Source organism: Mesoplodon mirus (assembly GCF_964341445.2).
Source record: "Mesoplodon mirus genome assembly, chromosome: 13".
Taxonomy (NCBI): Eukaryota; Metazoa; Chordata; class Mammalia; order Artiodactyla; family Ziphiidae; genus Mesoplodon; species Mesoplodon mirus.
Genome location: NC_138989.1, coordinates 78,888,114 through 79,176,471, shown reverse-complemented (window position 1 = coordinate 79,176,471; position 288,358 = coordinate 78,888,114). Strand labels below are relative to the sequence as shown.

Genomic DNA, 288,358 nt, shown 5'->3' with positions numbered 1-288,358 from the left:
AATTGGGATGTTACAGCTTAGGAAACAACATATTTTAGAGCCTCAATCCTGGCTGTAGAGCACCTTGCAAAAGGTGGTGGGATGAATCTGTGATACCAGGTTATGGCCAGAGCCCAGGGCTTTAAATGTTTTAAAATGTAAAAGTCAAAAATTAAATGAAACCACGTATTACTCAGGGTCCATCAATGAGGCAGAGCCAACAGGACAGGGGTTGGGGGAGGCAGGGACTAATATATATACACACAGACAGACACATAGTATATACACACACATGTACATGGAGAGAGAGAGGAGATTATCTGTCTATCCATATTATACCTAGAGAGATTTATCTTAAGGAATTGGTTCATGTGAATGTGGAGAATGGCAAGTCCAAATTCTGCAGGGCAGGTGGGAGACCCAGAGAGGAGCTGATACTGCAGCCTAAGTCCAAATGCAGTCTTCATTTGGACAGCATGAAGGCAGGATCTTCTCCTCCTCATACCTCTTTGAGTTTTTTGTTTGCTTGGTTGATTTTTTGTTTTGCTTTGGCTGTGTTATGTGGCATGTGGGATCTTAGTTCCCTGACCAGGGACCGAACCCATTCCCCTTGCAGTGGAAGCACGGCGTCCTAACCACTGGACTGCTAGGGAATTCCACCTCTTTCAGTTTTCACCTAAGGCTTTCAACTGACTGGCTGAGTCTCACCCACATTAGGGAGGGTAATCTGTTTGACTCAAATGTTTACTTTAAATATTAATCTCATCTCCAAAAAAAATACCTTCACAGCCATATCCTGATTGGCGTTTGACCCAATATCTGGGTACCAATGGCCTAGCCAAGTTGACACATCAAATTAACCATCCCAAAGCATGCTTCTTAAATTTTCAGGAAATGAAAAACAATATGCTACATTACATGTATTTTAATCACACTCTAGGGAGAATGTGTGGCATTTAAGGCAATGAGTGGGTTACCATTGAAAATAAATCCTCTGATATTTAATTTTCATGTTAGAGATCCTTGATAACTACATGTCCAGAATGGGAAATAACATAAGAAACTGCTTATCAAATAGCTGTTAGTTAGCGATGTCTGCCACTGACAATAACTTTTTTTTAAAATTGAGTCCTGGGGAGAGAGTATGCTGTAAAAGGGTGAGGGAAATGATTTAAAAATTAAAAAGAATAATAAACACATATACCCATGACAGGTGTACTTAGCAACTGTTATACGAACTTTATGCTTTAGGATTTAAAATTTAAAATATGTACAGGAATAGCTGAAGTCCCCTTTCAACCTCAATTCTTTGCAGAACTCCCATGCCAGAATGAGTCATTCATTCTGTTTGGTTGGATTCTTTCAGTCTATTTCCTGTATTTTATATTCATATGTATTTATTCTTAAAATATACCTTGTCTTGATTTATAGAAGCTATAATATTTTGTTACAAATAAAAATAAATATATATAAAAAAAACATCTATTGGTCTCACACTTAAAAAAAATAGGCTAGTCTTCACAATTCCTCTTAAATTCTCTTATTCGTTGAATTCAGAGATTACATTGCCCACCCATGGAGAAATAATACAACAGGCCATTCATTAGTATTGTAAACAAAAAATAAGTATGAATGTTTCATATTTTGGAGTAGAAATGCAAATACACATTGATCCTCATGGTGAAATTGTAAAATAAATTATGGATAAGAAGTAGACTAACAAAAAGGTAATGTAATTTTCCCCTTTACTTTTGAATTTTATTTTGTTTTTCTTTTTAATAAACTTTTATTTTTGGCTGCGTTGTGTCTTTGTTGCTGCACGCGGGCTTTCTCTAGTTGCAGCGAGCGAGGGCTGCTACTCTTTGTTGCGGTGTGCAGGCTTCTCATTGTGGTGGCTTCTCGTTGCAGAGCACGGGCTCTAGGTACACAGGCTCAGCAGTTGTGCCTCACGGGCTGTAGAGTGCAGGCTCAGTAGTTGTGGCACACGGGTTTAGTTGCTCCGTGGCATGTGGGATCTTCCCGGACCAGGGCTCGAACCTGTCCCTTGTAGTGGAAGGTGGATTCTTAACCACTGCACCACCAGGGAAGTCCCTGAATTTTATTTCAATGACAAGCACTTAACCTAGAGACTGGAAGAAAATTAGAGAATATAAGAATGGCTAGGGGCTTCCCTGGTGGCGCAGTGGTTGAGAATCTGCCTGCTAATGCAGGGGACACGGGTTCGAGCCGTGGTCTGGGAAGATCCCACATGCCGCAGAGCAACTAGACCCGTGAGCCACAACTACTGAGCCTGCACGTCGGGAGCCTGTGCTCCGCAGCAAGAGAGGCCGTGATAGTGAGAGGCCCGTGCACCGCAATGAAGAGTGGCCCCCACTTGCCACAACTAGAGAAAGCCCTTGCACAGAAACGAAGACCCAACACAGCAAAAATAAATTAATTAATTAATAAACTCCTACACTCAACATCTAAAAAAAATATATATATACTCCTTGAAGGGCCCACCCAGGATGAGTTCCTTTAAAAAACAAACAAACAAAAAAAAGAATGGCTAGTAGAAAAATGGATAAAATTTGTAAATCGAAATAGAACAAATAAAAATTTAGTAAAATCATAATTCTGTTTATTCCTATATTAAAAATATTTAAAGCACTAATATCTGTATATAATTATTGAAGAAAAAACTAAAAATTTTCTTCTTTCTTTTCATTATCTTACCAGATCAATTTTTTTAAGATGAAATTTTGATATACTCTCTAACCTCACATAAAATCTAAGCATTTTTCAACTATCCTAATTTATTTTAGTTTATGCTGTGTGTGTTGTGATATGGTACAGAGAGAGCATATTCTACATCAGATGGCCTGCATTATATTCCAGCACGGTCACTTCCTCCTGTGTGTATTTCATCAAATTACTTAGTCTCTATATGCTCCATTTCCTCATCTGTAATATGGGAATAACAATAGTAATACCTGGTAAAGGTGAGAATAAAATTAATATGCATGAAGTGCTTAATGTAATGCCTGGTGCAAAGTAAATCCTTTAAGTATCAGCTGTTAACATTCAAGCATTGCCAGTAGTTCTGGTATTTTTTTCCAAACTAAATACATATTCCCCAGCCTAGCATTGAAGTCCTTTCACGATGCTGGTCCGGCCTAATCTTTTAGACGTTTATTATAAATATGCCTGTAAATAAACTAATGTTTGTTAGCTTTTATACTATTACATGCTGGAATTACCACCACCACAGCATCAAATTACAGCTTAGAATTTAAAACCTCTACAGGAGTTTGCTGCCTAGGCAGAAAATTTTTCTAAATTATCACCTTGTTATCCATATGATGTTTGAAAACATGGTTAACAATACTAATATGTAATTAACATATATACACTACTATATATAAAATAGATAATCAACAAGGATCTACTGTATAACACAGGGAAGTCTACTCAATATTACATAATAACCTAAATGGGAAAGGAATCTGAAAAAAAGTTGGTATATGTATAACTGAATCACTCTGCTGTACACCTGAAGCTAACACAACATTGTAAATCAACTATAATCTAATATAAAATAAAATTTTTTTAAAAATAGAAATCAGAAAAAAATAATACTAATATTTAATGGAATCACTAGTCATGAAAAAATTTAATATGATGAAAGAAACACATGCTTTCTTGTTGAATCAAATCCACACAATGGTCATGCTTAACTCACATACTTCATCCTTCATGAAGCACAAACAGTAAAAACAGATGCTTTTTCACTTAGCCTACCCCTGTGGAATCATTTCCAGTTACAGTGGCAGATGAGGCAAAAGATTATGCTTATAAGGATGGATAAACTGTGCAAAGCCATCTTAGTCAATAGGAACAACACGATTGTTCAGTGACCTCAAATATTTTGTCAAGACATTAAATATTCTCTTGTTGGTTACAAATGCATAGGGAAGTGAAAAAACAATAGTAAAAATAATGTTTACTTTGTACCTTAAATTTAAAATAGTAGAATACTGAGAGCCAGATTGTTTTATTCTTAGTAAAATCTTTTTAATTTTAATTTTATTGGAATATAGTTGATTTACAATGTTGTATTAGTTTCAGGTGTACAGCAAAGTGATTCAGTAATACATATACATATATTCATTCTTTTTTTAGATTCTTTTCTCATATATAGGTTATCACAGAATATTGAGTAGAGTTCCATGTGCTCTACAGTAGGTCCTTGTTGATCATCTATTTTATTCTTAGTAAAATCTTATCCAGATTACAAAGTTCTTGCTTCCTTCTCATGACAGAACTTACATTTGGAGAGAGCTTTCTTTGGATAATTTAAATATTTTAAATATTCCATTTTGTGACTTTATTCTGGCTTATTCATTTTACATCTTTTGCTATTCTTTTAGTTATTACCCCACAAATTAAGATATATATACATGCTTGATTTACTGAAGTCTAATATAATTTAGTTCTGTTACCATTTGCCAGAAAAATACAATGTTTTCAGAGCATTTTAACTCCATTAATCATCTTCTCAAGAGTAAAATACGTCAAACAATTTTTCATATAATATCCAGTATTCAATGAAGCATTACTAAGCTTACCAGTAAATAAGCCCATATGACTGAAAAAAAGGAAAAAAAAGACCACTTGATATAACCCATAGGAGGTTTAGATATCAGAATATTCAGGCAAAGTTCTTGAAATATGTATGGTTTATGTATGCCAGAAATTAGATGATATAATAAGGAATTACATCAGAGAATTCTATAATATAAAAAATATCAAATGGAAATTTAAAATTTGAATAATGCAATAAATAAAACTTGGAGCTGAATAGATGAATCTAACAGCATTTTAAAATAGAGAACAAATTCATGAAATGGAAGATCAGTGCCAAGTTGGCATTTTTCCAACAGTATGAATTTGCTTTACCATCTAAAATTCAAACACTGCAAGTTGCCACATTGGTAGAATAAGGGGGAAAATATATGCACTTAAATACATCAAAAAATGTATCCAGATATACAGTCTTGGATAAAAATCTTAGGATATTAAGAATAGAAGGCAATGTGTTCAATATTACTTTGCAAAAAGAGACATATTTGGGAAATAAAATTACAACAGGGTAATTCAGTTGTGCTTGGCTCTCATTTGGCAAAAATATTGTACTTCGGCTAGTACCCAAGCCTCTTTTACCCTCTGTGCCTATAATTGAAGCTTAATTAGCATGAGTTGTTTGTGCTGTAATCCCAAACACTCCCTCTGGTGGCTACCTGAAGATAGAAGATGATTTACTGTCATATCTAAATCCAAACAAAAGATATATTTATGAACTTGGGAAAGATAATATTCTTAAAGTATATATAAATATCAAAAAATTTAAGTAAAATAGTGATTAATTTGACTACAATCAATTTAAAAACATTCTGTGTAAGCAAAGAAATAAGAGCAAAATTTGTTGGACAGAGCTTTAATATTTAGGTATATTTAAAGAATACCTACAAATCAATGAGGAAAACTCAATCAAATTAGAAAATTGGCTAAGAACAATAATAAATAATTCATAAAATGAAAAAAATGTGAAAGAAAAATAAACACGTATTAATCAGAATAAATCAAATAGAAACAATGAAATGTTTCTCATCATTCTTGCAAAAATTAAAAAGTCTCACATTATCAATTTTTAATGAGGATATGGGGGAATGGATACTCTCTATACACTGCTGGTGAAGGAGTAAAATGGATCAGCCACTTTGGAAAACAATTTGGTCTTATATAACAAAACAAAAAAATGCATAGTCTTACTAACTGAAAATACTCCTTAGGCAAATTGCATAAGCTTTGTCTCAGTTTTCTACTTGTAAAACAGAAATAATACTGGCACCTCTTATAAAAATATTATGAGGATAAAATGAGTAATCACGTGCAAAGCATTTGAAATACAGTGCTATTATTTTATGATGATTATTATAAGCTAGGGGAAACTAATACATATGTACATGAAGACATTAATGAGTAAACATTGCTGGTGTTGTCTGAGTATAATCTAATTATCCATCGTTAAGATAGTAATATAAATGAGCTATAGTCTCATTATTTAAATATTTCTAGATTAATTCAACAAAAAGTAAAAAATTTAATATATAGCTAAACAGGGCATTGAGGCTTAAGTGGTATGAGTGGTTTTCATTGGTCAAATGGCAGAGAAATCCATGTTTAGTATGGCACAATGACAAAACCCAGAAAAGTCAGGAAAGAGATTTTATTCAGGTATTTGCAGTGGGAGAGCACCTCAGATCCTAAGATTAGCGTATCTGGCAGGGTGGTTTTGTCATAGTCATTTACAGGGAGGCGTGGATAATTTTCAGGTGGACTGATTTACCATTGGGGTTATTCTGCAAGTAGAGGATGTTTCAGTCCCCTACAGGACTGAGAACAGGATATGTTTTCTCTGTGTTTAGCTAGTTTCAGGGGGACAAACAATTCTGAATTTGTCTAATAATGATTTGGCAAAGAATGAGAAGTTGGTGGGTGCAAAGCAGGTGCAGGAAAAGTGGTGAGTCTGTGCTGCCCTTGTCAATATTACTTTAAAAACTTTTAAATAGTCAAATAATACCATAAAGTATGTATATACACACACAAACACCACTTATGTTTACATGTGAAATTAGAAAGGGTAGGCTGATGATTTTACACAAAATGTACGATATGGAATGTCTCTGGAGCAAGGGAAAGGGAACGTCGTTTCTTGTATTAGATACCACAGGGGACTTCAGCTTTATTATTTATTTTCTTAAGAATAAAACAAAGTATTCATGACAAAATCTTGCCATTTTTTTCTGGCCATTAAGAATAAATTTGAATGTCATTATAGTATTATTTTCAAGATATGAAGGAAAATAAGTGGAAATAGAAGAAAGAGAAGTGAAAGTTAAGGAAAAACAGGAGAGATGAGGAAAAGATGAGCTCAAGAATGTCAAACTTGCTGAAGTGTTAGGTTAAAGGAGGAGAGGACTCTCTGCTTTGGTGTCATAAAGAACTGAAATCTTTAGTGAAAGTAAAGGTAACGGAGTAAGAGTGAAGTGCCTCAAGGAAAGAGGAGAAAGCTCTTCCTGGCTTGCAGACCGGTTGCCTTCTTGTTGTCGTCACATGGCAAAGAGAAAACTCTGGTGTCTTTTCCTCTCCTTATAAGGACACCAGCTCTATCAGATTAAGGCCACACCATGATGACCTCATTTAAGCTTTATCACCTCCTCACAGGCCCTAGCTCCTAATACGGTCACGTTGGCGGTTAGGGTTTCAGTATACGAATTTGGGGTGGGGCACAAATATTTAGTCTGTAACATACCCTGATCACAAGAAAGATCAGTTAAATTGGAACCAGAATTCTTCACAAGAATTCTGCATTTTTGCTCTAATTTAAACTCGCTACTCACACAGTGCCTGGCACCTAACAGGACTCCAGTGGCATTTGTTAAAGAATGAATGGGATCCATAGATGGAGGCCTTATAATTAAGTCGTTGTCTTGAAAACCATGTATAGTTGGGTCTTGTTTTATTTTATCTACTCTGACATACTTGGTCTTTTAATTAGTATATTTAGGCCATTCACATTTCAAGATACTTGGGTTAATATCTACCATGTTTGTAACTCTTCTATTTGCTGTCCTTGTTCTTTGTTTCTCCTTTTCTCCTTTATTTCTGCCTTCAGTGATTTCAACTGAGCATTTTATGTGAACCCTCTCTTAGCATAGCAGTTACACTTCTTTTGAAAATTTATAGTGGTTTCCTGGAGTTTGCATTATATATATTTAAGTAACCTATGTCCACCTTCAAGTAACACTGTGCTGCCTTATGTGTAGTCCAGGTAATTTATAACAGAATATCCCCAACTCCTCTTTCCTGCCCCTTATAACACTGATGTCATTTGTTTGAATCATTCACATCCTATAATCACCCACTACATTGGTACTATTATTATTGCACAATTATTTGTTAGGTCAATTAAGAATAAGAAAAAGAAATCTTTTATTTCATTTTCCATTTCCTACACTTTTCCTTTCTTTATGGAGATCCAAGTTTCTGACCTAACTAACTCATTTTCCATCTGCATAAAAATCAGTGTTTCTTACAGGGCAGTTCTAAGGTGATGAATTCCCTGTTTATTGGGGGTTTTTGTTTGTTTCTGAGAAAGTCTCATTTCTCTTTCATTTTTGAAGGATAATTTTGCTGAATATAGAATTCTAGGTTCGTGGGGTTTTTTTCTTTAAATGATTTAAATACTTCACTCTTCTTTCATGCATGGCTTCTGACAAGGAGTCCACTGTAATTCTTACTGTTTCTATATAGATAAGGTAGTTTTTTTCTCAAAGTTCTGCAGAAACCACTTTCTCTTTGGTTTTCTGCTATTAGAATATGATATGCATAAGTACAGCTTTTTGGTATTTATTCTGCTTTGTGTTCTCTATGTTTTCTGGATCTATGGTTTGATGTATGCCATTGATTTTGGAATATTTTCAACCACTGTTACTTCAAATATTTTTTCTGCTCGCCCTCTTTCTTCTCCTTCTCGTATTCCAATTATAAGTATGTTACATCTTTTCACATTGTCACACAGTTCTTGGTAATTCTTTTCTTTTTTTTCCCCAATCTTTTTCTCTTTGCATCTCTGTTTTGAAGTCTCTATTGCCATCTCTTAATGCTCACAAATTCTTTCTTTTGGCTGTGTCTACTCAACTGGTGAGCCCATCAAAAGCATTCCTCATTTCTTTACAGTGTATGTGACTTCCAGCATTTCATTTTGATCTTAGAGTTTCCATCTCTCTGCTTGTATGATCTAACTGTTCTTGCACATTGTCTACTTCTTCTATTAAAGCTCTTAGTATGTTAATCAGGCTTACTTTAAATTCCCTGTAAAAGAATTCCAAAATCTGTGCCATATCTGAGTCTGGTTGTAACGCTTACTTTGTCTCTTAAGACTATGTTTGTTCTTGCTTTTCATAGCACGCTTTTGATTTTTGTTGAAAGACAGACATGGTGTATCAGGTAATAGAAAATGGTGTAATGAGTCTTTAGCATGAGATTTTATGTTGATGGTTGAGTTGGGCTGAGTTTAACATTTGCTGTAGCTGTAGATATAAGAGGCTTCAATTTCTTTTTTGTGTTTTTGTGCTTGTCTCTCTGGTTATCTTTGGGTTTCCCTAAAACCTTCTTAAATAGAGTCTGCATTTTACAGCTGTAATCCACCATTGATATACTAGAGTCCTGTTGTTGTGGTGGGAAGATGCAGGGTTATTTATCCTATAAAATTATGATTAAACCTCTGTGTTCTAGGTGGCCTAAGTTCCTTGGCTGTGACCTTCACAGTTGTGTCTTAGCTTTTTTCTCCCCTTACGTGACATAAGGCTAGAGAGGACTAGAGTCAGAGAAAGGCCCCCTCCCACGTGGGATAAGGCTCTGGCACATTGTTGCTCCTTAGAGATCAGGCCTTAGTTATGGACAAGACTCTGGGTATATTTCACAAATGTTACTCTTCCTATTCCCCCCCACACCCCCGCCCTGCCACACCAGGGCCTTTCTTGTCTCTCACCATGAGAACCTAGTAGGGTTCCTAAAAGTAGAACCTGTGAAAATGTGGGGCCCTACTTAAGACTGGGGCCCCCATATTTTCTTGTTCTCATGCTAGTCTACACTCAGCCTCTAGCAATCTGTCAAAATTAACATTGACATGTTCTTACCAGTTTACGGCCCTGTGGCTTCTGCTTCTGATAAGCTGATCGTGGCTGTGATTCTCTGGAGTTGCCTGTGTCTCCAGATTTCAGGTGGTGGTTTGCCCTGTGACCTCAGTTTTCAGCTACGTTCAAGAAAAATCATTGATTTTTAGGTGGTTTGTTTTTTTCTTGTTGTAGGACAGGAGAAAAGACCAGTCATTCTTTGTTAGGTCTTTAGATGAATTCTTAACATCTTAATAATACAAATAAATCTGCACCCTGGTTTTAATAGAAATGAAAAGAATCCTTAATTTGTGAGATTTGAGGAAAAGGATCAAAATGATTTGTAACAATTTGGCATGGTGACTGAAACTTTAATGTTATATACGATGCTTTTAATGAAAAATTGCTGCAAGAAAGCCAGTGTTCAATCACAGAGTCCCAGAGACTTAAAAACTGTTAAATCAGTCTGTTATGAAAGCCAGAAAAACATAGCTTCAATTCCTGGATCTGAGCAATTTCTCTGTGCCTCAATTTGTAAAGGTTCCTAAAGTTTCAATTGTTAATGGCCATTTGACAGAATATATTCACTTACTTGGCCTGGGCCTTTTTTGTTGTTGTTGTAAATTATGTTCTAAGTGCTATTTAAGCACTTAAAATATTCAAAACAGGCAAAAATCCCTGCCACCATAGAGCTTGCATTCTCATGAGAAGATAGAGAAAAATAAGTAAAATATGTGGTATACTGGAAAAGGGAAAGAAAGATCCAAAGGGGAAAAATGTAGGGACTCAGTACTTGGGAATGCAGTTTTAAGTAGCATGACCAAGAAATGGTTTTGGGGTATTTTTTTTTTTTATTTTGTGTTGAAGTATAGTTGAATTACAGTGTTGTGTTAAATTTTGCTGTACAGCAAAGACTCAGTTATACATATATATACATTATTTTTCATATTCTTTTCCATTATGCTTTATCACAGGATATTTAATATAGTTCCCTGTGCTATACAGTAGGACCTTTTACATATATTCTATATGTAATAGTTTGCATCTGCTAATCCCAAACTCTCACTCCTACCCTCTCCCACCTTCTCCCCCCTTGGCAACCACCAGTCTATTTTCTACATCCCTGATTTTGTTTCTGTTTCATAGATAGATTTATTTGTGTCATATTTTAGATCTCACATATGAGTGATATCATATGATATCTGTCTTTCTCTGTCTGACTTACTTCACTTAATGTGATAATCTCTAGGTCCATCCATGTTGCTGCAAATGGCATTATTTCATTCTTTTTATGGCTGAGTAATATTCCATTGTATATACGTACCACATCTTCTTTACCCATTCATCTGTTGATGGACATTTAGGTTATTTCCGTGTCTCAGCATCGCTAATTATCAGAGAAATGCAAATCAAAACTACAATGAGGTACCACCTCACATAGGTCAGAATGACCATCATTAAAAAGTCTTCAAATAACAGATGCTGGCGAGGGTGTGGAGAAAAGGGAACCCTCCTGCACTGTTGGTGGGAATGTAAATTGGTGCATCCACTGTGGAAAACAGTATGGAGGTTCCTCAGAAAACTAAAACTAGAATTACCATATGATCCAGCAATCCCACTCCTGGGCATATATCCAGACAAAACTATAATTCAAAAAGATACATACACCCCTATGTTCAAAAGAAACGGCTTTTTAAAAAGATAACGTTGGAGTAAAAGCCTAAAGAAAGTGAGGGACTCAACCATGCAGATCACTGGGAAAAAGTATTCCAGGCAAAAGCAAGAGCAAGTGCAGAGAGACTCTAAGGCAGGTATGTGCCAGAATGATAGAGAAACCAGGAAACTAGTGCTTCTGGATCTGAGTATAAAAGGAGAAGTCAGAATAAAGGCAGGGTGGGGGAGGGGAGGAAACTGGCTGTCTCGCAGATTCCCTTGGGTCTCATAGACCATTTTAATATTGCAAGGACTTTAGTCGTGAATCTGAGTAAGACTGAAATCCATTGGAGGGTTTTGATCAAAGAACTGACATAACATGACTTCAGTTTCAATAAAACCACTCAGCTAGCTGTGCCTGACAGTGAGCAGAGAATTGAGAAGATGTAAAAGAAATAGCTTGAGCATCTCTTCGAGGAATGTTTCTAGGTATTTACTGGAAAATAGAGCTTCGTGTCGTATCGAACGCCATCATGGTCATGAGAAAGGGTGAAAGGAGTGAACTCTGGGACTGATAGCAGTTGACTGAAAGGAGATGCAGGAAAAAGGAAGGAGTGCAGATAAGAGGTAAACACAGGCCTCCTGCACTCAGTGCCGCGGTCTCAGGAGCAGCATCATGACCTCGTGGCTGGGGTTAGAGGCTGGCAAAGGAGAAGAGGGGTCAGTGCAAGGGGACGTAGAGTATCCCAAAAGGAAAAAAGTAGTAATAAACATGGAGTTTTGCTAAGATTTGAGACTGACAACAGCTGTGTTATTTTGATTCTAGTGCACTCTCTTAGAATCATCCAGGCGCTTTTATACAGCATTAATTTTTTCTTACCTGCTACCTAAGACAGAGTTGTCTTGCTATTTAGTCTGAAAGTTCTTTAGTTTGTTTTCTTGACGAACATATAATTTTTATTATTCCCTGGCCACTTCCCCAATGTTTTCGTATAAATACTTCTTTCAGACACATTAAAATGTGACCTCATTTTCAGATTACTATGCTTCTCATGTGTATCAGCCCAAACTGTTTAGTAATTCCAGAATGACATATTTTATTCTGGCTGCATATAACTTTAATTTTCTATTGTGATAAAAAAACAATATAAATTCCTTTAGGAAATGTGTTTCTGGGAGAAGATAGAAACATAAGTGAAACATGAAACTGATGAGAAATGAGAATCCACTAAACATTTGCACATTGACTTGAGAGCACTTTGCAGCTTGTTGCTGCATTTTCTAAATTAGGATTTGATATAGTGAGGCTTTATGAGATATCTTCTCCTGTATAAGAGCATCATTAAAGTTATTCACACTACATCTGAAGTCTTAGATTGAGAACCATCATCTCTCTGTCAAAGTACATGTTAACTAATTGGTAACAGGGGAATAGACGGTGTGAAAAAATACACAAGGTATTAGAGGTAATTTATTTTTTGAAAGCAGTTGTTGAGAGTTTGACATTACATTCAGTTAACACTTCTAGAGACTTTTAAAATCCTTCTCCCTCCCAGCCAGGACACAGGTTCTCTGCTTTCACAAGGCTTATGAACAGACATTGCTTTTTGATTTTCTTTCCATGCATTTGAATAGAAATTACAATCCACTGCTTGCTGTCTTTGCCAGATGTTATATCAACATTTTTAACAGCTGTGATGTCCTCTAGATACAAATTTAAAATTCCAACCTTTCAAAATGACAATTATTGTCAATATTTCAAACTTCTCTTTGGTTAGAAGGGAAGATCTCAGAGTAGAGCTAAAAATCTATCCTAAACAAATTCTGGGAGAGGAGAAAAGCTTATGCAATTGGCAGTAAGCACCATGAACGGAGGTTGTATTTCTTGTTACACAAAATAGTCTACCTTTTCCAAACAGCAGACATTTTAATATAATTTCAGCAGTTCCTCTGCTGGATGGTGGCCACCTTTTCTGTTAATAACACTTTCATAACTGAATTCTGATATTTAGGTTGAAAAGCAGCTGGAACTGGGCTTCACGGGAATATTTTAGAGGTTGGAAAAAAGTGCCCAGGTCTTCTGTCTCCCTGCTCCCGTGATCACGATGCTCTACCATCGTGGTGTCTAAAACCTAAAATAACTTAAGAATAGCAAATTATTATTTCTCATATTTAGAGATAAAAGTATTCATTGGCCAGATTTTAAATTAGAAATGAGTCTGATTATCTCCTTTCAGCAAGTAACTTGTAGCAAATGGAGGAAGGATCCTGAGCCTGAAAAGAAAGAGCACCGTGGTGGTATCAAAATAGAAAACAGGGAGAGGAAATAAACTTGAAATGAGTGATACCATTCAGATCATCAAAGGAGAATTAGCCATATTTTCTCACCATGTTGTGAGACTTGCTTCTGACCTCATCTGCCCTCGCAAGGCACCATAGTTCATTGCACATATGTTTTGATTAATGTAGAACATAGACAGGTGTATGTATAAAAATATGTATGTATAGACTGGATAAACAACACGGTCCTACTGTACAGCACAGGGAACTATATTCAATATCCTATGATAAACCATAATGGAAAAGAATATAAAAAATGTATATATACGTATAACTGAATCACATTGCTGAACAGCAGAAATTAACACAATATTGTGAATCAACTGTACTTCAATAAAATAAATGTATATGTATATAACTTTTTCTTTAAAATTTAATAAACATAATTCAAAGTGACAAATTCACCTCAGTGAATACTATTTATACATATCAACACATAAAATTATAGAAAATGCAGATTTAAGGAAGGTGTGGATATGTTGGATTCAATTTATCATCACTAAATAATTGTGGAAAATAACAGAAACGGCTAAAGTGTATTGATCTTCCCTAATGCTGCTCACATCCTCTGCCTGGTGTTGTAATATCAACAAATAATTTTTCCAAGAGACAAGGCAACAATATTTTTTTTGCATCAGAGCTTAAAAACCAAGTAAACATCAACTAACCCTGCAGAGTAGGAAAGTAAGTAATCTAGCCCACACTTGGAGCTGAACTCCTAAAAGACTACACCCTAGTAGTAGGGAGGGTCTGAATGAAAACTGCTATTTCAGGAGCTGTTGTTTGCCTTTATGATATTTCAGTGGACCAGACAACCTCTAATCTTGAAATACAAGAGTCAAGTACTATCAGCACTCACAAGCATGTGGAAAAAATAAACCAAAGCATTATCTAGAGGAATAGAATGTTATTCTAGGGCTGATGCTATTCACATCTATTTTTCTTAAATACAGTGTCTGGTATATAATCAAATATGATCAATAACAGGTAGCCACATGACAAAATGAGCAAGAACCAATTCCCCCCGAAAAGAAGCTACTAAAAACAAACTTGAAAAATTCAACAATTAACTAGAAATCCTAAAATTAATGTGGCAGATTTGGAGAAAACAATTAAAAACTAAAGAAGAGGAAAATATAATAACAAATTTAATAAATCAGTGGATGAGTTTAGCAGATTAAAAATAGCTGAAGAGAGAGGTGTAATGCATGTGAAGACAGGTTAGAAGAAATTATGCAAAGTGACTGGCAGAGAGGGAAGAGATGGGGAGAAAAGAGATGATTTGGAATAACTAGCATGTATTAAGTGGATTTCCAGGAAAAGGATAACAAAAATGAGGTAGAAACAGTATACAAACCTTAAAATTTGTAGATTAAAAACACCAGTTTTCAAATGCAAGAATTCCAATACATTCAATGAAAGATACTATAAATAAATTCACAATTTATAGAATTTCAGAAAGTCAGATACAGAGAAAAAAATATTTTAAATGAACCCCTCTAAACCCAGATTATTTTTAGAGTGTTGAAAGTATAAAGTTCTCTCAAGGGCAGTAATGAAAGTCAAAAGACAACTTAGCCTATGCTTGATGATAAATTCACCCAAATTCTTAGAGTAAACCAACAAAATTTTATTTCTTGCCCACATCTCTATTCAGTTAGGACTGGATGAGTTTTCCCCATACTGTATGCATGCCACCTGGGATGCGGAGCCACAGAAAGGAGGGCAGAAGGATTCTGAAAGATGCTTTTAGGAACTGTGTCAGAAAGTGCCTTATTTCATTTTTTGCTTGTTTCACATGGGCCAGAACTCAGGTATTTGGTCCATACCTAATTATGAAGGAGTCTGAGAATGTGGAAGACACATTATTTCATGACCCATAGCTCTGTCTCTAGATATAAGGTACTCTTTTGGTCATACCCCACAAAGAGAATACAGTTAATTTCTTCTGGGAGAGAGACAATACAAAGTCACTTTCAGTCACTGAGTTCAGCTCAAAGTCCAGGATCTATAAATAATGTCCTATCTTCAGAAAGTGAAAGAATTGAATAACAGCATTATTTTCCCATAACAATGTTGTAATCCGGCAGATAGTACATTGATGTTTTCCTGCTATGTGGGGTTGGGGGGACTGCTAATATTATTGTCCTACTCTTGCCTGTTTTTTTTATTTGTTTGTTTTTGTTTTGTATAGTTCTCATCTTTCATAATTTTATACCACATTTGAAGACATTTGGGGTTAGGCCCTTTTAAAGAAGCCAAACATCTTTCTTAGTCATTTCCTGTCAGTGGAAGGATGAGTCCATAAAAGTTGTATAAAATTAAAATTTCATAGGCTTTTTAGGAACCTAGGCTTGCTGTTTCTTGGGCAATTTAATTTTCTCAAAATATACATTGACTTTGATTTGTGTAAGATTATTTTGTTCCATGTGCTAGCAACAATATCCAAAGGGTTCTCGATCATATTTGGTGCATATGTTTCATTTCTTTTTCTTCATCTCTTTCTCTCTCTCCCATCTCCCCACCTGCTTCTGTCTCTCTCTCCTTTTAATGCAGGCTATGTCAAACTTTTATTCTGATATTTTCACTGAGTTATTTTATCCAACTGGGTAATTCTTTTGGTTACAACATTTTAATTATGTTCTAACATTTTCCCTGAGTCACTTTATTCAACTGAGTAGTTTTTCTCAGCCTTTATCATCCAAGGATCTTTTCAATATTATCTATTTTGGGGGGGATTTCTGTACTTTAAGGGTCTCGACTACCAGGTCTCCTTCTATTCCCATTCATTTTTTGGCTTGTAATCTGGTCAAAAATTTCCTAAACTCGTCTTTCTTTCAGTACCTTCATAAAGGTAGTCAGAGAGGCCAACACGTAGTGCTAATATTTAGTTTTATAGTGTCTTTCCTTGGAATTTCAGTTAGTTGTCACCATCAATGTGACTACAAGAAGCAGTTTAATTGAACTTTTTGCTACAGCCTAACATGGATCTCCAGACAATCTACCAGTGACTACCAGCTTGTCTAGTCTCCTGTCTGGACAGAGAACACACAGTGCATCTCCCTTAGCTGCCTTTAATTAGCATCTCTTTTCTTCTTTATCCAAGATCACAGAGTAAACTTGAATCTCTAGCTTGGGCTTACTCTCCACAACTTAGTAACTTCATCTGGAGAGGAAACTGTATCCCAGTTTGGACTTCACACGGTTTTCCAGTGAAGTGCTCGGTATACGTGGAATCTCAGTGTCAAAACACTTGAAGAGGCCAAAAGATATTAAGAATCATTCAAATTCCAGTGGCTAGATTACCAATTCCACAACCTCTTCATTTTCCAGGTTGGTCATATATTCTAATTCTTTATCAAGAAAAATGAAAGTTTTTGGAGACATTTTACACTAGCCAAAGTTCATCTGATCAGGAGGAGGGTTTGGTTATTGAATATAAGGGGAAACGAACCCTCTTCTTCCAAAAGCAGAAAAGTTATTTCCACAGTCCTCAGTGTAAAAATTGAGTCTCACCCCTAGGCATGTAGTGAACAATCAATAAATTCTAGCTATTTGAGTTTTTAAACAAAAGAAAGACACACTGCTTATTTAAAGCCCATGTATAAAACTAAGCCATCTGTACAATTTTATTGTTCCCTGTGGTGAGAGAACCATCAGCGACTGCTAAAGAGATAGTTGTTTAAATATAAACATTTAAGGCCACTGCATCTAAATATCTGAGTGTGTTTACATGTAAACTGATTAATACATATTTAATTGATGCTCTACAGTGAATTAAAATGACCATCAAGACACACTTCACTGAACTGAAAATCAAGAGAATAGCTGTAACATTCATTTCAGGGACCAACTTCTATTTCAAATGTGTCTAAATGTATAGTTATGCATTTAAAATGTGTACTCTTTTTATGCAAAAGAAACAAAATAAATTGCACTGAGACCCACTTAAACACTAATTTGGAAATTGGTTCAAGTTACTGATATCTTTTTTTTAACATCCCTGATACATCAGCACCCAAAATAAGGTTATCAATAAATATTAATAAACATATCCTTTATCTCCAAAAGGTAGATGAATTTTTGTATTTAAAATATTGTATATTTATGTTTGAATCCTCCAAAGTGAGCAGTAAGGTAAAGTATACCTTCAAAAAACATCTCTGAAACTGTTAAATTTTATATTAACATTCTTGATAGAACTGGTCATTTATCTGAGAAAAACAGTACTGTTTATCAAAAAAACCCCACCTTATTTCATTTTTTAAAGAAGAATGAGTAAAGTCAACACAATTTGGTAGCTGAACTTGAGGCAGGTGGTAACCCTTACACATACTGAGAAGAATGTGGACGTTCTCCTTGGCTTTGTGTAATGAGAACAGTCTGGATGCTGAACTTGAATATATTCTGGTACCACTGTTTTGAGAGTTTGTCTCCTACCAACTTGAATACACAAAGTAATGCCAAAATTTATATGCCTGTGTTGATAGTCCACCATTGTACTAGGCTGTCACAAAGAAGCTTGCTTAGAGCCACCATGCCTGAGACTTTCCCTATACTGAATGAGTAGACATTGAAACATCATAGATGAGTCAGAAAAGCAGAAACTTATTAGAAACAATTTAGCCCAAATCCTTGCTTTTCAAAGAGAAAAGCGGGGCCCTGTTTGATAAATTCCCAAGACCTCATAATTTCATGGCAGAACTGAGACAGGTCTGATAACAGTACTGCAGCATCTACACAGTTGGGGGCTTCCATATCAGATAACTACAGGGGACCTTCACTCCCGGATGTCCTGCCAAAACTACCTGGTTGTGATACAAGAATAGATGTTATTGGAATATATAATAATAATTCTGTGAAAATATAAGCTGACAATTCTCACCATTAGTTGATCAATAAAGCCAAGAAGTATGAATATGAGGTATTGAATTCCTAAAAGCATGACTTAGTTGCCCATAATTTCTATTCAGAAACTCCCATGTTGATATTATTGACTTTTCAAGCGTCAACAGAGATATTTAATAATTAAATAGAAAATTCACTATACAATTCAATAAATGAACCTCTGTCAACCAAAGAGTTATTGTAGGAAGCACACCGTATCTCACCCACTGAGTTTGACCTCTTGTTTTGCTTGAGACTGAGTCCATTAAACTGAAAACCAAATGTGTAAGTGGCCATAGTTCTTAACATAAAATGTAAGAATGGACATTTTATTAAGCATCAGCTGTACATGCACAGTTCTATGATTTGTTGTTTTAAAGCATGTTTCTTTGGCCAGTCATTTCAATGAAACTGGAAATAGAATAATACACATTTTTTACCAACTTCAAAAGGATACAGTTGACTCTTGAACAACATGAGTATGAATTGCACAGATCTACTTACGTGCAGATTTTTCCAATAAATACTTAATGACAGCACCACACAATCCCTGGTGGGTTGAATCCATGGATGCGAAACCATGAATACCAAGGGCCAACTATAAACTTAGAGTTGAATTTATACTTGACTTCAACTTATACTTGACCCTGCAGAGGGTCAGCACCCCTAACTCCCACCTTGCTCTAGGGTCCACTGTACTTTATTTTAACAAAGAGACTGACTCCCAACAAAATCCAACATATGACGATTTAGGACAAGGCATTACACATAAACGACCACGTTTTTTTCTCTGCCAGAAGGGCCTTAACTACATAAAACTAAAAGAAAATGTACCTTAAACATGTAGGTGTGTAACAGATACAGAAAATAAGACAGTAAGACAAACTAATGCAAGATATTATGGTTAGTCCAAACACTTTTTATTGCTTCCACATACCACAAGTGAAGGGTGAGTTCTATAGTAACAAGGCTAACTGTAATTCACATAACCTGATCAATGACCATGACCAATTTTATTATTCTACTTAAACATTTAAAACTTACAGTACTACCCAGAATTATTCACATGGAAAAATGGGAAAATTCAGGTGAGGGAACACAAAAAAGTATAACGCTATATCTTAAACCAAATTTATCTCAATAAATATGTATTTCATTTGTAGATAAAATACATTGTTCATTGAGGCTAGAATGTTTTGTTGTTGTGTTTGAAGGTCGATTAATACTAGAAAATATTTGAAGTATATTATCAAAAACTTTTCAATAGTAGCGATTTCAGCATATGGTTAAGTATCTGGCAAACCAGCAGTTCAAAATGAATATATTTTTTTAAAAAATGATAGAGTACCTTATCAATAGATATAGGATTGGAAAAGTAAGAAAATATTTAGTTTATGGAATATTATAAAAATTATAATTTAAATATGTTGTAAGAGTAAATTACCTAAGGATATCTCATAAAAAGAAACTGTTACATTTTTACTCCATCATTTGGAAATAGGGTGTACATAGTCCATTCTGATTCTACCACTAAAATGCAAGTGCCAATAGATTTTTATCGAATTTTTTTATTCAAGAACAAATCTATTCCATTACCAGTCTCTGAAAACACACCTTTTTTTAAATGTAAAGTATTTGCAGTGTATTAAACGCATTTAGTAAATCATGTACATATATATAAAATTTATGTAAATGTTCTCTTAGAGAAAAGTTTAGGAAACACAGATGTTGCTATTGCTTCCTATGAGTTGCTATGAATATATTCATGATAAGGTCTCTGTGATTTGGGAAGAAAAACTGTTTTCTGGTTCAATTCAAGAATCTTGTGCCTTCAGGGTCTTTAGTCTAACACATAATTGCCTTGCTAATGATTAAGTAAAAGAAGTGTAAACTATATGGTCATTTTAAAAAGTGTGTGCATGTGTAGGTAAGTGTGTGCATATAGAAGTTCTTAATGAAAAGGAAATAACAAAGGCTCACCTATATTTTCTGAGAATTCAGAGGCCGGTAGTCTTACCAGGGTGCCGAAGGAGGTAGGAATATAAATTGGAAAATTGAAGTTATTTGCACCTTGACTGATATCCCTGAAATGCAAAGGAAACATAAAACATTTCCTCTTGCCCAAGCTGCCACTGGATGTTGAGGAGAGGATTTGGCATATTGTTAACTAACTTCCTGCTTTAATTATCCAAAGAGTAGCTTAATATCCCTGCAACTGCTAATCCAGCTGGCTAAATTCACTGGGACTAAAATTCATAGGTTTTAATGGTTCACCTCAACAAGAAATATCACAGCTCCATATTTTAATAAGAATAATCATTAATATTCACTGTAAATGATATCCTGGCAATATAAACTTTAAAAAATTTAGATTCTTTGTCATGAGAACTTGGCTACTTTAAATCTGCTTCTCAGTAATTGAGGCTCCTGGCCTTGCAATTGAGTAGTGTCCAGGTAATACCACTAATGTATTTAAATGTGTAAAAATGTATCTCATGCTTTCTACAAACCTTCTCATTTCATGAACGTAAGTGGCCTCGTTAGCCAAGATTGCCATGGGCATAAAGCATCAACCCAGTCTAAAAGTGCATCTTAAAGGTTTTAATAATTCTTGTTCAGCTTTTGAGAATTTTAATGTTTTCTTTTCAACTCTTGTCATTCATGAAATTAACAAAAGAAATGAAGAAAACCTTTCTACAGCATAGGAAGAACAATGTAGAACTCAGAAATTCATGCTCGAGTGTAAACATGGTTTCTCTGTCTCTTAACTAGAGATACTATTTTAAATTGTCTGAAAAAGATTTTAGAGGGAAACTGAGAGGCTGACTCTTTGAAGTAGCGTCTCTAAGGGGAACTCGTGAATAAAAAAGAAAACTCAAAAAAGCCTAAGGGAAATAGGTACATAGAAGTGACAGAATTTTACTACGCACTCCCCATTTGTCATAACTTTTTGTCATACAATCCCATTAATAATAAATAATTGTTTCTAATTGAGATTCTATTGAATGATAAGAGAGCCTGAGTGCGTGTGTCCTATTTAAAGGGAAAAAAAACCCCATAAGATTAATCTTTTGAAAAATCCTCAAACTGTGTAATCAGTCAGTGTTTAATTTACAAATCAAATTATTCATCCCCCAATTATCATGAGTTTGCTTTTAAAATGCATAAAGTGGTGGCATTCAAATTTGGGATGAGGTCACATGTTCAATTCAGTCTTACATATGCAGGTGTCTTAGCTTCTCTTTTTACCAACTAATCTGTTTTAATGATTGTGAGGACCAGGTAACTCTCACTTTTAACAAGGTAGGATTACTGGCCTGCCATTTACCTCATAACTCAGCTTTGTCATCTTCTACTCATTGCCTATGGCTACAATCCCATTATCAAATTAAAGGCTGTAAAGAAACTTCTCTTCTTTTAATAACTGTATAATCCTCAGGCCAATTATACACTATATTAATAACAGGCTTCTTTCTAGGTCACAGGAAGTCATGACCTCCCTGGGGTCTAGGTCCTTGAAATAAATAGGAATTTTTGGTAATGTAGAGTCACCCTGAACAAACTAGCACACTCTACTAAGAAGAAAATTCTTCACTTGTATCTTCTCTTCCAACACTCAGGATATTTAAGCCTGGTGCCTAATATTTACTGAATCCATGAGCCAGTCAGCAAATAAGGCCAGAAAAATTAAGGTAGCTTTGTCTGACCCCAAAGCCCATACTTCTTCCCAGCACAACACGGCAAACACGTGGCGGGGCCTCCGTCCTGAGTCCTGATTCATATGTCACGTGCTAAGCTGAGGGTTTGTTCATTTGTTCGTTTGACTCTTTCTTTCCCAAATTCTGAAGACTTTGCTTTCTCTCTTCTGCCCTCTAAGTTGCTACACTGATTTTTTTCTTCATTCAATGTTAATGATGCATGTAAGCGTTTTATTTTGTCCATGAAACAAATTCAAAATGAAACATTTATTTGTGAGGCTAGTAAATGTTGGATTTGTTAAAGTCACTTGTGAGCAGAAAAAAGATAAAAGCAAAATCACTGAGGGGAATAATGGGACATTTTCCCTAACACGGTTGCATGAGACAAGAGTAGTTGAATTGTTGGAAGGTAATTTTGAGTCCTCTCCCACTAGTGATTTCTGACCCCAGAATTGATCCATCTCCAGAGTGCCTTCCTTCGCATTTGCTTTGTTAAGGAATCCTTTCTCTGTTTTGGAAGCTGGGCCTTCCTGCAAGCATTGTGGTTTTGTAAAGAGTGATCAGTTCCCTCTGTTCGGTCCACCTAACCAAGCAGGGGTGTTAAAGGAGAGACTCTGAAGACAGGTCAGGTAGAGAGGAGAATCCACGTTCTAGCAATTACTAACAAGGAGAACTTGGGCCAGCTGATCAATCCCTGTAAGCTTCAGTGTCCTCATCCACTAAAGCAGAAAAATAGAGAAACTATCTCATTTTGCTGCTTGTTATCATATTACTAAATGTGATATACATACTGTGCAAAATGTTAATTTGAAAACATTGTGTAAGATTTTGCTATCTAGTCTACTAGGTAATGAGATTAGAAATGTGAAGGTAACTAGCGTGCCTTCCCCTGAAATGTTTGCTGCTTATTTGGAGAGTCATACAAGTCTGTTAGAGGTTACCCCATGGGAAGAGTTAAATGTTAAACAAAGGTTAGTTGAAGGATCTTTTGGAAGCTTATGGGTGGGACACACTGCCTGTCTTTATGCTTATTGTGTATTTTGGGGAGCAGTGGTGGAGATGAAGAAGAGGGAAAGAGAGGAGACGAGAAGGAGAGCCTTCTGGAAGGCTGTTTGAGAATACAATCTTTGTTTATGAAAGCGATTATTTCCAGCCATGGTTTGCACTTAGCGCAGAAGTATCTGATTTAAAATAGAACAGAATTTCCTAAAAGGGAAAATAAGTGTGAACATTTTATCAAGAAGTGACTTAAATAGGTGGGTGAAATGTAAGTAGAAAATTAAGTTTACATTATGGTTCATTTCATATTTAGTTGAAAAGTGCCAAGTTATCTTCTTTACAGAAACAATTGTCATGAATGTAATGATGAGTTTTATTAAGATAGAACACTAATGCTTATTTAAACCTTCGGGGACTACATTGTTTAAAGAATATAATACGTTAGAAAAGCTCTCTTCCTTCTTTACCGACTTAACTCTTACTTGCTCTTAGAACAAGTTCATACATCACCTCTTTTGGAAAGACTCTCCTGAACTTCTTTACACCTCCACTCAATGGAGCCTGATTTATATGCTCACATATTATGACACTGCACTACCACTACTGGTTTGCTAATATTTCCTGCCAGAGTTTACCCCATTGAAGTAATATAATCTATTCTTTTTTTTCTTTGCATTTCCATTTCCTAGTATAGTACTTGACTATAATAACTCTTAATAGAAGTTTGTTGTCTTAAACAGTGAAAGCGTTAAAATAATTAAGGTACAATTTAGTGAAATGCATGTCATAAAAATCCTGGAGATTTGAATAATGCCCCTCCTCCCAAAGATGCCCAAGTCATAATCTTCTGAACCTGTGAATACATTACATTATGTCGCAAAGGGACTTTGCAGATGTGAGGAAAAATACAAAGCATGAGATGGGGAGATTATTCTGGATTATCCTGGTGGACCCCAGATGTGAGGAAGGGTTACTTAAACATAGACTAGGAGGGCAGAAGAGGAGAGTCAGAGGAAGCTGTAACTATAGAAGAATAATCAGAGATAGAATGTTCCTGGTTTTGAAGATGGAGGGAAGGGGCCATTAGAAACTGGAAAAGGCAAGGAAATGGATTCTCCCCTTGAGCCTTTCAGAAAGATACTCAACCCTGCTGAAAACTTGATTTTACCCTAATGATGCCAGTGTCAGACTTCTAATCTGCAGAAATGTAAGACAATAAATTTGTGTTATTTGAAGCCAGTAAATTGCAGATGATTTGTCATGGCACCAGTAGGAAACTAATACATTTAGCCACTCTGACTGTACCATACGCATGTTGATTTTTAACTAAACATAAGGTCTAATATTACCTTATAATCATCTATATCCACAAAAATGTCATACATTGTTATGAACTTTAATATAACTTTCAAATCTCTTTTCTGTAACTTTTAAAAATTAAATATATTACATTGGTCAAAGTCAAAGTAAAAGTAAAGTAATATTTTTTAAAAACTCAAATATTTTTTTAAAAATTAACAGTAGTCAATAAGTTAAATTTTGACCTCTTTTTCTCAGAAAATGACACAAATACCAAAATACAAAGAGCAAATCCCATTGTTAACACAGTTATGATATAAGATGGCTTGAAATATGCCCATTGCTTGTGTATTTAAGTAGTATATGATTACTTATAATAACTCAGTTATTATAATTAAATGAGTCAGATGATGTCATTTATTTTTAAATCAAGATTCTTATTCTAATCAATTTTATAAAGTAATAATACTGATATTCTTACATGATAAATAAATAGCATAAAAATGTACATATATATGTGTTTATGTGTGTGCTCACATCTATATTCTCAATAATTGCTTATGGATTGAATTACTATTTCTTACATACACACGTGTCTATTTCCCATCTATAACATAGTTTCTGTAAGTTATTTCACATCTAAATCATATTAGACACTGTAGAAATGGAACAGTATATAATACTTGCCTTAAATCATCATTTCATAACATACACAGATGTAATTGTACCAGAATAGATGTGAATTATATCTGAATACAAAATGAATAGTTGAGATTATTTTTATTTCTTGCAGTATCTATTAAAAAATCCTTGAATATACATGATACCTATATCAAATAAAAATATGCAGTTCAGAATATTTTCAATTAATAGCATTTTCCTCTAAAGATCATTTTTGATAGATTCAAAGAAAATTCCATAGATATGAAATTGGCTCTAAATTATCAAGAAGTTTATATTTTGTCTGAGTTTATATATTGTCTGAATTTCACATTTAATTTTTTGCATATTTGTCTTGTCAGACCTCTTAGAGATAGTATGATTCCATAAGAAACTTGTTTTTCAGTCCATTTGTCAGAATGCTGATTGGATTGAGGTCTGCCTTCCTCTACACTCTACGCCATGTGAGAACTAGGATTGGACTTGTTCTGCTCAGCATAATATACCTTCCTCCTCCCCCCCACCCCCCAACCCCAGTAACTGTGACACAACTCTAACAGGAGCTCAATAAGAATTTTTTAAATACATGAATAAATAAACAATACATTGTAAAGCAGGATATTGAGAGTTTAGTAATTTTGAGTAATGAGAAGCCATTCCATTAAACTACCCTGAAATTCTGATTATTTACTACATGCAATTCTCAGACCTTTATCAAAATAACATGTTTATCATCATTGCCTTCCTCAATATATTTTTTCCTACTTCTTGGACACAGTTTGGGGTGAAAATATGATTATAGTCAGTTTAAAGATAAACTGAGGCAGAGTTGTTAAATGACTCAGCCAAGGAAAACCCTAATGTCACAACTAGGACTAGAACTCAGTTTTTCTAATTATAATAAAAATATATAGTTCTCTTTGAACTAGGTTTGTGTTTCTAAAACAGCCTGACTCAAATATTGACATGGGCATTGTCTTGGTTTTCTGTACTAGTACCAACTTTTTAAAAATTTCTCTTTGGGGACATAATCAAGATCCTGTCATCTTGAGATCTCAGAGCTGAAAGAACATATAAAAACTGAACAGTTGGTTAAGATGATCTATTACCAGGGCATTAAAACACTCATAGCTCAGAAGACAAATTAAGAAGCAATACAAAAACTAATGTGTCAGTTCAAGGTAGAGAAACTAAAGAAATGTGATGAGTTCATCTAAATGATTCCAACATCATAAATTCAATATTTGTTCAAAAGAAAGTTAATGATGGAATATCAAAAAGAAGAAATTTCTACTAACGTAATATAAAAGTTAGACATGTTAGAATCTTAAGATTTGATATTTTAATAAAATCCAAAAAGAAGACATATATTAAGTTATGCATACATAGCCCTGAAACTTTCTACTTAGTTCCTTTTTAATCAGCTTTATTAAGGTATAATTTACATAAAATTCACAAATTTTAAGTGTACAATTTGATTAATTTAGATTAATATGTACAGTAGTGGAGTCCACACTACAATCAAGATTTCCATGACCCAAAGAAGTTTGGTGTGCCCCCTTTGCAGGTAATACTCTCCCTTGCCCAGGCCCCTGATAACTACAGCCAAATTTATTTCCCTATACTTTTGCCTTTTTTACGGTTCTCTATATATGAAACTATATCATCAGTAGACTGTTGTGCCTGGCTTCTCTCACTGAACTTAGTGTTTTTGAGATGCATCTATGCCATTGCATGTATCAGTGGTTGCTTTCTTTTCAGTTGGTTCTTATTTTCTGTGTTCTACCAACTTCCTTGTCATATTTTAAATAAATATTTTGTATAAAAATGCTTTACAATAAATGGTATAATTAATTTAAAATCAGTTGCTTTGATTTTAGCAAGAAAAGAAAGATTCCTGATCTTCTGCCCCTAGTCCCTTTCCCACCCATAGCTAGGACCATAGGACTTTTGCTTTCATAATCTAGTACTATTATAGGACCTTAAAAGGAAAACCTTAGTTCTTCTCTGACCTTGACCAACAGCCTAAATCTATGTTCTCTCGTTGGCTGATCTTCTTTAAACACATTATGCTATTCACTTGTATACTGAAGATTGACAAAATTGTAGCCTGAAATCTGTTTTCCTGAGAGTCAGACCCTTATCTACCTTCCTCTTGGTCATACCCACTAGAAAGTCCCCAGACAAATCTGTCAAGAACTGTAAAGTATCTAAAATTTTATCTGACTTGCAAGCTAACAAGTTAGCCTGTCACATTTTCATGGATCCTGGTAGGAGACATGAGACTCTGAGGTCAGAAACAAAGGACTTATTACTCATGGCAGAGCAGGGAGCAGGAACTTGAGGTTGTGTCAGTCCCCCCTCCCCCTCAAGTCCCATCAGGCAAGGGACTGACCCTGGTAGATGCAGTACATACAGTAGATTGTGTCACAGCTGAGACCCTGTGACCTTAGGAAACCTCATTTTTTTAAAAGCCCTGCAAGGGAACATGCCCAATCCTTGCCCAAATAGAATCAGTGATTTTATTATCCTAGACAACAAACAAATCTGTCCTCTGCCCCAGAAGAAGACACTATATCTATGTTTGGTGTGCATATATCTTTAAAAAGACAACCTAGAACAAAAGTTATTGCAGGAAGAGCAGAAATGTGAGAGACTCATGGAGAATTATCTCTCAACAATGTCAAATCTCAAAATCCCAAATGTAACCTCTTCCTTAATCTTTCAAAAATGATCCCCATCGACTTACCTCAATTAATACCATCCCCCAACCTAAAAATATGAGAATCTTACCCGACTTTATTTTTTCAAAACTCAAATACAGTTCCGGTCTCATTCCTGGAAATTGAACTCTAAGTGTCTAAATATTTTTCAAAATTATCCCCTCCTCGTCATCCTTTCTGTGTATCCTTAATTTGCGTCCTCATCATTGTGGTCCTTAACTGTTACAGTCTGGATTGGTGGTTCTCAAAGTGTGGTCTCGAGACCAACAGCATCAGCATCAACAGAAATTAGCAACGTGAACCCTGGGAGGGGAGACCTCTCTAGATCTACAGCATCTCTAAAGGGTGGAGCCAGCGCTCTGCTTTTGCACGTCTTCTAGGTATCCTGGGTATGTCCAAGTCCTAGAGCCACTCTATTGCAACATGTCTACTCCTACTTCCCTTAAATGAATTCTGTCACCAGAGTGAGCCAACAAAAACACCAATCTGGCAATATCGTTTCCCTTTAAAGCTTTTTAACATTTTCATAGCCAGAGGATAAAGCCCATGACTCAGCTTAGATAAGCTCCTCTAGAAATCCCTTCTGGAAGCCTCTGTCTGAGGAAAACTCTCCTCCACACTCTCAGAGCACCTGGGCATATTTTCAATAAAACACTTAAAAGTAGTTAGAGCTGAGGCTCAAGTTAGACACCCCGGGACTGAATATTTGCTATGCCACATACTCTTTGTATATCTTTGAAGTGACATGTTATCCTCTTTAAACTACCTTCAGTCTCTGTACAGTTGGGACAGTAATACCTGCCTTGGAGTGAATGTGTGTATTTAATTCGAATCCCTAAATGCTGCATTCCATTTAATAAGCACACACGTGGTTTTTCATTACTTGTGAGTTACTTCAGTAATTACTATTTATAATAGTTTTTTGATTACTGTGACTGATCATTATTATGGCAATTATTCTGGCAACATTTAACATATTATGTTGCAAGTAGAGGCTTACCTGACTCTGCTTTTCCAAGTCTGAGCGATAACAGCAACCTTGACAAAACAGTGTTTTCACTTAATGTTTGTGAACTAAATTCAGTAAATGTATCATCAACCAAACAACAAAATAAGCAAAATACCTGTAAGATCTACATAAATAGAAGTTCATTCACGGGAAGAGTAGTGTATATATTTAAGTCACCGCAGGTAACAAAATTTCAACTTATATCGATTGAGCGCTTTTTATGTGCTACCCAGGAGAATACAAAAATGGCTAAAACATAACTCTTGTCCTCAAAAAGCTCAAGGCCTGTGGGGGGACACATCCCAGTAAATAGATAAATTACAGTGCCGTATTGTGTAAGAGTAAAGTGCTGTTGAAATTACACAAAAAAGTTTGATAGGAGCACAGCCTGGGTGGGAAGGAATTGGGGAAATACTGTACCCAAACTTGGAAACTAAGATACTGCATATTGAGGATATCAAAAATACAAACTGGCGGCAAAATGGATGATTTCGTCTCTTGAAATCCTCTTTTTTTTTTTTTTTTTTTTTGGTGGCACACGGGCCTCTCGCTGTTGTGGCCTCTCCCGTTGAGGAGCACAGGCTCTGGACGCACAGGCTCAGTGGCCATGGCTCACGGGTCCAGCCGCTCCACGGCATGTGGGATCTTCCCGGACCGGGGCACGAACCCGTGTCCCCCGCATCGGCAGGTGGACTCTCAACCACTGTGCCACCAGGGAAGCCCCCCCCTTTTTTTTTTAAACTGCCCAATAAGGTTGGTGACAACAGCTTCCTGCTGCTTGGAGAAGAAACAACTCACCCAGGAAATATTTCTCATTCAGTTGGGACTGAGAATCGATAAAATCTTGATAAGTGCTGCATTGGGAGGTTTGCCAAGAGATATTTCTAACCGAACAGCACCTTCAAGAAGTAGGTCACGCGTATACATCTACATCAGGGCCACAGCACTTTCTGTCCTTCCAAGAGTAGAACTCTTTAGCAGAGAGGGTGACGTGCTTCCCCAAATAGACCTATTTTAACGGTCTGCTAATCAGCTCAGATGTGACTGAGGCTATCACACATCAGGCATAAAAAATTATGACTAGAAACATTGCAAATTGAATTATCCACCAAAAAATGAATAAAACCAACCTCCCTAATGAGGCTTTTCGATTAGTCTTATAATTTCAAAAACCTATGAAAACGTTGGATTTTCTGGAAGCTTGAAAATTGACTTAGTATCTATTTATGTCAGGCACTCTGAAGACCTGAGAATTTCACCAAATGTTTTCCCTGAAAATTATATGACAGTGTTATTGTAAACTGTGTTAAAATGGTGAAATGTCTGCATAATGCCTGAGTTTTATAAACGTTCCTTTCTTAAGATTGCAGGCTGTTTTGCCTCACATTAATTTTCAATTTGGAATAGTCACCACTTACCAACTAGACTTTCAAACAAACTTATTTCATATAAAACAGTGATTTTCTAGAGTAAGTCATTTTTTTTTTTAAGCTACACATCCTTGTAGAAAATCTAATAGGGACAAACTCCGAAGTACCCCTAACATACAGCAGTGTGTCTGCCATCTTATGTCACTTTTCGTAACCACACATTTTCTTATAAAAACAAAATCTGAATTGTGTTTACAAAGGGTTTACAAACACATACTGAATATTTTTGGATGACCAACTACAGGCAGGTGTTCAGTTACGTGTCGATTGAATGAAAGCTACCACCCACAAGTATCTCCTCATGTGGCTTAGGACGCACGTCTGCTAAAACAAAGTTTTCAGGTTGCCATCCATCCTCTTGTGTAACTAAATTTGTTCCTGCGTAACACTCCTGAACGCTCCTGGCCATATATTATCCTGCTGTCTCCCTCTGATGCTATGTTACTATGATAAATCATCACAGTGCACCGCTGCCCTGGTGAGCTGTTGCTTCAGCACACCATTGAAGCTGTCACGTGGATGATGAATGAGAAGGGCATACTGATGATGTTTTACGCAAAAGACGGTGCTGCCCTGGGAACAAAATGTTTAAGAGGAGATTCAGCATAATTACCGGATAAAAGTCAACCTGCACACAGCATGCTAGGAAATGCATTCATGGCTATGGTAAACGACTTCCCTTGAATGTGTGGTATTTCTGGCGCTACTGTCATAAGCCTCCTTCCCTGAGCTATAGATTGATGGAGTATAAACAGTTTTCAGTGGAAACAAAAGCTTAAAGGGTGAAATAAAAATGTACCTAAAACTCAAATGTTTAATTTAACTCTGAGCATCTGATTATTTTCAACTTTAGGATAATTTGCCCAGGAAGTTGATTGGTGCTGAAAATTTTTTGTTTTATAAGAAGAAGAAATAATCCCTATTTGTAATAACCATGCAGGATTTTCCTAGGAAAGTATCAATACCCTGGCTAAAATCAGGGATTACATCAGCGTTACACTAAACCCTTATGATGTAATATTCAAATGTTAGAAGACCTACCACCTTAATCATGACTGCTGGGAAAGTGTACCAAATAATTCATTTAATTAATTTTTTTCTGGTTTATTAAGCCCACATTGCTGTGAACCACTCTTTTTTTTCCCATTTTTAAGAAATTTATTGAAATATAATTGATTTACAATGTTGTGTTAATTTCTGCTATACAGTAAAATGATTCAGTTATGCATATGTTTTTATATTCTTTTTCATTATGGTTTATTATAGGATATTGAAAATAGTTCCCTGTGCTATATACACTAGAACCTTACAGTTTATCCATTCTATATATAATATCAATAGTTTGCATCTGCTAATCCCAAACTCCCTCCTGATCCTCATTCATCTTGTCTAAGGAAAAAGAACTTAAGAATTTAGGTTTATTAAGATTCTCAGAGAACTGAAAGATTGACTCTATACCCAGTTCTGTATCCAAGTCAAGGCTAAATAAATATTTGCTGGTTTGAGTTAAACTCCAAAATTATTTATCCCTTTATAATCTGTGATCTGTGCTCTAGTGCATGATGGGAAATGTCAAATAACCCAGTCAACTGAATGAAAAGTGCAGGCAGTATCCTAGAGGGAGAAAGGAAAATTTTTGTTCTCAGTTTTAGGATGTTTTTGTTCCAAATTAAGGCCTTTTAAAAGAAGTTAAGGGAAATACATTAGACCATCATGCAATCAGTTACTACTTTGCTTATCCTTCCAATAAAATTTAGTTGACATGAAATTTAATATTTGTTCATATTTGGTTCTCATTTTCTATGAAAAATCAAGGCTGGTAGAGGTATGTTTAAAGAGAATCATCAAAAGAACAGCTTTGAAACTTACATTTGCTGGAACTGTTAGAAAATGTAGACTAGTCTCAAAAGAAGCCACAAAACTTGTCTTTAGTTTTTGCTTTATTATTTTTCCTACCTCCTGGAATATTCTTAAATTAGTTTTTCTCTGGAAAGTTAACAATTTAAAACATCTCAATCTTAATAGGGTTTTGGTAACCTCATACTCCTTTGTTTAAAAGTCTTTACCTCTTCTGCTGAATAAAACTTACCATCCTGACATCCTGGAGGTACAGCTAAATTGCTGGCCACTTGTTGGAATAAACCTCTCTTGCAACCATCTGCTTTCTGGTTGAGGCCAACAAATGCTCAAAGTCAAATATGAACTCCTAGAGACTTGAGCTCTAGAGACATCTGGGGATGATTAGAAATAAAACACCCTGTGACATTATTCAATGCTGCCTTTCTGTTTGATTGTTCAATATTTTTTTTATCTGTAATAGACTTAGGAGGCCTAAAGAGCCGATTTATTTAAAAGCTGCTGGAGACAAAACCAGTTGCTTATACTTTTTCTTGAGCCTGATCTTCATGTTTCAGATGTTTTGGTAAAAGTCCAAGAAATGTAGCCTTAGAGGCTAAAGTACAAAATATCTAGGAATTGAATTCAGTCCACTCTGACATTTCATTCAGTACTTTGGAGGACTTCCTAAATATCAGGCACTGTGTGACAAAAAAAAATAATACAGTCCATGGGGCTGGTAAAAAGAACCACACCAAACTGATACATTTTTCTTATATTAAAAAAAAAACCAGAAACTGGAGTTGGTTTTTCAGAGTATCTTCTAGATTAAAAGAAAGCTACTAAATAACATTTGAAGGGATTAGTTGATACCACAATTATCTGAGAAAAGCAGTATATCAAATAATGCACATGATAAACATTCTGATTGTAGAATAATGTACATTTTTTTGTTTCATGCCATTTTTATAGACATGGGCAGCTCAGATTGTATGAGAGTTGAAAAATGTTTATTTCCTTAAAATTCTGTCTACTTTCCTTAATTATTAGGACCATATGTTAGGAAAAAAAGAAGGAAATACATTTAAAACTTAAGGGGAGAGAGACCACTTTTTATAGTAATTATTTGTTTATAAATATATTTCTCCACTGAACTGTAGTTGCTTAGGATCAAACATGTGTTCTTACTCTTTTTAAATTCTCTTCCAAGTCAACATCAGAAATCAAATAAATAAATCTTGAGTAAGTAGAAATATGCAAAAAAAATCATTAAAGATGAAAATATGAAGGATCAATACTATACATTCTATAATATTTATTTTTAGTATAATATATAGATATATCAGCAGATCTAGTTTTGATGAGTATATCAGTTTAGACATATGTAATTACCCATCACCATATATAGGTACTCAGTAAATATTAGTTCTTTCTTAGAACTAATATGGACACAGTTTAGAGAATGTAAAGCACTATAGCCTAGAATCATCTTGTGTAGGGCATTGGAGCACACTCTTCAAACATTGATTAGCATAGTGTAAGGGAACAAACACGTACTTTGCATTCAGATACACAAGATGTTAGTAACTGTTCCACTTTTGAAAGTGTGAATTTGGTAAATTTCTTAACATTTTTGAATCTCACAATCTTTATATCTAAAAGAGAAATAATAATGCCTACCTGAAAGTGTTGCTACAAGTGTACAGTAAGATGACTTTAGAGAGTATAGTTCTGGTGGGAAGGAGGTGCTTGGGGATGTTAGGTGCATCCCTAATTCAAGTAAACCAGTTTTATAGATAATTATATGTTTACATTGGTGTCACAGCACTCTGTTATGAGACTTTAGGTGAGGTTATTCATATCTTTGGTATTCTGTCAAAAATATATAGCTACTTTATATTTACATAGCACAAGTGCTAAATAATCTAAAAGTTAGTGACAATTCAGAGCACAAATACTAAATATTGGAGGGGGAAGTGGTCATAATTGAGTCTATGGAAATGGGAAATTGTTAAAATAGTTAACACATCCAAAGCACAAAGTCTTTCTGTTATACTAGGAGAGCATGTGTGTGTGTGTGTGTGTGTAATTTGCCTTGCTGTACTTTGCAAGACTGTTTTAACCTGCCAGAACCTAAATGACTGCTTTTATATGCCAATACACTCTTCCAGATATTATCAACTTGTTTATTGAGGTTCAAAACCATAATGTGATTTAAGTAAAAGTCTTTTGGTGAAAACTATTGAAAGGTGGGTTTTTACATAACTTTTATGATTATTGCAAATCTGAAAATCCTGTTTTCATAATAAGAAAATCTATGACATATCATTTGAGCACAGTATGGTGTGTTTTTTAGGAAGATGTCATTTTGAATATTATTACTCTGGCCTTATACGTATGTGGTTCAATTGAGTAAAAGCAAACATTAACAAAAATAATTCAAAACAGATTGGAATCTGAAATAGAAATAATGAAGATTGAACAGTGCTGCACGAATGTTATTTAGCAATTTGGGCTCTCCCTTTGTTTTTTGGGTTTTTTTTTTTTTTTTTTTTACCTTTTCTTGATGAGTCTGGCTGAAAGTTTATCAATTTTATTTGGCTTTTCAAAGAATAAGCTTTTAGTTTCATTGGTCTTTTCTATTTTATTCTTAGTCTCTATCTCATTTACTTCTGCTCTGATCTTTAAGATTTCTTTCCTTCTACTAACTGGGTTTTGTTTGTTCTTCTTTCTCTAGTTGCTTTAGGTGTAAGGTTAGGTTGTTTGAGATTTTTCTTGTTTCCTGAGGTAAGCCTGTATTGCTATAAACTTGCCTCTTAGAACTGCTTTTGCTGCATCCCAGAGGTTTTGGATCATGGTGTTTTCATTTGTCTCCAAGTGTCTTCTGATTTCCTCTTTGATTTCTTCAGTGATCCATTGGTTGTTCAGTAATATATTGTTTAGCCTCCACATGTTTGTGGTTTTTACAGTTTTTAGCTAAAGTAGTAGAAGAATAAAGTATTTTCAGAATTATAAGAAAAAGGACATAAATAGAAAATGCCTTGTTATAATAATTCCAGCTTTTAAATTATAGTGCTCCTTCTGCTTTTTATTGGGGTAATGATACTAACTTCTCTCTGATTTTAATACTAAGGAAAGAAATGCCTTGATATTTGTGAATGTCACTAATACTATATTATATATTCTATGTCTATCTAATCTAAAACAATGTAATTATCCATATATCTTGAAAAATATTTCTCATCCTTACCCTCATTCATCAGTATTTTAGAAATCATTCACTTCATAGTAAGTAGTAAGTCACATGACTATAGCACTGAACAGAGTTCGTTTCACTGAAATGAAAATTAAGTTATTTTTCAGCTTGATTTCTTGTAAGCCCACCTTAACGTTATCCTAATAGTCTGACTGATGATTCAGGCTATATAATTTTGTTTTTCCTGACTTCAATTTTTTTTTCAACAAATGAGTCTTAGTATAAATAACGTGACCCAATATAGTACAACATAAGGTGGTTAAGTAACATTTTTATAACAAAAATACTTCATGTTAACTCATAATACAGTTTTGCTGTGTGGACTTGGAGTACAATATTGTAGCAATTTGTAAGCTCACAAAAAATTTGGGCAAAAATAGGAATATGTTACTTTTGTGGAAGAAGTTTTCTGGCAATGTGTAGATTAGAGGGCTCAAAACACAACTAGTGAGCAATAACTACATGCAGTCTTGACTACATATAACAACCACACAAAGGGATTATAAAATGTATTCCTTTTATACTCTTCAGTTTGTTCTCCTTCAGAGCTGTATCTTTGAGCAAAACGGTTTAATGCTCTGACCCTTCACTCCTATATGCTCCTGAGTCAACATCCTCATGGGATCATTGGAACATGTGGTTGCAGTTTTTCTTTGTGCTTCATGGAAAGCTTCCTGTTTACCTGTTTGGCTCTGGCAAACAGTGAGTTTGCCTATTTCATTTCTCACTGAATGGCCCACTACGCTCAAAACTGAATCTTATAGAAATCGTCATACAGTATTGAGCACAATTATCACACACACACAAATCCACATTTGACCACACCAATCCTACTGACTCTAGGGGTGGGTGAGTGGATAGTGGCAGTTAATAGACCCATGAAAAGCAACAAGAAACATTTACGATGGTACAAAAATAATTTATTTAAATCAGGGCTACTGAAGCAAAGAAGAATAAGGTGTTGGGATTCTGAAGAGGTGAGGTGACTTTCTGAGGTAGTTCTTCCCCTGGAGCAAATGATGAATACTGGCACAGGGCAAGAGATTAGGAAGTAGAGTTGGGCCACAATAGCTGTGATTGAGGACAGGGAAACTAGTAAAGCTTTCCGTAATCATGGAAAGTTTAGAGAGACAAAAACTCGGAATGTGGCGTCTCTCAGAGACAGAATCAGTTTCCTCCACAAGTTAGTCACTGAACTCTGAAACCAGACAGGAGAGAAGATTAAAACTCTATACAAAGAATCTCTGAAAAGCTGTGTTTAGAACAATCTCTTGTGATGCTAAGACAACGATTACAACAAACATATCTCAGGGAGCAGGGTTCTGATAAACACACAGGCTCTGAGCTTACAGGATGCCTGCAGCAGAGGGGAAAATTAGACTAAGCTTTACCAGAATTTACCTCACCTGTGCATTTTAAGCCTTTAATCAAAGGCAGTGATTTCCTCATCTCCTCCCGTGATGCTCTCTTGCTGCCTTTGGGACCACTCCTGAGGGGACTGGAAGACAAGTTGAGGAATAATTCATGTGTCTGAACATTTCTCTACATATGTCTCTTCCTGTTCACAATGCACTCTGGATTTTATGAATGTTCACAATTCAAGCATGTCCAACACCAACACTAGCTGTATTCATCAGTGGAACCCACAACAGTGCACTGTTTTGACCTAAAGGGTCCTATTCACCAAGATGAAAATAGTATAAAGCGGTATATTTTACATTGAAAACTATTATATGGTAATTTTTTTTAATTTAAAGGCAAAAACCTTAGAATTAATAAGTGAACCTCACAAGAAGTTGGATACAGAGTCAATAGGAAAAAAAAAAGTCACTCACCAGGAAAAAAGAAAATCAGATTTTCAGTGATACTATTCAGAAAAGCATAAAAAATTATATATCAAAGACAAAATCTAAAAATGCAGCTGTAACTGAGAGAAACTGAATAAAATCTAAATAAAAGGAAGAACATTCCAGTGGTCATGGACTGGAAGACTCAATATTATAAAGATGTCACTTGTCACTAAATTATCTAAAGATCCAATCCCAGCACTGTTTCTTCATTTTGTAGAAATAGAGAAACGAGATACATGGATCCAAAGTCCAAAAAAATTAAAATCTTTAAGGAGCCAAAACTGGAACACTTACAGCGCCATATGTCAAGGCTGATTATAAAGCTACAGCAATTAAGACAGATTGTGGATGAAGCGTAGATAAATATATGAACGAAATAGAATAGAGTCCAGAAACAGACCCGTTCTTATTCAGTCATCTAATTTATGATCTTCCTGAAAAATAAATATGGACCCCTCTTCACATCACAAAAAATAAGTAAATCTGCACTGAGTGTTGATTTATATACGACAGGTTGATGATGATGATAAAGATTTTACAGGCAAACAGAAAAATCTTAGTGTCCAGATAGCAAAATTTCTTAATTAGAACATGAAAAGTATTAACTATATGGAAAAATATAAATTGGATTGGGTTCAGCTGAAGAACTCTGATCATTAAAAGTTACTGCTAAGTGAATAAAAATATAAGCCACAGAGTAGGAGGAGATATTTGAGAAATACATATTCAACAATGACGTCAATGAAGTCACATAATAGCTCCTAAAAATCTGTCAGAAAAGAGAGAAAATAACTTAAAAAATAAAATTTGAATATGCATTTCACCAAAGAAAATACGTAAAAGCCAATTAATGTATTAAAATGTGTTCAATTTCATGATTGTCAGTGAAATGCACATTAAAATCATAATGCAATAATACCATACATCCACCTGAAAGGCCAAAAGGAAAGAAGCACAATATACCAACTGTGAACAAGTAAGTGGAAGCAAACAGTACACTCCTAACTCCTAGTGGAAATGTGAATTGTCCTGACCACTTTGGAAGACTAGCGCCATCTACAAATCTGAAAAAATATATGTCCCTTATGCACTAGCAATTCTCTTACGATATCAAGGATATTCAAAAGAAATGCACACCTATGTTCATCAGAAGACATTTACAATTACTTTCTTAGCAGTACTATTCCTAGCAGCCAAATTGGGAAGAAAAAAAAAAAGGCCCTAAATGGATGGATAATGTGTGACATGTTTGTACAGTCAGTACTGTATTGCAGTGATGAAATAAACTACACGTTTATCCAAACATGGATGGATCTCACAAACTCAGTGTGGAGTGCAGGAAGCCAAAACTCGCAGAGCACACAAGTGGCATGATTCTATTTATGTCAAGTCCGAAGATGGACCAAACTGTGTTAGAAGCCAGAATAACCAGGACCCTGAGAGGAGGGGACTCTTGGTCCCTGGTAACGTTCCTCCTCTTCAGGGTCCTGTGTGGAGGGAGTGTGAGCTTGGTGAAAAGTCACTGATCTGTACCGTTACTGTTTGCTCACTTTTCTCTGTTTCTTCAAAAACGTTTACTTATAAAAAATAAGCAAATACCTCCAAAGTGTTCTTTGTGCTGCAGCACAGGGGCTCAGTGTTCTTGGGAGCTGACTCTGGGTGGGGATCAGCACCCAGGATATTGATGAGCTATTCTTGGGGTCACAGCCTCATGTGCTCGGGAGGGAGTGGAAGCCGACTTGGATGGCAGAGAAGGCGAGCTGAGACACCGGCCCAGGAGGGACTCAGCGGCCCTGTGGCCGGAGCTTTGAGGCGGGACAGCTAAGGCTTCTCCCAGCTGGTGTTGAGGGGGCTCTGACCTTCCTCCCCTTGTGGTGACCAGTCACTGCATGTGGGACGCCCCTGGAGGAAGACGTGGTCTGAGTGAGGTCGCTGCTGTGACCCAAGGCGGATAACAGCAAGATCACCCAGCTCCCGGCGCCCCTGTCTGAAGGTGGGGTGTGAATCTTCATTCCTGAAGGGGGCGCTGGCCAGCTAGTCACAGAGCCCACCGCACAGAAAATCCACCTGAGGGCTCGAAGAAAATCAAGTGGGACAACAAAGGGAAATGCAACGTTCAATCATGTTAAAATACGAAGCTATCTCCCATTTAACCATCCTAAATTCTCAGGAAAATTCTTCCCTATAATGAAACCTAATCTCTCATGAGGCAGTTTGAAATTTATTTCAATCTAGCATCAAAAATTTGAAGAGCTGCTGAACGAAAGAAAACTGTACTTCTCCCTTTTCAAGGCTGGCGCTGTCATCTACAGCCCAACAGGGAAGATTTTAAATGCTGAGCTAAACATTTCCATTCAGAAAGACTTTTGCATTCTGTCTTAAGTTGTAAAGCTTTCTTTTTTTTTTTTTTTTTTTTTTTTTGCGGTACGCAGGCCCCTCACTGCTGTGGCCTCTCCCGTTGCGGATCACAGGCTCCAAATGCGCAGGCTCAGTGGCCATGGCTCACGGGCCCAGCCGCTCCGCGGCATGTGGGATCTTCCCAGACCGGGGCACGAACCCCTGTCCCCTGCATCGGCAGGCGGACTCTCAACCACTGCACCACCAGGGAAGCCCTTAACTTGTAAAACTTTGGAAAGGATCCAGTGGAGTAGCAACCTTCTTTCATTGGTCATGCTTCCCATATTAAGAAATGAGACAGGTTAAAAACTAGAAATATCACCCTCTTAAACAAATTACCAAAGTTTAGACTTAATATCTCCCAAATTCTAAAGTGAATACTTGGATATTTTTGTTGCAGAGTATGGCTTGGTTATAATCAGAGTTATGGATGAGGCTGATTGAAGGCCTATTATGTTTTGTTTCCTTAAGGTTGATTGAGATAGTCAGAATGTCTCAGATGCTTACTTTGTATTATGTATGCATATTAATTACTCTGTATATTATCATAAATCATCCTTCCCACTAATGACACACTCTTCACACTAATGAGTGAAGATGACAGGAGCAAACAAACTAATCTATAGCAGGAAGGCACTTGATGATTTAGTAAATTAAATGAAGCTGAGACACATATATCTTTCTAACAACCATCTGGGTTATTTTGTTCCCTACCCCTGTGCTACAAATGCTGCCTACATCTTAGACCACAAGAAAACTCTGTTATTCTTAGATATTCTTAAGATACTGCAGGAAAGTAGGTGATATGTTATCACTCATAAAAGGCCAGGTTATGGTGTCAGTTAATTAATCAAACCTGAGCAAGACAGAACCTTGCTAAACTAAAGCTTTGCTGTCCCCCTAGAACTTGATGTGGCAAAGGTCCTATCAGGTAATTCATGCCCTTCTCTTGAATTTTACATATTCCCAGAATTCAGGAATGGCTTTCCACATTTATGGATCCTATCCCTATCCAGTGGTATGGATGTTACTGTCATTTACTGAAAGCTTACGCTTCGCCAGGCACTGTTCTAAGTGTTTACATTCATTATCCATTTAAACCTCCAAAAGCCCTATGAGATAGGTTTCCAGTCTTAGCCCTGTTTTAAAGGGAGAGAAATAAAGTACCTGAGAAGGGACAGTACTTTGCTCAGGTGTCCCAGGAAAGAGAGGATGGTGGGATTGATCCCAGGCAGCTATCTAGGCAACAGAGACCCTATGCCTAGTGGATGAACTACACTGCCCTTGCTGTAGTTTGAAAAGTAGTCTTCAAATAAACTTGACTGATCAAGAATATGATTTTCATTCATCCTGGTATTTCCATATGAGTTCTGCGTAGTAAAAGAACATGTTTTCTGTCCATGGCTGTAGAGGAGGGAAGAATTGTTGTCACAGAGTTCTGCTAATGGGAGACTGTGACCTGCACACCACAAGGCTCGGAGATGCTCCAGCGGGCTGTTCCGAGGCATGGACCAATGCTGTAAATGCTCTGTTGCATCACTGTCATAATCATCATCCAGTGGCATTCTCTTTTCCCTTTTCAAGAGCACATGATCTCTTGTTTGATGAAGGCATCATGATTTTTAATTGCCTCAGTTATTAAGTGTGCCTCAAAGTTCCTGTCCTGAACAGCTGCAGGTGATTGTACAGCTTGTACTTTTTACTTAGGAACTGCTGTCTGTCCTTTTCCCCAGAAAGGAGAGGAGAGATCCCACTGGAGCTGGGGCTGCAGCTGATGCCTTTCAAATGAAAAATTCAGAGCCTTAATTTTCTTTTTCTCCCAAAGCACTCTAGCATCTTCCACAATACTCTAGAAACCTCAGTCTTAAGGAAGGAAATTTAGAGAATTATACTCTCAGTCAAGACATAATATTTAGTATGATTTTTTTAGGGGGAAAATTACACTCCTACTTCCTGTATTGTCTCTGTGTCATCATCACTGTCTGGCCCCTTTTCCTGGGTTGGGTGCGTGTCATAAAGAATAAGATCGGTCACAAAATCAGTATACAGTTCCCATGCAAATACTTAGAGTAAATTATATTGGTCTACATTAAGTGAAAGCTGTGCCTTTCTAAAAAGCTGAATTTCCATATTTAGAAAAATAATAAAATAAAAAGTTCATTTGATTTTCTTCCTTTTCCAAATTTAGTACATAAGGAAAAGCAGTTTCTGATATATACATCATGTTTTCCTTACTGCCTAGAATCCAAAGAGGCTCAGAATCAAATGTAAAACTCAGTCTCTGAGGGCTTCCCTGGTGGCACAGTGGTTGAGAGTTCGCCTGCCGATGCAGGGGACACGGGTTCGTGCCCCGGTCCAGGAAGATCCCACATGCCATGGAGCGGCTGGGCCCCTGAGCCATGGCCACTGAGCCTGCGTGTCCAGAGCCTGTGCTCCACAACGGGAGAGGCCACAAGAGTGAGAGGCCTGTGGACCACAAAAAAAAAAAAAAAAAAAAAAAAAAAAAAAAAAAAAGCTCAGTCTCTGAAAGTAAATATTACTTTTAGGTGATTTATTTACATTCTTCATGTTTCTCTTTGTCCTGATTTTTTATTTTTAGCTTCTTGTTAAAACATGAGTTGAAATGTGTTTTAGAAAGAGTCAAGGAATAAATAAATAAAATTGAAATATTTAGAATTAATAAGTCAATGGGCAGAAAAATATTCAATAGTACACTTTGGATATAAAAGTTGTACTTTGGTATGTACAGAGATCATAATAATTATACATTGCTTATATTCATATTCTGGAAGTAAAACTTGTTCTAGTTTAGTTGTAGATGCAGGCATAAATATAAATATGAAAACCACGCAACCCCCAGTATGTCCATTATCCTTTCACTTGTACTGTTATGTGTGAACTGCATATGCCAATTTTATTCTGGAAATACAGTCACTGTAGCTATAAAAATAAATTTCAGTAGATCCAGGTCATTTAAGCAAACAAATATTGTATTTTTAAATTAGATTCACCTTTATTTCTACTCATTCTGACAGAAAATAATTTTTGCTTACTGTTCAGAGGAATAATGATATACTATCTTCAGTGGGAAGAAGAACTCAAAACGTCATGGTGGTGATAAAAGGAAAGCAGTAGAATCAGTAGTGGTATGGGGCTGAGGTTCAGTGCAGAGAGGGTTCCCTGTGAGTCTGGTTGTCCACGGTTTGGGGAAGAAGATGAGGCTGAGACTAAGTCTTAGAAAGTGACTCCAGTTCAAGCCGATGAAATCAGGAATCCTGTCGGCAGAGTTGCCAAAGCTGGAATGTTCAAGGCTTGAACAGGTTCATGTGAGGGCACCGCGAGGAAATTGGTGTCAAAACAGTGTCTCACTAAAAGAAATGGCAATTATGTAAATAGAAATTAAAATTTCACCTTGCTTCATACCCGCCCCTGGATCCAATTTCTTCTCCATTCATTTCTGCAGAGAAACAACCTCTTCTAATCTCAAAGTTTAATTGTCCCCCATGGTCTCTGTGCCTATGGAAAAGTGACAGACTCTCTGTGCCTTAGTTTCCTCATCTGTAAAATGGGATGGCTGTCTCTAACCCATGAGGTCCTTGCAAGATTCAAGTGGGTTGATGCATGGGAAAACAGTACAGTGTCTGGCACGTCGGACGCCCTCAATAAACATCAGTCATTATGTCAATACAAAATAAAAAGCTCCATGAGCTCATGTATACTTATAACTACACCAAAAACTCTTTCCTCATCAAAGTCTGATGACATCTCTTGCTATGAAAACTTACTCAGTTTTAAAGTTCACATCTCTCACTACCATTGTTCTTTAATCCACTCCAATATCTGTTGACTTCCTAGCATTCCACTAAGATTGCCCTTAGTAATACTATTGACACTCTGCATGTGGCCAAATCCAGTTATCATTCTGTTCCTCTTACCTAACTTGGCTTCTCAGTGCCATTGGACTCAACAGTCAATCCCTTCTTGGCTTGAATGAAACGACCTATGTGTTCCGTGTTTTTTTCCCCTAAAAATCTACTTTTCTAGGCCTGCCTTTTCTACGTGATCTTGAAATTTTGAGGATTTTGAGCATCTTGCCCTTTTAACAACATATGTGAAGAATATGTACCTATTATCTCTCGGCTGCGAAATTGCAGGACAGGACCAGAACTTTACAAAATACGGCTCTTAGACCTCTGTTAGATGCCTCCTTGGTGGTCTCCAGAAAGAAAATAGTAGAAGATGAGAAAAGGGGGTTTTGCTGTTCTTCACATCACCCCAGCAACTCAATCCATAGCTAACCCTCAGATAATTTTGGTCCTTCTCAGAATCCACTGCACTGAACACCCTCCCGTACCAGGGGTAGGAACCCTTTCTCCAAGACCTTCTCTCTCCTTTGTAACTTAGTATCTTCCCTCTGTTTGAGTTTCCAAATGGATTTCCATTTCTGTGACTGAATCCTGACTGAATATTGACTGATAGACCATTTTGTGTTGAAAACTCCACACTTAGACATTCAGCCCAGAACACATGTATTTAACTTTTTTCTTCTTACAGTTTTACTGTGGTATAATTTATATGCCATTAAATTCATTCAATATAAAGGTACAATTCAGTGAATTTTAGTAAATTTACAGAGTTGTGAAACCATCTTCACAGTCGAATTTTACAACCTTTCCATCACCAGCCTACCCCACCTCCAAAGTATTCCTGTGTCCATTTGCAGCCACTCAATTTTCACATTCATTTCTAGACAGCTAATTTTTTTTTAGTTTTTCTATAGATTTGCATGTTGTGAACATTTCTATAAACAGAATCAGACAATATATAACCTTTTATTTTTTTTTTTTTTTTTTTTTTTTTTTTTTTTTTTTTTGCTGTACGCAGGCCTCTCACTGCTGTGGCCTCTCCCGTTGCGGAGCACAGGCTCCGGACACACAGGTTCCGCGGCCATGGCTTGCGGGCCCAGCCGCTCCGCGGCATGTGGGATCTTCCGGGATCGGGGCACGAACCCGTGTCCCCTGCATCGGCAGGCGGACTCTCAACCACTGCGCCACCAGGGAAGCCCTATATAACCTTTTGAGACAGAATTCTTTCATTTAGCGTAATATTTTTTGAGGTTCATCCGAATTGTAATATGTATCTGTACTTCACGAATGTATGAATGACATACTTCATACTGTTCCAACCCCTGGCATAGTGGGAGTGCACGGTTGTCAGTGCACATGGTTAGGTTGGTGTTAAACTGTAGAGATTCATATGATTATTTTTCTGTTGATCCCAGGTGTCATCATTTCCAGCTGGACTATTGCAGTGTCTGTGGTCCTTGTTCATGTCTTACCTATCTCTCTCTGAAGGTAACAATTAGAGTCACATTTATAAACTTCATATCACATCCTTTCACTCCTTGCTTAGCATCACCCAATGGCTTACTTGGAAAATTCAAGATCCTTACGTTGCCTGCAAGGACATGCCTTGTCTCCTGGTTTTTCCTCTTCTACTGCATTTTTTCCCCATCTCTTATTAATCCCCTCTAAGTTACCAAGCTAATACCTGTTCTGTGCCTTTTACTAGTGTTATTTCTTCCAATGAGATTGAGTTTCCTCTGTCTTTGCCTTATGTTCCTCGGTTCTCAAACTCAGTGTCACCTCTTCAGCGAGAACACCCCTGAACTCGCTAATCCAGTAGGTTCTCTCCTAGTTTCCATGATTTGCAAACGTGCCAGGCACTGAGCTTTGCAGTGGGCCTGTGATGGTGAGTGCCGACGTGGATTTATCATGAAAGTACTAAGGCTTAAACTTCAGAGCCCCCTCATTTGCATGAACCCTACCCAAGACTCTTGGAAAAGCCCCAAGTATGTTCACAGGGTGAGATGTGTTTGCAAAAATTTAACTGCAATTGGTTTGGACAAAGCTAAACCTACATTCCGGTTTATTCTTTATCAGGCAGTCACTAATGCTTCAAGCTATGCCATAGTAATAGCCATGGACATCTATACACTTTCTATTTATTTACTTAAAGAGAACCCGTAAAACTCATACCTACTTGGGATGAACAAACCTGTCATAGGTGACGCTTTAAAGTATATAGCAGTACAGTTTAGTGAAAAAGACATTAAGCAATGAATAATACATATTAGTGCAAAAATTACTGTGCTGGAGAGGCACATGATATCATGAAGTCTTAAATAGGGAAGATTAAATCATTTAAATAAATCTGTCAGGTAAACATAGGAAGATTATCATCAATTCTTTAAAGATAATGAATCATAGATTGAAAACATTGTTTTCCTAGAAATCAAAGCAATACAAATTAAAATAATACTATTTATCTATCAAATTGGCAGGATGAAGGATAATATTGATATTACATGATGGCGACATATTTATATGATACTTTCTCCCAGAGTTGGGAGGAAATTGGCTATATGTATCATGAACTTTCATAGGTTGTATAGACTTCGAGCAGTCTACCAAGGGTAGGAGAAGAATTTATATGCAAAAATCATGTATTTCAATGTTATTGTTTACAGTAGCACAACTTTGATAACTGAATTGAGTAATGGAGAAATGGTTAAACAAATTGTGTCAATCCATATGATAGTCAATTCACATTTTACTTTGTAAGATTAATTAAAAAGAGAATATGCATTATGTTAGGCAAAATAAAAGGATTGAAAACCTACACACACAGCATGATCTACATTATATATAATTACTGGAGACACATGTACCAAACTGATGATGGTAGTTATTTTTAGGCAAAGAAGTAATGCATCGTTTTTCGTTTCTTTTTTTAATTTTCTATATTTCAAATTTTCTGTAAAATATTTATAGGCTAGGACACAAACACTCTATCATGTAAGTACCTTAAGCCCTTTTATTAGAGAGGACATGCTCAGAGGACAGGCTTCTTGGATGGAAAGTAGTCTGCATCCATTCAGGAAGCCAGGTTGAAAGAAGACAGATTCATCTTGAGGGATAAACCCTGCCTTCATCAGAGGTTCCCTTCTCTGATATTCAGATGGTATCTGGCCATTAGCATGATGCTTAAAGATGCTGACAAGAGATGTTTGAAACAAAGTTTTTGCATTGTTAATGAAACTACAAGGGCAGAATCAAATGATTCAGTGGAACTCGGGATCTTGGGAGAGACCAATAATGGACACTAAATTTTAATGTAGTCCACAGTAACACTGAAATGCATCATTTCATTTGCCGTTAATCTGATAGCTACTCAGAGGTCTTTAAATTCTTAGGACAGGATGCCATTTAACGACAAGGACAGGTGACTTTAACTTAAATGATCACACTAACTAAAACATGGCAGTGGGAGAAAATCAGGGAGGGATATATGCGAAGAGATATGGGAACTTTAGAGGAAATCATTAGAGGCAGAAAAGCAGGGAAAGGAATGTTTTTCACAGAATTTAGCAAGCCAGTGATACTCCAGTACATGTTTCAGATACAACACACCTTTTTGAAAAAGTAGTCACAGTTTTCAAATTAAGAAGTCTTTTACAGATATCTGACAGGAAACATTATAATCAGATTGCACCAAGGTTTCTTCCAGTATTTATTCAAATAAAAACCAAATCTTTTAAAATCACAAGAGAAGCCCTGTGAAGGGAGCAATTCAGGGTGAGATCTGAGTCGGAACGTAAATTGTCAGAAACTGGCAGCGTTCAAAAAATAATTCTGCAACGTCTCCTGTAACACATTTCACGGCAACAGAATACTGTGAATTTCAAAGTTACACTTTGCATCCCGGGTTCAGGAGCCAGCCAGGTGGCATAGTAGGATGAGAGATGAATCCAAGACCCAGGGCACTATTCCACACTGAACTAAACGTTTTGAATTGATGTTATTTTTAGCTTTGTTGTTAATGTCCCCAAGAATTCAAAGGCAGTGCTTCCAGATGAGAGGAAAATAATCACCCCCTCCTCTCCCCGCTCCTCCCATCTGTCCCCCAGACAGGGCATCTGATGCAGCCTCCAAGCCAGGCGCTTTCCGGAATCCCGCCGACCCCATGTCGTGCCCTCTTCCTGAAGCAACGTTATTTGTTTTGCTTTTGCTGCTTTAACAACTTCCCGCCAGCATGGTGCTTTAGAAATCCCACAAATTATTACCTCGCAGCTTCTGTGAGTTCGAGTGGATTCTCTGCTTAGGGTCTCGCAAGGCTGCAGGTGGTGTTGGCAGAACTGGTTTGTCATTGGAGTCTGAGGGGAGAAATCTGCTTCCAGGTTCATTCAGTCATTGAGGTTGTAGGACTGAGGTCTGGGATTCTTGCTCGCTGCTGGCCAGAGGCCAGTCTTTGCTCCTAGAAACCGTCCCCATTTCTCTTCATGCTTTCCACGTGGCTCCCGCCAGGGGTGGGGACGAGACCCTCTCACGCTTCAAATCTGTCTGATCTCTCCTTTTGCCACCCCTGTCTGACTCCAACTAGAGAAAATTCTCTCTTTATAAAGACTTTCGTGGAGACCCAGATAACTCAGAATAATCTCACCTTTTAAAGGCAGTGACCTTAGAGGACTTCCCTGGTGGCACGGTGGTTAAGACTCCACACTCCCCATGCAGGGGGCCGGGGTTCAATCCCTGGTCAGGGAACTAGATCCCACATGCATGCTGCAACTAAGGAGCCCACCTGCTGCAACTAAGACCCAGTGCAACCAAATAAATAAATAAATTATTAAATAAATAAGTAAATAAAGTCAGTGACCTTAAAATAAATAAATAAATAAAATTCAGTGACCTTAATTACATAGGCAAAATTGCTTTTGTCTTGCAAATGCAACATATTCAGAGGTTCCAGAGATTAGAACACAGACATCTTTAGGGAGCCATTTGGCTTATTACACAAAGAAGCTGGATGGGTGCCAGGTAACTTATTATTGGCTTTCTTTTTTGCATGTGTACACTGAATTTACAAATTATTAGAATGAATTGATGGAATTCAACCAGTCCTATAATGTTCTGTGTCTTTTCAGAATATCTTTAATTGCTTGGTCATTTAGGATTTATCAGAGCTTTAAATTATAAATTCATCAAATCCATCAGAGCCACAAGATTTCAAAGAAAATTTTACAGCATTTGCTATTTCATTTATCAGTGTTTTGACAAAACCAACAAGCAAATCAGCTGACAAGAATCATTTCTTAGGTGCTGCTTTTCTGTCATTAAATTTAAGAAACCAAGTAAATATCGATAACCAATATTTTATTAATTTCTCTCTACCATAAAACACAAAGTCTTTTCCAAATTAGTTAAAATACATTAGAAAAACGGCTAGCATGTATTCAATTTTAAAGTTTAAGTCTATTTTTGAACACAGACCATTTCTGTAATGCCAGACCAAGCCTCCTGAGAGCACATATCATGCAGGTTGGACCAGGCATGCTGGGACATATAATTTTCCTGCTAACGTGGGAAGGTCTGCCCCTTACTCTGAAACTGGCCCAACTCTGGGAAAATCTGAAACCCTTTGTACCAAGTGTCTTAGCATCAATTCAGCCTTGCTCACCACTCCAACCCTCTGTTCTAGTAGTAATTGAGTCTCTGCTATTTTTCCTCTTTGAACAAATTATGCCTTCAAACTAAGTTATACAATGACTAAGACTTCAGAACGTTTGCTCATGCTAGCATCCTACCCACATGAATTTCCTATTATTGTTATAGCACTTGACCACCAACATAGTGACTTAAAATAGTACTAAATTATTATTAGTTCTGGAGGTTAGAAGTCCAGAATGGGTCTCACTGGGCAAAAATCAAATTGTTAGCAGGGCTGCACTCCTTTCTAGAGGCTCTAGGGAAGAATCCATCTCCTTGCCTTTTCCAGGTAACCCGCATTCCTTTGTTCATGACCCGCCATCTTCAAAGCCAGCAAAGGCCAGTGATGTGACACTTTCTCAGAGCACATATCCCTGACGCTGACTCTGCCTCCCTCTCCCACTTCCAAGGACCCTTGTGATTATATTGGACCCATTAGTATAATCTAGAATAATCCTCCTATGTTAAGGTCAGCTAGTGAGCCACCTTAATTCCTCTTTGTCATGTAACCTAACACATTCACAGGTGCTGGGCATTTGGATGTGGGCAACTTTGGGAGGTCATTATTCAGCCTCTATACGAGTGTTAGAACACATTATGATAATGAAATTTTCTTACATCACCATGAATAAGACCATCACCTGTTAGAACACGTTATGATAATGAAATTTTCTTACATCACCATGAATAAGATCATCACCTGTAGTAAAAACAATGTATTCAGAGAAAAAAATATAAAAACTAAAATTTATGTTAAAACTCTATCACAATTCAGTACTTTGATTATAATCATCACAATATCGTCACTTGGTTTTTCTTTCTAGCTTAGAGCAGCATCCTCTTCAAACTACACCTCCAGCTTATGTACCTCAGCTTCTTCCAACACATGTGAGGGAACAGACAGTTGTCAATCATGAACTTTGTAGATATCACATTTTGGTAAAAAAAAAATCAAAACTGGACAGTTTTTTTAATATTACTCAAAATGATTAAATTGAGCAACTCATTGGGGATATTGTTTTTATCCTCCTAATCCCAGATATATTCCTTTTTCTGTCATTGTTACCTTTTAAACTCTGAACCACTAGATGCGGCAATGATCATCTCTCACGTATGCCTGAAGCTAATATTTCGTCTCATTCTCTAAGGGAAGGCTAAAAATACCTTTCAGAACAAAGACCATTCCTTCTTACTATTAGCAGAGGAAGAAATCAGTGAAGATAATGTTTTACACAGTCTCTTTGGGGTGGGAGGGTCTGGTTTACACTGACCTTAGGAATAGGAATATAAAAAGAGTCACATTTGAACTACAATTCACATATGCAATAAAATCTAATAATCGTTAAAGTATAGGCCCAGAGCACCACTGATACAAATGTGGGTTATTACACACGGTATAATCAGCAAAAGACAATAACGACACTAAAATTTTAATAATTACATTTAACCCGTGGTAATTTATCATTTACAAAAGCAAAAATAGAAACGTTCTGGTGAACATCTGAAGATTGTAATTACAAAGCACTGATAGCAAACCCTGAAATTTTTAGGAATTCCTCCTACTGTATTTGTCTATCTGTTCATTCAGCTGTCAGCAGCAAGCATCACAACTAGAATTCATAAAAGAATATTGATTTCGAATCCTCAGTAAACACCTTTAAGCACTTAAAAATTAACATCTGGTTTAAGTAAGCTTTAAAAGCTAATTTTAGATTTACTAAAGAGCCAATGGTTATAGGTAAAAATAAAATATTTGTGAATATATTCAAAAAAAAAAGAAGAATTTCTATGTTTGGCCCCCTTATGGCCTGCTCATAGGATATTCATTGCCAGTGGTATACAGATAAACTGGGACCCTGAAATATAATAGCCCTGATCTGCAACATTTACTTATTTCTATGATGACATACTCTCGCCGGGGCTGATTTCATACTGTCCACATGCTACCCACGTGACCTCAAATGCTGTCGCTGAGCGGGTTGCTGAGAACACAAGCAGGCAGTCTGCTCACCTGAGCGGTTTGGAGCCGGCTCCCGTAAACTGTAGAGTCCAGCCAGGTATCATACTTGGAGAAATATTGTTCTGCAGTTAGTGTATATCACTATCAAGTTCCAGTGTCAGAAAGACTTGGATCAATAGTCCCAAGTCTCTTCTTTGATATCACACAATTGAACACTGTCTGTAAACCAATTAACTCATCTTTTAAGTGAGGATAATACTACCTTCTTAATAGTTTTGTTGTGAAGATTAAATTATGTAACATATGTGAAGCCATAATATCTACCAGATGCATAACAAATATTTATCATCATTGTTACAGATCTGTTCTAAAGAAACAATACTGCCTCAGATTTAGCATGTTAAAGACAATTACTGCAAAATACAAGTCACTTAACAACATAGCATGGTATAGAGAAAATTCCTGTAGTTTCAAGACTCACGTACACATAGCCCAGCATCTCCAGTAGAACCACTATGCAAGTGCCTGTAGTTAAAAACTGATTTCAATATTCAGATATAGAAAGGGATGATGAATATAAGAACATAGTTATTTATAAGCATCTTGCCTCTGACTAGGTAGTTTGAACAGTTGCTCTAAAACATATGGAAGTTTTACTTAGCAAAAGATAATTGAATTAAACCATTCATAAATGGTTTTCTAAGAATCACTAAAAGAAATAAGATGTGAAGTTTTTGAAGATACTCTTTTATATGAACAATCTCAAACACACACAATATTTGTTTGAAAACATAGTCTACATTTCATGAAGTTGAGTGACTTGACTTTGCTTGAAAGCAAATTGTATTTTGTTTCGTGAAAGTAATAGTGTGACATTTATAAATTTTAAATGATCCCTATTTGAAATTTGGATGTCATGCGTATAATTATAATATATAAAATATATGTTACATATTATCCTCCGTGCTCTATAAATATATTAATCTGGATTATATATAATCATTATATATGCAATTATAATCTGGATGCTATAATATGATATACTAAAATGGAATACAGTGAGCATAAAAGAAGCAGTATAAACAAATACTTATTTGCTTGGTGAAGAGCAGGAAAAATGTGTTGTTTTTTTCTGGAATCTCATTTTGTTGGTCTACATTAATTTCTTTTTCTAAAAATTTTAATACATGACTTGTAAGGTTTATTTCATTCCATAAGGACTAGTCCTGATACTGATAAATGAATAAAGCTTAACATCAAGCCTTTACAAATTTTCCCAATATTCTTAATGGCAGCAATCGTGTGTATTTATATATATATGTGTATCCATCACAATCCAAATCTATTCCATTTCAAAGTTTGAATATTGAGTTCAGATAGTCTATTTAGAGTGCAAAAAATATTGTTTCATTGTCTTTTATTCCTAAATTTCAGATAGCAAGTAGTGAGACCTAAAGATATCAAGCAACTCATCTGAAAATGTATTTGGTTCCAAATTTGAATAGTGATTCCTGGAACTACAGGTAATAATAATAATAGCCCATATTATTACTTGCTATGTGCAAACACTCTGTTAAACACTTTGTATCATTTAATTCTCATTGAAATCTTATAAGTTAGCGATTATTACCGGTACTATGTCATAGATATGAAAACTATAATGAAACAAGGTGAAATACTTTTTTCTTCATAATACAGACAAGTGATAGAGCTATGTTTCAAATCTTAGATGTGTGTAACTTCAAAGTCCATAATATAAAACACCATGCTAAATTGTCTCTAGTTTCATCTGAGATCCTGGGTCAGTCCCATTCTGTGACGTAAGCCGAAAGGTTCACATCATGTGCTAATATTCATCTATTCTACACTTGCTTTTAAGCACCAACTATGCAACAATTAGTGCTTAATTGCGTTTGACAGAGCCCCTGCTCTTCAGATGTTTGGGACAAAGTATAGAGGTGAGAGATGAAGTCAGCTTGAAATGGGAATATCTTCATCAGATATCAGAGATAGTTCAGAGGTCTCCCAAAGGAAGTGACTTTTCAGCTAAGCTTTGAAAGATAAGTACAAAATAAGCAGAGAAGTCATGGTAGGGGAACATTAGGTAAACAAAACAAGAAATACAAATCAGAAACGTTTGAGATGACCTGATTCACTTGCAGATTGTTGCTGTCAAGAGTCGTAAAAACAGCACACTAGAGGTTTCAGGTAAAATATTATTTAATATAGAAAATAAGAGAATTACAAAACTTTGGAAGAACTGGATGAGCTTCTGACAGGGCAAAGGAAGTGTCTAATGATTTCAGGAAATAAGAATGCCACAACATTTGCATGAAATTTTTCATGAAACTAATACCAATGACTTCAGGTGAATGCAGTACTTCAGTAGATATCTATAGCAGGTATCATAGTCACTATTAAACCTCTGTTGTCTACGGAATGTCACACACCTGGCAGCCTATGTCAGAAGAACATTGGTGTCCCTGCTTCTATTCCTCCAGCCCTATCTTGCACCAATGGCTTACACTAACAGTTTCCAAATGGTGGTGTCTGAGAAATGTAATTTCTAGCCTCTGAGCTATAGAGGAAGGCTTAATTACTAGTGTGGGCATGATTCTCACTAACAAGAAAAATCACCCAGCACAGAGGTCAAAGGGTGCATGTGGAGCGGTGGTGGGAGAAGAGGTACAGAAGCAGCCAGTGATGTTCACCCATTAGGTTCTACATATGAAAATGTTTTATTTATCACAGAAATTAGAAAAATCCTTTGAAGTACTTTATGCAAGAAGTTGCCATGATCAGATTCACATTTTTTTTTTTTTCTTTTTGCGGTATGCGGGCCTCTCACTGTTGTGGCCTCTCCCGTCGCGGAGCACAGGCTCCGGACGCGCAGGCTCAGCGGCCGTGGCTCACGGGCCCAGCCGCTCCGCGGCATATGGGATCCTCCCAGACCGGGGCACGAACCCGTATCCCCTGCATCGGCAGGCGGACTCTCAACCACTGCGCCACCAGGGAAGCCCAGATTCACATTTTAGAGAATCATTATGGAAACAAGTTTCAGGTTGAATTGGATGGGCTGGGGTTTGGGAATGGATTGGATACAGGAGTATTCATCAAGACATTATTACAGTCATTTAATAAGTAAGAAACTGAAATAAGATATCATTCCTGGTTATAGAGAAAAGGTAAAAAATATTCCAAGTCTTATCGAGAAAGGATATGCCTGAGCTCTGGGGATCAGTGGGGGAAAGGAAGAATCTCTGGCAGCTCCCAGTTTTGAGGCTGTGTGTTGGGTTCAGGTGTGTTCCACGTGTCTCTCATGCAGGTCGTGAGACCGAAGATGCTGCGGCTACTGGGACATGTTCTCTTGACTCATTAAATGAGCCACACAGGCCTATTTAAACCTCTGCTTGTATCAAGTCCTTATCATATTATGTTGGCTACATGAAGTCACATGACTAAAATCTTAATTAATAGTTGGATCATACATACTTCTAGTTAGTGAAAAGCACTGCAAAATCACAGGAAAAAAGTAGGGATGTATAATTCTACAGGAAGGAAGTGAAAGGGTCAGGAAAATCTGACAAAGCCCTCCCAGTTAGCTCTGTAAAACAGCTGCACCGTTCCACGTGGCCGTGCTGGGGCACCTTTCCAACAGCCCTAATGATACTTGACACGTCAACCATGTTTTTTGTTTTTTTAAACAATATGAAGAGTATTAATTGAAATCGACCGTTTGAACAAGGCTTTGTTGATTGAAAATCAGTTGGAGTAAACTTCATAGTCTTCTTAAGCATTTTTGTCTTGTATTCTAAATAGTAGATGTTCATTTACTTTGATAGGCATAGATCACTTTCCAAACAGCAAGTAATCTGTTAACTTTGTCTATACTGTTCTTTTAAACAGATCACTTTACATTTGATTTACTCAAATTCATTAATTTTTAGTGTTTGGTGGTGAGGTTTTCGTTTTTGTTTTGGATCTTGTTTAACCAGTTATTTACCATGTAGAACATGATGACAGTCTCTTCTCAAAATGGTATTACCTACATAGTAATACTTGTCACATTTAGGGTTCTATCTTTCTGGAGTCAACAGTAAAGATTAAGTTTTATTTTTCTCCTCTTAACAAACGAATTTTCCCTAAACATGCAAGAGTTCATGCTTTCCTTTTGATTTGGGGCCACTCTGTCATAAACCAAAATCTTGTAAACTTACATCAATACTTCCAAATCATATCTGTTACTCTTCTGATTAGAAACTCCAAGGCTTTTATACAGTTTCGATGTATGTTCTTTAATGTGGAATTTATTCCAGAAACATCTATTGAACTTCTTTTTCAAAACTGTGTCAGAATTAAGTACTCTCTCTGCCATTGTGAGTGTCGGGTATGACTGCCATTGAACAAATAATTACAAGCTAATGGTGTTATTGAAAGAGAAAGACTCAAGTGCCCTCGGAGTGGGCTAGGGGTGCCTGTGGAGTCTGGGGGGGGACAGAGTTCATTGCAGGAGGGACATTGCACCCGAGAAAGCTAAGTAGGAGTAGAATGTGGGCAAATGAGGGACAGAAGACATTTGAAGCAGGTTTTAAGCAACTGAAACACGGTTTTGAAGGGCCTGGAGTGGTGGACCACTTCTCCAGTGCACTTGAAGCAAAGACAATGAGAGGAGGTCTCCCATTGTACAGAACTGAAGGATGGCTTCATCCCTCGTGGGCTCTGATCTCAGTAATTCAGCTGTGCTTTACATCTCTGGCTTCCATGACTCATGAGGTGTCAAACTTTCCCTTTTCAAACTAAAATTCACCATGCTGGAGGCCAGATACTTGAATTATGCTGAATGTTAATCTATTTTATTCTTAATACCTGTGCCTCTAGTTATATGTTCCTTGCTTAGATACATCTATATTCACTTTGCCATTTGATTCTCTACAGAGCAGTTAAAAACAACAGGTTTTTTTTAACATCTTTATTGGAGTATAATTGCTTTACAATGGTGTTTTAGTTTCTGCTTTATAACAAAGTGAATCAGCTATACGTATACATATACATATATCCCCATATCTCCTCCCTCTTGCGTCTCCCTCCCACTCTCCCTATCTCACCCCTCTATGTGGTCACAAAGCACAGAGCTGACCTCCCTGTGCTATGTGGCTGCTTCCTACTAGCTAGCTACTTTACGAAAAACACCAGTTTAAAGTACTAAATTATAAGACTGTATAGGTTTACAAAAAATTTGTGAAAAACATTCTAGGGTTGAATTACTTTTAAAGTAAGCTTAACCATGGTTAACATTTAGCCCTTAATAAATTCCTGTCGTCATAATGAATAGGGTAAACAAAGCAATGATAATTCAGAAATCATGGAACATATATAATGTTAACAGATATTTGAATCCCAGGGCCAGATATAAGTTAGAAAACTAGTTTATACATTATTGTTCAGCTTAGTACATACACTGTGTGTTTATAGTTTAGATTCTAGAGAGACATATGTAGATAACCATCAACCACATGCATCCCTTTAGCACATTCTTCTTTCCTCCATTTCTGTTTCCTCTGCTCAGTGATCAATTGCTGCTCAGTTCAGACACAGAATCGAGCACCAAGGGACCATGACTGCAAAGCAGTGTTAAAAGTTCATGAATCATAGCAGCTAATTCAGACCTTCATACATGACAAAAGAAAAGAGACAGCCTATCCATAGTTTTCATATTATACCAGAGTGGAGGACTAACAAATATAGACAAGTATTTGATGTCATGCCAAGCATTTATTTTTCCTATCCATGAAATTTCATAGACGGATAAGTTAACGTTTTATGTTGCTATGGTAGTCTCTGTAGAGCTGTACACAAAATGCAATGTGCATCCAAGCCATACACAGGAGAATTGAACTTGTGCCTTTAGAGGGAGAGGAGGTAGGAAATGTGGCAGTTGGCCAGAAGCAAGGGTATATGAGAGTAAAATTACAGGATGAGGATTTTAGAGACTTAAGGCTGTGGCAACATTTAGACAATATTAATTGTGAAACGAGGGTAAAGGAAAAATCCATCCACTGGCTATATTTATACATCATACATGAAGAAATCGAGACAGTTTAGTAATTAAAGGAATATTTGAGCTAAAGTCAAACATGAAAACCAGAGGGCATAAACTAAGGACAGAAACAGTGCTCCAAGGATGTGAATATTTTCTTTTCAAATGGGAGCAGCCACCCTGTAGTGGAAATGATGAGAAGCAATTAGCATGAAGAGTTTTCAAATGCTGTTAAATGATCACAGCCTTTGAAGGAGTCATAAAGTTTTGATCATTATAAGGACTATATACAGCACTTACATATTTTCAACACAATTTATGGTCATTAACTAGTAATTAGCAGAAAAGGTTTCTCACTCCGGGGAAATAAATTGAAATACATTCTTTGCCCTCCTTACTATATAACGTCTCCCATGTCACTCCTCTTAGCTTGCAGTGGATTTAATTCCTTGTTTCTCTCAGTATCTAGTGGGGATCTAAACCTTTATGTTTTGTAGTAGTGTATTTACAGATGATTTAAAACATCCTTAAGAAGTTAGTATTTAAACATCATTAAATATTTAGTACTGAAGGGATGTTAAAAGTTAGCTTCTGTTCTATGAGAACAGCATTAAAGAACACAGCAAAAACTTATTAGAACCAGAGCATAACCAAAGTAAGAGAATCAGGAATTGAAGGCTTTTTCTCGAGGAAAACTATGGCTAATGAAAGTATACTCATCATTGCCTTGCAAGTCAACTGCTTTTATTGACAAGCACATAAACTCACCACAGGATGTACTGAGGGTTATAGTAAGGAGGGAAACCAACATAAACATTAAACCTCACAGTAATAATTTAAAGTAAGTATTATTAAGTTAATTTACAGGTGGAAAAACTGAGACTAATAAAGGTTAATTTAATAGTCCAAAGGATAGGGTACATGGATGTCAGAACAAAGATTCCAAGTTTATCTGATTCGAAATATCCTTATCTTTTTTCACTACATCGCCTGTACCACTTTGTTACATGCATGAACAGTGTCTAAGGCTGTCATGCTCTAAGGATTGTACTTCCTGAAGAAAATAGCACGTCTCCAAATTCTTTTAATATAAACTTCAAAACAAGTATTTTCCAAAATGAGTGGAGTAACGGAATAAGGAGGGAAAACCAGAGTCATATTGCTGTTGAGAATTCTGCTTTGTGGCAAAGCATGGGGATTTTCTGATACTGCCTTGTGCTGTTTCTACAGACAGGAAGACAGAGGCACATTCAAATAGAAAACTGGGGTATTATATGGTTCTTCGGAAATGATTAGCCAGCTGCCAAGAGTAATTCACATCTATTAATTCTTGAAGTGCCTCAAACATGACTTAACTCTTATTATTGTCTTTGTAGGTTCATGTTCATGACATGTATCTAAGGGGATACTCTGATGGATTGATCAGAGTTCCCATTTATATAGCTATCATTTCTCAGTATATTGAAAGCCACTAAGTATTGGAATCCACTGTATTGACTTTACCATTTTATTACAGTATATTGAATTGTATTCTTTGAGATTCTCATTTCCAAACAGTGAAAGGAATAAATATAAACTATGTCTGACAGGTAAAGAAAGAACAGAGGAGATCAATCCTCTTGAACTTGTTAAAATGACTTTGAGGCCAGCTATTATCTTAAAAAATTATAGAATAAAAATTATTATAAAATTATAAATTACACATTAACGATAGTATAAATTTTTGTCACTGTCACTAAACAACTCTCTTTTGTACCTTCTCATTTAGGGTGTATATATATCTGTGTGTGTGTGTGTGTGTGTGTGTGTGTAAAACATGTATTATTTTAAATTGAACAGTTTTCACTATTAAAGTTATTGCTAACTCAGTATTTACATACACTCTGTATAGGCTGAGAAGTAGGCAAATGAAAAGAATTAATATTAGGATGAAAATATCAGTTACTAGCCCATTCTTTTTTTTATTACTGAATCACATGTTCATCTTTACTATGTAATGAAAAACAGTTTTAAAATAAAAAAGACAAATAATGAACAGTGTTAACAGTATAAAGATAAAAATCATACAAACTTTTAAACCGGTGCAGAAAAAAAATCATTTGACAAAAGTCAATACCCATTCATTAAAACCTTAAAAAAACTACTGTACTTAAAGAATAATAAAATAAAAAGAAAGAAACCATATTATCTGATAAAAGAGATCTTAAATGCAACCTAAAGCAAACACTGTACTTAAAGACAGAATGTTGAAAGCTTTCCTTATGAGATTAACAATGAGACAGCAGTAGCCACTATCGATATCTCTAGTCAACATTTTACTGGAAGTCCTGGTGAGAAAAAACAGTAAAATATACAGAAATTGGAAAAGAGAAAATAAACTGATAATTTGTTTTGGACTTTCTGCATACATAATCCTATTATTTGAAAATCATTAGCCCATTCTTTTGCTTAAAATTTTCAGAAAAAAAAAAGTTTAAACTTACTTTACAAAACATATTTTGCTGTATCCTCAGGTGCATATCCTAAATTTGATATCATGCAGTTTCCTGTTTATAAAGATTGTCACCATATCCTTAAATTGGACTGATCCAAGGAGTTTTGTGTGGGGCACCCGTTGAACAGACTCACAAGACTAATATTTGAATAAAAGTAATTAATCAGTGGTAGACATTTCCCTAGGTACTTCATTTTACGGCAGTCTCAGGCTTTTTCAGTAACAAAGTAAGATTATTTATAGCAGTGGTTCTCTAATTTTGGCTTGATCAGAATTGCCTGGAGGGCTTGTTAAAAGATTGCTGGAATTCACTTACAGGTTTTCAGATACATTAGGTCTGGGAATAAGGTACAGGTTGATGGGGGATGGAGCAGAATTTGCATCTCTAAACAGTTCCCTATAGAAGCTGTTAGCTTCTGCATAGTGACCATGCTTTAAGAACTGCTACTCTAGAGGAAGTTACTGAAAGTGTTCAGCCACTGGAATATTCCATAAAATATTTCATAACAAAATATACCAGATTTGTCATAGGAAAGTAATTGTGAACCCATAGTCAAAAATATGATTTTGTTTTTATGAATAATTCACAATGTAATTATTTCAAAAGACTTCACCATTAGGTGAAGACATTTTATTGATGCAGATGTATCATGTAAGTATTTCTTTGAGCTGATCACACAGATAAATCTATTCAGGCCATAAGGTAAGCTAGACCTCATTTGTTTAAATTAAGCAATGAGGCTAAAACATTGGGATGCATGAAATGCAGAAACCCAAATTGTATTCTGTTCAACATTTATCATTATAGAAAAAAATAATAAAACAAAAGTGACAGTTTATTTCAGCTCTCTCTGAGATTTTTTTAACCTTATAACCTGACAGATTTTGACCTTTGTGACCTCTTGTATGAATCACCCACTTCAACTCCTTGATGGGAGATAAAACTAGTAGAATACAGAAAATAGATCAGACACCGGTTATAAGCAGGCCATTTCCTCATATATATTTGACAATGATCAATATGACAGGACCTGATAAAATAAGACTTTCTCAGCTTAACTTTTTTAAAATGGAAGGAAGTGATAGATTGAAGCAAAACAGACATGTTTCAGTAGGGGAAAATATTAATTTGATAAGTATATTGCTTTAAAGTGAACTTCTATTTTTTTGTTTTGAAACTCTGGAGTAGCAAGTTAATGAAAGAAACCTGATAAAATCATAATTCAACTAAAGGATGAATGAAAAACATAAAAATTCCCTTTGACCAAATAAAAGGCAAATTATGGATTAATTATCCAGGAACCAGACCCGAAACAGAGAAATAATGTTTAGGGCCCAGGACACACTTAATGTGTATCATTATTGTGGGAAATATAATTTAATGCCCTAAACAAAGTATAGTTAGGAAGCTTCTGTTTTATTTTATTTTATTATTGTGTTCCCCTCTTCCTGCTACTGATGATGATAGGTTTTTACAGTTTGAGGTTGTAGTTATGAATTCACTTCCTCAGAATCACCCAGCTCCCTTTCTATATAGTCCTGCACTATGAAACCATGACTGACGGTGATAAGGGGAACAGTGTAGAAGACATTTGGTAGCACCAGTGCAGATATATCTGGGACTCACTAGATATATATTATTCCCCTAAGTTGAGGTGGGCCATAGCAGATTGACCATGGATGCTAATTATTAATTCCCAATCATTTTCCTGAACCACATGGGAATGAAGTGAGCCATGGAAAACATCAAACTATTCAGTTGTAATAGAGAAGATAATCAATGACTTGAAACAAATGCTAATGATAGTCCTGTGAATAGATCCAAAGCTGGCATCTGGGGAAATGTGTGCAGATGCAGTAAAAATGTACAGTGTAACAATTCCAGGAGTATTAGAGAGTAAATTCCATGTCTTGAGTGGCAGAGATGTTCAAAATAAGTATAGAAACCACAAATGAATTTATATCTCAAGCGTGGAAAAATGAATCAGCATAATAAAAACATAATATCATGTGTAGAAGAGTATGGCCCTGGGGGCCTTTGGATGGCAGGACTGAGAAGTGTGTAAAGGAAAAAGAAAGTATTGAAATGTTTACTTAGGTCGAAATGACTGCTATGTAGGTAAAATATACATGGATTCATTACATGGCAAGAAGGATAAAAATTGTGCAAATAAAAACTCCTACTACTGCTCACAATGGAGTAACAGTAGTGGAGACTGGATTTACTCTCCCACCTGAAACAATTACAACACCAGAAAAAAGATAGGAAGCAATAGCTTTCATGACATTACATTTCATGACACCAAGCAATGAAACACAATGATCTCTGAGAGACAGAAAATAAATTATGTGAACTGCAAAATTTCCTTGGACATTCCACCAAATATACCTGGATAGCAAAAAAGCACATGAAAAATGCTGAAGGTTTTTACCCATTAGATAAGTGCAAAGTAAAATCACAATGAACTCCTACTTTACATCAATATAAATGCCTGAAACTATTGTAGTTCAATTATATCTCAATAAAGCTATAAAAGTGTAAAGCTATTAAAAATGTAAGTAAATAACTCTGTACGTAAGATATTGCAAACATGACCTACCTCTATTGGAAAATGTCAACTTTTTTTGGAGGGGTGGGGAGATTAGTTGTAGGAGTCCAAAGAGTTACAACCGTAGCTCAGAAAGTAAATGCTTTTGGTTCTGCAGAACTCCAAAAAGTTATCTGTCCAAAGAACTACACTTTTGGATTCATGAGAATGAAACTTACCTTTATGACTAAGAATGTGGAAGCCACGTTTCAAAAATAAATTATATGATATAATTGGAAGGTTTTGGCAGGAAAAAGAATTAGCAATAACTGGAAAGTTAATAAGAGCGAATTAGATCAGTCCTTCAGTTTTTTCATATGACAAATCATGCAACCCCAGCTGTGTGCAAAAGGGTAAGACTTGCCTGGCAAGTTGCCATGTCTAACTGTAACACACAAAAAATCTCTGCACTTGTGGTTGTTTCAAGCCATTCTATTAAAGGTGTAATTGCTGAAATCTTCAGTGCCATTCATTCTTTACAGAGCATTAGTCACTGTGAGTTTGATTTCTAGGATCAGCTTTGGAGCCCTAGCATCCCATTCTTTGAAAGGTTTGTAAAAAATCTCTCATTGCTCTCAGGAACAATCTGTGGTATATTGGACAATAGGGGAAAACTGTAACATCAGATGCTTTGATTACCACCTAGAGTTACTTTAAATGTGTCTGCAAGAATCATAACCAATAACACTAATTAATAGTGTATATTTATTAATTGAAATACAGTGATACTCTTCAGGAGTTCATAATATCTGTTAAAATACTTGGGGATGAATATAGTATCTTGAACTCAAAAAGCTGAAGTTAGGTGAAATATATAGAGAGAGAGTTTGTAAATCTCTTTTTCAGCAAGTGTACTTCAGAGTACAAAGGGAGTCTTTTCTAAGTCCTAATTTCCTTGTGTATCATTCTGAGCAGAAGAACATTAATGACAAGAGAGGCAAGCATTTATCATGGAAAAAGAGAGCTCTCCAATAAATTGTGTTGGGAAAACCAGACAGCTACATGTAAAAGAATGAAATGAACCCATTTTCATATACCCTATACAAAATAAACTGAAAATGAAGTAAAGACTTAAATGTAAGACCTGAAACCATAAAACTCCTATAAGAAAACATAGTATGCTCTAAGACATATGTCTTACTAATACTTTTTTGTATCCATCTCCTTGGGCAAGGGCTACAAAAGAAAAAATAAACAAATAGGACTACATCAAACTAAAAAGCTTTGCACAGTGAAGGAAACTATCAAAATGAAAAAGCAGCCTACTGAGTGGGAGAAGATATTTATAAGTAATGTGTGCAATAGGGGTTAATATCCAAAATATATAAAGAACTCATACAACTCAATATCGAAAAAGAAACAATCCAATTAAAAAGTGAGCAGAGGGGCTTCCCTGGTGGCATAGTGGTTAAGAATCCACCTGCCAGTGCAGGGACACAGGTTCGAGCCCAGTTCCGGGAAGATCCCACATGCTGCGGAGCAACTAAGCCTGTGCGCCACAACTACTGAAGAAGCCCATGTGCCTAGAGCCCATGCTCCACAACAAGAGAAACCACCGCAATGAGAAGCCCGCGCACGGCAACAAAGAGTAGCCCCCGCTCGCCGTAACCAAAGAAAGCCCACGCGCAGCAACAAAGACCCAACGCAGCCAAAATAAACTAATTAATTAATTAAAAAGAAAAAAAGTGGGCAGAGGATCTGGATAGACATTTTTCCAAACAAGACATACAGATGGCCAACAGACACAGGATAAAATACTCAATATCAGTAATCATCATGGAAATGCAAATCAAAACCACAGATATCACTTCACACCGGCCAGAATGGCTATCATCGAAAACACAAGAAATGGGCTTCCCTGGTGGCGCAGTGGTTGAGAGTCCGCCTGCCGATGCAGGGGACACAGGTTCGTGCCCCGGTCCGGGAGGATCCCACATGCCGCGGAGCGGCTGGGCCCGTAAGCCATGGCCACTGAGCCTGCGCGTCCAGAGCCTGTGCTCCGCATCAGGAGAGGCCACAGCAGTGAGAGGCCTGGGTATGGCAAAAAAAAAAAAAAAAAAAAAAAACTCCACGAGAAATAAGGTGTTGGCGAGGAAGTAGAGAAAAAGAAACCCTCACACGCTGTTGGTGAGTAAATTGGCACAACCACTATAGAAAACAGTATAGAGGTTCCTCAAAAATTAAAAATGGGAAGTGTATTTTCAAGAAGGAATCTGGAGTGAGCTGATCTTTCTCCACCTTTGTTAAGTTCCTGGCTTTTAGCCAATAGGGCTGAAGTACAATGAAAAATTAAAGCTAAGGGCAATGGTTTTTAAGTAATATTAGAGCTTTTCAGTGGACCTTAGGACAGGACAATAGCCCTTGTTTTAAATTAAATAAGTAGTGATGGGGAAAAAGGAAGTGAAAATTATTAGTGGTTTTTAATTAATTTTAATTGCTTACATTTTGAATAGTAGTTTAGTATCCAGAATCTTTTTTCTCTTGCTGGTGTTGAGGCACAGCCAAATTTCTTCTATTACAAATATTAACAGTAGTATTTACATCATTACTATGATTAATACAATCCGTGGGATTCTCTTCTACTCTTTAAAATGAAAACTTTTTTTCCATTTTTTAAAATTGAAGTATGGTTGATTTACAATGTTGTGTTAGTTGCAGGTATACAATAGGGTGATTCAGTTATGTACATATTCTTTTTCATTATAGGTTATTACAAGGTATTGAATATAGTTCCCTGTGCTATACAGTAGGACCTTGTTGTTTATCCATTTTATATATAGTAGTTTGTATCTGTTAATCCCAAACTCCTAATTTATCCCTCTTCTTCCCATTTCCCCTGTGGTAACTGTAAGTTTGTTTTCAATGTCTGTGAGTCTGTTTCTGTTGTGTAAATAAGTTCATTTGTATCATATTTTAGATTCCACATGTAGGTGATACCACATGATATTGGTCTTTCTGTCTTATTTCACTTAGTATGAAAATCTCTAGGTCTGTCCATGTTGCTGCAAATGGCATAAAATGAAAACTTTAAATGAACAATTTTCCACTCTGTTTTTCTCAAGGGATACCTGAAAATTTTAAACATTTTAATGCAAAATACTTGGTTCATGGGAAACAAAAGGGAGTAACTGTCAAAAGTTATAGCGCCCTACCCCTACCATGGTCCAGCAACACTTGCCTATGTAGAACTAGCAGCATATCTGAGTTCCAGGATATTTGAAATTTAAAATCTTTCAGCTTCATTAGTAATATTAAAAACATAAACATAAGGTTGATGTTATCAACTTTTTCCCCTTATAATACTTAGGTAAGTAGCTTTAAATGAAAGACTCAACAATTCCTGCTTGATAGCTGACCATAGCAATAAAATGGCATGGAGCTATTTTAGAAATCACCATCGATTTGTGAGTAATTTCAACCTGGTTTACTGCACTTCTAGAATCAGGCCACAGCTCAGACTTTCAAGTGACATTTCCTTTCTGCTTGTAGGCTGCAAGTTGTCGGTTTTAAAATTAGTCTCCCAAATGGTGCATTTATTGACCATCAAAGACACAAGATATTCAAAGTCCTGACTGATAGTTCATAGTTCTCCAACACTTGTTGGAAGTTAGACCAGTCCTTTAAAAAAAAAATGATAGATTAGTAGCTGCATGTCCTTGTTTAAGAAATCTACCATTTTGATCAATCCTTGACATGACAAATGTTAACATTACAAAGAGGTTTTGTCCCCCCATGATATATATCAGTTTTTGAACTAATAAGTTTTTTCTAGTGCTTTAATACAATTATATACAAACCATAGTCATAAAAACAAGTATCATAAAAATATCGAAGTCTAAGTCATAGGATAGAATGAAGACACACCAACTCTTCCGTTACCCTATGCCATTTTTATCTTTTTTGCATGAAGATACAATATCCTTCAAAGCAAGTGCGAGGATTTTGGATGACTCTCCATGTGTTTGTTTAAAAAATCCTTTATATTTGCCATCCATTATTTTTGAAAGCCAAGAGCATATACCCTGAAGCACTGCTTTCGCAAAGGTACAGAGGAGAAGGAAAGAATTATTCAGAATAAATAAGTAATTGCTATTGAGAGCTGCTGATATGCCCACCATGAGCTATGAGCATGTTAAATGTATTAACACATTGATGCTAATAATGGTTCAAGATCATTAAATAGAGACATTTAGTCATTAAAAGCACCATGCAATAAGAAGTCTCCCAGGAATAGCAGGTCTGAACAGTTAAATTTCTAATCTGTAGAAGTTTTCTTTGCAGTTTAATTGTTGCCAATTTTTAATCCTATTTTTCTTAGAAATAACCCTTCTGACTCCCTCAGGGAGTCTTGTTGCTTATCTTTTAGTTATGTATTTTCCTCTGCTTCTAGAATTCTAATTTTAAAGCCCTATTTGGTTATAGCCAGTGAACAAGTTCTTCTTTATTTATCTGAAATCCAAATTTAACTAAATGTCTCTATTTTATCTGGTTGCTCTAGTTTAGAAAAAAGCTGCAGGAAGGGTAAGGTAGACTGAGTGTGGTAGACTGATTTCATTAATGCCTCCACTTCTTTGTCAGTGACTTTTATCATGTGATTTTGGTGTTTCTCTAATAAGGGTGGAGTACATTTCTTTCCACATGTGACTCTTTGGCCAATAGAATGAAGTGGGAATGACGGAGCTGCAGTGCAGAGCCCAGTCCTCAGGAGCTTGTCTATTTCTGTCTCCTCCCTTGTGTCTCATACATCACCATGAAAACATGCTGGAGGATGACAGTGGTGGAGCCAGGCTGAAGCCTCCATGTTGTCCCAGATGAGGCCAGCCTAGATCACCCGACAGCCACCTGAACCAAGACACAGCAGCAGTCCCACATAAGATCAAGGGGGAAGCCTAACCAAAGTCCATGTATAGTCAGGTGCTAGAGAAATTATATGGTGGTTTGGCACACAGAATTATTGTGGCAATGATATCTTGCACACTGGTTTTTAAAATAATCTTATCCATGTCTAAGAACTTTGGGCATCATTCCATAAATAATGACTCACTAGGGCCATGGAGATTAAAAATGGAGGGGACTACTCCTTAGAAAGTTTTGGGGATATTTCTGATGAAATAATAAGGACCCCCACCTAGACTTTATTTCATTTTTATTGAAACTAGAAGAAGAAAAAATACACCCATTTCTTCCACCCCCTGCCTCTTATAATCACCAATCTATTCTCTGTATCTATGAGCTTGTTTTTTGTTTGTTTTTTAGAATCCGTGTATCTAAAGAGAGATCAGGTGGTATTTGTCTTTCTCTGTGTGACGGATTTCACTCAGCATAATGTTCTCAAGGTCCATTTGTGTTGTGGCAAATGTCATGATATCATTTTTTATGGCTGAGTAATATTCCATTTTATATATACATGTGGCAGGATTTCTTTATCCATTCATTTATCAATAGATACTTAGCTTGTTTCCACATCTTGGCTGTGGTACATAATGCTGAAATGAACATGGGGGTGCACATATCTTTAGTGTTTTCACTGTCTTCCGATAAATACCCAGACGTGGAATTGCTGGATCATACCGTAGTTCTACTTTTAATATTTTGAGGACTTGCATATGGTTTTCCATAGTGGCTGCACCAATTTACATTCCCACCAACAGTGCACAAGTGTTCCCTTTTTCTCCACATTTTCACCAACACTTGTTATTTCTTGTCTTTTTGACAGTAGTCATTTTAATAGGTGTGATGTTATATCTTGTGGCTTTGATTTGCATTTCCCTGGTAGTTAATGATGTTGAGCATCTTTTGTGCACCTGTTGACCATCTCTATATCTTCTTTGGAAAAATGTCTATTCAGATCTTCTGCCCATTTTTAATTGATCTTTTTTTCTTTTGCTATTGAGTTGTATGAGTTCTTTATACATTTTGGATGTTATATAGGCTTTGAAAGTGTAAAAACATTCCTGGGTAAAACAGAATTGGTGACAGATTTGATAAAGAGGTAAAGTAAAATAAGGAGTTACAGGCAAAGTAAAGGATTTCGTCTTTGACTGCATGAATGGATGATGATATTGTTATTAAATGAGTTATGAAAAATGGGAATAACAAGTTTAGGGCATAAACTATGATGAAGGTAATATAGTTTTCAACAGACATTTTGAATCTGAAGTGTATTGAGGCAACTGGTTTTAGATGATGGGTTGGAAGAGTGGGTTAAGATCTTAAGATAGAGAATGAGATGGAGACAAATTTGAAACCTTAGTGTAAGTGTAAAAATAAGATACTCCAATGAAGAAAAAAGTGATTGCTGAAGGAATATTGAAGAGTACATTATTTAAAGAGGCAAGGCAGAAGGAGAGAGCTAGAAACACAGTGAAGTAAAAAAAGAGGTTGAGATGGCAAATAAGTCTATGAAAAGATGCTCCAAAGCATATGTCATCAGGGAGCTGCAAATTAAAACAATGAGATACAACTACACACATATTAGAATGGGTAAAATCCAGAATAGTAACACCACCAAGTGCTGACGAGAATGTTTTTGATTGTTATGCTTTCTTGATCAGTTGATTGTTTTACTATTATGAAAAGTCTCCCTAACTCTGGTAAGACTTATTACTTTGAAGTCTGCATTTGCTGATACTGATATCAATGTACAAGCCTTGTAAGCAGGAAACTTATGTGATACATATTTTTCTATATTTTTCATCCTATATCTATTTTTATAGTGTGCATTGTTATTCACATCATATAGTTGTTTCTTGCTTTTTCAAAATCTGGTATGAAACCCCCTGCCTCTTATTGGATTGTTTTTGCTGTTTATATTTAATGTAATTTTTATGATATTTGGTTTGTCAACTACCTGTATACTTATTTTCCATTTATCACTTCCTTTTTCTTTTTGTTCCTCTTGTTATTCCTCTTTCACTTTTCTTTGGCTTAATTGACTGTTTTTAGCATTCTATTCCTTTCATCTTTATGCTTTTTAGTCACATCTACTATTTTACTATTAACCTTCAGTGCTTTCACTAGTTTGACAATATTCAATTTTATCAGATTTCTTAATTTCAAATTTTAATTACTTCACACTTTACTCAGTGTGGTCCTTTTCTTTCAACAGCCAAATTCTCTCTAGTTTCATTTACTTGTTTGTATCTTCAAATGATGACTTTTCATGTATTTCTGGCCTGTGTAACTGTTATTGGCAGGAAGATTTTTTTGATATAAATTACTCCACTATTATCAGAAATGGAAGTCCTCATTTAGTGTTATACATATTATAACATGGATTAGAATCTTAAGACTACCTAACAAAACAGCATTATCAGATATTTCTAGCATGTTATTAGAACTACTCCACAGATTTCATGTGTAATTAAACGTGTGTATTTATATGTTGTTATGTTAGATCTGGAATTCCCTGCTTTGATACTCATGATTGAATGAATCTTTAATCACTCAGAATGTTTATTCAAATTATGTTAGTAGCCTTGCTTCTTTCTCTGTTGGGTTGCTTGTTCAAAACAATAAACTTCAGGTATATGTTTCATGCAGCTCAGAAGCATGTCTTCATGTTTATTTAGTGGAAGAGATTACGAAGTAGGGCATCTTCTCTTTCCTGAAGAAATTTGCCATGTAGCTGAGAACATCAAATATATTAAGCCAGTTTCAGATTTTTTAACCCAAATAAAATGTAAAAGGAGAGTGCAAATTTATTTGTCATAAGGTTTAGTAAAGGGTACAATTTCTATTTTAAATATATATTCTATCTTTTTTTTTTTTTTACTCTAAATCAAAGTAGTTTTTAAGCTAGGACTTCTGAAGATCACTCACTAGTTAGAATTTCTATAAAGTAATTTAGGATCCATGCAAAAGACGTATTGAAAAAGTCTTTTTAAATTGAAATGAGGACTTCATCTCTTTCAAATGCATTCATAGAAAATTTTCAAGACCACTGAATTGGAAGTTCATATTTTGGCATATTCTGCTGTTTCTGTGCTCCATGGGTATACGTGGATTTGTTTATATGTGTGTATTTGTGTGTGGAAAGAATGTGATATAACCTATGACCTCTATGGTTTTTTCTGTTAATCTTCTGCTACAATTATCTTGATTAAAAAAAAAAACTCAGTACATTTACTATGCATTTACCTTTTGCACTATATCTAGATATTTAAACATTATTACATGGTGATTATCAGAGAGCTAAATCATTTGCATGGACAAATGCATTTTAAAATCTTCTATCCAAAATTGAAATATACTTGGTGGGTAGAGCCGTAATCTATAAAACGCAGTTTTCCACTCTAAATAATGGACTGTCTGGGTACTTCTGAACTATTCTTTGTACAGCATTTGCCATTATTCTTCAGGTTGATGTGAATTTCTTCTACATGATTATCTGATTTGTTTATAATGCTGCACCATCAAAATGCAAGCACAGTTTCAGAATACAGTTTGCCTCATGCATCAAACTCCATTGCTCTTTTACACATTTTGTAGCATGAATATCAAACTTATTTCAAATTAATTCAGCTCTTCACTGACTGGAGTGTGAAAATCTCATATAAAAGGTGAAAAAGCACAAGACAGAGCAAAAGAATGCTGGGTCATGTGAACCACCATATATTTTCCAGTTGCTAAGGGGACAGGCAGCCTTGTAAAACTAGCGATTGCCCTCGAAATTGTCTCTTTTCATCCCTCTGTGTATTTTATGCTTATTTTAGAGGCTAAAAAGAGCTGGATTTACTTGCTTGTAGAATACAATTTATATTTTAGTCTCCTGTGTTCAATTTTACATTTTCCAAGGCGTAAATTTAATAAATCTAAGTTAACAGTTCTCCAATGAATACAGGCAACACAACATCCTATTTCTGAGCTGTTAAGAGGTTTTGGCACAAACTCTAGAATCATGACACTGGGGCTGTATAAACATATTATTCAAAATGTCTTTCTGTTGCTGGCAAATGATGTGCAATTAAAAATTAAATCATTTGGGCTTCCCTGGTGGCGCAGTGGTTGAGAGTCCTCCTGCCGATGCAGGGGACACGGGTTCGTGCCCCGGTCCGGGAAGATCCCACATGCCGTGGAGCGGCTGGACCCGTGAGCCATGGGCACTGAGCCTGCGCATCTGGAGCCTGTGCTCCGCAATGGGAGAGGCCAGAGCAGTGAGAGGCCCGTGTACCAAAAAAAAAAAAAAAATTAAATCATTTGATTTTTTTTGAGGTTTAAGTATAAAGCTCAAAAAAATACAAAGCACATTTAGAAATTGAAGGTCAAAGACTCAGGATACCTGCAAAAGTACTCAAAGAAATACATTACTACATTTTGAGATAGCTCTATTCTATGAACCCCTGGATTACATCCTGTTTTTCTGCACAAAAATAATAGGTACTCTACTTGAAACAGTATGTACTTTATGTGGAACAGAAGTCTTTAAAAGGGACCCATAACCACAGCTTCAAAACAAACTTGAAAAACAAAAATAGAGGAGTTTCTTTTGTATTAATGTAGAGAAGTGCCTACAAAAACAAATATTCATGTAAGATCTTTTCAGTGTGGTGTGAAAGTTTATGCCTAAAAGTATCAAAATTCCATAATAAAAAAAGTTAATTTCATGAATGCCATTAGATAAATCTCTTTCCTAGGAATAAAAAATGGAAAGATATCTTTAGGGACTTTTTAACAACTATTATTTACATGGTACCCTTTATACTCATGTGACCCAATTCAGTAAGAAGGGGTGTGTTTGCTTTTTTTTCCCCTGAATTATAATTACCTTAGTAACTTGCAAAGGGGTGATAATCTTCCATCCTGCAAAATATTCCATTGCTTGCTATTCAAGACTTGACTCTTGGTCTCCAATTTGAGTATATAAGTATACATGGGCAATGTGTGCACATAAACAAGTACATACATACACATACACATACACACATTAGGAGATGAATATTTGGCATCTAGCTTCTCTTCTTTCACTAGTAATTCAGGCAGTGTTTAAAACCTTAAAAAAAAAACTTTCTAAATCCCAGTAGTTTGCATAGTATAAGTAAAATAATGCATTGAATATTTCAGTATCTGCAGGGTGGAAAAATAAAACTAATTCTCAATATTTAATATTTGAAATCACTTCTTAAGTTTCCTTTTATTTCTTTGTTCAGGTGATATTTTCTATTTTTAATTCTTTTCTTAAAGGTAATTTCCTATAGTTCAGAAATTTTGTTTTCCTTGAAGACAATATCCCAAGCTCACATACTCTCAAAGGCTTCGAAGCAGTAAATACTTTTCTTTATCCCCACATTTCAACTTAGTTATCTAATTAATCCATATTTACTTTCCATATACAATAAAATGAATGAATGAGTATCAAGAAGTTTAAATTAATAATACCTTTGCTATCATCTCTAACCTTGGCAGGGCAATGGGAAGAACAGAAATAGACATTGTTCAACCTATATTCTCAGAAGAAAAGGAATGTTTTAATTTTTATACAATTCACAAAGCCTTACAGTGTCCTTGACTCTAAAATGCAATGTAATATCACACAAAGTAACTTTTATTTCTCTGTGGGTATTGCCTGTAAAGCAAGGCAAAATTCTTTGAGAAGCAAAAGGAAAGCTTTGAACGGCACTTTTTCAAGTAAAAAGTAACTCCATCACTAATATTTCCCATCGAATGTATCTCCAAAGAGAGTAGAAGATGAGGGCAGTTAAATGCGCTGTTGTATTTTAATAGGAACTTATTTCTCTTGGGTGGATCTCCGCTCTTCCTTTGAAGCTTCCCAGCAGTTCTTAGGCTCTACTCTTTGTCTTCTGCTTTGCTTCTGAAATAGATGAACTCAGACAGCCTTAGATTATCACCATCCCTAAATACTTTATTAATAAATTTATCACACAGTGTTTTACTTCTTTCAAGAAGATGTATATATTTGGAATGTCAGGGTCAATAAAATCCCGAAGAGAAATCATTTCTTTTAGAAGTCTGATTGTTTGAGTTTTTATAGATTTGAGAAGAAAGAGTTGTCAGTCAACAGATGGGGTCTTTTAAGAGTTCACAGAATCCATGAACACAGATTTTTAAAACCTTTAGCCATACAAAACCAAATATTTAAGCACAAAAGGCATTAAATAAATATCTCAGCAATTTAAAATGTAATATTAAAACTGGAGTAGTCAGACAGTGATGAGTAGTCATTTAGGCTTTCACGCTGGGGCTGTCTTTTGATAACTCAACATAATCCTTAAAGACATGTCAGTGGACACATGCAAAATAATATATTCTCTTTGGGGCTTCGTTTTGGTGGTCGGTGTAAAGAGTTTTTGGACAGTACCATCCTAGGATCTTTGTCTCTTCCTTGCTGATAGAAATAAATAAAGGAGGCAAGAATGCAGTTTCTACTTTTATAATTGGCCAAATAAGTAATATATTAATAATTGCTTTATTATTGTCTGGAGCTGAAATTTCCTCCAGAATTTCAAAGATGTTTCTATCAATACTTTTCTAGACATACTTTTAAAAAAATGTTGTAAGAATGCTTGGGCTAATGGAAAGAGTCTTTTCATTTGTAATGGCTTTAGAGTTAAATGATGTAGGTCACTCAAGGTGCTCACCATGATCTACCCCACAAGAACTGTCCCAAATGACCACCAGAAATAATCATGTTGTTAAATAAGCCATGAAGAGAGGTTACTTCCATTCGTTCACCCATTTGACTTCATTTTTTCAAAGCAACTAAGGAAAAGTACGATTTCAGTTTGGTAAGATTTCTGTTTATTTAGCAAATGAAGTGCCAGCTACTGTTCTAAGTACTTTATAAGTATTAACATATTTAATTTCTTTTAGCATCCATATAAAACAGATTCTATTGTCATGCTCACTGCATAGATGAAAACCTTGAGCCATAGCAAGGCACATCTCTTACCCAGAATCACTCAGATAATTGGCTCCCGACCCAGAAGCTGGTTCTAGTGGCTGTACCAAGCAGTACCATGCTGTCTCTCCTAAGGACTGCTTCTGAAAACTCCATCTCAAGGGGTGTGTGTGTGTACAGCTGGTGACCCTAGTAGATCAGGAATTAGAAGGTCGATGATACTCATCTTTTTTACAAAACTATATTGAGTGTGGTGGGATTTGGGAAGGTAGGGAAAGTTTTATTTGATTTCTGGTCATAATCAGTAAGTTCAAGGGTGCTGAGCCCTCACTGCTGCCAAAGTGCTTATTCCATTTCTCTAATCCTTCCACGTTTCCTTATCCCTAGAAATCGACTTCTTGCCTTTCCTCTCCTCAATCATCAAGATGTCTCTCCCCCTCCTCGTTTTCTGCTGATGACTTTGCTCTCTAGTTCTGCAAGAACGTCAACAATTAGATGAGAACTGCTACATGTTTCCACTAGACATCTATCAAGCTACCTCCGTTGGTAGCAATATGCCCTGTCTTCTTCCTTGTCTAAGGCCCAAACTTTATGCACTAGACCCGTTTTCCTCTCACCTCAGAGAGAGAGATCACTTGAATTATCTCCCTTGCATCAGATTACAAAAATATTTCACTGTTGTCCCATCTTTGAAAAACTCTCCCTTGACCCTGCATTCTCTTCTAACTGCTTCCTCATTTTTCCATCGCTGTCTGCAATATAACTACTGTTAAGCCCTCCAGCCAAAGACCACCAGTAATAGACCTTTAGTTCACCAAAGTTGGGTTTAATTACTCATTGCAAAGGAGAACAACCAATGCAGAGTTGTTGAGTCTCTCAGTAAGAGGATGTTAGAAAAGACATATTATTGGAGCTTGTGTGGGAAAAGTTCAAGAAACCAGGGCTTTCTATGAATTAGATGTTATCAGGAAGTGAGGATAATTCCATGAGTGACTATCTTAATCTTATCTAAGACATAAGGAATAAAGGGAAGATAAAGCCATTGGGTACATTATGCCTACTGATAATATAATCAAGTGTTAAAGAGATAATTTAAACTTCAGGGAAAGATATTTAAACTTACTAATAGTATTAATTTCATATAAAATTATAATTACATCTTCTCTTTTGCCAGCCATTAAAACAGATAAAGTATGGGACCTCCCCCTGCCCCATATTATTGAATTTAGTTAGAGTGTACTTTGTCAAATTTACCCTCTGATCATATATAATAATTTAAATTTCTTAATTATTTTAATATACAAAATGTTTCACTCACATACTCTGGCTCTATCAATTAGGAGAGTTGGTTTTTTTTTTTTTTTACATCTTTATTGGAGTATAATTGCTTTACAATGGTGTGTTAGTTTCTGCTTTATAACAGAGTGAATCAGTTATACATATACATATACATATGTTCCCATATCTCCTCCCTCTTGCATCTCCCTCCCTCCCACCCTCCCTAACCCACCCCTCTAGGTGGTCACAAAGCACCGAGCTGATCTCCCTGTGCTATGTGGCTGCTTCCCACTAGCTATCTATTTTACGTTTGGTAGTATATATATGTCCATGCCACTCTCTCGCTTTGTCACAGCTTACACTTCCCCCTCCCCACATCCTCAAGTCCGTTCTCTAGTAGGTCTGTGTCTTTATTCCTGTCTGACCGCTAGGTTCTTCATGACATTTTTTTCCCCTTAAATTCCATATATATGTGTTAGCATATGGTATTTGTCTTTCTCTTTCTGACTTATTTCACTCTGTATGACAGACTCTAGGTCTATCCACCTCATTACAAATAGCTCAATTTCATTTCTTTTATGGCTGAGTAATATTCCATTGTATATATGTGCCACATCTTCTTTATCCATTCATCCGATGATGGGCACTTAGGTTGTTTCCATGTCCTGGCTATTGTAAATAGAGCTGCAATTACAATGAACTTCTTGGGAGTTTCTGTGAACTGTCTCATTCACAGTGGTTTGTTCCTCTGTTTAGTGATTTTTAATCAATCATTCATATTTGATTGAAAATCATCCGGCAGCTAGGGGTACACATGGCCTCTAATGATGTTGGCCCAGCACTGGTTGACAGCTGCCCACAGGCCATCTTCAATGTCCCTGTTTGTTTATCGATCACCTTCAAGGTATTTAGCTTTTTCTTTAAGCAATTTTTTTCTTTCTTTTTGCAAAGGTTTAGGTATTTTTGGAATTGTCCACAGTCTTGTGAGCCAACAATGCAGTAGAGGTATAGGAATCTGCAGAGTGTGACCCTCAGAAGATCTCGTCTGCCATATTGCTATGACATTGTCCATTCTTAGGACAATGAACCCCCTCAAAGAGATGATAGGCAATGGGGTGGAACATAGTGATGAAGTGCTAGATTATTGGTGATTAAAAACATTTGTTTTCTCATTACTTTGAAACAAAGAATTTAATGCCATTTTCCCAAGTAGGACTTTTTTTTTTTTAAAGAATAAAGAAGTCTCACACTCTTCGTAACTAAACTAAAGCCTAATTAAGATGAGAGAGTCTGATTGTGAAGTGAGTTTCAACTCTCTTCTTATCCTTCCAAACTAGAACACCATTTTTTTGAATGTTTTCTCTTTCATCTCTCCTACCTACTTCACGTTTCCTTTTGGATAAGTTACAGTTATTCTGGGCTTCAATTTTGCTTCATTAAATAAAAGGTATAACATTGCCTTTCTTGGGTAATTCACAGGTTTGTAAGAAACTTGAAATCACATATTGTGTTGGATTGTCCTGAAACGTAAAATGACATATCTATGGGACATTTGTATTAAGATAATGTTACATAAGAATCGGTCACTCAGAAAAAAACATCAAACTTGAATCACAGTAGGACTCATTTTCTGTACCAAGTTGTCAGAAGCTATAAATTGGAAGCCAAGTTGGCACTGACAGTCACAGTTGAGAATGAAGACTATAGAAGTAGCCATTGTAGGGTCTCTCAGGTCTTTGGAGTTATCAGGATTTGGGGAAATTATTTTCTTCTATAATAACTTAATCTGCAATGTTTCTTAACTTTTTTAACACAACAAAGCACACATCAAGAAAACGTGGCAACAAAGTGAGCACTTATCACTGCCTGGTCTCTTGACTTGATTCATATTCATTGTGCACTTTGTACACACATATATACCAGCATCCTTCTGAAATAGCTCTTTATTTCCTATATCAGCTGAAAAAAAATCTCAAATCCTTAATACTCTAGAAGATTGTCTGCCTGAAATGGAGTGCTTGAGCTGAACAAAAACCATCTCTTCAGGTTCTGACATACATTCAAACCTCCAGTTTGTACTTAATGTCTCATTTCCAAGGCTAAGTGGAACTGGATTTTCAGGATCGATTTTGTGGTCAATCGAATTAGCCTTTTTGAAACTCTTTTATATCTGTTTATTCAAGTCACTCATATAAGCAGAAACGTTGTAGAAAAAATGGATTATTTTTAACATAATTATAATAGAACCTCAAAAATAAGCACTAATGGGCTTCCCTGGTGGCGCAGTTGTTGAGAGTCCACCTGCTGATGCAGGGGACATGGGTTCATGCCCCGGTCCAGGAAAGATCCCACATGCTGTGGAGCAGCTAGGCCCGTGAGCCATGGCCGCTGAGCCTGTGTGTCCGGAGCCTGTGCTCTGCAACAGGAGAGGCCACAACAGTGAGAGGCCTGCATACTGCAAAAAAAAAAAAAAAAAAAAAAAAAAAAAGGCACTAATAGTTTCATTGAATTGTATTTTACTTAAGTGAATTTCTCATGTCTCTAAATTTTGAGAAAGAAATTCTGAAATCTGTGGTAGAGAACAGCTTTACAAATGTGCAGTATATTTTCAACATGCCCACATAATTTAATTGTAGATGTTGGATCTGATGGTCATAATTATCTTAAAAAATTAAAACAAAATGTTAAAAGCCATTAGCTTCACTTTTACATTTAGCTTCAAATTGTGTGTGTGTGTGTAATGTGCATGTGTGTATGCTCAGTATATATAATGCTCAATATATGTAATATATGCAATTTGAAGTCTAATATATATTAAACTTGTATAGTGAGTTCTTTTTCCTTTTTTTGGCCTTTAAAATTATTACAGGTAAAATGCAATTGCTATATAGTTATCTGATCTGTTTTAAAAAGTTGATTACTTTTGAAGTATTGGTCATATTTAACCTGCTATATACATACTCCAGATCTGGATAAACAAAAAACGTAGTGTTCATTAAAAAATACAGCAGTAAGGTAGTGAATCATATAATTTTTCCTGCTTATAAAAATATAAGCCATTAGCAGCATAATTTCATTAATTAATGCAGTGAAAATGTAAGAGTTAATTTTGTGATTGTATGTTGTATCAACATTCTCAGTAGTTACATAGCTACTAATGTATTTGTTTATAATGCTTGTTCATATGTGCTTTGAATGACCAGACAACCAATAGCTAAAGCTGAGGTATTCATTTTATGAGTAGACTATCACTGACAAATCAGTAGTAGTTGTGCATATTAATTTTTAATCTCTGATGGCTTCTTATAAAAAGCTAAGCTACTGGAAGATATTGAAAATGCTTTCGAGTCATGAAAACAAGAGTACAGGATGGTTTTCATGTTAAGTAAATATTGTACTCTAATTCTTTTAAGTGTATAAATGGTTAATTACACATATGTCAGTCAGGACTGACAAAATTATTTAATTCTCTAGAACCTCACTTTATTTCTTCTGGATATCTGGAAGATCACCTAACCTACACTCATTGTTTCATTGTTGTCTTTGAATAACCTTCTCTATTCCAGTGTATCTCTGATCTGTAATAAGGCTGGGATCATGTGAAGTCATTCATCTTCCACTTAGTCTTCCTTGTGAGTGGGAAAGAATTGTGATTTGTATTCCCTTGCCCATGCTGATATCCTTAATTCTTATTAATGATGGAATTAGTTTGATTTGGATCCCAACATTTAAAGACCTTACAAAATAACTGTTTTTGAGTAGTGGCTTCCATTAATCATACCAATTGTCTCTCTTCCCAACTTAGAATACTAATTGCATGTTTTTTCCCTTAATGCATATTTCCCAAAACAGAAATTATCCATGTTTACCATATAACAATAAATCTAATCAACCTTATTATATAATTTCCATAATAAAGCCTTACATTTTTACAGTGTTTTACAGTTTACACAGCATTTTCACTTAATCATCTCACAAGCCTCTGGAACAGACAGGATAGTAATTAACTCAATTTTAATCATGAAGATATAAAGGCTCAGGGAATTAGAATGGCATCCAGGGCACAGCAAAAATGTGCTGTAACTGGCTTCTGACCCAGATTTTATAACCACAGACTAGGGGTGCTTCCTCATACACCAGTGACACTCAAAAAGCCAAAGCCTGGTGACATTCCACAGTAAGTAATTCACACTCCATATTCTGTGCTAACAATGAGACGGCATCGGCGCAATTAAAATAACAGAGGGGGTGGAGTCAAGATGGTGGACTAGGAGGATGGTGAATTTGCGTCTCCTCACAACTAGGGCACCTACCAGGCACTGGTGGGAGACCACAGACACCTAAGGGGACGGGAGGAACCCCCAGTGACTGGGTAGGACGTGGGGCATGGGGGGAGTGAGTGGGGAGGAGAAGTGGAGGCGGGACGGGACTGGCACCCCTAAGGGGCGGCTGGGGGAGGGGAAGGGATTCCACGCCCAAAGGGGGAAATTGGGGGACCACTGGGAAGGCAGAGGATCAAAAGAGAGTGTGGCCAGGTTTCCCCTGCCCACTTGGGCCCCCAGGAACCCACTGAGATCCAGGCCTGATCCTCTGCCTACCAGGCCCCCTCCAGACACATGGGTCCTGAGGGAGTGGGAGGGAGGGAAGGGGGAGCAAAAGTAAAGGCCAGACCTCCGGGACGGCACCCCTGAGGGGCGGCTGGGGGAGGGGAGGAGTTCCTATACCCAGCGGGACCCACCCACTGTTAGGGGTCCAGCAGGGATGGGGGAGACCCCTGGAGAGATGGTAGGGGAGGGGCGTGAAGGAACAGAAGGGAATGGGGCCAGTGCTTTCCCTGTCCACTCAGGCACTGGGAAGCCTTTTGGGCTCCCGGGCCTAATCCTCTGCCCTCAGAGTCTCCCTCCTGCTGCTCAGAGCCCAAGCCCCCCCCTACCCCCACCCAGGGCCTGACCTCTACACTCGGAGACCCCCTCTGAGATGCCCTCCAACCGTGCTGGGCCTAAACCCCACCTACACACCCTCATTCAGGGTCTTACCTCCAAACTCCAGAAGCCCACACTCCGGGCCCTCCTTTCCACATGCTGCCTCTCCCCTTCTGGTAGGTCCTAAGCAGAGGCCCTGCCCCATGCTCAAAGGTCACCGCACCCTCAGCTGCTTAGGTCCTGCCCCACCCAAAACCCCACCCCTGCCTAAGTTCCACCCCCACCCCCACTTAAACTCCACCCCCATAGCCAAGGGCCTGAGCTCCTGTGGTGGAAGCTCAGAGTCCAAACTGCTGGACTAATAGAGAACCTCAGACCCCAGGGAATATTAATCAGACTGAGGCCTCCTAGAGGTCCTCATCTCACCACCAAGACCCAGCTCTATCCAAGTGCCTGCAAACTCCAGTGTTGGACGTCTCAGGCCAAACAACCAGTAAGACAGGAATACAGCACCACCCCTCAAAAAAGAAAAAAAAAAAAAAAAAAGAAACAACAGAAAAATCTGTTACACACAAAGGAGCAAGGTAAAAACCTACAAGACCAGATAAATGAAGATGAAACAGGCAACCTACCTGAAAAAGAATGCAGGATAATGATAGTAAAGATGATCCAAAATCTCGGAAACAGAATGGAGAAAATACAAGAAACATTTAACAAGGATCTAGAAGAACTAAAGAGCAAACAAACAGTGATGAACAACACAATTAACTGAAATTAAAAACACTCTAAAAGGAATCAATAACAGAATAACTGAGGCAGAAGAACGGATAAGTGAGTTGGAAGATAAAATGGTAGAAATAACTGCCAGGGAGCATAATAAAGAAAAAGATTGAAAAGAATTGCGGGCAATCTCAGAGACATGTGGGACAACATTAAAAGCACCAACATTCAAATTAGAGGGGTCCCAGAAGAAGAAGAGAAAAAGAAAGTGTCTGAGAAAATATTTGAAGAGATTATAGTCGAAAACTTCCCTAACATGGGAACAGAAATAGTCAATCAAGTCCAGGAAGCACAGAGAGTACCATACAGGATAAATCCAAAGAGAAACACGCTGTGACACATATTAATCAAACTGTCAAAAATTAAATATAAAGAAAAAGTATTAAAAGCAGCAAGGGAAAAACAACAAATATAAGGGAATCCCCATAAGGTTAACAGCTGCTCTTTCAGCAAAAACTCTGCAAGCCAGAAGGGAGTGGCAGGACATATTTAAAGTGATGAAAAGGGAAAAACCTACAGTGAAGATTACTCTATCCAGCAAGGACCTCATTCAGATTCCACGGAGAAATTAAAACCTTTACAGATAAGCAAAACTAAAGCAAATCCTAAAGCACCACCAAACCAGTGTACCACTAAAGCACCACAAAACCAGCTTTACAGCAAATGCTAAAGGAACTTCTCTAGGCAGGAAACACAAGAGAAGGAAAAGACCTACAATAACAAACCCAAAACAATTAAGAAAATGGTGATAGGAACATACATATTGATAATTACCTAAAATGTAAATGGAATAAATGCTCCAACCAAAAGACATAGACTGGCTGAATGGATACAAAAACAAGACCGGGCTTCCCTGGTGGCGCAGTGGTTGAGAGTCCGCCTGCCGATGCAGGGGACACGGGTTCGTGCCCCGATCCCGGAAGATCCCACATGCCGCGGAGCGGCTGGGCCCGCGAGCCATGGCCGCGGAGCCTGTGTGTCCGGAGCCTGTGCTCCGCAACGGGAGAGGCCACAGCAGTGAGAGGCCCGCGTACAGCAAAAAAAAAAAAAAAAAAAAAAAAAAAAAACAAGACCGATACATATGCTGTCTACAAGAGATGCACTTCAAACCTAGGGACACATACAGACTGAAAGTGAGGGGATGGAAAAAGATATTCCATGCAAATGGAAACAAAAAGAAAGCGGGAGTAGCAATTCTCATATCAGACAAAATAGAGTTTAAAATAAAGACTATTACAAGAGACAAGGATACTACATAATGATCAAGGGATCAGTCCAAGAAGAATATATAACAATTGTAAATATTTATGCATCCAACATAGGAGCACCTCAATACATAAGGCAAATGCTAACAGCCATAAAAGGGGAAATCGACAGTAACACACTCATAGTAGGGGACTTTAACACCCCACTTTCACCAATGGGCAGATCATCCAAAATGAAAATAAATAAGGAAACATAAGCTTTAAATGACACATTAAACAAGGTGGACTTAATTGACATTTATAGGGCATTCCATCCAAAAACAACAGAATACACTTTCTTCTCAAGTGCTCATGGAACATTCTCCAGGATAGACCATATCTTGGGTCACAAATCAAACCTTGGTAAATTTAAGAAAATTGAAATCATATCAAGTATCTTTTCTGACCACAATGCTATGGGACTATATATCAATTACAGGAAAACTGTAAAAAAAATACAAACACATGGAGGCTAAACCATACACTACTAAATAACCAAGAGATCACTGAAGAAATCAAAGAGGAAATCAAAAAATACCTAGAAACAAATGACAATGAAAACACAAAGACCCAAACCTGGGGGATGCAGCAAAAGCAGTTCTACGATGGAAGTTTATGGCAATACAATCCTACATCAAGAAACAAGAAAAATCTCAAATAAAAAACCTAACCTTACACCTAAAAGCAATTAGAGAAAGAAGAACAAACAACCCCAAAATTAGCAGAAGGAAATAAATCATAAAGATCAGATCAGAAATAAATGAAAAAGAAACAGTAGCAAAGATAAAACTAAAAGCTTGTTCTTTGAGAAGATAAACAAAATTGATAAACCACCAGCCAGACCCATCAGGAAGAAAAGGGAGAAGACTCAAATCAACAGAATTAGAAATGAAAAAGGAGAGGTAAAAACTGACACTGCAGAAATACAAAGGATCATGAGAGATTACTACAAGAAACTATATGCCAATAAAATGGACAACCTGGAAGAAATGGACAAATTCTTAGAAAAGTACAACCTTCCAAGACTGAACCAGGAAAAAATAGAAAATATAAACAGACCAATCACAAGCACTGAAGTTGAAACTGTGATTAAAAATCTTCCAACAAAAAAAAGCCCGGGACCAGATGGCTTCACAGGTGAATTCTATCAAACATTTAGAGAAAAGCTAACACCTATCCTTCTCAAACTCTTCCAAAATATAGCAGAGGGAGGAATACTCCCAAACTCATTCTACTAGGCCACCATCACCCTGACACCATAAACCAGACAAAGATATCACAAGAAAAAAACCTCAGGCCAATATCTCTGATGAACATAGATGCAAAAATCCTCAACAAAATACTAGCAAACAGAAACCAACAGCACATTAAAAGGATCATACAACATAATCAAGTGGGGTTTATCCCAGGAATTCAAGGATTCCTCAATACACGCAAATCAATCAACGTGATACACCATATTAACATACTGAAGGATAAAAACCATATGATCATCTCAATAGATTCAGAAAAAGCTTTTGACAAAATTCAACACGTATTTATGATAAAAATCCTCCAGAAAGTAGGCATAGAGGGAACCTACCTCAACATAATAAAGGCCATATATGACAAACCCACAGCCAATATAGTTCTCAATGGTGAAAAACTGAAAGCATTTTTTCTAAGATCAGGAACAAGACAAGGCTGCCCACTCTCACCACTATTATTCAACATAGCTTTGGAAGTTGTAGCCACAGAAGTCAGAGATGAAAAAGAAAGAAAAGGAATCCAAATCGGAAAAGAAGTAAAACTGTCACTGTTTGCAGATGACATGATGCTATACATAGAGAATCCTAAAGATACTACCAGAAAACTACTAGAGCTAATGAATGAATCTGGTAGAGTAGCAGGATACAAAATTAATGCATAGAAATCTCTTGCATTCTTATACACTAATGATGAAAAATCTGAAAGAGAAATTAAGAAACACTTCCATTTACCATTGCAACAAAAAGAATAAAATACCTAGGAATAAACCTACCCAAGGAGACAAAATACCTGTATGAAGAAAACTATAAGACACTGATAAAAGAAATTAAAGATAACACAAACGGATGGAGAGATATACTATGTTTCTGGATTGGAAGAATCAAAATTGAGAAAATGACTATACTACCCAAAGCAATCTACACATTCAATGCAATCCCTATCAAACTACGAAGGGCATCTTTCACAGAACTAGAACCAAAAATTTCACAATTTGTATGGAAATACAAGACCCCGAATAGTTAAAGCAATCTTGAGAAAGAAAAACAGAGCTGGTGGAATCAGGCTCCCAGACTTCAGACTATACTACAAAGCTACAATAATCAAGACATTACGGTACTGGCACAAAAACAGAAATAAAGATTAATGGAACAGGATAGAAAGCCCAGAGAGAAACCCACACACATAAGGTCACCTTATCTTTGATAAAGGAGGCAAGAGTATACAATGGAGAAAAGACAGCCCCTTCAATAAGTGGTGCTGGGAAAACTGGACAGCTACATGTAAAAGAATGAAATTAGAACACTTCCTAACACCATACACAAAGATAAACTCAAAATGGATTAAAGACCTAAATGTAAGGCAAGACAGTATCAAACTCTTAGAGGAAAACATAGGCAGAACACTGTATGACATAAATCACAGCAAGATCCTTTTTGACTAACCTCCTAGAGAAACGGAAATGAAAATAAAAATAAACTAATGGGACCTAATGAAACTTCAAAGCTTTTGCACAGCAAAGGAAACCATAAAGAAGATGAAAAGGCAACCCTTAGAATGGCAGAAAATATTTGCAAATGAAGCAACTGACAAAAGATTAATCTCCAAAATATACAAGCAGCTCATGCAGCTCAATATAAAAAAAACAACCCAATCCAAAAATGGGCAGAAGACCTAAATAGACATTTCTCTGAAGAAGATATACAGATGGCCAACAAACACATGAAAGGATGCTCAACATCACTAATCATTAGAGAAGTGCAAATCAAAACTACAATGAGGTATCACCTCACACCAGTCAGAATGGCCATCATCAAAATACCTACAAACAATAAATGCTGGAGAGGGTGTGGAGAAAAGGGAACCTTCTTGGATTGTTAGTGGGAATGTAAATTGTTACAACCACTATGGAGAACAGTATGGAGGTTCCTTAAAAACTAAAAATAGAACTACCGTATGACCCTGCCGTCCCACTACTGGGCATATACCCTGAGGAAACCAGAATTTAAAGAGAGTCATGTACCACAGTGTTCATTGCAGCTCTACTTACAATAGCCAGGACATGGAGGCTACCTAAGTGTCCATTGACAGATGAATGGATAAAGATGTGGTACATATATACAATGGAATATTAGTCAGCCATAAAAAGAAACAAAATTGAGTTATTTGTAGTGAGGTGGATGGACCTAGAATCTGTCATACAGAGTGAAGTAAGTCAGAGAAAAACAAATACTGTATACTAACATATATATATGGAATCTAAAACAAAACAAAAAAATGGTTCTGAAGAATCTAGAGGCAGGCCAGATATAAAGACGCAGATGTAGAGAATGGACTTGAGGACACGGGGAGGGGGAAGGGGAAGCTGGGGCAAAGTGAGAGAGTGGCATGGACATATATACACTACCAAATGTAAAATAGATAGCTAGTGGGAAGCAGACACATAGCACAGGGAGATCAGCCCTGTGCTTTGTGACCACCTAGAGGGGTGGGATAGGGAGGGTGGGAGGGAGACGCAAGAGGGAGGGGATATGGGGATATACGTATGCATATAGCTGATTCACTTTGTTATACAGCAGAAAGTAACGCAATGCTGGAAAGCAATTATACTCCAATAAAGATGTTAAAAAAAAAAATGAGACAGTTATCCAGATAGCTCAGCTAAATGTTCTCCCCTTAGCACCCAAATCCTTTTCCTAATTTAGATTCTTAAAGCAAAGAAACTATTGCTCCCTTCAGTTTATCACACTTTCTAGTCTTATCGCCTAAAAGGCACTTGCCAAATAACAATACAGTGGAATTAACAAGATAATATTAGACTACTTTTTAAAGGTTGCTTCAGTCATAATTTCCAATGTCCCCCCCTTCTCACACACACACACACACACACACACAGAGGCACCTGTTCTTTTCAGTTAAATTCTGAGCCAGTACAAGTTAGCATAACAATGAAAAAGTGTCAGAATGTCACACACACTGGCTGTCCTGTTTTTGCTTGAAAAAGTACTCCTGGAATTATACTTTACAGCGCCTGCCAAATCACAGCCTCAAGTAACTTCCGTTTTTCATAAGGGCTAATCCCGTTCCTCTGAAACGATTTCAATTACACTCAAAATGTAAATGCTCTTACTCCTTTCTTGCTCTTTTGATTATGATGATGACGTGTCAGCTAACATTACTTCGTTAGCTTTTCTTGCCAAATTTGCATACACCATGGCATATACACGCAATATATATTAATAATTTAAAAATAACTGACTCTGTATTTAAGATCAAATAAACTATATAGACTAACAGTGAATTTCCTTATCTATTAACTGTAATATGTATTTCATGTGTCCCCAGCCATCACTGACCAGAAAGAGTTAAGTTGAAGCTTGCTTTTAATCAACTTTAATTAGATCAACTGTAAATAAACCTTCAAATAGTGACTTAGAAACAATTAGGGTAATTAAAACAGTTTGTAAGTCAATAGATGTCAAAATAACATGGAAAATATTATGATTAATATTTATAAGTAGTGCTTAACGTCTTTAAAATATTTAAACAAGGTGCTTTTTGCCTCTTGCAATATCTCTAACTTTATTTTAAGCTCTTCTAGATTTCATATTTGAATATAATGCTAACAGTCTGTTTGCATGTAAATTTCTTTGGGCCTGTGGGCCATACCACAAATACCACTCCTCCCTTGTATAACTACACCGTTTACATGAGAATTGCCAAAGACTGCTCATCATCCAGTGTAGTAAATGTAATTGTGCAAGAAGTTAAAGTAATTTAAAACATTCTCAGAGGGCAGAGTGAAAAGGCAGCTATCATTACCTAAACATTATTATTTCTTATCTGTGTCTAGTAGTTATCTAACCGCAACTGCAGTCAGCCTCAGCTGAGCTTCCTGTCAAGGGAAGAAGTTGACCAGCTTCCTCTAGGCCATTGCTTGTACAACGATCTACTCATGGCCTCCACATAGCATCTTTTCCTCTTGTCTGCTTCCTAATTTTGGTGTGCAGTTGACTTTGGAATATCGCTTTAATGTAGAGATTGTTTTGTGTATCCAGAATCATAAATTAGGCTTGATCTGCAAAAGTCCACTTTCTTTTAAGATTTAGTTTTCATATTCTTTATGCTGACTTAAAATTATGCAAGGATAACAATCCAGAATAGAGGTCTGGGCGTATTTCCTTGACCTAGACAGTAACAAGTGAAATGCACATATTTTTTTAAGAAATTAAATTGTCCAAAAATGCATTACTTAATGTATACCTTGAGTTTCCAATGGTGCTCCCATAGGGACAAATGGAAAATATGTAAATTTACTGACTTCCCAAACTTGTCTGCACTTGGAATTATTAAGCTATTGCTTGCCATAATGAAGTGGGTCCCCTCCCTCTCTCCCTGTAGCTCCAAGGATCTGATACCAGGAAATCACTACCACATGAGTCTATATTTAGTAGTAGGATAGGACATAAATTCCTTTCATGTCATCATTATTTGATATTCTATTCACTCATACTATATTTACAACCATGAGGTTTCCTTTTATAAGTAAGCAGCAAAGTGTTGGTAAACATTTCACAACTAGTTCTACAGTGGAAAAAAACAAACAAAAAAACACATAGTGTTTGGTGATTTCCATGGTGGTCTAAATATTACCACCAAGGCTGACCTACCGAAATGATATCACTAGAAGCAGAGGTGGAAAGACATATGCATAATTGGTACTTAGGAGTTGGTTTGAGCTGGCTCCAGTCCACCACTGAATTTTAGTGACTAGATAATAGGTATTTATTTAAATGCTTTTGGAGAATCTTGTAACAAGCTTTAACATTGATTTTTGTTGATCAACTGTTCTAGTCTCTGGGTTTACAGCAGAGCCTATCTCTCAAGTATCATGTCAGATAAACATATACAGCCTTAGATTTCAAAAGGAAAAAGAAAACTAAAATAACAACAAATTCACCACCATTACAAATAAGCTTAGCTAGAGTACTTCATATAAATTCCATCTCTATTAGGGACATTCTTCCAGCCATCTCAAGATTTCTTTTAAATACCATTGAATCAAGTTCAGTATTGTATTGTTATCATCTTCCACACGTAAAATAGCAATTGAATATATGCAAGAATTTCAAATCTTTATTTAAATCTGAACCTTTTTTCCCCAATCTATTACTGGCAAAAACGAAATTTAAAAATATATTATATATATATATATAATATATATTTAAAAGGAGAGAAAGCAAGGTGAATGATGTGATGTTCCTTTTCTAAAATACATTCAAACTTACATTTATGCAACAATCAGCAGTTTTGACATCATAATCTAAAAGTACTATTTTATCTTCTTGCAGACAAGGGGATTATTAAAAAACTGTATTCTCATCAGCTTGCTGATGTAACACCTATATAATTCCTGCACCACACTCTGATTTTATGAAATAGGGTAAGTGTACTATGCTTTACTTTTTTAATTTGAAAAACTTACACATGTGACTAAAAGTCATGAACAGTATCATTTACCATTATAAAATTGATTTTTCATATGTAAATACAGCAAGAAGCATATCTAGTCATGAAACAATGTCTATAAAACTTTATTCAAATGAAAGGACTGTTTGCAGATAATCATATTGATTGAATTATTTATTTTGATGGAGCTGAAGGCCACTTTCACATACTTCATTTCTAAAGATGGGCTGCAATTTTACAGAATCCTACAGAGTTTCTCCTCATGTAATCAAAAGATTGATATTCTTGTTCTAGTGTTCGTCTTTCAGAAAGAAGCACTTTTAGAAACACAGTTTCCTATACAGTGTCCACTATCTGTAGATTTATTAGGAACCCAACAATAAACCCTTTTTTAAAAGGAGAAAAGAAAGAAAAAAATAAATTCATTCTTATGTGAATATATTCACATTAAACTAGTATTAATCTAGAAAATAATGTTAGGTAGAAATATTTTAGTCACAAAATTCTTCTTTCTCAAACACATGTGATCACTTAATTTTCCTCCTCACTTTGGCACATCTAAACAGGTATAGAAAGTATACATTGCTTGGTTAATTCTTGAGGAACATATTTGCATCAGAATTTAATGGTGGGTTTTGAAATTTATAACATTACATTGTTTAAGATATATTCAAAAAATCTGTCCTTTACTCAGTATTTTTACAGCAAAAGCGGGTGGGGGGAAAAGAAATTCTTGAAAGTCTTTGAAGCATATAGAATTTGTGACCTTGAAAAATCAATCTTGCATCAAAGAAAATCTCAATTCTCTCTGAAATCTTCCTTCTATAGTACAAATACTTTCTTTCAAAAAAAGTTTTGTAAATTTTAATGGCTCAGACAAACAACTTATATGTCCTTGTAGCTCTGTTTCTCTCTGAGACGTGAACAGCATCAGGCCTCAATTGCTCTACTATTTTTTTTTTTTTCCATTTCCATGCTTCATTTCCTCCAAGTAGCTCAGACTGGAGAAAAAATCAGCATGTTCTGATGAGCTTAATATTCTGAGGCAGGAAGATGGACCTAAATTGAGTGGAGATTGGAGGTCCAAAATAAATATAACACCATGTGTCAAATAAAAAAGAAAAGATAGTCTCCTGTACAAATCAGAAGAGATAATAAAAAAATCAACGAATAGACAGCAACTTTTTTTCATACCTACACAAGCATCTCAAAACGACTGCCAACTTTAAGAATGATTTACCTTTTGCTTATTTGGAACATTTCAGAATTGATTTGCTAAACAATGGTTTATGTTGCCTTAAACCAAATTTTACTGGCTTGTATTGGAGGATTGGGGAGGATTTTCTAAGAATATTTATATTGCTAAATAAAATGTATTTGCTAACTGACAGCAATAAACTTCTGCTGGATGCTCTAATCTAGCAAGCTGAAAGCATCACTGTAAATTAAATGTGTCCCAAGTTTTGATATGCAAGAAGTTCCAGGACTTTTCAATCCTGGCGTATCATGTTTTATTCCCCCCCCCTGCCAGTACCGTATGTACAGGACACCCTGGGGACACTGACAACACAGGGCAGTACTTACAGAGGTTAGGTGCCTTTGCAGGTATCTGAGAGTTGCTATCTATTCACAAACCACTGAGCATTTCTTTTTATCAAAAAGCCTTCAAATGCTCAGAGTCTGTGGTCAGTGCAGTCCCTTGGATAAGTCTAATGAAGATATGCTTCACCAAGGCAAAACTCTAAACGGTTAAAAATGGAGAGATATTTACAACCATTTCCTCTAGCAAGTGGAGTTCTTGTTTTCTGTATGTAGTGGTGTTTTGTTTTGTTTTTTGCTTTTACTTTTTCTTCAGTACATTTCAAACTAACGTTCCAGGGCTATGAGTACAGACTCTCCGGGCCAGTTCCGTACATGTCTGCGAGTCGTTTAAAACGCGGTCCCCAGTCACTAAGGTAGTCGTAATTCTGATCAGAGTTTGAGCTGATGGAATCTAGCGAGCTGAGCGATTCAGCCACCGAGCCATTTCCTTCGAAGGCGTATGTCTGCAAGGAATCATAAGGCGGGGCGCAGGGGTCAATGTCGGCTTCCTTCAGTCTTTCCCAAATAAATTCCCGGAAAATGACATTATCTGGGATGCTTTTAAAAGTCGGCCGACTCAAGAACTGAATTTCTGGAGTCACATCTCTCCGGGTCTTGGTGTCTCTGAGGACGTTGAGGTTTCTGAGCGCGGCCATGTCAAAGGCTTCTGTGTCTTCCTCCCCCCCACCCTCGTCATCGTATCTAACGATGTTTTCTCTGATATCTCTCTCTTCGTCGAAAATAAGGGGCTCTTTTTTCCTTCTTCTCATCGTGACGATCAGGAGGATCAACACTGCAACAAAGAGACAGCAAAGGGAAAGTTTCAGTAAACTCCCCGGCCGCTCCCTCCCCCTGGTGAAATTAGGCCTCTGATGTTGATTTCAGATTTTTCTGCCCTTTAAAGGGAAATGAATGGGCCGCCTACTTCCATGGGAATTCACAGCAGTAAATGTGCTAAAATTGCTAAAACGCCTTTAAAATAGAACACTTTTTATACATCAAGAAACCCTTTTCCACACCTGTTCAGAATTGATGTCTCCCTCTTGAACGTAACCCCAAAGCATTTGACAGAGCAAATGGAAGGGCCAGGGGAGGATAAATAATTTCAAAGCCACGAAACACCAAGGGATTTTTTTTGAACTCCTTAATTGCTGGAAAGGCAAAGTGACATTCATAAATGTTTGGGGTCTAATTTAACAACTGCAATTTCAGAAGGAAATGGATTATAGCATTTGGCTGGGTTCTTTGGAAAAATGCCTAGTACTTGTCTATGAAACTCAGCTGTTAAAGAAAATCCAGCATGTTCAGACCATATACAAACATTAAAAGCTTCTTTATACTAGAGTCCCACTTTCAGTATGAAACACTGAACTTGGTTTTTATGTATTATACCTAGAGAGAGAGTACAGGTTGTGAGATTTTAGCAGTAGCCAAAGTTTGATTGAAGAAATCAATCATCCCTTTAACATTAGGATTTTTTTTTTCCTTTTCAAAATTAATAAGTGATAAAGCACATGTTTGTACTGGAAAGCAGAGAACAACTACACTGGCTACTCTTTAAACAAACTGAATACACGTTTGTGCCTTTTAATAAGTACAGTTGTCCCTCTGTATCTGCAGGTTCCACATCCAAAGATTCAAGCAACCCCAGACTGCAACTTTTTTTTTTTTTTTAATTCCGGGAAGTTTCAAAAAGCAAAACTTGGATTTGCTTCACATAGGCTACTATTTTATATAACATTTACATTGAATTTACAACTATTTATATAGCATTTACATTGTACTGGGTATTATAAGTAACCTAGAGATGATTTAAAGCATAGGGGAGGATGTGCATAGGTTATATGCAAATACTATGCCACTTTATACAAAGGACTTGAGCATCCTTGGAGTTTGGTATATCGGAGTTCCTGGAACCAATGCCCTACAGATAGAGCTGGATGACTATACACTAATAAGAAGGTGACTGCTCTGCTTTATGAGTGACTGAATGCTTGCCGAATTGGGAACACATTAGATTTCATGGCCTGTTGAATCAAGTTAAAATGAAGTAGAAAGTATTCTTGAATTTTGGAATTCAAAAATATATAAATTAGTGAATTATCTTTAATGATCTGTCTACAAGTAAGTTATCTTTTTAATCATTTTTAATCACAATATTTTTTTCCTGCAAGGTCTAAGAGGCCCAAAATATACACTAAGTGGATTATTGTTTGGGGTACGTTACTCTCAGCATAGTTTTAAAAAGGACTTTGAAATATTTATATTTAAAATACATTTTAAGGTATTTCTTTGGCGTTAAGAATAATTTGAGAATAAAAATATAAAACTAAGACATCAAGGTAATTCAGAGTAATTAAATGCAATGACTAGGGGTGAAGCATATTTCAGCCTTCAACTCAATCTGCTTTAAAAAACCAAAACTCTAAGGATTTAAACAAAATGATTTTATTATCAATGAAAAGTATATGCTTTCTTAAGTATGTGTCTGTTTGTTCTCTATCATCAACAGGAATATGACTGACAAAGATATTTGTATGGGAGATCTTTGGAAACACTGGGAAATCAATTGTTTACTGGGGTACTTTTTTAGTTCCTTTCCTATTTGACCCTGGCCTGTTGCTCCCCGATAAGCTTTATCCACAGCCTACAATTTAGAAACTTAGATACATTTCTGAACCTTCTGGCCACCTTCTCATGTTGCTATGGCACATAAGTGCTTAATTCTCTTCTTTCTTGATATTATTTACTACATTTAAATGTTATGAACTGGCTTCATCAGAGTAGGAAATGTAGTTCAAAAGCCAATGGTTTTGAAATGAATGAAATACCATCCATTTCCTGTCTGTTCCCATAAATATTCTGCCATGCGTCTGCCCTCCCTGCTAAGTGGATTCCCAACCCTGTCCCTTTTGATCTTCTGAAAATTAGCATTTCTACCACCCCCAAAGCCTTTTAGTTTTCAAGCTCCATGCTAGAATGTTACAACAAAGACATGTTTACAAAAGATTAATATGTTTCTGTTGTAACATTCTGGTATGAAGCTTCAAAACTAATATTTAGCTTTGCTGTCAAGAAGGCCTTGGGTAAAAGTCCAGTCTTTCCAAATATTAGCTGTGTGATCTTGGGCAAGTAACTTGAACTGCACGTAGCCATATGTGACAATTATAGCCAAGTTCAGGGCTCACAGGGTGGATTAAAGAGAGAAAAGAGATTGGGGAGTAATGTCGGTAGAAGTAAACAGAATGCCAGGCACTTGCCAGTGTGCAACAGAGAGGTTTTCATTGTTATCCTCTGACCCCCCAAGAATGTTAACTCAAAATTCTGTGGGGCTTCCCTGGTGGCACAGTGGTTGAGAGTCCGCCTGCCGATGCAGGGGACACGGGTTCGTGCCCCGGTCTGGGAAGATCCCACATGCCGCGGAGCGGCTGGGCCCATGAGCCATGGCCGTTGAGCCTGCGCGTCTGGAGCCTGTGCTCCGCAATGGGAGAGGCCACAACAGTGAGAGGCCCACATACCGCAAAAAAAAAAAAAAATTCTGTGAACACAGCAAGTGAAGACACTGTGTTTCTTCTTTGACCAAGGAAAAACAATGAACGAAGTTAGGTAACAAGCAAAGTAGAAGGTGTATGAAGTATGCATCAGGGCTCGTGCACTAAAGATTAAACTGGAGAGAGAGAGAGGGAAGGCAGTAAGGTGGAAAATGATGGTCTGTACACAGGACATATCATGTGACCCTCACAGCCGTTCTCTGGGGTAGGTAATTTCCCATTCAATGGTTGTCCCAGACATGTGAAACAATCTGTCTGGGGTCAGTGTATTGATAGTAACTCGGGGTGAGGTGTACTGTCTGTCTTCAAAGCCTTTGCACTTTTTATCACACTGTGAGCTTAGACCTTCCACAGAAGGTAACTGAGATACAAGCTGAGAACTCAGGTGACAATTGCTAGCTTGGAGAAGGACACATCAGGAAATCTGAATAAAAGAATTTTAGATTTATATACTTTAGTTTCTGAAACTTTTTACATAGTCTCCCAGAAATAAGTGATTGCAACAGAAAGGTGGACCAAGAAAGACTTATTGTTAAGAAATCAAACCGAGTAAGACATGGAATGGAGAGGTATCAGGGAGAATTGTGACCGGTGGGCAGGTGGAGGTAGGTGAAGATGAGAAATCTGTTACACATATTGGAGAGCAAAACTGAGGGGGAGCAAATGTCCAACTGAGTACAAAACACGGATGGAAGAAGTGAATGGGCACAAGAGTAATGAGGGTATGAAGAAGAGAAGAATTATGTAAGAATTAGATGTGCTTTTCATTTAAGTCAGTGTCTAAGAATGCAAAACATTTCCAAGTTCTCCATTTTCTTTCCTCCCTATAATTACAATGGATCTTGTCATAGATATCTATATCTCACAATTGTTACATTCTATTGTAAGTGTATTTTCACATCACCAATAGTACATTTGCCTTTTGACCCTCAATTATAGTGTTTAGTAAAAGTGAAATGTTAGAACCCAGGGGTGTGTCATCCCATGGGTCCAATACCCATTAAGGATATTAATATCTTATGGAGTTTGTCTTATTTCCCAATCTTGCCTGAAGCTGAGAAAAAATGTGAAGTGTTTTAGAAGGTTAGACAATTTAACATTTCAATGACTTGGGAGAATATTAATTTCTAACTGCTTGAGCATGCTATAAAAAATAAATTTTAACCTTTACATGGAACAAGTATTAACTTCTTCAGAGGTTATGGAGATAATCGCTGTATTAAAAGGAATATTTTCTGCCTAAGCAAGCACAAGATTATATATTTTAAGAGGTTTTATCATACATCTTTTCTATCATATGGACTATACTTCTCAGGTTTAGTTCTAGTTGAAGTCTAGACATGTACCTGAATCGTGCTGGTTTGTGAATTTATATATCTATTTCACAATGATGTGCTAACCATTTTATGCATTTGGTATAGTGATACGATGGTGCACATAGCAGTAGACGTGAGACATTTCCTCATGGAACTTACAATTAAATGGGGTGGACAAATATTCATCACACAAGAGAACTGTATGTAAAAGTAGAACAGTAATAATTATTCCTAAAGAGGGAAGTATGATCTTTTAAGGCTATGTGTTGAGGAGGCCTTAAGGCAGAGTAACCAAAGGCTGAGGGTGGAGATGTGATATGGAAGAATACTCTCAGCACAGTCAACCAGTGAGCAAAGGTGTGAGGCCAACGTGTGGGTGGAGAGCAAAGAAAGAAACAGGAGGGAAGCCAGGAGACACAGGCACCAGCCAGGCCCACAAGCCAACTAGTGTTAAGGAGGGCACAATATGATCAGGTGTATTTTTTGAAAAAAATCATTCTGATTAGACTAAGGAAGTAGGGAAGAGTAGATGTGAGAAAAGAACTTAGAATGCATAATGTTGACCTAATTTCTGATTTTAGAATCCAGTTTCCTAATATTCGATGCAACATTCTCCAAGCATTCCAGTATGTAGGAAATAAGTGCTGGGCGCTGACAAAATATAACAAGAGAGGTTCCCTGTATCCAAGTAGCTCACTGTGTAGGCTATATATACACAGATAAATAGATTGCAAGTCATCATGCATGGGTGAAAGGAAGCATGCAGACCAGGAGAGCACCAGTCTCCCAAACCTGAGAGAAACAGAATGGAAGATGGAGAAAAATTTAGAAGTTGATACTATAAGTTAGTGAACTCCTTTGTTCTAACCTTCACTGTGGTGTGTGTCAGACACATATCCAGACAGTTAACCTGGAACATGCTTTTTACTGAATCACCTTGGCAGTATTTTAGTCTTATTTTCCTAACCCACTTCCCAGCGGCTAACAGTAGAATTATTTACCCAGAACTTAATAGAATTCTGCAGATATAATCTGATCACCACAAAATGGTGCCAACTTCTAAATGAGGCTACTTACATTAAAGAACATATTTAATGTAATGTATTACATTGTATTAACGTATTTAGTACAATGTAATACATTGTATTAACATATGTATTATGTGTATTAACATATTTCAAATATTGTTAATTAATGTACTAATTAACATATTTCAAATATTGAGTCTGGGGTTCATTTTAAACCACTCAGTCATGTATACTACCATCAGGCCAGTTTTCCCCATCCTTAAAAATCTGTAAAAGGTTTTTGTTTTAATTTGCAAGACTATATGTAAACCTGTTAATCAGTTTCTTAAGATTAACCCATTGTTTATAGACTTCTTCCAAAAGGTTAGTGCCTGAATTTCATTTAATTCAACAGTATTTTTACTGAGCACAGACTTTCTAAAACTGTAAGCCCCATAAGGGCAGTGATCTTATTCTGCACAGATATATCTAGAGCACAAAAAACAGTATCTGATACTAAGATTTCAATAAATATTTGTTAAATTGACAAAGTATGGGCAAGCTACTATGGAGATATGCAGATAGCTCTTGCCACTAAGTTCAATATTTTATATAAGAAAAGCATCAATTATTATATAATGCAATTATATAGCATTATAATATACACTAAGAAAATATGTGTAGGAAGGTACAGCCAGGATGCTCAGAGAACGCAGACAAGATGACACTAAGGTAAGACTTGAAGGATGAGCCAGCCTTCACCAAGAAACACTATTTGCTGTGTGGTCTTTATAAACATTCAGAATTTCTTATTAGTCATAAAAGACTTGTCTAAATCTTCACTATTCAACATGGTAGCCATGAGCCACAAGAGGTGAACAAGCATTTGAAATGTGGCTATTGCTATTTAAAATGTGAATTGAGATGTGCTCTAAGTGTAAAATGTCCATGTGATGTTGAAGACTTAATTTGTTAAGTAAAATATATTAATAATTTTATTGATACATGTTAAAACTATGATAGTTTATACTGCATTATATTAAATATATTATTAGATTTTATTTCACTTTTAAAAAATTTTTTGCTAATGAGGTTCCTTGAAAATTTTTAATTACATATGTGTTTCACACTTGTGAATCACAATGTAATTCTTTTGGACAGTTGATCTAAACAAAGATTTGGGAATACTAGAAAACTCTTAACTGCATATGGTCTTAAGGTATTCTACTCTTATAGTAGGAGATTTTATTACCAAATGACATATTGAATGGTGAAAATTATTATACTACAATTATTATTTATTAGGTGTAACTGAAAAATGACCTAAATGAAAAATTGCTAGCACAGTCAGACTACAAGTTCAGTAATTTTTTATAATTATCCACATCAATGGGCAAGTAAACTTAGCTTTTAAATAACTTCTACTTCCCCCTGCCTGTTTCCTCCTCTCCAAAATGGAAATAGTACTTACTTCAAAGAAAATGTCTCATAGTAACTTTACAAAGATTAAGTGAGTTTATATTTGTATAGTACTTAAATAGTGCTACACATAGTAAGTGATTTTGTTAAAAATTTTCTAAATTTCTATAATAAATTCTTACACAGTTCAGTTCCTATCTTTGTAGTTTTGCTAAAATTTGAGTCATATAAGTGGTGCACAGAAAGAAACATACATTTTGCCATTCACACATGTGTGATTTTGATAACCCTCAGTTAATTTAGTTAATGTGTTTGGTATCTACTCTCTTCCATTTATTGGGTGGTATAATAATGAATAATAGAGATACCAGGCCTATTCATGAGGGGCTTAAAATATATAACAAAGGTAGTAAAATAAGCAGTAGAGTGTGATAAGTACTATTCACTGATTCCCCAAAATATTTTTCCTCCTAGGTGCCCTATGCTAGGCCTTGAAAATATAATGGTTTTAAAAAGATAGTAAGGTCATTACTCTCAAGGTGCTTTTATATTTGAGCAAGGTAAACATTTACTAATTGTGATATGTGCTACAAAGGAACCACACAGGTTCATGATAAAGATTCATGGGCATGAGGAACACCTAATTTAATCGGTTGGTGAGGACATTCCCTCTTTGAAGGTAATACTGAGCTGGGGCATAAAGAATAGTATGAGACCAACAGGTGAAGAGAAGCAGAAAGAAGGTTTCAGGAACATGGGGGCATGTTTGAATCTCATGGAAAAACAGGCCATGTGGCTCTTTCCTACTGGGAGAGTGAAGGATCAGATAGCCTGATGCCATCAAGAGGTGAGCAGGTGTCAGAATGTGCCTTGCTTTGTGGGCTGGAAGGAACATTTGGATTTCATGTAAGTATATGTGACACTTCTGAAATGCTTCGAGCAAAGAAATTATGTTTTAAAAAGTGAAATGATAGGAAAAATACAGGGGTACTAGTGCATTTGTGCTGTGATGACAGATGGATGTCACTGGAAATGACATCTAAGCAAAAGATTTAAAGGATGAGAGAAGTCAACTTATCATTTTGTCTGGATTTATGTGCTGTGTAATCAGATATATCAGATCCCCAGTAACAGAGGGCCAAACTTTGAATGTGCACTTATGAACCCACTCTATTATTTGTAGTCACAAAGAATAAAGATTTGTAAGTAATAAAACTCAAGTGTATGATTGAGATAAATTAGATATCAAATATAGCATTTTTAACTGAAATTTAAACTGAATTTTAAAGTATCCTTAGTCTCAACTGCAATAATTTTTCTCTCTTTAGACTCTAAAAATCATATATTCTTATCTTTTTTTTCTGAGCCCATGTATAACTCCAGGGCTATTAATCTGAAAATATAATCTAAATGCTTTTAACCTGTGCCATATCAATTTTCCAGAAAAATTAGAGAAATAGGCTGGATCTCAAAAGGCCTAAAACTGTAGAATGTTATGAAATGGGAAAATTCAGGTCCAATGGAAATACTACTTAAGGATAAATGACAAAATCTAATGTTCTTTTCTACTACTGAGTACATTCATGGATTCATTCAGTATGCATGTATCATAGGCCTTCTCTATTTCACATCAGCATTTTATGAGATGCTATGTATACAATGATGAAATAATGCTTGGTCATTGCCTCCAAAAGCAGGAGTCCACCAGAGGAGATAGACAAACCAATCAGCCCATGAAGGATGCTCTAAGACTGTTTTATACAAGGTGTTATGCAGCCCCTAGGAACAGTACCTAACTTGGACTCAGAAGCAAAGGAAGTAAGTCTTGACTACAAAAAAGGAGTTACTATTTGTGGATTCTGGGGAGAGGTGTTCCAGGAAGGAGGAGAAAGGCATATAAGACGAGGTAAAACAAAGCAGGATGAGTCTGAGAAAGTGCAACTCTGCAATTTGACTGAAGTACACTGCGAGTGGAGAGACAAAAGGCTGAACTGGGAGGGAGCAGTTAGGTCATAGACAGAACGTAGTCTCTAGACAATGGCAAGACACAGAGAAGGTGATTCTAGTCTAGACAATGGCAAGACACAGAAATCTTATTTTAGGCTGGGCACGACGCAATCACATTTGCTTTTAAAAAGCTTACTCTCTCTGTGGTCCTGGATTGGAGCTGACAGAGACTGGGGAAGTTACCATAATTCAGGGGCGGAAAGATGGACCATGGACAAAATCAGGTGCAACATCAAGGGAGATAAAGACAGATTCAAGAACCAAAGTAAAATTAATAGCACTTAGGGACTGATTGGCTATGGAGGATGGAACACACAGAAGAGTGAAGGCTGACTGATAACACTCAAAAAACCCTTAAATAGGCACTAAATCAAGATAAGAGATAGGAAGTAGGACGATTGTTCAGTGTATGATAATTTCAGATTTCTCATGTCAGCAGTCCACCAGAACAATGACTGTACCTATCTAGATCTGCTGTTTAAGATCCAAACCAGAGATTTGCAAAATATCTGCATATATGAGATACTGTTTTTCATGTCTCAAGACAGGAAGAAGTTTAATTACAACTGAAATTGATCCTTCCTTTTCCCAGAACAAGTATCACAAAATTCCTCTCCATTAAATATGTGAGTTAGAATGATTTCATTTAAGGCTCATGTGAGACAGAAAAACTGACCTAAGTACAATGAATATTTTATGCCCAAAGGCAATCGGTATATTTTGGTTGTAATGAAGCATAATCTCATTATTTAACATACTCCCAACCTTGAGAGAACATGTTTAGAACTGTGTAAGTGGAGGACATTTTAAATTAGACACTCAGAGTTCACCAAAGACGTCCTAAAGCCACTATGTGAAACAAAGATGGAGTTGCCATATCCACAGATCTACAGGTGCTTCCAGAGACACACAGGTCTTTCAGATTAGAAAATACATAGGGAAAAATACCTTATAAAGGACATCCGGAAGGCAGTCTGGGCTGTGTTTGGGTCCTGGGTCTGACACCTTATAACACTGTACATGTCTCATACAAAAAGTAGGAATAGCAATAACAATACTTAATAATACCTGCTTAGGAAATATGAGAATTAAATTAGGCAACACTTGTAAAGCACTTAGTATGAACTTGTTCAGTGTAATTCATTGTTTAGAATGCTTGCACTTGTTTGAAAATAAACACATCTGCTATCATAAATTAGCAACTGTAGTCTGCCTGTTATTACCACTAGGCCCTGCTATGTCAAATATGTTCTTTCATTACAGATTATGATGGGGATTTATCTTTTACATATTGCCCTCATTTTTTCTCTGCAATTTAATATTTTTTGCTTAAGTAGCACTATCACTTAAAAAACCAGGAAAATAGTTTCCTGTTGAACCAAATCATGAATGGTCTCCACAGTTAAGAGCAGAGCAAATACCATTCAGGTCTTGGTAGATCAGGGAAGAAAAGCGAAAAGATGCATGACAGCTAAACATCCAGCTGGCTACCCTGGACACACTGGAAAAGCTTGAATTCCATGTAGTAGACAGTGGTTTCCACAAATGCCTTCTCAAACCTGGAGGTGGGCCAGTCTAAATCCCCACTGTGTCTGAAGAGCTAGAGGGGATGTTATAGGACTTCAATTACTTGGACCTAAAGGTTGAAATAGGGAAAGAACAAAACTTAATATATAGTCAATTCAGTGGCAGTTTTAGTGAACAGGAAAAAGCTCCTCTGTACAGACTAACAGAAAGAAACTAGCTGTAATATTCTCTGAATAGATGTGCAATATTTAACACTGACACCATACATTAAAACAAAACAACTGAAATAGTTTCCAGTTATTTCTGGAAAAACCACTGAAGTAATTATTTAAGGTCAGTCATCCATAGATTTTGGGTTTTATTTTTTAAGTGCTTTCAGCCTGGTAGGAAAAAAACTGGGTATATCAACAATTACAAATTTTACTATGACAGGACTTCCCTGGTGGTCCAGTGGTTATGACTCGATGCTTCCAATGCAGGAGACATGGGTTTGATCCCTGGTCAGGGAACTAAGATCCCATATGTTGTGAGGCATGGCTAAAAAACATAAATTTAAAAAATTAAAATTTAAGTATGTGAAAATGCATAATGAAATTTTTGTTGGAGTAAAATAGTTAGTCAAGCCTTAGATTACTAAACTATCTTGCCATATATTGATGACATTTTTCTACATGAAAAATAATTGAGGCACCTGCTTGATAATTTTATCATGAACTTTGAATATGAAAATAACATCTCCCATTCAAGTGTACTCAGTGTAAATAAAGGAAACCTCATGTTCTGATTTTTGGATCATCTCTGAGAGAATTCAGGTGCAAATAAATTAGAGAGGATGACAGCAGGAGTGAGAAGGAGAGAGAAATCAGAAAAGAATTCACCCATAAAGTTAGAAGAATACAAATACAGGTGAAGACCGACAAATCCAATTTCACTTCAAATCTTGAGAAAAAACAAAACTACATGTGAACAGCTTTTTAAAAAAGTAGTGATTGAGAAAAGGAGACCTAGTAGAATCTGATGACTTACTTAATAGCCACTAAATTGTACCTCCTTTTCCTCCTCTGTAAAGGGCTGGAAATGATTTCTGTGATGCCTCCCAGGAATATTCTGAAACCTTCAGTACACCCCCTTCTACGTTACAAGTAGCTTTGTCACATCAGTGGAACACAAACTTGGCATGTACTGAAGCATGCTTTTTTTAGGCGTCTAAAGTGCAGATGTGTCCCCAGTTTCACTCTTAAATTGAACTTGATCCTCAAATTCTTCTCCCCTCTTCACCTTGCTTTTTTCTAACAACATTTGTTCGGAACCCTGAAAAGGAATGAGTTACAAACACTGATGCCTAGTGTCTAGAAAATGAGGTGTTGTAAAAAATGAGTCATTTGTGCATCAGAAGTCAGGTTCATACCAGGCTGGGCGTCCCATCTGCTCCCCTGAGTACTGGCTCTGGCACCTGTCATAAAAACCCAGAGCCTATAACAGAAGAGACAGAACGAAAAGACTAAAAGGTCCTGGTTATCTGCTCTGAAAAGTTAATCAGGTGCCAAGAGACTCCTTCTGAACTGAAATGCTAACATTTGAACATACAGATTACTAGGTAGAATCCTTACTGGGAAAAGGAAGCTGTAGACAGAAGCACCGGGTTCCAAACTGTATTTCAGTACAATAGGCTCTGTTTTGACTTGTTCTTGTAGACTTGCAGAAACTTTTAAAAAATGAATAAACTATGGAACATGAACATTTGATTTTTAGAAGTGCAAGAAGCATTCCTCAACTAGTGTATCTATAAGGAAAATGCTCAAATTTAACAAAAAGAGTAGTCATACTTAAAATTCCCCAAACCTATGACTTTACCCTGAAATATATGCATGTACACACACACTCATATCTATCATATGCAAGAAGGAAGTCTATTACAACTATTTCACTTACTTTCAGTAACAGCTACGTAATTATTTTAAATGAATTAGAATCACCAAGAAATATAAATTGCAAGGAATGCCTAAATCACAGATGAAAGTATTTTCCAAAATGAAGTAGGCTTCATTAGAGAGACACCCTTTAAAAAAATGAAAAAAGTTAACTGCTGTGCATGATTAAATTCTAGGTAATACAATTTTATCTTACTCCTTTGAAGTAAGGTATAATCTAAACTGTCTGTGATAAGCTAGTCAAGTTCAAAAGGAGTCATCCACACATCATCTACCTATGTCCTCTTTGGACATAGGGCAGGTACCAGTCCCTCCCCCCAGGAAGTCTGCACAAGTCACTGGACCACCCTCACCCACCAGGGGGCAGACACCAGAAGTAAAAGGAACTATTAATACAAACTTGCAGCCTGCAAAAAGGAGACCACAAACACATAAAACATTAAACACACCAACATTCACATTATAGAGGTCCCAGAAGTAGAAGAGGAAGGGCCTGAGAAAATATTTGAAGAGATTATAGCTGAAAACTTCCCTAATATGAGAAAGGAAACACTAAAGCTCAGGAAGCACAGAGAGTCCCATATGGGATAAACCCAAGGAGTGACATGCCAAGACACACATTAATCAAATTGACAAAAATTAAATACAAAGAAAAAATATTAAAAGCAGCAAGGGAAAAGCAACATACAAAGGAATCCCTATAAGGTTATCAGTTGATTTCTCAGCAGAAACTCTGCAGGCCAGAAGGGAGAGGCATGATATATTTAAAGTGATGAAAGGGAAAAACCTACAATGAAGAATACTATATACCCAGCAAGGCTCTCATTCAGATGTAACAGAGAAATCGAAGTTTTTACAGACAAGCATAAGCTAAGAGAATTCAGCACCACCAAACCAGCTTTACAACAAACACTAAAAGAACTTCTCTAATCAGGAAAGAAAAAAAAAAATGTGCCCACAACTAGAAACAAGAAAATCACAACTGGGAAAGCTCACCACTAAAGGCAAATGTACAGTAAAAGTAGGAAATCATCTACACACAAATATGATACCAAGACCAGCAACCATGAGGAGAGTACAAATACAGGAAATGGGAAATGCATTTGAAATTAAGAGGCCAGAAACTTGAAACCTCCTCTCTCTCTCTATATATATATATATACACACACACAAACACACATACATATATATATATAGCTATATCAAAACCTCATAAAAACTGCAAACCAAAAAACAAGATACACATGAAAAAAAAAGGAATCCATACACAACACTAAAGATAGTCATCAAATCACAAAGAGAACAAAAGAAACAAAAAAATCCTAAAAAAAATTCCAAAACAATTAATACATGGCAATAAGAACATACATATCAATAATTACCTTAAATGTAAATGGATTAAATATTCCAACCAAAAGACAGACTGGTTGAATGGATAGAAAAATAAGATCTGTATATATGCTGTCTACAAGAGACCCACTTCACATCTAGGAACACATACATACTGAAAATGAGGGTATGGAAAAAGGCATTTCATGCAAATGGAAATCAAAAGAAAGCTGGCATAGCAATACTCAAACAAAATAGACTTTAAAGACTGTTACAAGAGACAAGGAAGGACACTACATAATGATCAAGGGATCAATCCTAGATGAAGATATAACAATTGTAAATATATATGCACCCAACATAGGAGCACCTCAATATACAAGGCAAATTCTGACAGCCATAAAAGGGGAAACTGACAGTAACATAATAATGGTGGGGAACTTTAATACCCCACTTACACCAATGGACAGATGGTTCAGACAGAAAATCAGTAAGGAAACACAGGCCTTAAATGACACATTAGACCAGATGGACCTAATTGATATTTATAGGACATTCCATCGAAAAGCAGCAGAATACACTTTCTTCTCAAGATGGACCACATCTTGGGCCACAAATCAAGCCTCAGTAAATTTTAAGAAAACTGAAATCATATCAAGCATCTTTTCAAACAACAATGCTATGAGATTATAAATTTACAAGAAAAAAACCCTAAAAAACACAAACATGTGGAGGCTAAACAATATGTTACTAAACAACCAATGGATCACTGAAGAAATCAGGAAATAAAAAAAATACCTAGAGAGAAATGACAACGAAAACATGACGATCTAAAACTTATGGAACACAGCAAAAGCAGTACTAAGAGGGAAGTTTATAGCAATAAAATCTTACCCTCAGGAAACAAGAAAAATCTCAAATCTAACCTTACACCTAAAGCAACTAGAGAAAGAACAAACAAAATCTAAAGTTAGTAGAAGGAAACAAATAATAAAGATCAGAGCAGCACAGGGAACTCAATATTCTGTAATAACCTTTATGGGAAAAGAATCAAAAAATATATATATATCTCCATTCTTTTATATATATATATATATATATATATATATATATATAATAAAACAGATTCACTTTGCTGTACACCTGAAACTAACACAACATTGTAAATCAACTATATGCCAATAAAATTAAAAAACAAACAAACAGAAAAACACCACAAAGGAAAATCTCTATCTTCTCATCTAGGTTATCCGGCTACTATAAAATAAATACACAACTTACCTCTTATTCATACGTTTTGAAACCTGATAGAGAAATAATAAGCACTTTGCCATGGTTCCATATTTTTCAAAACTTACTTAGTCCCTTATACTCTAATTAGACTTTAATTGGGAATTATTTGCCATTTCTAATGAATTTCTAAAAGTTTTGGCGATCTATGTGAAGCTATATGAAAAAAAGTTTATTTCCTTCTAGATTTATTTGGTTATCTGAAGTTTTAGAAGATAATAACTTCCATTTTTATGAGATCATTTACACAGTATATTAGTGAGTATGTCTTAGCTTGGTTAATAGGTTGAGAACTTGCTCATTGATAACGCTTAAAATTTACTGAATGTTCACTAGATGGTTGGCACATGAATTATCTCATTTAATTTTCACAACAACATTATGAGTCTAGTTCTATTCTTTTCCCCTTTGAGATTGAGAAGCTAGCCTAAGAAGAAGTAATGTTCCCCTGGTGAACTAGTACATATTGGAGGCAGTCATAAAAGCTAGGTTTTATCGAACTCCATAAATCTTGTTTTTAAACATTATACAATTATGACTCCCATTGCTAAATTCTGCATTTACAAAAATATAAATGAATTTACAAATTATATTAAACCCCAGGAAAACACAGAGTACAGGCTCAGATGCAAAATTAAATGCTTATTGTCCTTGCTGTAGGAAGGTACACTTTGCCCTCACAGAATGTAAAGGAATAAACCCATTACCCAATGACCATGTTGGATACCTCCCAATTTTTAAAAGGATGCTGCATAATCTCTTATAAAACTGCAATTCTAATATGAGTTATAAATCTAACTTAACCACATAACAAAGTAATCATGGAAAAGTACAATTAAATGTAAATTCTTCTTGGAAAATTTTGCACTGCTGAAATTTCAAACCTTTTAAGATTCACAAATAATTATAAAACCCACCTTAAATCTTTTCTTAAGAGAGGTAGGATATAAAGCCATCATTTCTTTTTTTTTAAGCCCCCATATTCATTGGTCTTTTTTCATTATGTATTTCAAACACACAGGCAAGAATAGAGACTAATATAAAGAATGTTCATGTCTTAAGGAATTAAATATCATAGAGTCTACCTAAGGCCATTATTTCTAAAATAAGCATATTATCAAAGCAACATAGAAAAAATTCTCTTTACTCTAATACAGTTCCCGGAATTCTAAAGTAAACAGCTGGGAGATATAGTAAATGTTTTAAAAATCTTGAAAAAATTCAATTTTAAACATAAGCCATTTATCTTCACTTTTTAAAAAAATGAAATTGATAATTTTTCTGAGTTATCACTGGAAAGTCTGGCCAATGATCATGGATTGCTCTGTGACCCAAATACCATGGATTAGAATATCTGCATATGTTCTCAAAAGGTATGAAGAGGAAAAGAAAAAAGTTCTGACCTATGGTGTTGTGACTGCTCTTACAAAGCAAGCACTGCAAACAGTACCTACCCAGTAACGTCAGGACACAGGCCAGTATTGCGATCAGGGCTCCGGTGCTGAGGCCAGCAGGGAGGACGTAGGCCTCGGCATTGCAGGTCTGGGCTACCCCATCTGAATCACAGTCACAGACACGGATGGTGAGGGTGTTGGTGCTGCTAAGTGAAGGTGATCCACTGTCCACGATGAAGACTGGCAGATAATAAACAGATTGCTCCTGTCTCCGGAAGCCATTTCTCCTGGTGAGAATTGAGGCTGTGTTGTCTAGAGTAAAGAAAGCAAATGCATGGAACACAAGATTTCTGATGGACTCTGTCCCACCAAACTTTAAGGACCTAAATGTAAGGCCAGGCACTATAAAACTCTTAGAGGAAAACATAGGCAGAACACTCTGTGACATAAATCGCAGCAAGATCCTTCTTGACCCTCCTCCTAGAGAAATGGAAATAAAAACAAAAATAAACAAATGGGACCTAATGAAACTTAAAAGCTTTTGCACAGCAAAGGAAACCATAAACAAGATGAAAAGACAACTCTCAGAATGGGAGAAAATATTTGCAAATGAAGCAACTGACAAAGGATTAACCTCCAAAATTTACAAGCAGCTCATGCAGCTCAGTATCAAAAAACAAACAACCCAATCCAAAAATGGGCAGAAGACCTAAATAGACATTCTCCAAAGAACATATACAGATTGCCAACAAACACATGAAAGGATGCTCAACATCACTAATCATTAGAGAAATGCAAATCAAAACTACAATGAGATATCATCTCACACCAGTCAGAATGGCCATCATCAAAAAATCTACAAACAATGCTGGAGAGGGTGTGGAGAAAAGGGAATCCTCTTGCACTGTTGGTGGGAATGTAAACTGTTACAGCCACTATGGAGAACAGTATGGAGGTTCCTTAAAAAATAAAAATAGAACTACCATATGACCCAGCAATCCCACTACTGGGCATATACCCTGAGGAAACCATAATTCAAAAAGAGTCATGTACCAAAATGTTCACTGCAGCACTATTTACAATAGCCAGGAAATGGAAGCAACCTAAGTGTCCATTGACAGATGAATGGATAAAGATGTGGCACATATATACAATGGAATATTACTCAGCCATAAAAAGAAATGAAACTGAGTTATTTGTAGTGAGGTGGATGGACCGAGAGACTGGCATACAGACTGAAGTAAGTCAGAAAGAGAAAAACAAATACCATATGCTAACACATATATATGGAATCTAAAAAAAAATTTAAAAAAAAGGTTCTGAAGAACCTAGGGGCAGGACAGGAATAAAGACACAGATGTAGAGATGGACTTGAGGACACAGGGAGGGAGCAGGGTAAGCTGGGACGAAGTGAGAGTGGCATGGACATATATACACTACCAAACGTAAGGTAGATAGCTAGTGGGAAGCAGCCGCTTAGCACAGGGAGATCAGCTCGGTGCTTTGTGACCACCTAGAGGGATGGGATAGGGAGGGTGGGAGGGAGACGCAAGAGGGAGGGGATATGGGGAAATATGTTATGTATAGCTGATTCACTTTGTTATACAGCAGAAACTAACACACCATTGTAAAGCAATTATACTCCAATGAAGATGTTAAAAAAATTAATTAATTAATCTAAAAAATCTTTACCTGACTTAAGTCACTCTCCTTAGCTTCTTTTGACAGAGAGCCGTATTTCCAAATATTGGTTCATGTGAATACGTTTTAATATATTTATGTCATGCTATATGGTTATATCCAAAGAAACAGTTATAAAGTAAAACTGAATGGGAAAATGTTTATACATCATTTATTACATTACCTGCAACTTTGTAAAAATTACATATACCTTTTTACTAATCTTAACATTTCAAACCATATGCTTATAGAGAAGATAATAAAAATTAACAGGTTAAGTATTTTTGCATCATCATCAGATAGAATAGGTGAAATTTCCAATCCATTTTTTCTTGGACAAGTTCCAAGCCCAATATAGAAAGAAGTAAAATAAGCCACTCTAGTTTTAATTAAAATGAGTATGCATAGATATTCAAAAAAGGAATTATTGTGTAATTTTTAAAAATTCATACTGGTACACAGGGTTACCAAAACACCATGTATATAAACATTTTGTCAGTGATAAAATAGGTCATTTGTGTTTAATTTATAATATATTCAATATTCTGTTTCATCTAACCTATTATGGTAATTATGAAACTTTTAATGGTGATCAGTAAGTCTGTATGACACAACTGTGATTTCTATATCAGAAATAGATTTTTTAATCTGCTAACAATTTGTTCAGTTAACTTGTCTTAATTAATTAATAATGGAATTTATGTGATTTTAAAATTTAGAGCAATGAAAATATAATGGAAAAGAAGGAACACCAGGACCATAGTTTTACCCAGTGTGCTTTATCCAATGACATGAAAGAATGAACAATACTCTAATGAAAGAACAAGCTGAAATCTGTTATGTCTCGAACAGCACAGAACAGCAAGCACACATGAGACTGGAATTATAAAATGTAGTAGGAAGAAAAGTGTTTGGTTTTCAGATTCCAGCTGGTAGGTTTTTATGTAAACAAATCTTTTATTTTAAAATGTATGAATTCAAGAGTGTTCCTTAAAAAACTACACATGGAGTTGTTGAAGCATATTGTCTTGAGTATGTTTCTGTACCCTTGACACACACACCCCTTGTCTTTGCCTTCCAACCATTCAGATGTTATACATATTTATGATTTGACACACAAAGTTTTCTCAGAGTTGTTGATTTGTAATCTAACATGCCTGACATCAAATCACACACACACTGACGTTCTTTCTTCCTATTCCTTGTTTTCCTCCAAGATTCCCACAGATGAGGGAGCTCTAGGCTTGCCCTTGGGGAAATCTTTCAATTGTGTGGCTGTGTCAATGTCCTGGAAATCCAGCCATTTTAGTGCCTGTGCTGTCCTACAATCATGGTGGTACTGGATGATAACAAATGGGGGAAACGTTCAGACCCTTCTTAGGAAAATCATAAACTCCCCTCTCTGCATTTGTGCTGGATGACTGCAAATGCTGAGAATTGTCCTTTCCAACTATGATTAAGTCAAGAGAGTTTGGGATTACCCACATAGAGAATGTGCTTCCTTTTATGTTACTACGGGGAAAAGACAATATCCTCCTTTAGCAGAGAGCGGGATCAGAAACATGTATCATTTTCAGATTGAATTTCTGAGGCCAAAGTTGAATTTCCTGCAGTAAAATAAGTGGTGACTTCAGGCAAAAGCACTTATAATGTCCATCTTCTGAAAGCAAATATTTTTAGATAAGCCAGACTTAACTAACAAATTTATTTCTATATTTTGTTTATCTGAAAGCTCAGTAACACATTCAAACTGGAAGAATTACATTTCCTATATTGTTGGGGTATACTCCTTTCTCTATACAGAGAGAGAGAGAGAGAGAGAGAGAGAGAGAGAGAAAGAAGAGTATTCAAAATTAGACAATAGATAGCAAGTTCTCATGCTTCCTTTGAAAGTTTTTACAATTGTCTATATACTGTCTCTATGTCTAGAAGTATATATGTATATATGTATGTTTATATAATTGAGCAAAACCAGAACCTACCTATAGGTATTTGTAAAAATGACATTTATAAAACTGATTAAGAGTGTTTATCTTTGAAGCAGAGAAACGGCATTTGGGATGACAGGGAATTCTTTGTTCTTTTTTAATTTTATATTTCTCTCCATAAAGAGTATATTTGTTATTTGCAAGGATTACTTTTATTTTTATGTTAAAAATAAAACAACTGATGTTGGCATTGAAATATTAAGTCAAAGTTGATTTAGGTTGAAATGTGTTAAGTCCAATTATTTTCCTAAACTTTCAGGTTATGCCTAGGTAGTATAATCCTTGTTAAGGCATTTAGCTGGTCCTCAACTGATTAGATACTCTGGATGAAGAGCTTGGTATACAAGTAAGGAAACAAATGTCTAGAAGTAAAGATAGAGAGAGATGGATCTGGCTTCCCCCCTTCTTTGGATTTAGGCCTAAAATGATTTAAGTAGCAGTTTCTTCTTCATGACAGCAAATCCATAGATAAAAATTACTTAAGGGGCTCACTGCCCTTTAATTATGTCCTCGCTGGTATGAAGAAAAAAAAATTACATAATCAGCATTCCTGAGTGAGAAAAAGTACTTGCTTAGAAAGCTTCTACCTGTTGCCTCCTCTGACGAAAAGAATTATACCTTACCTTTGTTATCTTTCAATGAGAAGTTGTGGTTATTCGTTGCATCCATTGTTAAGCTGAAATAAAACTGGTGTCCATTGGATGGCTCATCTTTATCGACAGCACTGATTTTCTGGATAACCTAGGAATAGGGAATGTAAAATGTGAAAGCATGTTGGTGTGCTCGGCTGTTTTGTGAGGCAGGACAGAGCAACTTCACACGGATGATAAATACCATCTTCCTGACTGAGCCGTGTGAGGAGAGGGGGCAGGCGGCGGCGTCAGGTGTACTAATACGAACCCAATTTAAAAAGGGTTCTGGGGCTTCCCTGGTGGCGCAGTGGGTGGGAGTCCGCCTGCCGATGTGGGGGATACGGGTTCGTGCCCCTGTCCGGGAGGATCCCACATGCCGCGGAGTGGCTGGGCCCTTGAGCCATGGCCGCTGAGCCTGCGCTCCGCAACGGGAGAGGCCACAACAGTGAGAGGTCCGCGTACCGCCAAAAAAAAAAAAAATCAAAAAAAAAAAAAAAAAAGGGCTCTGAAAATCAAATCATGTCCTTTTCAAAATGCATATTTGATTTTACTTTTGTGAACCTCAGAAATAAGCTGTGCCAACTGATTATACCATGTCGGTAAACATCACAGGACACTGAGAATATGGATGAGTAGACCAAACCACAAGGAGATTACACTACACTTAATTCTTACAACTTGAAGATACTTAAGCCCCGCGGTGTAATGTGGGAAGCGGCCCAATCGAGCTTAACATGCTATATTTCTCCTTAAAAAAGCCTAAGCCCTTAACCGTTTAGCACGGCTTTTACAACGTTTACCTTTTCTTCCAGAGGAATTTTCATCATGCCAATTAAACAGAATTTGAAAGTTCCTTTAATATTAGTTTATGCTACACATCAAAGCGTGAGTTTTGCTGAAACATGCTGATTATATTTTATCTTAAAGCTGGCAGGATTTCAAAGGCAACCGCCGCTGGGCATCTTTAAAGGAATCACGAACGAGGAGCGTGGTATTCTGGAGACTCTCACCTGGCCTGGCTGGGCATTTTCACAAACGGTGGTCTCATAGTCCATGGCAAATTCAGGGGCGTTGTCATTGATGTCAAGTATAGTGATGGCTACATAGCCTCTTCCTATTTGAGATGGATTCTCTAATAAACGGGAAAACATTTTATCATTTACAGGCACACCTCGTTCTATTGCACTTCACTTGAATGCGCTTTGCAGATACTGTGTGTTTTACAAATTGAAGGTTTTTGGCAACCCTTCATCGAGCAAGTCAATGGGTCCCATTTTTCCAATAACAGTTGCTCACCTTGTGTCTCTGTCACATTTTGGTAATTCTCATAATATTTCAGACTTTATTATTATTATTATATGTGTTACGGTGATCTGTGATCAGTGATCTTTGACGTTCCTAATGTTCCTTCTATAACTTGCTGAAGGATCACATGACAGTTAGCATTTTTTGGCAGTAAAGTATTTTTTAAATAAAGTGTAGCCTTTTTTTTAGACAAAATGCTATTTATTATATACTTAACCGACTACAGTATAGTATAAACACGACTTTCATATGCACTGAGAAACCAAAACATCTGTGTGACCCCTTCATTGTGATATTCACTTTACTGTGGTGCCTGGAACCGAACCTACAATATCTCCACGGTCTGCTTGTGCTCAGAGTAAAGCTATTACTCCAACCCCATCTTATGTAGGAAACTAATATTTAAAACGATTAGAATCAAGCAAAAATGTTTGCCTCTCTAAAGCACAATCTAATAAGGAAATGACTAAGACTTGAATAAAATCTAGAACCACAACACTGTAGACTTTAAAGGGAGCAACGGAAACTCTGATCCAAATGTCATACACACACACACAGTGACAAATAAGCCAGGAATTTCAATATTCTTTGATGCTAGAGCCGATTTTTGTATGAATATGTGTATATACTATGTACCTATTACATATGTATATAACATGAACACAGTATAATTATGCATTGTTCTCTCAATGTTTTTCTTATCAAGGACCAAAATTAGTTCAATATGAAAATGTAGAAATCTGGGTGTCTTGGTTAGAGATCAATTTACTGTTTTTTTTGTAAACTACGGGACCAACCCCATGTCAGCATAAATGCAGCACAAAGTATGACCACAAAACAAGCAGAAGCCCTCTGAGGGTAACTCAGGCCCATTATTTTATGGTAACCTCTTTTCACTAACTTTGTAAGTATTAGCGAATAAAGTTAGAGAATACAAATATTTTGCAGCTTGAAATTAGAAAATTTCAAAATTTTGCTGAATTCAAACACCTAGTAAAATTCAAGTCAAAACTGTAAACTCATGCCAACCCATTCTCCACTCTCAATGTCCTCCATCCTAATTTAATGTTAAACCTTACAACTTACGGCTCTCCATTGCAAGGACTGTGATATTATGAACAGCATTTGTCTCTCGATCCAGAGATTTGGCAGTTGTAATAACTCCACTGTTGGCATCAATATTGAAGTATCTCTCCAAGTCTGTGTTTCTGTCGATTGAATACCTAATTGAATGTTAAAAAAAAACACTTCAATATTTGTTTGATTATAATTTGCTGAATTTATTTCATTAATTGCACAGCCAATCACCAAATTCTGCTGACTCCACAATCTGTCATACTAACATAAAATATGTCTAGTTTAAAACTTCACCAATGTTCCAGTTGATTCATAACCTGCTTGTCAGTAATCTCTGCTTTTCTGTCCAACAGTATAAAATAAAGACAGTAGTATAATTATCTTCACAGTGGATTTGAATATGCCGTTATAAACTCCACACTGTGGCTCCTAAAAAACATTCTCATCAGATTTAGTAGCCCTGGCCACGATTAGAGGTCCCTCTAAAATGAAACATATGTAGACATCTGACCCATTCACATATACTTAGAAACATCTTTTGTCTTCATTACATCAGGTTGGTCTTAACCTTTCTGTTTTTATATTGCTCATTCGGGGGCCTTGACCAGGGTTCCACAGACATGTTTCAAAGCAGAACCCCTCAGTGTGGAGAAAAAGGAACCCTCCTACACTGTTGGTGGGAATGTAAATTGGTACAACCATTATGGAGAACAGTATTAAGGCTCCTTAAAAAATTAAATATAGAACTATCATGTGGTCCAACAATTCCACTCCTGGGCATATATCCAGAGAAAACCATAATTCAAAAAGATACATGCACCCCAATGTGCATAGCAGCACTAGTTACAATAGTCATGACATGGAAACAGCCTAAATGTGCATCAACACAGGAATGGATAAAGAAGATGTGGTACATATATACAATGAAATATTACTCAGCCATTAAAAAGAATGAAATAATGCCATTTGTAGCAACATGGATGGACCTAGAGATTATCATACTAAGTGAAGTAAGTCAGACAGAAAAAGACGTATATCATATGATATCACTTATATGTGGAATCTAAAAAAGTGATACGAATGAACTTGTTTACAAAACAGAAGCAGACTCACAGACTTTGAAAACAAACTTATGGTTACCAAAGGGGAAAGGTGGGGGGAGAGATAAAGTAGTAGTTTGGGATTAACATATACGATATAATCAACAAGGACCTACTGTATAGCACAGGGAACTCTACTCAATATTCTGTAATAACCTATATAGGAAAAGAATCTGAAAAAGAATGGATATATGTATATGTATAACTGAATCACTTTGCTGTACATCTGAAACTAACACATTGTAAATCAACTATAATCCAATATAAAATAAAAATTTTTTAAAAAGTAGAATGCCTCAAATTACATAAATATTTTGGTGTGTAAAGGATTTTCTCAAAATATCTCTATCTAAATATTAGTAAATAACTACCACTCTACTTGTATTCTTGTTCAATTATGCTATTTTTTGATTCATATACAAAATTCACCCTTCCCTCATTAATGACTATCTTCAAATGCCCTTGTCTTTCTAGGTGGGTGAAATAAGGACTCTCATTTAAAAGCAAATAATTACACAAATGAACAAACAGATAAACACACACCTAATTTCAGAAAGTATTCTCTGTTTCCATAGTAGTTCAACTACTATTATTAAATAGAATCATCTACTACTAGTCTGCTATATAACAAGATGCAAGAAACTTAAAAAGGAAAGAGAAGGTATAGGAAAATGTTACAAAAAAACTGACCACAGATCAACAAATATTATTGTCTTTGTGAAGCAACAGGTATTTGAGAATATTACAAAGTTATTTTTGATGGCTTCTGTTTTCTTGATGGCATAGACAAGGTTGTCAACTAAGACAGGAGAAGAGAGGAGGTTTGAGGAGAAGAGAAAATTCCTTTTTTTGAGAAGAGACAAAAATGCATATACTAGGGAGAATATAATAGAATAGCTGAGCACTGTGGATTGCCCCTTTGAGATTTATTTCCATTGACTTAATGTAAAACCAGTCATCCCATCTGTCTGTCTTGCTTTGTTCTCATCTACGTATTTGAAGATGCATTAAAAGGAGAGGGTTGGGTTTAATCAGTGATGGACAATGAGAGGAGAAGAGGGTTAGGAGGATGAGGGTACCAACATGTGAGTGATGATAATGAAGATCCACGGTCTCTAAGTTTGTAAGAGAGAACTGAGAAAATAAGGGAAGGCAGATTGACATCGAGAAGATTCTGGTAGCACCAATCGGTGGTGGGACTTTACCAGGATGCAGAATTGCTGGAGTGGGAAGTAGCTGACAGAGAATGAGATGCCTGAAGTTGATTTTCAACAGTAGTAGTGTATCTATGAGAGTTAGCAAGCCAAGGGTATGTTCATTAGAATCTATGACAAAACTGAGGCAGAGAAACAGATCATTAAAGTCAAGACAACCAAGAAAGTGAGAAGCCAAAAGTGACGGTGGGGAGAAATAAAATAATCTGTGTACTAAAATCCTCAACAAATCAGTGTGATTACTATATATTTGATGGTTGATAGCAACGTGAAAGATTTTGAGTAAAGTATGGTGATGCATTCTACAAAAGAGTTGAGAGTTTGAAAGGGAAAAGAAAATTAAATAGTTTGAAAATGGCAAAGGCAGTACAAAACATACTCACCCTCACCTCCAGGATCTGTGCTACATGAGATATGAGAGGAAAAATAAATCTTGAGTTTCCCCATACCCTCTACTTACCATCCTTTTATTGTAGCTAAGTGTCTTTATTCAAATCAAAATCAAACCATTCTACTTGAGCTATCCATCCTATCTGCTGACCTCAAGAATGTTTTTCCTGGGATTTGGATCCTTTTCCATCTATATAGCTTTATTTGAATCAAAAACGTGTGTTTTCTATTTTAAAAAACAAATTTCTTCCATTTGTGTCAAGTTCATCGTTGGCCTCCATATTGTCAAATCCATTGTTCACTTTTCTGTTCTTTTATTACTTTTTATCTCATTTAAATTTACCTCAATTGACCACTGATGACTCCTCAAAACACATTCTCCTTCTGCCTTTATTAATACCACATATTCCCTGCTGTTCTCCTACCTCACTCTCTGCTCCTTTCAGTCACCTTGGCTGGTTTACCCTCCCCTTTGTGACCTCTGGCTACTCGCACTCCCCCAAAACCTTTCCCAGGGATTCCCTTCTCTTCTTGGATAAACACTTTTCCTTGCAACTTACAGGGTCCTATCGCTTAACTCACTTCTATATTTTTGATGACACCTACATTTATATAAAATCTCCTTGGCCAACCAAACTTACATACTGAATTACTTACTTAGTAGAACCACATAAATACACAACGTGCACTGAAATGTAATGTGCCCAGACCGATGTTGTCTCCTAGCAACCCCCAAACCTCCTCCTCCCTCACGCGTTTCCACCTGAGCAAATGACATTACCAGTCACTTGCTTACTCAAACTAAAAACCTAGATTTGTTTTTCTTTCTTGTCCCTGCATCCAAGTTGTCAATAGTACTTGACAGTAGATATCATTCCAAGCTACCGCCTACTTTAGCCTAGACTTTGTATCATTTTACTCCTTATCAACATACTTCAATTCTTATTGTCTACAATCTACTTCCCACACAACAGCCATGCAAACAAGAAATGAGTTTATTTAATGTTAAAAATAGACTTTAATTTTCAATTACATGGAAGACCTAGATTTTCTCCTCTGAAATGTTGCTTTAGTCAAAACATTATATGCCAATATTTCATAGTATTAACGTATTCTCTATGTATGCAACGATTATACATATATAATTATTTAATTATATGTATATATATATATTTAATATATATATATAATCCAATGGTAATAGAATAATTAATATTAATGTTTGACATGAAGATTATAACTCAATACCCACGCACTCATGCATCAATCGAGACAATACTAAAAGCCTGAACTGTTCATTTTTTTTCAAACTACTATGGTAATGTTTGTATATTCAGGAAAAAACAGACTTTTAGATTCTTACAAAGCAAAAAGGCCTTGAACTTGGCATATATCTGTCTTAATGAGTTCATGTAATCCCCCACTGAGCTAAAGTCAATAACTAAAACATTTGCCTCTATTATCAATAGTCTCAAAACTCCCAGCATTCAAATAAAGGATATTAAACTTGAGAATTCATTTAATATGTTAAATATCTCCAACCTCCGTTCACCTCATAGAAAAACCCTTATATCTTGTGGGGATGTAGTTACCACCTATGCTTCTATAAATTTTGAGAAGAATGGACACCAAAGTTTCTATCATCCAAATATTATTTCTAAACCATAAACTCTGTAGCTTCCACTTATAACTTGAGTGTATCTTTATTTTTTATTTCTTTAAAATTTTTTTCTTCCAGTTTCATTGGGATATAATCGACATACAGCACTATATAAGTTTAAGGTTACAGCATGATGACTTGACTTACATACAACATGAAATGCTTACCACAATTCAGTATATTTTAAAATATTTATAACTCTTGCTTAGCTTTCACTAAATAGCCTCATATATATGTATTTGGTATTTCATGAATTATTCTGATATTCTTATGTCTCCCTTTCACTCATTCATACATTCAGCAATTAATCTGGAGGACCTGCATGCGTCACTCTATCTCAGGAAATACAGTATATAAACAAAATATTTTGAAAGGTAGCAATCTATAATAAGTATTTAGGAGAAAACCAACAAATTGCTATTCTCAGTGAAGGAAACTGGGACAGGCATGGGAAGAGACTGAGGAATTATCTTGAGAAGAGGTGGAAACCTGGGCAAGGATCAGGAGTAGACAAACCATAGAAAATAGTCACAGTGGTCATTATATTTCTTAATCACAAGGACTTGAGATACCCCCAGTATTAAAGGAGTTCCCTATTTTCTACCAGCCCCTCTGGACACGCAAAAAGCGAGAATTTATGTGTGAGACATTAGCTAATGATAAAGTTACCTGAAGGGGGAAAAAAAAATCCTTAACCAAGAGAAATAAAGAAAATACGGGCACTTTTTAGAGTGAGTGGGGGAAATTGTCTCTGAATTAGAATCTGGGAGGGCTGAGTGAGCCAAAAGAGAGAAAGGGTTCTGAAGAAGCTGGGAGAAGCACACTCTTTGCAGCTCCGGATCTACTGGCTTAAGGACAGAGAAATACAGTTGCCTGAATCAATTAGAGGCTGAACAGGAAAGAAAAAGACTGGTGTTTCTCTAATCATGACCCAAAGTTATCTTTAAAGCAACCTCTGCTGCAGTTAGTGGTGTGCACGCTCACAACGACCCCTCTAGTTTCTATAAATTACAACCTAAGATACTTGACCTCTTTCACTGTAATGTTGGAGTGACCAATGAAAGAGATCACTTCCATATTTTTGCAGCAATAGCAGTTAAAGCTTCTGCCCTCTCCATTTCTTATGCAGACACCTCCAAATCTCAATAACCAGCCTCAATCCTTTTTCTGAGATTTCCTAAACTACTCCAGATACCAGCAACATGTTCAACTAAAGCTCAGAATATCCAAAAGCAGATTCATCAACCTGTCCCTCCCTCTAAATATACTGAGAATGTAAAACATATACATTTTTTTCCTAATCCTCAAACAGCTATGTAAGGTCACGTGTGACAGAGACTTTTACTTGCACACCTAATATCCACTTGCCCTTAGTTCTTAATAGATCCCTGCTTTTGTTGGAGGCAACCATGTGTCCAGCTGAAAAACTACACTTGCTAGCCTCCCTGTAGATGCAGTGTCCTTACAGCTAAGGTTTAACGAATGAGATGCAAAAGAAAGTTGTGTTGAGCATCATTGAAAAACTCCCTCAGGATAGGACAGAGTTGCTAATTCAGCTGGCATTTGATTTTTGCCCCTTCCCCTCTATCTCATGTAGGACATGAACACAGTGGAAAGCAACCCAAGTCACCTTGTAAATATGAGGTGATGAGTGCCTGACAGAAGAAGCCAAGCCCATGATGACATTATCCTGCCAAATTGTCAGTCTTTGACTTCCTGGCTCCAGACTTCTCATTGGTAAGTCATTAGTGTTAGCCTTTGTTTCAACCAGCCAAGCACAATTTCTAACTAAGGCAAGCAGATACCATTATTGCTGTATGTCAGTATTGGACTTTTAAAGTCTCACAGCTGGTTGTTGATGGAACCAGGATTCAGAACCATGTCTGTCTGAACCATCTTTCCAGTATATATCACATCGCACATAGAGGAGCTTTTAGTCTCTACTACCTACAACTCTAGAATTCAGCCTATTTTCATTTTTTTTTCCACTGCTCTATCTAAAACTCTAAGACAGTTACACTGATGTATTAATTGATTAAATGACAATATGGTGTGTATCTCCATTTAGGTGTTGGCCCTTCTTTACTCCTATGTTTCCTCCTTCCAATTACTGTAGTCCTACAACTCCTTAAAGACAATCCTCTGCCTTGGTAAGGCACAAAGCCTTCCGACTTACTTCAGAAATTGAGCCTTTTTAAGAAAGCCTGCAGTATACGGGGCCCATGGACTTCACTACAAGCTCCCTGTGCTGCACCACCACGAACCACAGACTGGGCAATATTTATAGCCACAATTCTGCATTAAACCTACCGTACTAATTTGGGCTTTTCATTCGCCATTTGTACTCTTCTGTTTCTTTATCTGCAAAATGAGAATATTTTACAAGATGATTTCTCATTTCCAGATTTAACATTGGATTTTTTTAATAAGTTTTCACCTAAGATCTCTCCTCCAGCTAGATAACAAGTGGGTTGGGACCGCATCTTATACATCTGAATATCCTCAGTGTTCTGTGCGTCTGAAACAAAATCAATCCCCTAATAAATGCCTGTAGTTACCAGTGCTGCTGTTCAATAGGCTGCGAAGATCGACTAAAATGGCCCTCTCCATATTCACAAGTAGTATTCGTATCACCCAGCTATGGATATATACGTTGATATTCACAAATAGAGTATGAAGGTGAGTGGGCTACATTAACACAAATGCTACTCCCTATATGGAAAAGGTAACATAATAAACACCGACAGATCTGATCAATAGAAATAACTGAATCATTTGAGTTGAAACCTTAATCGCTTAAGAAATTTATGCACATGTGCATGTATGTGTGTGTGTGTGTGTGTATGTGTGTGTGTGTGTGTTGCTATGAGCAGTGTACAGGTTTTGATACCGAACTTGCTAAAATCCTAGAGCCACATTTTCTAACTAGAGTCATGTTTATTTATAACAGCGGAATGTTAACGCTTGCCTTATAGGGCTTTAATGAGAAATAAATTACTTCAAGTAAGCTATTGAGTTCAGTACTTAGTGGTGCCACTGTCTGCAGCCTCACCCCCTTCTTCGGATAACGCCAACTCAATTTTCCCTTGTGGATTTCAAGCTTCCCGATCTCATGCAATCTTGATGGGACTCACCATGAAAATGCCCAGAACTTCCTGGGTAAGAGATGGACACGTGTCCTAAGACAGGACTAAAAAAACTTTCCAAGAAATGTGAACCTTAAACAGAGCCATGAGGAAAAACATGTTGCCAGTGCTGCATCCACTGCCATGTTCAGAAGAGACTGTCAGCTCACTCTTGCTACTCGTATTTAAAGAGAAACCTTCCTCCTCTCTTTTCTGAAGACTGGCTGTTCAACCTTCCCTTTAATTCTGTGAGATATTCACATAATTTAGATTAAAATAATATGTACAAATACATGCATGTATACAAGCCACTTAAAGTACACACTGACTTATTCAAACACCCCATGTGTGCTCAGACTAGTCACACTACATAATGTAATATCCGATACTATTTTATCCCCTTTTTTCTGAGGACATACCATACCAGGAATGCCAAAAGAGCCTGCAGGTAAATATTATTATCATCCTTGTATCCTTGAACATAAATACAACTCTAGCTCTGTATTTGGATTGTTAGAAATGCTGAAAATGATCTCCATCACTTCTTAATCACCCTTCTTCAAATCTGATCTTACTTGTAATAATACATTTCAATTCATTGGCTGTTTTAAGCACAGGGACTTTGGGCTTGCTGTGTTGCCTACAGAATAAATGTGCTGATTTCATAAGACAGCACTAGACTCTTAGGATATAACTACATAAAGCATAAACAGACTTTATGTAATTCTTTGGCTTGTCCAAATCCTGCCATCCCTCAAAGTCCAGCTTATGCTTACACTCCTTCAAATGAAGTCTCATGTCCAATGACCTTGGAGTGATTAGTATTTATCTCACAATTTGCCCTCTGACAGAGCTGGCACTTTTCCCCCTCGTATTGTTTAACTATTATGGAATCTTATTTCTTCAGCCAGATTGTAAGTTCCTTGAGGTGAGGGGAAATGTTTTATTCATCTTTGTTTTTCCTGTATTTTCCCAGTGTCGTGCACAAAGCAGGTTCTTAATCAATATATGTTGATTCACTGATCAGCCTATGGATGCTGACATGAAGAAATAACAGTCCTCTGAACACTAGGCTGTTCTTATAGTTTTTACCATCTTACTGATGAGAAACACAGAAGCAAAGCTTTTACCATTCAGAAAAATGATCAGAATCAGCAGAACACAATCTGTCCTTCCAAGTTCAATAGATAGAGCCTGATATTTGGTAGTTGGGGCCAAAATTTACATGAAATGGTAAAAATAAAAAGCCAGAAACATGCTGGCCCTCAATTACCCACTTTTGCTTTCAGAAAAATCTCTTTTTTTCTACATAATCTCAAGTATTACCTAATTTCCAGCTTTGGCTTCTAGTTTTCATATCAGGAAAGACGAAGGCAAAGTGTACATGAAATGGTGGGCCAGGTAAGCCCTCTGGATAGTGGGCAAGCCATAACAAGACATACCAATTCACAAAGGTGTTATATTCTGGCCAGCCACTGGGCTCCGGGTTCATTTAACCTTTCAATCTACTTTTACTATACTTCTAAACAGTCAAATGGAACCAAATGGTAAGGTTCCAACAGTAACGTAGATGCCCTCATCTTGTTTTAAGGAAAGGGCAGATGCAAAGAGCTTTTGGTTGGTACATTAATGGAATAGGTAAAAAAAAAAAAAAAAAAAACTAGGCAAGGCATGGGTCATATGGGAAGAAGATCTCAATTTACCTTGCTGGAGGCAAGTACATGTATTTCTTTCTAGAATTCTAATCTCTTGCCCCATATATCAGAAAATATTCCAAATGTAAATGGCATATGCTAGATTTCAGTATTACACTACAAAGAATGTCAATGAATTCAAACACTAATTATCCACCCTCCCGTACTCTTTTACAATTCAAATACTATTGGCCTAATTTTAAACAATGAAACAAATACTGCTTTTCCATTCCTCTAAGAACTACGATATTCCTAAAAGTGCAGAAGCACAAAGCTCACAACTGTAAGAGTCCTCAGCTTCCATCTCAGCCTGGAGATTCACTTTTCCTAGGACCTCGGCAGACTGTGTGATCTCCTCCTCCACTGGCCTCTGTTGAAGAGGGCTTACATTTTGATAGTTACTTGAGTGCCCGATGCAAATACATGTTTATGTCCATTAAATGACTATGTAATATTTTCTACATATTGGAAAATATGTGAATACTAACCAACGTTCAATACAGATTGCCAATACAGTTGCTTGTAAAATGTCTCTCTTCACTGACTTGATTGACCTTGAAATAAAAATGCCATGAAAACAATAAACTATAATAATAGCGATGTACAATGATAGTACATCCTAACAGTTTAGTCATGATTGACAGTTTAAAAGCATCAGTTATTATCCCTTTCTCACTTAATCTTCAAAAACCTTGGGACAAAGCAGGGATTAAGTGTTGGTTTTCCTTTTTACTGGGTTATATGGAAACTTAGGAAGCTAAGTGACATCCCCTAGGATACTCAGAAAACAGCAGTGCTGGGAAGAGAACCAGTCTTCTAGAGAATGTTACTGCTAGGAGTACCCATCAACTCACCAAACTATACAACGAGGAGGCTGGCCTCTTATAAGAGATCATAAATGGATAGGAAAAGAGAAATATGTGAGAGACAAATTCAGAAACAAATAAGCTATAAGTGATTATTCTGACCTTATGAAAAATAGTGCAAGGCAAAGAAATGTTGCAAGGATACAAGCATTAAGCCTAAGTCAAGAAATTCATTTTACAAAAGCAAAAGAAATATTCACACACACACAACATTTCAGTTCACTCTGAACAAAATCTCTCCTATTTGTGCAACTTAGAGATTAGAAAAGGATGTAAGGATGTAAGAGGTACTAACCTGAACTTTCAAGGTCACCTTGATTAGTTTTAAGAAAATAAAAATGAGGTAAAAATACAGCGCTGGCCAGCTGCTCTTTCATTGATGGAAGTCACAGAGATCTTCACCTCCAAGATTAGCAGAATGAAGCCATTGGCCCTTTCTATCTCTGTGCCTCAGGGAGCAGACACAGAACTCACTTCACCTCTAACTCAAGTCACTACCCACTTGGTCCTACTTTCCCTTCTCCTTCCCCAAGTTAGTATATAACACTGCACTTTTTCCAAGTAAAATATTATTAAAAGTGAGATATTTACACTGAAAGGCTTTAACAGGATAATACACAAGGAAATGGGTAAAGAAAAAAATTTAAAAATAAGATTAAAATATCAATACAATAAATTAAAATTTTCTTAAATCCTCTCATTCACTGAAGTACTGAGTTACGATACGTATTAGTGTGTCTCTCTATTTTTCCAGATCCTCAATTTTATGAAATCATTCTCTCTTTCTCCCCAGTAAATTAAGTGATTTAAGCAGAGGTCAGACTACCCTGAGTAGCTGATCTATGACTACGATTGTACTGTGGTTGGTTGTTCTTGAGGGAAAGGAAACAAGTATGTCACTAGAGTTGCAATGCTATAACAAAACCCAAATTCAGATTTGTGCACATCAGTGGGACTCGGTAGATGGAGCTGAGCTTAAGTCAGGGAGCTGTTTGACAATGAAGCCTGGGCTATTACAGGGAGGAGGCAAAGGCTTATTCCATCTGAGTACATCTGTGACCCACAGATATTCTAGTGCACAGAAGGCTACATTCTTAGAAATGGTTTATGACCACTGCATTAAGAGTAAGATAGCCTCCATATAGCCTGAATTTGTTGTAAAGACAGAGAAGCAATGAGTATGACTTCATTTTTGGAATAAAAATTGGTTTATACCCATTCTTTACTAGGCTATGATATTACTGTCAAACAAAAGAGAAGGAAAGGAGAGTACTAATTACATATACACACACATATATATGATTATTATTTACATGTAAATAATAAAATGATATTTAATATTATTAAATGTGTGTAATTATTTATATAAGTAATAAGCCTAAATCGCTTATTATTTTAGGAGGAAAAAAGATTATGAGGGCCTCCCTGGTGGCGCAGTGGTTGAGAGTCCGCCTGCCGATGCAGGGGATATGGGTTCGTGCCCCAGTCTGGGAGGATCCCATATGCCGCGGAGCGGCTGGGCCCGTGAGCCATGGCCGCTGGGCCTGCGCATCCGGAGCCTGTGCTCCGCAACGGGAGAGGCCACAACAGTGAGAGGCCCGCATACCGCAAAAAGAAAAAAAAAAAAAAAAAAAAAAAAGATTATGAGCTCTTCTTAACTAAAAGTCATTGTCTAATGTATAGATATTTTTCTTGATACTCTGTAAGCAATGTCCAGACTTAGTTCAGAAGTTAGCTCAAAAGCACTTAGCATCATTAAATATCAGTTAAATCTAAAAGTTAAATCTGTTGTTAGCTTTTGTAATCAAAATCCAAATCATGACACTGAAAAATATTACTTACGAACCCAAATTAAGACATGAAACACAAGGTAATTTCTGGTATGTTCTATATACTCATTTAAATATTATTAAATATTTACTTAAAAAGACATGCTTTATCATATGCACACACACAAATACATGCGTATACAAAAACATGCCTGTAGCTCTCAGATTGTAAAACTATAGTAAAAAGTGTGAACTGGAATGTTGTGATATTTTGAAACACTTACATATCATCATTCTGTTAGTGCTACAGAGTTGGTTATAACAATGTGCCTACTCTCTCTATAGGACTATTGAAAGGACATTTTTAAGTAGTCCTTATATATAGATACGGTATTATTTTATTTTTTATAAGTGGAATTAAGAAACTAACAAACATATACTATCCATATAGACCAATATAAAAAAGGGTTTGTTGAAAAATTAACCCCTAATTTAAACTGTGTATAAAACTAGTTTTCTAACATCTGCATTTATCCTACAACAAGGACATGCATCACTTTCTCTCTGAACACAGTTTGTGTTGAAAGAGCTCAGGATAACTGGCTGAACAGGCACATCAGCTCTGCTTGTGGATGACAATGGTGCCTAAAGATACTGCCACACAATATGGCCTTGGATAATCAGGTGACACATTTTCGAATTACTAAAATGTTGCACTGTTCTGATGTTGTTTCACTTCTGCAGCTATGGCTCAATACGTATACAAAACTGGTTTTTCTTAGCTATGACCCCAAAGCATCATAACATAGAGACGAGTTGTGAATAAAGGCACATTGTTGCAAAATTACAGAAGAGGAGGGCAATGAGCTCTTACCTCACAGGGCTGTTGGAAGAATCTGGGTCGTGAGCTGCTACGGTCCCAATGATATTCCCAACTTGGGTAGCTTCTGACACCTCCATGGGGTACAGCGGTGAGGAAAATACAGGGGGCTCGTCCACATCTTCCACAATGATCTTCACGGTTGTCGTGTCGCTGAACGGTCCCAAGCTTAGAAAGCGAGGGTCGGCATCTCTGTTTGCAGCTTCTATCCGTAGCGTGTAACTTGTTTTGGCTTCAAAATCCAAGTCCTATAAAGAAAGTTGTTAGGAAAATTAAATTAAGGCAAAGCAGAGCCTTTTCATTCATGCACATCAATAAGCATAGTATGGACTCAGCCAGGAAAATGCACCATCGGCATTCAAAAGTAATAAATAATAATGCCAATCAGAATCCTTGCTGCTTTCTGGCTCATAGACAATGGTAAGTACCTTTGAGCTAACTTAATCCACTCTGCCGCCGTACGCTGCATGGGCAAATGCAGGTCTTTAGAACATTCTTTGAATGACAACTGATATGATTTTAGAATCTTTTCCAAGAGGACCTCAAGGTAGTATTCTTCAAGCACGTAATTTAACTGCAGTATCCAGGGGTGCACATTAAAAAGGAAGAAAAATATAACTTTCCATTGAATTTCTCATTTACAAGGTCATTTTCATTGATTTGGGGGACTCCTTTACAATCCTTAACTTTCAAGTGTTCCAAATGCAGCTGTAGCAGAAGAGGTGGCATATCGAGGTTATACAGCCTGAACACATAGTTGATTCTTCTTGATGAAGCACCCACTGTTTCTCTCTTCAGTATTCTGCCATCAGTATACACTGTATCTCTATTTGTATTAGAGGGTTGACAGTTATATTCTAGAATCACCATTCTGCAACTTTTCAACAGGATTAACATGCTAACACTTTTCTCAAAAACAGTGACCCAAGTCAAACGATATGGTAGCTTAAAAAATTGTAAGGGCAATTAAATGTTGTACTAATGAAGCACCATCTGTGAAAAAAAGAATTCTATGCCCAACAGGTAGAACTTGCCTGTGACAATCACATGCTTCTCTTTCTTCAGGGGGTACAGAAAGTCCCAGCTTGTTGTGACTTTCAATCTCAATCTCACCACTAAAAAACTGTCCCAAAATATTTGTTACATTTAATGATATAAAAACAAAAACTTTAGAAACCAGTAGAAATACTAGCACATATAAAGCATAATTTACTTGTCATTTTTACGTGTTATTTAATAAAAAAGCGTTAAGAAAAATGGGCTAAAATGTACTGCTGAGAACTGTAATCTAAATTTATCCATCGTGTGTATGGGCATATGTGTGCTATATATGCAATATATATGACAAAAGGTACATGCCACTTATATAAAATATAACAACACATATATATAAAATATAAAAATATATACTATATGTGTGTTGTGTGTGTTTCCACATAAATAGGACATGAAGAGATTCCATGGCTCATCTCTTTTTTTTTATATGAAAAATATATAAACCAATACTCAGAACAGTTTCACAATATCTAGGCCAGAGAGAGCTTTACTCAAATGTTTATCTGCTTAACAGCTGTCTCATCTAGTAGACTGTAAGCTCCAAACTGTTTTGTTCAGTACTAGCATTCCCAGAATTGCCTGTTCTGAATTTGGTACACTGAAAGAACTCAATACATTCTTAATGAATTAGGAAAAGCTAGAATGTAGCTATCCAGGCCTCAAGAGCCTCAAAACGGAACTACACCTTTGCCCCAGAGAATCCAGAGGGCTCGAGTGGGAGGTAGAGGAAGAAAGAACCAGGTAAATTGTTTTTCTTGACTATAAAAAACTTCTTATAATTACTGTGGAAAAACCAAGTTTTAATTCTTATCTGAGGTCTCGCATGAAAATCCTGGGGCACGTGCTACACAACGCCATAAACAGCACCTTATTAATAAAATCAGTGATATTTTTATGAGGCTACCTTTTTTTGTCTATTATCTAAAAATATTTCTACCCCAATGGTCTTCAACCAAAAGTAAGAATCAGAACCACTCAGGGGAACTTTCTAACACATTCCTGGCTCCTTCCAAGAAGATTTTGATTCAGCAGACCCAGGATGAGTCACAAGCATATGTATTTTGAAAAGGCTCTTCAAGTAATTGTGCTGCAAATCCTCTTCTAAGAAACTTGACCTCTTATAATTTTCTGGGGCCTATACATGTAATCCGATATTGAATTTGGGTTCTGCTAAAAATAAAACAAAGCATTCTTATTTACCTAAATGCATTTACTTAAGACACTCTAAACATACTCACACATAGCATGAATATGAACCTATTCAGTTTGTAGTCTTTTTTATTTTTATTTTTCGGCCACACTATGCACCTTGCAGGATCTTAGTTCCCCGACCAGGGATTGAACCCGCGCCCTCGGCAGTGGAAATGTGGAGTCCTAACCACTGGACCTCCAGGGAATCCCCTCAGTTTGTTCTTATAATATTTATAAAACTGATAAATTAGGAGAGAAATATTACTTTTATATATTATGTGTCTATGTAAGATAGACTATGTAAAAAAAAAAAAAACACCCTGTTTACCATCTCCTTTTCAATTGACTCAAAGCCGTAACTTTTTTTAAAAATTTAATTAATTTATTTTTGGCTGTGTTGGGTCTTCGTTGCTGCGTGTGGGCTTTCTCTAGTTGCGGTGAGTGGGGGCTACTCTTTGGTGCAGTGCACAGGATTCTCATCGCGGTGGCTTCTCTTGTTGCGGAGCACGGGCTCTAGGTGCATGGGCTTTGGTAGTTGTGGTGCGTGGGCTCAGTAGTTGTGGCTTGCGGGCTCTGGAGCGCAGGCTCAGTAGTTGTGGTGCACGGGCTTAGTTGCTCCGCGGCATGGGGGATCTTCCCAGGCCAGGGATCAAACCCGTGTCCCCTGCATTGGCAGGCTGATTCTCAACCACTGTGCTGCCAGGGAAGTCCAAAACCGCAACTTTTAAGATATTCATTCAGGTTTACCAAAGGGACAGCTAGTCCTTTTGTATTCAAGTAAAATTCTGACTGACTTATGAGAGAATAATTTACATTTACTGCACAAATGAATGCAATTATTTTATGGCAACTTGTTTTTTTTAAATGTGTCTAAAAGGCAACAACATGCAGTAAAGACATCTGGATGCTGCCAAGTCATAAAGAAACACAGGATCATGCGTGATGATGGGTTGACTAAAAGCTATTCTGAAAATCGAGCAATAAAAGAATTCATATGAAAGCCTATGAATCAAGATTCCAGACAGAAGGAAGTGCCACACAAAATGATTTTCAGAGCAAACCAGAATAAGCCAGACTAGTTTTCAAAGAAGGGTGTGGTATGATGGATAGGATGGTTAAGCAAATTGAAGAAAAGGCTTTTGCAATAAAATGTTAATTCCTGTTTCTCTTTCTTATTGATTTCTACAAAAGCAATACATTCCATAACTATTAGATTTAATGAGCAAGGTTATACTCGGGGAAAGAAAGTTAAAATAATAACTGGGGAAAGACAAAGAAGAAGGAAAGGGAAGGAGATAAAGGTAAAGTCTAAACAGATTCTATTCAATACTTGAAACTACATAGCATTGGAGACTAGATATATTTGGAAATTTGACCAAAACACAGTTCAAGCTCCAGCTCACAAGAAAATAAATATGTAGGATTATTAAGAACCTGAAACCAATTATTGTCACTTTGACCCAAACTAGTGATGCCACAGAGAAGTTGCTTTTTCATCTGTCAAGTGACATCTATGTCAGAGATGCTGAAAGAGAAAGCAGCTTGTTGGACATATTCTTTCCTAAACTATCAAATAGGGTTGTTGAAATTTACTGCCATCAAAGGATGATGAACTTTAGGATTAAAACAGTAAGCATTAGAACTAAGACAGTGGTCAGCAACATTTTCCTGTAAAGACCAGATAGTAAATATTTAGGCTTTGCAGGCACCATGTCCTCCGCCACAGGTAAATGGACTAACTTGGCTGTGTGCCAGTAACACTTCGTTTACAGACAGGAAGTTTGAATTCTATTTAACTTTCACGTATCTTTTTTTTTAAAATTTTTTTCAGTCACTTAAAAATGTAAAACCATCCTTAGCTTTTGAGCTGTCCAGAGACAGGCAGGCAGTTGTTTGCCAATCCGCGGTCTAAGGAGCCCCAAATAATAAGCTTCTCTTTCCAGATTAGAGGTTCACCCCTCTTCCTCTCACCTTTTTTTTACTACAATTAAAATGAACTATTCACTATAAACAGCATACTTTGTCCCTTCTAGTGTGTATCACCTGCTGCTCCCTCCTTCTCATATAACTTTGTCTGCCATTGTTCTTACTGAAATCTTTTGGAGACCAGCTATCTTCTTCTTTATGAGTGATCTCATAATCCCCTCACCTAAAAATAAAACTTCTTTATATTTGTAGAGAGCTAACTCCAAAAAAAAGTTTTACACACATCTTTAATGTGCATTTTAAAAGACAGAAGAAGGTTGGTATTATTGAAACTAAGTAGCAAAGAGCTCCAGTGAAAGCCCAAAATTTTATGCGTACTTAGGGGCAGACACACTATGTGAATTCCAAGCCACATCTGTCCACCACCCATGCCGTTTCTGCTAGAACAAGCAGGCATTGTTCAAACTCTAAGAGCAATTAGGGCCTCATGCTGTATGGCATCATCACATCTAGGTATCTGCCTACCTCACCAAGTAAGTAGGATTGTTGTAAATTATTTATAAATTTAAAGCATCTGGAACAGTCATGGACACAGAGTAATTACTGTATAAGCATTTGCTATTACTACTATACTATTATTAACGCCATGATTTCTGGCTAGATTATGAGCAAATCAAATGGAAAGTAAAGATTATGTCTTTCTCTTCTGTTTCCCCCATGACACCTCAGCCTATATCTTTGGCAAAGTCAGTTTATAGTATTCATCTGTTACATTCAAAACAATTAAGTATCATAAACAGGGGAGACCCATCAGTTCCCCCCTGCCATTTTTAGCTTCCTCAATAGTAAAAACCTAAGTTAAAATATCATCTTGAATTCATTTAATAAAATCATTACACTGCATTTTTCTTTCTGCATATAGCTTGCCTTCTGGTCTATAGCCAAACACGCTCTTGTTAAGCTCAATGACCTCCTTTAGATCTTGTACTTTGGGCCAATGCTGTTGTTGATGTTTCAGGGACTGATCCAAGTTACAGCATTCAGGAAATTCTTCCTTCTGTTCCTGTAACCACGGCATGGTGCCATTGGGGCTGGGGTGTGTGTGTGTGTATGCACATTGACACTGTCTATGTATATAGTGTCTTATGTTTAATACTGATTTTGTACAAAAGTACTGAGACCATTCATCATCTTTAAAAGCATTTCTTTCTCTGGAGCATCCAGCTGTCTTTGGGATCAAAGCATATACTCCGTGGCTTTCAATATCCTCCCTACTTGATCAAATCAATACAAATCATTTTTCCTACGTAAATGGGCTTAAATGAAACTGTACCAATGGAAAAGAACCCACAATCATAACTTTCCCTTTATGATTAATTTATTCTAAATAAATCTACTGCCCAGAACCTTAGAAGTAATCTACAACCTTGGACAAGGTATCTCAGCAAAGAACAATTTTGTACATTTAAATACAATAAGATACAATAAGAATTCTAAAGTTTTCCCTAAGTACTTTCCAAAAGCAAAAAAACACCATTATTATGTACAACTGCACTACTGCTTTTATTCCCCCCCCGTCCCTGGGTTATGCCCAAGAAGGCCTTATTATCTCTGTCAGCTTGACTAAATGTAGACAGGCTTCTTCCTGACTCTAGGCCCCTGACCTACCTTTTCTTAGAACCAATCTTCAGCAAGAGTCTTGCTCCAAGTTACAAAACTACCTGCTATCATGAAAATACAAGAAAATTTACTTTTCCTTTGGGTAAAGCAAACAGTGTCACCTACACCCCTGCCCCCATTACACACACACACACACACACACACTCACTCTCTCTCTCTCTCTCTCTCTCTCTCTCTCCAGCTCTTAAAAAATTCTCCAGGCCTTTGTTTCACCTGAGTTGAGATTACACTGAATTCTCATCTCTCTCTCCTAACTGCAATATCCTTGAGGTCTGTCTTACTTGTTTAACTCTGTCCAGTGACATTTTTGCTTTCACAGCTACAAGTGATTTTATCAGCAGCACGCAGCTTTTACCTGTCTTGAAATTTGTGTGAATCACAAAACCTATATCCAGATTTGGGCAGTAAGTTATTTTTTTATAGGGAAGAGGGAAGAGAAAGATGTGTTCTAAATTGTTTTATATATACACACACACATAATTGTTATATATATATATATATATATATGTAATAATTATGTATATAATGGTCCACATTGAAGCCCTCAGAGAGGCTCAGGTGTGAAGGGGAGAAGACCTCTGGAAGTTTCGCCAGCTCTGTGGGTGTCCTCTACAAGGGACTGACCCTTTCATGTCTGTCTCACTGTGCTAGGCTTTGAGATCTATGAAAGAAGCCAAATGTATAATCTTACAGAGGTAGGTAGGTAGGTTACCAGTTGTTACAAGTAGGTAACCACTGTCTTAGATAGGACAGAGATTCACTGACTGCTGAGTGAAGAAAGAAAAAAGAAAAAAAATCTAAGAATAAATTATTTGAATGAGAGTCATTATTTTAGCTTTCAAAACAACCCATACTTTAACACTGCTGCTTCTCAGGTGCTTGATACAAACATTCACATTTTGCAAAGATCACTTCCACTACATAGAAAGTATCTGGTGCTCTACAGGTAAACTGGGACCCTGAGAAAGGGTCCAGTTTATGAGTAACTGCAGAAATGTTTAAGCCTAAGACATTAAATTATGTCAAGCTATTAGGAATAAAATAAGGATACAAATATCAGGAATTATTATTTCCATTATCTAGCTCCACGAGTGCCCTCTGAGCTCGTTAACATTTTAACCTAGATATAAAGATCACTGAATATTTTTTAAAAAGCAATTCAAGCAGGTATCCTAACACATCTCCATTTTGTAACTTTTTAAAAAAATTCTATGACCACCAACTAAATGCACACACATTTCAAATTGCTAATTGCACTTGTCTACAAAGAGGCAGTACCATAAACGGCTGAACGTATTTCCCGTGAACAATACACATTTATACAGTCCTTACCCTGCGCAGGTTATAGTTCTAAGAGTGAATTTAGGTAGGCTGTTTGGATTCTATAAGCAGAAGGTAGAAAACAAGCCTTGCCAATGACTATATTCCTGCCTAGCATCAAAAACCTGGTTCACAGTATAGCTCAGATGGATTCCCTTACTGTGCTGAGGCCCATATTTCCCAGCATGCACTACTGACTGGACCAGGAACTTCCATGAAAGGGTCTCGTTTTCAGGGAAGCTGAATCCAGATTATGACCCAAAGACAGTTTAGTTTATGTTTTCCTGGGGACCTTTATCAAATAGTGGCAACTATTAATTAATCTTGATCCACACAATTACTTTGTGGGTAGGATCCACTTATCACAGATAAGTGGATAATAAGATAATCCACTTATCACAGATATCCACTTATCACAGATCCAGCTGTGTTAGGATCCACTTATATATACACAGCTGACAGTGGAGAGGAGATTCAAGTGGAAGTCAGCAGATCTGAGATTCCCCCTTACTTTTGCCACTTCATGTAAATGTAACCTGAAGGTTTTTTAGTTTCTCTGGAGCAGAGGTGGGACCCAAAATCTTTTTTCTTCTTTCACAGTATCCACAATATTTTATAGCTCCTCTCTTTTCATGTATTCCACCCCCCCATCACTCCTTGAATCTGGGTCACCTGGCCTTGCTTCGATCAATATAATGTGGTGGAAGTGATGTTGTGTCGGTTCCGGAAATCAGCTTCAGGAGACCATGGAGCTTTTGTTCTTGCAATTCATGGAACAAAGCCAGGTTAGCTGCTGGCTGCTGGAAGGCACACTTCCAGCCTCTCTTGTCATTCCAGCAGACAGACAGCCACCTCTACAGAGGCAGATCCACCAAGCTCACGAGTAACTGACCTCTGACCCATGTGTGAGCCCTCGTAAGACCACCCTGCTGAGGCCCCACCAAACTGCTGACCCATGAAATCATGACCTAAAGAAATAATGTGTTAAAGCACCAGCTTTGGGATGACTTGTTAGGTAGCAGCTGATACAATCACAAAGAGGAAGAGAATAAAAGTGGGTGACTTCACTTTTTGACATGTGATGGCTGCATATCCAGGGAAAATGAACCAAAACAGACTTGAAACGACTAAATGAACTAGTGGCAGAGAGATCAGATCTAGACGTGGAAATTTCCTTGAACTCCAGGCCTTTGACTCTTATCATTCCCTTATTGGTTGTGTCCTGTCTTTACTATATAACGTAGATTCCAGGATCCATCAATCCCCTCCCTCTACTGACAATATATGCAATTCTTTTTATTGATCTAAATATGAATTTTTATTTGCTTTGTTGATCAGTTATTTTTAAATTCTCTTAAAATATCTTAATCCTGGAAGAATACAATAAATTGCCTTTTCTGAATCTTTCTCTGCCCTAACTTAAATTTGTCAGTTTCACCAAGTAATGTCTAAAGCATTCTTTCCCTCATTTTATATGCATGCTAGAGCTGATGTTCTCAGTCGTCCCTTTCATTTTAATTGCCATGCATACGATATGACCCCCAAACCTAAGTTTGTACTCTAGATCTCTCCTCTAAGCTACAAACCCTCATTCATGACCTTCTAGAAATACTTACCTAGATATCACAGGTAACGCAAATATACTGCAAACCATTTTAATCACCTCCACACTCCCATTCTAAAGGAACAGCACATTTTTCATCTAGCTACTCATACTAGAATCATTAGTTTTATCCTTAAATTCTCTCTCCAATTTTCCTTAGGTAATCACTAAATCCCCTCTTAACTACTTCTTAAATATCTCTTTCTTGGAATCCTACCCATTGAAACTAATCTAGGAAACAACACACCATGGAAAAAGACAGAAATAAGGAAAACTGTGCATTATCTGTGACTTGTACTAAGCGAAACAAAACAAAACAAAAAACCATGAAGGGCTCACTGGAATATGTCTTTGACATACACATATTCTGAGAAGATTGCTCTGATAACTGCCAAAATCAAAGAAAATAGAAAATACTCCTAAGGAACAGGGTCTTCGTCTCTTTGATCAACTTTCTTCAAAGAGTGTTGCTATCTTATTTTTTTAAGACCCTAAATTCATCTCTAATCTTGACTATTCAAAAATAAGTAAATTTATACTCATTTATTATACTCAAAATATGTAGAGAAGAGTCTATACACATGCACCCATGTGCATGATGATTAAGATGATGTTAGGATCCACTTATATATACATAGTAACAATAGGTTGAACACATTGGAAAATATAATCTGAAATTCAGACGTTCACTAGAGTTATTGTTTTAATCTAAAACAAAAATCCAAAATGTATGCTTTTTCACAGTCAAAGGAGACACATATCTTTCCTCCATTTTGAGAAATGTGCATCCACAGCAGCAGGATTACTTAAATAACATCTTTGAAAGAAAAAAATATAATGAAAAGAAGAAAAATAAATTGGAAATATTGTTGGTTTCATTTTCCTCTACCACACATCAACAGCATTTATGAAATACTGAAATACATACTTGACTCTGGGAATTACTGCAAGCAGCAGACAAAGGACACGTCTCAATAACAAGACAGCAAACCCAGAGCTCAGAAATCTGTGCAGCTGAGTGGAAGTTGGACAGGATGCGGCATATTCTAACCCTTCCTCTCCCACAGGGAATGGAGGCCATGTTATCAATACCTCCCCAACAATGCTCTATTATTTGATGGTTTTGACTTCATTCAACCTTATTTTAGGGTATGGAAAATGAGGAGGCTATGAAGATAGCACAGCAGAATGGGCCTGAAGAAGCTTAAATATGTTCTTTGACAGTATGATATCAGCCACCATACAAGTCATCCCTGTGCCAGAAAATGGATGTGTACTTATCCTTCAAAGGAAATGCATTTTGAAAAATGCTTATTTTTTACTGTACTGTAACTCTATGTAGTAATGTATTTTATAGAAGCAAAATTCCATTAGATAATCCCAACTGAGGTCTTACATTGAAAACTGAAGTACGTTAAAGGTAAGATTGCCATACCTCAAAGGAAAAACAGAAGACTAAATTTCCTACATTGTAAATTATGATGGGGAAATGTAAACAGAAAGAATTCTAGGTAGAAAGAAAGACACAGTTTTCACTCACGTGGGATAATACTTATGTTTATGCTTGGTGAATTCTGAGGCCCTATGTAAAACTGGTTTTAAAGGTTATCATCAAATCATTCATAAATGGCCACAGAAATAGATTGTACTTTGCTTTAACGGTTTAACACTGTGGTTTTGTTATCATTTTTAAAAATACCTAAAATATATAAGCATGTCTATTCTTAATGTATAGAAAGGATAACTGAATTCTGAAAAAATAATTCTATGGTAGCATCTATACAAATCTTTAGCCTTGTGGATTCTGCATATTTGGTCATATGCAGAATTTATATTTCTATATAAGACATTGGAGCAATAATAGCATACCTGAAGATAACTTTTTACAATTCTGTACTTCTTTTTGTTTTTCTAGCATATGTTTTAGAAAAAGATTGTTTTTCTGTTCTTCTCTCCCTGCTCCCAAGTTCACCCTATGCAAGTACAGCATATGTAGATGTTTCAAAATATGTTAATAATTTGCTCAAACTGGAATAAATCTCATTATAACCAAGACAGTGCATTGTTTATGAAAAAGTAATGGACTAAAGTTTTATTATACTATAGAGTAGAGAGAAAATAAGTTCAGATGATTATCAAGCATGGTTCACAGGTACAAAATAACTTAATTCCAATATAAATGACTAGCTAAATGGACATAGGAACTCTATTATCCAAATGTGAAGTAACACCCTGAGATACACATCATCAGAACAAATATACTTATGTCTTTAACAAAAAGCTCATCAACATCTTAGCAGTGTCTGGTTGTAAAGGTTTTCCTATAGTCAGGAGAGCCCGGAAAACCTATGAACAAATGGTTCATATTTATGGACTGTCCATAGCATTCTCTAGTTTATCTCAGTGAAAATTTTAAAATATTCTGAGAACAATGGAAGAAGGCTTCATTTGTCTTCTTTCAGAATTTCTTGGTTTTAATCAGAATGCTCTTGTGACTCAGATTCAGAAATCCATTCTAGATTTCACAAATGATTCTCCTATTATCTGGTCATGAAAAGAATACTGAATTTATGGGACTCATATATGTTTTCTCAGACTCTGCTCACTCGGAGGGGGTCTCTGGAAATGTTTTAGCTGGAATGGAATATAGACACCCATTTACTGAAATCTTGAGAAGTAGAACTGAAAATCAAAATCCTGTCCTTGAGTGTCATAAGTAGTTGTTAGTTCTTAACAGAGAGAATCAGCAAATCTTTGGAAAGGACTTCCTTCATTCTGAGAAAAACACTACAAAGAGAGTTTAGTTTAAAAAAAAAATGTAAACAAAGACACACTTCTGAAATTGAGAATCAAGATACTGTTGCCTTGATGGAAAAGTGCTTGGATTTGGGAATAAAGATTGCCTTTGTGAGATCACACTGCTTTAAGATGGAGGGTTTAGAGATACAGGCAAGAGGGATGGATATTCCACATACAACTTCTAGTGGGCTGAAGCCATACGGTTGGATTGAAGACCAGAGCTCATACACATGTTCTCATGAGCTATAATGAAGCTACTGATTTGTAACTTACTTTTGTAGTTCTCATTACTGAAAGCCCTCCTTAATTCTAATAATTTTTCAATAAATTTTTAGAATTTTCTAAATCTATAACCTCATTGATGATTATTTTACCACTTCCTTTCAATTTGTTGTATCACTCTGTCTTAATCTCTTAGTATAAAGTAGCTTCTTTTCAAACTAGTTGGAATAATAAAAATAAAACAGTGTTGAGTTTTGAACAGCAATTTTTTTAAAAAAGGATAGATTTAAAAATTAAAAAGCTCAGGAACAATGAAAATAGTTTTGGAGTGAAGCAATGATAACCAATCTTAGGGTAATGCCAAAGAGAGTAGGAAAAAACACGAAAGACAAAAGACAAAAAAGCAAAGAGACAAGATCTATTATGGGTCAAGAAGGGACAAGAAAAGAAAAGACTTTAAGGCTTTAAACTTAACAGTAAAAAAGGTGTGCTACTTGACTGTGGCCAGGAAAGTAATAATATTTTAAATAAATGTTTAAATAAATATCATTAAAATTCAGTGCTTTGAAAAGAAATGCTTTGAATTAGAATTATCACAGTCCCAACAATAAGGGTTCAAGAGAAATTAGCAAACATAATTTTCTATTCCATAGCATATTTTATTGTAGCTGAAAGTAAAATGCCTTTTAATATTTATTATTTGTAATCCACTCTCATTTGCAAAGCACTGTACATATATGTAACAGTGGCCTTGCAAAAGAGGCATAAAGAGACCATTCACTTACACTGCCTCATCTCATGCCAGCATCCCCTCCTCCCACACTGTGCTCCAGTAAAATGGCCCTATTTCTAATTCTCTGAGCTTAACGTGCTATCTCATATGACAAAGCTCTGCACAGGTGGTTACTTCCATAAGAAAGTCTCCCTTCCCCTGTCTACCTGGGGAATAGCGTTATCCATCTACTATGCAACTCCTTTCTCAGGTCATGTTCAAATCTTTGAGAGACTAGGTAGGACCGACCAGTTGGCTGGCAAATGGGCCCTGGGCTCTCTTGGACACTTCTATAGAGACTTAGATATTTGCCCAAATCTTTGGGACCACAGCTAAATTTATGAAAAAAAAAACCATGGTATTACATTTTTACTAGACCAGCTCCCAACATTGAAGGGAAACACATGCGTGCACACACACCCTTCCTTGATCAAGAAAAACAAATCGTGGTACAGACAATTTTACTTCCCATTTAATTATTTGGTTTAAAGAAGGAAGAATGGGAGCAACACTCCAGTCTTAAAAGATGAGCAACAGGGCTTCCCTGGTGGCGCAGTGGTTGAGAGTCCGCCTGCCGATGCAGGGAACACGGGTTCGTGCCCCGGTCCGGAAAGATCCCACATGCCGCAGAGCGGCTGGGCCCGTGAGCCATGGGCACTGAGCCTGCACGTACGGAGCCTGTGCTCCGCAACGGGAGAGGCCACAACAGTAAGAGGCCCGCGTACCGAAAAAAAAAAAAAAAAAAAAAAAAAAAAAGATGAGCAACAGTAAGTGGGCACAAGAGCAGAGCATCAGTGAGTCCTCCAGGAGGGGACGTTTGAAGACCGAGAAGAAAATTTATGTTGCTTCTAGGAGTTAAAAGTGGCTTAGTGTCTACTCTAGATCTTTGAATAAAACTAGGAATAGTGGGATATGTATCTGGTAAATATGTCTAAATAATCCTAGGGGTCCAAAAATAGCTCTTAGATGTCCATGTAAGGAGTTGGAATATGAGCCTTATTTGAGGTTTTTAAACGGGAGAAGCCCTGGATTAATACAAAACTAATACTAAGGTACAGTGCTAGGTGTAGTCACTGCACATAAAATGTGAATTCCATTTTTGAATAAATTAATAAAAAACTTCTCAAAAATTAAAAAATTACAAAGTAACAGTACTTTTTCATCTAAAAACTAGATTAACCTCTAATACCATAAGCAAGTTTTTCAAGTGAAAAAAATTCACTGATCACTAAAGCTTGAACTGCAAAGTAAATATTGGGCTGGCCAAAAAGTTCACTTGGGTTTTTCCGTGAGATTTTATAGAAAAACCCAAACAAACTTTTTGGCCAACCCAATATATCATTTCCATTATTTTTAATTAACTCTTCAAGAAGCCAGTTTTTATGTTTGTTTATTTCAATATCAGTAAGAACTCTGTGTTGGGTTGGTTAGGCATTGGAATATATGAGCAGAAAATGCAGAACTATAATTTTTAAAAAGGAGTTTGTGGGTGGAGGGAGCTTTGGAAATAAAAATTAGGCTGATGTATACCATGTAATTACCTCGATATCTATTATTTATGCAGAACTGTGTGGAGAAAGAGGGTAGGAGGAAAGTGTGAAGCAACATTTGCTAACACTAAAGATTTTCAGCGTGAAGAAAACTAAGAGGTGTTATTTCCACTTATTTCTATGTAGATATTATCCGACTTGGTTCTATGCTTTATAGAGTTCAAAGTGAACAAGATTCTCTTCATTAAATATTAAATATTTTACTGGTTATTTACGCCACAACAGTAAAATTGTAAAATTTTCCAACGTCATTGTCTCTCAAGATTTTCCTGTACACTGAGTGTGCTTAATTATCCAAAGGCAATCACTGACATTATATAAGAAAACAGAGGAGGAGAAACAATAAAAATTAGACAGTATTCATCTATTAGAAGCCACTGGAGAAAATAAAACTTATTTTTCGTTGTCAATAATTTAAACAGAAAATAACACAATTTTGATCTCATATTTAGCATAAGAAATTATTGAAACATTTAGCTAACTTCCCATATAATGACAGATTGATAAATTTTTAATTACCAATTATTGGGCATTTACTAGGTACAAAACATCACTCACTTGGCTGTGCATGGGTAGAAATCTCTAGTATCAAAAAATTTTTTAATCCATTAATCTAAATGCTTATGAGATTTGGAATGTTCTTGAATCTTAATTCATTAGAGGACAACAATGTCTTTTTCAATACCTGAGAAAGCTTCAACAACACACTAAATTTCAGTCTAGTGACTGACATCTCTGTGACATATTTCTGCATTTGGACAAGAGTTTTCATCAACTAAAAGTAGATCATACAGTGCTGTTAATGAAATATATTTTGGTTTGGTCATTGAATAATATTCTTATGAATCTAGTAACATTGTAATTATAATAACAAATGAATATTATACATTGAAAAACAGTGAAGATCCAGAAACAATTACTGTTATCATTTTAACATTTTCCTGCAATTTTTATTCTATATAAATGAAAATTTGAAACAAAGGGTCTGTAAAATTTTGGATACTGCTTTTTTTATGTAATATTTTATACAATCATTTCCCATATTAGTTAATATGCTAAGACAACGTCACCACATCATTTTGATGATGTACAAGATTCTACAATTTGGAAATATCAAAAATTAACCATTTTTTCTTTTGTTGGACATTCTATAATGATTCCATATGTTCACTGTACTTAATAATACCTTCATGAGATTTGAGAATTAAGTAAGAAGACTTTAAGTTACTCAAGATAAGTCCTAGCAGATATTAATCACTACCTAGAACAGTAGTAATAATTATTTATGTGACTTTTATATCATTGTAAGTTATCATTAATTTTTACCTCATAGTTTTTTTAATGAGTTTTATGCTGTGAGATTAAATGCATTTATCCAGTTTTCTTAGAGCTTTTTTTAAAAAACAATTCTCTAAAGCTTCTAGAAATAATATCAAGGAATTGAGTATAAATTTTTTTTCTATTACTGAATCAAATATCTCATATCAAATACATATATATTTGTATTTATATATTTCTTCAATGCTTTATGCTGTCTCATTATAATATATGAAATATATGTATGTGTTCAATAAAATAATTTCAATATATATTTAAAACTTCTGGAATATGAGCAGATTGATTTCAGATGAATCTCTGAAATCTTTGAGCAGCCTTGCACCTCAGTGCATTCCTTTTATTTTAGACAACAAAACAAAACATTTTACCAAGAGTTGGCCTAGCCTACTTTTTAAAACTTTTTTAGACAGATTGTCACCAGCTGAGCTAAAACAGCAGCTGTCCACTGGAAATAATTGCAGAAATGTTTTGCCCATTGGCCTGAAATCGAACATATGTCTTCCTATAACAACTAAAATATAACTTTCTTTATTGATGTGTTAATTATTGAGGAGTGTTAATTACAGAGTTATACACCTGGATTGTTACACTGGCATAAAATCCCAGTATCTTGAGTGTGGGCATTTTCATATATGTTTTAATTTTTAGTATTTCAAACATTTGAGAAAATAAGACTATATTCTGGAACAATTCCATTTGATTTTTTTTTTTTTAACATTTGTCAAGGATCACATCTGTACAGATCAAAGGGAGTTAACAGCTCATTTTCCCCCATATCTAATCAGTGTTGGGAGCTAATTTGGCAAATAGTCTTTATTTTGGATTATAAAGATTTTTTAAAATCTCTTTTGCACTTATTTTTTAAGAGATTGTGATAGGCTTCACAACTTTCCATGCTCTGTTTATATAAATTTTTCAAATACTTCAGTTAATATAAATATTAAAAAGGAATGGCTGATAATGTAGCTAGTCTACAACATTTCAGTTTCTATTTCCAAGTTTACGTATATTATTTTCATGTATGTGGAGTGCTTGTCTAGTTGCTTACAAGGACTTTTGGATGATTTTAGGGTTTCATTACTAAAATAGTCAACAAAGAAGAATATTCGGGGGGGATGAATTGGGAGATTGGGATTGACATATATACACTCTATGTATAAAACAGATAACTAATGAGAACCTATTGTATAGCACAGGGAACTCAATTCTGCTCTGTGTTGACCTAAATGGGAAGGAAATCCAAAAAAGAGGGGATATATGTATACATACAGCTGACTCACTTTGCTGTACAGCAGAAACTAACACAACATTGTAAAGCAACTATACTCCAATAAAAATTAATTTAAAAAAAAGAATATTCATCTCGCCAAGCAGGTCATTTAAAACAGCACATCTGCCAGTATGCTTTTCTGTTACAGAGCTTAGATAAGAGCTGTGGGTTTGCTCAGAGAATAGAACTGATAGAGTGTAATTACACGTTACTCAATTTTCTCTACAATCCAGACACGTAAAAATAAATGCACAGCATTTTTTCCTAAAATTAAAATAACAATGGTCCCATAAAGCCATTCAATGTGTCTAACACATTCTTCCATCAGAGCAGACAAGTTTTCTCAATAATCTCTATGATATTACCTTCACAGGAAACAAAAATAAATATTACCTTCTGTATAGTAATGATTCCTTCCTGTGAATCTTTGTCAACAGAAATCTTGAAAATCCCAAATCCATCACCATCCACAATTTTGTATTCCATTTCAGCATTAGCTCCTATATCCGCATCGGCAGCTTTAATTCTGGCCACAACGGAAGCCACCGGCAATGATTCTGGGACGTTATACTGGTACGACCCTGTGAAATTAAAAACAAGAAATGAACAAAACCTTACACCAAACTAACCAATAAAAATTTAATTATTTGGCTATTTTGCACCATCTTTGCTTAAATTGTTTTTATTTTTTGATAAAGAAGATAACAAAGCAATAACAGACAAATGACAAATTTCATGCAGCCTCAAGAAATTTCATGGAAATAATTAGATAATAATCAATAAGTAAGAGCAGAATCAGATGGCCTGGGGAAAGGCATGAGGAGATCCTCCATTCCGGTATTTCTAGTGCTGAGAAATATGCTACTTTTAATAGTAAAGGTAAATTTCAAATAATTATAAATAGACTTAACATTGAGTATTAACTATAAAGAATTAAAATGCAATTAATATAAATATTGAATATTAAAAAATTAAAATAGTATAGCTTAGGCCTCAAATGGGCAAAAACCAAGCCTAAATAGTTCTGATTACTCAATGTTGGAATTTCCATAATAGTATCTTCTGCTGCAAAAGTTTCAGAAAACTGGACAAGGAAGCTGATGAAAGTCAATATTAGTCTTCTTTTAGCTCATAAATTTACCGAGGATAAGAATTATTTGTGTGAGTTGGATGTAGAACTGATTTGGGGCACAATGGTACAAGAGCAGAGGCAATGTTATTTGAACAGGAGGAAAGAGAAGCAAAAGAAGAATAGTAACTTTTTAAAACTTTCTTTTGTAAAAACTCTTCACCATTCCTCAACTCCTCCCTACCCCCCACCTCAAAAAATAAATAAACAAATAAAAATTTTAAGAAGCCAGTTTGGGAGGCAGATGAAGTACGTCAACCATCCCTTTGAAACTAGGAAACACCCTTTCACCGTCTTCCTCTAATCATCTACTTTTTCCTGCTTCCTCCACCCTTTTCCATTTCCTTCTGGCTGCTAACAGTGGTGCATTTGCACTTTCTTAAGAAGAGAAAAGAAAGGATTTTCTTTGAAACAGAGAAAGGAAAATGTATCCATATGAAGGGACCACATTCTAGGCTAAGAATGATTGCTTTTGCAATTTTCTACATTTTATAAGTTGTTACTGATTTTAAAAAATGATTACAACACATACTTACTATTTTTGAGCAACGCTTTCACATATCTACAAGCGTCCTTAGGAAAATCCAAAAATTTCAAGGTTAGAATAGTAACTAAATGGTAGAGAAAAATCCCAGCCAAAATGAAAAACCTAATGACATATTTTTGGCTTCCTTCACTTTAATAAGTAGGGGAGTATCTAGTAAGCTAGAAAATCCATGCTCTATCCTATCAAATCATGACAACTGAAACCACAAAAATTCTAAGTGCCAATTCTTATCACTGTAGTTAAAGAGAAACAGCTAATTCTATTATCAGCCAAATATAATCGCATTAATTGTTTTGTTTTGTTTATTCTTCAATCCTCCTCTCCTCCCCATTGTAAGCCATCAAGGACACAATTAAAGAAAGGTTCTTTTTTTTTAATGTTAGTGTAATTTTCTTTATTTTGCCAGGAGGTATTGAAATGTCTGCTGTACAACAATATTAAAAATATGTAAAATAAAAATAAAACAGCTAAAGAAGCAGTATTTGAAGGAAAACATGGTCGCACTCATATTTACAGAGTAAGTGTCCTTGTTTAACATTATTAGCTTTAAGATCTGTTCATAAGGGAGCTCAGTTCCCTATTTCTATCAGACAAGCATTTAAAAACATTGTAGTTTGTCTGATTTCCTTATTTTCTTGAATATTCTAAAGAAATACCACACACATTTACAAAAAAGCAGAAAAAAGGCAACTAAAAGAGAGTGACATGAAATGTTTACAATCAGGACAGCTCTACCTAAGGAAATTATTTTTTTCCTCTTACTTGTTTAAAACAGAAGCCACTTTGGTCAAAGAAACTAAATTGAGGGCATGCGGTTTTCTGGTTCTTTGGACTGATTTCTTTTGAAATGCTGAGCGTTTGTATAAAAAAGATGTGGTAGGTAGCAGAAGGAATGTTCAAGGTACATGAACTGGTTAAAAAAAAGTGTGGAATGAAAAGTGAAGTTCAGGACTCTTATTTTTATCTTTAAAAATAAAGCAATATTTTTAGCGTAGAGAATTCACGAAGCGTATTTGAATGTTACTAATTGGCAACAACCTCATAACTTACAGAATGTAAAGAGTAGCATGTCTTTGAATAAAAAGATTAATGTATAAACAAACTTCATAACTGTCTAGTATTCAAAGTGTGAACAAAAGAAAAAGCATATTATATTTAAGATAGAAGTAATACAAAGATATAATTACTTCTATTTATTTTCATTACCCTTATTATTCCATATTACTGAATTAAAAATCATGCCTCTGATAAAACTGGGGGAGAATGTAGTTAAGATAATTATTTGTTTGAGAAGTATTTGGAAAAACTCCTTTTTAAAGACATTTTTATAATCCAGCAAGGAAAACTAATGTGCTTGCAACGTGCAACAGAACAGCTTACTTCGAGGAAAGCGAGGCGGGTTGTCGTTGACATCAGTTAGGGTCACGGTGACTGACGTGGTTCCAGAGAGTCCTCCGTTTTGACCAACCATATCCTTTGCCTGAATAACAAGCAAATACTGGTCTTTAGCCTCTCTATCCATGTTTGGAAGGGCGGTCTTGATGACTCCTGTAAAATTTCAAATCCCAGTAAAATGCATCAGGAATCACTGCATTTATACTAGCGAAGAACACTGATATAGGTAGAAAATAGCTCTTGAGTTGTGGCCTTTTGCTTTGTTTTTTTCCTTTTAATAATTGCAATGCATATTAAAGGCCAAAGGGATATAATAATTATATACAATATCACAAACACAGAAAACGCTGTAATGTGAAAGAGCAAAGAGGGAGGATTATCTTTAGATTTTACGGAAATGTATGGTTCAGGAAATACCAACTTACAATAAATAAAATATACTCCTCTAGAAGAATGGGCAGTGGCCTGTACAAGTATATGACAATGAACCTCTCTTTTTCTCTTTCACCCTCTCCAACAACTTAATTCCCAGTGATGTGAAATCACCACAAACCTTTCAGCTATGGTCCCTAACTCTCTTCCAGCTACTACCTCTTTTCCAGCAAAATAACTATTCCATAAGTAAAAGGAATGAGAGTTATTTAATTGTTTAATTGTTATTAGTTGTTTAATAAACAAAACACCATTCCAAACTATGCTGCTGGATGACTTTATGCTGTATCTAAAGGTCTGAGAAAAAGGACTATAGATGAGAATGACTGTGTTAATGGAAATCAAGACACTAAAACTATTGATGTGTTGTATTGTTTCTTTTGAACCAATTGCATTTAATATGGATACCCTTTAAGACTTCAGAGGTATGAAAAATTGATTTCTGAACTTCATGTTGCTTGGTAAGAAAGCTTGACTCAATAATCATTTCTGTGCTAAATTAGTGGTTTTATATTAATAACTATATAATTATTACATAAATAGATTAGGTAATAGTATCTTTATGGGATAGAATTTAGTTTATGCTATATGTAAATATACAAAATGACATTATATACTTAATATAATATACTTAGTATATGGACAGAGATTATGTCAAATGAAAACCTATGTATCCAATATTGCCCTATACAGATCTCGAAACTAGCAATGTGAGGCCATCTTTGCTAATTAGATACCAGAAGGAGTCTAGAATCCTACTTAATCATTTCTTGTACTTCCATCATTTCCAATGAAGACGTCTTACCTACATACCTGGAACCCTTTTATCGACTTCGTTTGAAACATGTCTAATCATTTTATTTAACAGATTCTAACTTTTAGAGTTTAAGTCAGAATTTACATCCCCAATGACTCAGATGTGAGGAACAGGAACTCTGGTTTCATGGACTTCTCAGGGGCAAAACTGGGCTGTTTGATAAAGGATGATTCTTTGGGAGAACATAATTGTAAACAAGTTGGGATAAATGTTTTTTTCCCTCATGTTCAGCATAAAAATATTTTTATATCCTCCAAATTTACAAAATGTTCTTTAAAAGCTGCCAATTTAAATTGTTTAAATGCTGATTCTTCAATGGACACATGTAAAAATGGTCTGTGTGTGTTATATTTCAGCCCAAGTATAAATTACAAGCCTACATTATACTATATCAGGCCTGCCCTATTCTTCACAATATTCTACAGTTCCGTAAATATTCTAGGAGTGGGGAAGAGATGAGAAAATCTTTCAGTAGTATAAGAATAACTTAAACAATATGTTACTGGTTCTCAAGATTCCAAGCTGAGTAACACTCACACCATCTTAAGCAACCTTATTGTTATTTAGTTCTAAGCAGTAGCTATCAAATACATACACATATATATATACACACACACACCCCAACAATATATCAGTATCTTAAGCATTTAAATTATACTTCTCTGAGTAGGCCATTTGTTGTTATTGCTGTTGTTTTAACAATCACTTATTCTAATACACTATACTGGACACGTGCTACAAGCAGAGCAAAACAAGGTCTCTCTAAGTAACCCCTTCACTGAACTCTTTCGGTTATCTACACACTGGTTATAGTTAATCTCTGAAACATCACAATGACAATCAAAAGAAACATAGTCATATACCCATTTGGTTCACTGATAATTGTCTGAGACATAAATATTCTTCTTAGAGCCATAATGATTCTATGAACATTTCACGTCTGTTCTTCAATACTTCCCTTAACTCTAATATATAAGGCACTGAGTACTGACCTCAGTAAGACATGCTGTTACCAAGCATAACAATCTTTAAGAGTTCTGGGACTTACATCTCTCTCTTTCTTTCTTTCTCTCTCTCTCTCTCTCTCTCTCTCCCTCCCTCCCCCTCCACCCCCCGCCTTCCTTTTTTTCTTTGATGTTAATCATCTTTACTTGTAATACTTTTTTATACATTGAGCATTGACAATCTTGAATATTTGACTAATGGTGCATTTCATATAGATCAAATATTAGTGAAGTTCTAGCAAAATTTCTTACTCATTCATTTTTAATTTTTAATTTCTATTCATCTCTCATTTTCCTTCCAAAATCAACATGTGTAAGTGAGTTTGTACCCTTGCACATGTATTATGATGGAGAGAGGTCCATAACATGTCAACTAATCAGCAAAGAAAACACAGCCGCCTCAGCTTCTCATGGTTTTGCTCAGCAGCGTTATTTGAAAGAAAACAGAATTATCGGGGGACAAATGTGGTAGTCAAAGTTACTCACTTATTTTTCACACGTCTATAAGTGATCCTAAATATAACACTCCTCCAAAGCAAAAATCATCACAAAGTTTGCAAAGAAATGCAGGTGGCAAAGGTAATTTCCAAATACCTCAATTATTAAACATATTTTTTACAAGAATGAAATAACTGGGAGAGAAGTGAATTTAAATAAGAACATTCAAACATAACAGATTTCTAGTTCCATGGCTTTTGCTAGTTTTTTACTTTTTACTTTTGAGTATCAACTGTCTACATTTGGAAAAGAATTCTCATACATTAGATTTGATCTGCATTTTGCTGTATATTATATAGACACACACACACACAGCAAACGTCTCTGAAGTGGTAAAGGCCAGTCTTGTCTAATCATAACCTTACAGTTCTGTGAGGTTTTCATGGGAGATGATAATATTTAATTTTAATAGTCAATAATTCTAAGCCACTTATGATGAGAAGAATATATCCTGTAACTCTTTAGAAAAGAGACTGGCTCAGATTTTAGGCTTTCTGAATAATCATTTTTCTATAGATGTATATCTGACCAGTAACCCAGAACTTTTTATTTATTTATAATCCATGTCCACAAAAAAGTATTGTGTATGAAATATAAATTTATCACTAGTATTATGCAAAAACTGTCTAGTTTTTGGTCTGGGAATAAATTTTCAGATGATTTTCTAACCTCCTACCTGCCATCAATGTTTTGTTTTGCTTTTTAAAGCATATTCTGTTATCATGGAATCTCCTTAAGACTTCAGATGTGTACATTTCTGAAGTCCATTCTGAAGCTCTGGATTAGACCCAGGAGTCTAGGCAACCACATCAGTAAGGTAACACAGGTCTGGGCTATTCATGCTGTCAGGTTCAAGATCCATTAGATGTACAGGTGAATCTCTTCCAATAAGTTTGTATTCTTTTCTAAATTTTCTGTCTAAGACTTATATTATTTGGTTTCTCTACCTCTAAGTGAAGCATATAACAGAACCATAAAAACATGGAGAAGAGCCAAAAATAGTAGAGATGGAAGCTTCTGGATCATCAAAGGATTACAGAGCTGGCATCAAATAAAGAGTCGCTGAGGAAGGGACTGTCATTACATCCCCTCACTCTTGTGAGAGGATGTCCTGAGGAAGCCCTGACAGGAGTGAGGGTCCTCTACACCATGAGCCATGCCACAGGATGGAACGTGCATGAAGGGTGTATTAGGGACGAGGGCTTTGTTACAACTGTATTACTTACCTAAAGCTAGGATGTAACAAGTATGCATGTAATCTCTAACGCAGGCACCATAGAGTTACACCTCTATGTCTAAGAAAGAACTCCTAAATGACAAGTGATATTTGACACTCCAACCATGTTTCAAGGACAACCTCATGGCCTTGTGGTCTGTGCAGTCACACACTGTCCCCGTGTTTGGTTTCTGCTCTGCTGATGACGTCTGAAATCCTACTAATTTTAGAACAAGAAGCCTGCATTTTCATTTCAAATAGCAAATTATGTAGCCAGTCCTACCATATATGAAATAGATTGAAAAACTGGATCTATTTGCTTGTAGGTTACGGACTAGATAAACACATTAGAATAATTCTCCATCTCCCTGTGAATTTGGGGACATTATGAAGATAGGTGATGAGAATCTTTGCAGTCCTTTTAATGCTACATTATCTTGTTTCTAGTGCCGTTCTCTTTGATGGCTGAATTGTCAACATTGTTTTTTGTAGCTACTCACATCCTCGCTTTGTGGACTGAGAAATTAACGTAGAAAATACACTTACCCTCTGGTCATGTGGCCTGTAAGTGTGCCACAGGTGGAATACATGCTCAGAGATTTTAGCCAGGCTAAGTTAATGATATGTGATTAACAAATAGTAATGGTTATTACTAATACTACTTCTTTTAAAAAAAGAAATTAGAGGTTAAACTTTCAGAGATGTATTTAACAGTGATTTCCTAGGCCTATTTTATATAATCTTGATTTAACATATTTTCAGCATTTTTCCTGTCAAAAGTTTTACATTCTTCTCAAAAGGCCTTAGATTTGGAGATGTGGGAAATAATGTTATTTCTTACACAGATAAGAATCATACACCAACTAAGGAAGACTACCTCAAATTGTCTACACAGCTTTTCATGCTTGTAAGGCCTGAAAATTCTCCATCCATTTTTGTCAGAAAAATAGAATTCCATTTTTTTTGCCGGGGGGGGGATGCATTCTCTATATTATGATAGCAGAGAGGACACAACAATTCCTAGAATACCTCTGCATGAATGATTATAAGAAAGAGAAGTCCCAATGATTACCATGATTACAGCATTAAAAACTGTTAACCAAAACAAAATTAAATGAAACTTTACCTCCTGTAATACACGGTCCTTGAGATTGAAAATTAAAATTAAGTTTGAAGTACTAATCATGTGATGCCATGACACAGACTGTTGTCCAGCTGCTCAATAGGTGAGGTCTTACCTACACAGGGCCTATGAAACACCTATTATCTTACAGCAAAGCTAAAATCACAAGCCAATCATTAGTAGCAGCAAAATATTTAACCCTTTGGATTAGTACATGCTATTTTTGAACAGGTTATATAATGCAGGAGGTATACAATTTGTGAGCAAATTGTCAGAAACTTGTCAATGTCTTTCTAGGCTGCAAAGAGTAGATTTAGAAGGGAATGGGTGGGTGTCTGAATTTAGGTTCTCAGATCTATCATTAAATCAACCACGAGCACAACTTCTACATTCCCAGGATTCAGATCATAAACCAGATACTTTCATTTACTTCTCCTTCAATACTCGCTGAGTCAGAACTATTTCTCCTCTATCAGACTTTCTAGGCAGCTTCCAGACTTTATCACAACATTGGTAAAAAAAAAATGCCACAGCCTCTATGAAAATTCTAATGAATGATGAGCTCACAGCGAATTTACTGGTCTGTTTTTGCACAACTGTCATTCTCAAAAGACACTTAAAATGTTTATTCCCCACAGTGATTTGAGAATGATTTGATGTTGCCATTTTTTATAATATGAAAAACAGGGTACGTGGCATTAAAATATTCATTTAGGATCATAAGTACTATCAAATTTTCAAAATCACGAACCTGCTATTTGAGGAAGAATTATTCTCCACGATAAAGGCAAAATTATTAAAATATAAAGAAATTTTGGATTTTCACAGTGATGAAGAAAATCAATGGCTCACACCCACCCATCTTCGCACCTGCCCACACTTCCCTATACCCAGAGCCAGAGGAGCAGAATAGATAAAATATTATTTTATAACCAAGAAAATAGTGCTCCAAATTATAGTTTTAACAGTATATAAACTATTTCGTCTTCAGAGCAAAACAGAATATCTAGCCAAACAACCACATATTGTATCCAGGCAGCTTTGCAATTCATAATTTTTTTTCTGAAATTAAAAGTCATTTAATTTAGTTTTTGATTTAGCAGATCATCATCCTAATTGTTATGTTTCAACTAATTCCCCTGAGAAAAACCAGCCCCTGGAAGGACAAGCTGAACCTAGTACATATTCTACTGCACGGCAAGGAGATTTTGCTTAAGATTTAAATTTTACTGTGTGTAATTCCTATGTGAATTAATTAAAGAAACAAAGCAAAAAAGAATTGAGATGAATGATGAATATTTTCTTATATAGTCAAGAGGTAACAGCTGAAATAATTTTCAATATCTAATATTTTGTTTAATTTTGGTAGGAATACTGACAAATGTAATAAAATATTCTTAAAATGTGCTAATGTCTCTATAAACAATATGCTGTTTATTGCCATGGTACACATATTGAGAGAACCACAGTAAAAATAGTGTCTGTTATCAACTCCAACTATATTGAATAAAAATAACTATTATTAATTCTATGCCAAGATATAAATGATGACTTTACAAAGAGAGTTGCATGTCAATTTTTACCTGTCTTTGGCTCCACTGAGAAGTATGGCTGTCCTTGCAGGATACTGTAGACCACTCGGGCGCTGTTGCCATATGTAGGATCATCAGCATCCGTTGCTGTCACTTGTACCACTGAGGTCCCTACGTGCCAATCCCAAAACCAATGAATTAAAAACTCCCAAATGCCACAAAACATAAGAACTCACAAAACGCTAAAGATTCTACACTAGATTTGTTTTTCATTTTTAATTTTTCTTATTCTAAGGTACATGAAAAATTGATATCATATATTTTTTTTGCCTAAGACAAACCCCAAAAGATGATAAATGATCATTCATCCTTCAGAAATATTTAAGGGACATGAAAATATATTGGCAAAAAAATAAGACTGATGATGCAAGTTAGGCAGGGATATATATTCAGAAGTGGATGGGACTCAAATTTTAGGCATCTCATCCATCAGGGTTGGGTAATAAATTTTTATCAAGAGCAATCTCTATAAGTCTCAATCACTGTCTAGAAGGCAGCATGACAAATACTAACATCGTGACACTGAGGTAACCTCACTGCTATAAGCAAAGTAAAGCCAGACAGAAACTGAAACTTCATTAACTGCATAAAGAATATTCAGTTGATACATTTAACTGGATATTAAGTGGCTACTCTGTCTCTTCCTGTAGTAGTTTTATTTTTCATTTGTTTTCACTAATTGATTTAAAAACAAAAGCATGAAATGAAAGTTTAAACCAAACCTTCCCAAAGCAGAAAAAGCATGGCAACTTGAAAAATCACAACATTGGTTGTTTTTCTACATTTCATATGATAGAATGTCATATTGCTTCTTCCTTTTACTGTGCATTCACTTATTCCATATGGAAAGCATTTAGTGTGATCTGTTCTTTTTATTTCCATTTGGAATATCATAAAAATATTAGCTACTCACATTTGCTTAGTTTAAATATTTAAGCACATGCTATTTTATCATTTATGTACTAGCTGATGGGGATGGGACAAATCCCTTTCTGTATTCTTTTAAGGTTCAAGCTGGTTTCTAATAAATTCTTGAAGATATGGCATTTTTAGTCTAACATCTCTTTTAGATATATTCCTATGTAGATCTCCCTCTCTAAATGCCTTAAATAAGTTACCAATGCCCATCTTATTATAAGTCTATTCTCTTTTCCAGAGTATGATTTCCCTTACCAATTCTATTTTCTTTCAGATTGGGTGGAAAATTTGAATATGTATGTGTGTGTTGTGCATACACACACACACATTTTGTAAATTCTGAAGTTTTATTTTTTTTATTTGATAGACTTAGGAGACTGTGCTCTATGGATGCTTGGTAGGACCAAACAGTGAATGATGTATATTTAAAACTCTTTTTAACAATTAGATTTTGACTATTTAAAAATGTTAGAATCAATGACTTTGATGTTCTCTATTTCCTCTATAAGGAAATAGAGAACATCTTTACAGCACCATCGTTACAGCAATATTTATTCTCGTGATATGATTAAGTACTGATTTCCTACTTCACTGGAAAAGAAAACACCTTGAAACAAACAAAATAATGAAAACTATACTTCAGTAAATTTTGTAGTGTATAATTTTTTCTGAAGTGTTCGTTAAATAATTTACTATACATACACACGCACAGGCACACAGACATATACAAACACACGCGCGCACACACACACACACTTGTATTCTCATGCTTATCTATGCTCTTCTGGCAACAAATAAGAGATCTCAGGGACTTATGAGTGTGTTTCAAATCTTAGTTAGTTCTCAATGAAAAAAAAAAAAAATAGGCCTGAATAATAAATACTGAAAACTTGTGTTGTATATACCGTACTATTCAGTGGCTATTATAACTATTTGCTTAGAATTAAACACTTTGATAATCTGGCACTATAAATCCATAGGATACATTTTATGTAGACATTTATTGTTCTTAGCTCAAATTTTGATATTAACCAAGTGACCTCAATTAGTGTCAAGTAAATCCTGAAGACATTGAGAAATCATTTTCTAAAATGTTCTGAACCTGTTGGAATCAAATAACTAAAATAACTTACACATGCACATAATAATCATGCTGTTTGATATCAGAGTGGTACCACTGGAACCAAAACTACAGTGCATTATTCAGCCTCTAGAACAAAAAGCTCACAGTCATCCAATTTGCACTGCTGGGTTCTACACAGGAAAGGAAAACCTTAGCAAGCCCATGAAGAATGCCCAAAATGCCCAGGAGAATTACAGCATTGAACTGAATTGCTTCAACACACCTCAAAACCTCCTGTTTTTCTAAACCTTACTACTTTGGGGAGGACAACGTGCCTTCTCTTTTTTCTAAAACCTCCCAAATCTTGTTTTTGCTGGTGTCATCATCGTCGTTGTTTTTGTTATTAAACAAGAGCAGCAGGAAGCACTCTGAAGGAGTGGACAGCATTGAGAAAGTGTGAACAAGCCTGTTTGGTCAAAGAAATATTTACACAGAAGATAATTATAGTGAGATGCTGCCACTGCAGTTCAGAACTTTTCCTGTCCGCAAGCATTGATTCCTCTGGCTTATTTTCAGTTCGTATTTCTTTAGCAGCTTGAGCCATGGTCCCAAAATAATGTTCCCTCTCCAATCTGACTGGAACAGAAATTTAGGGTCACTAAATTGGGCACATATAATACACATCTTTGCAATTCCACTCCCCTGCATAGCAGATGTGTGGATCGAAAGCTGGAATGAACGCAATGACTTTTACTTAAAGTAAAACAAATCACAATCAATCAATCAAAACAAATCAAACTGGGTAAAATTTTCAAGTAAAAGACTTGAGTTGAAATACGTGTTAAAATACAAGTTCGATTATTATTTTAAATAAACTTCCCCCTTCAATACTATAGACAACAGGAAATAAAAGATATAAATCAACTGGTCTCTATCCCAGCCCCATAATTTTTTTTTTTTTTTTGGTAAGATCATCCATACCTAAATTACATACTGGCTGAAAACTATTCCAAAGGTACCTAAATAAGTGGAATTTAAAGGATAGTTTAATAGTATTTGAAATACAGTATATGCTAAAGGTAATTTACTTTCTATTTTTCCAGTAATGGAGCAACGTCAAAAGGCCTTTGAGTAAAACAGCCTTCATTATTTTATTTTATCTTATTATTTATTTGTTTGTTTGTTTGTTTAGGGCTGTGTTGGCTCTTTGTTTCTGTGCAAGGGCTTTCTCTAGTTGCGGCAAATGGGGGCCACTCTTCATCACGATGCGCGGGCCTCTCACTATCGCGGCCTCTCTTGTTGCAGGGCACAGGCTCCAGACGTGCAGGCTCAGTAATTGTGGCTCACGGACCTAGTTGCTCCGCGGCATGTGGGATCTTCCCAGACCAGGGCCCGAACCCATGTCCCCTGCGTTGGCAGGAAGATTCTCAACCACTGCGCCACCAGGGAAGCCCTATTATTCTTTTATATATCTCACACTGAGTATCACTTTACCATTATTATAAATTCAGTATAAATTTTCATGCATTTAAATTTCTGGAGACATCACAAAAAGATTAGTGGTGGCAGGTGGATGGACATTTACAGGTTCAAGCATACTCTATAAGCAAATAGACCAGCTCATCCTAATATTAGCCTAGCTACACTGCTGGCCTTGCCTGATACCCTGGCCCCAGAGAGATGCTTAGAATAGTGAATTCTTATTTTAACATGGGGAGAAAGAAAAAGAAAAGTAATAGATCATCACAGGGCTGTGTCTAGAATGATTTTTTTTTTTTGGTTTGATAGTAATTTTATTGTTTTTTTTTAACTTCTTAGGCATAATTTGAATCATGTTTTAATTTTAAATATTAAATTGAAAAGGGATTGTAAGACCTATGTAATTTCTTGAAGACACTGAGACAGGTGTGTAAAAGGAAGAATTTCCTAATTTTCCGTATACATAAAATAATGTGTCAAAAAATAGAATTTGGATACTGGCTACTAACACATCTCAAACATTCCCTCACATTAAATGGCAATGTCTACACAAATGCGAATGTGATTTCTTCCCCAGTATTTATGGTGATTTAATTTTAAATACAAACCTCCTCAAATCAGATGGTACAAGACCAACTTGCTCTTTACTTACCCACAGGAGACATTTCGGGAACTCCGGCCGTGTACGGGCCGTCCAGGAATTTAGGTTCGTTGTCATTGATGTCCTGAATCTTGATGACGAACTCCGACTCGGGCTCCACGGGCTTGTTGGTGAGCCGGTCCAGCGCCTGGGCGCGGAGGGTATAGTAGGCCTGCTCCTCGCGGTCCAGCCTCTTGGTGGCATGAATATCCCCAGTGTTCTCATCAATAATGAAAATGGAACTTGCCCCTTCGCCTGACAAGATGTATTTGATGGAACCATCTCCTTTATCAACATCAGAGTGAAGCTGGTGAAAAATTCATGTGAGATGAGATTAACTTACAAGCGAGTCAGCGATATGGAGATATGTCAAAATAATTCTTATGTCAGGCAGCAGCATATGAAATTTTACTGTTCTTGGAAAGATAAGCTGACGCATTTTGTGCACAACGGAAACAGCTATAAGAATGTGTCAGCTTGCACTTGTGAGCAAGACAATTTCATTTCTTCCTGTAAACAGTCTCATTTCCAAAGGCATTTTATACCATTCCCAAAGTTAGGCACTCGTTGTAGTGTTATTTTTGATTTGGTCTGTCCTTGCTAGCTTTAGCCATCTTCTTTGACCAGAGCAGACATTCAGTAACCATGCATAATTGGTTGATTTGATCGTACTCCAAGCAAAGGGACTTGCTATAGAACATTTGTAAGTTTAGATCTAATATATTTTTTAATCTGCTTAGAAATCACCACATCCTTTAAGGGTGCCCGTCCCTCCCAACTCCCACAACTTTGCAGGATTATTAAGGATGGATGGATGTCCAGTCACTAAATTGGTCTCCAAATCCTGTTCTATATTTTAAAATTTGAAGCTGTAAAAGAAAAATTACACTGCTCTCTGAAGTAGGAATTTTAAATCAATATGTGCCTGAGACTTCAACTGAAACCTTTCTTGAAATACCAAGAACAGCATCAGATTTGCATGATTAACCCCGGCTACGGCTCAGGGGCAGCCCCTACTGATTTGCATTTCACACCTGGAACTGTCCCTTCTGTATGTCAGAACATTATGTTGAACAGAGGAACCTGAGGAAACTCAGAAATAATTACATATTTCCCTGAACTTCATAACCTGAGAAATACATTGCTCAATCTGTAATTTCAACCATCTTTCATCCTCTATAACTGCCGTGATTCTGGACTGCAATTAATACAAACGCAAAAAAACAATTTACCAAATAACAAGGCTGTTCACTGCCCTGCAGAACTACGTTTGCATTCTTTGAAATCAGACAAGGTTCAAAAAATATAAGATATGGGAAACTTAGGCAAGTGGATGCCCAGTCCATTTCCATCCTTAGCTGTTGAGGATACTGCTTTTGTACCACAAATTCCTCTAAATGATTCTTCCATCGCACTGTAACAGCTGTGTTTATACTCGGCTTCAGAATACTTAAATACCTGATTTATCCTTTAGTTTCTGTAGTTTTCAGTTAGGACGAAATGATACAAAAAATTAATTTCTGGCACAAGTTTTACTTTAGCTTTGTTCAGTGTGGAATTAACTAGTGAATCACTCTGCAAAATGATTATCCAGCATATGGAGAAGTTGTATTCTTGAAAGGTAATGAATTATTTAATTTTCTTAAGTCATTCTCAGGGTGACTATTACATACATATCTCCCTGTAATTTAAGACGAAGCAAGCTAAGAATTACTATAGTTTGAATTACTGAGCACTCCCTATGTGCCGGGAACTACTACTAATGTTCTCTACACAGTAACTCATTCCACGCTCACACTGACTGACTTTATTATCCCTTTAACAGATGAGGAAACTGAGGCAGAGAAAGTACTTTGCTGGTCATGCTGCCAGCTCTCCATGGCAGAGCTAGGAGTATGAAAACCATTACGCTGGTGGAAAGCCCATCCTCCACTCCCTACAATGGGGATCCTGCCTCTGGGTGGGGGAAGCTGTGTCCTGTGAGGTGAGGACATTAAAGTTGCCACAAAGGAGAACTCAGGGCAGAAGCGTACAGACAACCACTCCCACCTGATCACTCCCTAAATCTCAAAGACGCTCAGTGTTTCCAGGGGTTTCCATCAACACGTTTTACGATGTACCAGAAGGGACCTTTCTTGACATTACAGAACAGCAATAAACCACACTCAACAACACAGAGCAAAAACTTGAGTCCGGAGACAAATGCAGATGATAGGTGAAAGTAAGTTGCTTTTAAGCAGCTGATACCTCAAGTAGTCCCCCCTACACACACTTCTCACAGTCATTCTCCCAACCCGTCCTCGCCCTTGATGACCACAGACACACAGAAGTTATACACAGGCTGCGTCTTTAATCAAAGGTTTGCTCTCTCTCTAAATATCACGAGGGGCTCCAATTTATAGGACCAGCTCTTATGATTCATTTAACTAATTCCTATCAACTGACTGCAGTCTTCACAGCGTGGGGACGCCGTGTGTTCCTGGGGTATTCAGGTAAGGGAGAGAGGATGCATTCCTTTCAATACAGAACACACACGAAATCCTGACTCACCTCCAGCCTGAGCTCTGAGGCCATATCTGACGTTACGCACTATTGCTAGCTGTGCTCCACTGCTGACAGCGTAAGAACTTAAAGGTAAAAAAGGTTCATACTGCTTGTTTTTCCGCTCCTTCAAGGATCAGAATTCTTCTCTTCTACCTCTAACTGCCACCACCATCACTGCCCGCCCCCCACCTACACAGACACACCAACACATCTACTGCGGGAGCCCTGCAATCTACCACACTCCCCATCGCTGACACTTCTCTCCCAGCTGGAACCATCACTAGGGTGTAACCACTGCCAAAATTCACGAGCATAAAACTACTATGAGTCTCGCCTCGGTGTCCTTGCAAGGTTAGTGGAAGCATCTGCAGTTGAAAGTGGAGGACCAACTCTGGAATGTTAAGATGGATACATAATTATCAGATGGTGCAGACACTGAATCTGTGAGGCTACACCCACAATACTAACCTTAATACATGGGGTGAAACCCCAGGCTGTTAGGAAAAACTATTATCCTTCTGTGTTGAAAAAGCATGCTCAGAAAAGAAAAATGCTGGAAGTGTAGAAGGACTGAATGGCATTCATAAGTTAAGACACGTGTCTCTGTAGCCCCACACTTACCCCCGTCAAATGCACACACACAAGCACACATACACTTGTGCACAGTCTTTGTCAATGATGATTATGGAATAGAGTAGGAAGTCCCCACAGTGAAAACCTCTGGCCAGGAAAAAAAAAAATTCTTCAGTCCCACAATATGGTAAGTGAGCAAATAAGCAATAAATGAAAAACACAATAAAAAACAACGATTTGCACTCTATTTGGGGCGGAGTAGAATTCATGTTGTTATGTCTATTTCACTTGCCAATATCATTGTAAACATGATCTTGTAATTCATCTAAACAATAACAACAAAATCTTTTTTTTTTTTTTTTATTTTTTTTTATGTTTTAATTTAATTTTATTTTATTTTTTTGCTTTATAACAAATTTAATCAGTTATACATATACATATGTTTCCATATCCCCTCCCTTTTGCGTCTCCCTCCCACCCTCCCTATCCCACCCCTCCAGGCGGTCACAGAGTACCAAGCTGATCTCCCTGTGCTATGCGGCTGCTTCCCACTAGCTATTTACCTCACGTTTGGTAGTGTATATATGTCCATGCCGCTCTTTCACTTTGTCACAGCTTACCCTTCCCCCTCCCCATATCCTCAAGTCCATTCTCTAGTAGGTCTGTGTCTTTATTCCTGTCTTACCCCTATGTTCTTCATGACATTTTTTTTTCTTAAATTCCATATATATGTGTTAGCATACAGTATTTGTCTTTCTCTTTCTGACTTACTTCACTCTGTATGACAGACTCTAGGTCTATCCACCTCATTACAAATAGCTCAATTTCATTTCTTTTTATGGCTGAGTAATATTCCATTGTATATATGTGCCACATCTTCTTTATCCATTCATCCGATGATGGACACTTAGGTTGTTTCCATCTCCGGGCTATTGTAAATAGGGCTGCTATGAACATTTTGGTACATGTCTCTTTTTGAATTATGGTTTTCTCAGGGTATATGCCCAGTAGTGGGATTGCTGGGTCATATGGTAGTTCTATTTGTAGTTTTTTAAGGAACCTCCATACCGTTCTCCATAGCGGCTGTACCAATTCACATTCCCACCAGCAGTGCAAGAGTGTTACCTTTTTTCCACACCCTCTCCAGCATTTATTGTTTCTAGATTTTTTGGTGATGGCCATTCTGACTGGTGTGAGATGATATCTCATTGTAGTTTTGATTTGCATTTCTCTAATGAGTAAAGATGTTGAGCATCCTTTCATGTGTTTGTTGGCAGTCTGTATATCTTCTGTGGAGAAATGTCTATTTAGGTCTTCTGCCCATTTTTGGATTGGGTTGTTTTTTTGTTATTGAGCTGCATGAGCTGCTTATAAATTTTGGAGATTAATCCTTTGTCAGTTGCTTCATTTGCAAATATTTTCTCCCATTCTGAGGGTTGTCTTTTGGTCTTGTTTATGGTTTCCTTTGCTGTGCAAAAGCTTTTAAGTTTCATTAGGTCCCATGTGTTTATTTTTGTCTTTATTTCCATTTCTCTAGGAGGTGGGTCAAAAAGGATCTTGCTGTGATTTATGTCATAGAGTGTTCTGCCTATGTTTTCCTCTAAGAGTTTGATAGTGTCTGGCCTTACATTTAGGTCTTTAATCCATTTTGAGCTTATTTTTGTGTATGGTGTTAGGGAATGATCTAATCTCATACTTTTACATGTCCCTATCCAGTTTTCCCAGCACCACTTATTGAAGAGACTGTCCTTTCTCCACTGTACATTCCTGCCTCCTTTATCAAAGATAAGGTGACCATATGTCCGTGGGTTTAACTCTGGGCTTTCTATCCTGTTCCATTGATCTATCTTTCTGTTTTTGTGCCAGTACCATACTGTCTTGATTACTGTAGCTTTGTAGTATAGTCTGAAGTCAGGGAGCCTGATTCCTCCGGCTCCATTTTTCGTTCTCAAGATTGCTTTGGCTATTCGGGGTCTTTTGTGTTTCCATACAAATTGTGAAATTTTTTGTTCTAGTTCTGTGAAAAATGCCAGTGGTAGTTTGATAGGGATTGCATTGAACCTGTAGATTGCTTTGGGTAGTAGAGTCATTTTCACAATGTTGATTCTTCCAATCCAAGAACATGGTACATCTCTCCATCTATTTGTATCATCTTTAATTTCTTTCATCAGTGTCTTATAATTTTCTGCATACAGGTCTTTTGTCTCCTTAGGTAGGTTTATTCCTAGATATTTTATTCTTTTTGTTGCATTGGTAAATGGGAGTGTTTCCTTGATTTCTCTTTCAGATTTTTCATCATCAGTATATAGGAATGCCAGAGATTTCTGTGCATTAATTTTGTATCCTGCAACTTTACCAAATTCATTGATTAGCTCTAGTAGTTTTCTGGTAGCATCTTTAGGATTCTCTATGTATAGTATCATGTCATCTGCAAACAGTGACAGCTTTACTTCTTCTTTTCCAATTTGGATTCCTTTTATTTCCTTTTCTTCTCTGATTGCTGTGGCTAAAACTTCCAAAACTAGGTTGAATAAGAGTGGTGAAAGTGGGCAACCTTGTCTAGTTCCTGATCTTAGTGGAAATGGTTTCAGTTTTTCACCATTGAGGACGATGCTGGCTGTGGGTTTGTCATATATGGCCTTTATTATGTTGAGGAAAGTTCCCTCTATGCCTACTTTCTGCAGGGTTTTTATCATAAATGGGTGTTGAATTCTGTCGAAAGCTTTCTCTGCATCTATTGAGATGATCATATGATTTTTCTCCTTCAGTTTGTTAATATGGTGTATCACGTTGATTGATTTGCGTATATTGAAGAATCCTTGCATTCCTGGAATAAACCCCACTTGATCATGGTGTATGATCCTTTTAATGTGCTGTTGGATTCTGTTTGCTAGGATTTTGTTGAGGATTTTTGCATCTATGTTCATCAGTGATATTGGCCTGTAGTTTTCTTTCTTTGTGACATCCTTGTCTGGTTTTGGTATCAAGGTGATGGTGGCCTCGTAGAATGAGTTTGGGAGTGTTCCTCCCTCTGCTATATTTTGGAAGAGTTTCAGAAGGACAGGTGTTAGCTCTTCTCTAAATGCTTGATAGAATTCGCCTGTGAAGCCATCTGGTCCTGGGCTTTTGTTTGTTGGAAGATTTTTTATCACAGTTTCAATTTCAGTGCTTGTGATTGGTCTGTTCATATTTTCTATTTCTTCCTGATTCAGTCTCGGCAGGTTGTGCATTTCTAAGAATTTGTCCATTTCTTCCAGGTTGTCCATTTTATTGGCATAGAGTTGCTTATAGTAATCTCTCATGATCTTTTTTATTTCTGTAGTGTCAGTTGTTACTTCTCCTTTTTCATTTCTAATTCTATTGATTTGAGTCTTCTCCCTTTTTTCCTTGATGAGTCTGGCTAATGGTTTATCAATTTTGTTTATCTTCTCAAAGAACCAGCTTTTAGTTTTATTGATCTTTGCTATCGTTTCCTTCATTTCTTTTTCATTTATTTCTGATCTGATTTTTATGATTTCTTTCCTTCTGCTAACTTTGGGATGTTTTTGTTCTTCTTTCTCTAATTGCTTTAGGTGCAAGGTTAGGTTGTTTATTCGAGATGTTTCCTGTTTCTTAAGGTGGGATTGTATTGCTATAAACTTCCCTCTTAGAACTGCTTTTGCTGCATCCCATAGGTTTTGGGTCGTCGTGTCTCCATTGTCATTTGTTTCTAGGTATTTTTTAATTTCCTCTTTGATTTCTTCAGTGATCACTTCATTATTAAGTAGTGTATTGTTTAGCCTCCATGTGTTTGTATTTTTTACAGCTCTTTTCCTGTAATTGATATCTAGTCTCATAGCATTGTGGTCGGAAAAGATACTTGATACAATTTCAATTTTCTTAAATTTACCAAGGCTTGATTTGTGACCCAAGATATGATCTATCCTGGAGAATGTTCCATGAGCACTTGAGAAAAATGTGTATTCTGTTGGTTTTGGATGGAATGTCCTATAAATATCAATTAAGTCCATCTTGTTTAATGTATCATTTAAAGCTTGTGTTTCCTTATTTATTTTCATTTTGGATGATCTGTCCATTGGTGAAAGTGGGGTGTTAAAGTCCCCTACTATGAGTGTGTTACTGTCGATTTCTCCTTTTATGGCTGTTAGTATTTGCCTTATGTATTGAGGTGCTCCTATGTTGGGTGCATAAATATTTACAATTGTTATATCTTCTTCTTGGATCGATCCCTTGATCATTATGTAGTGTCCTTCTTTGTCTCTTCTAGTAGTCCTTATTTTAAAGTCTATTTTGTCTGATATGAGAATTGCTACTCCAGCTTTCTTTTGGTTTCCATTTGCATGGAATATCTTTTTCCATCCCCTTACTTTCAGTCTGTATGTGTCTCTAGGTCTGAAGTGGGTCTCTTGTAGACAGCATATAGATGGGTCTTGTTTTTGTATCCATTCAGCCACTCTGTGTCTTTTGGTGGGAGCATTTAGTCCATTTACATTTAAGGTAATTATCGATATGTATGTTCCTATTCCCATTTTCTTAATTGTTTTGGGTTGGTTATTGTAGGTCTTTTACTTCTGTTGTGTTTCTTGCCTAGAGAAGTTCCTTTAGCATTTGTTGTAAAGCTGGTTTGGTGGTGCTGAACTCTCTCAGCTTTTGCTTGTCTGTAAACGTTTTAATTTCTCCATCAAATCTGAATGAGATCCTTGCTGGGTAGAGTAATCTTGGTTGCAGGTTTTTCTCCTTCATCACTTTAATTATGTCCTGCCACTCCCTTCTGGCTTGTAGAGTTTCTGCTGAGAGATCAGCTGTTATCCTGATGGGGATTCCCTTGTGTGTTATTTGTTGTTTTTGCCTTGCTGCTTTTAATATGATTTCTTTGTGTTTAATTTTTGACAGTTTGATTAATATGTGTCTTGGCGTATTTCTCCTTGGATTTATTCTGTATGGGACTCTCTGTGCCTCCTGGACTTGATTAACTATTTCCTTTCCCATATTAGGGAAGTTTTCAACTATAATCTCTTCAAATATTTTCTCAGTCCCTTTCTTTTTCTCTTCTTCTTCTGGAACCCCTATAATTCGAATGTTGGTGCGTTTAATGTTGTCCCAGAGGTCTCTGAGACTGTCCTCTGTTCTTTTCATTCTTTTTTCTTTATTTTGCTCTGCAGCAGTTATTTCCACTATTTTATCTTCCACCTCACTTACCCGTTCTTCTGCCTCAGTTATTCTGCTATTGATCCCATCTAGAGTATTTTTTATTTCATGTATTGTGTTTTTAATCGATGCTTGATTCATCTTTAGTTCTTCTAGGTCCTTGTTAACTGTTTCTTGCATTTTGTCTATTCTATTTCCAAGATTTTGTATCTGGGAAATAGAATCTTGGATCATCTTTACCATCATTATTCTGAATTCTTTTTCAGGTAGAGTGCCTATTACCTCTTCATTTGTTAGGTCTGGTGGGTTTTTATCTTGCTCCTTCTCCTGCTGTGTGTTTTTCTGTCTTCTCATTTTGCTTATGTTACTGTGTTTGGGGTCTCCTTTTTGCAGGCTGCAGGTTCGTAGTTCCTGTTGTTTTTGGTGTCTGTCCCCAGTGGCTAAGGTTGGTTTAGTGGGTTGTGTAGGCTTCCTGGTGGAGGGGACTAGTGCCTGTGTTCTGGTGGTTGAGGCTGGATCTTGTCTTTCTGGTGGGCAGGTCCACGTCTGGTGGTGTGTTTTGGGGTGTCTGTGGACTTTTTATGATTTTAGGCCACCTCTCTGCTAATGGGTGGCGTTGTGTTCCTGTCTTGCTAGTTGTTTGGCTTAGGGTGTCCAGCACTGTAGCCTGCTGGTCGTTGAGTGAAGCTGGGTGCTGGTGTTGAGATGGAGATCTCTGGAAGATTTTTGCCGTTTGATATTATGTGGAGCTGGGAGGTCTCTTGTGGACCAGTGTCCTGAAGTTGGCTCTCCCACCTCAGAGGCACAGCACTGACTCCTGGCTCCTCAATTTGGGATGATGTGTTGTCTATTCATGTATTCCACAGATGCAGGGTACATCAAGTTGATTGTGGAGCTTTAATCCGCTGCTTCTGAGGCTGCTGGGAGAGGTTTCCCTTTCTCTTCTTTGTTCTCACAGCTCCTAGGTCTCAGCTTTGGATTTGGCCCCGCCTCTGCGTGTAGGTCGCCGGAGGGCGTCTGTTCTTCGCTCAGATAGGACAGGGTTAAAGGAGCAGCCTCTTCGGGGACTCTGGCTCACTCAGGCCAGGAGGGAGGGAGGGGCACGGAGTGCGGGGCGAGCCTGCAGCGGCAGAGGTCGGCGTGACGTTGCACCAGCCCGAGGCGCGCCGTGCGTTCTCCCAGGGAAGCCGCCCCTGGATCCCGGGACTCCGGCAGTGGCGGGCTGCACAGGCTCCCGGAAGGGCGGTGTGGGCAGTGACCTGCGCTCGCACACAGGCTTCTTGGCGGCGGCAGCAGCAGCCCCAGCGTCCCACGCCTGTCACTGGGCTCCGCGCTTTCAGTGGCGACTCGCGCCCGTCCGTGGAGCCCCTTTAAGCAGCGCTCTTAATCCCCTCTCCTCGCGCACCAGGAAACCAAGAGGGAAGAAAAAGTCTCTTGCCTCTTCGGCAGCTCTAGAGTTTTCCCGGACTCCCTCCCGGCTAGCTGTGGCACATTAGCCCCCTTCAGGCTGAGTTCTCGCCACCAGCCCCAGTCCTCTCCCTGCGCTCTGACCGAAGCCCGAGCCTCAGCTTCCAGCGCTGCGTGCCCCGGCGGGCGAGCAGACAAGCCTCTCGGGCTGGTGAGTGCCGCTCGGCACCGATCCTCTGTGCGGGAATCTCTCCGCTTTGCCCTACCCAGGTATGTGGGGAGTTTCTTGCCTTTTGGGAGGTCTGGGGTTTTCTGCCAGCGTTCAGTAGGTGTTCTGTAGGAGTTGTTCCACGTGTAGCTGTATTTCTGGTGTATCCGTGGGGAGGAAGGTGATCTCCGCGTCTTACTCTTCCGCCATCTTCAAATTTATTTTAACAACAAAATCTTGATTAATCACCAGACAAAACTCACTTGTACTGTGTCCCTAAATCCTTTTCCAAATATTTGTTGTGACTCCAAAGTAAATATTTACATTAAATATTTAAATTTTTTGTTGTTGTTGGCAAATGAGCACAAACAGTAAGGAGCACAGCCCTCTTAGCTGAGTCCAGCTTGTGATAAGGCAAAAGAATAAGCAGGGAGGAGATCCAAGTATTATGCGAATCCAATGTCACTATGCCAGCACTGTGTACGGTAACAATGTAAGAAACATGAAACTGTTGGACTGAGTTATAACCTACACAGGCCAGGATGCAAAGCATACTTCACATACACCTAAAGTATATTCTGTTTAGTCATCTGTTATGGCTCCACCATCCCCCGCTCGAAGGAATACGCACTCATTACCTCTAACGTTATCAACCCATTCTCCAGTCCCTCTGAACAATCATCCTAACTTGGAATCTTCAAATCTTTCACTTGGGCTATCACAAAACTCCCCAGTTATTTTCCGCTTTTAATAACTCACATCATCAAGGCTGTTATAGTGCACGTCAGAAATGATCTCCCTAAACATGCACTGAATTGTGTCACACCCCTCACCAAATAATTGCTCCCCATGGGCTCTGGGTTTAACTCCAAATCCTAAGCACTCGGCTCCATGTGGCCATGTGCCATCACCCCAGTCTCTTTCCTACCACATCCCAGAGGGCCCTCTATGTCCCAGGCAGGTGGGTCTAGTTACCACTACCTGAGCAGAGCAAGCATCTCCATCTTTTCCAGACACGTCCTCCATCACCTTACTCACCAAATGACAACCAACTCTACTTAATCCAAGTTCCCTCTTACTGAAGCCTTAACAATCCTAGTTTTCCCACATGGCATGTTGTTTGAATTTCTATGACAAAATGCTTTTAATTCTGCTTTATAATGAAAATCTGGTTTAGTTGTTTTCCTACCCAATCCCAATCCTGTCTTTAATGTATAAACTCCTTAAGAGCTGACTTCTTTTTATCACCATATTCCACATTCTCAATAAATTTGTTCCAGTGAATTTAGTAAATTTTTAATCCACGTTGTAAAACAGGAGTGCTTGTTTTATTTCAATTTCTATCCTTTTCAGTTTTAATAGCATTAAGTAAAAAGAAAACAAACTAAACAAAAAAACATCCTGTATCTCTGGTTTGTCCTCCCCAATCCTCTGAACTGCCGAGATGGAGTTCAGATACCTCATTTTCTATGCTCAGGGTAACTTGCGAATTGGTACCTTTGTGCTCCCCAAGAGACAGAGCCCTGGAGAGACAGACATGCTTTCTTATTCCTGTTTTCCTAGGTCTTATACAGTACTTCTCTCACTCACACTCACACACACACACACGTGATTAAGGAGGGTTTGATAGACCCTTGGATGTCCTCAGATGCAAGAACCTCATGTCCTTGATTAATTTTTTTATCCACCATTTATTTTTTAAATTTAAGATCGTAAAGAGCAAGACTAAAAACAGATCAATGCACTGCGGTTCTGACAATTTTCTTACATTTATTTAATCAACTAGGGCCTGATATGAACTACCTGATCTAGCACTTGTGAGCCACCTGCTTAAAAAGTCTGAAAATGGAGAATATTCCTCAAGTTAGCAAAGACGGAGGTAAAAAAAAAAAAAATCAATTCAATATATTGACCAACTTTTCTTCCCTCTATGTACGTCTTCAACTCTGCTTGTTATCTGATCTTCCTGCTGATCTTGTCTTTACTCTCCTAGTTCCCCTCCTCTATAGAATGGAGATAGAAATGCCTGTACTTGGACTTCACTGAACAATTGTGACAACCACTTGAGATATTGCAGTTGGATGTGATTCGTAAAGATAACTTACTATAATGTCAGGATTGTACTTTGTAAAGCAATTATACTCCAATGAAGATGTTAAAAATTTTTTTTAAATAGTTATTCATTAAAAAAAGAACAAATACAGACATTAAGATGAAACTACTGGGACAGAGATAACGTTTATCATGAAAGTCTTGACACTAAAAATATAAAACTAAACAAAAGCCTCTGTGATCCTCACTGAATATATATGATGGAAATAATTAGTGTTATATTCAATTTTTCTATAACGAACATTTGAATAAGATAAATGCAGAATGCATTATTATATAAATAAAGGTTTACACTGCTACTACATTTGTGTACAGAAATGGAGTAATGGGGGCTGAACAAAAAATACGCATATGTTCCTTTGAACACCATGTTAATCCATCTGAGAATGATTTATACTGAATATTAGGCAAAAGATTTCTAAGGTAAATTTTCTACCACTGATTTACTTATTATAGATTCTTGATTTTTTTAAGCTTAAAAATATATTACAGATTGTTAGAACGCATGCATTTTACTTTTGCTAAACTTGTACAAAGTTAAAATTATAAGTATAGAGGGCAGATTTAAACAATAATTAGCAGAAATAAAACTTCTTGAATATACACATTACATGCAAGTTTTCTTTTCTCATTATGCTTTTTAATAGATATTTTCCACATGCCACTGGATACCATGTAATTATCAAGCTGCTGAAGAAATATTACAGATGAAAACAAGTGTATGAGTAACTTTTTTGTTTTCTGGTTGAAGTATTCCTAATTTATAATTATCATTGTGGTCCAGGGTAATGGAACACAATTTACTTGTGAAGCATCTTTGAGGAAGATGCATGGTTTAAGAAGCACAGGTATTAATTATTACACACAGAATAATAAAGGAAAGGGAAACAATTCAGGAAGTATTTAGGTAAGGTTAAAACTGCCAAGAAAATCTCATTTCTTTCCTTTTTTTTTTAACCAATAGTAAATTTTAAAAAGGAGGGACTACTATGATTATTTTTATCCTCAGGAAAACTTCATGTTAACTCAATGGCAATAAACCTTCATTCTGGGGTCTCAGTACATACTGAGTAGCAGTGGTACAGATGCTAGGTCCATGCAAAGGAACCAGAAGCATGGCTACTGAATCTCCACTCTGCTCCTTATCCTGCTGCCTTGATCACACTTAAATCCCAGTTTATACCTGGTTATAGATCAGCATCCTAAATGTCCACCTAGCCTTGAACCTTGAAGTGAGGATGAAATGAAGTAATGCATTTGGAAGTATTTTGTAAAATGTCACTTTCTATCCATACGTAAGTCCACATAGAGTTAGGTGTACAGTGGAAGTACCTGCCCCTCCTTAGTGGGGGAAATCTTGCTTTTGTTTGAAAAAGTTCTACATTTCTGGCTAAGGCATGGTTACTCGGAGCTTCACGTGAAGAGCCATGCCTTTTTCACCAGGGACTGACTGATAAGAGCTCAGAGAAGCATTTTCCATTCCACACAGCTACGTGCAACTCCCTAAAGGCGGCTCCACAGCACTCATCTTGTCCTCTCTCAGGTTGCTGCCTCCAGGCCACATCCAAAACTTTCAGCCAACTTAGAAAATCTGCGTGGAGTCAAATTCTTACTGATCAAAACTCCCTGTGGGCTAATTTAATCGTGAGAACATCGTGTCTCCGATTCACGGCTCCCATCTACTGCCTCACTCACTTCCTTCCAAACGCCAAGTCGTAAACCAGAAGCAGTTAGAAAGCAAACCCCTGGAAAGCTTCAGCTTTCTTCGCAGGAAGAAGAAAATTTTGCTTTTTCTGCAAATATATGTCACAGGAGGCCAGAGCGGTGCTATGGAAAGAGCAGTCCCGGGACTGGGTGCTTCAGTCCAAGTCACGGTGAGTGTGGAAACTGAGAAGAAGGGCTTAGCAACTCTCATAGTCATTTTACAGCATAATTTAATGTCTCTTGAGCCCAATAATAATAATGGAAAAAGGGGGATTTAATTTTTTAATCTAAGTAATTCATTTTTAATGTAGCAGCAAAATTATTAGGAGATCAAAACGAAGTATGTCCTGAGTTCTTAAAAACCAAGAAGCTTGCACACAAACAGCAACAATATAAAACTTGGTCCTTCACCACAGATCAGTTGAGAAGAACTGGATCAGTGGAGAAAACCCTACGTGGAAGCTCTTTTGAATGCCTGTAGGCAGTCACCAGTCTACAACTCTTTTCCTGTCCTAATATCAGGGAAGACTAGAAGACACTGGCCTCCATGGAGGCACAGGCCATTCTGAAGAGGCCATCCTTAAGATGGGCACAGATGTTTTGCACGTGGCATTCTGGAGAAGGCATTCACGTATATGTCACAGAGGATAATAGCATCATGTAGTTGCAAAGTATTTCCTGAAGTCTTTTGTACTGCATGGCCTTGTGCGTTCAAAAATAGAAACAGTAACAGTTAAAACAATGGAAATATAATATTGAAGTCTACTTCTGGGGGAGAAAACTTCAACACTCATCTGATTTAAGAAGAGAATATTCTATTTGCAAACAAAGCAACAGACAACAGATTAATCTCCAAAACATACAAATAGCCCACACAGCTCAATATCAAAAAAAAAAAAAAAAACCAACTCAATCAAAAAATGCATGGAAGATCTAAATAGACATTTCTCTAAAGACAACATACAGATGGCCAACAAACACATGAAAAGATGTTCAACATCACTAATTATCAGAAAAATGCAAATCAAAACTACAATGAGGTATCACCTCACACCAGTCAGAATGGCCATCATTAAAAAAATCTACAAACAATAAATGCTGAAGAGGGTGTGGAGAAAAAGGGAACCCCCTTGCACTGTTGGTGGGAATGTAAATTGATAGAGCCACTATGGAGAACAGTATGGAGGTTCCTTAAAAAACTAAAAATAGAACTACCATATGACCCAGCAATCCCACTCCTGGGCATATACTGTATCTGGAGAAAACCAAAATTTGAAAGGTTGCATGAACCCTGATGTTCATTGCAGCATTGTTTACAATATCCAGGACATGGATGCAACCTAAATGTCCATAGACAGAGGAATGGATAAAAAAGATGTGGTACATATATACAATGAATATTACTCAACCATAAAAAGGAACAAAGTAATGCCATCTGCAGTGACGTGGATGGACTTAGAGATCGTCATACAGAGTGAGGTAAGTCAGAAAGAGGAAGACAAATATCGTATAATATCACTTATATGTGGAATCTAGAAAAATGATACAGATGAATTTATTTGCAAAGCAGCAATAGAGTCACAGATGTAGAAAACAAACTTATGGTTACCAAGGGGGGAAGGGAGGGTGGGATGAATTGGGAGATTGGGATTGACATATATATACTACTATATATTGAATGGATAAATAATGAGAACCTACTGTATAGCACAGGGGACTCTATTCAGTACTCTGTGGTGGTCTAAGTGGGATGGGAATCTAAAAAAGACTGGAGATACACACACACACATATATATATATATGTATAACTGATTCACTGTGCTGTACAGAAGAAACTAACACAACACTGTAAAGCAACTATACTCCAATAAAAATTAATTTAAAAAAGAAGAGAATATTCTACCCTAACTTATCAATTCTGATACAAGGATAATATACATCCAATGTGGCCTGATGGACCAGTGCAGACAAAGATATGGAGATACACAGAACATCACAGATAACACAGACTAGGATGGGGAACAGAGAACAGCAGCTCATCCAAGAGGAGAACAGACAGTGTCAAGGCCATTCAACACTTACAACTTACAGGTCAGATCTTGAGGGCTGACAGTTAACTCTAAATTCACAATAACTATGTACATGTATTTGTAAGTTGTGATATCTACTTGGTAAACTTGGTTTCAAATATTCTTCACTGGGTGTTTAGTGTTTGTCTAGTTAATCCCTTCTGACATCTTTTTTAAAGTTACAAGTTAAAAGTATCCCTTTGGCAGGTATTAAAAGTACCAGGTTGAAAGCACCACTTCAGCTCTGATCTGGACTACAGGGATACAACTGAGATTACTCTTGGTGCCCAAACTAGACTGTCCTGGTAAAATAAAGTTTGAATCAGGCCTGTTTCTGTCTTCATCTAGACACTCAACATCTGTTAATCATCTATTCAAAATAAGTACGGAGTATATCCTACAGGTCAGGTGTACAGGTGTGTATGGATGAAGACAGCAAAGGACAGGGAGGTGGAGGCAAGCCTAAGGCATTGAACTAAATAGTCTCCATGTCATGAGACCATCTACGGAGGCATAAACCGTCAGAGCACCAGGTTGAACGAACAGCTGCAATTCTGATGACCACAAAAAAGCACCCACAGCAGGCTAAGAAATCATATAACAGGGAAACCAAACCAACTTCAGGGGTTCAGAAAAGTGCTTTTTAAATAAAAGATATTTACGTGGAGACAAGAAGGCTAGTAATGAGTAGGATTAGTCTAGTCATGAAGGGCAGAACTTGATGTCCAGGAAGAAACTTTGCTGAATATGATGGAATACATTCTTTTCTATGGATAGTCAGAGTGAGTAACACACAGGATCCACTGGTTTATAATACAAATAATTTTTCCATATTAAAATGTTTATAATGCAGAATAATTTTTCCATGTGATATATTAAAAGAGGCATCATGGTATAAATATATTTTACAATCTACATTCTGTCATCTGCTTAATTAAAAACTTTAAAAGACTGCAGAATAGTTCACTGATCTTAACCTGTTGTTTGGCTAATGTACTTATTATTTTTTTTACTATGTAGGTCTCTTGCATCAGAATTACCTGGGACATTGGTTAAAAATGCCAATTTAGGGGCTCTATCTTAAGTCTACTGAATCAGAATCTCTTTGAGTTGGAAACAGGAATCAAAATTTTAAACCAGCATCCCAGATCGAAAATTTTTGGTCGAACAGATAACATCCCTCATGCACAAACCTGCTTATGTCAATAGTATCATGGTTGCAAATATAATAGTTAATCACTTTTAATTCATTTGTATTTATAACTTCTTCTATATAAGATTATTGAATAACATTTTCTCTGTGTTTTGATTTATTTATATATTTTACTTAAAAGGGAACTGTCCCTCCTCTAACTACCAATGATACAGGGAGAAAAGTGCACAGTGTATAATTTACGTATCCACCAAATAGGATGTGGTACTTTAAACAACAGCTATATTTAACTTTTAAACCATTTTAAAATTATATCAATTTTCCATGGAGGGGGCCAACAATTTTATTTTTCACAAAATTCATGTTTCAGGAAACCTAAGAAGAGTGAGAAGCAAATTTGTGAACTATTAGGTGGAAGTATGTTTTGATGATGCAAAATTACAAGGTATTATGAAAGTAAACTGCATTTTCTGTACATAACGAGTTCATATTATCAAGATGCAGGGATGCTCTTAGGTTCTAGGCATCCCTCTGGGACCAGAAGGATAAATGAAGAAAAACAAAATGCTCTGCTTATATTTTACAGGAAGTTAGTACTGGTCAGAGGCAGAGAGGCAGAGAGAACATTAAGGTGATGCAAGAACTATAAGCAGCAGAATCCATGACACTGTGTTCGTTTACTGTATTTTCCCCACAGAAACAATGCGTGTCTGCTCAAAAAAATTAACATTTTCATCTATCACATGCTTATGATAAAAAGACTGGGAATATAAAGCAAACAAAGAAAGCGGAAGCGGAAAGAAGATATTTATGATCTCAAACCTCAGAGGTTATTCTCACACCGGAGGCTCCCCTCTAGGGGATCCACAGTGGGTCACCCAACCCACCCCCCTTCACCCCAAGGGCTGCAACACTCACTTCAACTGCTGGAAGTACTAGAGTCGGTCTGCTCGCAGCCCTTTACCACTTGCTGTAGGAAAACACCCACTATTTGGAGAGAGATGCCTCCTCTAATATCATACAGCTTCCTGGGGCAGGTAGAATACACAGGACCAGGGACTAGAGTTACAGTGGGAATGTCCACGTTATCTTCACTCCTACTGACCTGCTTGGAGACATGTGCTTCCATTCCAAGAGCGAGGTGATTCCTCCAAGTTCATGGTATCCTCTGCCTTGTCTCTGGACTCCCCGCACCAAGGGACCAATGCACAAGGAGAAGCATTGCCATCCTGGTAGGTGTAATTGACCTTGCTCACCAGGAGAGGGCGGGCTTCCATTACACCATGGAGGCAGGAAGAACAGGCTTAACATCTGGGCACTTGGCTGTCTCCTGACACCCTCTTGCCCCATTCTGATGTTAAAAGGACAAGTGCAAAAGAACCTCAGCCTGAAGCAGGCTGGGTGATGAGAGGAAAATGATGAGTGCTGGCTGTAACCTGGAGACGGGCTATAACACCAGGGGCTGTAGGTCATCCTACTGACCTACTTGTAAATGCCACCAAGAAAAGAGGTCAAACATGTTGTGGTGGAGCTGCCCCCTGAACTGATTACCTGAAGCAAATGGATGTGAGTGGGGCAAGGGGGGGCCTCTAGGGGAAGTCATGGCAGCCACCCGGGTCAACTTCCTACCTGACCCCATGAAACACCGGGACTGCTAGGTGCTGATGCTTCTCAGCTAAGTTCTTCCTAAACACTGTCACTCACTTTGGGGATATTTACAAAGTTGGCAAATTGCAAAAACAACAAAGAGAGCCACTTTGCCAAAGGTACTATTGCTTTCTCGGGGGCACCCCACAGCCAATGAGTGGCTGATTTAAAACTTCTCCCGCTCCCCTGATCCAGGACAACTCTGAAGAGCCTTCCCAGCCCCACAGATCTTCAAAGGTTAGCCCCCTTCTAGGTTGCCACTGAACTGCAGTTCAACTCCTCCCCCTGCCCAGCCCTACTTCTCTCCCTCCCTCACAAGTATTGATTCTGAGAACCACGCTAATAAATCCCCTACAGGCAAATCCCCATCTCAGAGTCTGTTCCCTGGATGCAGGTAACTCACTCAGTGACTAAAGAGTGGTGGAGCTTGGATCTCCGGGGACATCTGTCCTCATGCACACCACGCCTCCTCCTGTAGGGGCACAGGAGGGTGAGAAGCACATTTGCACAATTTGGTGAGAGATGTATATGTATAGACCAGAAGCAGAAGCCACCGAGGAAGAAGCTTCAGGGCAGAAGCTTCACCCCAGGCAGAATGCCGCTTGTTTCTTTCAGTCCACACCTGATACACTCTTATTTTTCCCATGCTCCCAAAAGCTTTGATTTTTACAAACTTCACACTGTGCATGAACCAGTCACAGGGGTAGGGAGGACCCTCTGTGGGGTTTTTCATTTGGAAAGAGGAAGAAGCAAAATGGCCTTAACTCACTGAGCCCAGGACCCAAATCTCAAGGCATTTCTCCTTATACAACCCCCTCAAGTTCTCCACGCAAGTGTCTTCTGTTCACCCAAGTGGGGCGACGCCCAGACCTACTACAGAATAGTTCAGTTAGAATATGTGTCCATGGGCACAGGCTTTATTATTATTATTATTGTTATTATTATTATTATTATTATTATTATTATTATGTTTAAAAGCTCTCCAGGCCGCACTATTACATACCCAACGTAAGGACTACAGACCTAAAGGAAGAAAGGAATCCAGAAGGAGCTGAGAGGGAAACAGTCTTCCATTTTACTGATAATAGCATTTTGAAAAGCAGAGGAAAACAGGTTTATTAACTAGAAAAAGAAGTGAAAATAAGCATGTCTGCAGAGCTTAGACAGTAATTTGTCTTAAAAAAAAATCTCTGGCGTAACTGCAATAAACACGAAAGCTTCCTAAATGAAAAATAAACCTGTTTCCCATGTCAGGACCTTCCATGGGATATGTAATTGTCTCATCTAACATATAGCAGGTATAAGAAATAAGAAGGCTATATTTTGGCTCAGGTGACCTAAGAAGAACTAAGACATATTTTCTCTTCTCTAAAGAACAGTATCATTTAAAAATAAATCAGAAAAGCCAAGTCCCTGCTGAGCCTTCTCAGCACCCAAGGCAACCACAGAGGTGTCAACACCCTGCCTTCCTGCTGCTGACAGTCTGGATTTTAGTGTTTAAAGCCCTAAAGATAAAAGTTTCTATAAAGAAATGTAATAAAGTTAGTAAAGCTATAGGAACGTAGGGGAGTTTGATTTTCTCCTGTTAATCTGTCTCATATCAATTTAATTCTTAGACCAGCCAGAAGAACCTAGAAGGATAGATGAAAATTTCTTCCTCCTGACACCAGCTCACAATTTGGTTAAAATAATTCAACAGAAGTAATTAGTTTTTGATTTAAAAATCTATGTCAAGAGCATACATAAAGTAACTTTAAAGGGTACCGCAAAATAGTCTGCTACCTAAACACATCGGGCAGGACAAGGGTACTTATTTTCAAGAAAATGTTATTAATGATACTTATAACGTCTGATATCTTAGGCACAAATTCAACTAGCGTCGCTTACAAATACACACACTAAGAAAACCCATTGTTCTCTCTTTGAGATTTACAACATTATACATTTTCTCTGCTCTTCATCCCATCACATTACAGATACATGGTTTAGATGTACTATTCTGTTTCAATCTGAACCACCCAAAACTCCTTGCAGCAGTGCTGAGATGATAATGATTTCCTGGTAGAAGCCTGCTACTGAGGGATATTAATACAAGGAAACATTCCTGGAGGGCATCATTTTGGGTGGGTATTTTCTATTTTGCTTCTATTAATTAAAACTTCCTTTGCTGCAGACCCCCCCAAAAAATAAAAATAAATTTAAAAGTGCCAGCTGAATCTCCCTTCTTTTACATTGTCTGTGGTTTAAAAAAAAAAAAAAAAAGTCCATACCAGAATAAACATGTATGGTTATGTGTCAAATATAAAACAATTAGTAATCACTGCCACTAGCCGATTCTGGATTGCAATACTATGTGAACCGGGACCACTTTAACCATGATGAAGTGATGACAGAAAATTTTCCTGCTGGTGATCAGATCCAGTCTAACTCAAAATCCTGTCACTCTTGTTAAAGAATGTAGCTCCTGTATTCCTTTCTGTACCCTTGCACTTCTTCGCTTTATATTTGCAATCCTGACTTTTAGCCACCTCACTTCACATATTGTTTTATAGCTCTTATTCAAATAGCTAATAGTGAGAGCTAATATTTATTGAGTGTAATTAGGTGCCAGACGCTGTGGTAAAAGGGCTTTTAACTCTCCTAACAAACTTCTGCAGCGGGCATTATTGGCCTAATTTTATACACGAGGAAGGGGTTATTTAACAGGATTAAGTGCTCTGTCTAAACTTACATAAAAAGGTCAGACTTGAATCTACATCTTGCCAACAACAGAGTGTATGCTACCCAGTCTCATCTGTACCATGCTGCCCCCAGCCTGTCTCCCACCATAAGCGATGAATGACCTGAAAGGTCTTAGATTCTTGCATTCCCCGATACGAAAAACCCAACCATTAGTAAGGCAAAATGTCAGCTTATAGCTCCTGAACTTCTGAGTCCCTCCCCCCCATGCCTCCTGGTCCTTTGAGCCTTGCCCCTACACAGCTGTCAATTCCCAATGTTCTGCCTCAATAGCCCACCACCTGTCATTTTGTCTCCACCTCCACCCATCTCGGCCCTGAGTCGGGATTTCATTATTTCTCACGATTTAACAGCAAAACAAATCATACTGTCCAAAAACACTCACAGACTCTCGACAGGTCTACCCTTCTCTAACACAGAGCGTTAGGTGACTGTCACAAGCATCTCACTGAAATACAACAGTTGCGTCACTCTCCAGCTCAAGATCATGGATGGCTCCCTACAGCTTTGCACAGTAAAGATCAGCTTAGCATTCAAGGTCTACAATGGCATGAGCTCAATGACTGTAAAGTGCACCATAACCATTTTTCTACCACAAACGAAAAAGAAACCTGTATGTTATCATTTTAAGATGTCATTATTTGTACCAGACATCCCAATTTCTGAAGGTAAAATGTGGCAGGGGGGGAATGCATCTTATAATTGCTAGAATGTGCTGTTCTTTGGTTCTTATCTCCTATTTCCTACTTGTCATTCTCCCATAGTCTTCCTACACACCCCTTCTGCCCTGGAATGCGACGGGCTTTGCAAAGCGAGACACATTGCCTAAGGCTTTCTACACCAAATCCATCCGATTTCATACCAAAATTATTCCCATTTTGCATTTATCTAACATGAAAATCAAGGAAAGTCAAGTAAAAGTGAAAAGAGCACATGAAACATTGAACATTATATGTTACTCAAGAAAACATGATGACACCAGCTTCAATAAGTGACAGGATTTTGTTTAGTACTGCCACGGCATGCATTTTCTCCAGAACATCTTTCAAGATGATCTTATTTTTATTTTTATTTTTTCAAAATCAAGTCTGCATTGCAATCACACTGAGTGACAGTCTCCTCTGGTGACAAGTACAGTGTGATGAATGAGTTGTTGTGAGCAAGTTATAGTTACCACCACTAACGAAAAACCTCAGCTAATTCTTGGAGTGCCCATCTATAGACCGGACTGTGCCAAGACTGTAATACAAGTTTTTAACACAGTGAAAACTGTTTCTGTTTTGTAATGAAATGGAAATAAGTGTATTCGCTGTAATTTCTCCTATGTATGCATATTGATAAAGGAAAAAAAGTCTCAAACTTTGTGGGATGGAAAAGGAGGCCCCCACCCCTTCCTCACAAACACTCAAGTTATGAAGGATAATTGTTAAATCCCTCAGCACAAATAAAAGAGAAAGAGAAATTAGAAGCTGGATGATTCATGGAAGAAGGGGAAAGGAAAAACTATTAAACCCTTGAAGCAGGGTCTCAGAGGTGGGAGAGCCAAGGACGGAGCTTCGGAGGAGGACTGGTTAAGTGCAGGACTGGGTAAGTGCAGCGCTGAACGGCACTCCCCATGGCTTCACATAAATGTAATAGCGATATATTGTTTTTAGTGTTGCAGAATGCTAGGTGTAATTTTTTATGGAAATCAGTAAAGAGCTGAGTTTTGGTACAGGCCAAACAGAATCGGCCTGCATGGATGAGAGGGCCTCTGGAAACTGGTTAACAATGAAAGTAGTGAAAAATGCTCTTATCTGCAGCTCTAGAGGGCTCATAGCTACAAGACTACAATGCAACTCTGCTGCCATGTAAGGGGATAAAAAGCTGAAAAATGTATTATTCTAGAATACAGTATCATTCCTATACTTATCACCTTAGGAAGAAGAAACACGTATTCTCCCATCTGCATTGTATTTGTTTGTTTGTTTGCTTTTTAATATAAGGTGAGAAAACTAAAACATAAATGACACACAGCCCTAGGGTGAAATACCGCCTACTGTTTTTACCTATGACCTTCTCTGAGGGGATAACACCAGAGCTTTTTCCAGGTTGAGGTATCTGATTCCTTACACTTGTACTCTATAGACACTGACTTCCTCTTGAGCCCCATAGGGCACATCAGTTCAGTCCTCCAGGGTACAGAAACCAGAACACCCTGCCTTTTCCTTTCCTGCTTCTTTTTTTCCAGTTCTCTAAGATGTCTTCCATATGTTTTGCCACCACTCTTGAGAAAAGACTGGCTGCAGCAGACATTCTGGTACTCTGTGGAATGCAGCTAGAGCTTCTAAGAGCCATTTTTTAACACACAGAATGCCAGCCTCAGGGGCACTTAAGAAACATAGCTAATACACCACTGCAAAACAAACGGTTAATGTCATTTTCAAAACTCAGTATCCAAGTACCATGTAAACAAATTAGCATACTAAACAGAAAAAGGTTAGTCAAATGCCATTTAATTAAAAGCCAGAGATATCAATTTAAATAAAGGCCAAAGAGAGACAGACAAGGATTAGGAGAACTGGAGAATATATACAACTATGAGGGCAGAAGGAATCCAAACTCGTCAAGTTGTGTCTGTTTTCTCAATAGTTCTCTCATATTCTAAACAAATTATAAAACTAGTGACAAGAGTTTTGGGACAGAATCCTAGAGTAAGCATTCAATTATTATTATTATATATTTGATCACTTAACATGGCCCCTAAGAATTCCAGTGGAATGTCTGGCATCAGTCTAAATAGACAGTGTCTGTGACCAGAACGTTTGGGGCCAGGGTTTGGTCCCTCTGCTTAGTAGCTATGTATATAACTTTCTTTCAGCTTTAATTTCTTCATATATAGACGTTAACTAATGATAATGTTTCCCCCAACCTCAAAGAGGATCTGTGAGACTCAAGTGAGATAATTTAAAAAAAAAAGTGGCTTACAAACTACAAAACACTAAAGAGCAGTGTTTATTATGTTAGTGCTATCTGATTAAGAACACCACATATAGAGTCTCAGATGAAACTATTTTACTTATCTGTATGTATATATGTATGCCAAGAGCAAACTGATTAGAAGTGTAACACTGAAACATACACATAAGCATGTATACACATATGTGTGTATATATACACACATACACATACATACACATACATACACTCATACCTGTTTTATGTTTCAAACGGAGGAGATAAGCAAAGGGACCAAAAGACAGAAGTGTCCTTTCTAGTCTACAGATTAGATCCTCCTTAAAGCATTGTACACATTTATAAGGATTGTTGCTTCAAAAGCAAGAAATTAATGAAATCTTCAAACATTTTTTCTTATTTCTGAAAGCCCTTTTAAAAAGAGTTGTTTTTTTCCTGTTCCATGTCTCTACATAATGTACTATTACATATACCTACAGTGACGCATTAAAGTATATGATGCTTTGTCATTTAGTGGGTGCATTTTGAGCTAATGACCTTTCATAAATAGCCCACAACAACGGCTTTTCTACAAAAGGCACTAAGATCATTTAGAGCAAGATTTTAAAAACGATTTCTGACTAGCTGGGTGAAGAGGAAAAAAGCAGTTAGAAGTGGGAGAGAAGCTAAACATGGGTGTATTGTACCTTTCTTTGCCCTTTACTCCCAAAGGGCCCTGTTAATGACTAAGCTTAAAAGTCAGCTGCTTCCTCATTGAGTCGTCAATCCTACGTGCTTGTGCTTCACCATCAACCAGGTTCAATGAGTTGTTTTTCTCACCCACCTCCCATGTTTAGGGATTTGAATGATTCATTAACGAACATCTCCAGGTGGATATCCCTCAGGCAACTTCAAATTCAACACCGGCAAATTGCATCTTAATCTGCTATTTCCCATCCTGAGCCAGAAACACTGGATTTCTCATCCAGGGTACAGCACTTACTATGTGGAAGCACCTTTGCTGATGCTGTAGAGGAAGCAGTGAAAAAGTAAACCTCTCTTCCCTTTTCTGCACCCCTCCCAACCCTCTCAACCCCACATTTAATTGGAAACATAATGACTTCACCTTCCAAAGAAATGTTATTCATTTTATCTTTCTTATCCTCCTCCCCAAGACCTTATTTCAGTCCCCACCACCTCTTACCTGACATACTTAACCATCACTGAACTGACCTTCTGCCACGAGTCTTGACCCCTTCAATCTAAAACCCTGTGACACAAGCAGAGTTAGCCTTTCTGAAGCTCAAATAGGCTCGAAGCCATCCCCCAAAGTACCAAAAGACAGACAAACAAAAACTTCCTAACCAAGTATATTAAAATTTCATGATATGGCTCTTGATTCAGCGCTGCCTCTCTTCTCCTTTTTGCCCTATTCTTTGGCCATCTGAATCCCTAACAGACCCCTTAACAAACTGTATTTTCTCACATCTCCATGCCTTTGTATTGGCTACTCCTTTGGGACAAGGAATCTTTTCCTCTTGTCCCATTTATTTAGGGACTGCTTTCTCATCCTTCAAGGCTCAGCTGAAATATTACCTCCTCTTTAAAGACTTGTCTGATCTCCCCAGGCTTCTTTTAGTGCACTTATTTGTCTACTGCACATTTATAAAACCCCCTATCAGACAACACTTAGATTATCTTTAAGTTTCCTCACTGTGTTGTGACCTACAGAAAGGCCAAGAATCGTTTTCTGCATTTATATCCTCAGTACATAGCCCCATGGGTGTGCAGCCCATGTACTTCATAAATACTTAATCAGAGAGTAAATGAATGCATGTCCTGAAAAATATTCATGATGACATGACTTCTTATAGGACCATTACAGAGCCACGAATTTCTCCTTTTTTATAGCTCCTTAACCCCCAAATTTGGTTTTCAACCAGGCCCATTTTCTTAGCTACATGGAAAATCTGAACTTGGATAGGGTGGATCTGTCTAGAGTCTTATTAGAAACTTTGACTCTCATGAACTGACTAACCATCCGGGGATGGTTTCCATCTTAAGAAAAGCCGGTATAACTCTGCTTCTCCTTCTTCCCTAAGGACACACAGAAATAGCACTATGTTATTCTCTAGATTACACAGATGTCTAGCAAATGGCATCGTGAGAAAGGTCTGTCTGGTCAGTGAAGTGGTGACTTCCAGGAAGCTGTGAACCACTAGAAACTCAAGCATTTGTACTAGTTGAGCAGAGCAGCAGATGGCCCTGATGAGCTCTGAACCGGATTATCTCTAAATATACCTGCTCATACCACTCAGCATGGCTTCTAGCTGCCAAAGTGAACTCTACACATAACGTGGCAAATAGGGTTCCTTCCTTCCTTCTTGCTTCCCTTCTTCCTTCTCTCCCTCCCTCTTTCCTTCCCTCTCCTCTCCCCCACCCCACCACCACTTTCTCTTTCTTAATTTCAGATTTTGTGTGTGCGTTATTCAGGATGAACGGTTTGATAAAGCCAGCGTAAATTTAGTGATGATGACCCCAAGTGCTTTCCTGTTTTAAAACTGTTTGGTAGGGCTTCCCTGGTGGCGCAGTGGTTAAGAATCCACCTGCCAATGCAGGGGACACGGGTTCGAGCCCTGGTCCGGGAAGATCCCACATGCCGTGGAGCAACTAAACCCGTGTGCCACAACTACTGAGCCTGTGAGCCACAAGTACTGAAGCCCGTGTGCCTAGAGCCCGTGCTCCGCAACGAGAAGCCACCACAATGAGAAGCCTGAGCACCACAACGAGTAGCCCCCACTCGCCACAACTAGAGAAAGCCCAAGCGCAGCAACGAAGACCCAACATAGCCAAAAATAAATAAAATAAATATTTTTTTTAAAAAGCCTGTTTGGTATTTAAACCTCTTTGATGATTTGAGCCAATAATGTAGAAGTTGGTATACAGTCCAGCAGAAATAGCTCTAAGTAATGAAAATTCCACTGCACTTGAAGGTTTTTGAGGAGTGAGAGTCACATGCATTAGTGGTACTTAATAAATGTTCATTGAAATAACCATCTATTATTTCAGGTGCCCATTTTATACCCAACTCTGCACCAAACCAGCCACAGTCCCGACAGTTTAACTTTAATACGTTGTTCACCTGATGAATCTGGATCGATTCCTGATTTATACAAACTTGTTTTGTGTGTGTTCAAACGAAAGACAGAGTAAGGAAAAATACTGAAAAACCAAAAATCTTTAGAGCTAATATCTACCTTTCTTCTTGCTTAAGATTTTAAGGCAAGATTTCAGTGCTTTCATTTCACTAAGATCTATCCCACTAAAGAGTAAAGGTGATTTACGCTTCTCCATTCTTCACACTAACTGGTTACTTCCTCTGCCTTGAGTTTCACTAACTTATTCAGGAAATACATCACCCATACATCTACTGAGTGCAAGAGTCCTATTAGTCTCAGTCGACTCAGAAACTGTAGTTTCTTAGCTATATTCATCTGTGGAATATATTTTAAAAATACTTATATCAGACCATCTGCTCAGTGCTGAGAATGCAAAAATGAAAGACAAAGATCCTCCCTTAAAGAGTTCACCCAAGAGAAGAGCCAATCCCTCAAGCAGGGAATTATAGCTCTGCCTTTTTACACTACTGTCCTTGCCTTTATGTATCTGGACAGCCCATCCACTCTTTTATAGTGTAGAAATCAAAATTAAAGCAGCTCTACTTTTGTTTTTCTTCTATCTATACCCTTATCACTTAGTCCCAATCTGAAATTTAGACTAAAAGTTCTTGAAAATGTGTGACTTGTATTTGATAACCACTCTACATCCTCATGCTTGTAAGAAAGTTTCTGTCATATCTTGTGGAATGAATGGCAAATACTAAGTAAATTTTTGTTAAGTTACATTGAACTTATACCAAAACGACCTCTACCAGTGAAACAGAGCAGGACCCTATGGTCCTTCCCCACCATGTCCTCCACCTGCCTTTTGTCTATAGAAAAACTTTGGCCAAAGAATAAATTTAATCAGAAAAGTGAGAAAAATGCAGAAGCAAAGCAGAGCAGTTAAACAGGACAAAATAATAATAGTTTAGTCATTCAGTAAAGTCAAGGACCTTTATTTCCTCCTCAAGGGCTAGCCATAGGCCATATCCTTTGAGTCATTTTGTACATACTGAAACTCCCACCAGGTGGAAGAAGTTAACTACATGATGACCAGAGTGTAGCCATGACATAAGCCACAATTCCACGAACTGGACTCAAAGAAATGGAAACAAATCCACTCTGGAACTGAAGATTAACTATACTCAAAACAATCAAGATGACTCTGATCAGACCACTGCATGACCAATTTCCAGATGACTGTCAGAGCTGACTGTGCCCTTTCTGCATGTAGCCCCCTCCCTCTGCCTATACACCCCTGAAACTCCCCTTTAAAAGCTCTTACCTACTGACTGTCAGAGGAGCGTCAGCCTTTGGACACGAGTCCACCCTCTCCCCTCCGGGTGCTGGCCTCCAGAATAAAGCAACCTTTCCTTTCCACCAACCTTGCCTCTCGAGTATTGGCTTTTGAGCAGTGAGCAGCCTGACCCCACTTTTGATAACACCAGCAGCAACAGACGCAGAAGTTAATAACCACCTCCCTCAAATCAAAGTTTCAGTAATCTTCCTTAGACCACTGAGCGCCTAAATATATGTTGCATAATTCAATGAATTTAAAACATTAATTAAATGAAATGTTTTGCAAGAAAAGCCCTTTCTATTCATATAAACATGCATACACACACATACATATCAAATTTCTACTAAAATTAAAAAGACATACTTTTTGGTAAAAATTTCCTAAGTGTTTCATGCATGACTTTCAACCTGCATATGTCAATAAATGTTGCTAATGATAATGATCCTTAATTTGTTTTGATAAAAACACTTAAAATGTAACAGTCTTTTGGCAGAAATAATGAGTTTTCATTGATGGGCATGAAACCAAGGAAATTATTTGACCCAGAGAGTTATCAATGCTTAAAGCTATCCTTGTACAACATGATTTTGAACAAGAACCCAGTCCCTTCGGAGACATTATGTTAATATATTCAATTAAACATTTTTCAGTAAAGATTTCTTGTTTGCTATGCAGAGGTGGGTTTACTCTGAAGCTAATGCACCTTAAGATTTTAGGCTCCACAATTGCATAGGCTATTTCTAAGACCCAAGGGACTGGGGGGAAATGGTTGGCTTAGCAATGTAATTACAATTTTGTAAAACATCCAAAAGCAATTGTTACATTTTTTTCTTGTGAAGCTTTAGGACCCACAAAACGTGTACCTTTTTCTGGTTATCATCTTTTTCAATGTTAGGTATGCTCCTGAAACATCATGTATCATATCAAAATGTTGAGCTTGAAAAATACTTCCTCATCCCTCCCTATTATACAGTCAGGTACATTCACTGTAGAAACACAAGCCTGAATCTGTGTTAAATGCCACGGTGAAAATTTCATCATTACCAATTCACATTATAACCATGTTAATGGGAAGCATTAACTCAGATTTACTACCACCATTTACTTCATGTCAGGTAATATCTCTGGGCCTAGGGAACCAGACTCTACATGCCAATACATGAGAATCATGTAGCTGCAATGAACACCACAGTTATTTATAACACATTTTAAAGTGAATGTTCAGTATAATATGTTACTTTAAAAAATTATTTTGCTCTTTATAATCAAACATTTGTTTCTTCTATTTAAAATTTTAATTTTTTTGTAATCTTTGTTTTATTTCCTTGCATGGAAAATAACTCTCCTTCTAAATCAAAGTACTTTACAGTCACAACGTTCATGCTTTTTCTTAGACTATCAAAATCAGAGTAAAATACTCCCTTCATAATATATACAATGAACTCTAAAACCAATGACCCTAGGAAAATTATATATATTTGGTTCCCTAAACACTATTAGACATTTTTCTATTAAGTCTTGTTACTTGAGTTTCTTTCCAAGGATTTTAGATGTTCTCCTACATATTATATAACATCTACTACACTGGGAAGAGCTGTCTTGGAACAATGGCTAAGAATATATTGTTAATGTATTTTCTAAAAGCATTGAGTTTAAGAATGAAGTTCTTAAATGACCAGAATTTGCCTCAACAATGACGCAATGAATTCCATGTTATCACTTTAGCCAGACATTTTTACTAAATTACACTGAACACAGTATATAATCTCTACCAGATTGCTGGCATATTTTAAGGAAATGATCCAGTTTTCATGCTGTCTCTATAGATAACTATATGTTATATTTGTCCCTTTCATCTGAGAATTATCCAATACAAATATGTATATTTTTACATGACATATTAATATGGCACATATGCTTGTTTTGTGTACGTCACGGTTCCCTAATAAATAGTATCATAAAAATTATGTTACACGCAACGTATTGGATTTGGTCAAATCATAGTTTAAATGCATTGCATTGTAAGTGGACCACTGCAATAAATTAACCAACTTCTAGTTAACTGAGGATCAATCCAAAAGCCATTCATTGAACTTTAGTTACTGCAAACATCATAAAAGAACACAAGTTCAATTTCCTAATTGTTTCTCCGCCTGTCTGTCTAGTGAATAGGTTGCTCCAGAAGGGACTTAAGATGGCTTATAAGGATGCTAAGTACAACAAGATACTAAATAAATGAAGCAAGGCAACACTAGAATAATAAATGTGGCAATACAAAAAAAGGTTCAGTAATAAGAGGGAGTCAAAAGATGCTACCAGAACTTCTTGTCATGTTGTTCTTTTTGGACGCTCAATTAAACTCTAAGCATCCGGAGAGGTCATGGGCATTACCTCTCCAACAGTCGTGAGGACGTGTTTCTAAGGACATTTTTTCTTTTAATATATTTCAACTGCATTGTCATTATATCAAAGAACACTTTACTAAAAGCAATCACACAGGGGCCAGGTGGGCTGACCCCCTCCCCCTTCCTCCCTGCGCTCATATGCTACTCACTCCAAACCAGCCACAGCAGCCCTTTCTAGTTCCTCAGACAGATCAAGCCACCCTCCACTGCTTGGATTTACTTTCCCCAGGTGTCCACTTGGCTCATCCTGCACCTCCCATTGGGCTCTGAAGAAATACCATGTTCAGTGAAGCTGACTACTCTTTAAACAAATTACAACCTCGCCATGGACACTCTTTATACCCATTCCCTTATGCATTTTTCTCTAGATGATTTGTCAGCATCTGTCACGCTCTATTTTTATTCACTTGATCTTGCCAGGGTTCCCCGCTAGGATATAAGCTCCACTCTACTCTTGGTCCCTTACTCCATCTTCAGTTTCAGCCATTATCACTACGTCCTAATAGTCTCTGCTCAGAATTTCCACCAAGAAAGCCTGATAAAATGTGGCGTTGCACAATTGTGAACACTTTGCAAAGTCTAAGTCGGCGATCCTCAAGATGTTTGCTTCAACCCACCAAGGTCCTCTCGAGGGGCCATGAAGAGATGGGTTAGAATCTCCATCTGTGCCACTACATTTTCCATAGAAACCCTGTGCACCACAAAGGGCTTAGTTAGTGCTAGAGTTACTGCTAGTACCTGACTAAAGTTGGTATTCATAAGCTAAAGCTAGGATGCAATTATCATTTATAGACTCTAACTCAACATTCTACAAGAAATCTGGTTGCCATGATACAGTGCAGTGTTTTTGCCAACCTCCTATATCATATATGCACATGCAATGAACTGAAAATTCTGCTTTCAGAAAGGATGCTGTATTATCTCCTACATTTTGAGCTTTTCAGAATTTTCAACTATTGATGTTCTTGCTTTGTCATTATCTCACTATTAATTTATCTTCATCGACATCAATTTACTTTTCCTCTGGTTTATTTATTTAGGGGGATTAGTTACCTAATAATTGGATGTTAGAGTGTCCATGCATTATGGTCCAAAATATGACTCATACATATCCTCTTTGCTAAAGTAGATACAGCTTAACTTTGTTATTCCTAGATTCTGTATTCATGAATTCACCTACTCGTTGTCATTTATTTGTTTGTAGTCATTTGTGGACATGTGCAAAGCAGCAAAAAATTTGAGTCTCCTGGTTTGCCCATTCCTAACCAAGGTTAAACACTCTGGCTTTCCTGTTTCAGCTCTCAAATTGTAAATAAGTGCTTATTTTGCAGTCTATTTAGTGCCACTTTTTTGTGTATTTGTGTGCTTTTTATTGGTGCTTTTGCTATTTAAAGTGGTCCCCAAGTGTAGTGTTGAAGTGTTCGCAGGCACAAGAAGGCTGTGATATGCCCCAGGGGGAAAAATACGTGTGTTGGCTAAGCTCCGTTAGGACACGAGTTATAGTGCTGTTGGCTGTGAGTTCAATGTTAATGATCAACCACATATATATCAATATATATATCACATATAAGTTATATGTTATATATAAAATAAGGTGTCTTTAAACAGAAACACACGTAAAACAAGGTTATGTGTTAATCAGTTGATGGAAACGTTGTGACCAGAGGCTCACAAGAACCTAACCTCTAGTGTCCCCCAGGATCAATGGCTCAGTATTTGCTCATTCAGTGTTCATGGCAACTTTATAGAACATAATTACCATAAATAGTGAGAATCAACTGTACAAACATAACCACCCATCCAAAGGAAAATTTTGCTCCATTTTAACACTTTTGTTATCCTTATATTTCATTTCTACCTACAAGTAGAAATCAACCAATAGGATACTTAGAGACCAAGGACATTTGCCCTATTTAAGATAGGACCTCTCCCTCTTAAGTGGCAGACAGATATTAAAATGTGGCAGAGGAATGACAAGGAAAAGAGGGAGAGAGGGAAGAGAGGAAAGGAAAAGGGAAAGGTGAAAATGAAAAGGATTTGAATTGCACATATGCTGTTATGTATTTCCTTCCGATAACATCATCTTTTAAAATACCTAAAAGGTTGACTTGTAAACACAAAATCATTTTTTTGTAAGTGAAATAGCTCTAAATTTGTACCAAAAAAACACATTCAAGTATATAAAATGCTCAAGGTAAAAACAGTTATCGTATGTACATTTGCATATATTTGCATGAAATTTATATGCATGGTCAGATTATATTCATGATATTTTAGAGAAAAATATAAATGTTGTTAACCTGATTTCTTATTTAAATTGAAGTTTCTCTTCTCAATTACATTTTATCATCTAGTAACTGTGGTTGACATAAAACTTAGTACATGTATATAAAATGAAAGGTTGAACAGGGCCAATCTAAGTAAAGGGCACTAAGCACCACCATCACATCTTTCTGAGTATTCAGTGTCAATTCTCTGATAAAATGGCAATGGTATAGCCATAAAACGGAATTAAATTCGAGTTTGGCAGATGTTCCTCTAAAACACTACAGAGACTGTCAACTCCTCCCATTCTATCTCCATCTTGGGCAGTTACTTATCTATATTTTATAGCTCCACAGACTTCCAAAAAGTATTGGTGAGGACCATATGTGACTCAAGTGGAGACCACAAGTAGTACAACTGAATCAGTGTCAGAGATTTGGGGAGGAAAATCCTCTTATTGGCTTCTCTGCCGAAAGGCCAAGACTAGAAGCAAGACAACTGAGGATGCAAAATCTAAAGACGAATGCATTCTCAGTTTTAGGCAAGTGCTAACCTTGACCTTGTGTTTCCCTGAGCAAGAGCCTTCATAAGGGTGAGGGGCATAGGGCACAAAACTTAAAGCGGTGCTCATTCTCATTCGTGTAAGTTCTGATGGTAGAGAAATATGAAGGATGGCATGTACCCCTGGGAAAAAGAACACACCAGTTTCTCTATGCAGTTTTTTCCCATTTGGGTTTTGTAACTTAGCCCATCATGTTCATGTGATACTGTATGAGTTCAGGGTAATGAACTTTTGAATCAGCATGGCACCAGCTCTTGATAAAAATAATAATGCTAGACACTTAGGTAAGCTTAGCATTTTGTTGTAGATCAGCCAGCATGAAGTAAATACAAAGGAAAAGTCATTGACTCCCTGAAAAATACAGATTAAAATCACTAAATGGCTGATGACACTAAATGGCTGTTGATCAAAGCAGAAACAAATATGAGTGAATTTAGCTTCTCTATGCAGACATTGTTACAAAACCAACAAAAGGGGCACTCATAATATTCTTAGGTACACTTATTTTTTAATATAAGAATATGGTACACTTATGTACCATATATATATTTTTTTTTTTCTGTATGCGGGCCCCTCACTGTTGTGGCCTCTCCCGTCGCGGAGCACAGGCTCCGGACGCGCAGCCCCAGCGGCCATGGCTCACGGGACCAGCCGCTCCGCGGCATGTGGGATCCTCCCGGACCGGGGCACGAACCCGCGTCCCCTGCATCGGCAGGCAGACTCTCAACCACTGCGCCACCAAGGAAGCCCTGTACCATATTTTTATACATGTGTTTTAAGTTGAATAATAGTTATACTTTGGTGGTCTGTGGGAGCAGGGTATGAATTATTAGAATTCTCATATCATAATGTAGGGGATAAAGGAGAAAGATTACCCCCAAGTTATGGGCTCAAACTGTAGTGAAGAGTTTGTGAAGCCAGAATATGTATTCTCTCCACTCAACTAGATACTTCTATTTAGATGGATAGATTTGCTCCAAGCTGAAGAGTTTTTCTTTTCACCTAAAGGCAAGGCTTACCGTAGAGATCATATAATAAGCCTCCTATGAGCTTTTGGGTGGGTTTAGCATTCATTTTATCTAGAAACCTTGAGGATTTTCATGTTCAAATGTATAGAATTTGCCCTTAAACTCATGCGGCTTTCATTTGGATATAGTCAACTGACTTGATTATTTTTATACGTGAAGAAATACTTAGCTACAGAAACATTTCTTCAGCTTTATAATGTAGAACTGCATTTTAGGAAGCCCACCTCCCTTTGTACCATACATCCTTTGGATGATTTATTTCAGCATCCTGTCTTTCATTTTATTTATTTTTTAAAAAAGGGAAAATCATCTCCGGCCTTCTTTTTCCCTCTGGCTTTTCTTTAATTATACTGTAGAACACCTGCCTACCTGAACGAATTCCTCTGCAATGACAATTCCTAGAAGACTAACAATATTTCCCAATATGGACCCTCTGTGTCCCTCATTCTGTGTGTAAGTAAGGCTATCAAAATTACAAAATATTTGGTTTCTCCTTATTTATCTTTCCAATGACACACATATACCAAAAATACCTGTTTCTACAAATATTAAATTATATCAAGATGTTCAATCCCCTTTCTTCCCTCAAAATGTCAGAATTCCACTACTCCAAAAATGTTAGGCAAACAGTATTAATTCTCAACAGATGTTTAAATGCTACCATATTTGGAACAAAACTGAATTAATCAAACTCAGTTTCTGAATTCAGAACTTTACGGCATATAGGATGGGTAAAACTTAGCAAGAGGTTTGAGCCAAACTTCAGACTAAAGGAAGTTCTGACCTCAGGCATAATCTTTAAAAAAGAAAAAAAAAAGGAAAGAAAGAAAGAAAATTAACTGAGAGATTAACAAGCAATCCCATTTCTCTAGCTCCATTAAGCATCACTTTTCTTCAGCAGAATCCTAATGGCACTGGAATCTCTTGCCTCCTGGGAAACTCTCAAAGATGTCATTAGCTTTCTAGATTTGGAAAGTATCTGAGAATAAAACAATCCTCTGTGTGTGTGTCCTGCCCTTTCTTCAAATCTGTGGTTTGAAAAGCTGTCCTATGGAATTTTAAATCTGATTTGATTCTGAATATGTAAAATTTAAAACAGCAGCCAAATCCTTAAAGTGTCTTTAGGGTATGTATCAAATATTACTCATCAATAATGACCAAGAGAAAGAGATTGTCCAAGTGTACTTCATCACTAATTACCAAAAAAGAGTATATGTGGTGTAAATTCTGTTCCTAACCTAATATTGTATAAACATAACTAGTAACTGCTTTTCCCATCAGAAGTAACTGTTATTTAAGGTTTAGTATTTTACACATTTCAAAGTATTTTAACAGACATTGTCTGTTGGAGGTTCTGAGTCCAACTCTGTGGTGATGGGAGATTCAGCACCACCGTCCCTTCATAGTAGATGAGCATACAAGGAAAGGAAATGTAAAGGACTTGTCTGTGGTCATGAAATGTGTCAATGTGAGGGACATTGCTTGGGTTTCTCCTTGTTTTCTCCTTAGACTATAGGTTGTTTTGAAACTATGCTTTAAAAAGAAAACACCTGACTCAGGTCAACTATAGAAAGTAGTGATGGAAAGCAAAGTAAAAATATGTATCACTATTAACAATAACAGCTAACCCTTCATGAATGTTTCCTATGTGTCAGAGATGAAGTACTTTACATATCATGTTATTTAGTTCTAACAACTGTATTACATAAGACCTATTATTAAACCCATTTTACAGAGATTAAGTTGACAGAAGCTGAGTACAGTTAACCCTCCGTATCCACAGATAATGCATTCTTGGGGATTCAGCCAACTTCGAAACCCACAGATAAGGAGGGCCAACTGTACTAGGCCATTTTATATAAGGGACTTGAGCATCCTCAGATTTGAGTATCCTTGGGATGGGGGAGAGGGGGTCTTGGAACCAATCCCCTGCAGATACTGAGGGATGTCACTTCCAAGTAAGTGGTGATGGTGAGGTTCACATTTGGATCTCCTTGCTTTATGAATCTGAGTTAGGATTTCACGACTAACTAGGCTAAACTCCCTCTCAATGCACTGCCATAATCTACCAATTCATTACCATTTGTACTAGGTAATATATCCAAGGGTGAGCACGTAAAATGCAAAGTGTCACATAATTTCCAATCCCCTACGAGAAAACAAAACAAAAATCTTCCCTCTTATTTTTCTAAAGCACTTATTTGCAGGGTTTAATCCCCATTTTCTTTTATCCTCTACACGTTTCTTATCAGACAACCAACTGAAATCATGCTGCTATCTTTTGTGTTGAACATTCCAGAAAGCTGCAAGATAACCAATCTCCTTCCCCCCATCCCTTCTATCTTCGTTTATTTCCTTCAGTTGGGTTTACGGCAGGCTTTAAAACAGTGCCAGGGCCATCATAGGAATTCTGGGGATGCTTAAGTCTGTGACCCCAGGTCATCAGGGTGGCATAACTATCATTCAAAATCCAAACTTGTCTCCTGGGCCCCATGTCTTTCCAGTGGACTAGACTGTAGCCTCAAAATAAGCTGAGAAACAGCAGTAGCTTCAGACACTCCCAATACAGCCCTGAGGAAATCATGCTCACTTGGATGCATCAGAGTCAGAAACATGTGGAAAACGCCGTGTCCAGGGCCCACAGTCTGTACGACATGTTGCTGATGCAACAGGCTGTCTCTCGGCCTGGAAACCTGTCTATGCCAAAGTATTCAGAGCTCTTAAAATTGCCCTAAATGTACTCTCGAACTTCTTACCAGAACAGTGTTTGATACTCTAGTTATATAGGCTGTATTTATGCAATGTTTAGAATGACATATTAATAAATAAAGCAACCTATTAAAAAACAAACAAAAAATCTATGGAAAATGCTACTTTAACTTTTAAAACCAAAGCAGAATGCTGAGACACCTGAAGGAACGAGTAAGAGAGAGCAAATACCAGCAGTGTGTGCAGGAAGCTTTCAGAATGTGCTGAGGAAGAAGAGAGACTAAGCTCCTCGTTTACCTTTTTTTTTTTTGAGGAAAACAATATTTGGAGAAATTGGTTTTGGCTTTCCTAGTTAACATTCAATTTTACTATAGCTTCCTCTTAGCATATTCACTAGTTATTTTATGATCATATCTATTTAGTCCAAACCCTAATTTTTTCCTACATTGTTTTCTTCAAGAGATAATAATAATGTTAATAACAACAATAACAGGTAATGCAATCCTGTCTTGTGTTAATGGCACAGTTCACATTAAGGGAAACAAAAGTCATGATTTTTCTCTTTTGAACTGATTGGATTGGTTATAAATTATCGAGGTTGAATCTTGATCATCATATTTCAGGATGTTGAGAAACATCACTGAGTCTGAGGACTGTTCTGGAAACCATGTCATAAATGAAATACCTGAGTTAAAGAGTTCTTTAGTCTTTTCAAGCACTCAGTTTAAATGGGGAGAGGGGATTACCAAGCAGCTGCCCTCAAATATTTTAACAGCTAAATATAATTCAAGTTCCTAAAAGCAAGAGTTGTCCCAAAGCTTAATATCATCTCACACCACCACTCATGGCATCCCATGATTTCGTGCTTCCCATGCAATCAACAGCCATCCGTCCTGAACATCCAGGCACGATGCTTGGTCCAGGCATGATGCTTGGGAGTGTACGTAACCCCGTTCCTCACCAAGCTGACTCACTTTTGGAAATACACTCCCTCCCTTTTACACTTTGTTTTATGCTTTCATATTTACCCTATCTTTCTCTTTATGCTCACCACGGCCTTGTGAGGTTACTGTCGTTCCTATTTTATAAGTGAATGACATGAGAAAAGGAAGTATCTGCTTGAAGTCACACCATTGTTAAATGGCAGCCAGTACGCAAACCCAACTCACGTGACTGTGAATTGTGTGTTTCCACCACACTTCCTGTCCCAACTAAGAAACAGACCTGAGGCTGCCTGATCAACCATCGGGGTACTGTACAAAGAATTCCTGAATTTAGAAAGAGACCAGAGCAAATGAGCTTTAAAGTTCCAAGCAGATCTACTCTGAAAAATAATTAAACTTAAAATAAGAATATATTATTTTTCTTTTTGATGAAAATATTTGATTTTGGGTTGGCCAAAAAGTTCGTTCAAGTTTCCCTTAAGATCTTAGGGAAAAACCTAAACGAACTTTTTGGCCAACCCAATATTATAACATTTTGAATTCAATATTAAGGACACATGATTTGAAAAAAAAAAAAAAATCATTATATGTGAAACCAAGCAGGACCCTGTAGGGCTCCTGGGCACAGAAGCCTTTCTGTGTCCCCTGTTTCTTGTTTGTAGGGAATAGGCTTCAGCCTCCATGACGTTCCCTGAGTTCCAAAGGGCAGTTTCAAACAGTTGCTAATCGGGGAAGTGAGGGGATGCAGAGACAAGGGAGGAGCAGTCAAGAAACAATAGTGCAGCCTTGGGGCAGAGTCCTGGTTCCATCTCAAGGGATACACATAACAATATCTTTGAGCTCTTCTGTAGAAACAAACCCCCCAACAAATGCAAGAAGTTAACTACTTGATGAAGCATTCTTCATTCCAGAGATGTCACAGTTTGATAACCTTGAGAACCACAGAAGTTCATCAGGAGACCACCTGAGGCCAGATTAAAGGAATGCAGGCCCTGCAGACACCCTGATCCTTTTCAGCAACCCCACCCTTGAACCAATGCCATAAAACACCTCACCAAATCCACCCCCAGATTGGGACACACAGTTTTGAGGGCATTAGCCCACTGTGTCCCCCTTTGCCTGGCAAAGCAATAAAGCTATTCTTTTCTACATCACCCAAAACTCTGGCTCCAAGATTCTATCTGGCACTGGTGCACAGAGGCCAAGTTTCAGCATCATATGTGATATTGTGTATCTCATGACCAAAATTACACAAAATACTTTTTCTTTTTTTTTTTGCTAAATTCCAAGAGAGGTCATTGCTTGAAAAAATAATAAAAAGAGCTACTGCATGACTGTTGAAGCCTCTGAAGTAGCTTAAACTCCTCCCCCCACAAAGCTTCCATTTCTCCTGCACATTCTCTAGCTCTGGATAGAAAGTTAAAACTAGAGGGCTGTGGAAAACTGGACTTGATCAGTGTGCCCAGAGTTTACAGAAAAATCAAACTTAGACATAAGTCAGAAGGCATAGACAGTGTGAAGAAAGTAACACTGAAAAAAAATATATATATAAAACATGATATTAATCATGTGAATATTAGTTCCCTTTTGTTTCTCATCATAAATCCCACTGTGAAATCTTAATTGGATCTGAAACAGAATACACTTCTTCCTCTGACCCTAACCCTGACTCCTCACTCATTTGTATATATTTTCCATCATCAATTGTATTCACATTTCCAACAAATGATCTAATCAATGGGAAAAACCAGTCTTGTTTCAGATCATTACACTCCACAACTGCTCTCCCAAATTCACTGAACACAGCGTTGTGTCATAGCCAGAAGTCTATTTGCAGGTGTTACAATGATTAACCAAAAAGACACCTTATCCTTTGAAATAAGGCTTGTATTTTTACTTTCAACGTCAAGCTTTGCAATACTATCCCATCATTCGACACGAATCTTTGTAAAAAGCACTTTTCCAAGGTTGTGTATCTACTCGACAATTCAAGTTACTTTTATTTTAGACATGGCTCTGTGTTTCTTTATATAGTCCATGTATGATTTTAGCGTTACAAATAAGCTCTCTCCATGTGCTACAGTCATGTGATTATTTCTCATCTGTTTCTCCAGTAATCATCTTTAACTATTGATGGCTTCACTTTTCTTAGATAGAATTACATTGAATCCCAATGACTAGAGCTCACCAGTATCTGCTTCTCCTGAATAAGCAACATGAGTTAGCCACCTAAATTCAGCTGTTATGATTCAGCTGAGAAAATTATACAAACTGTTAAGGAGAGAGTGTATGAAATACAGAACTGAGATACATTTCTCAGATACATTATGAAAAAGAAAATGTCAACTTTTACTTTTTCATTTCAAAGAACCAAGTGCAGAATGTGTAATCTCTTACTCTCCACACAGATTCTGCTCCAGTGTGGACCCTTAAATGACTCACAAATCAGAAAAATCTAATTTAAGTATGGTTTGACTAATTTCACTAGTGATCATCACAAATCTTTCAAACTCACATCTGTTGAACATTATGTATGTGTTGTCCAAATCTTGATTGTGTGTTTTCAGTTAAATACCTTAAAACATGTCAGCATTTTAACTAAGAAGACAAGTAAATACCCTAAGGGAAGCATTCTTATCAGATAATTGTGCACTGTTTACACACAAAACTTGCTGGAATGATGTTGATCATTTTGGTTCTTGTAATTACCATTCCTGTAACACAGCCCCATTTTGAGAAATTACTCTTCTGCATTTATCTCACAGAAGACAAGGATTCTAGCTTAACTAGAAATGTAGATGGCCTCCCCATACTATCTTGGTTTTCTCCCCCCAGATCATTTGGGCACTCTGTTATTTGTTGGTGTGGTGACAGGAGAGACAATAATCCTCAGGCTTTTGGTCTGAGAAGACCAAAGGCTGGCTGAGGCCAACATGAGTATTTTCCTGACCATTTCCTTTTCTCTAGCTATTATTTACTGGAATGTGTTCAGACCTTCTCTTACACTGAAATGTTAAGCCATGAGATACAAAAGTAAGCTAAGCGGGCTTCCCTGTGACGCAGTGGTTGAGAGTCCGCCTGCCGATGCAGGGGACACGGGTTCGTGCCCCGGTCCGGGAAGATCCCACATGCCGCGGAGAGGCTGGGCCCATGAGCCATGGCCGCTGAGCCTGCGGTCCAGAGCCTGTGCTCCGCAACAGGAGAGGCCACAACAGTGAGAGGCCCGTGTACAGCAAAAAAAAAAAAAAAAAGTAAGCTAAGTTGATGCTTGAGCCTATCTTGCTCCATCTTTCCACACCAGCTCACTAGAGTACTACACTGCAGTGTAGGGCCAACCAGCTACCAATGCTCCTAATCTCTTTATAACCCCTTCAGGGATGGGCTAATGGTCTTCCCATTTGTTTGAAGGTGTACTTTTATCAGTGAAAACTCCTTAAGTGTATTATATATTTCATATACCAAAAACTAGAGTTTTTTAAAGATGAGATTATTTTTAATTGAAGTCCTAAGTATTTTCTTTCTAGAGTCTCAACAGTTTATTTTTCCATACCCTATTCTGGAAATTTCTGTTCTAGGGTTCATTTCAAATATTTCTGTGTCCTGGCTTAAATACCATTTTAATCTCTCCATTATCATGCCCTATTATTCTAACTATGTTCAGTTTCCAGATTTACTAAATTTTAGGAAGTAGTATGCAATAATTTGAGAGCCCTTGTAAATGTATCTATCCTCTCTTGAACATATGCCATTTTAAAGGTAAAGGTTTCAAAAACATATGTTAAGAGGCCTTGATAATAATGCAACTAAATGACACTTTGAAGAAAAAATTATTTTTATAGACGTAAAACATCTTATTAACATTTTTCCAGAAATTTAGTTTCCAGATTTGCCATCTAACTCTTCTGAATTATTTCTCTAATGACTGTCCCATTACTCTACTTATTGTACTTCCAAATGTATCTTTTACCTCATCTCCAATATAAGAACTCCTCCTTCCTAAATCACAAGGCTTTTCTGAAGATTAAACAGTACTGACTGTGAATCAGAAATGTTATAGGCTCTACCAAGAATCATTAAGAGAAATTCTCATTACTAAATCTTTCAAACATTAAATAGAATATTATTATTTAGACTTCAACTCTCTTATGAATATACTAAAATGTAAGACATTCTATTGCATTCTCTTGAGCTACTTCTTTCACCTTAGCTGACTGTACCTATTATTTTCCAAAGCAATGTTTTATTTACAATCATGAGGGTTAAATATTTGTGGCACACTGTACAGTATAAAACAGTTCTTTATATTTTGTAAGCAGCGGGGGAGAAAGCACTTATTTAAGTATAGATCAGTAGACATCCTGGAATCCTAGACTACAGAGAGTAGTCTTGCATGGTTCAGAGGAAAAAAAAAATCAATTTCTCTGAGACATCCTAAATTGATGTGCTTTTGAGAAACAAGATCAATTACTACATAAAATTATGGATATTACCTGACAGCATTTTAGATTTAAATTCCATCCATGTTTCAGACAAACCCACAACCTCATCCTAAAAATGGACAGTGGACCTTAATGAATCATTCAATACACATCCCTCAAACCAGCAGTAATATTTATTCGAATCTATAATGACAGCTTAGATAATTTTATACCTCCCTTCAGGATTTTGAAACTTTTAGATGTTTTTTCAGCAGAACATGGCAGATACCCCCTTGACCAAGTGATCAAAGACAACATCAGCATGAATGAGTCCTATCAACATCCTGTGCCTCCTGACAAGATGCAGTGAGGAAGGTACACCACCACTTCTGTGGAATTCTTGCCCAAACTATTGACACATCACCTTACACGCCTCCAATAGAAAGAAGCATGAAATTAACCCAGATTGTGAGAGACTCTACCAAATTACTAGTCAAGAAGGACAAGAGATGACTTGAGGAGACAAGACAAATGCAAGACACCATACTGGATTGGCTTCTGCCAGAAAAGCCGCTTTACTGTAACAACTGGAAAATTCTGAGTACAACCTGTTGATGAGTAAAGAGTACTATACCAATGTTAATTTCCTAGTTTAAACAATAGGTACAGTCATGTACGACACTAGCATTCGGAGAAGCTGGGTCCTGGCATGATATGTCCCAACCTATATGTAAGTCTGAAATGATTTCAAAATATTTTAAAATTTTACCTATGTGATCTCTATTTTACAGGTGAGAAGATTGTAATTTATTGCTCAAAATAATGAGGAACTTGCCAGTATAACCCAGAGTTTCTGCTTACTGATCTTTCCACTATATAAAGCTTTCCACTATATAAAGCACCCAATATCGTTTTAGAAGACTCTGTCCTACTGGGGTTTTTTGTTTGTTTCATTTTGGTTTTTTTAGCCACGCTGCACAGCATGCGGGATCCCAGTTCCCCCTGCAGTGGAAGGGTGGAGTCTTAGAACACTGGACCGCCAGAGAAGTCCCCTGTCCTACTTTCTAAGAAGATAATCACCCCCCCCTTTTTTTTTTTTTTTTTTTTTTGCTCTGATAAGGAGACTGGATAAAAGGATCATGAAATCACAGAGGTTTTCCAGGTATCCTCATGGAAGCGTTTGTTCACAGATCCATGAATGAGTGCCTCTGGTTTACCCACCTCCACAGCTGTAGATCAGCTGCAGGACTGACTGTTCTACATTGCCATCTGGTTACCTGCTTGGCTTATCAACCAGACTGAATGTTATGAAAGAGGAGAGTTTATTTCTTTAGACTCTTTTATCTAGCACAGTCCCTAACACAGAGTAGGTATTTAATAAGGATTTGAAGAAGAAGAGAAGGAAGGGGAAGAAAGGAAACACAGGATAGGCTGCACAGCATGCAAAAGATTTTAAGCATATTTATACAAACTACTGTTTCTCTCCAGTGATCACAATCACTATGACAGATAATCAATATAAATCAGACAAAATGATTAGGATGAAATTTCTCCCACTCTAGTACTCAACTATGTATGCTGAAGCCAGCAAAGGCTCAGTGACTGTCCTGCTCCTTATCTAATTCTGTCATTTATCTTGGTGACTTACAGACACCGCTGCAGATTCTGTGACTCCATATCAATGAGCACAGCACAGAAAGCTGACCAAACAATTATAGTGCACTTACTATAGAAAGGCCCCATATCATCCTTTTAGCTGGTTATCTTGTCTTTGCACTTAAAAACTCAACGTAAATACAATGTAAAAACACAATGGGTATAGACTGAATTTTTCTTTTATGATTTTTGCTTCTACCATCACCAAATGGGTAACAAGTGTGTATAAACACACACATTAAAGAAGACAGCATTTTTAAACGATTTTGGTCAACACACACAAACAATCAGAAAATAGAGCCAATCTAGGTTATCTAGTTTGACTATAATTAGGTTTATAACCATAAGTCCCTATCCTCCAACTTTTAGTTGCGTAGTAGCACATGTAAAGTACTTGGTAGCTAACTACAACCTTCATTTCTAACCTAAGATAACTTTGAAGAGAAAATAAGTAATATTAAACTGAATTAATGGTAGGTGTCTGCATTTTAGTGGCAAAGCCTGATATATTTTATTTTCATTATGGTTTTGAAAGAACATACAAAGACTTGGGGTTGTTGATTTTATGTGGAGAAAATGCATTTACTACTTTATAGTTATACCGGAGTTTTATAAGAGCTAAAATTAGCTGCCAAAAAAAATATTTCTAAGGGTCTGAACTTATTTGCATCCCACAGAGCTTATCCATGTCCAAATTCCCTTTGAAGCCACCAGGAGTTCCACATTTCTACCAGCAAAGTAACAAGAAGATAAAAACAAGGGTCTTCACAATTCACTCTGGTTATAAAAATGTTATGAAAATGGGTTTCCTATGCATACGCAAGGAAAACAAACTATTTGCTTTCTTCTAAGACTGGAACCAATTTCAGGTAATCTACATATTTAAGAGGATGCTTTTGCTTTTTTTTTTTCCCCTCCAAAATCTATAAAATGTAAATTTTACCATGATATAAATGCTCTTCCCTAAGTACTTAATATTTGGGATTATTTTCTTTTTGTGTATCTAATATGAATTAGCCCCATTAAGGAATCTCATTTGTAACCCAATTCTTTTAAGGCAACCTCTTTTCAAGATGAAAATTTCTCTTCTGGAACACTGAACAGAGCTTTGGTGATCAGGAAACAGAGAATCTCTTGGTGAGAGATACGGCTGAGGTTTAATTAAATGCATCAAAGATGCTCACCGACACTTTCAAGCCAGGTGAAACTGAGAGCAGAGTGAATCCTGTACTGCATTCCTCTGTCTTTGATTTTGACTAGGGCAATAGGCATAAATTCTCCCTGAATGAGGAGGGAAGAAAGGGAAGTAGCAGGAAAGGCAAGGATGTTAACAGCCAGAGAAGCAGACTGTGGAAGAGGAATGAGACACATTTCAGTGAAAGTGATGGCCTGGAGCACAGCAAACGGCTGGCAGCCCATTACAGGGAGCAGAAATGAAAAACACTTACTACCTGGAACTGAGGCTGGGTGGTTTTGTAGAGAAAATTTTTTGTCAGACGGTTAGGGGACATTAAGGGAGAAATGCCAAGGTGAGGAAAAGACTGGACTACAAAAGTACAGTGTGATGCAATCAGATGGCTAGAAACTGCTATTTCCTATGCACTTGGAGAGCCAAGTCAGGGTGATACAAAGTCACAGGGAGAAAAGGATGGCCCCTCCACTTCATTGCCCCTGTAAAGGGACAAGAAAACAGGTACGGCAACAATTAAGAAATACTTTTAAGGAAAGGTGCACTATTATTCTTTAAAACAGAGCTCCATACAGCACGGTGACTCTAGTTAAATCTATCATACTGCACATTTGAGAAAGTTGCTAGGAGGGTGGTTCTTAAAAGTTCTCAACGCAAGAAAAAAATTTGTAACTATGTAGTGACAGATGTAAATTAAGACTTATTGTGGTCATCATTTCTCAATTTATACAAATATCAAATCATTATGTTGTACACCTGAAAATAATATGTCAATTATGCCTCAATTAAAACAAAAAGAGCTCCATCAGAGTAATGACTGATGACACCTTCCTTATGTCAACACATTTAGACTCAGCAGTTTATCAACTCCTATCACAAGAAAACGATGGGATGCTAATGATAAAGCTCAGATCCTAACCTAGACCAGAAGTCTGTGCCCTGGAGGCATCTTGGTGAGGGTTCTAGAAGCACTCCTGGCCCTTTCCACCAGACTGTTCTACTTTGGTCTTGAGTTATCACGTTAAACAAACTCAGTAAATTGGCTAAAATAATAAGGTCATAAGCCATCTTGTGACCTCTATATCTCCAATGTCTAAAACACCAAATTTTATTTAAGTGTAGAATAATTTAACTGATCTTGTTGGGCATCAGCCGTTATAATGGTCTCCAAATTTGAAGGCTAAAAAAAAACCGTTTAGACATGATTTCTCTGACATTTAAGTCCTTGTGTTTAAGGACTGAATCATTTACCCACTAATCATATTTTTGCCATAGTTTTATCCTGTACAAATATAAAGACAAGCTGTATTTCCATTCACATCCAACACAGACCACTCCTCTAAAATAATGTCTACTTCCAACTGAAGGATCACAAATATAACACTGGACACAACACAATAGATTATTCACAACCCAGTTAATTTATAATTAAAAGGTACTGAAATAAATATCATGATGTCTAGATTAACGTATGTTCCAAGTATTTTTATCTCATTACTTCTCAGTAAAAAAAACGAATTACGGACATCATTATTCCCATTTTAAAGATGAGGAAGCTACAGTTTAGTAATTTTAGGCAACTTAACCAAAATCATACAACTAGTAGGAAATACCTGAGTCAGCAATAAAACTGAGTCAATTTGACGCACACTATAAGTATCCATTATGTGATTAAATAAAGCCACCAAGTTTACCAAGGTCATCATTTATATTTTCCAAATTACCCAAATAGCTATGTTTTGTCAGGAAGACTCAGAGTGTAGCCATCTAACCAGCATAAGTTAAATATGCATCTGTGAAAAGTAATGATTAGGTTCCTTCTTTTCTTCCCTTGCTTATCTGCTTATCCATTCTTCCACTCTTCATCTAAAATTTTCTGTTCTCTCAGTCCTGTAAAAAACTTCTGGTCATAGCCATTACCTCCCCCAAAGTAAAAAAAAAAAAAAAAAGGAAGATATATCTATTGTACATACCCAAGTGATCAAAACTGTACTGAAGTCAAAATTATTCCTATAACTCGGCCTATTCAGACCACCAACCTAAAGGATTCACGTTCTCAGCCACCTTTTCTCAAGCGAATGTAAATTGCTCCTTTTAAAGCCTTTCGTTTGTCTCCTCTATAAATTCTGTTTCCATCTCAAATTATTGTATTGCCCCCTTTCTGTACTTTAATCAATTAAGAGTTTTTTAAAACCTATTTCCATCCTGAACATTTTACTGTGAAGGGTAGTATTGAACTCCTCATACACAGGCGTTCAAGAGATAAGCACAAACTTGTTTCCTGCCACATAAAATCTGCTAAACAATTGTCTCTGATTAATTGAAAAGGAGGCACAGAATAGGTGCTACCTAATCAAGGAACCACACAACTTCTCTTAGAAAAATAACAACAGCACATAGCCCAGTACCTTCACAGGCATTTGGAATTTAAGTAACCTAGAGACATGCATTCATAACTTTAAACTGACTTATAGGGATTATTTCGATATAAGCATTTAAAATTGTTATGGTGAAGGGTACAAAATTTAAAATAAGGGTTTTTTTTTAAATTTTAAATTACAACTGATTTCAAAATGTCAACCTCACCCAAGCAACTCCATTTAAAACCAAATTAATGGAAGTATTTTAGTCGTGTTTAGAAAATTTGACACTTGTGCAAAAGCGTGATTTCACCTAATAACTACAGACCCTTTATGAAGCAGTTGAATTATTATAGACCTGTCCATTGAAAAAAGTTTGACGAATTTCTCAAATTTTCATTAAAAATGAATGAAATTCTGAGCTAGATTCTTAGTCACTAACATTGCATAAGGTTACTGCTTTCACTTGATTTGCAAGAAAACAAGAGAGATGGAGAGATTTAATACATGTAAAGTGTAAATGATGGTGCTACTGATAACAGTAGGATGGCTATGAAAAGAAATATATACATGCACCAAAAAAACAATTGTGTACATCCTTTCTTAGGGCAGAAAAATGCTATGACCAGGCTAAAAGAATTCCTAATCCACATCCCCAGAAAACTTTAATGTATTCAAATCCTTTTGTTTACAATATGGTATCAGTATTTGTACAATATAGAGGCTTTCAAAGGAAAACAAGAATATATATAATAAAGATTACCTTGACTTATGTAGATACCTATCAAGAAAAATAGATTTTTCACCCTTACCTAAGGTCTATTCAAATGAAATGATGACCCATGGAATAAATTGCAAAGATTCTTCCTCAATCATTCACAGTTGAAAATATACTCAGGGAAAAAATCCTCAGTTTGCTGTGCTTCACTTTATCAGGAATAGATGCATAAAACTGACAGTGAAAAGCATAAATGCAGATGTATAGACATCTCGCCAACACACTCCACTTAGAAACCCTCTACCAGTGCGCAGCATCAAGTTGAAAAAGCTCAGGAAATCTTCACAGACATGAAAATAATCAAACCTGCAACAGACTAGAAAGTGGGAACACGGTACCAGGATGGTCGGGGAAAGGCCACGCCCCCTGAAGCACCCTTCAGTTCAAAAGGAAGCCCCTGCCCAGATACACAACCAGAAAGAAGCTGTGAAAAAAAAAAAATCTCCATCTGGCTACCACTTGGCCGCCAAATAAATACACCCCAAACTGCCCACTGTTGGTCTAATATCACTTTTCACGGACTTCTGTTCATGTTCATTTTTAACCAAAATGTAATTTTAAAAAGCAAATCTTAAAAATCCATTAAAACAAGACTACCACTAAGAAATGTAGGTTTGAACTGCTCGTGATTTAGAAGCAATAGGCACAATAATTACACTTCGCAATTTTTAACTGCAAGTACCAGAAAAGGATATATAAGCATAAAGTTAGTATGAGCATCATTCAACCAGTAGCCCCCAGAAAGAAGCTCAAAAAGCAACTGGCTGTAAGAACTCACGACTCTTCATTTATCAGTGAACATTCTTGCTCTAATCTTGGAAATGACAGCTTTACTAACACGCCACAATCATGGTAAACTCGGCCTCTGTAGGATGCTCACCTGTGCCTAGGAATAAAGCAGCACTCCCTAAATTGTGGCTACACGGGATGAATAACACCTGGATTACAGTTTCAGCGTGGCTAATGAATGCCGAAAACCTCGCAACAGTTCGTGTTTTCCATCCCCAAAGCAAAAATTAGCAGTTCTCCATTCAACCACAGACATTCACAACAATCATTTGTGACTTCGAAAGGCCAAACGCCCTACCTTTCCTACATAGAGGGGGTCTGAACCCATGTACTCCTCCAGCACAAAGAACTGATTCCACACCCAGCTGCGCTTGGTCCGGGACCTCCCTGATTGGAAATAGGGCTTTGATCTGGACCTGGAGAGTTCTGCTCGACTCATCCCAGAAAAACACGGGACAAGAGCTATTAGCTGCAGAAAATGGCAGAACTCCACTTTGCCCAACTTCATCTTTTTTTTTTCTTTCTTTTTCCTGTGTAAGAAAAAAACCTTGACAAGAGAAAAGGCACAGTTCCAGTTGGCTTAGTAGCTCTTGCCTTCGGCAGGGTGTCAGCTGGGAGTCCAGAGATAATAATTTGTAGAGTGTTCGGTTGGGAGAGGTCACAACTGCTGAATAACGTTCGCCAAAGAATGGTGTAATAGGTACCTATCAGAACAAAGAGAAGAGCTGGTGTCAGAAGCCGAAACACACAGTAACTTTTCATTTCCTTGCACTTACTAACTGACTCTTGATCTTCCCAATATACCATTATTGGTATCATCATTAAAATATGAATCATAAACATAGATATAAAATTGCACAAACTGTTGCCATATTCATAAATGATATAAATACTGCTGATGCAGAATTATCCTGATTCCATAATGCAACCTTAAAATTTCGTGGCTCTTCTAGTGCATCCTAATTTTGAGCGTATGATTTAATACAAATGGAGCAACACATCAGTTAAAAAAATCATTTTAGGGCTTCCCTGGTGGCACAGTGGTTGAGAATCTGCCTGCCGATGCAGGGGACACGGGTTCGGGCCCCGGTCTGGGAAGATCCCACATGCCGTGGAGCGGCTGGGCCCGTGAGCCATGGCCGCTGAGCCTGTGTGTCCGGAGCCTGTGCTCCGCAAGGGGAGAGGCCACAACAGTGAGAGGCCCGTGTACCACAAAAAAAAAAAAAAAAAAATCATTTTAATGCTGGCAGTTATTTTTCTTTTCTATTATAGTCAGTTTCATTCGTTGGTATTAGAATATGAAAGCCAAGCAGCTCAAAGCAGGGATTTAACCAAATGGAAAGGACATATGCTGGCTTAAATCTCTTCTGTGAAACTGTAAAGAGAAATAAAGAGGTATGAGGTGCTTCAAAACCGGTTGATTGATTCTGAGTCACAGAACACCAGCTGTTTCGACATGTTCTGATTTGATTGTGATCAGCTGAAAAGCTCAGTGGTTTCCAATCTCTACCCTTCAAACTTATTGTCATGTGTGCTGTGTAGTAGCATGTTCGGTTATTCTATTGAGCTGCAGTTATTTGCTACTTTACAAATATTCATTGAACCTCTTGCAGCATGGCTTGTACATAGTAGGGTCTTTCTCCATCAACATTGATGGGGTTGAATTATATTGATCATCAGAGGGCTGAGAAGACTCTATTTGTAAGCCTGATTCATAGTCCTATGCACCCAGGAGGTGCCTTAGCAGCAGCACAGAGAAAATCTTTTACCCTAAAGTCTAGTTATTTGAGTTACAGAATTCTGATTATGCAAGAGATATACAATCAGTTTACAAAACCAACTTCCCAATACACCCCAAAACACAGAGGAATGAAAATGTATGACAGTGTTCACTTAAATCACTGCACTGCACGTTGGTTTATGAATTCATTTGACAACCTATAAATAAATCAACAATGAGATAATTAATGCGAAGGGTTAACACTTTTTTTTGAGGAAGAGGAGAAAAATAGTTTTAAGAATATGAAGCCACACGATAGCTCCCGATCATGCAGAAAATACACTATCTTTATGCTAACTTTTCCACCCTTCTACCTTCTCTCCTGTAACAGCAACGTCTGCTACTCGTGAAATGATTTCTGACGGTCAAATTGCTTATGGAAAATGCCCTATAGAGTACAAGAAAGGTGGAATGTACTAAACATGTTAAAATAGTCCACACAACTGGAAGAAACAGGTTGCATGTACTGAGCTCTATTCAAATGAACATATTCCTGTTAAAGATACCTCTGTAAAGCTGTGAAATTCCAAAGGACATTCCAGAATAACCCACGTAAAGCTATGATGTGCTCTGAGAACCCCTAGAAAGGATAAACTATTATTGGAGCATATTAACTGCAGTCTGTGCACTGAACACCGTCTCCCAGAATCCAGATCTCTCCTCTGATGATCAAAAATGAATTTGGTCCATTTAGAAATCACTCTAGAAGGGCGAGCTGTTCTACCCTTAGAATTATAAGCAAGATGTAACTTGGGGTCATTGACTGATATTCCATTGGAGGCCCCTCAGTTAGGTTGGAAGTTCATTGTAGGTTGGTCTGAGCTAACCCACCTAAGAGACAAGTTACCTGTTTCAGTTTACCTGTAGTTAAAGAAGTCAAGTAAATACTTAAACTAGGAAATGTGCACTGGTGTAGGGATTCGTCTGTGATGACTGGGAATCAGGACCAAGGTACTCGTGGTGAGTGGCCTTTAGTAGGAAGCACAGGGATGGGCACGGGGCCCCCTTCACAAACCAGGTTCCTGGGGATGGGGGATGGGTCGGTTAGGGTTGTGGTGACCGGACTGAGACCAGCACAAGAACCCTTCAGCCAAAGAACATTTCCAGTTTCACCACTCTCCTTCCTCAAGAGACAATGAATTTTCTCATAAAAACAAGGCCATAAATGCTTTGGTCCCTAAGACAAAATGTTTTAAAATGTGATATGGCCAAATGATGTTATTTAGCTTACTCTATGGATTAAGGGAAATTGATAACATTGTTTCAGTGTGAAAATGTACCCAACCTCTAAAAAACTAAATAGCAAATGAACTTTTTGGAATTCTCGATTTGGTGAGTTGTTATAATTAAACACTGGTAAAGTCTGTGGGCATATGCCTCAGACAAAGATTCAAATTCTGAGACTGTCATGTCTTAGCTATGTGATCTTGGACAAGATTTTTAAATTCTAAGAAGTTCCAGAGATGAATCCTCAAGTCTCCCAGTTATAAAATGAAAATGTTAATAATTTGATCTAATTCATAGGATTAAATAAGCAGATCATAAAAAGCTAAGGATGGTGCCTGGCACAACTAAAAGCACTATATATATATACATATATATATATGCATATATATATGGTGGTTTGTTTTTTTTTTTTGGGAGGGGGCCGCACCCCGCAGCATGCAGGATCTTAGTTCCCTGACCAGAGATCAAACCTGTGCCACCTTCAGTGGAAGTGCAGAGTCTTAACCACTGGACCACCAGGGAAGTCTGTGATTTTTTAAGTTTGAAACTAGTTATGTTAAAATTAAAGTTAGTCTGTGAAGTGATGTTAGTTTTCATTTTAATGTAATCTATAGCAAAATGTTTCAAAAAATTCTTAACACTGAATGAAAACATTCTTGATAGTTCTGCTCGGTGCCAGAGAACTAGGCAGACCGTAGAACAAAGCATCTAGATGGATACAAACAATGGCAACAAAAAACTTTCTTAAAACAAGAATGCAATATTTTCTTTCCTTAAGCCATGTCCTCTGTTATTATTATAAATCAAAGATTGGTATCAGTATTGGAGAAATCTATTTGAGCTCACTCAGGATGTTCACTGATAAGAAATATAATCTGGACTGGGAAGAGGGTCACCAGACCCTCCATCACTTGCTGTAATGATCTTGGATCCCTCCGGGATTTCATGTTCCACATTTGCAAAATGTGGGAGCTCAACTATATTATCTTATAAAGTCTGTTTGTTACAGGTCTTAATTATATAGAATTGCTTTTGTTGCCTTTTCTTTTTCAGTTGTGAAAAAGTACACATTGTTAATAATTAAAGGGTAGAGAGATTAAAGAAAGCCATAGGAATGTAAAAGAAGCATTTTGTGTATTTATGAAACTTAGCATGAATTTTAATGTGAGATGCTTTAAGTTACTCTTCTTGCCTCCTGATTATTTCTCTTCCATACGAGATTGTGGAGTTACAGAACTAGCTAGAACATATAAAAGAACGGAGTGATAGAAAATGCAGGGGACACAGGCTCAAGCCCTGGTCGGGGAAGATCCCACATGCCGCGGAGCAACTAAGCCTGTGGGCCACAGCTACTGAGCCTGCACTCTAGAGCCCACGAGCCACAACTACTGAGCCCACGTGCCACAACTACTGAAGCCCGTGCACCTAGAGCCCGTGCTCTGCAACAAGAGAAGCCACCCAATGAGAAGCCTGCTCACCGCAAGGAAGAGTAGCCCCCGCTCGCCGCAACTAGAGAAAAGCCTGTGAACAGCAACAAAGACCCAACACAGCCAAAAATAAAAATAAATAAAATAAATAAATTAAAAAAAAGAAAGAAAGAAAGAAAATGCCATGGGTTACTTGAGTCACTGAGATGATAATATCTGCAAAGGAAAGATGCCTGAGACTTCTGTACCTTCTTACTTAAATCAGGGCCTTCAAAAGCAGTTAGAATTAATATAAACCTTGATGAACAGGGATGTTTGCCCCATCTTTGGATCCTAGTATCTCGAACAGAAGTCGGCATTGTAATTGACATTCAGAAAATATTTACAGAATGTTTCTTTTCATTATAATCACCCTCATTTTTTTTTTTTTTTTTTTTTTTGTGGTAACGCAGGCCTCTCACTGTTGTGGCCCCTCCCGTTGCGGAGCACAGGCTCCGGACGTGCAGGCTCAGCGGCCATGGCTCACGGGCCCAGCCGCTCCGTGGCATGTGGGATCTTCCCTGACCGGGGCACGAACCCGTGTCCCCTGCATCGGCAGGCGGACTCTCAACCACCGCGCCACCACACCCTCATTTTTTAATATGAAAACTTAACCATATAATAAGTCAAAATATAAAGTCCTTGGTTACTCTACCATGTTTATAAGTCACAATCACTTTGAGAACAATTCCATTATATTTCTCTGCAAGATTTGAAGTATTTGCCAGGCTCTTGAGGCAAATTTCCTTTACCTTTCTGGAAGGTCTACACGAGCGTACAAGGATACTTTAACTGGCTTTGTGGATGAAATTCTCTTTCATGAGGCAGATAAATGCCTCTAGAATACCCTTTGTGCAGTGTGCTTGTAAAATCAGAAAATCATGCGTGAATGAGTGTGATCTGAGTAGCGAGTTTCGTAAGACACACATCAACATTTTTGGTAGCTACGAACTCTGCCAGGAATATACACCTGATAACAGCAGGGGGAAGCTGTGTGGTCAAGGGTCAGGTGTCCCCAAATCCTTGCCTTGCTTTCCGGTCAGATCTAGTTTTCAAGGTAAAGGCCAGTACAGCAGTTCAACCCAGCTCATCCTGTCCAGGTTAGGATGTCATGAAAGAAATGAAGGGCCCTGAAGCATCATGGAAAACCTTCAGTTATTTGTGGTCATCAACGAAATAATCAAGACTTGAACTTGAGATTTCCTGTCGCATAACCTCACCAAATAGGCTTCCCATCTTCACACAAATGTCAACATGTCTAAAGGCACCACAATAACATTTTTTCCACATAAATGAAAAAAGCACCCAACCAATCACAACTGTTGACTTTTTTCGCAATGGGTTAAACATTGCCTCACGAATCTGTGCCCCAAAGCAGAAACCTGCACCCTTCCTTCTCAGACTTCCACACTGTTCATCTTCTCCCTTTCTTCCGCCTCCTCTCCTACCTGAGTTTCATATATAGGCGTTAACCAGGGGAAAGTCACATCAGAAGCCAGCAGAGACCTCTGCGCCCAAGCTGTGTCTTGTGTCATGTCTCCTGTGGGAAAGCTTAGGAGAGTGGCCCTCTGGAGGTCGCAACTGCTGACCTGGTAACTATTACCAGCTCAGAAAAAAAAGACAGCGCAGAAAAATAATGTGTTGGTGTACAGTTAAGTAACTTCTACAGATCTGTGTCAACTTCTGGACAGTTACAAATGGGTACCATTATAACTCTGAGGACAAAAACAATAGGAATAGGTTATATCTGAGGAGAGAAGAACTGAACAGAGGCCAACCACAGATGTTTGAAAGAACACCAGTGACTGCTTCGGGTCTGGTAATTAATCTAAAATCTAAAAAAATCTGGGTTAGATTTAAAACTATTTTTTTTGCTCTATTTTTTTTTTTTTGCTAAAATTTATAACTTTAAAACTATTTTTTTGCTCTATTTTTTTTTGCTAAAATTTATAACTTTAAAAATTTATAACATTAGTTAGGTTTTTGTTTTTTGTTTTTTTGCCAAACCAAAAATAAATGAAAATCACCAAAAGTAATACTGTGATCAAGGCGCAAAAGGGAGGGGATATGGGGATATATGTATATGTGTAGCTGATTCACTTTGTTATACGGCAGAAACTAACAAACCACTGTAAAGCAATTATACTCCAATAAAGACGTTAAAAAACCCAGGCGATAATACTACTACATATATATAATGGGATTGGTTGTGACAAATAAAAGAGTTAATATACATTAAAAAAAATACTGTGATCAGCACAAAACACCTTAGTCGGAAGAATGCAAAAGGAAACCTCACAAAGGAAATCTTCAACAAATTGGAGCAAAAAGGAAAAAAAAAAGAGAGGGGTGAGAATCAATCAAGCAGTATTTACTAAATCAACATAATTTGTTGACCTGAAATCACTTTATCATGCTACCTTTTTGTTCCAATTATTTTTGTTCAACTAAGTGGCAAAGAATTATTTCCAAGTAGATAGTTTATTATTCATTTAACCTTAGTAGCTAATACCATTTTACCCAAACGGATTCATTACTATAAAATTTTCTTGGATTTTCTGCTCCACTTGACACCTCTGGGAAACTACTTTAAAAAATCAGATCAAGTGACCATCATGCTCTTAATCAAATATTTGTTCAGAGTGAAAAACAGTGACTAAAAATCCCTTAATAACAAAAAATATGTTTTAATGCATCAGCATACCAACTGTTAATCAGCAAAAGGGCAAATCTTCCAGAGCCTGTTCCATCTAAATTAAAGGCAACATGCTAAAAACATGACAAGTAGCCTAAAATGTATCCTGTTCAGCCACTCACATTAATATATAACCATAAGAGTAGCATAAGCACATGCCTAATTACCAACTAATTTATACTTGTTAAACTGCTTTTTTAAAAGGCACACAGAGCTATCTGCCTTCTAGAATTAATTTGAGCTATAAAATATGACTATCAATTATATTAAAAGGAAACATATTACTACTTTAGGTTTTGCAGCACTTAGTCAAACTGGAAGTGTTCTTTGCAGTCCAATATAAATAAACAGTGGCTTACCTAAGTTAAAGACTTTATACCATCAATTTCTCTAAATTACAGGCAAGGAACAGATGCTCAAGCTCTGCATGTCTGGAGTTGCATCAGACACAAGTCTTCTGAAACCATTTTGAAATATACTTAACTGCATACCACACTAACACATAGTTTATTATCTACTGGTAACCTAAAGACGATTGGAAGACATCCTACCTCTCGGTTAAAAATGGGTCTAGTTCACAATTATGTGGAACACGACAGTCTCAAAATAAATTCAGTAATTTGCACTTGCTATGAAAACAATTGTAAGAATGACATTTGAGGGCTGCCAGTGAAACAATCCATGAGAATCAGAAAAATCCACAATGGATAACTGCCAAACATCTCTAGAACATAACTGTTATTCCCCTAGATGTTTTGCTCGCTGGTCTATAAAACATAGTAGTACAAGACATCACAGTGGTTAACAATAACGAAATGGAAAACAAAATCTTTCTGTGGGCCTGTTGGGAGGAAACCGTCATTTCCAAGTCTGCTTCAAAGTTGAACTACATTTTGACAAGCAACATATTTTTAATGAATCCTTACGAAAAGTGAACAACATGCATGTTTAAAAGTGGAAATGATACCACTTCACAGCAGTGGTCAGAGGGCACTATGACGACATCACCACGGCTTTAAGAACCACCTTCTATAAACTAGTTCTTTTGTATAGTCTGGCAAAAGCAGCCTGTTCTTTTGGGGATACTCCTTGGGTATTTAATGGCATTATTTAAATTCAACAGAGAGACTGCCTCCTGATTTAATGTCTTCATTAAAGACCTTCATTTGCCCTTAACCTTCCCCAGGACAGCAGCCACCTGTCACCACCGAGGTCCTCACTGTGATTTATCTCTATACACAAAGTTAGAGTAGTCTGCTTTGTAAAAAGGATAATACTTGTTCATTGTTGTTTTTACTTATTTTTAAAGCAGACCCACTTAACACATTTGGGGGGATGCAAAGGGGAAAAATGATCTGTTCTAATCTCCCATTCATGAATGAGCAGGTGCCATGAGGTTACAACAGAGAGAAAGGAATCCAAGACAAGGAGTATTTCAAGAGCTATGGCCACACTTTAGTTGCAACTGTCACACACAAACAGAGAGCTTTTAGAGATGATGTCTATGGGATGGAGAGAGAGCGCATCACTTTAGTGCTGAAGAATAGTAATCGCTTGGTCCTTCTGAGTGTTTATGTTGGGGGGGGGAGAAGGAAGGAAGGAAGGAAGGAAGGAAGGGAGGGAGGGAGGGAGGGAGGGAGGGAGGGAGGGAGGAAGAAAGAAGTCCCCAAACCCACTGCTCCTGATATTTGAACATTCCTCAAGGACCACAAAACTGGAATGGGCATTAGAAAAACCTAAGACAGTCTTTTCTTTCTTGACTAACAAAACCAAAGTCTACAGAGTCCTAGTGAAATGGCCAAGGTCACACAGCTAGTTACTGATAGGACTGGGCATGACTGGGATTGCAAAGATCATTTAAGGTGTTTGTTAAATATTTCTCATTCTGATAATGAAGATCTTTCTAATTTATTACCTTTAGAATTTGTCATCTTCTCCAAAAGCCAAGAAAGGTAGATTTGATCTTCCTCACATTTCTGAAATAACCATGAGTTTGAATTTTCAAAGTAGGAGACCATCAGGTTCCGTCCAAAAGGGTCAGGACGGAGTAAGAATAAGAGGGGTAAAGGAATCTCTTGCTCAGGATTGTATGTTTATATGTTACAGAAAATGGAGAGTGACCAGTATCCAACTTTAAACGTGACTTTTCCCTTCTAAAAATCTCTGGCGATCAATAATAACAACTTCCTACTACGCTGTAACACTATGGGACTTAAGTATCTCCAGTGAAATGTGAATAATAGTCCATTGACTGTTTTAGAAACAGTGTACCAACTCAGGAAAATATCTTAGGATATAAGAATGCATATTGTACGGTAATTTAGTTGTTGCTATAATCCAGTATTTTGAGATGCTTCTCTGTTCCTGATGTACCCGTTAGAATCATTCTAGATTTAATATTGCCATCTCCGGCTTTTACTATAGAAATATACTATCATGTTTCATCTCTGTACCATTTAAAGTTTAGCATTAACTTCAATAATTTTAATGCTGATGAAACAGCCCTCTTCTTTTGTACTTAAAAGGTATAATTCTTTACATTTTAATTAGTGAGGCTGGGGACCCTCTGTGATATGTGACTTTTCACGTAAAGAAACTGTGATCAAACCCATTAGCTCCCTGGGCCACGTGACATTACAACCACAGACCACAACCTCCTGCGGTTAACTGGCCTGAATATTCAGGCAGGGGTCCTGGAAATGAATCACATAGCCCCGTAGTTTGCATCTGCTTATGAGACAGGGAATGAAAACGTCTCTAAGTGGATTACAGAATCAATTTCAACTACGCACAAATAACCTCTGCCGTGGGTGAAAGGAATGAAAAAGAAAGAGGAACAATAGTTTACAATTAACTAGAAGAAGCCTTATGTAAATTAAAAAGAAAGTGACAAAGCACAGTCCTTCTGAGCTATTTATAGAATATCTAAATGGTAAAATTATATTTAAAGGGCTTGTTTCTTTGTACTTTTACAACGTATCTCAGCGGGATCAATTTTCATTCTTAATTCACCCTTGCATTTACACTGAGCCAGGTAAGATTCATGTGACTTCAATAAAAGGCATCGCATTTCAGTAAACATTTAGCGAAAAAGTCAAAAAGAAATTCTACCAGAATGAAAATCTAGAGTCTAATCTGAAATGAATGTAAGGACATGCATGTCTGCATATTCGTTTGCACTGATAATTTTGTCAGTGAGGAGTCTTGCAGAGCAAGGGGGAAATATTTGCAGGGGTATCTTTCTGCAGAACCAGCAAATTCCCAGAGGAGGCACTCAAGTGCTGCCTGTTACAGCTAGATCTGCTCTGCTTGTCAGAGGCTGAGGAGATGGTCACACACAGGACGCTGATCACAAGCCTTCCTTGTCCTCAGCTCCCCTTTATCACCCAATTTAGAAGCAGTGAGTCTTTCGTGCTGAGAAGCTCCCCTCACTATCCCTTTGCAATTAACGAAGGTGTCTTAGTTATTTTAGAAGTTTCTGATACTGCCAATTTAAGAGAAGGCTTTGAAGCCTCCCAATCAAGTAACAAACCTTTTTGCATGTGAGAGAGAACCATGATGTGATACGAACTACTAAGGCAATAAATGCAAAACCTTATAAAATCGAAGGAGGAGGGAATCACTGAGGCATAAAAATTCACACACCGAACAATTTATGGTACTTTACAAAAGATTTCTAGAAGATTTGACAAAGAAAGTATTGGGCTTGACACAAAGATGTATTCACTTCCTCACATCAGTATACATTCTGAGAAGTTTCTATCAGCTTTGCCCTAAAAAGCAAACAAAAAACTAAAATGCTGAATGATAGGGAGACCAATAAAGAAATCACGCCTTAGAAGACACAGTGGGTGGATTTTTAGATCTAGGAAGGCTGAACAGTGGCCGACTCAGGATGCTCCCCGTCCTCTCGCCTTTACTGGATACTGAAAACTAGAGTCAATTCAAGGGTAAACTGCAGTAATATAGATGCTTTACAATTACCCTTTTATAAGAAAGGGAAAAGCTCTGTGCTATTAAATCAATAAAAGTGGACTTAAGAAGAGTTGTGAGCCTGTCAGCTGATTGTTAACACAATTCTAATGACCTACTGCAGCCCTTAATCACAAGATCTCACGTTGTAAGTGCACAAATGCCCTTTTATTAAGGCTGCAAACCTTAATGACTTTTAGCAGGTTGATGGTCTGCTCTGATGATTGTTTTCTTTTTCTTGCCACAGATAGGCTTCCACAGCTAGCTTTACCAGATAAGGCTGGTTGCTACCTAATTGCTTCTGCCACTCTACTGCACATTAAACACTAGCATGTAAGCCAGACTTCCACAAAGTTGTCAGTTGGACTACCTGCCTCAATTCTTTTGCATTTTAATTCATACTGTGCCAAATAGCCCCCAAATGAAGAAAACGATTCTTAATATATTGCCTTTTACATACAGTAACAAGAAAACAGCTTCTGTAAACAAAATCTAACCAGTTCTTGCGGGAAGCAGTAAATTTGGCGAGTTACTGAAAGGTTTCCAATGCAAGTACTTTCTTCCTCAGTTCTTCACTACCAACTTGTCTTTATAAAGACACACTGAAAACTATTTAGATGTCGCTGGCAGTGTGTCAACGCAAACTTTCCTTTAAAAAAAAATGGCTACGACTGCCCCTACACTCTTAAAATACACATTTTTGTGCTGTTAACCTGATTTTTTTAAATGCATACTTGTCACATAGCTCAAGCCATATGTTCACGTTACTTACATTTTTTCTATTTTTTCCCATAAAGTTTTGTCTACTTTTGTGTGAAAAATAATCTGAATACCTGCCTGATTACAGGAATTATGAAGGCGAGTCTTAAAGATGTTTCACTTAAAAAGTGATCCAATAAAGAGAAGATATTTCTTGCAAGGTAAAAGGCGTTTTAAGTATATTCGTGGTTCAATTTTCAGATCTCCAAAGCCTTGAGACAACCAATCCTTGATGGTTTCTTCACAGGTTCCCATCTTCCCACTGCTGGGTGAATTCAGGGCCAAGCTCTACTCACCTGAACTGTATCTAAGAAATCCGTAAGATTAACGACCTAAAACGTGAAGCCAATAAAGACAATAGGTCCTTCCTCGTGCATCCACGCTGGGAGGCTGAATACCCGCAACCAGCCGTGGACCAGGTGTGCCCACGAAGAAGTCCACCAAGCGTTCAGAGAAGCAGGGCGCCCTTTGAACGACGCACGCCTTGGGTACAGCCGGGCGGAGGGGAGGCAGGATGCCTAGTAGAGGCCAGCCCTGCGGATGCCCGGCAGCAGCAGAATAACAATTACAGGAAAAAGCAAAGCACCCTTAGATGAGCTCCACCTTTCCGAAAGGTACACGGAGTCTACGCAGATGGTCAGCTGGACTCCCGCACGCTCAGGCACACACCCCCTTGCAGTCTCAGACCGCGGCAGAAGCTGGACGCCCCGCCAGCGCGGAGTTTTGCCCCTATCCATCCCAGGTCAAACGAGGGTCCCTCGTGCTCCTCTTTGAGGAGAGCGGACCAGATTGCGTGCACCGCTTCACCTGGAGAACGCTGCGATCTGCTCTCTCCCTCAACTCGCCAACTCGCGTTGCACCTGGTGTCCATCAGCACCGGCTTTCCGGGCCCCGCGCCCCAGGCTCCGCCAGCCCGCCCTGCCCGGGGGAGCCGCAGCTCAGGGCCACCGAGCAGTAACTTGGGGACGCCAGGGAAACTCCACACGGATCCCCACGCCCGCCTCCCGCCCGCCGAGGAGTTCCGCTTCCCCAGGCGCACGGCAAGGGCGCGCTTCTGCCCGGTGGCTCCTTCCCCGACCCCCTAACTCACCTGGGGGCTCGCTGCCCTCTCCGCGGCGTCCGGCGCCAGCCACCCGGGCGTTGGCATCCGAAAGGGGGCGCGCTCAGCAGCCGGGCGCCCGCGGCTGCCTCGGGACCCAGTGCGCGCAGCTGGGCTCACGGAGCGGACCCGCGGCGCCCGCTCGGCACCCGCTGCGGCCGGCCCGGCGTGGGCGCCTTTTCCAATCACAGCCCTCCGCGCGGGGCGCGGGGCGCGGGGCGCAGGATGCGGGGTCCCTGTCCGGGCCCCGGGCGGCTCAGACGCCAGGTCCGGAGCGAGCAGGCGCGCGCGCGTCCGGAGAGAGGGCGAGAGGGCGAGTGGGCGGGCGCAGAAGAGGAGGAGAGGGCGCGTCGGGGCCGGGCCAAGTGGGCGGGAGCGGAGGAGGAGCGGATGGTCGGCGGCCGGCGCCTGCAGACAGCGCCGTGCGTGGCGGGACCCGCGAGCTGCTGAGACTCCGGCACCTCCCGGAGCCCGAGTGAGGGCTCTCTGCGTGGAAGCCGCTCCGCCGCCGCGCGCGCACTCTGGCGCGCGCACCCCCGCGCTGCACTCCTCCGCCGCCCTCCTGACAGCTCGGTGCAGACGGAGTCCTTCGCAGGAAAATCCAGAGGAGCGGTGAAAGTAGGAGGGGCAGCAGCCCATCCATCTCGCGGCGAGGTATTTGCATCGGCAGCGCGGAGCTGGAGGAGAGTTTTGGGAATTTTTTCCAGCGACCTCCCCTCCCCGCCCGCAACATGTCGCGGAAGCCGTGATCAATTGAGCTCCTGAGGCATGAAGGCAAAGTCATAAAACTAATCAGAACTTAACACTTTTCTTGCGTGATGGTTTTGCCCTTTCAATCTCCTCGGACTGGCCCAGTTCTACTTTCTCTACTTGCAGACAATTTCCTCCCCTGCTGGGCTCTCTAATGCAAAACTTCCGAGGCGTGCGATTTACGCGCAGGGTGGGAGAGAGGACCCTTGCCAGGTGGGGAAGGGGCTCTGGCCTTTTTTTTAGGACGCGCCACAGCCAGTAGAGTTGAGCACGCTTCGTTTTCCTTTTGGTGCTTGATTCAGCCTGATGACGAGATGGATGTTCTGTCGTAGGGGTTAGGAAGGTTGAACAGATCATTTCCAAGCGCATTCGTTTTCATTTTTCTCATTCTATCAATGGAACTTGCCCTGCGTCTCTCATCCATCCTTAACAGTGATTCTCCAGATACCGGTCATGTGGGCATAGGCTCGTCCGTGTAACCACCTCTGCTTTCTTGCTCACTCGGGCACACTTGCCCTCCCCCCAATCCAGCTCCTCCTGTCCATTTAGCTCGCATTTTCCCTCTCATCTAGTTAGTATTTAAAATTGAATTCTATGTTAATAATTCTAACAGCAAACCTTTTTAAAGCTTCTATTCATTTCCAGATACCACGCATGCTATGCTATTTACTTACAGTTGCTTCATTTTAAAAGTTATATCTCCAGCCCCAAACCTCTCCAGCTCCAGGTCTGCCTGGATGGCCATTTCACAGTCCATTTCCATTCAACTGTCAGCCATCACCCAAACTCGGTACGTTTAGAACAGACCTCTATCTCTGCATAGGTACCGCCTTGGATTTCCCAGTATGTATTTCTCTTTCAGCTCCATCATCATTCTCCAGGTAGCAAGACATTAAACCTTGGCTTCATCTTTAAGGACTTTGACAGGATTTTCTCTGTGAAAATCCTCAATTATTCCAGCTAATATTACACAATCTAGAACTTTACATTTTTCTGGTGGCCTTACATACATTTGTCTTCCTTCATCTAATGACTTTGCTTCTGGGATGGGACCTATCCTTATCATTGTTCTGGACCAAACGCTTCAGGAAGGCAAAGATTGATATTCAGTATGATTAACACACAGCACATGTTCAACCCTTAGCAAATATTTGTTGAATACAGAAGTGAATGTTTGTATCCCATCCAGCATTAACACAAATCTGAGCCCACCGACCTGTTTGTAACCAGTTCATTAACTGCCTGGATCTTTCATCTGTAAGAGACGATGTGTGATCAGGAATCAGGTACTGTACCATATTTATTTATTATCTTGTTTTAATCAATGGCCACCACATAAGAAAGGGAAAAAATTGGAGACCTTTTTTTAAAACGATATTTTGGTCATACTGTTTCTAAAGTTGTCCTCAATTTTTTATTTTCTTGGGCCTCTGCATAAATATTGATCAGCAGTTTGGGCTTCCATCCTGAACCAGATGTTTCCATGCTACTTGCCTTCCTTTTTAAAAAATATCCTTAAACTATAACCTTGACACAGATTCTAGAAGGGGTGAGTTAACCAGAATACTAGTTCTGGTCTGTTCATCACAGAGGAAGGTCGAGGTTCTTCTCCACCTAGAGAGTACAGTGTAGAAGGCAAGGTAAGAACAGCGGATGCTTCAGACAGTAACTGAGGGACACCCTTTCGTTTGGGGAGGTCAGGGATGGTCTCTCTCTGAGGAAATGGCACTTAAGCTGAGACATGTTGATGAGAATGAGTTGGACTTGAGAAGCTCTGAAGGAAAATGGCCTGCACAGAATAAACAAGGACAAATGTTTGCAGAAGGAAAGAGTTGGGTATATTTGAGAAACAGAGAACACAGCACAAGGGGGAGAATCAAGAGGGGTTATGTTGGAGTGGTGGGCAAGGGACAAGTCCCATCGGGCCTTCTAGGTCCCTGGGCAGTGTTTGTATTTTATTTTTAGGAGGAAGCTCAACATTAGGAATGACAAATAAAGGAATTGCTCCACAAGTTTACACCGTGGTCAAGTTCAAGGACAAGACGTGTTTTTTCGATCCTTTCTCCTCTTGCATCCTTTTCCTACAACTTTTGGTTGATTAGAGAACCTTGTTTTCTTAGAAACACAAATAAAAAGTCACTGTACTAGATAAATCCCAAGATGCTACTGAATGTCTAAGATTCCATGAAATACAAATGTAAGTAATGGACCTCCCTGGTGGTGCAGTGGTTAAGAATCTACCTGCCGATGCAGGGGACACGGGTTCGGGCCCTGGTCCAGGAAGATCTCACATGCAGTTGAGCAACTAAGCCTGTACGCCACAACTACTGAGCCTGTGCTCTACAGCCTGCGAGCCACAACTACTGAGCCCACGTGCCACAACTACTGAAGCCCGTGCACTTAGAGCCTGTGCTCCACAACAAGAGAAGCCACTGCAATGAGAAGCCTGTGCACCTCAACGAAGAGTAGCCCCTGCTCACCACAACTAGAGAAAGCCCACGCTCAGCAATGAAGATCCAATGCAGCCAAAAATTAATTAATTAATTAATTAAATAAATTTTAAAAAAACAAATGTAAATCATAACTGCATATGCTTGTGAAATTTCATGTTTCCATATAATTTTCAAATTTATGTTTTAATATTTCTATTCTTATATATAACAATCTTTTACAAATCCTCTCAGTTGAAGGTTTCATTTCTTCACTGTCACATAATGCTGTACACAAATTTGGTAAATGTCCCCCTTTCTTTCCTACTTAAAAAAAATCCTCTCAATTTACTTTCATTCTTGATTAAATCAATAAAATCACCTGTACCAGACCTGAATTTTGGAGAAGGAGGAATCAAAAACGGCAAGAGAACTTTGCCATGATTTCTGTTGGTGTGGAGAAGTACTTCTCTACGTTTTATCTCCCAAAGCAGATTTGGTGCAAGTACAAAGTTTCTGATGAGATTGCTGATTCAATTATATTCATATTCATTCCATCCTGATCTTACTCTAAAACTAGAGATGTGGCTTGAGTATCTGGCAACTGAGGGCAGAAAAAAGCTAATCACTGAGATCTGAGTACTTCTAGCAATTCTGGGGAGCCCTGGGTAGGAAAACATAGATGTGGCAGAAGGTAAGAAGCAGTTACATAAGGCAAGCTCTCAAAAAGTCGGATCATTTATAGTTTCCTGTGACAGTCTCTCCCAATATAAACATGTGGATACTAATACAAAGGTATCTTCATTATGTAATGCTTAGAATTTTCCTGAGTATGTCTATATTCTTCAATCTATTTCATCTAATTAAGTATACTTCCATCTTCTAGAAAAGAAAGGACTTCGTAGGAGAGATGTCTAGCTATCTACAGTCATTTACTAACTTGGTAAATATGAACCCTTCCTGTGTGATCCTTAGTCTAGGGTTTGAGAACACAAAGATGAAGATGTAGTTCTTATCTTCAGGAACCTTCCAACCTATTGCAAAAATAAGAAGGTGCGTAATCTCCATACACCGCGATGAGCACTGTGATCAGGTAGACACAGGATATCAAGTGTAGAAGCACATGACATGACAAAAAGTATCGAATGGGAAGAGAAAACGTTTGGATTGTACCATGAGAGCAATGCGAGAGCATGAGGAGTTTTACGAAGGGAAACTATGATGATGATTGTATGAGAAAGCAACGTCCTGGCAGCCTCGTGCACTGAAAGTGAGGAAGTGTTTAGGAAATTACTGGAGAAATCCAGGTGAGAAAAATATTGGCCTGGACTCTAGTTGTGGCAGTAGTGTATGAAAATCCCTTGCATGGAATCAGGAAATATAAAGAGATTGGAAGATTTCTTGAATGCAGTTATCAATAACAGAGCATAAATGATCACTGAGAGAAGAGAGATGTGTGCCTAGGATTAGCATCATGAAATCACCCCTCCCCCACCCCTTGACCGCATCTCACTGGTGACTGTGCCCCTCGCAGGTGTTGGACTGAACAAATCCAAAGTCTGAGATGATACAATTTTGCTGCTTAAGGTGCTCACAAGGGCTCCTTGTTCATTATCCAAGCAGTCAGTCTGTCCAAAAATGAATACTGCCTTGGAGAGTACACTACTTAGTTAAAGGGCCCTGAACATATTCACAGAGCAAGGTCAGCATGGAGTAAATTAGAAAATGCAAGGTTGTCTACTGAGGAGGAGGGCAACAGAGCCACAGTAAGAACACAGGACTAAGATCTCATTTAAATCAATAAAAGTGCCAAGCATGGAAAACCTTGATAGCATAAGTAAAATGAGAAAGAAAAAAAAATCAAAAGTCCTTTGCAGACTCACATATCATAAGGTAGATGCATCCCAGTGGGTGGTACTCAGATTTCTGAGGTGATACAATGATGCTCCTGAACCAGTACTGTGGTTTCCATTCACTTCAAATACACAGTACAGAGAACTTCCACAGCAAAGAATAAGATCTATTGGTTAAACAGAAAACAAACAAACAAACAACTGTAGACATTTTAAATCTGCCTACCTGTATATCTTACGCTTTAGATTATAGGTAGCACACTCCTTACCCCAACTATTTAGAAAAAAACCCACAGAAAGAAAATGGGAACAAAATGACCCATGGAGGGGTCAGAAAGCAAGGGTGAAGGATTCATTTTCCCCTGTTCTAAGCAAAGGAAGTTGCCCAGACTATCTTTCCAGAATCCTCCAGATATTCAAAGCTTCTTCATGGGGCTTCAGAATATCTGAGATATTGTGGGTCATTGGTTACCATTTTAAAGAAGTAGAGCTTCCTGCTGCTACACGTCAAATTTCTCAACGTTTTCTTTCTGACAAACAAACACAAACAGATAAACATCTGACTTGGATTTGGTATTAAACGCCCAAGCAAGGGAACACTTAGTTATTTAAATAGTGTATGATACCACTGATGTGCAATTGTATCTCTGGAATTACAATAGTTGGAACACAAATTACTTTTTAAAAAGCAGCTCAAATCAAAATTGTCAGAAATAATATAGCTAGGCCTGTGCTGTCTCTTGAATTATAGTTGTTCCATAAAAGCCTTCTATAACCGTCAGAGAGAAAAGTGATAATGCAAATTCCTGCTAAACATTGCTCTATCACTCTGTAATAAACAAGAGAATTTTCTGGAAAAAAAAAGTGGATTCTCACAATAAACTCATTTCAGAAATATTTATTGAGTGTGTGCTGTCTGCTGGGTTTGATGCCACAAATTGCAGGAGCTAAAAAGGAAAGTAACGCCAAGGCCCCATGGAATATTCCAGGCACATACAGAACTATAAAAAGGGGAGAGATGAGGCTAAACTCAGTAAGAGAACCGTAAGCAGTGAGGTATGGGATTTGAAGAAGGAAGACACTTGTTACTGGAAAGTCTTAAAAGCATAAGCCAATATGACCTTTCACTTGGGTCTTGGCACATGGACAGGACTAGGATATAGACAGTAGGAGACGGCAGAATATCGGGAAAATATTCAAAGAACCTCAAACAGTCTCCAAGGAGCAAAGGGATTTAATAGGGGAATTTTTTTGTTGTTTACATAGAATGAGATTCTTATACAGAATCCTCTGCTCACCTAGACAGAAAGAGGGCTCCCTAAGCATGTGTTAACTTGTTCACCTTGTGCTGGGACACTTTCTCTGCCTGTGCACTAACCTGATTGTTCCCTGCATGCAGACTCAGAGAGCTGGCTTGCCCTGGGTTTTCCAGGTTTTATAGCTGGTGCCACTAACTTATATTTAGCGCTCTCCTAACACACGTAAAATGTGCGTGTAGGAATGACCCTACTTCCAGCAGCTGCATGGAACCAAGAGTACAGCTCTCTGGAGTATGTGACTTTGAGGCTAAACTCATATTCAGAAAGCAAATCCAGGAAAGGAAAATATGAGGAAACTATGTACCTTAGGAAGAAAAATTAGATGAAATGAGCAAGTTTCTACAAAGGAAGGTAAGCATGCTTAATAAAATATTGAAGAACCACCACCCTAGAAGATACTTGTGGTTAAGAAGAGCGGTAGTCTTTTTATGAACTTGAACTACTCCAATGCCAAAGGTGATATCTCAAGTAGTCATTATCTTTTTGAACTGCAAGTGATTCCACTTTTCACTGTTAGGTCTGAATGATTAAAAAGGGATACAACCAGCATCTTTCCTTCACTTCATTCCCATCTGGCAAAATGGTCACTCTACACCCCAAATTAACGAGGGCCTCTCACTACAAAAGAGTAAATAAGAAAACTAACTTGATTGAGACAGATGTCATATATGAGGACCAACATAAACAGACCTTATGGACAAAATAAGGCATGATATTTTCTAATGCATTTGTGTATTTGTGTGAGAAAAAATTGTGCTGGAAATGAATCCTCATTATTTCACATTTATTTAGTTAGGGCTTTTTACATTTAATGCTGACAGGAAAATGTTATACTTATCATGAGGAACTTAAAGATTTCCTTCCAAATAAATCTGTGGTTACAAATCATGGTCTGAAAGGGTTAATGGGCCTCAGTAAGCAACTGAATTACCACCAGTCACAGAGGATAATTGGGCTCCCTGCCTTATGCATGAAATGACCTACATAAGACCCCTTTGATGACACTTAAGCATATTCCCTCATTTCCTCAGTGATGAAACTGAAATTCCGGAAGGTTAAAGGGACTGGTTCATCATCTCATGACAACCTCAAGGTAGGGGAATAAGACGCTAAATCCAGTAATGAAAGCATGCTGGCTGGTCCGCAGGGCAACATCCAATGCAGGATTCCAAAACCCCTAGACATGTAGGCATAATTATTTGATATTTTGCATGTCAAATATCAAGAAGGATTTTTTGGTTTCTATTTCATAGCTTTTCTAAGCATGAGAAAAGAATTTGGTTGTAGCCATTCTCATTTTTAATTTGACTTTTTTTTATAGCTTGGACTGTAGTGGATTTATAATGATTAAAACTGAATATATTTTCACAAATAATTCTGTAGACGTGGCTTTCCATCACACCTTAAAATTTTATTTAACTACTAATGTAAATCATAATTCTCATTCTTAGAAGAAGAAGAATTGAATGAGTCTGTCGCTTTAGGGGGAAAAAAACCCTATATTTTGGAGAACTATAAAGTCAAATGAATAGCTCACGGCAAGAAAGTAATTTGATGTTAGAATCCATATTGATGGATAATTCAGTTCCTTTATTGTATGAAATATCAAGTAGTTCCACACAAAAGTGAAAAAGCTAAATAAGTTTATTTAACCCATAGTTAATGAATAAAAATAGCTCTATTACTTGTTAGAAAATTATTAGGTATTCTTTAAACATTTAAATATTCCCCTATAGATTAAGACAAAATATATCTTTCTAAATTGATGAAAGACAGCTCCTTAACCGACCTTGCAAATTTGACTAATTTGAGTGCCATGTGTGAGTGAATACATAACAGAGCGAGACAAACAAAGTTTTAGGTGTTTTAGTTTGTTTAACCAAGAGCACTGTAATCAGTGCTCCTCTGATTACATCCAACATGCAGACAAGTTGGGCCCATATAGTGGTTTTGTTTATTAGTTTTATTCATGTCTTCCAGTATTTGTTATCGGAAGATTATACATACATGTCTCTGTTTCTGACTTCTCTTGTTTTTTCTTTATTTTACAAATGTTCTATCTATATATATGTATATATGTATTTTTTTTCTTTTTTCTTTTTTTTTTTTGGCCATGCCACACAGCTTGCGGGATTGTAGTTCCCCGACCAGGGATTGAACACAGGCCTCCGGCAGTGGAAGCGCAGAATCCTAACCACTGGACCACCTGGGCATTCCCTCTGACTTCTCTTCTACACACCGAAAATCTGACACACTTACAATTTCATATTATAAATTATGACTAATGTGAGGCCTCTCTGTTCCCTTGAGATGGGCATATACATTCCATTTTGCCACAGTCAGCTTACTCCTTAATGTAACTGTTGAGCCTTTGTAGGTGTGTTAGTTTACAATCCCTAATACTGAAGGTAAGATATCTTAGTCTCCTCACACTTCCGTAAGAAAATACCCTAGACTTGGTGGCTTAAACAACGAACACTTATTTCTCACGTGTTGTCTGGGGACTCCATGTGTGAAATCAGGGTGCCGGCAGGTATGGTTCTGGTGAGATCCCTCTTCCTGGCTGTAGACAGACTCCTTCTTGTAGTGTCCTTGTGGCCAAGGGGGAGAGGTCTATTCTCTTCATTCCCTTATTTGGACACCAATCCCATCATGAGGGCTTCACCCCAAGACGTCATCCAAACCCAATGATGTCCCAAAGGCCCTGTCTCTAAACATCATCACACAGGGGATTAGAGCCTTAACATATGAATTTTGGGGGAAACACAACATTCAGTCCATAGCATAAGATATGCAAGTAGGCAGATTTCAAAGTCTAAAGATTTTTTTTCCCATTTAACCGTTAGACATGATTAGGTCTTGTTATACTTGTGCATAGATGTTATCTATACAGTGTATTCAAAGTGAATGGAAACCTCAATACTAGCACAGCTGCATTCTTATATTACCTGGGAAACCTTAATACCACCCACTGGAACACATCTACTTTATTATATGTGAGTTGGCAAATGGTTCTTGATCTTTTTTTTTTTCATTTTACATATGCTATCAAGGTTTTCCATGCTTGACACTCATATTGATTTAAATGGGAACTTAGCATTTAGATAAATCTATTAGAATAGTAATCTATTAGAAGCAAAAATAGCAAAATGTGAATCATCCCATTTCATGAAGACTAGTTATGAAACACTCAAGTAATTTTAGCTCCCCCTGTCCTAAAAGGATGGTTTAGATGCTAATTAATACCCAATTTATAAGGATTCCTTTCTTTGAAAAATATAGTTATTTCAATTATGCCCAGCATATGCTTCCATATTTATAACACATGATCTTTATACAGTATTCCTAAATTCTACTTTTTACACTGAATTTGTTTTGTTATTTTTACTTTGGGCTTAAAAATGGAAAAACTTGCTAATCATTAATGAGAGTCATATGAGGCATGAATACAATACTGTAATTTTATTTTTACTTGCACATATATGAGCAGATTCGGAAGTATAATAATGCAGTTAAACTAAAAGCAATATTTGTAAAGGCTTTGAAGCACAAAATTTTTAATTTGGGGATATAATACATTATACTCATTTAAACTAATATGTTTAAAGAGCATTTTAAACAATTATTAAATATATCGTGCATGAATGTACTGTGTTGGTACAAGAATTTGAGTATCAAAGGACCCATTATGTTTTTTCTTTTTTTTATGTTTTTTAAAGAAACGTATAAATTCAGATATTTTCAGAAGTATTTATATCTCTTTTTTATAAAGAGAACATAGATCATAATCATTGAAATCTACCCAAATCTATCATTCTCTTAACAGACACAGATCTAAATCTATAGATTTTTCTTTCTATATATTTTTTCAAAATTGTGTGAAGGATACCAAAAACATATATCAAGTCAATAAAAGTTTAGATATTGGAATTCATTTTCATCTGTTGGCTTGTTTGTTTTAAGAAACAGAAGACAGCAGGAGGCACACACATTATCAGCTGCATCATATCTCATGTGTATGAAAGGATGTCAAGGTAAAGAGTGAACAAAATTGCTCTGAAAAGTATCTTGCACAAAAATCAGGTAACTGTTCCTACATAAATTACCTAAATTTAATGCTTACTGCAGCCCAAAGTTAGGTAATTGGAGTCAGATGAACAGATCAAACTCATGGGAAAGGACATAATCAATGTGAAATATTCATTTTGACCAAAAAAAAAAAAGAACCTAACAATTGTTCTCCAAACTCTCTGGAATTAGGATCGAAGTAAGGAAGCTGGAAAGTAACAGTTGTGAAAGAATGCAAAGCATCCATTCTCTCACATTTCTGATTAACTGAGCTTAAGATGGAGGTATCGAGAGAAATGACTTTTCCACAGTTCTTTAAGTCCATTAAGCACTAATTGGGAAAGATTTTTTTTCTGGCAGTGTCATCAGGAAAGAAGAGAAAACCCTTTCTTCCTACCCGTTCTGACAGAAGGCACACAAGGCCTTAACTGTGTATGGGGGAAACATGCCCACACTCCTTTCAGTTGAGGGCTTTTATATTACCCCTGTCAACAGGAACTCAGTGCCCTTCTGAAACTTATTGTCCTCGTCTAAGACCCCTGTGAAAGGCAACAAATGTTGCTAAGATTATACCAGTCTGTCCACTATCCTGTTTCATTTTTCAAGGAAGAAAAAAAAAAGAAAGCGGATGAGAGAAAAGAGACCCAGCCTTGCTTGACATCCTTGGACCGTTTTGCACTTGGGTAGATCTGTTTGCACACACTCTGCTGGCTGGGCAGAAAAGGCTGAGCCAATTCCATTCAGCTGGACGTCACTCCTAACCTGGTGTTCAGTGGGTCTCATGCCTTTCACACGGAGCAGCTGCCTCTGACTGCCAGAGCAAATTGAGGTGATTCAAGCCACCAGCGGGGCATAACTATAACTTCCATTCACTGGGAAGGGAGGGAAGCGTTCAAAACAGACCAACTGGGGCTGCTCACAATAAACCGTAGGATTAGATTTGACACATTGGATATTAAGACATGGTCGTATTGAAAAGTAGGCCACAATGACAAGAAATTACAAGAGAGTTATGTGAGTGACAATAAGGAAACACAGTACTTGGGCATTTATTAAGTTACACCTAATTATCAAATGCCCTATATTTCTGTGTTTTCCTGACACTTGAGGAATTCTCACTGTCACAAACTCCTCAGGTGCACTTGACACACAGGGAAGGCTGACAACATTTATAAAGCAAAAACATCCATTGAAGCAGGAAGTGATTTGAAGCCAAGTGATGGTCAGGCAAAGCTGGATAGATCATCTTCCAATTTAAGCATAGAATTATATGAGCAGTTTAAAGCTAATAAGATAGACTTGTTCCAAAAACAAAGCAGTAAAGGAAAATATGTTCAAATAATAACAGAAATTAATTACATAAAAAGCAGCATAAATTGATATAAATGATGCTATCATTTTTAAACACGGCTTTTGAAATGATTAAACAAAGAAATTTTAAAAGGACATGTTTCAAAGAACCCATATTTACTTTAGAAATAAAATATCCCTAGTCCATTTAGTAAGATAACATTAGGCAAACATTATCTAAGAATAGATGAGGTTCTTTTTCTTCTTTGATGTAATTATATTCCTTAATTTACTAGCATCAATTCCACATTTTTGAGTTCCCAACATGTATTATTGGGTTAAAGTTCAGGATAATTATTCCCTAAGTCGCATTCAATCCCAGACCTCCCATTCATAGGTAGTGGTGAGATTTTTATATGTTGGAGTTTTTGCTTCAGAATATTTTTTTTCTTATCCCCACTAGAACCGCAGTTATCAAAAACAGGTAATATCCCTTGTTCATATTCAAAGAATTTAGTAGACAATTTTGCATAGCATACACTGTCAGTCAGGAAATGAATTATGTTTAAATATTAATTTAAACTACTTTGGTATATAAAACGTCACAAAAATAAACAAATACAAATATATGAAAGACACTACACATTTTTCCAGTGTCATAAAACATAAAGCATATTTTTCAAACAAGGTAGTCACCTCCTAAATTACAAGGGGCAAATTGTTTTGTCAGTGAGAACTCACTGGCCTTTGCTTTGCTAAACTGAACACTGGCCTTTAAGTGAATTCCATGGTCATTTAAATAAGGACTGGCTCTAATGTTTCTGAAAGGATGATCTAAATTCTGAGTGGTATTTAATACTGAGCTCTTCTTCCATGTGGCCTCTATATTTTGTTTCTACGTGTAGCCCTTTCCCTGATTGGCAAGTAATATATTCTTCAACTCACTCCTTCCCTAATATATCTTAAAACAATCTTATGCCAAGAAATTATGTCCCTAAAGTCTAGAATTCACATGGCTTTTGGAATTTGGTCATCAGTTCTTTTGATGGGTTGGATGCAAATAGAAATATTTCTTCAAGATATACGTGCTGTGGGCTTCCCTGGTGGCGCAGTGGTTGAGAGTCCGCCTGCCAATGCAGGGGACATGGGTTCGTGCCCCGGTCCGGGAAGATCCCACATGCCACGGAGCGGCTGGGCCCGTGAGCCATGGCCGCTGAGCCTGCGCGTTCGGAGCCTGTGCTCCTCAAAGGGAGAGGCCACAACAGTGAGAGGCCCGCGTACCGCAAAAAAAAAAGATATACGTGCTATGAATAATGAAGATGGGGAATGATAGAATGGTATCTCTGTTTGGGAAGTTAATTACCCTGCTGATACTAGTGCTAATAACTCCATAACAAATATAAATTCAGTGTATTGATCTGCTGGAGTCCAGTCCAGAGGGTGTCTGGTAACACAATAGAATTTACAGTGAAATTAGCAGCATGGAAGTTATTTTATGACTATAAATTGTTATTGAAAATCAATAAAGACGTTTGGCATAGGGAAAATGCAGCCAATGATATATTTAAGAAAAAATAGTTTATTAATGAACCTCTCAAACCACTGGGGGCAATATCAACTATAAATAGAACGGTTTTTCAAAAAAAGCAGGTGACCCGAAAAAGATGTATTAAACACTCATAAGTGCTTCTTCTTCTCTCTTTTTTTAGAATAACATTCAAGGATTAACAACATATTTAACTTGTGTAAATCTAGGCAACAGGACGTGAATGAGAGAAAATGATCCTAGAGATAACTAGACATTCGTATGAGGGAGAGTATCACGTGCAGTTACAGTACACTGGCTGGATAGAATCTCACCAGCTATTCCTCCTCATGCTTCAGGGCAGGAGCGGCTCACCAGATGGGTCAGGAAGATATTGCCCCCCTTGGTACAGTATTGTGAAATTAAGTGTGTTATGGGAGGTTTATTCCTCTTAGTGCAACATCTGGCACTGGCCACTGGACGAGATGCACCCTCTGTTCAGGATAGTAACTCCTATTTTTTCGCACTGAACTATTGCTTATGCCAGTTGAAGACATGATCTTTACCTTTATGTCATTAACTTCAATTCTTAAAGAACTTTGAGTTTTCACTGAACATCCAAAGGGAGGTTCTTTGAAAGTAGTTCTCAATTATTACTGAATTTGTGTTTGTCTTTGTTGAATCAATAATAATAGGAATACAGGTAAAGGATGAGAAATATCTGCCATGTCTATGTAGCCAAGACTAGCAACTGCCCATCAACATTGATCTTTCTCTTATTTGTGGGCATTTGATTAGTGTGCATTTGTCAGCCTGCCTTGAGCTGAAAAGGTCAAGATCCCAAGCACTCCTGGATGGAATGTGTGTGGGACTGATGTGTGTAAATTTCACCTCACTTACCTAAGAGGAAAGCCCTGCCTCTTCTCCTCTAACCTCCCCCTTCCCAGGTCTGAAAAGACCATGTCCAGGGTCGTCTTGGAAGCTACATGGTGTTGACTTTAAAAAAATGCACAATGTGAGAGTTGCGAGTTAAGTTTTATTTGGGGCAAAATGAAGAATTTAGCGCTTTTCTGTGTATGGGAAGATGCAAGAGTCTGGGTTCACTGAAATCATTCCTCCGATAAGCACCTCAGCTCTCTGGGGCCAGTATCCTGTGTTTTCACTTCCTGAGTTTCCTCAGGGCTCACCATAGGGAGTGGCTGCAGTCTGTTGGCTGCTACGATGGTAGGTATTCTTTTCAGCCCCGAGTTTCCTCAGGGCTCACCGGAGGGTTGCAATTGTGGATGAATGTGACATCCTTTGTTTACTGATATGGCAGGAAATCTTCCATTTATAAATATTCCATTTATCAGGGGTAAACATGGCAGAGCCCCTGTCGGCCCTTGTCACTGGATGGTTTTGTTGCTCAGAACCTATCTTCCCTGAAACATTATCTGAAAGACAAATAAACTTCTATCTTTTTGGTCCGTTGCCTTTTGGGTTCTCTCCATTATCGCAGTTTGCCTACCTTAATGCATCAGCAATTTTTATTCTCACACGTTCTGTGAAATTCAGAATCTCTAAATAGCTACAAGGAAGCTTTCATAGGAACTCAGAATCTCTAAGTCGCTACAAGGAAGCACAGTATAAGTGTATTTATGCACTTTTAAAATTTAATGTTTGAAAATGTATTAAATACATATAACATTCAATTTAAATACATCCTACCCAATTTGTTTAAGTACCTCCTTTTTAAAGTCCTTTCCCTTCAAATTTGCTTCTACTAGACTGAGGTGCTCTTTTAATCCCATCATTAAACTGTACAGGTCTAGGCCTATGTTGAAAGTCACTAAGATTGGAAGACCCTTTATTTCAGGGAAATTGTAGTACCTATGTTAGAAGCCAAGATGCAGTGTACGCAACTTATTTCTTGGCTGTGATCTCTATGATTTACGTTGTTGGAGTCGCTTATCCTGGAGCTTCTCTCTTTGGATTTGACCTTAATAATATATATTATAGAATCATTGCTATTGTGATCGAAAGCAACCTCAAACATGGAGCTGATTTTTAAGCAGCAGGAATTTGCTGCTGAGTTTAAAATTGTTTTCCTATATTTATTCAGTCACATGTATATGTTTTAACTTTAAATAATTCTATTTTAAGAAATTAAAAATGTGCTATTTAATTCCACATGATTTATAGCAGCTGTCTCCATCTATAAAGTGTGCTCAGACAAATCTTTTCCAGCAAATGAAGTCAGAACCCAGATATCTCACCTTGCTTACCTTGGGGACTTCAGTTTGACTGTTATCAGTGATAATCCCCAACCAAAGGTAATCAGGAGGGAAAGAGAAACCCGGTGTAGAAATAACACAGTAGGAAGTAGCAACTCTGACATCATATTGGGTTGGTCCAAAAGTTTGTTTGTGTTTTTCCGTAACACCTTATAGAAAAGCCTGAATGAACTTTTGGGCCAACCCAATAGATATTATATATATTTTATTATATATATTATTTTATACATATATATTATTTTATAAAATATACATTTTCTCTCTACTACAGCCTTGTGTAAGCCCCTCTGATACTCAAAAATATCTAATGTTTCTGCTCTCCTCAGAAGCTTATGGTCTGCCAGTAGGAGGCTTCACTGTACAATTGCACAAGCCTACAAGACTTTTGGAAAGGTTAAAATGACTTTTTTGAAAAGACCACCATTAAAAATCAAGTGACTACAAGAAAATCCAATTAGTACAGAAAATTATAAATAAAAAGTAAACGTTTCTCCACCCTTTTGATTCCCATTCCCTCTTCCCCGCTAGAAAACCACTTTTAACACTTCGACAATTTTGTATAGACCTGAACTTCACTTTCTCTCCTTAGGGAGTAGATTTCCTCACATAAGACACAGCAAATACAGAAAAACCTAAACATAGCTGAGATTGCCAGGCCTGTAGGTCACCCTGAAGAGTGAAGTTTGCTTGTGCTCTGGCATGCCAAGTGCAGGAACCATAGGGAGGTGTCCCAGGAAGTTTTGAGAAGGGTCAATCTTAGATGGCAAAGAGAAAACTGTACCTTTTGATACAGGTTCATGTTAGATTCGCAAAAGAATCATAATGTAAATCTCAAGTGTAATATCAAGATTGGTCCAGCAACCATATACCCTGGTTTTCCCGGAACAATCCTCTTCTACATCCATTGTGCTGTTCTGTGCTCCGTCTCACTCTCCAATGTGATCTGGTATTGAACTCTGAACTATATGCTCACCCTGGCTCTAGGACAGTGTTGCATGCAACATGCTACCACGCAGCTTATCTAATCCTGACCTTCACTTTGCCAATAGTGGCAATTATTGAAATTTAATTAAGAAAAGTTGTAATCAATGAGATGTTGGGAGTCTTAAAGACGTTCCTATCTGTCTCCCAAAAGCTTCAGAGGGAAACAGCCTCATATTCTTCATAGTTCAAGGGTTGGCTCTAAGTCTAGGTGGCTTAGAAAGCTGATTTATCAATGTACCAGGAGCAGGAGGGGTCTCCTGTTACCTGAGCCCAAAAAGGATGATGCACGCCAGCTTATCAATTTATAATGAGCAATCTAATCGGAGAGGCAAGCAGACGCTCCACCTGCAAGCATGCCACGTGGGAAGCCACACTATAATCAGGCTGTTACTTGGTGAGCATGAAGTCAGAAAGAGGATTGTTAGTTATGTGATTTAAAAGTGTAAAGGCATCCTGCTAAAACAGACTCATGCATGCCTACCCAAATAGCTTATTATTTGCTACCGTGCTTCCATTTCTGACTAACCTCTCTTATTATTTTACTTCTCTAGATATGTTAATCAGTTTTGTTTAGTTTTGTTTTCCCAAGCCCTGTCCCAGAGCTATTGTCATCTCTTTAAAATGGCTTCACTGATGTATAATTCAATCCATCAAGTGCCATGGGGTGGGAGAGGGGGGTGTTCTGTCTGCTTCTGAAGTCCTTCTTTCTCCACTAACCTCACCCAAAGCAGTGCCAGAGCTCTGAGCAGAAACATTTCCCAGTGGTTGTGAGATGGAGAGATGGAGGGTCATATCTTGCATAAAAGCCCAATAATTACAGCCACTTATTTTTACAGCATATGAAAATTAGGCTGTCACTTAGAAACAAGCCTGGCGTCTGAGTGAGGGGCACCTGAAACACTTTTGAGAAACAACAGCAAGAAAAGGAAAATATTAACAGTTAGCGAAAGCCATTATAAAATATTGTCATCATCAGAGTGTATAAGAGCAAGTGGCTTCTTAAGATTGATGCAGGGAATGTGCACACAAATAAGGCTCTGCTCTATTGGCAGGAACTTCCTTTCATTCTCTGCATAGTATTATATCATGCCATATCCTACCACATGGTAAGTAAACATCGGTGTTTTATTGGCAGACAGTGTACATGGTGCATTTTTTAAGTTGTAGCATTTGTTCAAGAACTTCTTTTGTATTTGCTAATAAAGTCTACCTACAACATTAATGCCTCTATGATTCAATTACCTTTTTCTTTAAATCATTATAGAACCTCCTTTATATTTTGAATGACTCCTTAGACCAGCCAGGACTATGCTGTGAAAACAATGGATATTGACAAGCTAGAATTGATGGGCCGGGGGGGAGGGGGGTTCGTATTTGCTTTTCATGTTGATACAACCCTTATCTGGGGGACACTCAGCATGTTCCAAATAAAATTCACTGTCCTCTCTCGAAACATCTAGTCTTCCAGAGTGACGGCCTCTCCCTCTGTTTGTGTCACCACCCATATGAGGAGCCTTGGAGTCACTTCTCCTCCTTGATTTCCCTCATCCATCACACCCACTTGGGAAATAGAATTGCCACTCCTGTTTGCCTTCCTCCTTCCCAATCTTACATCAGTGCCCAGGTTCAGTCCTTCTGCATCTCTCACTGCAGGATGAGGGAAGAAACTCCCCATTAGGCTCACTGCCCCTATTCTTTGTATTTGCTTCTCTTTTTATCCCTTCTCCTGCTGCCAGTCATTTTTCTAAACTAGCTTGGATGTTGCCAGCATCTTCTCCCCAAAACATGTAGGGTGTCCTTATTGTCTAAGGGGACAGGTCAAACTTCCTAGCCGTGGCTTTCAAGACTCTCCACGCTCTGCCACGTCCTGCCTGGCAGCTCTGTTATCAAGCCCAGATGGGTGCCTATATTGACTACTTATTATTCCCTGAACATGGCCGCAGTTTTATGCCAATTAACTTTGCTCAGACTCTGTGCTCTCCTTCTATATCAAAACCCCATTCAACTTTTAAGTCTCTATTCAAATGTTATTTCTTTCATAAAACCTGCTCTGAACCCCCTGGTAAGAACTGTTTCTCCTGCGAGTCCACAGCACGGCACTGGTTTCCTATTACAACCCTTATGACTTTATGCTTTATGTTCACGTGTCTCTTCTTTCCCTGCCAACCATCAGTACAGCCTTCTTGAGATTGAACACGTGTAGCCTTTGAACACTTAGCTTTTCAAAACGTCTGTTAGCAGTAAATGCTAGCTAGCAGATTATCATAGGGATTGGAGAGGGAGTGACACTGACTTCAGACATTTTGCCCCTGGGCTTTCAATCTGTCCATGAATAATTAAAAAAATCAGATGACCTTCTAATCCTGGGAAATTAGGAAGCTGGGTAATCAAGGATTAAAGGAACACTGGAGCAAATGGAGGCATCGCTTATGCAACCTGGAAAGAGCCTCCTTAGTCAATAATGTGAGTTATTTCACGCCAATGTGCCAAACTTCTATAAGACTCAAAGATTCCTTTTATACTAAATGGTTTATAATGATCATTTGATATCCTGAAATGAAGTCCATAGATAATAAAACCATCATGCCATTTGTGGCAACATAGATGGACCTGGAGATTATCATACTAACTGAAATAAGTCAGAAAGAGAAAGACAAATACCACATGATATCACTTATATGTGGAATCTAAAATATGGCACAAATGAACCTATGTACAAAACAGAAATAGACTCACAGACATAGAGATCAGACTTGTGGTTGTGTGTCGGGGGTCGGGTGGGGAGGAGGGGGCGGGATGGACTGGGAGTTAGGGGTAGTAGATGCTAACTATTACATTTAGAATGCATAAACAACAAGGTCCTACTGTAGAGCACAGGGAACTATATCCAGTCTCCTGGAATAAACCATAATGAAAAAGAATATAAAAAAGAATGTATATATGTGTGTAACTGATTCACTTTGCGCTATAGCAGAAATTAACACAATGTTGTAAATCAACTCTACTTCAAAAAAACATAGATAATAAGCCCATCTATCCACTTACAATAACTAAAAAATATCAATATACTGCCCCAACAGAAAAATAAATGAGATAAAAGAAAGCAATTTATGTTAAGATCATGTAAATTTCAATACATAAATGCTTGCAGTGGGCCCAAATGACCCCTACCAATGTCCCAAATGCCTACACCGAGAATCACAGATTTAGACGCATTTTGGAAGGGCAGAGGAATTGTTTCTTTTGGGGGATCTAGGATATCTATCCCTGGCTTTGTGTGATGCACTCAAAAGAAACAAAATGAGGAACAGTTGAGTCAGCCTCAAAAGCAGAGGGTCTTCTCTTTTTTGTTACATTTAAGAGCAGAGAGGGAGCTGGTCAGCATTAGAATGGAGAGGATGGAGTCTCCTGAAGTTAGGATGACCAGAAAATCAGCGAGGCGCACAGCATGTCCAGAAACACGGTTCATTTGCCTTAAAGAATATACTGTTACCTGCTTGTTTCTTCAAATCTGTAGTCTAGCGTTAAAGCAGTCCTTGGGGTTATAAAATCAAGGGGAGTCTTTTGCATCTTTTTTTTTTTCTTTGAACTATTTCCTCAGAATTTTTTTTAACCTAAATTAATTGCGAGGAAGACAAGTAGGAAAAAAGTAACAGTCTAATACTATCACTACCAGTTGTGATGTTGAGTGTGTGAAAGAATTTCAACCTAAAATGGGGCTGCACAACCTGAAATGTGGACTCTCACGAACTTGCCCTCAGGTAAACAGAACTTAAGATCTGAGAGGCTGATTTCCAACAAAGGCCTGATTTACAGACCAAAGCTTATCACCTGACCAATGAACATCTACCAAGCATCTCTCCCCATCTTCAAGTCAATGCATTTACTGCTTGGACTCTGGCTGGACACCCCCGTCTTTGCACTCCTTTCCGTCAGTACAGCCCACCCCCAAACCCTCAAGGCGGTCGTCTGTCGCTTGCTACACTTTGCATTTCCCGAATTGAAACTCCTCTGCTATTCCCAGATACCCTTCATTTCCGGTACTTTGAGCTTGCCTCAGTTTACCTCTTTATGTAGGTTGACAAAGGTTTGGCATAGGTTCCATGACAGCATGGCGCCTGGGACTGTTCCCTTCTTTCCCCAGCGGGCTCTTCCCTTATCAGTGATAGCTTCCTAATAAAGCTTGAAATATAATTAAATTCTAGGGTCAAAACTTTTTAGAGTTGGTAAGTCCATTAGATATATATATATAATTCAACCCTCTCATTTCACATGTGGGGAAATAAGTCCCCACTTAGTAAATATGAATAAGTTCCCACTTAATAAATATGAATCGCTTAGTACAGACCCAGGCACACAGTTCAATAAATGGGACTTGCATGATTATAATTATTATTATTTCCCTAAAGCCTCATTTATTTTCTGGTTTTCCCTACCCATCTCTTGATACCCACAGCATTTCCATGATCTATTTGGACGGGTCGTTTTGCTTCTGTTTTAGAATTGTATCATATTGACTCATGAAGTTGTTACTGAACCATCCTGTGAGATTACTTAGTGGCCATAAATGATGCTGCTTTATCCATTGTGTTGCAATAGAATAGTGGAAATGTGGAGTACAGCATGTCTGATTGCTGAATGCAATTTTCACCTATTTTCCCACACTTTTAATAACATACTTAAGCAAAATGAGATGTATATGGAAAAGTTGAATATCTTGCTTACTCACTATGTATTTTGTTACTAAAAATCCCTATACCATAAAAGAAAGTAAAGGGAGTTTCTTCTGCAATACTTCATATTAAAGATGATATTTCTGACAATAAACATGACAAGGAAAATTGTAAGAGAAAAGAAACAATATCATTCAACATTGATTTCTTTCTCCAAACTGAATATTTTAATTATCTCTGTACCCCTCTTCACATTTAAAAGAGAGTAGAGTCTTGCCTCTCTGACAAAAACAAAAAACAAACAAAAAAAAACCCAAAAACATACAAAGTAAAATCTAGAACATCACTAAATAGTCTAATTTCAAATTGATGCTAACATGTTTGTGGTATTATCATTTTCAGTTATTTCCACAACATACATGGAAAAGGGAGCCTTCTTTAATATGCAAAACTATTTTTTAAAATAAAAAATTTTTCACATTGTCTATAGATCTCAAAAATCTGAGGGGATGAAACTTTTCATTGTACTGGATTTTCAGGCATTGAATCCCTTAAATGGACATATTCCACCTGAATATAACATTTGTACAGTGTACTCATTTAGATTCTTCATAGTTACAAACATTTTCTCCAATCTAAAGAAAAATTAGACTAGGTGCAAATCCTGTAAGAAATCTGAAGATAGCAAATGGCTCATCTGTTTTTAAACACTAAAGCTCACCCTTTCCCTCTTTAAACACTCCAGCTAAGGGCTAATTCCCCCTTATTCTCTTTAAATGATTGTAGATACTAAATGGCCACAATTATGTTGCTACATATGAATGTGGTGTTTGATGAATGTAACTCCAACAATCACAAAGCAACAGAAGTTAGGAGAAAAATGCAATAAACTAGCAGATGAGATCTATCAGAGAAAACAATTTATTACAAATGGCAATGATAACTTGGTATTCTACTTTCTATTATACAAAGTAATGACTGTGTTTAGTGCTTAGACTGTGTAGGGTGTGTGTATGTGTGTGTCTTTAATATGTATAAAGATATTTTATGTAATTAATAAAAACATTATAGAGGAGGTATGCTAGATAATGAAAATTAGACCTTAACTGGGAATCTGAATGTGAGTCTTCCAATTTGCTTTGAAAGATGAACTTGGGAAACACTTTTAATTTATCCTTATTTTACCTGTCAATTAAGTCAGTGTCCTCTTACAAAGTATGCACTTTTGCCCTGCCCAGGGGCCACCTCATAAATAACCATTGTTCCCATGAGTAAGAGAATTCCTTCCCCAGGTGAACTGGGTACTAGAAACACAAGGGCAGAAGTTCTCCTTGTGGCTGACACTTGTCCACGAGGCTACCATTTCCATCAGTGATTCTGCCATCTGCACTGAGCAGTTGGGGCAAACCCACCAGCGCGCCAGGAACTTCAGGGCGACCCCCAGAAATTTGCAAGCTTTCGAATAGACTCCAGAGTTCCAAAGTAGTTACATCAGACAGACTCTACCAGTGCAATTGGTGTCTAGGTGGGGAGACAGCTTCCTGGTGCTTCCAACTCTGCCATCTTCCCATAATCTTCCTGGTACACATGTTTTTAATCCTTATATCTTCTTGATGAATTGACACTTTTATCAGTATATAATATCCTTCTTTGTCTCTTGTAACCTTTTCCCTAACAATCTATTTTGTCTGATATTGGTATAGCTACCCCAGCTCTCTTTCGGTTACTATTTGCATATAATATGTTTTTACAACCTTGCAGTTTTAATCTATTTGTGTCTTTGGATTTAAAATAACCCTCTTGTAGATAGCATGTATTTGAATCATTTTTTAAAAAAATCCATTCTACCAATCCTTGCCTTTTGGTTGGAGAGTTTAACCCATTTCTATTAAAGCAATTCCTGATAAGGAAGGAATACTTCTGCCATGTTGCTATTTGTTTTCTGTATGTCATACAGTTTCTTTCTTTCTTTGTTTCTTTCTGGCTCTCATTTCCTGTATTAATACCTTCTTTTGTGTTTAGTTGATTGTTTTTGTTTGTTTTTTGGTAAATCTTTTGATTCCTTTCTATTTTCCTTTTGTGCATATTTTAAAAATATTTTATCTGTGCTTTCCATGGAATTACATTTATCAGCCCAAAGTTTTATAACAGTCCAGTTCAAATCGATACCAGCTTAATTTCAATAGCACACAAAATCCATGCACCTATACAGCTGTCCTTCTGCTCTCCTCTATGTTGTTACTGTTACAAAGTATATCTTTATAAATTATGTGTAAAGTAACATAGATTTATGATTACTTCATGCATCTATCTTTAAATCTTGTACAAAATTTTAAAAAATCTTACTTAGTTTGTACTTTTCCTGGGAATGAAGTGTTTCATAACTTCTGTAATCTAATTTTTACAACGCTCCTCTTTAATTTGAGAGAAATCAGCCATTCAGGATTTCTCACTGTGGACTAAATCTATAATGCTAATTGCCTTGTCATTTTTTATACAATCAGGTCTTAAAACTGAATTGGTCATGAAGTGTTCTCTTCTCAGTTTATTGTCTATTAAACATAATTTCACACCCACTTTCAATATCACCTTATTATACACAGACAAGTCAACTGAATTATCAAGCACCATGAAAATCTAAATATTATCAAATAATAATTTTACATTTTAGAGAAAGGTATCTTTAACTCATTTTTTCAAGTTGTTAAATTGATAAAAGATTAAAAAGAAAATTGCACTATTGTGACACCACTGATAATTATATCACTAACTTTCTGAATGGAGAGTATTTTATGCCTTAGTTTCTCCAGATTCAAATCAGTAATTATAATAGATGCCTATTTAAAAGGGAAGACAGCACCATCTCTAGACTAAAATAATCTTTTAATTCTAAAATCTTCTGATATATATATATTGCATTTTAATGAGGCTCAATTATTGTTGTATTACGATTGACATTAAAACATTTACAAACTGAAAAAAAATTAAGAACTTGTCCGATATCACTTTTATTATATAAATCCTTTTCCTTTTGTTTTTTAACACTGAAGGCATATTGTAAAGGATTTTAAAGGCTAAGGCAATGTTTCAGTCAGGTAGACTCTCTCTCATGAGTTTTGTGACCATAGAGTTTCTCCTTCATCTGCTAGCTTCATCTTTCCCAAGTCCAGTTTTCAAACTTTCAGTTATTCCTTTAAGTTTGTCAATAAATGTAGGCTCAGTCACCAAAAGGCTTCTACTAAAATAAAACTCCATGAATTTGGAGTTTTGTGGTTGGGGAGGTGTCTCTTCTGATATTCTTTTAGAATCGATCAGTCTTATTAGCTATTTGCCATTTGTAGAGGTACATAAAAGAATCCTGATTGAACAATAAAGGTGTGCAGTTAGCAGTTAATATCCTACCTTGGTGTCTGGCAGCATAATAGGCACCTAATTATATTAGATTTCCCCTTTTTTATTGTTTGTAAAGTAAGCACATACACATTCACATACTCAAAAAAGGAATAAAAATGGTATTACAAAACCTTGGTACATTCTTCCCCCAAATCCTGAAGTTTTAATTTTTATATGCAAAAGTAGTGACAGATATTCAACCTTTAAAAAGTAATAATACTATGAATAATATTAATGAGTTGTGAAAGGAAACTTGTCTATTCAAATAAAGCAATGAGTTTGATCCAGTAGAGGATACATGTGTACACCTCTGGATATTGGTGCTCAGCCCACTACAGAAGCATAAGAGCAGGCATAAGTCTTGTGTCGGTGAACCTTGGTAGAAGCAGCTCAAACCAACTCAGCTCTCTGGCCTGATTCCAACACTCTCCTCAGAGACGGCAGCTTGCTTGATCATTGACAAGGTGCAGAGTGCACTGCGTGTGGCTTATCTAATCATTCTGCATTGGGTGTATCTCTCGGCATACATTTCAAACTTAATTTGCACTTCTAATGGATAATTTATTTCAACTCTCACTTTTTAATTCTGAACATATGAATTAACCCAAATGTATCAGAGCCGAATCTGAATAATTTCCAAGGAAAATAACTGTATTTCATATGAAATATATTAATATTGATAATATTTATAAAAAAATAATAATTACCAGAATAACTTAGTGGCTCATAACTCACCAGTAGAGATGTAGACGGTGATTGTATTAAGCTTCCTGTTCTTTACCTTTTGTAATTATGATTGAAATTATTCAATTTGTTTGGAGTTCCAATCCTAATCCTCAAGTAAAACATATTTAAACATGAAGGATTTGTGTATTGATCTGTTAAGATGTGTCCTATGACTCCATTTTGGTTGCTTAACTTCTCTGAAATTCAATTTCCTCATCTATAAAGTAGAAATATTTCATCTCATTTATAATGTAGACAAGTTTCCTTAATCTTTCCCTTTGCACTGAGAGCCATTTATGCCTAATTTGTAACATCCATATAATGGGACATTATGGAGGAGCTTTTAAAATGTGAAGCATAGCCTTATATCCTCTTCAGGAACATGACCAAGATATGACAAGTGGAGGAAAGGAAGTGCTACACAGACTGTACAGCAGACTGACATGGCAGTGCTGACTGACATGGTAGCCACAGGTCACTAGTCACAGGTCTCTTGGCACGGGACATGTAGACAGTTCAAATTAAGATGTGCTCTAAGTGTAAAACACACCAGTTTTGAAGATAATGTATAAAAGTAGGAGGAAAGAAGGAAGAGAGGAAAGAAGGAAGGAAGGAGAGAAAAAAGGATGCAGAGGACGAAGGAGAGTAAAAAGAAGAAGAGAAAGAAAAAAGACAAATAAACATAATCTCCAATTCTAGTTTTATCTCCCCAGTTGCTTGACCTCCCACTCTGTCCCTGTGTAAGACGGATACAAAGAGCTCAGGAAAATCACCAAGGGACAGTATGAAGCCAGTCCCACTGCACCTTGGTTTAAGTGATATATTTATATTACATCCTGGTTCTGGAGGACAAGCCCCACCTCCTTCACCCTTAAACCACTGATTGAACTTCCTCTGCACACACCATAGTGTCCACCTGTCTGTGACAAAGCCTTGGTGTCTCCCTATCTCTTTGGGAGAAAAAGTTCCATCCAGATACTGTAGCTCCATGTTGGTACCCCTGCTCTCACTGACCAGGTGTTTCTACACTTCCACCCACCCTGGGTCTGACACTGATTTTTCACTATCTCTTGTCCCATCTACGCCTATCATTTTATTGTCTGAATCGCAACATATTCTCTCAGCTTCTTCTTTCCAATGCCAAGTGCTAGTTTAAGGAAGAGATACAATACTGGTTTTACAAAAGCAAAAACTGAAACACAGAACTATTGGGACAAATCTTTTTTTTGTTTGTTTAGTTCCCTGCCCAGAGATCGAACACAGGCCCGAACAGTGAAAGCTCTGAGTCTTAGCCTCTGGACTGCCAGGGAATTCCCGGGACAAATCATTTTTTAAAAACTTAATAAAAATGAATATTTGCCTGTTTTTTTTTTGTTTGTTTTATTTTTGGCCATGCCATGCTGCATGCGGGACCTTAGTTCCCGCGACCAGGGATCAAACCCATGCCCCCTGCATTGGAAGCCCGGGGTCTTAACCACTGGACGGCCAGGGAAGTCTCTTGCCTGGCTTTTTAAAAATGTAGTTTGTTTTTATTCTTTTATTTTAAAAATGTAATGCACATATTTAATTTGATTATTTAAATAATATTGTACTGTGTTTCCCCATTACATTAAATCTTCTACAAGCTCATTGTAACAATTTTCTTTGTGGAAATTAGGTTCTTTCTGTTTTTTGTTATCACAAATAACTCTGTAATATTTATTCTTGGGCATGTATCATTTCACGTCACTTATTACCATGATAACGTCCTAGTAGTTTAACTACTGAGTTGAAATCACTAAGCTTCAAGACGTATAAATTCTTATTGGTACATCCAGATAAAAGTTACACCCATTTTTACATTTACTAGACATGAAAAAGAATGCCTGTATCACTGCATCTATTCCAATCTTGAATATTCTCATTAAATAATTATATTTCTTTTTTTTAAATGTTTGTTTATTTATTTAATTGTGTTAAGAACACTTAACATGAGATCTATCCTCTGGAAAACAATTTTAAGTGCACCATACATCATTGTTAACTATGAGCACAGTGATGTACAGCATATCTCTAGAACTTATTCATCTTCCAATACTGTATCTTCAAGACATTTAACTAATTTAAGTCATTCTAAACCCACCACTTTGGGTGGGACTTCTGTCCATTTTTAACTAAGATCTACATTATGACTGTGCACAATGTGGCAGATTATCAGGGCCACTTGCTGAATTATTAAAAGTTTCCTTTGTTTCAGAAGGAAATAGTGCCAATGGAGTAAATTATTGATTTCCCCCTTTTTTATTTAGCCACTTGTAGACAATATGAAGAATCCATAAAACCAAGAAAACTTGGATCAATTACTTGGAATTTAGCAAATTTAACAATATACTTGAATAAAAGCCAAGGCCTGTTTACATTTTATCTAATTTTGAAGCTACCTTCCTTTAGCATCCATTCATAAAACTCTCTTCACTCCTATTAATGAATACTTTTCATTTAGAAGGTTACGTTGGAAGGGGTGTAAACTTTTATAACTAACAAGTGAAACCAATACAAAAAAGATTTCCTGTGAAGTAAATAGGAATTGTTTAGATCAAGTTACAACATTTAGACCAAATTTTTACAATGTAAAATGTTGATATTTATTTCTTGAATAGTCTATAAAAATATCTCATCATTTTATACTAACTCCCTTTCCAAATACTTTGTTCCACTTTGAAATATTCTTACATTTATTTAAATGAGTATCAAATTTCAATAATTCACATAAGCTTTCATAATTCTTTCATAAATTATATGTAAATATGAATTTATGAGTATTTTCTTATTTGTAAACCAAGTGTGTTGTAGTCACAGAGAACTGAATATATACATTTAAACCATTTCCTCCAATAAATATTCATTTATTACATACAAAATAATTAGAATTTATCAAAAACTTTTTTTTCAAAATGTTTTTATCATGTCGTCAGAGTGATTTCTACAAACTGATATTCATTTACTATAGCCAAAATAATTAGAATTCATCAAAACTGCTTTTAAAACACTCTCAACATGTCATTACCAATATCTAAATATGTACCATTTTTATTAAAAATAAACCTAAAAAATAAAGAGAAACCAAAAGCAAAACAAATAAATTTTCACGTTAAAAAAGCCTACACTTTAATGGGTTTAGTCAACTTAGACAACTAATTCTATTATCACAGCTCAAATAGCTAGTTAAGTCCATGAAAAAAATGATTAAGAAGTCAGACAAAGAGTTGGCGTTAACCATTGTTTAACTGCTTTTCAGTCCAAACAGATGAACCCCTGTAGAAATATACAATGACTCAGTTTTCTTATTGTTGACATGAACACAAGGGACTCATTAAATTCACCATGAGCCTGTCAAGCCTGAACTACACAATTACTCAGACACTGCCTCCATTGTCCTTCCAAGGATTCTCTCCATTTGGAAGACACTTGACTTTTTGAGATGACAGGATCATATGCCATCAATTATTCTTACATCTAGAAAAGATTTTACCAAAAGAACTGTACTTGCTAAGTGAATGAAATGATTAAGAAAATTAAATAAATAATGAAATGGGTTTAATAAAAAATACTTTTAAAAAATGGTAACTAAAATGTAAAGTGGTAAAGTATTAAAAGAAAATGATCAAGAAGAACATATCTACACTTAGTATTATTAAGTATGGTGCACTATTGCAAAAAAAAGATAATTTTTAAGAGCATTTCTTATATACATTGTGGGTACATTGTACATTAGCAAATAAAATATAATAACCTCATGTTGGAATACTCTGGAAAATATAAATACTTTGGAAACAAAAAAATTCAAACTTCACTTTAACGATAATATATGCAGTGGGATATCGCACTCTTAATAACTTAAGAGTGATTTTAGGTAATGGTAATATATTTAAATGAAAATTGAACAATTTAATCAGTCACGCCCATATTTTGTTCTATAAGAAGCCCAACTACTGGAGTTTGAGACATTTCATTCAGAGGTTTGGTGCTGTACAGACAATATTAATAGAAATATCACTTACTATAAAAGAAAGGTGTATTTTCATCCTTTTTTTTACAATTGTTATTGGAGTATAGTTGCTCTACAATGTTGTGTTAGCTTCTACTGTACAGCAAAGTGAATCAGCTATGCGTATACATATAACCCCTCTTTTTCGGACTTCCTTCCCACTTAGGTCACCGCAGAGCACTGAGTAGAGTTCCCTTTGCTTTACAGTAGGTTCTCATTAGTTACTTATTTTTGTATTTTTGTTGTGAAAGAAAATAACTTTGATTTGAATGAGTAAATAATCAGCTTCATTTCAATCACAAATACATTTGCTACTTTTTTATATTTAAAGAAGCAGCTCTGCTTAAGATTAGTAGGCAAACTGTAAAGTCTCCCTAAATGCCTAATAAGATTCAGAGAAAATTTTATCTTATTCATTTATTTTTTAATAAAAATATTCTGCTTCAATGATAAAAGATAATATTTAAATTTGGTGACCTCTCTTTTAGTGCCATTATATAATAGACAATCAAATATTTCTTCCTTTTGCATTTTACTATTCTTTCAACAATGCTCCACTTTGAGATCTTGTTAAGAAAAAAAATTTCAATACTGTACATACCCACACATTACACTTATGAATATTTATATTTGATTTCATAAATGACATATACTGTGAGGAGCACAGACATCATTTCAGAAAGTTTTGCAGTGCTTACAAATATTTAACTGATGGGTAAAATGCAATCTTCTCCAAAGCAGATGGTACTCCTACTTCTTATTTCTAAGCCTTCATAGTGGGATGCATTTTTCCCATTCTTTATGTCACCACTCAATACACCCACAGTCAACTTGAAAACAAAATCTAATCTGAAATTCAATCTTTATAAATGTGGGATTTATTCTGCAGCCTTAATTTTCTGAATTTGCAAATATGTTGTTATTTAAATGTATGAGTAGTTATTTATTTTTTAATAAAAATGTTATAATAGAAATAATCCCATTGGTTAATGAAAATTTCAACTGTGTGTCTATAAAAATTTGGTCTCAGATACTCCCAGTCCTCACATACTTAACTTAAGAACTAAAGTACAATGATATATAATAATGTCATATATATATATATATATATATATATACATTATGCTTATAATATAAAATTAAGTAAAAAATATAAAATTAAATTCAAAACTATAAATAGAATATAAATATCTAACTATATAACATGAGTTAAAATAAAAGAGGAATGCTTTATAGGTACTTTATAAATTAAATTTTAAATGCCTATGTAGAAATATTTTCTTATTGCTCTTTATATTAAACCCACAACTTCTAACTCTTAACTACAGAAGAAGTTACTAAAATTTATATTTTATTTATTTAAAGTTTATTAAACAACCTTTAATTTTAAAATGGTAGTTCTTTTATATTTTACTTTTAATATTTAGTTCTTTTAATATTTTATTTTTTGAATGGACATTTTGATTATTCTCAACTTTTCATTATTATATTATATATTTTATTGTAGTACTTGGACTGCACATTTTTGTGTTTGCAGAGAAATCACATTTCTTGTAATGAATGGTCTAAATGTAAAGATTCTTTTAGGACAAGTACTGTTTTCACACCAAGACTATACTATTAACTATAATAGAAATGAGAGCTATTAATGGCTATCATCACCTAGATATTAGAGGGCATGTGTGTGAGGTTTCTATTAGTGGCTATTCCTTCTTGTACATCCCTTAGTTAATAAATGGCTAAATCTACCACCTCCCCAAATACTAGCTCAAAAGTCACTTTCTCAATTAGGCCTATCCTAACAACCCATTTAAATGACAAGTCTCTCTCTAGAATCCTCACTCCCCTTACTTTGCATTATTTTTTTCTATAGCCTTTATCACTTTCTCACATACAACATACTTATTATAAGAAACTAAAATTTCTCTTGATATTTATAGTAGCAACACTCCTGGAAGTCTCAGTATATTACACACCTGCAAAAACTGATGGGCTAAACACCTAAATCTATGTTCCACACTCACATAACTGAAACAGATTTTTCACCTATTTGAATTCCAGAGAAACATTTAAAAGTCATGGCAGGAGACATTTTCAGTGAGGGGACTTCCCTGAACAGTTTAGAACTTCTTGTTTCACTGATTTCCACCCAGCAGATGCTAGTAACATTCATCCATCCCCATGACAACCAACAGCCATCCCCTAAACTGTCCAGCCCCTCTTAGGTGTGGTACTGCTCCTATTGTGTGTCACTGCTTGGACAGGAAAGACACCTTTCCCTCTACAATAGGAACAATGTCTAATAACATTGCTGATGATTTTTAAGTTTTGTGATAGAAAGTGGAATGTGTTTTCAAATGATAGGCACTATTTAACTTGTAAAGCAAGGTCCTGTGCTGAGAGGGAGGGAGAAATTGGGATAAATCTGAAGAGTTGAGAAGATATGACAAAACCACTCCACTGTGTGGAAGAAGCAAGAATATGAAAGGAGCATGAAAATAAATACATACATACATGTCATATATGTATAATGTCACATATATGATACATCTATATGTAATATAGATATGTGATATATATGATTTATTTTTATGCCCTTTGAGATTATATGGGTTTTTTTTTGTAAAATGGTTCAGCAGATCTAGTGTAGAAAATGCAGATGTTGGGTCTATTCAACTCTGAACTTATTCCAGGTTGCTACAACTAGTGAGAAAGAAAAGCTGAGTTTATTCACAAGAATAAGGTCAAGGAAGAGACCCTGGAGTCTGTGCTGGAAAAGAAGCAACAGTGGAAAAAGGGGTTAGAGGAAGAAGGAAGAGGAAATCAGGGTTTTGAGGTCTCAGTGATGAAAGTCAGGAGTTAAAGCAATAATGACACATAACACTTAGAAGAACCAGACCATGTAGTCATAGAGGATGACTGATTTCATGATTTCAGAAAATTAAACAATCTTTGTAGGCAAAATCTTTCTCCAAATCTTAAAGCTACTTTACTCCTTATTTACTGTTCTATGCTTTGTTTTTGTTTGTTTGTTTGTTTTGAGCCTCATGTGGATTTTTGATTCTGTTTACTTATCTTGGAATGAAGAGTTGTCTGGCACATTCAGTGTTTCTAGAAAAAAAAATGTTATGGCTTACCTTGTGTTCACTCACTGTCCATTGCGTATACTTCTCAGATAGCAACAGAAAAGAATTTCTGGCCTGAAGCCTTACATTTTCATATTCAAGCATCAATTTGGTAGAGTTTCTCTTGGCTCAAGCCAGTGGAGTAAGGAAGACCATTTTAGCATAAGACACTTGATAGCATTTGTTTGTGTTCTAAACAGAAAGCTCACACATCACCCTGTTTAGTAGAGAAGATAAAAAACAAGCAAACCTGGGTTTCTCGGTTTGTATATGTTAGATTGATGATAGAATTTCTAGACCCATTACCTGGGCTAGGAAATATTTATGTGGTATAATTCTACTTGATTGAGGTACAATGGTCTCAAAAAACTATGACATCTTTTTCTGTCACTATGCTAAAAGAATTCAGAAAACAACCTTTAATCCCCAGTAGGTATAACTAGCAGCACTCCTACTAATCTTGCCCCCAAAATTTAACACATTGGGCCAACACCTCACAGGATACCATTTGATCAATCTTAGTGTCTTTGTTTTCATTCTCCCCTTTAAAATCTTACATTATGCATAATAAGAGATACTTGAGACAGAATAGCAACAGGAAAGCAGGTAGACTATGAGCCCCTGAAAATCTTATATCTGTGCAGTAGGTGGGCAGCTTCCAAATTTTCTGTTGGCGCAAATTCTGGTCTCTTACCAGTGGGAAGCTGTGGCACAGAACCAAATCATATTCATGCCATCTGCTCCAATTGGCAAAGCTCATGTCAGCTGCCAATTGTGCTTCTCAATTCAGCCCCATAGGTCTTGTACTTCCTCTCAGATTATTGTAATGTTTTGTAGTTTTCAGTGTTCTTGTGAGATTTGATGTTTCTGAGTCATCGTAGATGTTTTAAAGAAAAGCTGGTGGAAGCTTAGTACATTTTAAATTAAAATTTACAGGCATAAATGTATCATTGAAAGATACTATGTTTCTTCTTAGGTTGCTATTATTGTTTAACATGTGAACGTTACCAATTTTTATGAAAAGATATATATTTTCCTCCATTTTAGTTTCCTTCTAAAGCTTTCAAATTTAGAAAAGTCTTTCCACCACAAGAAACAATAAATGTTTATCACTCCTTTGCCTTACTTTTGTTCATCTGGGTGTTTTTGTTTATTTGTTTACTATAATATTTAAGATCAAGGATTCAGATAATGTTGGCTAAAATTGTATTCCCTGATTTATTGGCTGTGTAACCTTGGGTAGGTTACTTAAATTTTCTAAGTCCTTCTACTATGGATTATAAAATCTAATAGTTCCTGAGCTTTACTAACTCCTAGAGTTACATTTTAATTTTCAAATTACTTGACCTATCTGAAACATTTGATAGAATAGAAGATCCTTTCTATTGGAATTCGTTTTTATCTCCACTATAACATACCATCCTGAGCGTTTGCTCTGCAGATGCTTTCTTATAGTCTTTCTTTTCCACCCATACTTTAAATATTACTGTTCCCCAAGATTCTCTGTTGTTTTTTTCCTTCCTCTGTTTGTTCTTCCTGAGTAATCTTAGTTGCTTTTATGGATTGAATTTATCAGTACAAAGATCCCAAATCCAAATCTCGACTTGCATTTCTCATTAGTATCACAACCTGGGTATGTCCCAAACTGAATTTACCTAACCCCAGAAAGCCTGCTCTTCGTATGACTATTATCTGAGGAGTCACCATCAGGCACTAACCTAAGAATCCTCTTTGACTCTTTTCTTCCCCATTTACTATAAATGAAGTCATTAACTCCTCCTACCTTGACCTCAAAAACGTTATTTGATCCTTTCTTACTTTCCAGCTGGACTATTGTAATAGCAAGGTCTCAGGTCTCCAAGCCTCCAGATGGAAGAAACCACACCATCCCTTCTCCACAAGGTCAAGATTCTGAGAACATAGTTTAGTTATATTACTGCATTGATTAAACCCTGTCAAAATGTCTCCTCCTCAAGTAAGAATAGCTTTAGTGTGGTTTTCTACAATCTACCTAAGAAGGATAGAAAGTAGTTATATGATTGAGAGAATACTGTTGCTGTGGATAGAAGGTATTGTTTTCTGTTTGAGGGGGTTCATATGATGTTGAACAATTAATTACTAAAGAAAAATAACGATAAAATGAAATAAAAACCCTAAAAATCTGACATTATAGAGTAGATGAGAAAAGTACACATGTATTAATTAAGATTATAAGGACAAATTTATTCCAATAATAAGCATAAAAATAAAAAGTTATATGAATAGGTTGCAGAGTAGTATTATGTTTATAAAATATAATCCAATAAATACTATTTTGAGCTCAATACAAACAGAAGAAGCTCTGAAAAGTAATTTTAAATACAAAAAGTTATTTTTGACACAAAATAGTTAATGAAAAAAATTACTTCATATATTGGAGAACAATCTACAATGAAGTTATGAGGGACTATTTTGAAATAAGAAGATTTGTCAACCCCCAGAAGAATGTGTAATTTTTAGATTACAGCATTAGTAAATACTTATATCTGTCTAGAAATATATATGCTGAAAATGAACAGAAATATTGTGATAGGGTGGAATAATGGCCCTGCAAAGATATAATACCATGCCCTAATCCCTGGAATCTATGAGTGTGTTATGCTACATGGTGAAAGGGAATTAAGGTTGCAGATGGTTGAAGTTGGTAGTCAGCTGACTTTAAGATTGTCAGATTATACTGGGTTACCCAAGTGAGCCCAATATAATCATCCTGGTCCTGAAATGTGGAAGAGGAAGGCAAGAGTGTTGGTCAGAGAGATGTGGTAATGGAAAGGGCAGGAGAGATGGGCTGAGAGAAGGATTCTACTCTATTATTTGCTTTGAAGTGGAGAGAGCCATGAGCCAAGGAATGTGTGTGGCTTCTTTCTAGAAGAGAAATGAGTTCAGCCACAGAGGCAACGGAGACCTCATTGCTAACAACTGGAATGAACAAGGACATAGATTCTAACCAAGAGTCTCCAGAAAGAAACAGAGCCCTGCTGACATCTTGATTTTAACCCAGTGGGACCCATGTCAAACTGATGACTTAGAGATATGGTACTCACCTACTCTGAGTTCACCTCTATGTTAGCACGTATTACAGTATATTAAACTGCCTATTTACTTATGTTGCCCGAGTCTGGTGAATCTGAAACATCAGGCATGTAGCATACTTATGTTTATATCACCGTACATAGCACAATAGCTACCACATGGTAGGGCTCACCAAATATTCACTGACAAATAATACGAATGAATAATTGAACAAATGAATTCATACATATATATAGAACACCATAAAATTAATATTTTCCCTCTTCTTTGTTTTATAAATTTACATTAACAGGTTTAATACTTTCCTTATGACTTTTAAAAATTGGGTATTTATTTGTAAATTGCCTTTTCTTCCAAGTAGGTTTATTGGTTAAAGAAAAATGGTTATAAAGAAACATAGAAGGAAAGGTGATCTGTTATCATCATTTGTAATCTATAATGAATTATTTGCCCAACAAATTTCAACTTGAAACTTGAAATGTTATGATCACTAAAACTATTTGGTGAATATTAGCAAATTGGTAATCATGTATGAGTAGCACTTCCTGCCTGAATGTGATTTGTCCCAATAGGTGAATCAGTGATTCCTGTCAAAGAAAAAAAAATGCAGCCTAGGTATAGGCTATATTTTAGTAATATGATGGATATTTTATTTTTTTAATTTTAAAGATAATTTCCTGCTATACATACCTAGGATGTACGTATATATCCACTTACTATGAAGGGAGGTGAATGATAAATTGGATTACAAATTGGCCATAATTTCTTGAGACTTGGCCCCTATAAATCATCACCTATATTCTTGTTTAGTGTGATGAGTTCACCTCTTTATTATTTCCCCAGTAAAATAACTACAAAACTTGAAGAAAAATCAACATTCATGTGATCAATTTCAAATGTGAATATTTTAATAATACAAATTCAAGTCTCTGTTTTAGAGAAAAAAGAAGAAGTACTGCTAATTTTTCAAAGTCATCCAGCTCTTCCTCATCTATGTCCTCAATTGGCATCAGTTTTTTTCCCACCAATGGAGACAGCGCATCCTAGATGCAATCTCCATGATTTCACCCAGTTAAAATGCTTCCTAATTCAGCTTTAAAAAGAGAAGAGCTAGCTCACTCTATTTGAATAAGCCCTGGTTTATTACAGGCAACAGAATGATCAAATAAAAGCCCAGCTGAATCTCAGTTATAGAAGAGATCTATTCATTTATTCTGTGCACTTAAGTGAAAGCTGTGTCAGCGTATGATAGTTTAATAATACTAATCTTGATAACCCATTATATTTTTATAACAATTATCTCTCTTTCTTTCTGTTAAACATACAAGTAGACTTGTTAATCCACGTCAGATTAAAAAACAAACAATTTTCTTTTCAAGAAGATTAATAAATTTGCCCTTGTTGGTTTTGTAATTAAAAGAGAAAATAGCATGCAACACAAATCAGATAAAAGCAAACACTGCTCTAATTCAATTATATATAAACAGGATTCATCCCTCAATTTCATCTAAGGATGCTGACCAGCAATTTTACTTCTGAGACAGAGATCGTGGATAAGAAGGATTAGACTTTCTCCCCATTGTACTTTATTTCTATGAATAAAACAAACTCGGTAATGCTCTGCACAATATATAAAAATCAATGAGCACTCTTTCTTTTTAAATCTATTATTCACCTTCTTATCAAATGGTAGTCCAAGTATTCCTCATTTATCATAATTAATCGGCTCCTGAAAATGGACTAGATAATGAATTTTTAGATAGTGGGCCTCTATATACAATTCATTTAAATGGGAAAAACAGTAATTAATTTCCAATCTATACAAAACCCCAAATTTCTTCATATATATTAAAAACATTGTGAAATACCTATGTAAAAACCCACAGAGGAGCTGTAGAACACAAATTACCCAATTACTTATCAATGAATGGACTTTGGTGGTTGTTAATTTTTGCATAGCATGATACTGTACACAGCAACAAACACAAATCCATTTTTTTCTAAACTGCAACAAATAAATACCATATCTACAATGACTATGTCAATTAAGATACAAACTCTATCAGTTTTGAGTGTAAGTGGTATGATATTAAAATTATATAAGGACAACAGTCATAAACTGTGATGGATAGTCATTCAAGTCTAATGTTATTAAGAATCAAGATATCATGATAATAACAGAAAAGGAATTCAAATAACCCTGAGCAAAACTGCTGCTTATTAATGGAGATTTTGTTTAAATGAGGTTTGGTAATGAGAGGACAGAGATGAAGGAAGCAGTATGTATATGGGTGGCAGGTTAAAGTATTGATACATGCCAGTGAAGAAGGCAGGGCAACAGTGTAGGCTAGAGGTTCATCAATTACCGAATCCAAGAAACCCATGTACTCAAGACTATCATAACTCCAGGAATCCTAATAGCATAAGACCAACTTGTTATTACAGTGTATTTTTTTAATGTGATACATCTGCTCATATTATGATTATGCTCCCTAACAAGATCTTCTCCTTTTTTTTTTGCATAACCTAAAATTTCAACTAAATTTTTGGCATCTGGTATTCATAGCTACTCATCTTCCTCTTCCTCTGATCAGTGATGAGTATCAAAATGAATACATTAGGAGTAAGTTCTTTATTATTTGATGCTGACACTTTTGCAAAATTTTCACTGTTCACTAAATCCTTGCCCTTCCAGAAGATATAAGATATATTTAATTCTTTGAGAGTGAGCTGGTCAGACAGTACCCGAACACCTTGAAAACAAGCAAGAAAATGGTAAAAACACTCTCTCCCATTCTCTGTTCTTTGTTGTGAAACTTTTCTTTCAAGCCTGGATATCTCCTTGATGCCAAAATTCTTTTGTGAATCCCTCACTGAATCCATATTATCTCAATCAGCACCCTGAATCAGATACTACTTAGAATATGCTGGGAAGGTTGTAAAGACAATTTGGTCCAAAACATTTCAATAATCATGTATTAGGAGGCAAAAATCTCACTTCCTTATCACCTCCATAAATCGGTAACTCCTCCCTAAATCAATAAATTCTTGAGGAGTTGCCTATTATCAAAGACTGCTGCCTGGAAGATTTTTCCTTCTTGCATTATAACTTTCTCCAGTGTTAAATAACCTCCTTTCTCACTTACACTTTATGATTTGAATACTATATAACAGGCAGTACACTCTCAACGTTATTTTAAGGGCCCTGGAGTTTGGGGAGTTATACACCAACAAAGATTTTACTTCTATCTTTACAATTTCTACTCCAGAATAGGGTGAGCCTATCTTTGGGCCTTGAAGGAGCCGGTACTTTTAGTCATCTTCTGATATGTTCAGAAAAGTCATTTATTTCCAAAGAGCCCTGTCTTATCAAATGAGAATATTTGCTTTGCAATGTAGCTAACATGTTACCAGGAAAGCATGGTGTAGCCTTATATTCTACATAAGCTGTTTCATCTGCGACCTTCAAATTACTGTCATGAACTACTCTAAAATCTCCCAAACTATCAGAAAGTTGCTTTGAAACTCAGTCCTTCAATAATCTCTTTGTTTTATCTTTTTTTTTTCACTTCTTCAAAGACTCTACAACACTTTCTGCTATATCAAGATTCTAAATGGCAAACACCCTGCCTATGGCTTTTTAATCTTCTGCAACAATGTTTATCTAGTATTTCAAAAATATTACACAGTGCTCAAGTATCCTAGTGAGAACATCCAGAAGGAACAAAACTCTCATAAACCGTATGCACGGCACAGCTTATGATTTTTAGGCATATCCTTCTCTCAATAAGCGTCCATACCAAATTTTCTTCTATTGAATGAGTTTTTCTAGGCTTCTCTGGCTCATCTACTTTCTTCCCAGGATTTTACACTTTACATAAGATTTTTCTTTTTTTTTTTTAACTTAAAAATGAGGAGCCTGCGACTTCACTGGTGGTCCAGTGGGTAAGACTCTGTGCTCCCAACGCAGGGAACCCAGGTTCAATCCCTGGTCAGGGAACTAGATCCCGTATGCATGCTGCGAATAAGAGTCCGCATGCCACAACTAAAGATCCTGCATGCTGCAACGAAGATTCTGTGTGCTGCAACTAAGACCTGGCAGAGCAAAAATAATAAATAAACAAACAAATAAATAAATAAACAAACAAATGAATAAATATGTTTAAAAAGAGGAAGCTGGGCTTCCCTGGTGGCACAGTGGTTGAGAGTCCGCCTACCAATGCAGGGGACACGGGTTCGTGCCCCGGTCCGGGAAGATCCCACATGCCGCAGAGCAGCTGGGCCCATGAGCCATGGCCGCCGAGCCTGCGCGTCCGGAGCCTGTGCTCCGCAACCAGGAGAGGCTGCAGCAGTGAGAGGCCCGCGTACCACAAAAAAAAAATAAAAATAAAAAAAAAATAAATAAAAAATAAAAAGAGGAAGCTATAAGAATGATAATGCACAACCACAAATAGAAGATGCAATCCCATCAGAAGTACAGCTGAGATATGACGGTAGCTCACCATGCAACCTCTCATTTAGACTCACACAACTTAAATGTTTGCCCTTGCAAGAACGTCCGCTATTTGTTATAGCAGACATCAAGTTTTGGGAAAATTTCACAAGTTGTTATGGCAACTGGAAGAGTTAAGATAGTAAGGGATTCCTATGTGTTTTATTTCAGAGGTTTCTAAGTGAATTCTGAAACAAAGGTGAAAGGCATTTTGGATGAAGTTAATTTGACCTTCCCCAAATTCAAACAACTATTTGCAGCCCATATCCATATCAGAAGGAAAAATAAAACCCAAATGGTCCATTTTCAGTTCAGCCACTGAGAAGCTTGTCAGCAACTGGCTGGTGAGTAACTAGATGACCTGGATGATTTCTTCCAATCCTAAGAATTTTCAATACACTGACCTTTGATAATCCATATAATCTGATATCTTTCAAATGTAAGGATTATAGGACTATAAAAAGCTCTGACATTTTTCCATTTACTTCTTTAGTAGCCAAGACAGTATAAAAAAGCATGCTGTCATATATTAACCCCAATGTCTTACCCTCCCCAAATTAGGAAAATAATATAGAAATAAAATTTAGGTTTATTCAATGAAAATTTTGCCCACATCTGCCATTCATGTTCTTTCAAATAGAATACATATTATTTAAGATGCCTTATTTATGGTAACTGCTCATTTTGCCATGATTATATTTGCTTATTTAATTTGTAACATACTTATATCTTCTTTTTTGCATAGACTATAAACTCTTAGAAATGATGAATTATATAAAATTCTCATTTCTATCTTTTAAGGCACCTATTCCATTACTGAACAGGGAGTCAACCTTAACAGTCCTTGGTTTCTTTGTTTGAAAAAAAACATGGTTTTTTGGACTGCATGATCTCTAATTCTCCATAAATCTAAAATTCAATGATTCCATCAATTATTTTAATCAATTTATTACTTTGTATGATTTTGAAAAGTTTTATAAGATAGAATTTTTGAATCATGTATTACAGAAAATAATAAAATAAATTTATACTAAGGCTGATCATTTGCCTTATTTCTCAATGACAAAGGTAAACTACTGTTTTATATTCTGTTAACATTTGTTAGAGATGGTCTACATAAATCTGTTAAAGTGATTCACTCTTAGTAATTAAAATATGCCATAGCATCTTGTCTTCTATCAAGAGAAAGGGTAATTATTTAAAGGTATTAGGTATTTTTTAATGTTTTTAGTACTTTATAAACAACATGCTATAATGCTGATCATTTAATAACTGATGACAAAGAATATCATTGAAAAATCTTCATAATTCAGCTCATATTATTTCTTTCAACACCAATTCTCTGTAGGAAATAATGCCAAACAACAACACTATAAAATATGATGGGATTCTTTTCAAGCAAGCCTACTCAGGAATGATATTTTAGGTTGTTTTTTTTTTTTCTTGCAATTGAATATAGCAGAAATTGATTGAATTTTTCTCAGTGCCTGTAGTGCAGCAGCTCAGCAATAATTTGCCAAAGGTCTGCAGTGGCTCTTAAGAAGACATTTTATTTAACAACAAATGTGTAAACTTGATGTTATTCTATGCATTTCCTGTGGCTTTAAACCATGCCAATAGAGAAAATTGGAAGAGAGGGAAGTTATTAAGAAAAATAAAACTATATGATGTTCTTGTGAGTTAATTATTATGTTATTTTAACTGGTGAGGCTTTTTCATCCTCAGACTATCCAAATAATTGGTCTTAATCTCTATGTTACACTTTTCATACATGTTATTATGCATTATGCCATTCTGCATGATTTAAGGGAAAGAATATATGAATTGAATTCTGTCTCCCCTCCCAAATTCACATGTTGAAGTATTAACCCTCAGTACCTCAGAACGTGAACTTTTTTAGACATAGGGTATTTAAAGAGGTAATTACGTTAAAATGAAGTCATTAGGATGGTTTCTAATCTAATATGATTGGTATCCTTATAAGAAAAGGAAATTTGGACACATACAGGTCTAGATGGAAGAAGATGTAAAGACATAGGGAGAATACAGCCATCTGCAAGCCAAGGAGAGGGCCAGGAACAGGTCCTTCCCTTCAGCCCTCAGAAGGAACCAGCGCTGCTGATAACTTTGATCTTGAACTTCTAGCCTCCAGCATTATGAGAAAATCAATTTCTGCTGTTTGAGACACTCAGTTTGTCGTACTGTGTTACAGCAGCCTTAGCAAATTAATAGAGAAAGTAAAGCAATATTTGTATGATTAAAAAGGTTTTTAGAAACATCCAATAATGGATGAATGACAGAAATCCAGGTGGGACAACCTATCTCTAAAACATAACTGGATATAAAGTGTTGCAAGAAGGATCTCTGTGGTCAAAGTTGAACACCATTCATACAGAGAAACTGTAAGTGATCAAACAAACAGAACACAAAAAGAATGACATGGCTAAACTAGGGGAGCAAAAATAAAGATAGGACATAAGTGATTACATTTATTAAGCAAGAGGAGATTATGAAATTGAACTTAAATAGAAGTTTTACAAGTTCAAATGGGAAGATGATCGTACGTGGTTGTAAACATAGCAGGAATGAGGTTGTAGGCATGGCAGTGCAGAGTTCTGTGGGCAGTAATGAGCTGGAAAGTTTAGAGAAGAGAAACGTTGCAAAAGTTGGTAGAAGGTAGAAAAGTTGGGAGATTTGAAAAGTGCCAAATCATTTATACTTAATTTTGAAAGCAACAGGAAGAACCCAACAATTTGGACCCAACGTTGAGCTTTCTAGACCTGACTCTAAGGAAGGTAATTCCACTGGCACTTTAGACAGAGCTGGTGTGAAGGGAGTACAGATTGAAAATGAGTCCCAGGCTTCCTGTCTTTGCAAATACTGAGCTATGAAAACTTGCCAGTGGGAGAGTTTTTCATTTCACTTATTTCACTTGCCTTTTTTTCTTAAAATTTGTTGAATGTCAAACATAACGAATACGCCTTAACTTTTTCATGTGTCCATTAATGTCTTGGACCGCTAGCTAAGGGGGTACATTACATTACTGCTGTGTTCCATTTCATTTAGCCTTGTATGGCGTTTGGATTTTTTGGATGGAAACTGATGAACATAAAGAGATTGAGGAAGACAGGATGATGGTCTGGATTAGAGTACTGGTTTTTAGTGCACATGCAAATCTCCTGGAAAGTTTGCCAAGAAGAAACAAAAGAAAAAAGAAAGAAAGAAGAAGCAGATTGCTGGTCCGAGCTCCCAGAGTTTCTGATTTATTTGGTTTAGGACAGGGATCTTGAGAACTTGCAGGTAATGCAGATGCTGGTAGTTCCAGACAACTGAGTTGGAGAATACTGAGTTGGAGAAACAGAACTAAGAATGGAAAGCAAAGTGGGTAGGAAGGAGCACTTTATAAGTAATCAGATTGCTTCAGTTTTGTTCGTTTGTTTGTATAATGGAGTGTACTGTGGGGTTTAATGGAATCTTCACTCACTACTCGTTCAGGAATATCGTCATTTTCTTCCTGCTTTTCTTCTTAATGACTCTATATCCTTTCATCTTTCTATCTTCCCTTTATTTTCTCCTTCCTCTTCCTCATGGAAGCTCTTACTTCTATGCTTCTTTCATTTTACCTTCTTTTCCTAGATTTGTAATATTCAAAAGGAAGTACCTCAAAAAATAATGTCTGTAAAATAAGAAATTCTATGTAAACTCACTTTTCTTACCCTGTGTTTTGGAAAAGAAATGTACTGTTATTCGTATCTAATTTAAAATTATTAACAATTGTATTAGTAAGCATGGATCAACTTCTTTTTTGATGATTACTTTTATTAGCTTAAAAGATGCATACATCTAGATGTGTTTTTAAGAAATTGGTATGTAATCAGAAACACTTTATTTCAATCAAGGAAAATTATGCCATCATGTATCAGAATAATAATGCAGATTAAATAACATATTTAACAGTGATTATTATGTACTTCTGTGCCTTGTGGATACCTAGTTTGTACTTTTATGAACATATAAGAACATTAGCAGATAGTCCAGTGGTCTAGTAATGTGCATGGTATTTGATTCATGTGATTTTTTTTTTAAGGAAAGCATTGCAATATTCAGTAGGGGTTTAAAGTAGTATAAATAGCTCTGTACTTCTGGTAAATTTCTGTCCTAAATCACAGAAAAATAAAGTAACATTGTAGATGTTGTCTATTTCATTCACGTTTAAAGTACTCTAATATTTTATATTTTTTCTCTACAATTCAAGATGAACTCTCTTCCAAAAAGTAAGCATTATCTGAAGTTCTGGCAGCATTTGGTGTTGTCAAAATAATTTTGTCACTCTCTTGCTTGTTATATATTACTACCTGACCAACAGATAATAACATTTCTGAGAAACAGTGAGTCCCTTGTAATTCAGTTAAGTTCAATTAGTCATAACATCCCGTATGTTCTTGTAACAGGCAACTAGAAATAGAATCTACACAAAACTCTATAATTCATGTTTCTTCTGAAAAGAAATTCAAGGCAGCAAGAAATTATAGTCACAAGTATTAAATGCTTAATTCTCAGGCTATGTCTGTCTGTGATATTTATACCTAAGTGCGCTAAAATATTTATCGGTTTGAATTACCTGCATTGTCTGACATTAAACAGTGAGAAAGCTTACTTTATTTTTCTTGTATATATGTCATTATTAATTAAAGACTTCAATGGGGACATGAGGAGTAGCCAGCTTTCAGTTATTATCTCTAAAAGCCAACAAAAAGCCTTAATTGGTAGTTGTGAAAAGATGTCTCATTAAATTGGGAACACCAGTAGTGAACTATTGGCTAACTGGATACATCAGTGTTGAAGCATTTTTCACAAAGGTTGTCTCTATTTCTTTATGGTTGATTTGGGGTTATTCAAATTCAACACATAAAATAACAACTGCAGTTTTGCTATTGATAGTATTTCAAGTCAATTCTATTTGACCTACTAATCAATTAATATCTTTGTCTAATATGGAAAAGATCCATGCTGAGATTTAACAGAAATTTATAATTACTATAAGACCTTTAGTAAAGTGTAATTGTGAACAAAAAATCTAACACCTTGGAGTCATTTGGAAGATTCAGTAATAACTCACTGCCAAATTAAAGTTGGGGCCTTTTAGATGCAACTATTAGCTTCTGGAAAACAAATGGAGGAGAAATAGTTAAGTGTGACCTTTGCCTAAATCAATTCAAACTCATAAGGAAAACATGGAGATGGTACTGGGGCTTGTCTTGCTCAGAGAACTCCAGTTGATAAACTACCTTCTATGAATTTTATTGTTCTTGCAGTTAAGGACCAGTACAAAGAGAATAGAAAATATTTCTAAATTATAGAGCCAGTATATCAAGATTCTAGGATATGTATCTTTTAATATGACCTCACCAAACTTTTTTCATCAGCCTTTTAGCAAGCTGTTTCATGGGGAATAACATTCTTTACTTAAAACTATTTGTGTTTGAATATCAATCACATCATTATCACCCATAAAGAGAAATGTGAAGACATTGCTTTTAAGCATCCTGCTATGCAAATGAGACAGAAACAGGACCATGTAACTCACCAGAATGTAAGAGTAATTGCTCAAATTTGGTAGGATATTTGCACTTTGTGGTAGAAAGAATAATGCCCCTTGAAAGATGTCCACATTCTATAATCCCCAGATCCTGTATTTGGTTACCTTAAATGGTATTCTAGTTTCCTAGGGTTTCCATAAACAATTATCACAAACTGGGGGACTCTGAACAACAGAAATTTGTTCTCTTACAGGTATGGGGGTCAGAGTCTGGAATCAAGGCGTTAGTGGGGTTGAATCCTTCTGGAGTCTGAGGGAGAGTCCTTCCCCATCCCCTCCCACTCTCTGTGTCTAATACTTTTCTGTTATTTATAAGGATACTCCTCATTGGAATTAGAGCCCACCCTAATCTATAATGATCTCATTTTGGGATATTTAATTACATCTACAAAGATCCTCATTCCAAATAAAGTCACATTCTGAAGTTCCAGGTAGACAAATCTCTTGGAGGCTACTGTCCAACCCACTGCACATGGCAAAGGAGACATTGCAGCCATGATTAAGTCTCTTGAGCTGGATAGATTATCCTGGATTATCTGGATGGGCCCAATGTAATCACAAAGACCCTTTTAAGGAAATGAGTAAGGCAGAAAAAGAGACGTGGCAGTGGAAGCAAAAGACAGAAAGGAGAGAGAGATTTGAAGATTTATACTGCTGGCTTTGAAGATGGAGGAATGGGCTAGGAGCCAAGGAATGCAGATGGCCTCTAGAAACTGGAAAAGACAGGAAACAGTTTCTCCTGCAGCCTCCAAAAGGAACACCGACCTACTGACATCTTGAATTGAGAACTTTTGAACTGCAGAACCCTAAAATAATGAATTTAAGCCTTAAAGTTTGTGGTAATTTGTTACAGAAGCAACAGGAAACAAATAACACCCTGTCTCTCAAATTCATACAATCAAGAAATATTTACACTCTACCTTCCTGTAGGAATTTTTATAAATTGTTAAGATTCAGATTTCTAAGCCACATGGATGATATACTTACAAATGATTACAAATTAGTTTGCTATTGAATTCCAAAATCATCTTTATAAGAATTTATTAGTAATGGAATTTTTTTCTAAATTCATCTTTCGTCGACACAAAATAAACACAGGATTATGAAAAATCTTAAATGCTCTCTAAGTATAACTTTCACGTGAAGAAATAAACCTGTTTGTGTTTTATACTTATTAAAGATAGACCTGACAAATTCTTGTTGTCTGTGGATACCAATAACATGTTTCATCAAATTAGGGCACCTACATAATACTAACAGTTCTATTTAACTCCATGTTGCTCTCCAATGTAATGGTGTTTCATAATTAGAAAAAAATCCATTATACGTCCACATCTGACACATTTTTACTCCACAAAAATTTCAATTTATTTGAGCACTAACATTGTAGCTGGCAACAATTTTGGAAAGTTTAGTGCTAATGCAAAAAAAGAAAATACCCTTGCAAAATTTACCACAATTGTTTACTTTCTGAAAATGAGCACTAAAACATTTGCATAACATCTGCACTGCTTGGAGGGTTGAAACACTAAAGCAATTAGCTCTGTATTCTATAATGCATGTTGCAACTCAAGCAACGGTGAAGTTGAGCTAACTTAATATTTAGGTAGAAAAGAAAGGCACTTTATTTCCCCTTTACTACTAGTTCTTCTTTAAACTGCCCGATCATGGTTAATGAGTTAAGAATCTTGTTTTCAAGATAATTCCAGGATACATCATTTTAAGAAAAAAATCTCTAAGGGACCTTCATTTAGTCTTTCTAATATGTGTGTGTTTACATCTATTTTATATACTTGAGTAGTACAAACTTTACACAGCAGTTATAGTGTAGTCTATAAAGCTGCATGTTTCCTATAAGAAATTATAAGGAATAATTTATAATAGCAATATGCCAGAATAACTATGTTATTCAAGATTAGATGCACTGACCAATACTTTTCAAATTCTAGATAAATATCAGTACCTACAATTTTATTTTTAGGAATATATGTTATCACTAAGTAATCATGTTTTATTTTGTTTTTGAATAGTCATAAGATTCGACAATAGACTCCTGATTTGCAAATACATTTAAATTGGCAATTTAAAACTTATTATTAAGTCACATTAAATTCTGCATTAAAATCACCATGAATATACGTACTATACCTTAAATCATCACTATGTAGCTATGTACACTCCACAGGTGAACTTTAGTAATAAAAATAAAATATAAATGAGTGTTAAAAAAGGTCTGCTATATTGGAAAGACATGAGTCATCGCACAGCTGAACAGGGCAACATTCAAACAATTCTGTAAAACACCTACAAATGCTAACTAAATATTAATTTGATAAAAGGTATTTTAATGCACAGCTATGCTTGCCAGAAAGGAAAGGAAGTGACAGGTATCAGCAATGCAGAGGTCGTGAGAGCAAGAACGGTGGGTCTCAAGTTGATGAAAGAGGCAGGTAATCCTGTTTTGGTGGAGGAGGGCATGTAATGCAGAAGTGATTAGTGGGTTTTAAAACCCAAGCAGGGAAAAAGAAAAGGATGAGGGCTCTAGGTTGCCAAATGGGGAGTTAAAATTGAAACCTCTGCAAAAAGCTGGGTTCCTGAAAGGGCTATAAACCCTACATAGAAAAGACTCACATCTGTCTACCATGGGCAAAGTAAGAAAGCTTGACTAAGCCATGTGTCAATGTTCAAAAGCAGTAAAATACAGTAACCTTCCCTCGAGACACTGATAACCACAGTCCTGGCTCTGTCAGGTTTGAAGTTTGAATTTTCACTCCCTACAAGGGCTTGTGGAGGAGGAAACCCAACATCCATAGGTTGGGTCACATTGTTTGGTGGATTATCAAGTGCTTCCTCTGTATCCAGGGACCTTTGGAGGGCATCCACACTGGACACACATAATAGCACATTTCTGAGTGCATCTACATTCCTCTTTCCCCAAATCCCTTGTTATTGGAACCTAATCTTGCTCCAAGTGCCTGAACATCCAGCATTTCACGCTCAGGTCATCTCCCTTTCCAGGCAAAGTGAGTAACTAAATGTGCTAATCAAGGCTGATACTGAGCGGGGGAATCATTCTGTTACTGTCATCTTGAAGCTGGTACCTGCTATGAGACAGAGTTTTCTCTAAACCAGGTTCACATATGCCCCACTTCAGTAAACAGGTCACAGGGAAGTCCCCTGGAGATTCCAAGACTGATTGTGGAAGCAGTTGTCATCCAGCATTGTGGCAGAAGGAGGCAAGCTGAGAGTTCTACTACAACTTTGTTTAGCTTTAAGACTGACTTATCACGGATGCCGTTTAGACCATTTCTAAAGGACCATGGAGTGCTTCTCAGCACAGGCAAATCTGTTCTAACTAGAGCAAATGAGAAGCAGGTGATGCTGAGCAGGTTTGCTTGCAAAGACACCTAGAGTTTTATGATTTGGCATTTAATCACTCGGGTGACTCAGTAGAAAAGGAAGAACGTTTCTCAAAAGTACAGTAGTTCAGGCCTTCCCTGGTGGCGCAGTGGTTGAGAGTCCGCCTGCCGATGCAGGGGATGTGGGTTCGTGGCCCGGTCAGGGAGGATCCCACATGCCGCCGAGTGGCTGGGCCTGTGAGCCATGGCCGCTGGGCCTGGGCGTCCGGAGCCTGAGCTCCACAGCGGGAGAGGCCACAGCAGTGAGAGGCCCGCAAAGTACAGTAGTTCTTTGGAGAAGAAGGCATGGCATTGTGCCAAAACCCTACGTGCAGTTGATAGGGTTCAGATATAAGTGCCTGACCAAATGTGCATACAATACCCTGTCCACGGACACACACAGCAACCAATCCTATCGACTCAATGATAAGGCCCAAATGTTAAAGCTGCTGACGTTCCAGTGTGAATCAGATAGGAACTTTTGCTTTTTTCTTGTTCTGTGTTCAAATTAAAGCATGGCATTTTATTCTGCGCATAAATATCATGTGTAATATCCTTAATTTTAGAGTTTGTTTCTTCTAAAATCCAAAAAGGTCTAACAAGAGGTGTGTGCCTTTTAAAGTGGTAGTGACATATAGTACAACATCTTTATTATGTAAAAATAATATCCAGATTATTCCAGACTATTGTAGCCCTCTTCTTTGCACAGAAACTATACTTTCATGAGATGAAAATATAGGCCCAATATTTTCATGGGATTCATTTGTCTCCTCTAATCTTATGACATTTTCTGTTCTCCAGGATCCAGCAATAAATAGAATGATTTGGCTTCATGTTATTTTAGTGATGGGAACAATTCAGTTTCTTTTGACTAAACTGTGGACAGAGTCATAGATCGATGCAAGCCTGTGACAGCACAGGGAATGGAGGTGTACTGCTGGGCTTGCTAGGTATAAACCTCAACAACTTCTAGTGTGTTTTCAATACTTGCCAAGAGGGGCAAACAAACATTCACCAAATCACTGGCTGTATACCAGATGCCAAAGCCTGTTTATTTACTTTGGTGCAAACAGATGGCATCTAGAGCAACAGCTTCAGCTGGAGTCACCAGTGAATTAAGCTTAGAAAATCCACTGTTGTTCTCTCTCATTCCTCCATCTGCTGCACTTACAAATACTGACAATTAAATGGAAATGTGGTAAAAACTGTGACTACCTCTGAATTAGTTTAATCCTTATGGTAATAATGAGATCTCCACATAGCCAAGATATGGAAGAAACATAACTGCCCATCAACAGATGATTGGATAAAGAAGATGCGGTATATATATATATATACGATGGAATACTATTCAGCCATAAAAAAGAAAGAAATTTTGCCATTTGCAACAACATGGATGGACCTGAAGGGTATTATGCTTAATGAAATACATCAGATAGAGAAAGACAAATACTGTATCTTTTCATTTATATGTGGAATCTAAAAAATAAAACAAATGAACAAATATAACAGGAGGAAACAGACTCACAGATACAGAAAACAAACTAGTGGTACCAGAGTGGTCAAGTCTGGTGGGGCGCAGCAAGATAGAGCAAGTGGATTAAGAGGTACAAACTACTAGGTACAAAATAAATAAGATACAAGGATGTAATGTACAGCACAGGAAATATAGCCAATATTTTATAATAACTTTATATTGAGTATAATCTTTAAAAAGTATCAAATCACAGTGTTGTATACCTGAAGGTAATATAATAAGTCAACTATACTTTAATTTTAAAAAAGTTCAGGGCAATAGTTTTCCAAAGGTGATGCTATAGCTTATGCAAACTGAGTCAGAATTTAACAAAAAACTAGAATATATTTATAACCATTGAAAAAATTGGATAAGTAAGATAAATCACTTAAATTCTACTAACAAGCCAAACAGGTGGTTTGGACCTTAAAATAACATATAATCATCATCTTGCAAGCATTCATCCAATGATTATGAATACACACACACACAAATACACACAAGTATCTGCAACTTGCCTTATGAATCTTGTATAACTTTTATACCAAAGACAGTAGGAAAAAGAAAAATTATATTCCAAAGTCAAGAAAAATGTAAGTATAAAAACTGTAAATATTAGAATATTAACAAACGTAAGCCAGCAAATCACGTTTGTAAAACCTAATCATATAGGATTTATCCCAGTTAAAATATGTAACAATTATTTGACATTAGGAAATACATATTTTGCTACATTAACAGAATATTATCTTAATCAATGCAAAAATGCATTTAATAAAACTGGACTCTATCCATGATAAATACTCGTAGAAGTATGGAATAGAAAGAAACATCTTTAACCTGATTAAAAAAATCTGTAGTAAAAATTCTATAATTAAAATATCTATAGTAAACATTGTATTTCATGCTGAAATATTAGAAGCACAGCAGCCACTGAACCAAGTTTCTGCCTCACTTCAGAACTCTCAATTGCCCTGATACACAAACATTCACCATAGTGATAATCCCCATGTTATGTTATTTTAGAACTTGAGGAAATTTAAAGTATGTGTATTTCAGCCTCTTTATTTTACTGTGAGGAAACAGGTCTGAGTGGGCTTAAGTGACTTGTCTAAATTTATTCAACTAGTGATGAGTGGAACCTTGACTGGAAGCCAGTGTTCTGTGAAAGGAAAAAAAAAGCCAGCTAAAAACATGCTGGTTTAGGTCAGCACACACACACATACACACACACACAACACACACACACCAATTATAATCAATCTTGTTTATTAATTGTTCAATATTTATTTAACAATGAGTATTAAGCCCAGAATTAACCTTGGTCACTTTTGTCTCAAAATAATAAAAGAGAGATGGAAATGTATAAAAAAAGGGAGTTTATTAATAAAATGATATAACACCAAACTATGCTAGTAAATGTATTTTATTATATGGGAAAAATGTAAAAAAAAGAAAAAAAAAGGAAAATCACTTTTGTTAAAGTTCTATATAAAATTTGGGTGGTCTAAAAGGTTATCAGTTTTGTTGACATAAAGCTGAGAAAAATAAAGTGCAAATTTCCTGGAAATCAGAAACTCAAAATATTTCATCGGAAGCCATTTACTACTTTAACTATTTGGCAGAAATGAATATATTACATGCTCAAAACAGCTTGAAGAACGAATAAAAATAAGTTTGAGGTATATCTTTTGTAAGTTATCTCTAAATGAAGGCTGTTGTTATTCTATTTTCTCAGTTGATTCCACTGTCTTGATGGAATGAATAGCTAGGGTTGGGAGATTACACAATTTGTTTAAGATGCTAGAAACCTGAAAATGTATGTGAAATCTCCTGAATTTTAGTACACTGAGCAGGTCAAATAAAATCCATCTTCAGGCCTACTATCATACAATTTGTAACCTCTCCTTTAGACTATGAGAGAATTAAATTAGTACTCATGACTTAATGAGCTTCTTATTTATATACTGTATCCTTTGCAAAAATCATACTGGGAACCTGCCTCATTTCTCCTTTCCCTTTATTTTATTTTATATTTTATTCATTCATTTATTTTGGTTTCAAGAGAGGCGACCTACAAATCATGGTTCTTCTTATTGAAGTTTTTTGAGAAATATTGAGATAGACGAAAACACAAGGGATTGATGTATGTGTAACTGGTACAGAAACGGGAGAGAGAGGAAAACTAAATAAGTGACGCAAAGCAAAATTGCACTGAACACTTGTTAAAAGTGTCAAGGAAGACTGTTTTCAAGACTATTGCAATAGGGTCAAGTCTCCTGCTCAAGACTCCTGTAGAAGAAGAGAGATTGAACTCAACTCGGCTGGAGAGGAGGAAGGACTTTTAATTGCCAGAGTTAGTTTATGGAAAAGCGCTAGAGGACCTCAGCGGGGAGTTTGGTCAACGTAAGTAGGTCACCCTTGCTTGTAAATTGTCACGTACTAACAAACTTGGGCTGCTGCTCCCCCACGGAGACTGGGAAGGAGGTGTATTATCTTAGATGACTACATTTCAAAGGGGTAACTCCCAGGTCTTTGAGCAAAATGTTTCTGGGTTGGAGAAGATTTCCATCTCAAAGGGGCAGAGAAAGAACTTACAATCACAATTGTTCTAAACGAAATTTTCTAAGGGAGGTCAGGGCCTATCCTCAGGAAGAAACCTGTTGAAAGTTAGTGAAGATAAAGGAACAGTTAAGCCCATCTTGGTCACTGATAACCACGATGGAAGTGGAGATTATGATTATCTTCGCGGAGTATATTAGGTGCTTTAAATTTCCAAGGCAACTAATTTGAACAATAGGGAGATATGAATGGATGAGAACATGTTCTGGTTTACTGAAAAAGAGCCTGACTAATTTCACCAATTAATACACCGGACTAATTATTATTTGTGGGATCTTTGCTAGGGAAGAAGGGTCTTAAAATGTAAACTGGGGGTTAGGTAGGGACTAGGGGGCCAACAGAGGAAAAGGAAGAAACAGATTTTTTTAGTTTAAGTTGTACTTACACTATTACTGAGATTCACATGGCTTCTAATCAGAGAATGTTTCAGATATATATACATATATATTTATTTTATGTATGTATTTATTTATTTTTTACTTGAGAGTTAATCATTTAACTAGGTTGAAGGTTTTCCATAGAAAGTTTCAACTGACTCCACTGAAACTGAATTGGGCCCCATCCTCCCAGGGGGCACAGCATGAAATGCGACACAGATCCAGTCCTCCACATGGTTTTTAACATTAGATGAGATACCATAAAGAACTGACCCCTATTTTCTAGGTTTTGTACTTATTAAACCCAAAAAGCATAGCTCAATGATATAACTAAAATCTTATTCACCTTCATTTCCCAAGTATAGGTTTCCCCGCTATCCTAAAGTAGAGCATTTCTATGAAGCCTTTTAGAAGCCAAAATGGCATAAAGCAAAAGGCAATTACCTAAGGACACATCTTGCTAGGAGGCATAAAATAAATCAAGATACAGCACAGATGCTCACAGATGCAGTTCGAAGTTACGGTGGCTTGATGCTAAGATGCTAAGTGTAGTTCCCTGGGAAGGAGATTGGAGGTGCCACTCTCACGGTTTGGGGTGCATGCTGCTTCTACATCAGCTGCTACAAGATGAACCCTGAAGGCTATTTTCACTTTTCACCATTTTTTGTAAAAACAAAAATCCTCTTCGGATTTCTTTTGATTATCAAAAACAGGTACTAATGTACTAATGTAGGTTTTTTGTGAAAGTGAAGTGGTGTATAGCGAACTTTTGAAAAGCAGAGAATACCCATACATAAATTCCTCCCATGAGAGTTGGGGACTTTTTTGTAAGAGCATTAACTTTTTACAACACCAGGGAATTATGCATTGCACAGCACAAATGATGTATTAAACCCTGGTGGATTAGGAGTACTGATGCACTTTTTTAAAGTGCCATATTGTTCTATTGGATAAGTTGGGCATTGGGAGAATGGAGATGTACAATTCAGCACTGATTTCAGCTTCTTTGTACAACTGGACAACCAGAAGAATATATTGTCAAAATTCAAATGGAACTTACTGTGGCATGCTAAATCATTTTAGTAACTGTATTTACTTTGTATAATATGCTGCCACATCTTTTGAATAGTGTTCCTTTTTTAAAGTTCACAAGGTCTTGGGCTTCCCTGGTGGCGCAGTGGTTGTGAGTCCGCCTGCCGATGCAGGGGACACGGGTTCGGGCCCCGGTCTGGGAAGATCCCATATGCCGCGGAGCGGCTGGGCCCGTGAGCCATGGCCGTTGAGCCTGCGCGTCCGGAGCCTGTGCTCCGCAACGGGAGAGGCCACAACAGTGAGAGGCCCATGTACCGAAAAAAAAAAAAAAAAATTACGGAGATATAATGTAAAGCATAGTGACTATAGTTAATAACACCGAATTGCATGTTTGGAAGTTGTTAGAAGAGTAGATTTTGCTTTTCCTGTGGGAGCCGCCGGGTTGAGGGGAGCGTGGCCTTCTCCTCTCCCTGCCATGGCGTGTGCTCGTCCACTGATATCAGTGTACTCTGAAAAGGGGGAGTCATCTGGCAAAAATGTCACTTTGCCTGCTGTGTTCAAGGCTCCCATTTGACCAGATATTGTGAACTTTGTTCACACCAACTTGCACAAAAACAACAGACAGCCCTATGCTGTCAGTGAATTAGCAGGTCATCAAACCAGTGCTGAGTCTTGGGGTACTGGCAGGCCTGTGGCTCGAATTCCCAGGGTTCAAGGTGGCGGCACTCACTGTCTGGCCAGGGTGCTTTGGGAAATATGTGTCGTGGGGGCCGCATATTTGTGCCAAGCAAGACCTGGCGACATTGGCACCGCAGACTGAATACAGTGCATCTGCTCTGCGCTGGCTGCCTCAGCTTTACCAGCGCTGGCCATGTCTAAAGGTCATCGTATAGAGGAAGTTCCTGAACTTCCTTTGGTAGTTGAAGATAAAGTTGAAGGCTACAAGAAGACCAAGGAGGCTGTTTTGCTTCGGAAGAACCTTAAGGCCAGGAATGATATCAAAAAGGTCTACAGCTGGCAGCGAATGAGAGCTGGCAAAGGCAAAGTGAGAAACCGTCGCCGTATCCAGCGCAGGGGACCCTGCATCATCTATAATGAGGACAGTGGTATCATCAAGGCCTTCAGAAACATCCCTGGAATTACTCTGCTTAATATAAGCAAACTGAACATTTTGAAACTTGCTCCTGGGGGGCATGTGGGACGTTTCTGCATTTGGGCTGAAAGTGCTTTCTGCAAGTTAGAGGAGCTGTATGGCACTTGGCGTAAAGCTGCTCCCCTCAAGAGTAACTACAAGTTCCCCATGCACGAGATGCTCAATACAGACCTTAGCAGAATCTTGAAAAGCCCAGAGATCCAAAGAGCCCTCCGAGCACCACGCAAGAAGATTCACTGCAGAGTACTGAAGAAGAATCCACTGAAAAACCTGAGAATCATGTTGAAGCTAAACCCATATGCAAAGACCATGCACCGGAACACCATTCTCCGCCAGGCCAAGAACCACAAAATCCAGATGGATAGGACAGCAGCAGCAATAGAAGCCAAATCAGATGAGAAGGGGATTCCAGGCAAGAAGACTGTGGTGGGAAAGAAAGTAAAGAAGGCTGTTTGCGTTAAGAAGCTGAAGAAGCGAAAGAAGGCTTTGGTGGGAAAAAAGTCCCCAGTGACCAAGAAACAAGCAGCTGAAAAGAAGCCCGCTAAAAAGAAGCCTGCAGAAAAGAAACCCACCACAGAGGAAAAGAAGGCTGCTGCATAAACTTAAATTTGTTTATTCGGTAAAGGTCAACTCACTTCGGACAGCTAATTTTGAATAAAGACCTGATCAAAGGGAAGTGAGAAACATGAAAAAAAAAAAAAAGAGTATTTAAAAGTTCTCATGCCAGAAAAACAAATTTTGTAACTACGTATGATGACAGATGTCAACTAGACATATTGTGGTGATCATTTCACCATGTATACAAATAGCAAATCATTATTTGTACACCTGAAACTAATATAACGTTATAGGTCAATTATACCTCAATTTTAAAAAAGTGAAAAAAAATTGGTTTAAAAATTAAAGAAAAAACTAACACAAAGCTGAAGTTATTTTAGATGATCTGTTTGTTAAATTTTTAACTGAAAACTTTAAATACATCTTAATTTCAATGTGTTCGTTAAATACTGAATCCTGACAGGTACTATTTTACTGTAAATATTTTTCCTTGGCCAAATATGTGTTTACCACCTTGTACATCAGGCTCAATTCTATAATAGAGTCTCTTTTCAAAGTAAAGAATGCAATGAGCTTTCTTAAGAGACTCAGCTTCTATAGCCTTGCGGGTTTCACAGTTATAAACATCTAGTGGTAGAGGGCACTGCTGTTTTAAATAATAGTGTTGTGGGTCACATTTTCAATTCTTTTGTTAGTTTGTTTTCTGACCAACAGCCTTGCTTCTATGTGGCCTGATCTAATTTCTTCCAGATTATAAATCAATACAGATTAACATGACTGATGCAAGAAACCAGAATGAAAAAAACTGAAGTTACCATATAAGTCTATAAACTGAGATTTACTTACAAATGTGCTGTCCTAATTCAATGCAGAAGGACTCGACGGAAAAGACAGAGCAACACACTCTGCCACTGGATATTAAGTAATCGAGTAAAATGTTATTTCATTAGTCCTTTTACCTATTCCTTAATTATGAATAAAGGTGACTTTTAAATTGTAAAAATTGGAAAATTATACATGATTTGTTAATTTAGGTTAACTGTTTTTTAACATCTTTATTGGAGTATAATTGCTTTACAATGGTGTGTTAGTTTCTGCTGTACAACAAAGTGAATCAGCTATACATATACATTTACCCCCATATCTCCTCCCTCTTGCATCTCCCTTAACTTTTGACCATCCCTTTATTTAAATCTACAAAATTAACTCCCCTTTCATATCATTCCCACCTTTGGATGATCAAAATCATAATTTATGTTGTGGAGATAGTAAAACAACTTTTCTCTCTCATTACCTTCTATTCTTTTTATTATTTACATTGTATTTTTAATTTTTTTTCTCCCAGCTTTTATTGAGACTTAATACTTTATATTACCTGATTACCAGGCTTATTCAAGCTGGTTACCTGGAAGGATTTTGCCTAATCCCAAAGAACAAGGGTGAGAAGTAAGAGAAAATATTATGCATAGACATGTATGTAGAGCTCTTCCTGGAAGCAGAAAGGACTCATGCCTCCCCAGGGAAGTAGGAGAAATACCATCACTCAGCACGTGAACATCAAGACACACACAAAGCAGGTGTAGCGCAGAGCAAATGGAGCGACTTGAGGGATGGACCGCAATAAGGCTGCAGGAACTGAAGAGCATGCCACCCATTTTCCAAAAGAAATTTTCAGACTTCTTAATACATTTTTGCCTTAATCACCTTTAACTTCACAGTAAAATACCCTTGGAAAACATATCATTCATCTTTACATGTATTTATAGCTCAAATATGTATTCAGAATTTTCCATTAAGAATAATATACTATTCTTACTTTGCCTGAATTCACACAGGAGTAATTCTCTACAGAACTACACTTCATTTACTTTTTAAGTGTATAACTCTGGAAATGATTTGAATATAATGAAAATGCTATTAAATACACTTTTTTTGAACAGAGTAATAAACCTCACTCACTTTAATAATCAGAATGTAACCCAGTCATTCATCTTGGAGAACACTGCATGTCTGGTATAAAAGGTAACGGAGCTCTGACTATGCCATTTCTCCTATTTTAATGTCAAACCAAATCCAGGAAAGAATTATAAGTTATGACACGTACATTGTTTGCTAAAACCAAACTCACAGCACTATATTTATGCCCTGGGTGCAAAAATCCTAAATGGATAGAAGGATAAGAGTGGCTTTATTTTACAACTTTACTGGTAAGAATTACATAAAAGATATGTAAAAATGGTGGAAATTCTAAGACATCTTGGGGAATTATAAAGAAAAGTACATAAAATTATAGTGTGAGGAAGTTTGAGGAACACGTTTTGTGTTACTGAACGCTGGCAGGACTCTGATTGAAGGGTGGAACTCATTCAGGCCTCCTCCATTACAAAATAATAGTTACTTTTCTTTTGCTTTTGTTTAAAGCTCCCATATGAATACGCTTGGGGGAAAGCATTATTCCTTTTAGAATACTACTGAGATTTGAAGATTCAATGGTTCAAAGAATGTGGGGGTTAATGCAAAAAAAAGAAAAAAAGATATCTTTTAAAAAAGACCATGACTTGTCTATTCCACAGTCTAATCTTAATCTCCCCCCAAATTAAGCATATTCCTGTGTAATATTCTCTTAACTTGAATACCGTCATCTAGAAACATTCTCCATTAGAGTTAAGACTTCCTTAGCATCACATGGACTGATTGCTTTCATTTCAAAAATAATATAGTTAATCGCATTCTTATTTTAAAAAGAACCCCTAAATTTCTAAAACAACCTGGTTGCATTCATGTTAGGTACTCCTGTGACCCTTAGTTATTACAAACATATTATAAATTATATGTAATTAGCTGCACTTACATTCTGCACCGCTGCCCAGACCGGAAACTGCAGGATCAGCTTTGATTCCACTCAGTCTCAAACCTGCCCGATTCTCTGTCTTAATTTGCATTCAGAACACCACCGCGTTTGACCTGGATTGTTTGGGAGGATCCATGACTTTAAGCTCTTTATAGAGGTCGTGCTCGAGGCACAAGACCACAAGACATGGTTTGAATTAAGACCAGGTTTGGGTTTGCTGAACACTGCAAGGCAGTGGTTTTCAACCTTGCCAAAACATTGGAAGCACCTGGGGAACTGTAAAAAAACATGTTGATGCCTGAATCCCACCCGCAGAGGTGATGATTTAATTGGCCAGAGAGCATTGCAAAAGTTCCCCAGGTGATTCTACTGTGCAGCCAGGTTTGGGAACTACTTCTCTTAGCTGAGCATTGTCTTGCAGAGAGGAATGTAAGCACGACTGGATTTTGAGAAGGTATGTGGATGAGAGAGGAGAGAATCTGAAATTTTTGAGAGGCAAAGTTGTGATGATTAGTACAGGAAGATGAAATTTTTAGGGAAAATTAAAACAGATGTTGGAAAGGAACATCAGGCAGTTGCGCTGTACTGATGTGTCATATGGTGCTCTCTTCTATGTTCTCATACTCAGTAAATGCTCTGCAGTGTTGGTTACTTGGGGGATGGCTATATGTTGACTGAGATAACGTTCTATCTCTACCAACCTACCACCCACAAGTCAGGGGGGGCCCTTGACAGTCCCTCCACATTCTATTTTAATTCCCTAGTTAACTGTCAGTCTCCTGCTTTAATTTGAATCTCTTTGAGATGATTTTATCTTTTTCATCACTGTGAAACATGGTAGCGTGCCTGATAACTATCTAAAATTCAGCAAATGTTTGTTGAATGAATATTGAATGATGACCAAGTTGAATGAATAATTTAAGATTACTTTTGCAATTACTTCAGTCTTTTTAGGCAAATAAACAAAATATTCCCACACAAATACTGACTTTTCTTCTTTCTTGCCTTAGAGTTTTAAATATTAAGATTCCCCTTTAAAGTCTCAGACTAACTCTTTCGAGACCCAGGACTCAGCTGGGGGCTCCTTTATCCCTTTAAAGAAGCTTCTGAAAGAGGTAATATGAAAAGTGACATCAAGGATAATAAATATACTGTGAATTCTAGGAGAGAGTTGCCTTGATAAAGCCCCTCAGACTTAAGTAGTTCATCTTGGCTATCTAAGAGACGTTACCTAAGAGTACTTCTGCCCTTGGGAAGAACCATATGTATGATGTTAAAAGATTAGTGTGACAGTGCCAGCTTATCTGAGGAAAAATTCTCCTTCAGAGCCAGCCAGGAAATATCCTTACTGAGATATAATCGAATAGCCCCAAATTCTGATTTAACAACAGGTTTGCTTTGTTCTTCTACTTTGGGCTTACCCTGACCGTTCCAGCTGATTGTCTTCTATTTTATTCTAATATTCCCCCTATTTTTACACTCTATCCTCTTTCTCGTCACTCTCCCTCTGACATATTGATGAATTCTCCTAGTCATCTCTAGAACCCACATTAACCCTTCTAACAGATGACCGTTTCACCCTGTGCTAAAGTCTTCTCTTTTGGGTGTCATGAGTTCCAGTAGTTCACCTTCTGCACTCCACTGTTGTCATCTATTGACCTGAAAGCCGCTCACCTCCACCCACAAAGTGAAGACTTTGGCAACAACCTTACAGTTCACAACAACACTTCTCATTTTCCTGGACCACTGTTGCTACTCAATTGTACTTTTGGTCCATAACAGCTTTCATTTCCACCTCATGCTTTAGATAATCTCTGGTCACAAACTCCTATGCTTTAATCCCACTGAATTTATCCTTCATCATAATTTGGAACTCCTTTCATCATTCTCTTCTGTCCCACTATTTTCTCCTACTGATGTAACTGGCTTTCTGTTCTATCATTTCAACAACTGTCTTGTTTTTATACTCAGTTGCCTCCATATCGTATCTTTCAGTTAGAACCAATCATTCCAACTCTACATTTGTCCACTCTCAACTGTCTGATACAGCAACCAGTAGCCACATGGTCCATTTGGCACACGAACTATGACTAATCTGAATTGAAATATGCTGTATGTGTGATATACACACCAGAATTCACTGACCTAGTATAAAAAGAGAATGTAAAATCTCATTAATTACCTTGGTTGTGATAATCAATTCACAATGTGTATATATATATACATACCTATATATAAAATCACTTTGTACTCCTTAAATATATACAATTTTTACTTGTCTATCATACCTCAATAAAGCTGGCAAGAATTTTTTTTAATTACAAATATGGCTTGCATGTGTGGTCTGCATTATATTTCTGTTGAGCAATGCTGATTAACATGTGTCAAAGAATTCATGTCGGGCCTCCCTGGTGGCGCAGTGGTTGAGAGTCCGCCTGCCGATGCAGGGGACACGGGTTCGTGCCCCGGTCCCGGAGGATCCCACATGCCGCGGAGCGGCTGGGCCCGTGAGCCATGGCTGCTGAGCCTGCGCATCCGGAGCCTGTGCATCCGGAGCCTGTGCTCCACAACGGGAGAGGCCACAACAGTGAGAGGCCCGCATACCGCAAAAAAAAAAAAAAAAAAAAGAATTCATGTCCTTCACTGTCAACTCCTGAGCATTGAGCTTGGTGAGAGAAGTTACACAAATAGGTGTATTTCTAACCTAAAGTGTCCACTTCTAGCCTAAAATGACCATCACTACTCCTCAGACAACCTTTAACTTGTCCCCAGAGAATGCGAGCCCTAAACTCTCTCTCACAATTCATACAACAAATGTGTACTGAGTGCCGACCATGCCAGTCACCAGTTTAGGACCCGAGGATGGAGCAGTGAACAAGCGATAAGAGTCCTTACCCTCGTGGTGGAGTCGGACAAAAAACAAGGCACGTTAGGAAAATATGTAGTTTATTACACAGATCGAGTAGCTCTAGGCTAAACTGAAAATGTGATTCAGGCAATTGGGATAGAAGGTGTCAACGGAGGAACACTGCAGAACTTGTAGACAGTGTCCTGAAAAGGCCTCAGTGAGGATGTGGCATCTGGAGGAGTGAAGAAGCTGAGCTATGATTCTTGGGGAAGGAGCCTTCCAGGGGGAGGAGCCTTCCAGGGAGAGGGAACATCAAGGGCAAAGTCCCGGCTGAGAGTGAAGCACAGCTAGAGGCCTGGACAAAGGCCTCTGTGGCAGGAACCAGGGCGCCAAGGAGAGAGAAGCAGATGGCTCAGTGAGTTTCTGAGTGAGGAGGGCTGTGGGGGGCAGAACACAGGCAGATCAAATAGGTCACCATGTGGACTTTGGCTTTTCTGTCAAATACTTGGAGGGTCTTGTCCAGAGGGGTCATGCGATCAGGCTTAATTTTAACATGACTCTGGATGCAGCACTGAGAAAAGAGAGAAGAGAGGTGAGGTTACAAGCAGGTAGAATGGTTATGAGACAACTGCAATAATCCAGGTGAGAGGTGAGGGTGGTTTCCACCAGGCTGGTAGCAAAAGAAGTGAAGTGCCTTCTCGACAGAGGTAGTGAAAGCCTCTTGGCTGAAGTGCTTCTCTGTGTCCAGGTAATTTACCTACACCCCAACTCAGCTTTCCCTTTTTCCTTTTGTCAGAGGAAGCGTGACCTCATCCCCTCATTCGTTGTCTGGATCCAGTCCACTTCCTACCAACCACTGTTGTCTCTAACATCTTTCCCTATTGGTTCAATAACTAAACTTAAGAAAATGAGCTCTCCCTCAAGCATTCACTGTCTTCCCATCTCATTGTTAGCTCTATTCTTTTTCTTCCTTTATAATTCCTGTCTCCAGAATCTCACCTCACCATTCATCTCTCTACTGCAAAGTGGCTCTAGTTGCCATCACGACAGGAAAATCCTTTTGACCTTCTGATTTGGAACTTCTTAGATAATTTAAAGTCCTCATTTTATTGGACATCTTTGTGGCATTTGATAATATTGATCATTCTCTTTTGGAATTTGGACTTTCCTCTGTTTATATTTATGTTTCCATTGGTCTGTTAAACACCGGAATGCATAATCATATTTTACTTAACTTTGGTCTCTAATATCATGTATATAATTCAATTTTATGTACCTGGAACTCATAAACATATATATATACATATACATAAACAAATATATAAATAAACATTTATATATAAAATAATATACATACATATATACTATTTATATATATAATGGTTAATTTTATAAGAATATTTAATCTCAGTTTCTATAGAGATTACTCTTTTCCTTTGTTCTTTTATTTCTGTCATTGGAAGAATTCAGCCTTCTCAATGGGTCTGTGGTACCTGTCTCCCCAAAATTAATGGAATTGTTTCCCTTTGCTCATAAATAAGTTTCAAAGACAGAGACCTCCCTGCTTTCAAGGAAAGAGGATCCAGGGTTTTCGTTGCTAATGATTTTGGTCTCTAGGCTTCAAGGTCTATTGTAAAATAAAAGGAGTTAGCTTTCCCCCCTGCTCTGTGTATGGGTAAGGAGTTATAAGGAGTCATAAGGCAGATTGGCAAGGGGGTAGGTGAGGGAGAAGCTGCCTGGGAAACGCTGGGTTAGTGGATCAAGAGACCCCACTGGGCACTGAGTGAGGACCCAGAACAATGAATCTAAGTCCTGCAAACAGCCGACCGACACCAGCTTTGCTGTGTGTGAGAGCCTCCCAGTCGCCCCAAGACCTAAGCCTTTTTATCCTTAGGAGTATCTCACCAGTTGTCTGTGTAGTGGGATCTGGCCCTAGTCTGAATACCCCAGGGGGACCACACTTCAGTGCTCAGGATAGGTGTCAGCGCTAAGTGTGGAAGGCAGCAGAGAGGCGGGACTGACATCAGGCACAGGGGTGCATGGGGCTGCGGGTGTGGAGGGGAGGAGGCCCCGCTCTGAGGCCCGAGGGGCCTGAAGGGGGAGCTCTCGCCCGTGCGCTGGTTACTGATGACAGTTCTGTCTGGATGGGCCTCTTCTCGTCATCGCTGTCCAGATTATGCCTACCTCACATTTCATGGATGTTTAGCTACAAATTCAAATGTATGGGTTCTCCAGGGCATACGGATAACAGAAACAATTTTAATAAAGGGAATGTTTGCACATAATGGATTACAACAGATATTCAAATCACTTTATAAAAGAAAAAGGTTACCATGTTTCTAGTACTTGATATGAACTTAATTGGTTTTACTAATTTATCTAAAGAAAAAATAATGTGTCAAGCATAAAGGGAGACTTTATTCAGGAAAGGCAGAATGAAAAGAAAAAAAAAAACAGCTAACAAAGTCTGTGGTTTTTCATATACTCTGGGTGAGGAGACAACGTAAAGACTTATTTCTGTGCCACAGAGAAAAGCTTTCTATCTGATGAAGACAGAAGCATGAGTTTTTCTCTGGATTTCTCTTTTTCTGCCACATTTTTCCCTGATGGCCACTGATCATTGTGTATCCAGAGTGAAGAAGATGATAAAGCCAACGTGACTACATGACTATCCTGATCCCTGTAAAATCCTCAGCAGTTTTACTCACTGCTACTCTAAGTAACTATAAACTTACTTAATGTGACTCAACAGTTGGAAAAGAGAGGCAGCTGTGGTATGCTGACACCGTAGAAGGCTTAAAACTATCATTCTTTCCGAGTCAAAAATCTAACCGATGGTTTTTGAAATTCCTACTGAGTTTATTTTTTTCTTTTTAATTTTAACCATGATTTTAAAATACAGATATTTCTTATGAAAACCAAATTTCTTACTTTTGAAAAATTGATCTCACAATCTGTATCTCCACATGGCCACAACTGGCTGGAGTTGACTAGAATGTGGTAACCTGGTAACTTGAAAATCCAGGTAGATGAGCCTGGAACCTTTCTGTCTCTTGATGACTCCTTACTTACCAACCACTGTCAGGGTCAAATTGTGGTTTTAAAAAGTATAAATGCCTGGGCCTCACCCCAAGGCTTTCTCACTTGGAATCAGGAATAGTTTAAAAACTCCCCCAGTGATTTTATTATGCAACCAGAGTTGAGACCCACTATTCTAGACCAGTGTTTCTCAGACTCAATGTGTATTTGAATCAACGACAGAACTTGCTAAAATAAAGATCCTGATTCATCTGAGATTCTACATTTATAAAAAGCTCCCAGTTGATGCTGGGCCCCCAGCAGCATTCTCAACCTTACTTACTACTCACAAAATAGAAACTTAAACATTTTCACGCTTAGTATTCAAATTCTGATAATTTCTCAGCATCAGCAGGACTTTCCTGTTGACCCTAACACCTTTACAGCTCTTTTCCTCCCCCAACTTAGATTCCACAGTCAGGCATCCTCATCGACGCTTTGCATTTTCCTCCCACTGTCCCTTCTTGTTTACTCCTGGGAAAACTCCAGCCCTGATTACAGACAACACTTGCCCTGCAACTGAACAGCTGAACTCTCAATTGGAGGTAAACACTCAACCATGCAGATGATAGCCTTGAAAGTTGAGACTGCAAATCTCAAATGGACACTCAGAACAGCAAATCAATCCTGCTCCTAACAGAATCATGCTCCCACTGTGAGCGGGAACTTTCAGCAAAGAAATACATACATAATCATGATAATCCACCTTCCCTCCTGCTATTAGGTTAACCAGAAAAGCAGTGAGATCCAACAGAATGAGGCTGCATTCATGCCTACAGATAAGATACTTGCCTTTTTTTTCCTTTTCTCTCCTGCCTTTCCTTTCAATGCCAGTGGAGCTGGAGCTTAGAAGAGGGAGGAGAGGGATCAGAGATCCAGACTCAACTCTCCACTCCCTTCCCACCACAGGAGCCCACACGCGCACACACACCAACACACACTCTTGAGTCCGGAAGCTGGCACTTTGGAGAGAAGCCCTTTGACTTAGCTCTGTGGCTCCCAGTTTAAAATGAACATGACTGTGCCTTAAACACAAAAAAATAGGACTATAATAACAGATGTGGCTAAAAAGTTAAATAGTTTGGCAAAGGTACCACGAAGGAGTATGGGTTCACATAGCTCAGAAGGGAAGCATAGTAATTGGGAAAATGTAGAGCTGCTTCCTACTGAGAGTCCTCAATTTACCAGTGACACTGATAACTTCCATCTCTGCTTTAGCCACTGATTAGTCTTTTGATGGCTCACTAGTTGTACTGTTCACTAATTAGCCCCAGCATTGAACCTCTTTTCTTGGAACAGCACAACTTTATGCATCATTATTCCTCCCTTAAATGAAAGAAAATTTTAAATGAAAATTAATATTACTGTGAATACATTATATTCCTCCATTACATTTTTTCCCAATCAGGAGAATATTTTTCCTTCTATTCATGTTGTCTGCTCATCCTGCCCACTAAATATTAGGTTGTTAGATTCTTAATTATTTCAAATGTTGTAGTTCATTTACTCATTAATGTGCTCAGTCACAAATATTTATTGAGTTCCATCTGCATGGTAGGCATTTAGAATCAGTAATAAATTAAGCAAACTTTATGAAGGGCTTATAGTCTAAAATTTTCTCAGCTTTTCTTGAACTTGGTTCCTAAAGCTGTATCCATTTTTAAAAAAAAATATATCAACTTTTCAATGCAAATTTTAAGAAAATAGAATTTCTTTCAAAGAGCTACATAGAAGTTTTGTTACCTGAAAACTGGGTTCACCTCTTGGTGGTTGTTGAGCCAACAGACATAACCAAGCCAAAGAGCGGGAGGAGGAAAGATTTATTACTTGTAGCAAGTGATGGAAACGAGCAGGACCCTGTGGGGCTCCTGGGCACAAAAGTCTTCCTGCATCCCCCATTTCTTGATTACAGGAAACAGGCTTCATTCAGCCTCCATGACCCTCCCTGAGTTCCAAGGAGCAGGTTCAAACAGTTGCTAATTAGGGAGGGGAGGGGATGTGGAGACCAGGGAGGAACAGTCAAAAGAAACAAAAGGGCAGCCTCGGGGCAGGGTCCAGGTTCCCCCTCATGGGATGCACACAACAATACCTTTGAGCTGTTTTGCAGATACTGAAACCCCAACCAAGGGGGAGAAGTTAACTGACTGCTGCTCACCAGCACGTAGACCCCAGACTGGCTGAAACCAGAAGGTTGATGATGCTGACACCCGATTACCTCACCACCAACCAATCAGAACAATGTCCACGAGCTGACCATGCCCTGCTCCTTGAACACTCTAAGATGCCTCACTACCCCCTCCAGGTCGGGACACACAGTTTTGTGGGCATTAGCCTGCTGTGGCCCCCTTTGCCTGGCAAAGCAATAAAGCTATTCTTTCCTACTTCACCCAAGACTCTGTCTGCGAGATTTAATTTGGTGTCAGGGTACAGAGGCCCGATTCGACTTCAGTAAGAACACTGGGGATCTTTCCCAAAGCTATGTTTCCCTGAACAGCAAAACTGGGGAAGTTTTAAGCTAAGGGTACATACATATTCATAAAGGGGCTTGAGCAGAGGAGAATTCATCATAGAATTGGGGCAAAGGTCGACAGAGTTCAAGCTTTAGTTGACTGAAGTCAGGATGGTCAACATCATCATTCCACCCTCCAACTGAGTGGGGGCCTTAGTTCCTACAGAACTCAAAGGTATATTATGTATTTCCCTTGAGGAGCAACTAGGACTGTATCACTGCACTATTGTTTCACTGCCTTTCCTCTGTTCCTGCATTCCTTTGTTACCTTAAGATCATTAATTATCAAGGCCTGTTCAAGGGCAAGCATTGTGGCCAGGCTCAGGAACAAAATCGCTTAGCGCAAAACGGGTTCTCTTATGTCAAGAAAGCCATGCCTGGTTCTCTTTCTCCCGGGACCCCCTAACCTATCTGCTTACAGTTTCTCTCCAATTTGTTTATAAAATACAGATTAAAAATAAATAAATAAAGTGTGTTTCTTATCTACCTTGGAGTTTAGCATTGAAAGCATACATCTATCTATCAAACACACTAAAGAAGATGATATTCTTA

The 288,358-nt window shown here is 37.1% G+C and overlaps 1 protein-coding gene and 1 pseudogene across 2 annotated transcripts; one reads left to right on the top strand and one right to left on the bottom strand.

Moving 5' to 3' along the window:
- Window positions 1-91,034: 91,034 nt before the first annotated feature.
- Window positions 91,035-207,776, bottom strand: CDH7 (cadherin 7; the record flags this gene model as incomplete). Its single annotated transcript, XM_082640561.1, has 11 exons — window positions 91,035-91,528; window positions 107,567-107,818; window positions 111,798-111,915; window positions 112,817-112,938; window positions 114,198-114,334; window positions 126,881-127,134; window positions 144,007-144,194; window positions 146,670-146,837; window positions 153,358-153,477; window positions 157,479-157,773; window positions 207,567-207,776. The coding sequence occupies 11 exons, from the start codon at window positions 207,774-207,776 to the stop codon at window positions 91,035-91,037; spliced, it is 2,358 nt and encodes a 785-aa protein (XP_082496687.1).
- A 67,486-nt stretch (window positions 207,777-275,262) lies between these two features.
- Window positions 275,263-276,656, top strand: LOC309814935 (large ribosomal subunit protein uL4-like; annotated as a pseudogene). The gene has a single exon. The product of its transcript is annotated as a large ribosomal subunit protein uL4-like (transcript).
- The last annotated feature ends 11,702 nt before the right edge of the window (window positions 276,657-288,358 follow it).